Source organism: Ranitomeya imitator, chromosome 9 (assembly GCF_032444005.1).
Source record: "Ranitomeya imitator isolate aRanImi1 chromosome 9, aRanImi1.pri, whole genome shotgun sequence".
Lineage (NCBI taxonomy): Eukaryota > Metazoa > Chordata > Amphibia > Anura > Dendrobatidae > Ranitomeya > Ranitomeya imitator.
The window spans coordinates 29,505,964-29,794,321 of NC_091290.1; the positions used below are offsets into that span (position 1 = coordinate 29,505,964).

The following is a 288,358-nucleotide window of genomic DNA, read 5'->3' on the forward strand; positions in this document are numbered from 1 at the left end:
CGGTGGCTGAACAAAATTACTGTATCAACACTGTTTATGATAGAAAAAAGACATCACCACTTTACACCTCCACACTTATTCGCTCCTCACCCAACCGCCTCCAGGACTTCTCCCGAATATCCCCCATCCTCTGGAATTCTTTGCCCCAACACATCCGACTATCAACCACATTCGGATCCTTCAGACAGAACCTGAAAACCCATCTCTTCAGGAAAGCCTACAGCCTGCACTGACCTCGCTGCCTCCTCATCACTACCGGAGCTACCGCCTCACCAACACCGGAGCTACCGACACACCAACACCGGAGCTACCGCCTCATCAACACCGGAGCTACCGACACACCAACACCGGAGCTACCGCCTCACCAACACCGGAGCTACCGACACACCAACACCGGAGCTACCCCCTCACCAACACCGGAGCTACCGCCTCACCAACACCGGAGCTACCCCCTCACCAACACCGGAGCTACCGCCTCACCAACACCGGAGCTACCGACACACCAACACCGGAGCTACCCCCTCACCAACACCGGAGCTACCGCCTCACCAACACCGGAGCTACCGCCTCACCAACACCGGAGCTACCGCCTCACCAACACCGGAGCTACCGCCTCACCAACACCGAAGCTACCGACACACCAACACCGGAGCTACCGCCTCACCAACACCGGAGCTACCGCCTCACCAACACCGAAGCTACCGACACACCAACACCGGAGCTACCGCCTCATCAACACCGGAGCTACCGACACACCAACACCGGAGCTACCGCCTCACCAACACCGGAGCTACCGCCTTACCAACACCGGAACTACCGCCTCACCAACACCGAAGCTACCGCTTCACCAACACCGGAGCTACCGCCTCACCAACACCGGAGCTACCGCCTCACCAACACCGGAGCTACCGCCTCACCAACACCGGAGCTACCGCCTCACCAACACCGGAGCTACCGCCTCACCAACACCGGAGCTACCGCCTCACCAACACCGGAGCTACCGCCTCACCAACACCGAAGCTACCGCCTCACCAACACCGGAGCTACCGCCTCACCAACACCGGAGCTCCTGCAACCCCCGACCTACTGTCTCCTTCCCCATAATCCTGTAGAATGTAAGCCCGCAAGGGCGGGGTCCTCGCCCCTCTGTATCAGTCTGTCATTGTTAGTTTGTTTACTGTAAGTGATATCTGTAATTTGTATGTAACCCCTTCTCATGTACAGCACCATGGAATCAATGGTGCTATATAAATAAATAATAATAATAATATACCAGCACGGAGGACGTTATACCAGAATGGGGGATATAATACCAGGATGGGGACATTATACCAGGATGGGGAAAGTTATACCAGCATAGAGGACATAATACCAGGATGGGAGATATTATAACAGAATGGGGAAAGTTATACCAGCATAGAGGACATTATACCAGGATCGTGGCATTATACCAGGATGGGGACATTATATTAGGATGAGGGACATTATACCAGGATGGGGAGTTATACCAGCATAGAGGACATTATACCAGGATGGGTAATATTACACGAGGATGGGGACATTATATTAGGATGAGGGACATAATACCAGGATGGGAGACACAATACCAGGATGGGAGATATTATAACAGGATGGGGAAAGTTATACCAGCATAGAGGACATTATACCAGGATGGGGGCATTATACCAGGATGGGGACATTATATTAGGATGGGAGACATTATAACAGGACGGGGGAAGTTATACCAGCATAGAGCACATTATACCAGGATCGGGGCATTATACCAGGATGGGGACATTATATTAGGACGGGAGACATTATAACAGGATGGGGAAAGTTATACCAGCATAGAGGACATTATACCAGCATAGAGGGCATTATACCAGGATGGGGACATTATATTAGGATGGGAGACATTATAACAGGATGGGGAAAGTTATACCAGCATAGAGGACATTATACCAGGATCGGGGCATTATACCAGGATGGGGACATTATATTAGGATGGGAGACATTATAACAGGATGGGGAAAGTTATACCAGCATAGAGGACATTATACCAGGATGGGGGCATTATACCAGGATGGGGACATTATATTAGGATGAGGGACATTATACCAGGATGGGAGACATTATAACAGGATGGGGAGTTATACCAGCATAGAGGACATTATACCAGGATGGGAGACATTATAACAGGATGGGGAGTTATACCAGCATAGAGGACATTATACCAGGATGGGAGACATTATAACAGGATGGGGAGTTATACCAGCATAGAGGACATTATAACAGGATGGGGAATATTACACGAGGATGGGGACATTATATTAGGATGAGGGACATAATACCAGGATGGGAGACACAATACCAGGATGGGAGATATTATAACAGGATGGGGAAAGTTATACCAGCATAGAGGACATTATACCAGGAGGGGGCACTGGATGGTGGAATTATCATAACCTGGGGCCCAGGATGGGGGGGATTATTACAAGGAGCCCTTTAATGTGGACGGCATCTCTTTGACTTCGGTCACTTCAAGGTCGCGCTCTTCCAGATTCTACACTGATTTCTCATGACTGGTACATCGGATCTCTACAGAAAAAGTCTTGTTTTTCTAGGTGGACGAGAACCTCCACATCCGACCACTGCTGCGGCATGTAATAACCCGCTTCCCTTTTACAATGAAGTCAGTTTGTTTTTCTTTTTCCATCTTCTTGATCCTATTGCTCAGGTGATGAAGCTATGCGGGTTATTTTTTTTTTATTGCGGGTGATCTAGTTCTCATTGATACCATTTTGCGGATAAATCACTTTTTCATCACTTCTTTTACTGCACTTATTTGAGCGGTAGCAAAAACAGGAAAAAAAACCCAGCAATTATGATTTTTTTTTTTTCTTTGCCATCCTTCACAGTGCATGTAAACTGAAATCTGCAGGATACGATAATGGCCCGTACACAGAAGTAAAACAAATGTCGTCTTCTAACTGAAAAAAATAAAATAAATTAAAATAAATAAATAAATAAAATAAACAAAAATAAAAAAATAAAGAAAAAAAGATAAATAAAAAATAAAATAAAGAAAAAATAAATAAGAAAAATAAAGAAAAAAATAAAATAAACAAAAATAAAAAAATAAAAAGTAAAAGAAAAAATAAATAAAAAAGGTAAAATAAAGAAAAAATAAAATAAACAAAAAAATAAATAAAAAATAAATAAAAAAAGTAAAATAAAGAAAAAATAAAATAAAAAAATAAAAACGCTAAATAAAAAAATAAAATAAAGAAAAATAAATAAGAAAAATAAAGAAAAAAATAAAATAAACAAAAATAAAAAAAATAAAAAAATAAAATAAAAAAATAAATGAGAAAAATAAAATAAAGAAAAAAAATAAACAAAAATAAAAAATAAAATAAAGAAAAAATATATAAGAAAAATAAAATAAAGAAAAAAAAAAAAAAAATAAAAAAAGTTTGTATTGTGGTAAGTAAAAAAATGTGGGCGATCTCACGACTGCAGCCCATGATTTCACCCCCCACACTGACGTCAATCACTTGCCCTCAACAAACATGGCGGCCTCCGCATCTTCCCTTACTTGCCTTTTCCGTCGCTTCGGATGACGTAACACTCGGCGACTCTGCAGCTTAGAGGCGACACACGTAAAGCAGGAACATGGCGGAAATCATGGACGGTGAGTCCGTGTGCTGCGTGTGAGCGGGGCCCGGGGGGAGCGCGGTGCTGGGCGCGGCCCCTGGTAGTGAGCTGGAGGCCGCAGCTCCGGAGGGAAGGCCGCTGGTTGTGTGGACTGTACCATTGCGCATCCTCATAGGGGGCATCTATCATATGTATGCAGCAGAGGATAGGAGCTCTTATGCTGCCTCCCTCTGATAAGGACTGGTAGAGTCTGATTGTTGCTATGGAGTTTGCGCCTCTGTCCCTGCACTAGGTGTTTCAGCAGCGAATGATGGCGGCATTGTCCGTCACCCGCAGGTTTGGGTGCTGGGTGTCTTCTGGACTTCCGAATGTATTTTTGGTGGAGTGCGTACAAATAAAATCATGACGAAATGTCCAGCTTCTGACTTGTCATGGATTGTCCCTCCCAGTAATACAGGCTGGATGTCAGGTCTGTGTGTCCTTCCCAGTAATATAGGCTGGGTGTCAGGTCTGTGTGTCTCTCCCAGTAATATAGGCTGGGTGTCAGGTCTGTGTGTCCTTCCCAGTAATATAGGCTGGGTGTCAGGTCTGTGTGTCCCTCCCAGTAATACAGGCTGGATGTCAGGTCTGTGTCTCTCCCACTAATATAGGCTGGATGTCAGGTCTGTGTGTTCCTCCCAGTAATACAGGCTGGATGTCAGGTCTGTGTCTCTCCCACTAATATAGGCTGGATGTCAGGTCTGTGTGTCTCTCCCAGTAATATAGGCTGGGTGTCAGGTCTGTGTGTTCCTCCCAGTAATATAGGCTGGGTGTCAGGTCTGTGTGTCCCTCCCAGTAATACAGGCTGGATGTCAGGTCTGTGTCTCTCCCACTAATATAGGCTGGATGTCAGGTCTGTGTGTCTCTCCCAGTAATACAGGCTGGATGTCAGGTCTGTGTGTCTCTCCCAGTAATATAGGCTGGGTGTCAGGTCTGTGTGTCTCTCCCAGTAATATAGGCTGGGTGTCAGGTCTGTGTGTCTCTCCCAGTAATATAGTCTGGATGTCAGGTCTGTGTGTCCCTCCCAGTAATACAGGCTGGATGTCAGGTCTGTGTGTCTCTCCCAGTAATATAGGCTGGGTGTCAGGTCTGTGTGTCTCTCCCAGTAATACAGGCTGGGTGTCAGGTCTGTGTGTCTCTCCCAGTAATACAGGCTGGGTGTCAGGTCTGTGTGTTGCTCCCAGTAATACAGGCTGGGTGTCAGGTCTGTGTGTTGCTCCCAGTAATACAGGCTGGGTGTCAGGTCTGTGTGTTGCTCCCAGTAATACAGGCTGGGTGTCAGGTCTGTGTGTCTCTCCCAGTAATACAGGCTGGATGTCAGGTCTGTGTGTCTCTCCCAGTAATACAGGCTGGGTGTCAGGTCTGTGTGTTGCTCCCAGTAATACAGGCTGGGTGTCAGGTCTGTGTGTCTCTCCCAGTAATACAGGCTGGATGTCAGGTCTGTGTGTCTCTCCCAGTAATATAGGCTGGGTGTCAGGTCTGTGTGTCTCTCCCAGTAATATAGGCTGGGTGTCAGGTCTGTGCGTCTCTCCCAGTAATATAGGCTGGGTGTCAGGTCTGTGTGTCTCTCCCAGTAATATAGGCTGGGTGTCAGGTCTGTTTGTCTCTCCCAGTAATATAGGCTGGGTGTCAGGTCTGTGTGTCTCTCCCAGTAATACAGGCTGGGTGTCAGGTCTGTGTGTTGCTCCCAGTAATACAGGCTGGGTGTCAGGTCTGTGTGTCTCTCCCAGTAATACAGGCTGGGTGTCAGGTCTGTGTGTTGCTCCCAGTAATACAGGCTGGGTGTCAGGTCTGTGTGTCTCTCCCAGTAATACAGGCTGGGTGTCAGGTCTGTGTGTCTCTCCCAGTAATACAGGCTGGGTGTCAGGTCTGTGTGTCTCTCCCAGTAATACAGGCTGGATGTCAGGTCTGTGTGTCTCTCCCAGTAATATAGGCTGGGTGTCAGGTCTGTGTGTCTCTCCCAGTAATATAGGCTGGGTGTCAGGTCTGTGTGTCTCTCCCAGTAATACAGGCTGGGTGTCAGGTCTGTGTGTCTCTCCCAGTAATACAGGCTGGGTGTCAGGTCTGTGTGTCTCTCCCAGTAATACAGGCTGGGTGTCAGGTCTGTGTGTCTCTCCCAGTAATACAGGCTGGGTGTCAGGTCTGTGTCTCTCCCAGTAATACAGGCTGGGTGTCAGGTCTGTGTGTCTCTCCCAGTAATACAGGCTGGGTGTCAGGTCTGTGTGTCTCTCCCAGTAATACAGGCTGGGTGTCAGGTCTGTGTCTCTCCCAGTAATACAGGCTGGGTGTCAGGTCTGTGTGTCTCTCCCAGTAATACAGGCTGGGTGTCAGGTCTGTGTGTTGCTCCCAGTGTCTACTATGGTGTGCAGGGCGGACAGTGCTGCAGCCAATTCAGGGACCTCAGCGGCTCTACCTGAGTAGTTGTTCTGAGTAGATGGCATGGGCTGCTGAGAGTCGCTGAGCTCACCGGTTATCTGCGACAGCATCCATTAACAGACACAGAGCAGCATCAGGGAGTTGGCTCTGGGACCCAGTGAGGATGAGGAAATCTTTTTTTTTTTTTTTTTTTAATTTTTTTTTTTAATAAACCAGCCAGGGGAAATATATATATTTTCTAAAACTGTGAAACTTTTTTACTATTGGGCAAGGAACGTTTTACAGAGGATTATACAGGCATTTCTTTAGTGGATTTTCAAAATGAGTACACCAGACCTTTATAAAAATGGCCGCAGTTGGTATTGTGAATTCTGGGGTCCGTCGGCTGCATCCACGGGAGAAATCTGTTCTCCGGTTCCTTTTGTGGTTTTTGCGCAGGATCTCCTATGTGTTTGATTCCATAATGAGCAGAATCCGTTGCCAATGTGTAATATGTGCCTGTATGGTGCAGCCTTATCTCACCGCAATGCTCATGTCTGTGATTTCAGGTGGCAGAGATGATGGTGAACTTGCTGCAGGCCAGGTAACCGGAATCTATGTGTATGGAATAATATGGATATTATATACAGGATCACTTTCTCTGCTATTCAGGGACTTTCTTTCTTCTCCTGGACTGATCTTTCATTCTCAAATAAATCACAGGGATCTAAGGGTTACGTATTTCCCTTATGGAGAGTGGTATGTCAGTGTGAGGAGACTTAAATGCCTTGCTTGCTCCACTGGGAAATTTAAATATGCTGATTGTCTCTTGAGAGGAAGGGGGTCTTAAACTCTATAGCGCCACCTGTTGGCAAGCAGCGATCCTACAAGTCACAATCAACTCTTTAACGAGTCTTGCAATATGACTTAGGATAAAAGCCAAATCAGAATCTCAGTTTGCAAACACGGTGTGTCGGGGTGTTGCCCTTCATCAGGGCAAAGTATGAGACCTGATTTTACATATTTTATTTCCCAGAAGAACATGCAAGCCGTTTTAAGTCTCTTCATTCTGGCATGTCACTCTCCATAAGGATAAAACGTACCCTTTAGATCCCAGTCTTAGCCTCTCACCCTGCCAAATCAGATCTCACACTTTGCACCGATGAGGGGTAACACCCCGAAACACTGTCTACAAATTAAGATTCTGATCTGGCTTTTAGCCAAAGTCATATTGCAAGGCTCGTTAAAGGGTTGATGATGACTCTTAGGATTGCGGCTTCCAAGTCCTTTTCCTCTCTGAAGAGGCAATTTTTAAATATTTATAAATATATTTTTAACATTTTAAAATATGATAAGAAGTTATCCTCTACTTTTACGTTGATGGCCTATCCTTAAAATACATCATCATTGTCTGATTGGTCAGGGTCCGGCACCCCCATGGATCAGCCGGTGTAGGTGGTGGCGTCTGCCGGCGTGAAGTACTCGCTTGTGGAACTGCTCCGTCTTCTGATAGTGGCCACCGCGGGGTACTACATATCTGCCGCCTATTAATTTGAATAGCAGGTGGATGTGTAGTACCCTTCTTCGACCACTATCAGAAGACGGAGCAGTTCCACAAGTGAGTATATTCTGCTGCTGACACTCTTGGCTGCTGATCATTGGGGGTGCCGGGTGTCGGACCCCGACCAGTCAGACATTGATGATGTATCCTACGGATAGTTCCTCAGTGTAAAAGTAGCGGACAACCTCTTTAATCTGGGTTTTTGTTTCTCTTGTGTAATTTTAGGCCCATGACGATGATGATGATGACATGGCAGCCACGAACTCCAGACTGGCGCAGGTGAGGGTTCTAGTGCCAAGTATCGTCTTCTCATAGATTTCTGCTCCTTGTGTCAGGAAGTTATTAGTCTCCTGCATTCTGCCTCTGGGTTATTCCCTAAATCGTCCATTCTCCCCTGAGTCCCGGAACCCGTCTCTGATGAGGTGCGCACGCTCCAGCTCCGCTCCGTCCAGTCTCGGTGGGTCTGCCGTAATAGTGTAGCGCTGCCCTCGGCCTTCTCCGGCAGTGCCATAGACGATGACTAGAGCGGAGGTCGAGTGTGCGCACCTATGGCCCACTGCCCCATTGGCGGGGTCGGACCGCAATCACATGGATAGGGGGGATATCATACAGTTTTGTAATAACCACATAAACTTGCAGACACGAGGCCCCCAGACCACGTAATGCCGTGCGCTTCATAAAGCGTGCGGTCCAGGCTTGCGGTCTCACGTCTGAGGATATGCTCGAAATGTCTCATATGAGGAATAACCGTTCCATTTGTGACCTTGTGAAGAATAAAAAAAATTGTGCCGGAACACTAATGAGCAGGTAGTTGCTGCCTGCTGTGCCCGGCGCTGTCCGTCACTGCCTCTGCTGATGTCACGCTTGGCAGAACGGCGCCTTCTTTTCTGCTCTGTTGACAGAGCAGGACGTTGATGTTATTCTGAGTGACAGCTGAATTCCTTCTGTCTGACTGAGACGATTGTCAATCAGAGTGACGTCGACAAAGCAGCGTGGAAAAGAAGCTGCCGCTCTGTGGATGCGACGTCAGCAGAGGCAGCTGAATCGCCGGCAGGAGCGGCACCGGGCACAGCAGGTAGGCAGGTAGCATCTAGGAGTATTCCATGCTGATTGTTGCCACTAATCTCTGTCCTTGGTGCCATCTTGTTCTGATTCATAGATGGCTGGGATGCCGATGCCAACTCCTCCCCCGACCATGGGCATGGGATTTCCACACGGCCTAAACCCTCGACTGGCCCCTGACCAAGAAAACGGCAAACCGCCACAAGCGGGAGTCATTCCTCAGCCAAACGATGGGCTTCCTAAGGTGAAAAGCAATTCATTTTCTCTTAACTCCCATTATTCCACAGAGTTTTTTCATTTAATTTTTTATTTTTTTTATTTTCCGAAATCAAAATCTCACTTGTTGAACTCCCATGTCAATGTTTCAGGCGACTCTTCTGGAACCGGAGGCCACTCGCTCGCTCCTCCTCTCTAGAGGTAATGTCCGGTGTACGCGCGTCCGGGGGGGTAGGACACGCGTCCTGTATACAATGTCCTAAGTCTTTATCCGTTTATCTGCAGGAAACCTTGTTACGAACATCCCACCGCTCATGCCTTCCCTTAATCGCATGCGCGCTCTCAATCAGTCTGGGGACGACTCTAAAGACGTAAGACTTCCATCTTCGTTCCACCGTTAATGATTATACAGTGAATTAAAGGGGTATTCTCCTCTCCAAGATCCTATCCCAATAGGTACTAATAATAATAATAGCAATTACCTTCAGTTAGAAATGTAGTATAGTTCTTCTGATTCGCTAGGTCACTTACCCCATGTCCAAGGCAATGCAGTAGCTTAGGTATCCATGGTTACGACCACTCATATAGTGACAGTTAGTGGTCATAACCATGGATATCTCAGCCCTGCACATGGGGTAAGTGACAGAGCGAATCAGAAGAACTATACTACATTTCTAACTGGAGGTATATGCTAATATTAGTGTTATTACACCTACTACATATTGGGATAGGATCTTTAAGATGGGTATACCCCTTTTAAGGCTCGGTGGACGCAGCGTTTGTGCATTTTAGCCTGGATTATACGGCAGGAGCTGTAAGGCTACGTTCACATTAGCGTTTCCCGACGCAGCGTCGGGAAACGCAGCGGCGACGCATGCGTCATGCGCCCCTATATTTAACATGGGGGATGCATGGACATGCGTTGTGCTGCGTTGTGCGACGCATGCGTGTTTTTTTGCCGCAAGCGTCGGGCAAAGAAAACTCAACAAGTTGCATTTTTTTTTGCGTCGAAATTTTGGCAAAAAACGACGCATGCGTCGCAAAACGCAGCGCTTTTGCGTGCGTTTTGGTGCGTTTTTATGTGCGTTGTGCGTTGCGTCGCCGACGCAGCGGCGCACAACGCTAATGTGAACGTAGCCTTAGTTAGCCGTTACCAGCCTGACGCCCTTTGGCATCAAAGCCTGGGCAAGGTACCATTTATTTAAGCGGATAAATGCAAAAAAAAAAGAAAGTACACCCATGTGGTGTCTAGGCAAGCTTTGGGCTTATACCTGCCGAGCGTACGGGCCGACAGTGGCCTCGAGCAGTCCGGACCTGGCCTCCGTTTCCTCCGCTCGTCCAGTCTTTTCTCTCTGTGGGCTCCATGGCTAATTCCACAGGCAAACACTTTTCCTTCTTCAATTTTAGATGGAGGATTCATTATCGGGTCCAAAGATTCCACAAGTTCTGGAGAAAATTCTTCAGCTCAAAGAAATCCGACAAGAAGAGATGATGATTCCGGTGGCCACAGGTAACGGGACCGTGTAAGAGGTCGGGGTCGTCTCCTTTCCCGATTTTATCAGTCCGTCTAAACCGGCCAGCAGACCCCCCCCCCCCAATGACCGAACAAAATGGTCGTTCGTCAGATGCGATTGCTCTCGGCAGCACGTCGTCCAATTTTAAATGTGTGGTTTTTTTTGTTTTTTTTTATTCCATTTCAGAAGAGGAAGATTACGACGATTCCCACTTTTACTATGACATCGAAGAGGAAACTACAGGACCAACCAAGGAGGTATGACAATCACTGCTATCTTCAGCACGAATTAAAGGGTTATTCCCATCTTCAAGATCCTGTCCGAATAAGCAGGTGTAATAGCAAATACCTCCAATTAAAAGTGTAGTATAGTTCTTCTGATTCGCTACATTGCTTGCCCCATGTTTAGGGCATTGCAGTAGCTTAGTTATGAATGGTTACAACCGCTAGCAACTAACTGTCACTATATGAGTTGTCATAATCGTGGATATCTATGATACTGCACTGCCCTGCACATGGGGTAAGCAACAAAGCGAATCAGAAGAACTATACTACATTTCTAAATGGCGGGATTTGCTAATATTATTACACTTACTCCATATAGGATCTTGTCGATGGGAATACTCGCTTTAGATGTGCACCTCCATCTAAGTCAAAGGATGATTCATCTAGGATGAATTGGTTATTTTCAGCAGAAATTAATCTGGTTGTACTGTGAAGTCATGCTGTCGAGGGGATAGGCGATACCTTGCTCCGACCGATCGGCAATATGGGGAACATTTATCTGTTAAAAAAATGGATCGGACGCACGCGCTATTCATTCTCTGAGGCTGCCAGAAAAAGCTGAGCGCAGCGCTGGGTGGCCCCATAGGGAACGACTGTCGCCGGCCGGGCATGTGCGCCACTGCTGCTCCTGCCAATCATTGATGGTCCCAGAAGTCGGACCACCAGACGATCGGCGATGAGATGTTTTCACCGGACAACCCCCTTAAATAAACATCCCCATGAGGCTCCACATAATCTTTTCTCTTTGCAGAAGAAAGGCCGCAGGCGAAAGAACCGTAAGAAACGGACGCGTAGGAGAGCGACCGCGGCCCCCTCTGCCGTCACCGATGACATAAATGAGGCAGCAGAGGCCTTGGCAGGGAAAGTGGAGATTGAATATGTGACGGAGGAGCCCGACATCTATGACCCCAACTTCATTTTCTTCAAAAGGATCTTTCAGGCTTTTAAGGTGATACACGATGGCTCTAAAATGGACGCAATGTCGTCTCTGGGAACCAAAGTCACTCAATTTGTCCCTTTTATCTAATATCTAGTTGACAGATGACGTTAAGAAAGAAAAGGAAAAAGAGCCAGAAAAAGTAGAAAAAATCGAACCGGCGGCCCCCAGGAAGCGATTTGAGGAGGAGATGATGGACAGTGACAGCGACAGTGATGCTGAGGTTGGCAGATAACATAATTGATACAGTAAGGAGTAAGTTGTTCGTTGCTCCGAGATCCCCCATCGATCCAGAGAATGTGCCTGAGGACCTCCTGTCAATTAGCTAGAGACTGGTGGGGCACCACGGATCACACATCATCACCTATTCACACGGGAGGTGATGAATGTTTTATATATATATATATATATTTTTTTTTTCATGTCATTTGCAGGATAAAAAATTGGACGCACCAAAACTTTCCAAGAAAAAGTTAAGACGGATGAATAGATTCACGGTGGCGGAATTGAAGCAGGTACGAAACGGCAGCGCGAAGCTTAGTTGTGAACAGAAATGCCATAGTGTGCAGGTTGATCTATACCTTGTGGGTTTATTTATTTTTATGTCTCTCTCAGTTGGTCTCGCGTCCCGATGTGGTGGAGATGCACGATGTCACCGCTCAAGATCCCAAGCTGCTGGTGCACCTGAAAGGGACCAGGAATTCTGTTCCCGTTCCTCGTCACTGGTGCTTCAAGCGAAAGTACCTGCAAGGAAAGAGAGGAATTGAGAAACCGCCATTCCAGCTCCCTGAATTTATCAAGAGAACGGGCATCCAGGAAATGAGAGAGGCGCTGCAAGAAAAGGTGAGCTGTCCAGGAGATTAAATGATCACATAATTGTAATCCTTGCCCTGATATTTTGTTTCTCAACTGCAAAATTAGGCAGCTCTGTAAATGGACTCCAGAAAAACAGAATCCTACACTTTGGCTTTTGTAGACCTTGTGTAACTCCTGTACAATGCATATAACATTTAATATTGTTATGGAACTGTCCTTGGAGCGATCCTAATGATACGGAAAGTATCTGATCCTCGTCTTATGACTGTTGTCTTACCGCAGGAAGAGCAAAAGACTATGAAATCCAAGATGAGGGAGAAGGTTCGTCCCAAAATGGGAAAGATTGACATAGACTACCAGAAGCTCCACGATGCGTTCTTCAAATGGCAAAACAAACCCAAGCTGACCATCCATGGGGACCTGTACTATGAGGTGAGGGGCGCACGGGGGTGATGCTTGGACCGTTGGCGTTTTGATCAGGCCATGACTGATACGTACGTCAGCCACAGCCTCTTCTGTTTTGGCCTGGTGCGACATCATGTTCTAGTGTCACCCCTTGAGCACGTATGGGGGAAAATCGAGACATGTTGACCTATTCTTAAATGAAGTCTTGGCCTATATGCCTAAAATCTTCCGAATTGTGGCACATTGTGAGTCTCACGGATTTGGATACGCAAGGGTGTACCGTTCTCAAGCCCTACTACAAAAAAATGCATTCATGCCCAGATACCATGGGTGGCATATGGACCTGCTGCATAGGATGTGGACATGTCTCGCCTTATTTTTGGCTGGGTGCTGGGTACAGGACACGTGGTAGCACCTATTCTCCGAGATCAGGGGGGAAGGCTGGCAATCGGGAGGTGGGAGGGGGGAAGGCTGTCAGTCGGGAGGGGGGGAAAGGCTGTCAGTCGGGAGGGGGGGAAAGGCTGTCAGTCGGGAGGGGGGGAAAGGCTGTCAGTCGGGAGGGGGGGAAAGGCTGTCAGTCGGGAGGGGGGGAAAGGCTGTCAGTCGGGAGGGGGGAAAGGCTGTCAGTCGGGAGGGGGGAAAGGCTGTCAGTCGGGAGGGGGGAAAGGCTGTCAGTCGGGAAGGGGGAAAGGCTGTCAGTCGGGAGGGGGGAAAGGCTGTCAGTCGGGAGGGGGGAAAGGCTGTCAGTCGGGAGGGGGGGGAAAGGCTGTCAGTGGAGGGGAGGCTGGCAATTGGGAAAGGGGGGCTGACAATAGTAATATAACTTACAGATTGGAAGAAATGCAGGAGGATACAGTGTGGAAATTTCAGACACATGAGCCAGTGATGCAGAAGGATCTGACGTTATGAGACTCTTCTTTATCATGATGGGACGTCCTCATTAAAGGAGTATTCCCATCTCTAATATCCTATCCCAATATGTAGTAAATGTTATAATATTAGCAAATTTTCCAATTCAAAATAGAGTACAGTTCTGATTCGCTTTCTTTCCTCATGTGCAGGCATTGCAGTAGCTTGTGTCCATGGTTACGACCACGAACAGCTAATTGTCACTGAGTGGTCGTAACCATGGATACCTAAGCGACTGCAATGCCCTGGACATGGGGTAAGCAACATGGCGAATCAGAAGAATTAAACTAAATTTCTAATTAGAGGTATATACTAATATTAATGTTGGTATTAATAATAATATTCCTACTACTTATTGGGATAGGATCTTGGAGATGGGAATACCCCTTTTAAGTACTTGAATATTGCCTGTAATAAGTGTATGGACGGGAGTTGCTGTCTGGGTCGTATACCATTCACACAACTCATTCAGTGACTCTTCTCCGTGTTTCAGGGAAAGGAATTTGAGACTCGCTTAAAGGAGAAGAAACCGGGTGACCTTTCTGATGAGCTGAAGATAACGTTGGGAATGCCGGTCGGGCCGGTAAGTGAATGGTTCATGGTACAACCAAAAAAAAAAAGACTAAATAACCTTAACCCGATTATTGGTATTAGAATAACAATGTGACTCTTGGAGGAACAACGTCTAGTGCGTGAACACCAACAAATCTTAACACTCGATTATCAGCCACAGACGAGATGCCCCACATACGTCAGGGTCATTACGTGGGCATAGAGGCCGCGGCGGCCAGTGATGGGGGGGCATCTGTCAATATCTGCTTTATCAAGACGTTCTTCATCGGAAGGTTTACAATGTTCTTTTTCCATGACAGAACTCCCATAAGGTGCCGCCACCTTGGCTTATCGCTATGCAGAGATACGGCCCTCCTCCTTCATACCCCAATCTGAAGATCCCGGGGCTAAATTCTCCTATTCCAGAGGTACGGTTGTATGACAGTCTGCTTGTACTCCATTTTCTTTTCCCATGTTTCTTGACTCTATCTGTCTAATAAAAATATACATATAATTTTTTTCCCCAGAGCTGTTCATTTGGCTATCACGCTGGTGGCTGGGGAAAGCCTCCTGTCGATGAAATGGGCAAACCCCTGTACGGAGATGTATTCGGGACGAACTCCTCAGACTTCCAGGTAATAAGTCAGACGTAGATATATTCATTATGTGCCCAGCGGCGGTGACAATCCACAAATAATAATTAATGTCCGACAATCGCTGTCTGATAGAGTAAGAATGAAGAAGAAGACATAGACAGGACCCCATGGGGAGAGTTAGAACTATCTGATGACGAGTCCTCCTCCGAGGAAGAGGAGGAAGAAAGCGACGAGGACAAACCGGATGAGACTGGATTCATCACACCCGCTGATAGGTAAGTGATCGGCTCCCATATGGTTACATGCATGAGGAATAATCTGTAAGATAGCTTGGTGCACTCTCTATATAACTTTCTCCATTCTGTCTGACCATGAAAATTTGAACCACACTTGGATGCCATCCGAGTGCGCTCTTTTTTTTTTTTTTTTTTTTCTTTCACGGACCCATAGACTTGCATTGCCGATTTGGATCGGACACTCAGATGTGTGCACATCCCCATTGAATAACATGTTGACGAGTGCTATCCACGGAAACCACAATTGGCACTTGTCTGAGAAAGTCTGCCATGTGCGCGAGCCCTTAGGATTGAGCGGCACTCCACCACCGCTCCATTGATTTTTCTGAGTCTGGAGCTCTTGGCGTTCTCAGATACTTCCATATTGATTTGAATGGAGTGGCAGTCGAGCATTCACGCTGCTAATGAGGACAGAAGTTGCACTTGGTGGGGGGTCCCAGCAGTCGGACCCTCACCGATCTAAAAGTTGTCACTGTTCCAACTGGAACGCACCTTCCAAATCTTCCATTCCTAGAAAGTCACCGATCCGCCGTGCCCATCCATTTACACGATGCTAGATCTTAAAATCCGATGACTGTAGCCGCTCCTGTGTCACACTGTGGATCCTCCCCTCTGTGCCCAAATACTAAGTGCACCTTCTCATCGTTTCCCAGCCTTGCAGGATCCTTTCCTGTCTTAATGTGGTTTCTTGTAATATTACAGTGGACTCATCACTCCTGGAGGATTTTCTTCAGTCCCAGCCGGTATGGAGACCCCGGAACTTATCGAGTTGCGAAAAAAGAAGAATGAAGAAGCCATGGATGGGTAGGAAGACATTTTTCTTTTTTATTGTATTTTTTATTTTGACTTTTTGCCTGATGCTGTCCACATCTAGATTGTATATTAACTTACAATAATGCCCAGTTTTCTCTGCCTGTTTAGCGATGACACTAATCCTATGATTTTATGTCCCGACAGTACGGAGACCCCGTTACTCTTCACTGTGCTGCCAGAGAAGAGGATGGCTACGGTTGGTGGAGCGATAATGGGATCCACGCACATCTACGATATTTCATCAGTGAGTAGCTCTATGTGGTGATGCTTGTGGCGATCGATTTATTAGCGGGGTCCAACCACTGCGGGCAGCCTTCATCTCGGTATATACCAGGCTGCAGAGTGATGTTGGCGTTGGTAACGTTTCTGTCTCCTGATCAATTGTCCAGGCTGATTTACGATCACGTAAAAGTTGGCCAAAGGTTTTACTAAACCTCGTCCTTGTGTTTTACCTCCTCGGAGCTTCACTGATGATCTGTCTGCTCTTTCCACAGGCCATGTCTCGGAGAGGTGCCCCAACAGAGCCCCAGGGGGTGGAGGTGGCCCTGGCCCCAGAGGAACTGGAATTAGACCCTTCAGCCATGACGCAGAAGTACGAGGAAAGAGTACGGGAAGCGCAAGAACAAGTGCAGAAGGAGGACTTTAGTGACATGGTGGCCGAACACGCGGCCAAGCAGAAGGTATGACTGTCTTTATTAATTCTCTTACTGAGTTGGTCAGGTGCATCCAGGTCTGGAGAACACCGCATTCTAAGCTTGTCATGGTCATAGAGGTCTTCTGTTTTGTGCCATAATAAGCGTCATCCCGTGCTGCTTATTGGCTTCTGTCTGGCTAATATACATCAGTAAACCTTAAGTAAGGGCACGGATTAACATGGTAACAAATAAATAATAAAAATATATATACATATATAATATATACACTGCTCAAAAAAATAAAGAGAACACTTAAACAACAGAATATAACTCCAAGTAAATCAAACTTCTATGAACTCAAACTTTCCACTTAGGAAGCAACCCTGATTGACAATCAATGTCACATGCTGTTGTGCAAATGGAATAGACAACAGATGGAAATTATGGGCAATTATCAAGTCACACTCAATGGAGTGAAACAAAAGCAGAAAAGGATCCTCCGCACAGCTGCTATATAGTTAGATTCTGTACGTAACACAACCCAAATCACTACGAGAGCCGGCATGAAAAAATACCTTTTACAATAGAAACGGGGTGCAGCCTCCAAAGTAATACATTGTAGTCCATGAAGAGGTAGAAAAGAAGTGCACTTACCCGTATATAGTAGTCACAATATTTATTCGGACATATTACAAAGCGTGCAGGGAGGGATGTGAAAAAAAGCGGACAACGGCCGTTTCGTGCCTCAGCACTTCAACGGGTCCAACGGGTGCTTGGACCCGTTGAAGTGCTGAGGCACGAAACGGCCGTTGTCCGCTTTTTTTTCACATCCCTCCCTGCACGCTTTGTAATATGGCCGAATAAATATTGTGACTACTATATACGGGTAAGTGCACTTCTTTTCTACCTCTTCATGGACTACACTCAATGGAGTGGTTCTGCAGGTGGGGACCACCTCTCAGTACCAATGCTTTCTGGCTGATGTTTTGGTCACTTTTGAACGTTGGTTGTGCTTTCACACGCGTGGTAGCATGAGACGGACTCTACAACCCACACAAGTGGCTCAGGTAGTGCAGCTCATCCAGGATGGCACATCAATGTGACCTGTGGCAAGAAGGTTTGCTGTGACCGTCAGCGTAGTGTCCAGAGGCTGGAGGCACTACTAGGAGACAGGCCAGTACACCAGATGTGGAGGGGGCAGTAGGAGGGCAACAACCCAGCAGCAGGACCGCTACCTCAGCCTTTGTACAAGGAGGAACAGGAAGAACACTGCTAGAGCCATGCAAAATGACCTCCAGCGGGCCACAAATGTGCATGTATCTGCACAAATGGTTAGAATCTGAGTGCCGGATGTCTACAGATGGGGATTGTGCTCACAGCCCAACACCGTGCAGGACCCTTGGCATTTGCCACAGATTGGCAAATTCCCCACTGGTGCCCTGTGCTCTTCACAGATGAAAGCCGGTTCACACTGAGAGTCTGGAGACGCCGTGGAGAGCGATCTGCTGCCTACAACATCCTTCAGCATGACCGGTTTGACAGTGGGTCAGTAATGGTGTGGGGTGGCATTTCTTTGGCGGGCCGCACAGCCCTCCATGTGCTCGCCAGAGGTAGCCTGACTGCCATTAGGTACTAAGATGAGATCCTCAGACCCATTGTGAGACCATATGCTGGTGCGGTTGGCCCTGGGTTCCTCCTAATGCAGGACAATGCCAGACCTCATGTGGCTGGAGTGTGTCAGCAGTTCCTGCAAGATGAAGGCATTGAAGCTATGGACTGTAAAAAAACAAGAAAAAAGCTGAATGGCACTAAGAAACATGTGAGTACTCACTGTTTGAGCAGTCTTAGCAGAGTCCAGTAGGATGAGCCGAGTCGACAACCCCACCAAACGGTAATCCACTGAAATAAGGCGTGCGTGCTTGCTTGAAAAAACATGAGTGGAAATCCAAACAGGAAGCAAATAGCAGCACCACACAAGTCTTCCAGTAGAAAAACCTTTGTCCTTTATTATAACAACGTGCTGTGGACATGGTTACAGAGGGCAGGATAATTGCAAGACGAACTGGTTAGGTTAATGGACTACGGCCGTTTCGCGTGGTATACGCTTCAACGGTTCATTCAGTGATATCTAGGAAGTGGGATTTTAGTGTTCCCTTTTATTTTTTTGAGCAGTGTGTGTGTGTGTGTGTGTATGTGTATATGTATATATATAGCGCCAATAGTCGATTCATTTCATGAGCGGTTTATAACCTACCTGATCAATACTTATACATAAATTATATATAAATAAATAAAAGCACAAGCAAACTCGTCATTCTATTTTGCTGCCAGCGTCTCCTGGCTTTCTCATCCTGTGGCTGGTGTCACATGACCACTGCAGCCAATCATTGAATGAGGTGGATGCATCTGTCATGTGAGACCCCCCCCCCCCCCCCCAATGCAGGAAGATGTGTGAACAAAGCCTTAGATGTCTCCTGTGTAGTCACCGACCCCCTTCATTCGCCCCTTGCTCAGACGTCTTTCCTTCTGATTCCATCTACTTCACTATAGTTAGGTTTTTTTTATATCTGGTAATAATTCAATGTTGATTCCCATTTTTTATTTTTTTTATTTTATTTTGTTCGTACAGCAAAAGAAGAGGAAGGGGCAGCCACAAGATTCCCGCTCAGGGAAAAAGTACAAAGAATTCAAGTTCTGATTGCGTTTCATGTCGGTGTTTTTTTTTTTTTTTTTTTTGTTTTGTTTTTTTTCTTTCCGTTTCATCCATTGTCAATCACATTCTTGTATTTGTAATAAAACTCGTTAAATTTAAAGTGTTCGACGTTTTCAGTTATTTCTGTAGTGTAAAAAGTAGCATTGAAAGTGGCTGTCCGCCTTGCATGCAAGCATTTGGGGCTAAACATAATTTTTGCAATTGGGTTTCATAATTTTTTTTCACAGTTTTTGCATGGTAGGGAAGTCATATGCTCACATCCCCTACATAGGGAAAAGTACGGAGTGGACCTCCTTACCGAGTTCTGGATTTTCCCACTGCCCCTTGTGTATAACATCTGGCCCCTTGTCTAACATTTGGAAACTTGTCCCTGGTGTATAACATCACCCCTCCCTTCCAGTTTATCATATCCAGACCCTCACCGCCCCCCAATTTATAATATCAAGCCCCTCACCGCCCCCCAGTGTATAACATCCTGCCCTTCACCGGCCCCCCTGTGTATAACATCCTGCCCCTCACCGGCCCCCCTGTGTATAACATCCTGCCCCTCACCGCCCCCCCTGTGTATAACATCCTGCCCTTCACCGCCCCCCCTGTGTATAACATCCTGCCCCTCACCGCCCCCCCTGTGTATAACATCCTGCCCCTCACCGCCCCCCGTGTATAACATCCTGCCCTTCACCGCCCCCCCTGTGTATAACATCCTGCCCCTCACCGCCCCCCCTGTGTATAACATCCTGCCCCTCACCACCCCCGTGTATTACATCCTGCCCCACACTGCCCCCGTGTATAACATCCTGCCCCTCACCGCCCCCCTGTGTATAACATCCTGCCCCTCACCGCCCCCCGTGTATAACATCCTGCCCCTCACTGCCCCCGTGTATAACATCCTGCCCCTCACCGCCCCCGTGTATAACATCCTGCCCCTCACCGCCCCCCCTGTGTATAACATCCTGCCCCTCACCGCCCCCTGTGTATAACTTCTGGCCCCCAGCCATGCCCATCTGTCTTTACTAACGTGACAGATCGGCCGGTGGTGCAGAGCTCACTGATACCAGAGCGTGGAAGTTTCATGTATTTCTATGTAGCGGTCGCACTCAGATCGGGAGAGCCGCCGGCCAGTCCACACTGCGGTCCGACCTCGGTCCAATTTATATGTCCACTGTGCCCTAATGATTAGTCATTAATACCTGGTGGGGGTCAGACTCCCTCATAATCGGCTTGATACCAGGTCTCGTGACAACCAGAAAACGGTGTAGCGTGCGTTACACTGCTTAGCGGCTGATGGAAGGACAACAGCTCAGATCCCATGGAAGTCAATAGGAGCCGAGCTGCCGTTCCAGGAAACAGCCACAACACAGAAAAGGCGAAGTGTTGTCCCACCGTACACTGTGGGACCTGCCAACACTTTATGGTTAAAACTGCAGTTTATAAGGTTGTTCCCATCTTAAAGGGAGTGTGTCCGCACAGATGACTGTTCGTTGCTGGGCCAATCCTATAAATGCACCTTCCCACCTGCTTGTTTTCCATCTATCAATCAAAGAAGATGAGGAGATAGAGGGCAAACGAGCAGGTGGGAAGGTGGACTTGGCCCCGCCATGATGAACCGAGCGGCAGGACTTGGTTAGAACAGTCGTTCTGTGCTGGCCGAGTCATTTTACAAAGCATCTCTGGTCCTGACACGAGGAGGGAGCAGAAAATCTTCCTTATTGAACATTGATTAAAAACATGAAACGGAGGAATGTGACAAAGTGAGATGTGGAGGTTCCACGTTTCGAGCGTCCTGCCAGCGCTTCATCACGGCAATCAGCTGCACTTTAAAGGGTTAATCCCATCCTTCATAGACATACTGTAAAAACAAGCACATTTGTAATTTACTGCTTATTAAAATGTGCAGCCGTTCTTGAGATACTAACACTTGTTAACAGCTCGTTGCCTAGGGTACCGACCACTGCTGCTAGTCAGCATGCAGGCGCTGCAATGAAGTGGGCCATGATGAGGTGACAGTGATCGAGGCCGGCTTCACAGCGGTGCTCAGTCTCTGCAGGAAACAGCTTGTAAGCGCTCTAAGTGACAGTGCGCTCCAGGCTGGCTTCACAGCGGTGCTCGCAATCTCTGCACGAAACTGCTTGCAAGCGCTCTAAGTGACAGTGCGTTCCAGGCCGGCTTCACAGCGGTGCTCGCAATCTCTGCAGGAAACAGCTTGTAAGCGCTCTAAGTGACAGTGCGCTCCAGGCCGGCTTCACAACGGTGCTCGCAATCTCTGCAGGAAACAGCTTGTAAGCGCTCTAAGTGACAGTGCGCTCCAGGCCGGCTTCACAGCGGTGCTCAACAGGAAACAGCTTGTAAGCGCTCTAAGTGAGAGCGCGCTCCAGGCCAGCCTCACAGCGGTGCTCAACAGGAAACAGCTTGTAAGCGCTCTAAGCGACAGTGCGCTCCAGGCCGGCTTCACAGCGGTGCTCAACAGGAAACAGCTTGTAAGCGCTCTAAGTGACAGTGCGCTCCAGGCCGGCTTCGCAGCGGTGCTCAACAGGAAACAGCTTGTAAGCGCTCTAAGCGACAGCGCGCTTCAGGCCGGCTTTGCAGCGGTGCTCAACAGGAAACCGCTTGTAAGCGCTCTAAGCGACAGTGCGCTCCATGCCGGCTTCACAGCGGTGCTCGCGATCTCTGCAGGAAACAGCTTGTAAGTGCTCTGAGTGACAGTGCGCTCCAGGCCGGCTTCACAGCGGTGCTCAACAGGAAACAGCTTGTAAGCGCTCTGCATGTTCTGATGTCCAGCAGAGGTGGTCGGGCTCCAAGATAAGTTATAAACAAAATTAAAGTGCAAATATCTTGAGCGGCTGACAATCTTAACAAGCAGAAAATCGCATAAGTGCTGGTATTTACAGGAAAATATCATATGTGATAAACCCAGCAATCATTGAGGGTGGGCATCCAGAACCCATGCTACTGGTGGACCCCCGGCAGACACTGGCTCTCGCACACCCCTCAGGCTAACAGCAGTGTAAAGCATGGAGGACGGAAGCACGACCAGGCCACGTCTGGAGACCCAGGACCCCCAGAGCTGCTGCTCGTGTGTCGCCCCCTGGTGGTGCAGTGCACACTATTATTATTACAGCCCCGTATGAGAGGAAGGAGTCTATGGGTGCGGGCCCCGCGGCGCCTGACACTGGAGGGGCCGCCATCACCCCTTCATTCTTCACATAACTAGCACGACGGCCGAAAAGCGTCACGGCTCTAACATTGCACGCTCATTGGCCAGAGGAGCGATGACGTCAAGGAAGGAAGCCTCGCCCGTAAACATTGCCTCTCCTTCGCTGATTGGCGGGCCGTTGACCCAGTGACGTTTTTCGCGCCCCCGCCCTGTCACGTGCTCTTCTCCTCGCCCCGCGATTGGTCGTCGACTTTGTCTTTGCTGTGTGCTCTCTGCGCCATGTCCGAGCGCTCTGTGACAGCGGGGCCCTTGGGGGCCACAGTCATGGCGCCGCCGGGGGGCTCCACTCTCGGTGGTGATTTAACCGTTACCGGCCCCGCCCCGACTGCTGGAGGTCCGGTCCGCATGAACTTGTACGCCACCTGGGAGACAGACCGAGGCAGCGCGGCCTGCGTGCCCAGGTATGACGTCAGCACGTAATCCTGTGATGTCATTCACACCTGCGGTGACGGTGCGGCAGGGTGTGGGGGAGCAGGGGGCTGGGATAATGATGGGAATAGCAGGGCGCCACCTTCCTCCATCTTTGTCGCTGTCGTCAGTGTCAGGTGGAGATCTGGGAAAAAGCGGCGACCTCCTGACCCCAGAACTGTGGGCCGGTCTCCTAGGTGACCGTCGAGGCCTCCTGAAAAGCAGCGTTACCATAAAGCGCCTCCTATGAGGGGGTGTGGTCTATTACTTGGCCATGTGGGTGGTCCCGGTGTTAGAGGATCGTTCACCGCACTTTTTAATTTTACCCTGAGCCCCTCCTCCGATCACCGTTGCTCCACAGGTTCTGGGACAGTTTTTCTTTTTCTTCTGTGCCCCTCTGTTCCTAAGTTATGCCCCCTGGAAATAAAGCAACAATCGTAGAGCGCAGGACCTGTCTGTGGGCGTCGTCTTCTGCTTTGATGCTGGCCAATCGCAACAAGGCCACACCCACAGAGATGTTCTGTGGTCTACGCCCATCTTTATTAAAAAGGGGCATAACTTTGGAACGGAGGGGCACAGAAGAAAAAGAAAAACGGATCCAGAATGAGTGGAGCAGAAGCAATCCGAGAAAGTACGGAGTGTAAAGTACATATTTTTAGTGGAAGACCCCCTTTAAATATCCAAAGTCGTGTTATAAGGTGTGTTAGAGGGTCGGATGATGACTTGCGTGGAACCTATCTCCTATAGGGCAAACGGCCATGAATACCTTTAAAGGCCAAGCAATACTCCCTTAAAGGGGTTGACTGCTACACTGATATTGGTGACCGATACTTAGGACAGGTCATTAATATCAAATTGGTGGAGGTCTGACACTCTGGATCCCCACTGATCTGCTTTAGTGGGGGCTGGCTTTAATGGGTGCACAAAGCAGAACGTCACCGGTCCCAGGCACTGCAGATCCGCGCCACTCCAAGACAAGGAGCTAATCTGCAGTACCTGGCAGTGGCCACTAGACGGCGAGCAGAGCTACCCTACATACTGCTCCATGCACTGTTTACATCTGAGCTTGATACCAGTTCATTAGCGCCGGGTGTAGGACCCCCCACCGATCTGATATTGCTGACCGCTCATAATTATTGGTGCAGTGGAAAACCCCTTTAATGGCACATTCCGTATAACTTGTGCGATGGTCGCATTGCACTGCACAGACTGGCCGGCAGCTCTCCTGACCTGAGCTTGACAGCTGCATAGTCATGTTCAGGTCAGGTGAGCCGCCGGCCAGTCCGTGCAGTGCAATGCGACCATCGCACGAGGTATACGGCCGTCTGTCTGCCTCTATGACTCTTTATGGCATCTGATAAGTCCTCCCAGACCTTATTACTGTCCTATCACTCAGCCAACCAGTACCCTGATCTGCGCTGATGAGGGGCAAAAACCCCCAAACAGTTGTATGCAGATGAAGGTCTCCTATTTTTGGATGAGACCCTAGTTTTTGCCTAAATATCCAATGAAATTAATAGGGATAGTATTAAAAAATTATTTCATGTGGATTTTGGAGCTCATCCTAAAAACCCCCAAACCACTGTGTGAACTTGCCCTTAGGTCGAATTCCGACATTCATGTATCACGCTCCAAGGACGGATCACGCTGCACAGACTCGCCACGGATCTCCAGACCTGAACTTGACAGCCGGGTATAAGTCTATGAGGCAGCCAGGTTCAGATCAGGAGACCAGTGGCCAGCGCGTGCACCATCATACCTGGACGTCTGAACTCCCCCTTAAAGCCGGCCATGCTCCTGTGGGCGAAAGTGATTTTCCCGGCCCCCCATATACAATAATGTCAGTGAGCCACAGAGAGGAGGCCCTAGGTGGCTTCTTATCAGCCTCTTATTGATCAGATGCATATCTTCTGAACTCTGTTTTCGGCACTGTTTATTCCCCTTGGGAGTGAGGGAAAGAGCATCCAGGCCCGTTGCAGCCCATTGGGCATTTTTCTTGTCATTGTCAGCCTGTTCCCATGGTCTGCAGCGTCTCCGGACTTGTCTCCCATCGAGCACATCTGCGATGTCATTCGTCGGTGATTACACAGGAGCTGCCAGCAGCGGATCTTGATGATTTGTCCAATGTCATTCAGAGGCAGAACCTTCCTCAGACGACCATTAATGATCTCCCTGATGGTATCCGAGACTGAAAGTGCCGGGATTTCTGCACGTGGAGAATAAATCTAGATGTTTAGAAATGTTTCATCCATCCTGTGACTTTCATAATTCCATGACTTTTCCTTCTTGGTGTTGCAGCTTCATTGTTTAGAAGAGTAGATGTCCACACCCAATAGAGTCCATCATGTCAGCAGTGACATCATCAGTAAATATAAGGGGCCGGCTCCATTGCCGCTGTGCTCGATAGATGAATTTTATCTTCATGACCGAAATTGTTAGCACTGTTGAAAATTGTTCCAGAAAATGAAGTATTTCTTCCAGAAAAATATTGCAATTACACACGTTTTGTTATGTACATTTTTATTTCCTTTGTGTGTATTGCAGTAACACAAAATAAAAACAGGAAAAAAAAGGCAAATTGGACATAATATCACACAAAACCCCCATGATGGGCCAGACAAAATTGTTGGCACCTTTCCAAAATTGTGTGTAAACAACTTTGTTTCAAGTATGTGATGCTCGTTCGCTCTCACATGTGGCAAGTAACAGGTGTGGGCAATATGAAAATCACACCTGAAACCAGGTAAAGAAGGGAGAAGGTGAGTGAATCTGTGTGTGCCACTCTAAGCACGGAGAAGAGAACTGTCTGAGGACTTGAGAACCAAAATTGTTGATAAATATCAACAATCTCAAGGTTACAAGTCCATCTCCAGAGATCTTGATGTTCCTTTGTCCACGGTGCGCAACATAATCAAGAAGCTTACAACCCATAGCACTGTAGCTAATCTCCCTGGATGTGGACAGCAGAGAAAAATTGATGAAAAGTTGCAATGTAGGATAATCCAGATGGTGGATAAGTAGTCCCAATCAAAGTCCAACGAAACTTGAGCTGTCCTGCAGGCTCAGAGTGCATCAGCGTCAGCGCGAACTATCCGTCGACATTTGAATGAAATGAAACGCTATGGCAGAAGATCCAGGAGGACAACACTGCTGACACCGAGACCGAAAAAAGAGACTGCAGTTTGACAAAATGTACGTGAGTAAAGGTACTGTCACACTAGACGATATCGCTAGCGATCCGTGACGTTGCAGCGTCCTGGCTAGCGATATCGTCCAGTGTGACAGGCAGCAGCGATCAGGCCCCTGCTGGGAGATCGCTGGTCGGGGAAGAAAGTCCAGAACTTTATTTCGTCGCTGGACTCCCCGTAGACATCGCTGAATCGGCGTGTGTGACACCGATTCAGCGATGTCTTTGCTGGTAACCAGGGTAAACATCGGGTAACTAAGCGCAGGGCCGCGCTTAGTAACCCGATGTTTACCCTGGTTACCATCCTAAAAGTAAAAAAACAAACACTACATACTTACCTACAGCCGTCTGTCCTCCAGCGCTGTGCTCTGCTCTCCTCCTGCTCTGGCTGTGAGCGTCGGTCAGCCGGAAAGCAGAGCGGTGACGTCACCGCTCTGCTTTCTGGCTGACCGACGCTCACAGCCAGACCAGAGAAGCAGAGCGCCGAGGACAGACAGCGGAAGGTAAGTATGTAGTGTTTGTTTTTTTACTTTTTAGGATGGTAACCAGGGTAAACATCGGGTTACTAAGCGCGGCCCTGCGCTTAGTAACCCGATATTTACCCTGGTTACCGGGGACCTCGGGATCGTTGGTCGCTGGAGAGCGGTCTGTGTGACAGCTCTCCAGCGACCAAACAGCGACGCTGCAGCGATCCGGATCGTTGTCGGTATCGCTGCAGCGTCGCTATGTGTGACGGTACCTTAAGCCAAAATCCATCTGGGAAAGAATCTTGTGGACCGTTTATTCAGTGATGTCATCTACCTATCACCTTGCAATTTATACTTGGAGAGTGTGGTGGATATTTCTATAAGGATTTATTAGGTTAACACCTATGCCCCTGGCACCTCTCCCACTTTGTTTTGTTTGAGTGCAAACCAATTTTCTCTACTATATTGTGGACAGATAAGACCAAGATAGAGCTTTTTGGTAAAGCACATCATTGTACTGTTTACCGAAAATGAAATGAGGCCTCCAAAGAAAAGAACACAATACCTACAGTCAAATATGGTGGAGGTTCAAAGAAGTTTTCGAGTTGTTTTGCTGCCTCAGACACTGGATGCCATGATGAAATCTGAAGATTACCAGAGGATTTTGGGGCTCAGAGTCAGAAAGCTGGGTTTGCGTCCTAGGTCATGGATCACAAGCAGGACAATGACTCCAAACATATTTCAGGAAGCCCCCAGAAATGGATGGAAACCAAGCCCTGGAGAGTTCTGAAGAGGCAGCAATGAGTCCGGATCTAAATCCCATTGATCACCTGTGGAGAGATCTTAAAATTGATGTTGGGAGAAGGCGCCTTCAAATATGAATGACCTGGAGCAGTTTGCAAAAGAAGAGTTTTCCAAAATTCCAGTTGAGAAGAGTAAGAAGCTTGTTGATGGTTATAGGAAGCGATTGATTGCAGTTATTTATTCTAAAGGTTGTGCAACCAAATATTAAGTTGAGGATGGCAACAATTTTGCTGGCCAATTTTTGGGGTTTTGTGTGAAATTATGTCCAATTTGGCTTTTATCTCTGTTATTTTTGTGTTGTTCCGATACATACAAAGGAAATAAGCACGTCTATAACAAAATGTGTAACTGCAATAATTGTCTGGGAGAAATACTTTGTTTACTTTTGTCCATGACTGTATTTGGATCCTGATTATTTCTTTCTTTGGACTCGTTTATTTCCATCATTCTAGCACTTATGGGTTTCTGACTTTCCTGTCTGAGAGATGCTGTTACAGAGGGTGCGGGCTCTCAAAGGGGTTTTCAGTCTGAGTCAGTTACTCTCTGAGCCCCTATCCCAACTCTCCTTTATTCACAGTACAAGTGAGCGGCGTGACGCATGTAGGGCGTCTCCATACAATCAGTCACGTACCGATTAGATTCTCCTGCTCTTCTCTGAATAGAACATTGAGACAAGATGGATGAGACGTTGTCACGTGACCGCGGCAAATACAGGGGTGACGGTGTGCACGTCTCTCATTGTCAGTGCTCAGCAGCCTGTAGTTACATAGAGGGACCCCTTTAAGGCTATGCTCATTGCGTCCATTATGGAAGCCACAATACTATGTATGCTGCGGTGACCACCATTCCCCGCAGCATGAAACATAATGGCATCTGTGATGAATTGTCTGGACCTGCTCTTTTATGGAGTTCTGTTGCAATCTGTGTTGAGGTCTTCCCTTTTTTTTTAGGCTTTTGTTGCCCTCCACATTTCCTCCTCTGGTGCCCATCTCCGCCCCGCTGCTGTGCAGGGTTTTTCTTCATCAGCAATAGACTACTCCTATCATCCTCCACAGTTACGGTGCTCTTTGCCTAGAGGCATTTTGAAGCTCCTTAGCCCTGTTCTTTTATTTTCTTATTCTACCAAACCATTGATGCGCCCGCTCATTTCTCTCATTGGTTTGTTTTGCTCTTTACACTTCATATTACCTGCAAATATTAAAGTATCATACTTAAAGGGAATATCCAGGACCATTTAATTTTTTTTTTACTATGTGCCTAAGAACTAAATGGCCAGTTGTGTCTGACGCCGATCTTTGCGATCACAGACCATTCCTGCCGGAGAATCGGCAGCTTCCTCTGATGTAACGGGTCATGCTGTGATGGTCTTTGGTAAGGAAGGGGGGCCTCAAACTGTCCTGGAACTGGGACTCTAAGTATCCCTATTGCAGAGGTACTCTTGATGGTAGAGAGGCCCGAGTCTCCGACCTTACTATGCTTCTGGTACACCCACCCCATGAGGCATGGCACAGAAATGTAAGGTAAACAAGACACAAAGACATTACAGGGATAACATAAAGGAACAAACATACAAACACTCACCTAAGGTAGAGAGGTATATAGGTAAGGATAGGAATGCTCCAGCCAAATAGGAATAGGACCATGAGGAAAGCGTACACCCCAAAACAGCAACAATGTCCAGTAGCAACAACGATTTCCAATTCAGCACAGCGTCTCCAAGGAGTTAGGAAGCACAGCTTTCACTGGCAAGACAGAGAAGGTCTGGCCAGATTTTTTAGGGAGAGGTAATGACCAGATCAGAAGCAGCTGAAATGGAGCGGCAAGTTTCTCACCAGCATAGAAAGGGTCGTTAACCTCTTCAGCACCAAAGGAAACAAAATCCATTTAATATGGGACACAAACACACAGGCTAAATGGAAGATCTGCGATTCACAATACGTAGAGTTCTTCTAACCCCACATCTTCTTTGAGCACGTGACACACTCGTGGCATCACATTGATGGAACAGCAGCTTGTCTTCCTCTCTGTTCTGTGGATGGGGTGTGACTGCTGACGTCATGCTGATTGACAGCCGACTGCCTAACTGCGGAGAGGCAGCTGTCAATCAGCATGACGTCAGAAGTCGCACCCCATGGACAGAATAGATCAGAAGAAGAGCCGCTCTCATCATGGAGCAGCTGGATCGCCGGCAGGAGCGGTCGGTGAGTGCTCTGAGCTGGTGCCAGATAAACAGGAAGGTAGTTGCCTGTGTTAGTGACTACCTGTCTGTTACTTTTTAGGTCCATAGTAAAAATAAAATAGTCCTGTACAATCCCTTACACCCCCCTCCACCCCATACAGTAAAGTCAGCCGAACCTCACCGATCTAACGTAGGAAGCCTCTTCTCACTCCTTACAGATGATCTTGGAGGAGATAAGGATTGAACAGTTTGAAGTTAATCTTCAAAACTTTTTCTTCTGGGACGGAAGCCCCTCACCCCCGGAGGGATTCCGCCGTGGTTTCCTTCACTCTCACCATTAAAAACACATGAATAAAGCTAATAATATCTTGGTTTTAGGCCCTTGGGATCCTGTCTTGGACTCTACCAGCTTACGATGTACATGACATTCCTTACCATGTTGTGCTCTTGGGGAGGTCCCATCCCTCCCGGCAATGTTCCTCTACATTGCTCATCCAATGTTTCGTTTTTTGTTTGCTGACGATCACTGACTCAGGATGTGTCTTCTTCTCAGGCTCTTCTCTCTGACGCTGCGGAAGCTGGTCATGCTGAAGGATCTGGATAAAGATTTACCGTCCGTAGTTATAGCTGTGAAGTTGCAGGTAAAACAAGCTCCTCACCTATGATGTGCGCACGTTAAGCCCACAGTTGTCATCAAGTGATCGTGATGCCCTTGGCTATGTCCCCCGACCTCCCCATACACAGGAACACTTAGCTGGCCGAGCTCCTGTGTTCTCTCTGACTTACGAAAGTATCGGCCTTTGGAAATGGGACATACCAGAATCTTCTCATCTGTCAAGAGTCCCCAATACACTTTAGACTCTAGAGTGATCCCTTCAATTTTGAAGGCTTCTGCCAACATTGGTCTGGAGTGTGGGGGGCTGTAGACCGTAAAACAAGGGTAATTTAAGGGGTTTCTTGGCTTTGGGCAGTCCCCCTTTGGTAGTTAGACATCTGCGTGGTCTTTTTGAGGTAGGTGTGGAGAAAAAGTTGCAGAGTGAGGATGCCTTACAACGACATCAATTCTATAGCCTTCGAAATGGGACGATGCGCAGCCGTGCCATCAACTCAGAACTGGCAGAGGGACCCATGTCCACCCATCTACTGTTTGGAGAAGTCCGGCCAGAAGTGGTCTTCAAAGAAGAATTGCAGCCAAAAAGCTCAAACCTTCCACATGGCAACAAGGCCAAATTACTCAACTATTCGCAAATGTATATGAAATGGGTGCAGAAAAATGTCAGCAAGTGCCGAGTCGGAATGTGAAATATTCAGCTGTAACACAAGACAGTTTGTTCTCCTCCGGTCTGGAGAGCGGCACAATAATGAGAGTCAAAGAAGGTACAGGGACTGCATTTTAAAAATGGAGTTGGGGATTTGGTCAGGATTAATTATGTTCTCAATGCTGAGAAATACAGGCAGATACTTATCCATTATGTAACACCATCAGGGAGGCAACCGATTGGTGCAAAATTTATTCTGCAGCAGAACAAAGACCCCAAACATCCAGGAAATGTCATTAAGAGCGAGGAGTCCTGGGAGTGATGATCCGGCCCCCGCAGAGCCCTGATCTCACATCATCCAGTCTGTCTGGGATTATATGAAGAAACTGAAGGATTTGCATAAGTGACATCTACAGAAGATCTGTGGTCAGTTCTCCAAGATGTTTGGAGCAATCTTCTTCCTTCAAACACTGTGTGCAAATAAAAGTGACCTATGAGAACTGAAGAAGGAAAAGGGCGGCCACCAAATTGTGATCTTATCTACATTGATATAAATTAACTATTGATACTATTTTCACAGCATTATTTTCTTACTTTATAGCATCTTTTCCACACCTGCCTAAAGCTTTTGCACAGTATAGATGAATCTAGATATTCTGTCCCTACTTGTAAGTTGTTAACAGCAAGGCACAGGGTTGGACAAGGCACAGGGTTGGACAAGGCACAGGGTTGGACAAGGCACAGGGATGGACAAGGCACAGGGATGGACAAGGCACAGGGATGGACAAGGCACAGGGACGGACAAGGCACAGGGACGGACAAGGCACAGGGACGGACAAGGCACAGGGACGGACAAGGCACAGGGATGGACAAGGCACAGGGATGGACAAGGCACGGGGATGGACAAGGGACGGACAAGGCACGGGGACGGACGGGGCACAGGGACGGACAAGGCACAGGGACGGACAAGGCACAGGGGATGGACAAGGCACAGGGGATGGACAAGGCACAGGGGATGGACAAGGCACAGGGGATGGACAAGGCACGGGATGGAGAAGGCACAGGGATGGACAAGGCACAGGGTTGGACAAGGCACAGGGTTGGACAAGGCACAGGGGATGGACAAGGCACAGGGATGGACAAGGCACAGGGATGGACAAGGCACAGGGATGGACAAGGCACAGGGATGGACAAGGCACAGGGTTGGACAAGGCACAGGGTTGGACAAGGCACAGGGATGGACAAGGCACAGGGACGGACAAGGCACAGGGACGGACAAGGCACAGGGTTGGACAAGGCACAGGGGTGGACAAGGCACAGGGATGGACAAGGCACAGGGATGGACGGGGCTCAGGATCGTCGCCTTCACTTTCTGCAGTGGGGCTGAGCTGTCACCTCTGGATATTCGAGCGGACACCGCTGTAACTCAGATTTTTGCACATTTAACCCCTTAGATGCAACAATCAAAATTTTATATTAACCCCTACAATGACGCTGTCGGAAAATTAACCAACGTCTCTTTCCTGATGGAAAATAAAAAGTTCTGACTCAAAAGAATAATGTGGGGTTAAAAGAATTAAAACGGGTTAATATTGATATTGTTGTTTTTTTTTTCATCAGAATATGACCATTTTTTTTTCTTTTATGGTTTTAGGGATCAAAACGAATTCTTCGTTCAAATGAAATTTCTCTCCCTACCAGCGGGGTGTCAGAGACAGAACTACAGCTCACGTTCTCGCTGCAGGTGAGATTCAGAGTTTATTGCAGACTTAAAGAGTTTTTCCACTAGATCTGTGCTCGGTGCCGCTCCTCTTGTTCCTCCTGGAACCCTAGGAGCTTCTGAGCGTTACCAGTTGGGGTCCGACACTTTCACAGGATCACACGGTGTAGAGGCACAGCCGTTTAACAATGGAATGATGGGACCCGGTTATCGGCGTATTCATAAACATTCGGGAAGTTGGGGTTGTGTTTATGTGCTGGTGATGCACGTTTAAAGGGGTTGTCCAGTGACCACTTACTGATCGGTGGGGGGCCGACTACTGATAAGTGTCTGGTTGGATGGAGCACTGCTCAATTCATTTTCTATTGGGCTACTGGAAGAGGCTGAGAACGCTCTACATCCCCCTAAATGATTTGGCGGCATGCTCTATTCTAAAGTTCTCCGATCAGTCGCGGCGGTCGGACCCCACCAATCAACAAGTCCTGTGGATAGGGGATGACTTGTTTTCATAGGATAATCCCTTTAAGGTGTATTTAGATGGTCCCAGAATTGGTGAACGAGCTTCTATAAGAATCTTTCTACCCAGGTTGTTGACCCTGGGGATCGTTTGATGAACGAGGAAAAAGCTTCTCAGTCAGGAGATTGGATTATTTATGTCGGTGACATAAAAATCATGGAATCGTCCATATTCTTGCGTGAATAGGGCCGTAGACTAGCACCGATTGGTTGAAGTCATTGAGATGGGCCGAGATTGGCCCCCAGAATGCATTTTTGCCAGGATGTGCACGCTACCTGTATCCATACAGCTAGGCTAGCCTGATGGGGGGCTGCGAGGACTGTCCGGTCAGTATGGTGTGAATTGTAATAGTCTATGTGTTCCCATAAAAGTTATATAGTTGGGAAAACTCAGTGCTGTACCCATCAGACGGGTCTTCCAAGCCCCCCCCATCAGGTCCGTGTCTATCGATAACTACGTCCCCTGTTGGCTTTCTTTTTAGTATCCGCACTTTTTAAAGAGGAATGCAAACCGCTTACAGATCATGCTGCAGCGACGAAAGCGATACAAGAACCGTACCATCCTGGGATATAAAAGCCTGGCTGTGGGGGTCATCAATATGGCGGAGGTAAGAGCCATAGGGGTCTCGTGGTAGCAAAAAAGAGTTTCCTGGTCTGCGAAGGGTAAGATTTGGGATACTGTTGTTGTGTATGCATCTTCCCAACATTTAGGTCCATTAAGTCTTGTAAGTTACCAAAACAGTGGAAATTTTGGGACAAATCTGGTTATTAGCTTAAATAAACTTTTATTTCAATATATAAGTCTAGTATATTTTCAGTAAAATCTGAATTCCGTAACTAAAAACATTTGGAGGTTTCTCCCTTGTGTTCTGCCGGAGCCTCCTGCTGAAGCTTCTCTACTGTATATACATCAGCCATAACATGAAAACGGTCAGCCTAATATGGTGACGGAGCCCCTCGTGCCGCCACAGAGACTCCAGTCCTTCACAGCATGGAATCCACCAATCCTCTGAAGATGTGCTGCGGCTACTGGCACCAAGGCGACAGCAGCAGATCCTTGTCCTGCAGTCTGCAAGGTGCGACCTCAGTATATCAGACTTGTTTTTCCAGCACATCCAGTAGGAAGTCTGTGGAAAGAAGCAACAGAGAATGAAAAGTGCCTTATGACAATTGTTCTTGGGACCTTTGGTAATTACTAACCAATGTATACTGGGAACTCCCCACAAGACCTGCCGCGCACTAGGAACCCCCCCACAAGACCTGCCGCGCACTAGGAACCCCCCCACAAAACCTGCCGCACACTGGGAACTCCCCACAAGACCTGCCGCGCACTGGGAACTCCCCACAAAACCTGCTGCGCACTGGGAACTCCCCACAAGACCTGCATCAAACTGGGAACTCCCCACAAAACTTGCAGCGCACTGGAAACTCCCCACAAGACCTACCACGCACTGGGAACTCCCCACAAGACCTGCCGCGCACTGGGAACTCCCCACAAGACCTGCCGCGCACTGGGAACTCCCCACAAGACCTGCCGTGCACTGGGAACTCCCCACAAGACCTGCCGCGCACTGGGAACTCCCCACAAGACCTGCCGTGCACTGGGAACTCCCCACAAGACCTGCCGCGCACTGGGAACTCCCCACAAGACCTACCGCGCACTGGGAACTCCCCACAAGACCTGCCGCGCACTGGGAACTCCCCACAAGACCTACCGTGCACTGGGAACTCCCCACAAGACCTGCCGCGCACTGGGAACTCCCCACAAGACCTGCATCAAACTGGGAACTCCCCATAAGACCTGCCGCACACTGGAAACGCCCCACAAGACCTGTCGCGTACCTAGAACTCCTCACAAGACCTGCTGCACACTGGGAACTCCCCACAAGACCTGCTGCACACTGGGAACTCCCCACAAGACCTGCTGCATCCCAGGAACTCCCTGGAAGACCTGCCGCGCACTGGGAACTCCCCACAAGACCTGCCGTGCACTGGGAACTCCCCACAAGACCTGCCGCGCACTGGGAACTCCCCACAAGACCTGCCGTGCACTGGGAACTCCCCACAAGACCTGCCGCGCACTGGGAACTCCCCACAAGACCTGCCGCGCACTGGGAACTCCCCACAAGACCTACCACGCACTGGGAACTCCCCACAAGACCTGCCGCGCACTGGGAACTCCCCACAAGACCTGCCGCGCACTGGGAACTCCCCACAAGACCTGCCGCGCACTGGGAACTCCCCACAAGACCTGCCGCGCACTGGGAACTCCCCACAAGACCTGCCGCGCACTGGGAACTCCCCACAAGACCTGCATCAAACTGGGAACTCCCCATAAGACCTGCCGCACACTGGAAACGCCCCACAAGACCTGTCGCGTACCTAGAACTCCCCACAAGACCTGCTGCACACTGGGAACTCCCCACAAGACCTGCTGCATCCTGGGAACTCCCCACAAGACCTGCTGCATCCCAGGAACTCCCTGGAAGACCTGCCGCGCACTGGGAACTCCCCACAAGACCTGCCGTGCACTGGGAACTCCCCACAAGACCTGCCGTGCACTGGGAACTCCCCACAAGACCTGCCGCGCACTGGGAACTCCCCACAAGACCTGCCGCGCACTGGGAACTCCCCACAAGACCTGCCGCGCACTGGGAACTCCCCACAAGACCTGCCGCGCACTGGGAACTCCCCACAAGACCTGCATCAAACTGGGAACTCCCCATAAGACCTGCCGCACACTGGAAACGCCCCACAAGACCTGCCGCGTACTGAGAACTCCCCACAAGACCTGCTGCACACTGGGAACTCCCCACAAGACCTGCTGCATCCCGGGAACTCCCCACAAGACCTGCTGCATCCCGGGAACTCCCCACAAGACCTGCTGCATCCCGGGAACTTCCCACAAGACCTGCCGCGCACTGAGAACTCCCCACAAGACCTGCTGCACACTGGGAACTCCCCACAAGACCTGCTGCATCCCGGGAACTCCCCACAAGACCTGCTGCATCCCGGGAACTCCCTGGAAGACCTGCCGCGCACTAGGAACTTCCCACAAGACCTGCCGCGCACTGGGAACTCCCCACAAGACCTGCCGCGCACTGGGAACTCCCCACAAAACCTACCGCGCACTGGGAACTCCCCACAAGACCTACCGCACACTGGGAACTCCCCACAAGACCTGCCACACACTGGGAACTCCCCACAAGACCTGCCGCATCCCAGGAACTCCCCACAAGACCTGCCGCATCCCAGGAACTCCCCACAAGACCTGCCGCATCCCAGGAACTCCCCACAAGACCTGCCGCATCCCTGGAACTCCCCACAAGACATGCTGCATCCTGGGAACTCCCCAGAAGACCTGCCTCATCCTGGAAACACCTCACATGATTCGCTGTTTACTGGAAACACACCACAAGACTCGCCGTATGCTGGGATCATCTCTGACCCATTTGTGAAGCTATCACCATTTGGCCCGTGTCACAGTCTCTCAGATCCTGTCGCTTGACATTTTTCCTGCTTTCAACACTAAGAACTGACTGAGATAATTCATATTTTTCACTTCACCTGTAAGGGGTTTTAATGTTGTGGCTGACTCCCATACATCTATAGACATACACACACTGTATATACAAGGTAAGACGTTTTCCGTGCTCTCCTCAGTCTCCCCTCTTCTTTTAGGTGTTGCAGTTTCCCAGTGAGAGCGGCCTTGTCTTGTCTCTTCATAGCCATGCCAAGGATGTGTCTCTGCCTGTTGCCGAGATCAATATCCATTCACTCTCCAGTCAGCCGATTGATCACGAGGGACCGAAAGCCAAATTGTCCGGTACGACCAGATATTGAGCGTCGGTGTTTTATTTCTTACATACCTTGTAGTGCTCATGTTGTGGGTCTGTACATTGAGTGCATGCTGAGGGACTGTGGTTCATTCTGTATTTTTCCAACAATAAGACTCGCCTTACTAGAAGTCGCACCCCCGGTTTCAAAAAATAGGAAGAACTTATTTCCTGCTAATTAAGGCTTCTCTGTTGTTGTAAAGATTTGTAGGATCAGTAGGGTACAATATGTTAGTGTTTCTCTGCAGTATGTACACATATAGCTTTACTGCGCACACAATTATATACATCACTACTGCATGTACAGTGGACACACACTTAGCTTTGCTTTATATATCCTCTCGGCTACATGCACACAGCTCAGCTACATGTGCACATACAGTTCTGCCACATCAACACACACAACTGTTTGATCAGGACATACATCTGTGCTACATCAGCACACACCGTTCTGCTGCATCCGCACGCCCCGCTCTTCTGCATCCGCACGCCCCGCTCTTCTGCATCCGCACGCCCCGCTCTTCTGCATCCGCACGCCCCGCTCTTCTGCATCCGCACGCCCCGCTCTTCTGCATCCGCACGCCCCGCTCTTCTGCATCCGCACGCCCCGCTCTTCTGCATCCGCACGCCCCGCTCTTCTGCATCCGCACGCCCCGCTCTTCTGCATCCGCACGCCCCGCTCTTCTGCATCCGCACGCCCCGCTCTTCTGCATCCGCACGCCCCGCTCTTCTGCATCCGCACGCCCCGCTCTTCTGCATCCGCACGCCCCGCTCTTCTGCATCCGCACGCCCCGCTCTTCTGCATCCGCACGCCCCGCTCTTCTGCATCCGCACGCCCCGCTCTTCTGCATCCGCACGCCCCGCTCTTCTGCATCCGCACGCCTCGCTCTTCTGCATCCGCACGCCCCGCTCTTCTGCATCCGCACGCCCCGTTCTGCTACATCAGCACGCACCGTTCTGCTGCATCCGCACCCACCGCTCTGCAGCATCCGCACCCACCGCTCTGCAGCATCCGCACCCACCGCTCTGCAGCATCCGCACCCACCGCTCTGCAGCATCCGCACCCACCGCTCTGCAGCATCCGCACCCACCGCTCTGCAGCATCCGCACCCACCCCTCTGCAGCATCCGCACCCACCGCCCTGCAGCATCCGCACCCACCGCCCTGCAGCATCCGCACCCACCGCCCTGCAGCATCCGCACCCACCGCCCTGCAGCATCCGCACCCACCGCCCTGCAGCATCCGCACCCACCGCTCTGCAGCATCCGCACCCACCGCTCTGCAGCATCCGCACCCACCGCTCTGCAGCATCCGCACCCACCGCTCTGCAGCATCCCCACACACAGCTCTGCTGCCTCAACACAAGAACTGCATCTTATAGTCTAAAAAATATGGTATATTCCTGCTTGCCAGCACACTGTGGAGCAGATGTATCATTGTTTTTACGCCAGTCACTAAGCAATGTACGGGGCTGCGGAGGTCTGCCTGGTACATCTCTTATATCCAGCTGCAGATTACAGTAGATGAGAGGCTGTGGGCCCCTACCTAACCTATGCATGGGCCATCAGTCATTCATTTCTATCAACTTTCTAAATAATTTCCATTACAAATATCCTACCATTTTGTTGCTGTCGAACCTGTGCTACTCCTGTACATAGCTGGATATCCTGCTGCTTCTGGCTGCTTTACTCATAGCATTTTCTTTCTGCTCGATACATCATTGTATTTTTCTTCTTTAGAAATGGCATAACATATTTTACCTAAAAGGCTGGTATTTATATACAGCAGATGTTAATATTGAGGGTTTTTTTAATGTTTCTGCAGACCGGTCCCCAGATATCGAGAATTATTCCGAAGATGAAGATGAAAGTTTCTCTTCAGAACAAGAGGGGAGCGATGACCCGTTACATGGGCCGGTGAGCAATGTGTTTCCTTACTATTACTGTAATATTGATTTTTTTTTTCTTTTGCATCAACATTGCAGGCTGAAGGATTTTTTTTTTTTTGCGTGTTGTAGTTTTCAAGGATTCCATTTACTAATATTTTAGTCTTTCAAGGGGACTTGATCCTGCGATCCTTTTGATCGCTTCTTCTGCATACTGCAATAATTAATGGTCTCCTCATAGTGGAACCAAGATTGTGGTGCCCTGCGACCTCACACACAGCGATCAGAGCTTGCTCTGTTCATTGCCATAGAGGTAGGTGCCAGCTGTATAATACAACCAGCATTCATCCTTTGTGACATTATACACAGGAGCTCTGTATATAGTGTATATTGTACAGTTAATACAGTGATCACCAGTGATATTATACACAGGAGCTCTGGATACAGTGTATATTGTACAGGTAATACAGTGATCACCAGTGACATTATACACAGGAGCTCTGTATATAGTGTCAGTGTACAGGTAATACAGTGATCAGCAGTGACATTATACACAGGAGCTCTGTATATAGTGTATATTGTATAGGTAATATAGTGATCACCTGTGATATTGTACACAGGATCTCTGTATCTAGTGTATAGTGTACAGGTAATACAGTGATCACCGGTAACATTATACACAGGAGCTGTGTATATAGTGTACAGGTAATACAGTGATCAGCAGTGACATTATACACAGGAGCTCTGTATATAGTGTATATTGTATAGGTAATATAGTGATCACCTGTGATATTGTACACTGGAGCTCTGTATATAGTGTCAGTGTACAGGTAATACAGTGATCACCGGTAACATTATACACAGGAGCTGTGTATATAGTGTACAGGTAATACAGTGATCAGCAGTGACATTATACACGGGAGCTCTGTATATAGTGTACAGGTAATACAGGGATCAACAGTGACATACACAGGAGCTCTGTATATGACCAGTGTACAACAAATACGGGGTTCTCTAGTAACAATATACACAGGAGCTCTGTATATAGTGTACAGGTAATACAGTGATCAGCAGTGAATTACACAGGAGCTCTGTATATAGTGTATAATGAACAGGGAATACAGGCATGACCGGTGACATTATACGTAGGAGCTCTATATATAGTGTACAATGTATAGTGTCAGTGTACAGGTAACACACACTGACTCACCGGTGACTTTTCTAGTTGAAGTCCTTCATCTTTGCTTTTCTTCTTCATCCAGTGCAGACTCCCATCACTTCTTCCAGCCAGGACTTGTCTCTGCAGAAAATATCACACAGTTATGCAGAGCACTGCTTATAGAGCACATCCCCCACTTTTTTCCTGACTTCTACACTACGCAGCTGAATACAGACATGCAGCCACCATTATTACATAATTAGTTATTATGCCACCCACCACTCCAAATATAAATTATAGTCCACCACTGTGCCCCCACCAAGTATGAAAAGCAGTTTTCCCCACCCAATAAATATATAAATTTACACCTGTACTCTTTCCCCAATTCATTACCAGTCACACTCCTGCATCCTCAGTGCCCCCCACTATGTACCTCCCGCTCCCTCGATTCATTATATTTACATTCTCCCCTCTGCCCCAATTGATTGTCATGTCCTTTCTGTCCCACTCCCACACTCTAGACAGTATCAACTGCTCTCCCACACCCTCATTTAATCATCATTTTGTCTCCCCCCCCATCCTCAATAAATCACTTACTCTCTCCCACACACAATTTATCATTATTTGCTGCTCCCCACCCCCAATTCATCATCATTTGTTGTCCCCCACCCTCCACCCTAAATTCATCATCATCCCCAGTCTCAATACATCATTTACTCGCCGACCCCCAATTATTGATTATTTGCTCCCCTCCACCCTCAATTCATTATCATTTGTTGTCCCCCACCCTCCACCCTAAATTCATCATCATCCCCAGTCTCAATACATCATATACTCGCTGACCCCCAATTATTGATTATTTGCTCCCCTCCACCCTCAATTCATTATCATTTGCAGTCCCCCACCTTCAATTCATCAGGCTCGATGAGCGGAAGCCTCATACACCAGTAAGGCCAGTAATGCCCCGATGGCGGCCCTGAGCTTAGATATTCATGGTTGCTACCACTAGCAACTTTCTAACTAACCAACTGTCTGTGGTCGTAGCCAGGGATACAATGCCCTGCACATGAGGAAAGAGAAATAGATAATCAGAAGAACTGTACTACATTTCTAATTGGAGGTATTTTCTAATATGTTTATTATTATGACACCTGCTATGTATTGGGACAGTATTATGTTGATGATCACCTGAACAGTGGATACATGTACAGAAGCTTACACAGCGTGGCTTGCATGGATTCTTCAGTTATTGTAATATTATTCAATTTCTTGTAGGATTTTTATTATGAGGATGAAGAAGTCCGAAAGGTGAAGAAGTCACGCAGAAAGATCCAAGCCTCATCCGCCATCACTAGAGTGAGTCTGCTTTACTATTACTGTCCTGTGGGTCTCTGTGACCCTAGTTAGATAAGTGGTCACCGATTAGCAGAGCGACACTTTCCTGAGGACCTTCACAAGGTTTGTAGTAGACCTTCCACCCGACCAGAGGACAAGTACCCGATATATGTGGTCCGATCTCTAGGAGAAGTGGTCACCGATGGGCACGTGGCTGGTGCAGGAGTGGTAGCCCCGGAGTCTAGGACCGAGGATCCATGTTGGGAAAGAGTGAGGAGGAACCAGGATGAAGGGGAAGAGGCCCGATGGCACAGATGACCGTCACAGAGCAGATGTTTCAAACGTCACCATAATTCAGGATTGCAGTCAAGGAGGCAATTTACAGGATAATAGGCACTATTGTAAAAAGGTGGGCCGGCTGATTACTCCATAGGAACCAAAATCTATCCTTGGGGTCCTTGGTGCACGGAGCAAAATGACCGGGGCCAGCTTCCCAGAATTAGGACACCTAGATAAAGCAGTCCAGCACTCAGGATAAAAGGGAATTTATTGTTTTATATCAAAATATGATAAAAAATGAAAAACAAAGTGTAACAAATGCGTTTTGAGTGGGAAAAAAAACAACAACTTTTACACCAAAGGATACATATACTTGTTTTCTCATTTGCTTCATTGGGGGACACCGCATCCATGATTTCCTGTGTCCCCCCAATGAAGACTACAAGAAAGGGATTTACGGGAAGTCCAAAAGTGACTCGAAACGCGTTGGTTTGACTTTATTTTTAATCTTTCTATAGTTTATTTTGAGATGATACAGAAGGAATTTACCTTTTTATCCTGAAATAGTAGGGAGGAGTACTGCAGTATTGTTTTTTTTTTTTTTTCAGATTATTATAACAATAATATATATACAGTGGGGCAAAAAAGTATTTAGTCAGTCAGCAATAGTGCAAGTTCCACCACTTAAAAAGATGAGAGGCGTCTGTAATTTACATCATAGGTAGACCTCAACTATGGGAGACAAACTGAGAAAAAAAAATCCAGAAAATCACATTGTCTGTTTTTTTATCATTTTATTTGCATATTATGGTGGAAAATAAGTATTTGGTCAGAAACAAACAATCAAGATTTCTGGCTCTCACAGACCTGTAACTTCTTCTTTAAGAGTCTCATCTTTCCTCCACTCATTACCTGTAGTAATGGCACCTGTTTAAACTTGTTATCAGTATAAAAAGACACCTGTGCACACCCTCAAACAGTCTGACTCCAAACTCCACTATGGTGAAGACCAAAGAGCTGTCAAAGGACACCAGAAACAAAATTGTAGCCCTGCACCAGGCTGGGAAGACTGAATCTGCAATAGCCAACCAGCTTGGAGTGAAGAAATCAACAGTGGGAGCAATAATTAGAAAATGGAAGACATACAAGACCACTGATAATCTCCCTCGATCTGGGGCTCCACGCAAAATCCCACCCTGTGGGGTCAGAATGATCACAAGAACGGTGAGCAAAAATCCCAGAACCACGCGGGGGGACCTAGTGAATGAACTGCAGAGAGCTGGGACCAATGTAACAAGGCCTACCATAAGTAACACACTACGCCACCATGGACTCAGATCCTGCAGTGCCAGACGTGTCCCACTGCTTAAGCCAGTACATGTCCGGGCCCGTCTGAAGTTTGCTAGAGAGCATTTGGATGATCCAGAGGAGTTTTGGGAGAATGTCCTATGGTCTGATGAAACCAAACTGGAACTGTTTGGTAGAAACACAACTTGTCGTGTTTGGAGGAAAAAGAATACTGAGTTGCATCCATCAAACACCATACCTACTGTAAAGCATGGTGGTTGAAACATCATGCTTTGGGGCTGTTTCTCTGCAAAGGGGCCAGGACGACTGATCCGGGTACATGAAAGAATGAATGGGGCCATGTATCGTGAGATTTTGAGTGCAAACCTCCTTCCATCAGCAAGGGCATTGAAGATGAAACGTGGCTGGGTCTTTCAACATGACAATGATCCAAAGCACACCGCCAGGGCAACGAAGGAGTGGCTTTGTAAGAAGCATTTCAAGGTCCTGGAGTGGCCTAGCCAGTCTCCAGATCTCAACCCTATAGAAAACCTTTGGAGGTAGTTGAAAGTCCGTGTTGCCAAGTGAAAAGCCAAAAACATCGCTGCTCTAGAGGAGATCTGCATGGAGGAATGGGCCAACATACCAACAACAGTGTGTGGCAACCTTGTGAAGACTTACAGAAAACGTGTGACCTCTGTCATTGCCAACAAAGGATATATTACAAAGTATTGAGATGAAATTTGGTTTCTGACCAAATACTTATTTTCCACCATAATATGCAAATAAAATGTTAAAAAAACAGACAATGTGATTTTCTGGATTTTTTTTTCTCAGTTTGTCTCCCATAGTTGAGGTCTACCTATGATGTAAATTACAGACGCCTCTCATCTTTTTAAGTGGTGGAACTTGCACTATTGCTGTTGTGAATTCTGTGGCTGAGTTCACTTCTGTGGTCACAAGTGGTATTGCAGTCTCTGGGCTTCCTCCCTCAGGTGTTTTGGTGAGCTCGTTGGCTGCCTTGCTATTTAGCTCCACCTGAGTCTGTCTTCCTTGCTCCTTGTCAATGTTCCAGTGTTGGATCTGAGCTACTGCATCTTTCCTTGGGCCTGCTGCTCTGCTAGATAAGTGCTTCTAGTTTGTTTTCTGTTTTTTCTGTCCAGTTTGCTATTATCTTTTGCTGGAAGCTCTGAGAAGCAAAGGGGTGCACCGCCGTGCTGTTAGTTCGGCACGGTGGGTCTTTTTGCCCCTTTGCGTGGTTTTCGTTTTAGGGTTTTTTGTGGACTGCATAGTTCTCTTTGCTATCCTCGCTCTGTCTAGAATATCGGGCCTCACTTTGCTGAATCTATTTCATTCCTACGTTTGTCTTTTCATCTTGCTAACAGTCATTATATGTGGGGGGCTGCCTATTCCTTTGGGGTATTTCTCTGAGGTAAGTCAGGCTTGTATTTCTATATTCAGGCTAGTCAGCTCCTCAGGCAGTGCCGAGTTGCATAGGTAGTGTTAGGCGCAATCCACTGCTGCTTATAGTTGTGTGAGGATAGATCAGGTACTGCAGTCTACAGAGATTCCACGTCTCAGAGCTCGTCCTATTGTTTTTGGTTATTGCCAGATCTCTGTATGTGCGCTGATTACTGCACGCTGTGTTGCCTGATTGCCAGCCATAACAGTACAAAGAGCCACACCAATGATTCCCAATAGAGGGAAAAAAGAAATCCTGACATCATTTTTTTTTCTTAGCTCTGTCTTCAGTCTTTTTTTTCCCCTAGACATTAGAGTGCTTCAGGACACAGCTGTGGACATGGATATTCAGGCTCTGTGCTCCTCAATGGATAATCTCGTTGTAAATGTACAAAAGATTCAAGATACTATTGATCAGAAATCGATGCTAGAACCAAGAATTCCGATTCCTGATTTGTTTTTTGGTGACAGAACTAAGTTCCTGAGCTTCAGAAATAATTGTAAGCTATTTTTGGCCTTGAAACCTCATTCTTCTGGTAATCCTATTCAACAGGTTTTGATTATTATTTCTTTTTTGCGCGGCGACCCACAGGACTGGGCGTTTTCTCTTGCACCAGGAGATTCTGCATTGAGTAATGTTGATGCATTTTTCCAGGCGCTGGGATTGCTTTACGATGAGCCTAATTCAGTGGATCAGGCTGAGAAAAATCTGCTGGCTTTATGCCAGGGTCAGGATGATGTAGAAGTATATTGTCAGAAATTTAGGAAGTGGTCAGTACTCACTCTGTGGAATGAATCTGCACTAGCGGCTTTGTTCAGAAAGGGTCTCTCTGAAGCTCTTAAGGATGTAATGGTGGGATTTCCTATGCCTGCTGGTTTGAATGAGTCTATGTCCTTGGCCATTCAGATCGGTCGTCGCTTGCGCGAGCGTAAATCTGTGCACCATCTGGCGGTATTGTCTGAGAGTAAACCTGAGCCTATGCAGTGCGACAGGACTATGACTAAAGTAGAACGGCAAGAACACAGACGTCTGAACAGACTGTGTTTCTATTGTGGTGATTCTACTCATGCTATTTCTAATTGTCCTAAACGCACTAGGCGGTTCGATAGCTCTGCCGTTATTGGTACTGTACAGTCCAAATTCCTTTTGTCCATTACCTTAATGTGCTCTTTGTCATCGTATTCTGTCATGGCGTTTGTGGATTCAGGCGCTGCCCTGAATCTGATGGATTTGGATTATGCTAAACGTTGTGGATTTTTCTTGGAGCCTTTGCGGTGTCCTATTCCGTTGAGAGGAATTGATGCTACACCTTTGGCCAAGAATAAGCCTCAGTACTGGGCCCAGCTGACCATGTGCATGGCTCCTGCACATCAGGAAGTTATTCGCTTTCTGGTACTGCATAATTTGCATGATGTGGTCGTGTTGGGGTTGCCATGGCTACAAACCCATAATCCAGTATTGGATTGGAACTCTATGTCGGAAACCAGCTGGGGTTGTCAGGGAGTACATGGTGATGTTCCATTTTTGTCTATTTCGTCATCCATTCCTTCTGACATCCCAGAGTTCTTGTCGGACTTTCAGGGTGTATTTGAGGAGTCCAGGTCTGATGCCCTACCTCCGCATAGGAATTGTGATTGTGCTATCGATTTGATTCCTGGTAGTAAATTCCCTAAGGGTCGTTTATTTAATTTGTCCGTACCTGAACACACCGCTATGCGCAGTTATGTGAAGGAGTCCCTGGAGAAGGGACATATTCGCCCATCGTCGTCACCATTGGGAGCAGGGTTCTTTTTTGTAGCCAAGAAGGATGGTTCGCTAAGACCGTGTATTGATTACCGCCTTCTTAATAAGATCACTGTTAAGTTTCAGTATCCCTTGCCATTGATTTCTGACTTGTTTGCTCGGATTAAGGGGGCTAGTTGGTTTACTAAGATTGATCTTCGTGGTGCGTATAATCTGGTGAGAATCAGGCAGGGAGATGAATGGAAAACGGCATTTAATACGCCCGAGGGTCATTTTGAGTATCTGGTGATGCCGTTCGGACTTGCCAATGCTCCATCTGTGTTTCAGTCTTTTATGCATGACATCTTCCATGAGTATCTGGATAAATTCCTGATTGTTTACTTGGATGACATTTTGATCTTCTCAGATGATTGGGAGTCTCATGTGAAGCAAGTCAGAATGGTTTTCCAGGTACTGCGTGCTAATTCCTTGTTTGTGAAGGGATCAAAGTGTCTCTTCGGTGTGCAGAAAGTTTCATTTTTGGGGTTCATCTTTTCCCCTTCTACTATCGAGATGGATCCGGTTAAGGTTCAGGCCATCCAGGATTGGACTCAGCCGACATCTCTAAAAAGTCTGCAGAAATTCCTGGGCTTTGCTAATTTTTATCGTCGCTTCATCTGTAATTTTTCTAGCATTGCCAGACCATTGACCGATTTGACCAAGAAGGGTGCTGATTTGGTTAATTGGTCTTCTGCTGCCGTGGAAGCTTTTCAGGAGTTGAAGCGTCGTTTTTCTTCTGCCCCTGTGTTGTGTCAACCTGATGTTTCTCTTCCGTTCCAGGTCGAGGTTGATGCTTCTGAGATTGGTGCAGGGGCGGTTTTGTCACAGAGAGGTTCTGGTTGCTCAGTGTTCAAACCATGTGCTTTCTTTTCCAGGAAATTTTCTGCTGCTGAGCGTAATTATGATGTGGGCAACCGAGAGTTGCTGGCCATGAAGTGGGCATTCGAGGAGTGGCGTCATTGGCTTGAGGGTGCTAAGCATCGCGTGGTGGTTTTGACTGATCATAAGAACCTTACTTATCTTGAGTCTGCCAAGCGCTTGAATCCTAGACAGGCCCGTTGGTCGTTATTTTTTGCTCGTTTTGATTTTGTGATTTCGTACCTTCCGGGCTCTAAAAATGTGAAGGCGGATGCTCTGTCTAGGAGTTTTGTGCCCGACTCTCCGGGGTTATCTGAGCCGGCGAGTATCCTCAAGGAAGGAGTCATTGTGTCTGCCATCTCCCCTGATTTGCGGAGAGTGTTGCAGAAATTTCAGGCTAATAAACCTGATCGTTGTCCGGCCGAGAAACTGTTTGTCCCTGATAGGTGGACTAGTAAAGTTATCTCTGAACTTCATTGTTCTGTGCTGGCCGGTCATCCAGGAATCTTTGGTACCAGGGAGTTGGTTGCTAGATCCTTCTGGTGGCCATCTCTGTCACGGGATGTGCGTGCTTTTGTGCAGTCCTGTGGAATTTGTGCTAGGGCTAAGCCCTGCTGTTCACGTGCCAGTGGGTTGCTTTTGCCCTTGCCGGTCCCGAAGAGGCCTTGGACACATATTTCGATGGATTTCATTTCTGACCTTCCCGTTTCTCAAAAAATGTCGGTCATTTGGGTGGTCTGTGATCGCTTTTCTAAAATGGTCCATCTGGTGCCCTTGGTTAAATTGCCTTCCTCCTCTGATTTGGTGCCTTTGTTCTTCCAGCATGTGGTTCGTTTACATGGCATTCCTGAGAATATTGTTTCTGACAGAGGTTCCCAGTTTGTCTCGAGGTTCTGGCGAGCCTTTTGTGGTAGGATGGGCATTGACCCATCTTTCTCCTCGGCCTTCCATCCTCAGACTAATGGCCAGACCGAACGAACCAATCAGACCTTGGAAACATATCTGAGATGTTTTGTTTCCGCTGACCAGGATGATTGGGTGTCATTTTTGCCGTTGGCTGAGTTCGCCCTTAATAATCGGGCCAGCTCGGCTACCTTGGTCTCTCCATTTTTCTGCAATTCTGGGTTCCATCCTCGTTTCTCTTCAGGACAGGTTGAGTCTTCGGACTGTCCTGGTGTGGATTCTGTGGTGGACAGGTTGCAGCAGATCTGGACTCAGGTAGTGGACAATTTGACCTTGTCCCAGGAGAAGGCTCAGCTTTTCGCTAATCGCAGACGCCGTGTGGGACCCCGACTTCGTGTTGGGGATCTGGTTTGGTTATCTTCTCGTCATATTCCTATGAAGGTTTCCTCTCCTAAATTTAAACCTCGTTTTATTGGTCCGTATAGGATTTCTGAGATTCTCAATCCGGTGTCTTTTCGTCTGACCCTCCCAGACTCCTTTTCCATACATAATGTATTCCATAGGTCGTTGTTGAGGAGATACGTGGCACCTATGGTTCCATCTGTGGAGCCTCCTGCCCCTGTTTTGGTGGAGGGGGAATTGGAGTATATTGTGGAGAAGATTTTGGATTCTCGTGTCTCTAGACGGAAACTCCAGTATCTGGTCAAATGGAAGGGTTATGCTCAGGAAGTTAATTCCTGGGTTTTTGCGTCTGATGTCCATGCTCCAGATCTTGTTCGTGCCTTTCATGTGGCTCATCCTGGTCGGCCTGGGGGTTCTGGTGAGGGTTCGGTGACCCCTCCTCAAGGGGGGGGTACTGTTGTGAATTCTGTGGCTGAGTTCACTTCTGTGGTCACAAGTGGTATTGCAGTCTCTGGGCTTCCTTCCTCAGGTGTTCTGGTGAGCTCGTTGGCTGCCTTGCTATTTAGCTCCACCTGAGTCTGTCTTCCTTGCTCCTTGTCAATGTTCCAGTGTTGGATCTGAGCTACTGCATCTTTCCTTGGGCCTGCTGCTTTGCTAGATAAGTGCTTCTAGTTTGTTTTCTGTTTTTTCTGTCCAGCTTGCTATTATCTTTTGCTGGAAGCTCTGAGAAGCAAAGGGGTGCACCGCCGTGCTGTTAGTTCGGCACGGTGGGTCTTTTTGCCCCTTTGCGTGGTTTTCGTTTTAGGGTTTTTTGTGGACTGCATAGTTCTCTTTGCTATCCTCGCTCTGTCTAGAATATCGGGCCTCACTTTGCTGAATCTATTTCATTCCTACGTTTGTCTTTTCATCTTGCTAACAGTCATTATATGTGGGGGGCTGCCTATTCCTTTGGGGTATTTCTCTGAGGTAAGTCAGGCTTGTATTTCTATCTTCAGGCTAGTCAGCTCCTCAGGCAGTGCCGAGTTGCATAGGTAGTGATAGGCGCAATCCACTGCTGCTTATAGTTGTGTGAGGATAGATCAGGTACTGCAGTCTACGGAGATTCCACGTCTCAGAGCTCGTCCTATTGTTTTTGGTTATTGCCAGATCTCTGTATGTGCGCTGATTACTGCACGCTGTGTTGCCTGATTGCCAGCCATAACAATTGCTGACTGACTAAATACTTTTTTGCCCCACTGTATATATATAATGCTACGAAGTCCATGCGTCTTTAGCAGTCGGGTGGGTGACGTTGTGGCACTCGGCTAATTACACAGAATAATTTAATATATGTTGTGTCTTCCTGCCTAGTTACAATTTAGCATGAATTATATTGGTAATCTGACGTTCCTTCTATTTCCCTTTACTCTCTATTCTAGCAACCAAACATAAAGCAGAAGCTGAAGTCGCTGCTGAACAGATTCAAAGTCTCCGAGGAGGTAAATCCGTGGAGTCATTTATGTACTTATTTGTCTGATTTGTCACACAGGCCATAACTCCTGCTTTATCCATTAAGGATCCTGTAACAGTAGAAGCCATGACACCCAAGAAATACCGTAAGAGTAGTCAGAGAAGCTGCATGCCCTCGTCCGGACGTCTCGCTCCTATCCTGTAGACAAGTGTTTTGCAGTCATTCATATTATTCGAGGCTAAATTTAAAGGGGTTTTTCTGATTTTGGAAAACCGCTATCCCCCTGATACAGAAATAGGCTGTTCTTTACTCACCCTCCCCAGGTCTAGAACTTAATCTCTGCCCCGGCTTGCTGTGTCTATTATTGTATGCAGTGCTGACATCACGTTGACAGCGCTGCAGCAAATCGGTGGCATATGCCATTAAGTTGGGCAGAGCCGCCGAGCACTGCGATTGGCTACAGCGTAGTGATGATCGAACATGCTCGGATAAGGGTGTGCTTGAAAAATATGTTCCGAGTCCTCGCGGCTGCATGTCTCATGGCTGTTTGACAGCAGCAACACATGGAGGGTTTGTTAGAAAATCCCTGCATGTGATGCAGCTGTTGAACAGATTCGAGAAAATATTTATTTATTTATATAGCACCATTGAATCCATGGTGCTGAACATGAGAAGAGGTTACATACAAATTACAGATATCACTTACAGTAAACAAAACTAACAATGACAGACTGATACAGAGGGGCGAGGACCCTGCCCTTGCGGGCTTACATTCTACAGGATTATGGGGAAGGAGACAGTAGGTTGAGGGTTGTAGGAGCTCCGGTGTTGGTGAGGCGGTAGCTTCGGTAGTGATGAGGAGGCAGTGGGGTCAGTGCAGGCTGTAGGCTTTCCTGAAGAGATGGCTTTTCAGGTTCCGTCTGAAGGATCTGAATGTGGTTGATAGTCAGACGTGTTGGGGCAAAGAATTCTAGAGGATGGGGGATATTCGGGAGAAGTCTTGGAGGCGGTTGGGTGAGAATCCCTGGGAGATAACCTACACTGCATGGGCGTCCCCAATTATGCAGGCACGAGCACACTGTACATGTACAGGTACCCAAGTTTTTGCATCTGTCTTAGTCATGTTTCTCTGGTCTTATATAGTAATTTACACTATGTAGTAACTCTAGTTTCACCCAGCCCTTCAAGTGGCCAGCTGTCAAGGTCGGATGAAACTGAGATATCATGACGAGGGGCCATACACCCCTCGAATATAAACGCCAAGAGGATTTAGATAAAACCACCACAGGCAGAGGTTCAGTAAACCTTAATGTTTTACAATGACAAACAACAAACATTTAGAAGCTTAGAACTGTTTGTGAAGTGAATAAACAAACATTTATCAAGATTGTGTCACTATGAGCATTGTCTGTCACATCTGTAAGTGTTTTACAAGAAATGCAGCTATGCAATTGTCTGAATACATTTGGTATATTTCAATCTGCACTCCAAATCGCCATTTGTATATTCGCCATTTGTATATTTGATGCAGCCAAAGTTATGGCTCTCAAGGAGAGAAACTAATATAGTAGACAAAGAAATATTTGTAATGAACTACTGAGCCAAACTAACAGCATTGCTTTATCAAATTTACATGAAGTGTATTGTGTCCAATGTGAGTAACCAGGCAACACAAAAAGGAGCTTTTCAAGTGAGCTCTTTAAAGGGAACCTGTCACCCTCGAAATCGAAGGTGAGCTAAGCCCGCCGGCATCAGGGGCTTATCTACAGCATTCTGTAATGCTGTAGCTAAGCCCCGATGTATCCTGCAAGATGAGAAAAAGAGGTTAGATTATACTCACCCAGGGGAGGTCCCGCTGCGGTCCAGTCCGATGGGTGTCGCGGTCCGGTCCGGGGCCTCCCATCTTCTTATGATGACGTCCTCTTCTTGTCTTCACGCTGCGGCTCCGGCCCTTTTGAGGGCAGAGCAAAGTACTACGGTGCGCAGGGTCTGGGCCTCTCTGACCTTTCCCGGCGCCTGCGCACTGCAGTACTTTGCTCTGCCCTCAACACGTGAAGACAAGAAGAGGACGTCATCGTAAGAAGATGGGAGGCCCCGGACCGGACCGTGACACCCACCAGACCGGGACCGCCCATGGGTGAGTATAATCTAACCTCCTTTTCTCATCTTTCAGGATACATCGGTGGCTTATCTACAGCATTACAGAATGCATTCCAGAATGCTGTAGATAAGCCCCTGATGCCGGTGGGCTTAGCTCACCTTCCATTTTGGGGGTGACAGGTTCCCTTTAAGGTACACAAATGTTATGAAGTCTTTGCCAACAAGGATGTGGTTTCACCAATGGGGGTACCTTTTTTAGAAGTATACGATTGCCATCACAGCCCCCCTTGCCCAAAATTCTGTGGCCTATAACAGTATAGAACACGTTCACCCAGGTCATGTAGTCGGAGATAAAGAAGAGACATTGCAGGAAACCGAGATAAAAAGTAGGCCCGATGTATAGGTGTGGGTCTCTGAGACTTGTAATGGAGTGCATGAGCTGACAAACAATTCCCCAATGGGGGGTACTTTTTTAAATAAATAAAATCGTGCCATCACAGCCCCCTTGCCCAAAATTCACCGGCCTATAACAGTACAGAGCACATTCACCCTGGTCATCTAGTGGCAGGTAAGGAAGAGATATTGTTGGAAACTGAGTTAAGAAGTAGGCCCAATGTAGGGGTGTGGGTCTCTGAGAGTAGTAATGGAGTGCATTGCTGTACAAGCATTTGCCCATGGGGGTACATTTGTAAAAAATATTTCATTGGGATCATTGACACCCTTGCCGAAAAATTGACTCATTAACCCCTTTCTGACATTAGATGTACTATCCCGTCGAGGTGGTATGGGCCTGTATGACCACCGACGGGATAGTACGCCTTACGTGTTCAGCAGGGGGAGCACGGCTAATCGCGGCCGGGTGCCAGCTGACTATCACAGCTGACACCCGGCACTATGTGCCAGGAGCGGTCACCCACCACTCCTGGCACATTAACCCCCGGAACACTGCGATCAAACATAGGGAAGCATCGCGCAGGGAGGGGGCTCCCTGTGTGCTTCCCTGAGACCCTAGGAGCAACGCGATGTGATCGCGTTGCTCCGAGCATCTCCTCCGTCCTCGTCCCTGCAGGCCCCGGATCCAAGATGGCCGCGGGGCTCCTTCCGGGTCCTGCAGGGAGGTGGCTTGCAAGCGCCTGCTCAGAGCAGGCGCCAGCAAGTCTCCTGCAGTGCCTTTCAGATCGGCAATCTGACACTATAACATGATGTCCCACACTGGGACAAAGTAAAAAAAAAAAAAAATTTGAAAAAGTCCTAAATAAGTAAAAAAAAAATATATTGTTCCAATAAATACATTTCTTTATGTAAATAAAAAAAACAATAAAAGTACACATATTTAGTACCGACGCGTCCTTAAAGGGAACCTGTCACCCCGTTTTTTCAGATTGAGCTATAAATACTGTTAAATAGGGCCTGCGCTGTGCGTTACTATAGTGTATGTAGTGTACCCTGATTCCCCATGTATGCTGAGAAATACATTACCAAAGTCGCCGTTTTCGCCTGTCAATCAGGCTGGTCTGGTCAGGTGGGCGTGTTCACAGCGCTCTTTTCTTCCCCAGCTTTCCGTTGGTGGCGTAGTGGTGTGCGCATGTCCAAGGTCCGAATTCCCTGCGCCCACGTGAAGACACAGCGCGCGATCTGCGCTGTAATCCCTTGCATCGGTGGGGGCGGCCATCTTCCTGGGGCCGCGCGTGCGCAGATGGAATGCTCTGCTGCACGGGGCTTCAGGAAAATGGCCGCGGGATGCCGCGCGTGCACATTAGAGATCGCGGCCATTTTCCCAAAGCCGAGATGCAAACTCGGCTTTGGGAAAATGGCCGCCGCGATCTCTTGTGCGCACGCGCGGCATCCCGCGGCCATTTTCCTGAAGCCCCGTGCAGCAGAGCATTCCATCTGCGCACGCGCGGCCCCAGGAAGATGGCCGCCCCCACCGATGAGAGGGGCAATAGCGCAGAACGCGCGCTTTTGCTTCACGTGCGCGCAGGGGATTCGGAACTCTGGACATGCGCACACCACTACGCCACCAACGGAAAGCTGGGGAAGAAAAGAGCGATGTCACCACGCCCACCCGACCTGACCAGCCTGATTGACAGGCGAAAACGGCGACTTTGGTAATGTATTTCTCAGCATAGGTGGGGAATCGGGGTACACTACATACACTATAGTAACGCACAGTGCAGACCCTATTTAACAGTATTTATATCTCAATCTGAAAAAACGGGGTGACAGGTTCCCTTTAACAACCCGAACTATAAAACTGTCCCACTAGTTAACCCCTTCAGTGAACACCGTAAAAAAAATAAATAAATAAAAACTAGGCAAAAAACAATGCTTTATCATCATACCACCAAAGAAAAAGTGGAATAATACGCAATCAAAAAGACAGATATAAATAAACTTTGTACCGCCGAAAACGTCATCTTGTCCTGCAAAAAACGAGCTGCCATACAGCATCATCAGCAAAAAAAATAAAAAAGTTATAGCCCTCATAATAAAGCAATGCAAAAATAATTATTTTTTCTATAAAATAGTTTTTATTGTATAAAAGCGCCAAAACATTAAAAAATGATATAAATGAGGTATCGCTGTAATTGTACTGACCCGAAGAATAAAACTGCTTTATCAATTTTACCAGACGCGGAACGGTATAAACGCCCCCCCCCCCCAAACGAAATTCACGAATTGCTGGTATTTGTTCATTCTGCCTAACAAAAATCTGAATAAAAAGCGATCAATAAATGTCATGTGCCCGAATTATACCAATAAAAACGTCAACTCGTCTCGCAAAAAAACAAGAGGTCACTTGAGTCTGTGGACCAAAATATGGAAAAATTATAGCTCTCAGAAGCTGCCAATCATAAAAACTTGACATAAAAACCCGCTATAAATAGTAAATCAAACCCCCCCCCCATTATCACCGCCTTAGGGGAAAATAATAAAATTAAAAGTATTTATTTCCATTTTCCCATTAGGCTTTACATTATAAACTTCTGTGAAGTACTTGGGGGTTCAAAGTTCTCACCACATATCTAGATAAGTTCCTTAGGGGTCTACTTTCCAAAATGGGGTCACTTTTGGGGGGTTTCAATGTTTAGGCACATTAGGGGCTCTGCAAACGAGACATAACGTCCCATCCCAATTCCAGCCAATTTTGCATTGAAAAGTCAAACGGCGCTCCTTTCCTTCTGAGCTCTGCCATGGGCCCAAACATTGGTTTACCCCCACATATGGGGTATCAGCGTACTCAGGACAAATTGAACAACAACTTTTGGGGTCCAATTTCTCCAGATACCCTTGGGAAAATAAAAAATGAGGGCGAAAAATCATTTTTGTGAAAAAAAAATAAGATTTTTTTATTTTTACGGCTCTACATTATAAACTTCTGTGAAGCACTTGGGGGTTCAAAGTGCTCACCACACATCTAGATAAGTTCCTTAGGGGGTCTACTTTCCAAAATGGTGTCACTTGTGGGGGGTTTCAATGTTTAGGCACATCAGGGGCTCTCCAAACGAGAAATGGTGTCCTATCTCAATTCCAGCTAATTTTGCATTGAAAAGTCAAACGGCGCTCCTTCCCTTCCGAGCTCTGCCATGCGCCCAAACAGTGGTTTACCCCCACATATGGCGTATCGGCGTTCTCAGGACAAATAATACAACAACTTTTGGCGTCCAATTTCTCCTGTTACCCTTGGTAAAATAAAACAAATTGGATCAGAAGTAATTTTTTTTTGAAAAAAAGTTAAATGTTCATTTAATAAACTTCTTGAATATGGTTTTGAGCACCATGAGGGGTGCAGTTTTTACAATGGTGTCACACTTCTGTATTTTCTATCATATAGACCCCTCAAAGTGAGATGTGGTCTCTAAAAAAAAAATAACTCCCTAACAAAAAAAAATTTGGTTCCAAAATTGTGCTGATGTAAAGTAGACATGTGGGAAATGTTACTTATTAAGTATTTTGTGTGACATATCTCTGTGATTTAAGGGCATGAAAATTCAAAGTTGTAAAATTGCGAAATTTTCAAAATTTTCGTTTTATTCACAAATAAACTCAAGTAACTTTACCACTATCATGAAGTACAATATGTCACGAGAAAACAATGTCAGAATCACTGGGGTCCGTTGAAGCGTTCCAGAGTTATAACCTCATAAAGGGACAGTGGTCGGAATTGTAAAAATTGTCCCGGTCATTAACGTGCAAACCACCCTTGGGGGTAAAGGGGTTTAAAAAATAGGCCCAATTTAAAGGAGCAGGTCTCCTGCACTTGTAATGCCCATACACTAAGTGCATGGGCTGACAAACATTTCCCCATGGGGGGTAAATTTAAAAAAAAATATTTATTGGGGATCATAGACACCTTTGCCAAAAATTGACTGTCTGTAGCAGCACCGAACACGTGAACTCTGGTGATCTAGTGGTGGAAGGCCTCATTAAAACCTAGGCCAAATTTAAAGGAGCGGGTCTCCTACACTTGTAATGCCCATGCACTAAGTGTATGGGATAACAAACATTTCCCCAAGGGGGGTACATTTTTAAAAAAACAATATGGGCATCATAGACACCCTTGCCAAAAACTTGGACTGCCTGTAGCGGCACGTTAAGCCTGGTGATCTAGTGGTGGAGAATGAGTAGACAAAGCTAAATCATAATGAATTCAAACAAATAAATTAAAAAATGTGAATCCATCGATGAAAGTAAATAACAAAAGGGAGGGGCGAACACAGGTTCATAGATTTGAAGCCAGAATGTGTCCAACGAGATATGTTTGTCCCTAGCAACAGCTCAGAGACAGGGCTATAAAATAAAAATATAATATAAAAGTCTTTGAATAATTTTCTATTGTAGAGGTATACACCACCTCTAAATTAGAGGGAATAGGGAAAATGGAAAATATAAGACTAAATGGGAATAATAGACGTACATCTCTTTTTTTTATTACATTTCCCCCTGTGGGAGTAACATTTGTTTGGGTTTCCAATTAGTTACGAAAATATTTAGAATTGAGAGTCCTCACTGGTCGACACCCCTCAATGGCCAACTGAAAAGATGGTAACAAACCGCAAGCCCCCGAGACCACTCGGGGCCCTCCACCAGGCACAGACCGACACAACATCCGAAGAACCACACATCCACACAGCACAGAACTGTCACCATGGGAAAGCGACAAACCGCCGCGTCCATAAACATCAGACTAGGAGCAAATGCCCCGCTGTCCTCCGATTGGGGTCCGGCCCCGCCACGATGACCCCACATGGTCAGAAGATCAAACTCCCCAATCGATGCAAAAAAAGACACAAATCCAAAACAAAATATTAAGCTTCCCGTCTTTTGATGGTTTACCCGAGCGCGGACGTTTGCCCCACTCTCCTATTTAAGGATCATTTTTCTTTTCCAGGTCGGATTCAGCCTGGATCACGTTTCACGGGACGAGATTCGGGAAGAAGATCTGGATGATTTATACGACAGTCTAGAAATGTTCAACCCGAGTGACAGCTGCCCGGAGTTAGAGGAAAGCGAGAGCGTCCTGAGCACTCCGAAACCAAAGCTTAGGTAGGGGCCGTGCCGCCGGTACGCGTTGCCATCTGAGCGTATCGGTATTTTGTCCTTTGCACTGACACCACTGCCGGCCTTTGTCTTAGACCGTTCTTCGAGGGAGTTTCTCAGTCCAGTTCACAGACCGAAATCGGAAGTCTGAACAGCAAAGGAAGCCAAGGAAGAGACATGAGCAGCCCGGTGAGTACCTGGCGGGAGAAAGGTTAAAGAGGGATTCCCATCAACAAGATCCTATCATAATATGTGATAATATTAACAAATACTTCCAATTAGAAATGTAGTATAGTTTTTCTGATTAGCTATGTCACTTACGCCATGCAGTAGCTTAGGTATCCATGGTTACATTCACTAACTGTCACTATGAGTGGTCATAACCATGGATACCTAAGCTACTGTAATGCCTGCACATGGGTTAAGTGACATAGCAAATCAGAAGAACTATACTACATTTTTAAATGGAGGTATTTGCTAATATTTTTATTATTACTACACCTACAACATATTGGGATAAGATCTTGGAGATGTGAATACTCCTTTTAAATTAAAAATATGATAAGTGACGGCACCCAACGTGTCCGTTTTTTATTTTTTTTTACCTTTGTTTATTTCGTAGGGAGATCTTTCAGTCGATGTCAAAATCCCCAGACAGGACGATTCAATGGACACGATCAGTCAGGTAGAGTTGGCCGAGCCGTTCTTACACGCAAATTCTGCATCATGGAATTCAACAACGTAATAAATGTTCACGTTTATAACTCAGAAAAATCATTCTATCTGCAATATTTTGCGCTTGGGGATAGAAAAGGGTTGATCACCTTTTGGGCATATTTTTACCTTTTTTTTAAAATGCATGTATTTGGGGCTGAGAATCTTTTTTTGCAATTCGGGTGTCGACAGCGAAGGATCCTCTCTATTCCCCTCTATCTAACCACTTAGATGCCTCGGTCACTATTGACGATTGCATCTAAGGCATAGTTGGCTCGGATCACTGCAGTTACAGGCAGGTGCCGGCTGTATGACACAGCTCGCACCCATCCGGCAACTTACATGTGCGACACACGTCACAAAGGTGTTTCACTTCGCTATAACTGTTATGCCAGACACTTTTGTGACAAATAGGTAATCTGCTTTATTTCTTGCCCCGTTACAGGATGTATCTTTGGATATATCACAAGACGTAGACACGCTTTCCGAATCTATCACTTTTTCCGTTCCTGAGAAATCAAAATCTGTGAAAAGTCCCAGGTATGAGGATACTTGCAATGCTTATCTTGATTACTCAGAAAAAATAAACATTTTAAAGGGAACATGTTGGCTGATTCATGCTGCCCAAATAACATGCAGCATGCATCGGAGTCAGGCTTCACGATTGCAGCCTGGCTCCACACGATTGCAGCCTGTCTGCACTCGATTGCAGCCTGGCTCTACGCGATTGCTGCCTGGCTCCACGCGATTGCAGCCTTGCTCCACGCGATTGCTGCCTGGCTCCACGCGATTGCTGCCTGGCTCCACACGATTGCAGCCTGTCTGCACGCGATTGCAGCCTGGCTCTACGCGATTGCTGCCTGGCCCCACGCGATTGCTGCCTGGCTCTAGACGATTGCTGCCTGGCTCCACGCGATTGCTGGCTGGCTCCACGCGATTGCTGACTGGCTCCACGCGATTGCTGGCTGGCTCCACGCGATTGCTGCCTGGCTCCACGCGATTGCTGCCTGGCTCCACGCGATTGCTGCCTGGCCCCACGCGATTGCTGCCTGGCTCCAGACGATTGCTGCCTGGCTCCACGCGATTGCTGCCTGGCTCCACGCGATTGCAGCCTGGCTCCAGACGATTGCAGCCTGGCTCCACGCGATTGCAGCCTGGCTCCACGCGATTGCTGCCTGAATCCACGCGGTTGCTGCCTGGCTCCACACGATTGCTGCCTGGCTCCACACGATTGCTGCCTGGCTCCACGCGATTGCTGGCTGGCTCCACGCGATTGCTGGCTGGCTCCACGCGATTGCTGCCTGGCTCCACGCGATTGCTGCCTGGCCCCACGCGATTGCTGCCTGGCTCCAGACGATTGCTGCCTGGCTCCACGCGATTGCTGCCTGGCTCCAGACGATGACAGCCTGGCTCCACGCGATTGCAGCCTGGCTCCACGCGATTGCTGCCTGAATCCACGCGGTTGCTGCCTGGCTCCACACGATTGCTGCCTGGCTCCACACGATTGCTGCCTGGCTCCACGCGATTGCTGGCTGGCTCCACGCGATTGCTGGCTGGCTCCACGCGATTGCTGCCTGGCGCCACGCGATTGCTGCCTGGCTCCACGCGATTGCTGCCTGGCCCAACGCGATTGCTGCCTGAATCCACGCGATTGCTGCCTGGCACCACACGATTGCTGCCTGGCTCCACGCGATTGCTGCCTGGCGCCACGCGATTGCTGCCTGGCTCCACGCGATTGCTGCCTGAATCCACGCGGTTGCTGCCTGGCTCCACACGATTGCTGCCTGGCTCCACACGATTGCTGCCTGGCTCCACGCGATTGCTGGCTGGCTCCACGTGATTGCTGGCTGGCTCCACGCGATTGCTGCCTGGCTCCACGCGATTGCTGCCTGGCTCCACGCGATTGCTGCCTGGCCCCACGCGATTGCTGCCTGGCTCCAGACGATTGCTGCCTGGCTCCACACGATTGCAGCCTGTCTGCACGCGATTGCAGCCTGGCTCTACGCGATTGCTGCCTGGCCCCACGCGATTGCTGCCTGGCTCTAGACGATTGCTGCCTGGCTCCACGCGATTGCTGGCTGGCTCCACGCGATTGCTGACTGGCTCCACGTGATTGCTGGCTGGCTCCACGCGATTGCTGCCTGGCTCCACGCGATTGCTGCCTGGCTCCACGCGATTGCTGCCTGGCCCCACGCGATTGCTGCCTGGCTCCAGACGATTGCTGCCTGGCTCCACGCGATTGCTGCCTGGCTCCACGCGATTGCAGCCTGGCTCCAGACGATTGCAGCCTGGCTCCACGCGATTGCAGCCTGGCTCCACGCGATTGCTGCCTGAATCCACGCGGTTGCTGCCTGGCTCCACACGATTGCTGCCTGGCTCCACACGATTGCTGCCTGGCTCCACGCGATTGCTGGCTGGCTCCACGCGATTGCTGGCTGGCTCCACGCGATTGCTGCCTGGCTCCACGCGATTGCTGCCTGGCCCCACGCGATTGCTGCCTGGCTCCAGACGATTGCTGCCTGGCTCCACGCGATTGCTGCCTGGCTCCACGCGATTGCAGCCTGGCTCCAGACGATGACAGCCTGGCTCCACGCGATTGCAGCCTGGCTCCACGCGATTGCTGCCTGAATCCACGCGGTTGCTGCCTGGCTCCACACGATTGCTGCCTGGCTCCACACGATTGCTGCCTGGCTCCACGCGATTGCTGGCTGGCTCCACGCGATTGCTGCCTGGCGCCACGCGATTGCTGCCTGGCTCCACGCGATTGCTGCCTGGCCCAACGCGATTGCTGCCTGAATCCACGCGATTGCTGCCTGGCACCACACGATTGCTGCCTGGCGCCACGCGATTGCTGCCTGGCTCCACGCGATTGCTGCCTGGCTCCACGCGATTGCTGCCTGAATCCACGCGGTTGCTGCCTGGCTCCACACGATTGCTGCCTGGCTCCACACGATTGCTGGCTGGCTCCACGCGATTGCTGGCTGGCTCCACGCGATTGCTGGCTGGCTCCACGCGATTGCTGCCTGGCGCCACGCGATTGCTGCCTGGCTCCACGCGATTGCTGCCTGGCCCAACGCGATTGCTGCCTGAATCCACGCGATTGCTGCCTGGCACCACACGATTGCTGCCTGGCTCCACGCGATTGCTGCCTGGCGCCACGCGATTGCTGCCTGGCTCCACGCGATTGCTGCCTGGCTCCACGCGATTGCTGCCTGGCCCCACGCGATTGCTGCCTGGCTCCAGACGATTGCTGCCTGGCTCCACGCGATTGCTGCCTGGCTCCACGCGATTGCAGCCTGGCTCCAGACGATGACAGCCTGGCTCCACGCGATTGCAGCCTGGCTCCACGCGATTGCTGCCTGAATCCACGCGGTTGCTGCCTCGCTCCACACGATTGCTGCCTGGCTCCACACGATTGCTGCCTGGCTCCACGCGATTGCTGGCTGGCTCCACGCGATTGCTGGCTGGCTCCACGCGATTGCTGCCTGGCGCCACGCGATTGCTGCCTGACTCCACGCGATTGCTGCCTGGCCCAACGCGATTGCTGCCTGAATCCACGCGATTGCTGCCTGGCACCACACGATTGCTGCCTGGCTCCACGCGATTGCTGCCTGGCGCCACGCGATTGCTGCCTGGCTCCACGCGATTGCTGCCTGGCCCAACGCGATTGCTGCCTGGCTCCACGCGATTGCTGCCTGGCCCAACGCGATTGCTGCCTGGCTCCACGCGATTGCTGCCTGGCCCAACGCGATTGCTGCCTGGCTCCACGCGATTGCTGCCTGGCTCCACGCGGTTGCTGCCTGGCTCCATGCGGTTGCTGCCTGGCTCCATGCGATTGCTGCCTGGCTCCACACGATTGCTGCCTGGCTCCACACGATTGCTGCCTGGCTCCACGCGGTTGCTGCCTGGCTCCACGCGGTTGCTGCCTGGCTCCACGCGGTTGCTGCCTGGCTCCACGCGGTTGCTGCCTGGTACATTTTTCTCTGAAACACTTTGGCATTTCAGAGAAAATCTAGTTTGGTGAGCTGATCTGTGACTATACGGAGAAACAAGACTAGTCCAGCACTGCCCGAGATCGGCTACTCCCAGTGCCGATTCAAGTGATTGACAAGTCTCTTCCGATATACACACAGGAGAAACCTGTCAATCACCTGGAGCAGAGTGGGGCGAGTCGGGTCAGGAGCGGTGCTGGACTAGTCTAGTATTCTCCCTATAGTCTCCAGCCGGATACTCTTGACTATATAGTCTCTGAGTGCTTCCGAGACAAATATTTCTGGCCAGGCTCCGATCCATCCCGACCGCGGTTTTGGCAGCATGACTCAAGCAACAGGTGCCTTTTAATGTGAATAAGTTAAGATGACATTTTTCCTTTTAAGTGTGACACCTCAAAGTAAGAGGAGCGTCTCGGTCAAAGAAAGACCCACTAACAAAGGAATGTCCGAGAGAACCCAGAGCACAGAGAGTGAGCGGGCCGCAGACGCCGGACAGACACAGGTACTAGTTGGTCGCCTCCTGCTCTCGGCTAAATATGATTACGATTAATTATGGCTTTGGCAATCTAATAAAAAGTCTGATTTCTGTCATTTATCGCAGATTCCACGGAAGATCTTACTAGACCAGTTAAATCAGAACCTCTCCGATCAGTCTCTTCCAGAAACGATATTCATCGTGCACACCTCCGATTGGCAAGGACAGGTGATATAAGCCACACGTACATGAGCAGCAACAGACTGACTCCGACGCTATCTTTTGTAATGAAGCTTCTAATGAGCGTGTGTCATTATAAAGGGAAGGGTGAGCAGGCAAAGCTGTGACATTGCCTATTGTGATTGGTGGATCTGTGTATATGTACTGGTCATTGTAAACCAGAATATATACAGTTACACTTGTCTGTGATGATAATGAGAATTCTGAAAAGCCCTCTGTAAAGAGCAGGAAGTATTGATCTAAAATCACCCCAGTGGCCAGTGTGAAGATTCCAATATTCCTATTTATTTTTCGTACAGATAGTGATGTGATAGAATGTAAAAAAAAAAATTTAATTTATAAAAACAAGATATAAACAAGAGTCTATTTTCTGAAACGATCCGCTCATCTCTCATTTCTTTTCTTACGTAGCTTTGTTCTCCATCCTTTTCTTTTTGTCTTTCAGTTTATCTCCAGTCTTTTTCAGCAGCAGCATAAGCCGTGTGTATGTATATCCTGTTCTTCCGATGTACAGTGCGCTCTGACCGCAGTGCTGACCCGAATACAGAGACAGTAAGTATATGACGGCAAAACAGTTTAAATGTTCATTAACATAAGTCTTTTTTTTTTCTCTCTTTTTTTTTAAATTTTTTTAATTGAACTGACCTTGAGCCATTATATATAAACGCTATGCAAAGTTGACAAAAATCAATCTTTTATTTCTTTTTGGTATTAAAATTGAACTAAGCTTCATTTTTGATTCCTTCATTCATGTAAATGTAAGTTTTCAGACCCCTTCCTGATTTGCAGCTTGTAGCCTGATCCAAGTTTCCGATTGTTCTCTTGTACACACAGATCTCACATCCAGCCTATATTGCTGGGAGAGCCACTCCTCTCTCAGTAATATAGGCTGGATGTAAGTTCTGTGTGTATCCAGGGTGCTGCCGTTTTCTTTAGATTATATATCAGCACAACTTCTCTACAGCACATATTTACTCTTCATTTGCTTTCTTCCTTGCCGATAGTCTGCTTTCTCTGCCCTCCCTGAGACTGTAGATACTTTCTCCATTCATAAGACTTGCGTTCAAGCCTTTTTCTATCCCTGCTGCTATCTTTAACTGAGAGGCGAGGGGAACAAAGAGACGTCAGGAATTGATGGGATTGTAACTAATTTTGCAGAACAGTCACCTAGATAAAACTTTGACTCTGTAGCAGCCAGTTCGTGGAATTTTTTTTAATAAAGACCTATTTGGAGAAATAGCTTCACTTTGCATTTGGGAAATAAATGAATGAAGAATATTCTGCATGAAAGTATACATAATCTGATGGAGTATCACTCTTCAAAATGTAAAAAAAATCTGTTAAATTTCATATTGCTCTCAGTACAGAATATTTAGTTAGCAAAAAAAAGAGAATTGAAATCCTTTCCTTATAGGAGTATCAGGCAGGTCATTCAGTGAGACGAACTCACTTGCCATCAGCTAAGCACAGGCTCCCCAGCCGAAAATAATAAGAATAAATCTTTATTATAGCGCCAACATATTCAATGTAACAGTTCATATAAAACTATTAACAGTATCAAAAAGGCAACCATAGAATAATGTAGACTAGTAGTGACAAAAGGATTTAAAGGGGTCTTCCACCCCTGTTTCAACACTGGACAGAGGAAAGGAATCCTAAAAAAAGAAAGAAATGAGTGTTATTGAATTTCTTTTCATTATAGCATTTATGAGATTGCTGCTTTCCAGAATCTATTGTGTATTTTACAAATTTTTTTTTTCTTTTCCAGCTGTCATATGGCCCCGGGACCACCACGACCTCTAAAAATTGTGTGTGTGGGAGGGCACACCTTTCTCAGCTTTTTGCTTGGAGCATATGTTACAAATTTAGCTGGACGGACCCCGGACTGGTTGGGGTACCTGCGCTTCCTTTTAGTTCCCCTAGGTGAGTTACCAATCGGAGCATCACGTGTGATTGTATTGTCAGCGAGTAGAACTGCCTGTGTTCCGTCTGTAGAACAGCCGCGAGACATGCAGCCGTGGGGACTCGAACATAGTATTCGAGCATGCTCAGATAACACCTTATCCCAGCATACAAATATCAAAAGACTGACGGTCATTTCCAAACAGAAATCAGGTATGAACAGGTGTTTACTAAGAGTAGCCATCTCCATATATACAACTAAACAAATAAAGTAGCGCTATAGCATGCAAATATGAAATTTGAACTGCATTACTGCACTAGAAAATATGAACAATTGAAAATACTTAGCGCATAAATTGGCAAATTCATGTGTACCCGGCAGCCACGATAAGGCGATTCTCGTTGCCAGGACCTGCCTAATGTAAATCCTCTCTTGGACTAAAGTCTACATTTCTTTGGGAAGGTAGGATCCTGCTGTAATTAAACACCCGAGGCTGACAGGCGGAGTGCTCAGTCAGAGAGCTATTGTATACAAATATCAAAAGACTGGCCATCACTTCCAAACAGAAATCAGGTATGAACAGGTGCTTACTAAGAGTAGCATCTCCATATATACAACTAAACAAATAGAGTAGCGCTATAGCATGCAAATATGAAATTTGAACTGCATTACTGCACTAGAAAATACAAAAAATTGAGAACACTTAGTGCATAAATTGGCAAATTCATATGTACCCGGCAGCCACGATAAGGCGATTCTCGTTGCCAGGACCTGCCTAATGTGAATCCTCTCTTGGACTAAAGGGAAGGTAGGATCCTGCTGTAATTAAAAACACCCGAGGCTGACAGGCGGAGTGCTCAGTCAGAGAACTATTGTATACAAATATCAAAAGACTGACCATCACTTCCAAACAGAAATCAGGTATGAACAGGTGCTTATTACTTGTAGCCATTTCCATATAGAACTGAACAAAGTAGCACTTTGTAGCGCTATAGCATGCAAACGTGAAATATGAAAATGTAAATGCATTACTTCACTAGAAAATTTGAAAAATTGAGATCACTTAGCGCATAAATTGGCCAATTCATGTGTACCAGGCAGCCACGATAAGGCGATTCTCGTTGCTGGGAACCTGCCTAATGTGAATCCTCTCTCAGAGTAAAGTCTACATTTCTATGGGAAGGTAGGATCCTGCTGTAATTAAAAACGCCTGAGGCTGACGGGCGGAGTGCTCAGTCAGAGAACTAATGTATACAAATATCAAAAGACTGACCGTCACTTCCAAACAGTCACTTCCCGGCATGTTCGCTCACCACCATTGTCTTACATTTATACTTACGTGGTCCGCTCTTTTCTCACAGGGTCTCATCCTGTATGTAAATATATATCTTCTTTGGATTCCCGATACGCATCTTTGTTCTTTGACCCTTCATGGAGAGAGATGTTCAATAAATCTGAGGTTCCATCTGTAGGTAAGTGATTTGGATTTATTGTATTTTTTTTATTATTATACACCTTTGGGGGCGTTTGTTTTACTTAAATGCCTGTACTTTTGTTTAAAAATAAGTTTTGCAATTGGGTTTTATTAACCCCTTTCTGACCTCGGATGGGATAGTACGTCCGAGGTCAGATCCCCTGCTTTGATGTGAGCTCCGGCGGTGAGCCCGCATCAAAGCCGGGACATGTCAGCTGTTTTGAACAGCTGACATGTGCGCGCAATAGCGGGGAGTGGAATCGCGATCCACCCGCCGCTATTAACTAGTTAAATGCCGCTGACAGCGGCATTTAACTACCGCTTCCGGCCGGAAATGCGCGCATCACCGACCCCCGTCACATGATCGGGGGTCAGTGATGCGCTAGGATAGTAACCATAGAGGTCCTTGAGACCTCTATGGTTACTGAGGCCGGTTTGCTGTTAGTGCCACCCTGTGGTCGGCGCTCATAGCAAGCCTGTAATTCAGCTACATAGGAGCGATCTGATGATCACTGCTATGTAGCAGAGCCGATCCAGTTGGGGCAGCTTCTAGCCTCCCATGGAGGCTATTGAAGCATAACAAAAGTAAAAAAAAAATGTTTAAAAAAAATATGAAATAAATAAAAAGAATATAAGTTTAAATCACCCCCCTTTCTCCCCATTCAAAATAAAACAATAAAAATAAAATCAAATATACACATATTTGGTATCGCGACGTTCAGAATCACTTGATCTATCAATAAAAAAAGAGGATTAACCTGATCGCTAAACGGCGTAGTGAGAAAAAAAAATTGAAACGCCAAAATTACATTTATTTGGTCGCTTCGACATTGCATTAAAATGCAATAACGGGCGATCAAAAGAACGTATCTGCACCGACATAGTGTCGCTAAAAACGTCAGATCGGCACACAAAAATTAAGTCCTCACCCGACCCCAGATCACGAAAAATGGAGACGCTACGGGTATCGGAAAATGGCGCAATTGTTTAAATTTCTTTTTAGCAAAGTTTGGAATTTTTTTTCACCACTTAGATAAAAAATAACCTAGACATGTTTAGTGTCTATGAACTCATAATGGCCTGGAGAATCATAATGACAGGTCAGTTTTAGCATTTAGTGAACCTAGTAAAAAAGCCAAACAAAAAACACGCATGGGATTGCACTTTTTTTTTGCAATTTCACCGCACTTGGAATTTTTTTCCCATTTTCTAGTACACGTCATGGTAAAAAAAATGATGTCGTTCAAAAGTGCAACTCGTCCCGCAAAAAACAAGCCCTCACATGGCCAAATTGACGGAAAAATAAAAAATGTTATGGCTCTGGGAAGGAGGGGAGCGAAAAACGAACGCGGAGAAACGGAAAATCCCAAGGTCATGAAGGGGTTAAAAAAAATTAACACTGGCTTTACTTGCACATTGCCAACTGCAGAATAAGTTGGTGAATTTTTTTCTGGAGTTTGTAATAACTAAAATATAAAAAAATATTTTTATTTTTTTTTGTAAAGGACAGATCAAAGTTGAGTTGATCTTTGATGTGGTCATAAAAGCAAAGAGTTCTAAACTGTGATCTGTGGTGATAAATCATAATAGAGAAGCTCAGAACAAGACAGATAAAGGAGTTAGAATGAGCTCACTGATCGAGTCTCATTAAACTCATTCTGCAGCCTGTAATAGACTGTGCAATATAGAGGCTATAGCAGGCAAGCACAGATTTTTTTTTTTTTTTAATAAAACCCAAATGCAAAAAATTATTCTTTGCCCCCAAAGAAGCCATGCTTCGAGGCATACTTGCCCTCGAAATCCAACCGCTCCACCGTATCGGAAGTGATGACCTCACGACCAATAGTGACCCGACGTCTGAGGGCATGTGACTGGCGGTCGGGGCGCCATCTCTTCCTGATGAGTAAAAGCGCTGGAGAGGGGGGTGAATTTCTCAGATAACCATGAATTTTGTGATCAGGTATACTTAAAAAAGATAAAGTTAAAAAAAATAATTAAAAAAATCTAAAAATTCTAAATGCTCTCCCTTTAAAAATAAATAAATATATATTTTTTATAGAGGCGTCCGGTCTATCAATATGTAAAATTAATCAACCCATATAGTAAATATCATTAAGACAGAAAAAACAAAAAAACAGAATTATGGTTTTTGTTTTCACCACATCAAGTTGATGGAAAAATAGAACTTTTATTACAGGTTTAGAAAAAAGGCGACACAAACAAAAACTTTTTTTTATATTTATTTATTTTTTACACCACTTGAAGGGTTTGAGGCTATAACTTGTTCCATAAACTGAAAAAAAAAGTTATGGCTCTCGGAAGAAGGGGAAGGAAAGGCGAAAGTCATAAAAAAAAATGAAAATTGGTCATGGCAGGAAGGGGTTAACCACTGCTAACTGTATCCGAAATTCCAGGATTCTACAATGAATGCATTTGTCTGTTTTTCACTTGTTGTTCTCCATGAAGACCCCTCCTGTGACATCCTCGGGCGAATCATGCAGTATGTGAACGGGGCCAACAACTCTCAGCAGCTGCCAATTGCGGAAGCCATGTTAACCTGCAAACATAAACTGTGAGTATTCCGAGCGCCGCAGGTAATGTCGGCCTATTTTAGGGTGTTTGGAGGTCTTAAATGTCCATTTTTTTGTGTTTTCTACGGTTAATTACAAAAGACTAAAACAAACCATCCTCATAAAAGAATAAGAAGAAACATACTTACCCCTGGCATCCATTCTCCTCCGGTCCAGCACTGCTGCGCCTGGCATCCATTCTCCTCCGGTCCAGCGCTGCTGCGCCTGGCATCTATTCGGCTCCGCTCCAGCGCTGCTGCGCCTGGCATCCATTCGACTCCGGTCCAGCACTGCTGCGCCTGGCATCCATTCTTCTCCGGTCCAGCGCTGCTGCGTCTGGCATCCATTCTCCTCCGGTCCAGCACTGCTGCGCCTGGCATCCATTCTCCTCCGGTCCAGCGCTGCTGCGCCTGGCATCCATTCTTCTCCGGTCCAGCGCTGCTGCGCCTGGCATCTATTCGGCTCCGCTCCAGCGCTGCTGCGCCTGGCATCCATTCGACTCCGGTCCAGCACTGCTGCGCCTGGCATCCATTCTATTCCGGTCCAGCGCTGCTGCGTCTGGCATCCATTCTCCTCCGGTCCAGCACTGCTGCGCCTGGCATCCATTCTCCTCCGGTCCAGCGCTGCAGCGCCTGGCATCCATTCAACTCCGGTCCAGCGCTCCTGCGCCTGGCATCCACTCTCCTCCGGTCCAAGCTGCTGCTCCTGGCATCCATTCTCCTCTGGTCCAGCACTGCTGCGTCTGGCATCCATTCTCCTCCGGTCCAGCACTGCTGCGCCTGGCATCCATTTTTCTCCGGTCCAGCGCTGCTGCGCCTGGCATCCATTCTCCTCCGGTTCAGCAATGCTGCACCTGGCATCCATTCTCCTCCGGTCCAGCACTGCTGCGCCTGGCATCCATTCTCCTCCGGTCCAGCACTGCTGCGCCTGGCATCCATTCTCCTCCCGTCCAGCACTGCTGCGCCTGGCATCCATTCTCCTCCGGTTCAGCAATGCTGCGCCTGGCATCCATTCTCCTCCGGTTCAGCAATGCTGCGCCTGGCATCCATTCTCCTCCGGTCCAGCACTGCTGCGCCTGGCATCCATTCTCCTCCCGTCCAGCACTGCTGCGCCTGGCATCCATTCTTCTCCGGTCCAGTGCTGCTGCGTCTGGCATCCATTCTTCGGTCCAGCACTGCTGCGCCTGGCATCCATTCTCCTCCGGTTCAGCAATGCTGCGCCTGGCATCCATTCTCCTCCGGTTCAGCAATGCTGCGCCTGGCATCCATTCTTCTCCGGTCCAGCGCTGCTGCGCCTGGCATCCATTCTCCTCCCGTTCAGCAATGCTGCGCCTGGCATCCATTCTCCTCCGGTCCAGCACTGCTGCGCCTGGCATCCATTCTTCTCCGGTCCAGCGCTGCTGCGTCTGGCATCCATTCGGCTCCGCTCCAGCACTGCTGCGCCTGGCATCCATTCTCCTCCGGTCCAGCGCTGCTGCGCCTGGCATCCATTCAACTCCGGTCCAGCGCTCCTGCGCCTGGCATCCATTCTCCTCCGGTCCAAGCTGCTGCTCCTGGCATCCATTCTCCTCTGGTCCAGCACTGCTGCGTCTGGCATCCATTCTCCTCCGGTCCAGCACTGCTGCGCCTGGCATCCATTCTCCTCCGGTTCAGCAATGCTGCGCCTGGCATCCATTCTCCTCCGGTCCAGCACTGCTGCGCCTGGCATCCATTCTTCTCCGGTCCAGCGCTGCTGCGTCTGGCATCCATTCGGCTCCACTCCAGCGCTGCTGCGCCTGGCATCCATTCTCCGGTCCAGCACTGCTGCGCCTGGCATCCATTCTCCTCCGGTCCAGCGCTGCTGCGTCTGGCATCCATTCTCCTCCGGTCCAAGCTGTTGCTCCTGGCATCCATTCTCCTCCGGTCCAGCGCTGCTGCGCCTGGCATCCATTCAACTCCGGTCCAGCGCTCCTGCGCCTGGCATCCATTCTCCTCCGGTCCAAGCTGCTGCTCCTGGCATCCATTCTCCTCTGGTCCAGCACTGCTGCGTCTGGCATCCATTCTCCTCCGGTCCAAGCTGCTGCTCCTGGCATCCATTCTCCTCCGGTCCAGCACTGCTGCGTCTGGCATCCATTCTCCTCCGGTCCAGCACTGCTGCGCCTGGCATCCATTCTCCTCCGGTTCAGCAATGCTGCGCCTGGCATCCATTCTCCTCCGGTCCAGCACTGCTGCGCCTGGCATCCATTCTTCTCCGGTCCAGCGCTGCTGCGTCTGGCACCCATTCGGCTCCGCTCCAGCACTGCTGCGCCTGGCATCCATTCTCCTCCGGTCCAGCGCTGCTGCGCCTGGCATCCATTCAACTCCGGTCCAGCGCTCCTGCGCCTGGCATCCATTCTCCTCCGGTCCAAGCTGCTGCTCCTGGCATCCATTCTCCTCTGGTCCAGCACTGCTGCGTCTGGCATCCATTCTCCTCCGGTCCAGCACTGCTGCGCCTGGCATCCATTCTCCTCTGGTCCAGCACTGCTGCACCTGGCATCCATTCTCCTCCGGTCCAGCACTGCTGCACCTGGCATCCATTCTCCTCTGGTCCAGCACTGCTGCACCTGGCATCCATTCTCCTCCGGTCCAGCACTGCTGCACCTGGCATCCATTCTCCTCTGGTCCAGCACTGCTGCGCCTGGCATCCATTCTCCTCTGGTCCAGCGCTGCTGCGTCTGGCATCCATTCTCCTCCGGTCCAAGCTGCTGCTCCTGGCATCCATTCTCCTCTGGTCCAGCACTGCTGCACCTGGCATCCATTCTCCTCCGGTCCAGCACTGCTGCACCTGGCATCCATTCTCCTCCGGTCCAGCACTGCTGCACCTGGCATCCATTCTCCTCTGGTCCAGCACTGCTGCACCTGGCATCCATTCTCCTCTGGTCCAGCACTGCTGCGCATGGCATCCATTCTCCTCCGGTCCAGCACTGCTGCTCCTGGCATCCATTCTCCTCTGGTCCAGCGCCGCTGCTCCTGGCATCCATTCTCCTCCGGTCCAGCACTGCTGCGCCTGGCATCCATTCTCCTCCGGTCCAGCACTGCTGCACCTGGCATCCATTCTCTGGTCCAGCGCTGCTGCGCCTGGCATCTATTCTCTGGTCCAGCGCTGCTGTGCCAGTGTTGTCCGATAGTTTTGATTTATTTTTTTTTTTTTTTTAATCAAATGTTTTTATTAAACAGTGAGAAAAATATATGCAGAGTACATTACTGCAAACAGTACACATCTATGTTTTGCATTTTCAATAAACTTTCAGCCCCAAACCAACCTCCCTCCCCCCCCCTCACCCCCACCCCTGGAGACCTAACAAGAACCACTCCGATCTACCCGAATGTCCATTATTAACCAGGAACAAGAAGGCGTCGTATCAATACTGCTCCCACGGGGATATATGTTCCAAAAGCACGAGCAAGGTCTCCAGATCACGTCGACTCGATCCAGGGATTCCATAACCTGTTGAAAAGGTCCATCTTGTTTCTTTTAGAATAGATGCTCCTCTCCAATGCAACAATATGGTCTACTTGCATCATGAAATCTCTTCTCGTTGGTGGCTCAACCCTAATCCAGAACTTAGCGATCAACTTTCGTGCAATAAACAGCAATCTAGCAATAACTGTTTTATACAAGTTATCAGTTACAATTTCCTCCACGTAACCTAATATGCATACCAGAGGGTCCCGTGGTACCGAACAATTGTATGTTAGTCCCACTTTGTTTATCACTACAATCCAAAACGAGGCCAGCCTAGGGCACTGCCACATCATATGGAAGATACCCGCCTCGGATTGCGAGCACCTAGGGCACTCAGAATTAGGTCTTAAACCTGCCCTGAACAGCATATCCGGAGTTCTATAGGCCCTATGAATAACAAACAATTGTGACAACCTCCCAGGCTCACTCATCGAGATCTTGGGCACGTATTCCAATATTGAGTCCCACCGATCGCCGTCAATCGCCCCCAAATCGGCCTCCCACTTCGCCCTGGCTCTGATAGGGTGCCCCTCTAAAAAGGAAAATAGCAGGAACTCATATATTCCCGAGATCACCCCCCTTGTGCTTTCCCCCATAAGGATAAAGTCTAGCATCAGGTCCACCTGAATCTCTATAGGCCCCCTCCTACATTGTGCCCGATATGCATGAGAGATGCGATTATACTGATACAGTTCAGAGCTTGGCAGCAGAAATTCCTCCTGTAATGTCTTGAAATCCTTAATTCTACCTTGGTGCAAAACCTGGCTCATCCGAGAGATTCCCGCTCCCTTCCAAACCTGAAATCCCTCCATCTGTCTAAACTCCTGTAGGAGACAATTATTCCACAAGGGCGAGAACCTAGTAAGTGCCCTCACTCCCCTAATTCCCTTAACTTTGTCCCAAACCTTTTGGATAAGCCTAATAGTGCAGAATTTAGTACCCTTCTCTCGAAAATGCCCACCCTCCAGGCCCTCACTCAGTACCCTTGACCCAATCAAATTCCTCAGACTGCAGGGTGTCCGCTCCCAACCCGATTCCTCACCCCATCCCCTAAAATGTTGACATTGTGCAGCCAAAAAGTATAACCATGGGTTGGGCAATGCCACTCCTCCTTCCGTCTTTGGTCTTTGTAGAATTTCTTGTTTAAATCTAGAACTTTTCCCATCCCAAATCAGCTCGCCGAATAGAGATTTAATCCTCCTAAATCTATTCTGCGATATCCACATAGGGGAGTTGTGTAGCACGTAGAGAAGTTGCGGCATCACAATCATCTTTATTAGATTTATTCTACCAATAACCGATAAATGTAGCTTTTTCCACGCCTGAACCTTAGTGCGTATCTTCCGCAAAAGTGGCGCCAAATTTAGTTCCTCAAAGCTAGTCAGAGGCAACGCGATCTGGATCCCCAGGTATTTAAATTTATCTACTAACCTCAGCTTTGTAGGAGAGTCCCGTATTTCACTATTCTCATAGTCCCCATCTACTAACATCATATTGGACTTTTCCCAGTTGATTCTCAAACCAGAGTAACTCCCAAATTCCTCAATAATGGCCTCCGCCCCTGCCAGGGTCTCCCCCGAATCCTCCAAGAATAGCAAAATATCATCTGCGTATAACGCAATCTTTTCTTCCGAAACCCCATACATAAATCCTTTCACCTCCCGGGAGCCTCTAATTTTCGCAGCAAGGGGTTCCACCGCCAGGGCAAATAGCAGTGGGGACAAAGGACATCCCTGTCTAGTTCCCCTAGACAGAGAGAAAGTCTCAGAAAGGACATTATTCACTCTAATTTTGGCCACTGGGGAAGAGTACAACAGCCGCACCCATGAGATGAATTTAGGTCCAAATCCCAAACGTTCCAACACTGACCACAAATAGCCCCACTCCACACAGTCAAAGGCCTTGTGGGCGTCCAATGATACCACAACCCTTTTGCCAACATTGTCCGAAGGGATTTGTAAATTTAAAAACAGCCTTCTCAGATTGAGTGCCGTTGATTTGTTTGGCATGAAGCCTGACTGATCAGGGTGTACCAATTTGTCTATCACCCTACTTAACCTATTTGCCAAGGTTTTTGCCAAAATCTTAATATCGGCAGTCAGGAGTGAAATTGGTCTATAGGATTCTGGCATCAGTGGATCTTTGTCGGCCTTAGGGATAACCACCACAATAGCCTCTCTCATCGACAAAGGCAACTCCCCTCTTTCCAACGAGCTATTGTACACCCCTACCAATTTGGCCAACAGAGTTTCTTTCAGGGTCTTATAAATCTCAGCTGGAATGCCGTCCGCTCCCGGAGCCTTACCCCCCGCAACGCCCGCCAATGCAGCCCCCAATTCTTCCTCCCCAATCGGTTCTTCCAACAATTCACACTCCTCTCTACTCAACCGGGGCAAATCAATTTCTTTCAAATATTTTGCCATATCTTCGGGTCCCCTCTCCACACTGGACGCGTATAATTTGTCATAGAATTTCCTGAACACTTCCAAGATCTGCCCCCCCTGAGTGACCACCGTTCCCTCCTCCGTCTTAATAGAGTAGACATGTGAAGATTCTCTTTGCGCGGACGCCACTACCGAGAGCAAGTGCCCCACTTTTTCCCCCTCTGAGTAAAAGGTTTCTTTCTGGAAGGCCCTCAACCTCTCCGCCTTTTTCAAAAATAGCTGGTCAACCTCCCTCTGAGCTGCCCTCATACGATTCCGAGATTCCACAGTACGATGTTCCCCCAATGCCGCCTCTGCTGCCTTCAATTCCTCTAGGACACCCTGATCCCGCTCTCTGGTCCTTGTCTTATGTCTTGAGATGTCCCTAAACAAAATTCCCCTTAGATACGCTTTCATGGTGTCCCACACTACATGGCATTCTGCGCTCCCTTCATTGATCTTAAAAAACTCCTCTATCTCTGCCCCCACCTTTTCCATGTCCAAAATTTGTAACCAAACTGGGTGAATTTTCCATCCCGCCTTCCCCAACCCATCCTGACTTGACAACTTTAAAGAGACCTGAACAGGGCTGTGATCTGATAAAATCCTAGGATTCTATTCCACCCCGTTTAACAGTTCGTTCATCCTATCGTTTCCCAAGGCGACATCAATTCTTGACATCGAGCCATATGTAGTCGAGTAACAGGAATAGGAATATGTGTTGACATTGCGGACCCTCCACAGATCAGTCCAGCCTATTTCTCTGAGATAGTTACCAAAGGGAGTGTCATTACCGTCCCTACGCTTAGGTGCATGGTTACTCTTGTCCCAGTGGTCATTTGCTATATTATTTACATCCCCCACCACCAAAAGAGGGATCCCATCCCAACCTCTTATAGACTCCAATATGTCCTGGATCTTCCTTCCAGAGTATGGCGGAGGTATATACAATGATACTATGCATATTAAACGATTAAAGAGTTTACACACCAACAAAACATATTGACCATCCGTGTCAATTTTGACCTCAACTTCCTCAAATGGGGTATTAGTATGAATCAATACTGACACACCTCTCGCATAACTAGAGAACGTCGAATGATACGCCTTGCGCACCCATCTTTTCTGTAACATATCAACTTTTTCCTTCACTAGATGGGTCTCTTGCAGGCAAATCACCGAGGGCCTCTGTTTCAGTAAATACTGAAATATTGCTGCGCGTTTAGTGGCGTCCGCTAATCCCCTAACATTCCAGCTTATAATGTTAACATCCCCTCCCATTTCCTAGAAACAAAATGATTAGTTAGAGCAGTCTCCTTCAGGTCTCCCCCGATACCCACCTCCCCCCTCCCCGCCCCTTTCCTCGACTCCCCCATCTAAAACTCAATGGAGTTCAACTAGAACAAACTTTCTTTCTCTGTATGAGAACTGAGAGCTCTTGATACAACCTAGAACTAAGCCCTTTGCAGTCCATCTCTCCCCCTCCCACCGCTAACAGCATGAAGTATTCTTTGCGCCGCCGAGCACACTGTTTTATCCTTTTGAGAACATTCTGTCTAAAGACACAAGACAATTTCAAAAATCACAGTCATGGGGTATAACCAGATGAGTGGCGAAGTCACAGCGTTAGTCTCATCGGTTCCGATCCACGCCAGTTTTCTTGGTATTGGTATCCAGCCACTGCATAGCCTCCTCCAGATTCTGGAAAAAATGAACCCGGTCCAGCGCTACCACCCTAAGCTTAGCCGGGTATAGCATTGAATATTTTAGATCCAGGTCTCGGAGCCGCCGCTTGACTTCCCCGAACTTCATTCTCAGTTTTTGCACCGATGCCGAATAGTCCGGATAAATGGAGATCCGATTTCCGTCTATACTCAGTCCATCACTGATCCTGGCCTTCCTTAGTAGGGTTTCCCGATCCCGATAGTCCAAAATTTTTGCCATCAAGGCTCGAGGGGGGGATCCAGGCGGCAGGGGTCGGGTGGGGACTCTATGGGCCCTTTCCACGGAGAAGTGGTTAGTAAGATCTGCTCCTCCCACCGAGTTTTTAAGCCATGCCTCAATGTATTCAGCAGGATTATTCCCCTCCACCTTCTCCGGCACCCCAATTATTCTTAGATTGTTCCTTCGGGAACGGTTTTCCAGGTCATCTGTTTTAAATTCCAGTTCCGCAATGCGCTGAATGTATCTCTTTTCTCTTTTTAACAGTTCATTTGTCTGATCCTCCACACTGCCCACGCGCTCCTCCACCACCTCCACTCTTTTGTCCACTTTACGCATAGCAGAGTTAAGGGACTTCATTTCAACTGTTAAATCGTCCACTCTTAGATTCAGTGCGGCCAGGGCAGATTTACAGTGTATAACGACTGAGAAAATGTCCTGCAGTGTAGGCTCCCCCACATTTGATTGCTGCGCACCCTCAGAGTCCTTAGCCTGTACTGGGCTGGCGGCAGGTGTCATGTTATTTGCACCATGCATCTCCTGCATCCTCCCTGGAGAAAGCTGCTCCTCCACCACACTGAGGGTATCTTCCCCCCCTCTCTTCTGCCTCTGCAGGGGTTCCCTCTCTTCCGGCCCTTCTGGGCCCAGCAGCAGGGCACCCCCCTCCTCCGTTCGAGCAAACCTTTCCAGCCGGGCGATTAACTCCAGCCTCCGGCGGTATTCAGTACTGGCTCTGGCCGCCTCCTCCTCTGCCACGGCGCCATCTTGGATTTTCGCGCCAGTCGCGGGCGCCGACTGTTTTCGGCGCGGCATCGCCGCTTTACTCCTCTCCCTGCCTCCGGCCCTCTCCCCCGTGCCCAGGGGTCTTGCGGAGCGTCTCCGTCCGGTTTTCGACGCTCGGCGACGCCTTCAAAGGTAAAAACTTAGGAGCGGTGCGGCGAGAGAGACCCCTCGCACGTCCGCTCACATCGCTCGCTAGGCCACGCCCCCCGATAGTTTTGATTTTATTCTTATTGACACTTCTGAATAATCCACCTTCTTGTTTTTTCCAGTTTCAGACGACCCTTCTTCCCCGGCTGCAGTTTGTTTTATAAAAACAAAATGTGCTTTACTCACCATCCCCAGGGCCAACGATGAGTCTTCGCCACTGCTCCTGCTTTCTGTTATTATCTGCAGTGCTGACTTCACTTTGACAGCGCTGCAGCTAATCACCGAGGTCAGCAGCTCTGAATGGCGCATACTATCAATTCGGGCAAAACTGATGAGCTCAGTGATTGACTGCAGTGCTCTCGACGTGACATCCGCATCGTAGACAATAATAGACAGCGGCAGAGACTCCGTGCTAGACCCGGGGAGGGTGAGTCAAACGAAAATATTTCTTAAAAAACACAAAAAACTGCAGCTAGGAAACAGGCGTTTTCCGAAACTGGCAAACCCCTTTAATTTGGGAATGCCTCAATTTTTCGATAATAAAATGTCACTTGCCCTTGCCTCGTAAAATGATCATCCACCCTTAAAATCTTCTGAAATTAGTCTGTAGAGAGGAAAGTGGCTTAGCGCATGGAATCGGGTAACATTGCCTATAGAAGTCTACGGAGCGGGGAGGGTGGAGGAGCTGTTGAAGGGAGAAAGAGGCAAAAACGCACAGAGATGATGTTGAAACTATCTAGTAAGTGTTGGATCTTTCCCAAGTGCTGGATTTACAGCTGCACTGCTCAGTAGCTCTGTGAAATGTCCTCCATGCTGCTTCTCTTCTTTCTGGTTGCATTGTATGGGACACATCACAGCAGCTCATCGCTACCTAAGTCGTGCAGATCTTTCCATTAATATAACACTGATTATTGACTCAACTCTAGCATTTTGGGATCTGGTGATCTTGTCAGTGACGTTACTCTTTCTCCTCTCTCAGTCAGGAGGATGATTCCTATCAGAAGTTTATACCATTCATTGGGGTAAGTGGCCGATGTTCATGCCGCCGTAGGGTTTAGATATAGTGGTTTCTTTTTTGTTTTTATTTTTTAAAAATACACAAAAAAAGGATCCAAATGTTTTCAAGGGTTCAGATTATGGATCTATAAAGATTTGTGTCCAGCTGCCCAAGAACGTCTGCCGTTGAGAAGAAACACGGCCATTTACAGGGTTTTCTTGCATTGTTGATGTTAGCAGCAGGTCATGCTGTCACGCCCTGAAAAGACAGTCCCATGTAAAACTTGTGCCGGAGAATCCTTCCGGTGTTTGTAGGGAAGAAAAAAAACGTATGCTTCACAGAAAGTTGCCTTTTTAAGTAAGGCCGCCATGCACATTAAATGAAAGTAAACCAAATTTCGACAGTAGTGGCTGAGTCTGATGTCTAAGGGGGTCTCCCAACTCTCCCCTCGGCGGATCATGTCGGGAGAAAACAAGGATTGGGCAGTCGGATTTCCGGTGTCCTATCCCTTTGTTATCGGAGGTGTCAGGCAGCGACTACTCTTCTACAACATGGCTATCGACCGACCGTTATCTAAAAAATAAAAAAAAATGGTTAACAAGCTTCTGCCATTCATAATATCATTATGTTTCTCCGATGTCTCTTTTAAATGAAGAGCAGAAGTCAAAAAATAAAATTAAAGGCAACTACTGACAACCGGTGCGGCTGCGTCTCTCTCCAGTAATGTAAAGATGACAGCGGGAGACGCGTCTCGCAGAGCGGCCGGTCCTGTTACAGCACAGCAAAAGGGAAAAATGATCGGAAATGACTTAATATTGGGCTTATTATTAATGACATATAATCCCTTTAATAAAGGTCATATTTTTTCATCTCCATTTGCCCCATTTCTCCCACTCCCTTTATTAGGAAATACCTTCTCATATTTAGACTTTTTCCTTTTCTCCTTGCGCCTTCCTGTTCGTCTATCCTCGGGGGTTTCCTTCCTCTCATTCGCCCTCATGTCCTCCTGCAGGTGGTGAAAGTCGGACTGGTGGAGACGTCCCCCCCAAATACTGGTATGTGAGGAAGAAGAGCTCCCCAATCTGCACCAACCCTTCCACCCTAGCAGATGTCCCCCCTTCTCTCTGTCCTGTGTATACGCGATGGCTCCCAGCTTCCCTAACTGGTGGAGTTCTGTGTTCCCACAGATGCGGAGGATTCTCTAACTCTTGGTGTCGGCCTTCCTTCTACTTCTCCCCCATCATCAGCGGGGGTCCTCCGTGATTGTTCAGCAACACCTCCATCTTCGCCATCTTTAAGTTCCAATCTGCAGGGAAACGCAGGGTCAGAGGAAATGTTCTTTCCCTTTTTTACTTTTGTACCTGTGTATACTGAATATTAAGCCTTAAAGGGGTTGTCCACTACTAGGACAACCCCATTTCGATCTGAATGATTGGCGTCCATAAAATAAAAATACTTGTAATCCCCTCCTGTGCTGACTCCTTTCCAGCGGTGTCGGCTCTACCTGGGACTCTTACGCTGTTATGACGCGTGAACCCGGCACCAAATCAGCTCCGGCGTCCGTCACCGATCATCAAGAAGGAGTCAGAAAGCAGCCGCAGCCCTGAGTTCCTGCTGATGTTCAATATGACTGAAGGCGAGAACAGTGGTGATTGGGCGCAGGGCTCACGTGTCATAATAATCACACAAAGAGCCCCAGGACAACGAGTGCTGACACCTCTGGAAAGGCGCTGGCACGGGAGGTGAATATAAGTGTTTGTATTTTATCAGCGCCAAACGTTCAGATCGATATGGGGTTGTCCTTGTAGTGCACATCCACTTTAACTTAAATGACATTTGTCAACAGATAATACAACACGATTTGTAAGCATTAAGAAATAGACAACTTAGACCTGATAATGCTGTTGTAGTTATTTTTAAAAATCCATGTTGGAATGGCTGTATATTAATTTCTGAAAGTTTAAACTTGGTCTTTGCCCACCCAGCTTGAGTCACATCTCTTCATTGTCCCTCCTCCCTGCTGAATCTCAATACACCAAACGTGATTGACAGCTCTTCATTGTCCCTCTTCCTTCCTGAATCTCAACCCACCGAGTGTGATTGACTGCTCCTCACTGTCCCTCTTCCCTGCTGAATCCTCTCCTACCTAGACTAATTGACACCACCTCAGTGTCCCTCCTCCCTGTTGAATCTCCACCCACTGAGTGTGATTGACAGCTCTTCATTGTCCCTCTTCCCTCCTGAATCTCCACCCACCAAGTGTGATTGACTGCTCCTCACTGTCCCTCTTCCCTGCTGAATCCTCTCCTACATAGACTAATTGACACCACCTGTGTCCCTCCTCCCTGTTGAATCTCCACCCACTGAGTGTGATTGACAGCTCTTCATTGTCCCTCTTCCCTCCTGAATCTCCACCTACCGAGTGTGATTGACTGCTCCTCACTGTCCCTCTTCCCTGCTGAATCCTCTCCTACCTAGACTAATTGACACCACCTCAGTGTCCCTCCTCCCTGTTGAAGCTCCACCCACTGAGTGTGATTGACAGCTCTTCATTGTCCCTCTTCCCTCCTGAATCTCCACCCACCAAGTGTGATTGACTGCTCCTCACTGTCCCTCTTCCCTGCTGAATCCTCTCCTACATAGACTAATTGACACCACCTGTGTCCCTCCTCCCTGTTGAATCTCCACCCACTGAGTGTAATTGACAGCTCTTCATTGTCCCTCTTCCCTCCTGAATCTCCACCCACCGAGTGTGATTGACTGCTCCTCACTGTCCCTTTTCCCCGCTGTAGCCTCTCCTACCACCACCTCAGTGCCCCTCCTCCCTGCTGAATCTCCATTCGCCTAGCCTAATTTACACCTCTTCCGTTTTACTCCTCCCTGCTGAATCTGGATGCACCTAGCCAAATTAACAGCTCCCCAGTGTCATGACTCCCTGCTGAATCATTACCTGAATATCCTGATTGAAATCTTTTCCATATTAGGCTGCCGTCACACTATCTGTATTTGGTCAGTATTTTACATCAGTATTTGTAAGCCAAAACCAGGAGTGGGTGATAAATACAGAAGTGGTGCATATGTTTCATTGTCCCTCTTCCCTCCTGAATCTCCACCTACCGAGTGTGATTGACTGCTCCTCACTGTCCCTCTTCCCTGCTGAATCCTCTCCTACCTAGACTAATTGACACCACCTCAGTGTCCCTCCTCCCTGTTGAAGCTCCACCCACTGAGTGTGATTGACAGCTCTTCATTGTCCCTCTTCCCTCCTGAATCTCCACCCACCAAGTGTGATTGACTGCTCCTCACTGTCCCTCTTCCCTGCTGAATCCTCTCCTACATAGACTAATTGACACCACCTGTGTCCCTCCTCCCTGTTGAATCTCCACCCACTGAGTGTAATTGACAGCTCTTCATTGTCCCTCTTCCCTCCTGAATCTCCACCCACCGAGTGTGATTGACTGCTCCTCACTGTCCCTTTTCCCCGCTGTAGCCTCTCCTACCACCACCTCAGTGCCCCTCCTCCCTGCTGAATCTCCATTCGCCTAGCCTGATTTACACCTCTTCCGTTTTACTCCTCCCTGCTGAATCTGGATGCACCTAGCCAAATTAACAGCTCCCCAGTGTCATGACTCCCTGCTGAATCATTACCTGAATATCCTGATTGAAATCTTTTCCATATTAGGCTGCCGTCACACTATCAGTATTTGGTCAGTATTTTACATCAGTATTTGTAAGCCAAAACCAGGAGTGGGTGATAAATACAGAAGTGGTGCATATGTTTCTATTATACTTTTCCTCTATTTGTTCCACTCCTGGTTTTGGCTTACAAATACTGATGTAAAATACTGACCAAGTACTGCTAGTGTGACGGCAGCCTTACTCCTCCCTGCCGAATATCCACCCATTTAGCCTGGTTGACAACGCCTGAGTAACCCTCCTCCCTGCTGCTGAGATCTTACACTGCTCAGTACAAGCTGCAGCTGTCAGTCAGGCTGGGTGGGCAGAGACTGAATACATTAGACCTCGTGACCTCTCTCTACAGCCGACTTCCTAAAATGCTGATTTTATTAACAGGATTATACAGGCATTCTGACACATATTTTCAAAGTAAGTACACCAGCCTCATCAAGTCTAAGAGATCTAATTAATAATGCATACAGTTTGTATTGTGAAAACTGGTGACAGATCCCCTTTTAATAATTTTTTTTTTTAGGTGTATTAGTTATTTTTGTTATCGTTAGGTTATTTTATTGGATTTTATGTCTCTGACTGTCGCCATACAGCATTTTGTGATGAAATTTAAGGCATATTCTAATATAAAGTCTGATCTGACGGCTGCTGCTCCTTTATGTAGGACGACTTCAGATGCTTTAGGATTGCAGGTGGATTATTGGCTGACTTGTGACCGGAGAAAAGAGCGAGAAGGAGGAGGGAAGAACACTCTGCGGAGCATCTTCCGCTCGATGGTCGTATCACGTTTGCCCGGACCCGATACACCCCCTGGTAGTATGAGCCTGAGCGTCGTAACTACTGAGTCACGGAACAAGAAAGGTAAGTGACCTCTATTCTGTCCAACAGTCATTAAAGGGGGTTACTGGTTTGGGAGAAAAAAACGTGGAGTAATGTGTGATCTACATTATTTTTTTTTTTTTTTTTTTTTTTTATTTATTTATTTTTTTTTAGTGCCGACAATTTTCCTTAGTAAGAAACCAAAGGAAAAAGAAACTGATGCCAAAAGTCAAATCATAGAAGGAATCACAAGACTTATTTGTTCTGCTCGACAGCAGCAGACTATGCTAAGAGGTAAGGCCGTGCCCTGTGAGCAGAAACGTAAAGGCAAAGAAAAATATAATTCTCCCAAAATTGTATAAAATATTCTGTATCGGCATCACATAAACCTTCAGGGTATGAAACCTTCTGGGCATTTTTATTTATTTTTTTTACTTAAAATCATATATTTTGGGCTAAAAATTACGGTATTAAAAAAAAAAAAATGCACCTTTTGTCGTCTGTAGTCTCTGTATTGCGTTGACTATTGCCGGCTGCAGGAAAGTTGTTGTGATGGGGGAGTTCGTAATGCTGTTATCTGCCTTTTGCTGGTTTATGACCACGTCAAAGTTAATCTAAACTTGGGGGGCGTGGCTATGTAACGGAGGAGGGAAGACGTGCCTCGTGAGAGCTCCGGCCATCCTGATAATATCCTGCCATTAAGACCCCTTATTTGCCAGCGGTATCGGCTGGCACTGGCGCCTGGGACCCCCGGGAGTCAGGTGACCTCCCCAAAAGGCTGCAGTAAGGACCCGGGACTTGGAATCCGTGAGTGGTCTGGGCGGACGGAGGGTACCTGTGCGGCGGCGGCCATCTTGGAGCACGCGCTCCGGCGGGACAAGACGCGGCACTGGCCTCTTCTGACACCCGGCTTCTCTTCTGGTGGACTCGGTGGGGCTGCGCTCTTCGGCGGTGAACGCTGTGTGGCATAGGAGTGCAGGGGCTGAGAGCTCCGGGACGGGCGGCAGTGGCTGCAGGGGACGGCGGCCATTACCAGTGCGCACTCCCTGACAGTGAGGGGAGAGGCGCTCTTCATTACTTTAACGGTGCTGCTCAAGAGGTGAACAGATAACCCGGGATATACAGGGGCGACGTGGTGTGTGTGCCCTGAAAGATTGGGCCCCACGCCCCCCCTGCCAGATAGACATCTCTTTTATTGGCGCCATAACTTTGGAGGGATTAACCCCCTCCCTGCTGGTCCTCCTGTGGTGGCTGTGGGCCTGTCCTGATATATAACACCTCAGGCTACATTTAATACTTTTTACAACTCTCCTTACGCCAGCTGCTTGTTTTGTGGCCCTTTTTTCTCCAAAAAAAAAAACAGCCCTATATCCTGTGCCCGCTGACTTGTGTGGCTCCTTCTGCTGCCCACCATGTATCACTCCAAAGGGGCAGGGGCTGCTGAGAAATTGAGGAAATACTCCAGGGAGGATCCCCCTGATAATGTACGTACTCTCAGGAATAATTCTACGCCGGCCCAGCGTAAAAATCGCCTCTCCGATGATACTGAGGAGGGAGAGCAAGAAGAGGAACTGACCCTTAAGCAAGCATCTGAGCAATTAATGCAGGCTATATCCCTCACTAGATCGTCCCTTACTGAAAAGATAGAGGACGTGCACACTGAAGTGGGTCGTCTGCGGCATGATATGCAGGCCATGAGAGGACGTATTTCAGAGGTTGAAACACGAGTGTCCCATGTGGAGGATACTATCACCCCTATGGAGACTACTCTGAAAAAGGTCGCCGGTTCCATAAACGCCTGGAAACAAAAGGCAGATGACCTGGAGAATAGGCTGCGCCGCAATAACATTCGAATTATTGGCCTGCCAGAGCGCTCGGAGGGTCAGCAACCTGAACAATTTTTGGAAGACTGGCTTAAAACCTCTCTGGGAAATGGATTCTCCTCAACATTCTCGGTGGAGAGGGCCCATAGGGTCCCAGCGAGACCTCTCCCCCCTGGAACTCCGCCTAGACCTTTTTTGGCGCGCCTTCTCAACTGCAGGGATAGGGATGCTATTCTCCGTTTGGCGCGACAGAAGGGTCCTATTAAATTCAACAATGCTACCATATCAATTTTCCCGGATTTCTCAATGGAGCTTCAGAAGCAGCGGGCGCGATTTATGGAAATTAAGAAACAACTACGGGATAAAAATATTATCTACGCCATGCTTTATCCTGCTCGACTACGTATTGTCCATGATGGCTCCTCCTTATTCTTTACGGACCCGGCGGAGGTCACTGAATGGTTGCGGTCCTACAAGGTGTCCACTGTAAATTACTCCTAATCGGCTTCTTCTGTCCAATGGCAATATGGGGGAAAAAGGAGCTCTCCGTGTGGGTGCTGAGCTTATTAATAATACCGGACGCTGGAGTCAGTGAGGGTATCCCCTTTTCTATTTGATCACAGGAGTGCAGGATTGTACTTCTCTACTGTTAAAGTTACATTATGTTGGGTTGTTGTTTTTTGTATTAGTTTTGATTGTTCAATGTGTATGGTTGCCGCTAACACTATTTTTAAGCCTTGTTTGGTGCCTCTGAACCGGACCCGAGTACTACTTCACATCTTCCTTTCTTTTAAGTATCAATATGGGATCTGAGATCATATTTATGACCTGGAATATACGAGGTATCAAAACCCCCCGGAAGAAAATTAAAGTATTCTCGCAGATTAGACGGTATCGCCCACACATTGTGGCACTGGTGGAGACACATCTGACTAGAGACACAGCTCGATATACAAAAAAACCGTGGGTGCAGTGGTCTCTTCACGCATTCCACACCAGCTACTCGAGAGGGGTGTCTCTGTTAATACATAGAGATGTTAGATGGGAGGCCAGGGAGGCACGGCGGGATCCGGAGGGTCGCTTTGTCTTTGTGCATGCATTTATCAACTCGCGAGAATATGTGATATTATGTATCTATAATCCCCCTGCCCCCGCTGGTACTTCGATCCTTCGTATGGCATTGGGTTTCTCCTTAAATTATCCTGATGCTAGTGTTATTTGTATGGGAGATTTTAACCTAGTCATGGATGGGTCCCTGGACAGATTGAGATTAGATGACGCGACAATTGGGGATCCCCGGTCTTGGCCCCCCTCCCAACTGGCGTTGTTTATGGATGGTAGTGGATGGCTGGATTTGTGGAGAGTGCATCACCCAGAGACTAAAGGATATACCTGCCACTCATCCACTAGGCAATCTTTATCTCGCATAGATTACATATTCGGTTCTAGTAATTTGGCACTGTGGGTGGATGGTGTTGAGCATGGCAGTAGAGGGATTTCGGACCACAGTCCGGTTATCCTCAAACTTAAATATGGCCAATCATATAATAATATGCCCTGGAAGTTGAACCCCTTTTGGTTAAAATTAATGGACTCTAATGATAGAACGGTTGACCAGCTGAATTGTTTTAATTCAACTCACCCGGAACCCCAAAATCTTGGCTTGTTCTGGGATACTCTAAAAGCCTATTTGAGGGGGTGTTTGTCCTCCACAATTTCCTACATTAAAAGGGTGACGGCGAGGGAAGATGATGAGATAGAGCAGCGGCTGAAAGACTCGGAGGCTGCCTATATATCTAGTCAAACTAGTGGTAACAGGGCTGAGTGGCTTGCTTCTCAGAGGTTATATGTTCAACATGCGGACACCAAGTCAAAACGCAAATTATTCTTTACCCGTCAATCCTACTTCGAGCTAGGGAACCAGGCTAGCACACTCCTTGCCTTCTTAGTACGCCAACATAATACCTCCAATACTATACTACAAATCCGCACACTCGATGGCACATTGGTGTCCTCCACGGATAAGATACTTCAGTGTTTTCATGATTACTATGAGACGCTGTATAAATCTGGTAGTGGTCTTGATGTCTTTGAGTGTCTGGATTATCTATCAGATATAGTGTTTCCTTTGTTGAGTCCAACCCAGCGGGCCTATATGGACGCTGAATTTACCATGGAGGAAGTAGAACATGCTATGGCGGATATGGCCACTGGGAAGGCCCCTGGGCCGGATGGGTTTCCTATTGAGTTTTACAAGAAATACTGTGATCAACTGGCACCACTCTTATTGAAGGTACTTCGGGAAATATGGGAGGGAGGACCTGTGCCCGAAACATTTTATGATGCAAATATTGTTATGCTCAGGAAAGAGGGGAAGGATCCTCTGGAATGTGGGTCATATCGTCCAATATCGTTGGTAAATGTGGATTATAAAATCTTTACTAAAATTCTGGCTACTAGACTGAACGCAATCATATTAGACCTTATACACCCTGACCAGACTGGCTTCATGCCGGGAAAAAGCACCTCCATCAATATTAGACGGGTTCAATCAGTGATTCAGTATAGCTCCCTAGAAACAGATAATAACTGGGCACTAGCATCGTTAGATACAGCCAAGGCTTTCGACTCTCTCGAATGGCCCTTTCTATCTGCATGTCTGAGGAAATACGGTTTTGGGGACAAATTTCTAAGAGGGATAGATATACTATATAGGAAGCCCAGGGCACGTATAGTTGTGAATAATACCATTTCTGAGCCCTTTTCCCTTTATAGGGGAACTCGCCAGGGATGTCCTTTATCCCCGGCCCTCTTCGCCTTGGCAATAGAGGCCTTGGCAATACGCATAAGAACCTCTGATGGTATTAAGGGAATAAATATTGCGGATCGAGTGGATACCATCGGTCTCTATGCTGACGATATGGTGATATTTATGGACAAAGTAGAGGAAACGTTACCACAGGTGATTGCGACTATAGATAAGTTCAGTAAATTTTCAGGGCTATATATAAACTGGGATAAATCTGCCTTGTTCCCTCTCTCACATACCCAGGCACCCTGCCTCGAAACTCTCTCGCCGCTCCCCATTGTATCCAGTTTCAAATATTTAGGTATTCACATGTCCAAATACAGCCAATTAGATCTACAACTTAATATCTACCCACTATTAGATTTGGTTAGAATTAAATTTTCAACCTGGAACAAACTCCCGCTCTCGGTTGCCGGCCGAATTAATCTAATTAAAATGATACTGCTCCCTAAGCTTAACTATTGCCTTCAACATAGTGCCGTGCCCATACCCAAACACTTCTTCGCAAGGTTAAACTCCCTGGTTACATCCTTTATATGGGGGAAAACTAGGCCCAAACTTAAATTGTCGACATTACAGAGGCCGAAGCAGGGGGGTGGGGCGGCTTTGCCAGATTTCTACTTATATTATCTCGCCGGCCAGGCCAAGGCGATAAATAAATGGATGCCTAATAATTCCCTGCCTAACTCGGAGAGTCATTTGCTCCATGGTGCCCGGGCTGATTGTCCACTGGGGTTTCTAGAACTAGAGAAAGTTAATGCCCCCTGTTTGCTACAGTTGCACCGGCTGGCACGATCAATATGGAGACAAATTAAAAAAGTTACTGGATTTGTAGATGTAGTGGCTGAAATGCCTCTATGGAATAATAGTTACTTTCCGGGACTGTTGAACCATCCATCCACTAATTTTTGGATCTCGCATGGTGTTCTCTCGGTGAGAGATGTATATAACCAGGGGGTCTTTGCATCCTTTGTACAATTACAGAATACCCACAGTGTTCCGAGGTCTCAGTTCTTCCGTTATTTACAGCTAAGATCAGCCTTTCAATCACATATGCGGAGTATGGGTGGGGATCGAGCTATTTCATCCTTACCTTTGATAGGTATTCTCAACTCACAGGGCCCTCAAGGACTTATTTCCTCCTTATATACTTATTTGTTGTCCATGGGAGATGGGTCTACTATAAATTCCGTCAAAGGGAAGTGGGAGGGACTTCTTCCTGATGTATCGGGAGAAGAATGGGAGGATATTTTGGAGTCCCCAACTAAAGTCTCTCCCTCAATTAATAATAAAATGACTCAATTATATATTCTGCATCAGTCTTATTTGACCCCGGTACGGCTTTTTAAAATGGGCCGCTTCCACTCGTCGGATTGCTTGAGGTGCCATTCGGGTGATGCGGATTTCATCCACATGATTTGGAAATGCCCTGTTATTCGTCAGTATTGGAGTGAGGTGACGTCTTTTTTAACATCCTTATTACTGATCCCTGTCCCACTTGAACCACTGATCTGCTTATTTGGGGTGTGGGATGCGGAAGCTTGGGATCATTGCACCGGAATATTTCTACGAGAGTCACTTTTTATGGCACGAAAGGTGTTAGCATTACGATGGATGGGTGGTTCTTGCCCGTCTCTCAGAGCCTGGGTTGATCTGGTGAATTCGATTATCCCGTATGAGCGTACACTATATCAAAATAGAGGATGCCCAGGCAAGTTTGAAAAGATTTGGGGTAGATGGAACTCCTCTTATAATACTTTATAATCCTCATTAGCTTGGCTACTATGTGGAGGTTGGGCTCGTGGTTTGGGGGGCATCACTTACGGGGTGAAATCTGTATTAATTTTCCTTTGGCGGCGCATTATTGCTATTGTTAAGTTAATGTAGTTAAATGTTGTATATTAGGTGATTTGTAAGACGTCAGTGATTTAACATACACAGTTTGTCACTTTTGTAATACTTTTAGATATAATAATGCATGACCCCTATCTGTATTTCATACTGTTACTAATAATGACAAATGCAAACGTGTGTATTGTGCAGTTTATTCTGGAATTAATAAACGAATTTAAAAAAAAAAAGTTAATCTAAACTTTGATGTGGTCATATTTCAGCCGAGAGGAGCTCAGAAAAAGGCAACTTTACAAACTCCCTGTCGGAAGAAGCTTACTGATGGGTTCTCAGCTCATTCTGCTGCCAGCCGGGAAGTAAAAGAATATAGAAGTCAAACAATTTTAATGAAAGCCAGTTGATCTCCTATCAGCTGCCGACTCTATCTGCTCCGTTCAGCTGACGACTCTCGATCTCCTCCGTTCAGCTGACGACTCTCGATCTCCTCCGTTCAGCTGCTGACTCTCGATCTCCTCCGTTCAGCTGCTGACTCTCGATCTGCTCCGTTCAGCTGCTGACTCTCGATCTGCTCCGTTCAGCTGCTGACTCTCGATCTCCTCCGTTCAGCTGCTGACTCTCGATCTGCTCCGTTCAGCTGCTGACTCTCGATCTCCTCCGTTCAGCTGCTGACTCTCGATCTCCTCCGTTCAGCTGCTGACTCTCGATCTCCTCCGTTCAGCTGCTGACTCTCGATCTCCTCCGTTCAGCTGCCGACTCTCGATCTGCTCCGTTCAGCTGACAACTCTCACCTCCGTTCAGCTGCTGACTCTCGATCTGCTCCGTTCAGCTGCTGACTCTCGATCTCCTCCGTTCAGCTGCTGACTCTCGATCTGCTCCGTTCAGCTGCTGACTCTCGATCTCCTCCGTTCAGCTGCTGACTCTCGATCTCCTCCGTTCAGCTGCCGACTCTCGATCTGCTCCGTTCAGCTGACAACTCTCACCTCCGTTCAGCTGCCGACTCTCGATCTCCGTTCAGCTTCTGACTCTCGATCTCCTCCGTTCAGCTGTCGACTCTCGATCTGCTCCGTTCAGCTGACAACTCTCGCCTCCGTTCAGCTGCCGACTCTCGATCTCCTCCGTTCAGCTGCTGACTCTCGATCTCCTCCGTTCAGCTGCTGACTCTCGATCTCCTCCGTTCAGCTGCCGACTCTCGATTTGCTCCGTTCAGCTGGCCACTCTCGATCTCCTCCGTTCAGCTGCAGACTCTCGATCTCTTCCGTTCAGCTGCCGACTCTCGATCTCCTCCGTTCAGCTGCTGACTCTCGATCTCCTCCCTTCAGCTGCTGACTCTCGATCTCCTCCGTTCAGCTGCTCACTCTCGATCTCCTCCGTTCAGCTGCCGACTCTCGATGTCCTCCATTGAGCTGCCAACTCTCGATCTCTGTTCAGCTGCCGACTTTCGATCTCTGTTCAGCTGCCGACTCTCGATCTCTGTTCAGCTGCCGACTCTCGATCTCAATTGAGCTGCCAACTCTCGATCTTCTCCGTTCAGCTGCCGACTCTCGATCTCCTCCGTTCAGCTGCCGGCTCTTGATCTCCTCCGTTCAGGTGCAGACTCTCGATCTCCTCTGTTCAGCTGCTGACTCTCGATCTACTCCATGCAACTACCTAATCAATTAAAGCATCTGATTGATGAGGCCTCCACTGGACATGCTAACGTGGGATCCGGATCCCTGTGAATGGTGTAGCAGATTGATGGAGATAGGCATGCTTATTACTTTAACTGCTCAAATGTGCTTTCTGGTGATTGTCTCTTTGCTACTGTGAAGACTGTGCCGTGGTCTTTGTCCTTGTTCCCAGCACCAGTCCATCACTGCGTTACCCATTGTTACGTGTCATGACTTATGCTCTTTTATACATTCTATCTTTCAGTCACCGTTGACGGACGGCTCTTCAGCGACGTGAAGTTTTTCCAGGTGGCTTCCCAGTGGCCGACTCACGTAAAATACTTTCCTGTTGGGGTGTTCAGTCCGGCCGGAAAACCCTGAACATTCTTCCCTAACGTCGTCAAACAGAGGAGCCTGTCTGCACACTCTCAGCATTCTCTTGTACACATGCAGCTCTCGTGAACTGTGACGCTGTGTCGTATTTCAGTGCATAGTTATACCCTTCTCATCGCATCTCCTGGATGGACGTGTCGGTGATGAAGCGCTGATACCATCTGTTACATATTACCCCGTGTGATCATCATGACATTGTCCAACTCTTGCCACATGTCACATTGCTACATCACTTTACATTTACAACATAACAGGTTTTTCAGGTCTGAAAAGCTAAAATTTCTGAAGTGGAAAAGAAGCCAGTGTAGTGTCTGTGTGCTCTGCTGACATGTGCACACGCACTCTACATGTTATGTGTGGTTTTGCACATAGGTTGCAGCACTTTTAGGTGCCATGGGTCCAGATCTGCCCATTACGTGTGTCCCGGTGTAGTTCGACTCTTGTGTCGTGTCTATTGGTATTCTCGTCTCCATGTTGTGTCTCGTCTTTGCTGCTTTTAAGCTGGACTTGATCAGCTTCTCTAAGGGGGAACTTCCATACTTCATTTTGTAGAATACGTTTCTGTGCTTCTATTTTCAGTGTGTGGGAGAACGTTTCATCCACACATGTGCGTTGCCCATGGTTTGCAGCGAATTCACCACATCTGAACATAGCCGATGGATCCAACCTCCCTCCGCCTTTCTTAAAGAGAATCCGACAGCAGGTTTTTGCTAGGTAGTTTAAGAGCAGCATGATGTACAGGCCTTTCATGATGGCTCCCTCCCTGCTCTCAAATCAGCTTGGTAAACTGCAGGATATCAAATTAAAGAGGTTGTCCACTACTTTTTAATTGATGATCTACCTTAGGATACTTCATCCATGACTGATTATCGAGGGTCTGACTCCCGGCACCCCTGCCGATCACCTGTTATCGGTGTTGACGGCCACCAGCTGGAAATACTCGCTTGCGGAGCTGACCATCTTCTGGTAGTGGCTGCGTCAAGGTATTACTCATCTATTCAGATCAATAAAAGGTGGATGAGCAGTACCCTGACGTGGCCACTACCAGAAGACTGACAGCTCTGCAAGTGGGCATTTATGGCCACTGACACCGATAACAGGTGATTGGCAGGGATACCGGGTACCGGCCGAGGTGATCAGCAGGGATGGTGGGTGTCAGACCCTGGCCGAGGTGATCGGCGGGAATGGCGAGTGGCGGATCCCGGCCGATCAGATATTGATGACCTATCCATATCAATGAAAAAGTAGAGGACAACCTTTATAAAGGGTTATGGTCATGTTGTCTTAAGCAGAACACCATTCCCATATTCCTTTTTGCCTGGTTCTGGCCCTGCTTTCACAAAAGATCAATGTTTCGGACCGGCAGCCATTGGCCCGAACTGTGCGCTTTCTGCCGGTGCATGCAAAAAACCTTTGCCTCTGCACCATCAGAGTAGCGCTGGGGGATTGAAGCTTGCTGGATCCAGTGACCCGACCTGACAAGCTTTATAGTTTTCAAGCGCGTGGCCACCTTCCATAGAGTGCAGAGGTGGCCGGTAACCTAGGCTTTAAGTAGGACACGTTAGAATTAAAAAAATCCTTTTGTTTTTGAGAATGGAATGGATTTTTTTTTTTAAAAGCGGTAAATTGCAAATTTGCTCGTTCTCACAAGAACGTTGTAAGTTTGACGATTTACGATGGTGAGAAAATCCTTTAAAGAACCAATCCCGGGCCATGTTACAGCCGAAATCGGCTACTCCTTTAGAGCCCCCTGAGTCTTTCTTGCTGAGCGCTGTAGTCCTCCTTCACTTCTTCACTTACCTGAGTCCAGTCTGGTCTTTTGGTAGACGGCAGGTAAAAAGGGAATTTGTTGTGTTGCTATTTTTGATGGGCCGGAGTCTGGTAGGTTACAAGTGCCAAATTTAGGCTCCAGAAAATATTCAACTGGCTCCTATTAAAATAAAATACTGTAATCTTTGTCGGACAAGAAGAAGCCGGCAGAACTAAAGATATAAAGTGGCAAAGCGAAATAATGTGGCAATAAGCAACAGGTTGGTTATTGTGGACAAGTCTGTTATATACCTATCCGCTGGCAGCAAAAAAAAAACGGATGCGATGGGTCACAATTTCTTATTGTTAGATGGGTTTGATGAATGGGGTCCAGAGTGTTTTAGTGGAAATGCTGAAGCAAGAGAATATCGCACACTTGCGTCATCTATGCGGCTTGTGTCAGATCTTGGGAAATCTGATATTACAAAGCTCCATTGGCCTTTATTGGCTAAGAATTGAATGTATCGGTTTCATTTCCAGAAATTAGGCTTCTAGTCTTAGTGACGTGACGTGGTAGCATTAGTATTCTCTACGTGACGAGGGGCAGCGCGTTTTCCGATTGCTTCTTTTGGAGCGATGGCTTAAAAGCCAAATGAAGAACTTGGGAAAAATAAGGGGGTGTCTCATCTTGTTCAATGGGCAAAATTGCAAAGTGTTGGTAAAAAAAACGAGCAACTTTCCAATTTTACATCTCGATAGCGTGGGAATTTTTAGTCCTACGGTTTACTGCTCGTTGCCATAGGGGCCGGTTTCTTAAGTAAGGAGCGCAGCGCTTACAAGCTCTTTGCTTTCGAAATTGTAAGCCCTGCACTGAAGCTGTCTGGATTTGGCCCTCTGATGCTGTCTCCGCTAGCAGCAATGAAGAGGGCACAGTTTGGGTCAGCAGCGCCGCCATGCAGCTAGTCCGAACTGTCAGTCTTCAGGAGTGCACCCTTCCCCCCGACATTAAGGAAGCCAGGAGGCAGGGGAGTAGTGCGCTCCTGATCGCACAAGATGAGCATACTCCTTAAAATGGGAAATGGGAAACCGCCCCGCCTGTTGATCCATGCATACACACCACCTGTCGGACACTGTTACACCGTGATGTAAATTGTTACATGTTTTATGTGCGGCACAAGTATAGAAATGGTCTGATTCCAGGCAAATATGTTACGCGCTCTACGATGCCGACATCTATACCGATTGTTACATGTGCATTTCTATATCCAATGTGCCTGTTACTCGATTCCCTGCAAAATGTATATACCCTGTTACACGGACACAATTACCATGAATTGTTGGTGCTTACAACAGAAGGTCAAACCGAGACGAAGGCAATGTACAAGATGTCAGGAGCAAACGAATGGTCATAGATCATACAACTATAAGGTTAGAAGTCATAAACTCCAACTACGGGAGGTTACACACACTCCATGGTCCTGTACTGCCTTCCTGGTCAGTCTTTTATTTTTTATTATTTGCTTGACTCATTTTTCATGTCTTAATATGAAATGATCTATTCTACGACTAGTAAAGCACAATAGAGCTCACCCCGATGGGTTTTGGTCCAAGTCCTGCCCTACAAAATGCCATATTTTTTTTTCCAGATGCCCCATGCCGTTCTTTAGCCTCTCGTCTGGTGTTGCACAAATGTATATAATTTGCTTCACAGCTTATTTTTATGTTTTTTTTTTTTAATGGTTTTTATTATCGTTCTTATTGTTTTCATTAAAGTTTCTGTGGTTTACATATTACCGTGTTCTGTGTGTATCTGCTGTAGAATTGGTCACTACATGAGACAAGGTTAATTTTAATTTTTGCTGCCCTGGTTTGGTGTTCATTCCGGTCCTCCGTGACTAGACCTCTCGCAACGATAGGCCGAAAATGCCGGGGGGAGAAGGGAAAGGCCGCCTTGGGGGACCGGATTGGACGCTAGATCGGGGAAGTGTAAATCTCTAGTCATACTTGCCTGTTCTTCTTGCCTCTGTAATCTACTTGGCTTCGCCCTGATCCATAACTGCTTTGTGTAGAGGGCACTTACGATAAGTTAGAAGGGTTGACTTGATCAAAGCACCTGGAAAAATACTTTTTACAGTTATTGTGATGTGTGTTATTAAAATAATCAGTTCCGATACTGGAAGATTGGCGCAGATATTTTGCAATGCGGTCAGGTATAAAAGCACAAGATTAACATCAATATGTACTGTTGCTTTCCCTCAGAAGAAGCTGACCTTTAGTTCCACAATCCATGTTCTACTTTTAAAGAAAATGATCTTCAAAGAAATATGCAAATTAGGAGACCACAAATTTCAATTGCTTTTTGACATGTGGAAGGTGCCATCTCCCTAGGATGGACAGTTTCCGCCAAGAGAGCCATCTGCTGCTGCTGTTGCAACTGCTGGATCATGAGTTTGTTGATTTCTTGTTGGGTTTTCTGCTTCTGCAACTGCAGATTAGCCTGGACCAGATGGATAACAAGCTCCTCCATGCTTCCAGACTGTATTTGCAATGCTGTAGCTGTCTTTACTGTTATGATCAGGTGACCTTGGAGCAGCTTGAAAACTTTCACTGGAGTAGGTGGTAACTATACTGACTGCAAACCCTAATCTAAACACCGCTACTAGAAGTAGCCGTGGGGTGTGCCTAACAAAACCTAGACACCTCGACACAGCCGGAGGACTATAGATGGAAAAAGGAATTTCTACCTTGCCTCAGAGCAGAACCCCAAAGGATAGGCAGCCCCCCACAAATATTGACTGTGAGTAGTAGAGGAAAAGACACACACAGGCAGGAAACAGGATTTAGCAAATGAGGCACACACTAGCTAAATAGGAAAGGATAGGACGGGATACTAAGTGGTCAGTATTAAAAATCCTTCCAAAAATATCCACAGCAGAAAATACAAAAACTCCACCATCTAACTAAAGATATGGAGCGTATATCTGCAACTCCAGAGAATCCAACAAGACTGAGAAAACACTGACACAGTCTAAGCTGGACAAGAGAAAAACAAAAGAATCGCACAGAATATAAGCTCACTTCATGTGTGCCACAGAAACAAAACCAGACACTTATCTTTGCTGAATTGGCAGCTAAGCAGGAGAAGCCAGAAAGTGATCCAACACTTCACAAGAAACATTGACAACTGGTAAGGACTAATGAATCCTGCACACCTAAATATCCCAGTCAGAACTGCGATCAGCAGATACACCTGGCCAGGACTGCGACTCAGAGACAACTGCATTCCCACCTACAACCACTGGAGGGAACCCAAGAGCAGAATTCACAACACTTTACTCAGGACATTCAAACTTTACACTGCAATCACCTGTGCTCTTTGCTACTTCATGCCCGCATTCTCCACCAATTGTAGGGATTCATACTCAGCAGTAGGTAACGTTCATACAGTCAATGTCGTTTGGTCCAAACATTTGAAGTTTTATTGCTTCCATAAAACTCAAAGGGATTCAAACAAAACAGCCTCTTCTGGGCACAAAGGTATAACCACAAAATCAACAGTTCATGCACTAGCATGTAATGACTACCACAGCGGGCTCGCCCTTTCAGAATTCAGTCCCTGTCTCAGTACAGTACGAACAATCCCATAGTCTCTCCCAGACAGCAATTCAGGTTTCGCACCAAGCTTAGTGTACTTTCACGTTCGCTGGTTACTCACCAGCTTCAACACCTCTTAGGCTCCGGTAGATTATCCACCATTAACGGTCGTTTTTACTCTTTTTTTTTTTATACTTCATGGATTTTGCCCCTGGTTCCTTGAGGGAGGCGCTCTTTCACCTGACCCTTCATTTGGTCCCTCGCCGCAACAGATCATTATGCCTGGCCAATTGCGGAAACCGACTGGCTCCTGAGAATCACCATGTGACACGTATATACATATACAGTAGTATACCACAATAAGTACCCCCTATACCTTGAAATATATACATGTGTAACACAGTATAGCAGTATGTACACCTTTAACCTGGGACTGCAAAATTAGCAGTATATTCCGTCTGTAGCTGGGATCCAGTGCAACGTTTCAAAATGTTAGATCTGGGTTCCCACCACCATGAAGATGTGAGTGCCCCAGTGCTGTTGTAAGAGTTTGTTTGCCTCCCAATACAAATATATAAATATCTTGCTAAATTTAGCAAAAAGACAATTTTCTAATTAATACTTCTAAATAATAGACACACAGTTGCCAAATAACAATTACTATTAGTACTGAAAATATTGCCAATATCGCTATACAATGGCAAAATATGCCGCCACACCATTACCTTATATTACCGTCAGATAGTGTCTGATTATTATTACCACCATCCTGTTAATGGAGAAAATCCATTGTACCAAGATCAATAATGCGACCTACAAGGGTCCACACCACACCATGATCATATATTACCTGCACACACACTGGTGACTGTATGGAACCACCATACTGGTCATTAACAAAAACCACTGTAACTAATACCAATATTACCCCATATAGTGATAGATGCCAGTTATACACGGATGCTCTGCAGACCATGTATGTGTAACCAGTGCACGTAAATCCAGCGACTTGTGATGTGTTTTTTTTTTGTTTTTTTTTAAAGCACAAATTTTTGTTTTTTATTCTTTATCCAGAAAAAAATCAAAAACAGGCAGAGATGCTTACCTGTCTAAATGGGCCTCAGGTGCAATACCAAATGAAACAGCCAGCCTTCAATCAGAGATTGGCCGTGTGTTGTGAGTTCTGTTTTTGGGCTCCCTCTGGTGGTTACTGATGGGTGACTTGTCTTTCCTGGGTCTCTGGGTTCCACCTGTTCCATCAGGATATGGGAGTTTCCTATTTAACCTGGCTTTGCTGGCATTTCCTCGCCGGTTATCAATGTATCCAGTGTGTCTTGTTACCTCTGCTCCCTGCTCCTAGAACCTTCTGGTCAAGCTAAGTTTGGATTTTCCTGTTTTGGTGTTTTGCTTTATTTGGTTTTTTTTAGTCCAGCCTGCAGATATGTGATTCTTTGCTGCTGGTTGCTCTAGTGGGCTGAAATTGCTCCTCATGTACCATGAGTTGGCACATGAGTTCAAGTAATTTCAGGATGGTTTTTTGAAGGGTTTTTCGCTGACCGCGCAGTTCACTTTTGTATCCTCTGCTATCTAGCTTTAGCGGGCCTCATTTTGCTGAAACTGTTTTCATACTGCGTATGTGCTTTCCTCTCATTTCACCGTCATTATATGTGGGGGGCTGCTATTTCTGTGGGGTATTTCTCTGGAGGCAAGAGAGGTCTGTGTTTCTTCTAATAGGGGAAGTTAGATCTTCGGCTGGAGCGAGACGTCTAGGATCATCGTAGGCACGTTCCCCGGCTACTTTTATTTGTGTGTTAGGTTCAGGGTCGCGGTCAGCTCAGGTTCCATCGCCCTAGAGCTTGTTTGTATCTGTGCTTGTCCTTTAGTGATCCCCTGCCATTGGGATCATGACAGCCGTGTGGTACACCAATGCAAAAAAATATACCCTATGGCGGGCTGCCCAGTGCTAACTATGATGCATCCTGTGTGAACAGAGGCCACAGTTTACAGAACCATTTGGGCCCAACTGCACCCTGAAAGAAATATAACATGCAAAAAAACATATCAATATATGTAAGGTATTGGTTGATATTCTGGCCATAATATGTAAGCTGGCAACCCGCGTCAAGGGTCCTTACACTTGCCAGTCCTACTCTAACATGAAAACCACAAAAAGAGGAAAAAATCCTCCAATATTCAAGAAAAAAAAAAAAACAGGATCAGACAGGCTTCATCCGGCACAGACCGCTATGACTTCTTCCAGCCATGACTCAACTCTGCGGGATGTAACACATACATATCTAAGTCTGATCACTTCTATAGCACATTCCCTACTTTTTCACCTACTTTTACACAAATTTGCATGCCATAGTAACAACATCATCAAAAATTAAAAAGGTTACAGTAGTGATGTTCCCCTTTGTCCATCCACACAAACAGTATCTATGTCCCCTATACAATACTAACAGTTATGGCTCCTGTGGCCCCCATACAATTGTAAAATTCCCCCACAGATATGTCAGAGTACAGAGATAAGAAACAGTAATGTCAGTGCAGAAATAATAAACATACATAGTGATGTCACAGCGCAGGGATGATAAACACAGTGTATCCCACAGCACCCCCACACAGTTTATCTTTACAGTTCATTCTACTATACACAGTATGATGCCCCCCAACACACATTACCTTTCCATCATTAATTTATGTGCCCAAAATTCCCCACACAGAATTCTCTCGCTACAGCCCCATATACATAGTATGATGCCCCATAGTACCCCACACTCAGTATGCTGTCACCCATAGCTCCCCACACACACAGTAATGATGCCCCCCAACACACTCATTACCTTTCCACCATTAATTTATGTGCCCAAAGTTCCCCACACAGAATTCTCTCGCTACAGCCCAATATACATAGTATGATGCCCCCATAGTACCCCACACTCAGTACTGTCACCCATAGCTCCCCACACACACAGTATGATGCCCCCCAACACACACATTACCTTTCCACCATTTATGTGCCCAAAATTCCCCACACAGAATTATGTCGCTACAGCCCAATATACATAATATAATGGACACACAGCTCCCCACACACAGTATGATGCCCCCCAACACACTCATTACCTTTCCACCATTAATTTATGTGCCTGAAGTTCCCCACACAGAATTATGTTTCTACAGCCCAATATACATAGTATGATGCACCCACAGTACCCCACACTCAGTATGCTGTCACCCATAGCTCCCCACACTCAGTATGCTGTCACCCATAGCTCCCCACGCTCAGTATGCTGTCACCCATAGCTCTCCATGCTCAGTATGCTGTCACCCATAGCTCCCCACGCTCAGTATGCTGTCACCCATAGCTCCCCACGCTCAGTATGCTGTCACCCATAGCTCCCCACGCTCACTATGCTGTCACCCATAGCTCCTCACGCTCACTATGCTGTCACCCATAGCTCCCCACACTCACTATGCTGTCACCCATAGCTCCTCACACTCAGTATGCTGTCACCCATAGCTCCCCACACTCAGTATGCTGTCACCCATAGCTCCCCATGCTCAGTATGCTGTCACTCATAGCTCCCCACGCTCAGTATTCTGTCACCCATAGCTCCACATGCTCACTATGCTGTCACCCATAGCTCCCCACACTCAGTATGCTGTCACCCATAGCTCCCCACACTCAGTATGCTGTCACCCATAGCTCCCCACACTCAGTATGCTGTCACCCATAGCTCCCACACTCACTATGCTGTCACCCATAGCTCCCCATACTCAGTATGATGCCCCCACAACTCTCACACATTGTTTCCATATTTTTTCCGTCACACACAATATGATCCAAAGGCTACTTTCATATTTACGTCGGTACGGGGCCTTCGCTAAGCGTCGGCCCGACGTACCGAGGGACGTTGTGCAAATTTGGCACAACGTGGGCAGCGGGCGCAGTGTTTCAACGCATCCACTGCCCACTGTAAAGTCCCGGGGAGAAGGGGGCGGAGTTCCGGCGCGCATGTGCGGTCAGAAATGCAGGACCCGACGTTCGAAAAAATGTTCCCTTGAACGTTTTTTCGAACAGATGGCCCGCCAAATACCGACGCATCCAGTGCACGACGTATGGGACGTGTGTCCATACGTCGCGATGCGTCGGTAACACAAGTCTATGTGCAAAAAACGCGTCTTGTGGTCAACTTTGCAGGATGCGTTTTTTAACACATAGCGACGCATTGCAACGTCTTCAAAAAGACGTAAATGTGAAAGAGGCCTAACGCACATTATAACGCCCCCCACACCATATAATGTCTTCCAGCTCCCCCCCCCCACATAGTATGATGCACCCAGAATGCAACACACTCAGTATGATGTCCCCTACTGCTCCCCCCACACTGTATGATGCCACAACAGCCCTCCCTCCTCCCCAAATCGTATAATGAATCGATTGTGCCATTGAAATATACAACACACACAACAACACAATTCTGAGATAAAAGGCCAAGTCGGGGAAAGTAAAACAAAAAAACTGACTTTTGGAAGATGAGGATTGACAATTGAAAACCCAAAGGGTTTAAAAATTAAAATTTGTTGCATGGAGACCTTATTATTTAAAATAATTGTATATCGATTGTCTATTATTGATTTTATTGTGTTTTCTTGATACAAGTATTATGTACATGTAGAAATCCAGTCCTTTCTAACATTGGTTTTTTGTCTTCTTTCTACTTCATGTACTTCAGTATTTCTTCCCTTAGAGTTGCCTTGTGTGCTTATTCAACAATTAAGCTCTATTGCTGCTTTGTGCACAAAATGCTTTCTTGAAAACACCTTTGTAATGATTCACATTTATTATTTACGCTCATTTAACTTTCAGACTTCCTTTTCCAATTCCCTATACACATAAAGTATTGACAACTGCAAAGTTAAATCAGCCCCTAAGGAGCCATAGTGAGGTTTATAAAAACACAAACCAACGTAAATTTCCCCAGAGAAATATACAGTGTGTGGGCCTGCCGGTGTTTCATGATTGCACTATTGTTCAGCTGCAAAACAGAAAGTGTGCTGATAAGTATCTGGAAAAAAAATTAAAATAATGAAATGACATGAACCCATTAAAGGGAGTTGTCCAGCCTAACGTTGCACTTTGCGCCATGAGGATCCTCCGGTGTCCGGTGTCGGAGTGGGCGGCCATTTGACCTCAAGTATGCGATATGCATACTCATGGCGACATATGTCGCTCAATACAAGGGTATCGATTGAGGCAGGAGACACCGTTGGAGGGATGGTGTAAAGACCCTATATGGAAAGGGGCAACAGTATGACGAGGAAACAGCATGAAGGGACAATGTAAAGATAGGGATCAGTGTGAAAAGGGAGCAGCATGGGGAGACAGTGTAGGCACAGTATGGAGAGGGCGCATTGTAAGAAAGTACAGAATAAGGGCAGAATGTGGAAGTTGAGACAATGTGTGGGGCAACATGAGGGAGGTAGTGGGGAGATAGGTTCAGCATGAAGGAAAACCTTATGGAAAGGATAGTGTGCAGTAAAGACAGTGTGGAGGCTATAGTTCATAAGGGAGGACAGTGTGGAGGCTATAGTTCATAAGGGAGGACACTGTGGAGGTTGTAGTTAAGAAGTGGAATAGAGTGCAGTTGTGTATCATAAGGGCGAGACAGTATGGGGGCAATTATTTATTGGAGATCACAGTGTGGTGGGTCCAGTTTATAAGAGCACACAGTGTGGTGGTTATAATTCATAAGGGAGTATGGCGGGGCATTATAGTTCATAAGAGCTGACAGTGTGAGGGTTACATTACATAAAGGTGGTTAATATGTATGCTATATTTCATAAGACGGAAGGAGTGACAATTATAGTTCAGGGCAGACAGTATGACAGTCATAGTTCATAAGGGGGACAGTGTAGAAATTGTAGTTCATTAGGGGGTATGGTGTGGAGGCAATATTTTATAGGAGAGGATAGTGTGGCCGTTACAGATCATAAGACCGGACAGTGTGGCAGTTATTGTTCATAAGAGAGAGCGGTGTGGTGGTTATAGTTCATAAGCGCAGACAGTAGCGGTTATAGCTCATAAGGTGATACAGTGTGGCGGTAATAGTTCATAAGGCTGGACATTGAGGCAGTTGTAATTCATAAGGGGGATGGTGTGGTGGCAATATTTTGTAGGAGACTGAATATAAACAACATGGTCCAAGTATGGAACACAATGCATGGATGAGACTGTCGCGTTCGGGTCAGCAGATCGTGCAGTGAAGTCAATACTCGGACTGTAGACGGACATCTGAATTCAGCCCCTAGGGTAAATAATCTGCTTTTTGTGCACAGTATGGGGCCTAAAAACATTTGGCAAAAAGACAATTTTCCCAAAGAGAAAAATAGAAGAGTAGTAAATGTCCCTGCTAAAATTATTTAAAAAGTTGTTGGGGACCGGCACTCAGCACTCCCGCCGATCTGCTCTTATAGGTGCCGGGATCCGCCGGCTTTAATTACTTGTAGTGGCCGCCGCGGGGTACTACAAATCCGCTTCCAATTAAATAGGTGGTGGTGCGGTAACAAGCTCCGTCCTCTACAAGTAGAAGGCCAAGCTCCACAAGTACTTCCGGCCAGCGGTCACGCCGCCACTGATAACAGTTGATCAGCGGGAGTGATGGACCCCGGTTGATCTGACATTGATGCCGTATCCTGGGGATAGGGCAACAATGTAAAAGTAGTGGACAACTTCTTTAAGAAAAGTCAACAACAGAATGGTGGGGCAGGAGCTTGTGGGGCTCAAGTCACGGCTTACAGGCTTCCGTCTGAATCCCGTTTAGGCAGAAATCTTTAAACCAAAGCTTCAAATCAATGCTCAATAAAACATCAACTTAGCCTTACTTATAAAGGGCCACAATAAATGTACAATGGAGCTTATTGGGGCTAAGTTAGAATGTAATACCAAATGTAAAATATTATACATTTTGCTGAACAAGTGATAACTTTGAAGAAATGGTATTTTTTGCCCTATTTATTTAAAAAATCTCATCCAATGTTTTCCTGTGTCTCTCGTCATTATTATTTCTTCTATTCCTGTGAGACACTACATAGAAACTTTATGTAGTGGAGAAATAATTACTCTCCTAGGTTCATTATACACATAATTATGGTTGTAGACAGATGCCCCGAGATACTGAATATTATAATTGTCTGTTATTTAATTACTACATCTAGTATTACATGGTGGCCATTTCAGTAAATGACTGTCCATGTCACACAGATACAGTAAAGTAACTTTATGTTTCAATGATCAATAGATAAATTGGCTTTAATTTGCCAAAAAGCGCCACCATGCCATTCATCTTCCAATACTGGCCCCATGACAGTCTGCAAGTGGGGTGTTCTGCTCCAGTTGTCAGGACCAGAAATTACTTTGATTCCAGCCATCTAATTCCATCGTAGACTTTATCAATAGTGAGTACAGGATCTAATGGTCAGATAGAGGGAGAGGGTTCTCCCTGTACCCCCACATCGATGATCGAGGGGTGTCAATGAGTTGTCACTGCCCTAACACACGGACCGATATGTTATCTTTTTTATATATACATGAGTATTGAAGTGTAGTAAATGAAAAATCAAGCTTATAACATGGTCAGGTCCCCTATGGGGACTAAAAAAAAAATCTATAAATAAATGTATTTAGGAAATGGAAATTCAAGAAAAAAAATATAACCGGAATCAATATATCTATTGATAACCAAACCTATAAAATCATCACCGTGAATTCCATATTACAAAAATATTTATAATTGTGTCAGAATTGCTATTGTTTTGGCTCAGAACTGCTGGAGAAATTGCAATAGCTGCAGCTTTGGTGGAGGGACCATGTTGAGCAGACAGAAGGCAGTGCTGTGCAAACTGTGGCAGTTTGTTTAGTCTGTTCCGCATGACCTTCCAGTTTTGTTGTATGAATGAAGAATAATGATGAAGACTGACAGATGTGCCAAGCAAAACAGTTCTTCCACAACTGTTAGGTGGATTCATAACTGGCTTAGTGATCGGACCCAAAGAGTGGTCGTAAATGGCTGCACATCCAGTTTGTAGAATGTCTCAAGTGGGGTACCACAGGGTTCTGTCTTGGGCCCTGTATTGTTCAACATCTTTATCAATGATTTAGATGAAGGAATTGAGGGTAAACTGATCAAATGCTGATGACACAAAGCTAGGAGGGATAGCTAATACTAGAGAAGAGAGAGAGGGGATTCAAAAAGATATAAATAAACTGGAGCAGTGGGCAGCAACTAACAGAATGTTTTTTAACAAGGAAAAATGCAAAGTACTACATCTGGGCAATAAAAATGAAAAACGCATTTACAGAATGGGAGGAATAGGACTAAGCAACAGCACATGTGAAAAAGACTTGGTTATACTAATAGATCACAGACTGAACATGAGTCAACAGTGTGATGCAGCAGCAAAAAGGGCAAATACAATTCTGGGATGTATTAACAGAAGCATACAGTCTAGATCAAGCAAAGTCATTATTGCCCTCTACTCCTCTTTGGTCAGACCTCACCTGGAATACTGTTTCCAGTTTTGGGCACCACATTTTAGAAAATACATCAACAAACTGGAGCAAAGTTCAGAGAAGAGCGACCAGAATGGTGACCGGTCTGCAAACCATGTCCTATGAGGAACGGTTACAGGATTTGAGAATGTTTAGCTTACAAAAAAAAAGACTGAGAGGAGACTTAATAGCTGTCTACAAATATCTCAAGGGCTGTCACATTCTAGAAGGATCATCTCATCTGCTGCAATAGACTCTAATGGTACAACTTCCCACCTCTGCTTGCTGTCTCCTCTGCTGCAATAGACTCTAATGGTACAACTTCCCACCTCTGCTTGCTGTCTCCTCTGCTGCAATAGACTCTAATGGTACAACTTCCCACCTCTGCTTGCTGTCTCATCTGCTACAATAGACTCTAATGGTACAACTTCCCACCTCTGCTTGCTGTCTCATCTGCTACAATAGACTCTAATGGTACAACTTCCCACCTCTGCTTGCTGTCTCATCTGCTGCACTAGACTCTAATGGTACATCTTCCCACCTCTGCTTGCTGTATCCTCTGCTGCAATAGACTCTAATGGTACAACTTCCCACCTCTGCTTGCTGTCTCCTCTGCTGCAATAGACTCTAATGGTACAACTTCCCGCCTCTGCTTGCTGTCTCATCTGCTACAATAGACTCTAATGGTACAACTTCCCACCTCTGCTTGCTGTCTTGTCTGCTGCAATAGACTCTAATGGTACAACTTCCCACCTCTGTTTGATGTCTCATCTGCTGCACTAGACTCTAATGGTACAACTTCCCGCCTCTGCTTGCTGTCTCATCTGCTACAATAGACTTTAATGGTACAACTTCCCACCTCTGCTGTCTCATCTGCTGCACTAGACTCTAATGGTACAACTTCCCACCTCTGTTTGCTGTCTCATCTGCTGCAGTAGACTCTAATGGTACAACTTCCCACCTCTGTTTGCTGTCTCATCTGCTGCAATAGACTCTAATGGTACAACTTCCCTCCGCTTGCTGTCTGCTGTCTGTCATCTGCTGCTTTACCATCTAGAAACATATTTTAATGTGCCTGCTACTTCATTGGTATAATTCATTTGGTGCATTGTACTTAATACTGACTGTTGCATATCCATGACTGGGATCAGTGTAGATCTTATCTGGTGTAAGGTGTTAAAATAGATGTTGCCAGGCTGAATGTCTTTGATCATCTAAAAAAACCTGGTGTAATGGCCCCAGCTGCCAAATTATCCCCAACCAGATCCCACAATCCATCTCTTCTGGCCCAGCAGTCTGGACTATACATTTAGAAACATCCTTAGGGGAGCACGCATGTGGGGGTGCACGCAAGCATCCCAGAAGCAAAGCGTCACGAAGCTAAACGTCGTGATACAGCAGTTATTCCATGGCAGTTACTCAGGGCAGGAGTCAGGTAACCCACACTCTGCTCTCCTTTCTATCCATGTGCTTTATTCCTATCCTCCTGTGTTCCCTTGCAATCCACATTCACCACCCAATACCCCCTCCATCACGACTCATATACATCAGCCCCTCTCTCCTTCCCTCTCCCATCTACAGCTCCCATGCACTTCTCACCTTCCTGTAAAACCTCAGCCCATCTTGCCCAAACACACTGCATAAAAAAACTTCATACAATTCCAATACCTACTTGCTTTTTATCTTCCTACTCCTACTGATTTCAGGGGACATCTCCCCCAACCCTGGTCCACCAACCTCAACCCCTACCCTACCTCACATCGAAACCTTAATAATCTTACTAATATTAATTGCACTCCTTCATCTTCTTCTTTTAATTGTGCCTTTTGGAATCCACGGTCTCTATGTAACAACCTTCCTTTCCCACACAATTACTTTCTGAAAAACTCTCTTAATCTGTTGGCCCTCAAGGAAACCTGGATTCAGGATTCTGACACTGTCTCTCCTGCTGCCATTTCCCATGGTGGCTTACTATTCTCACATTCCCCGAGACCCACAAACAGACATGGTGGTGGAGTAGGCATACTCCTGTTCCCACAGTGCATGTTCCAGGTCATCCCCCCCCCAGTTCCATCACTCTCATTGCCTTCTTTTGAGGTCCACACCATCAGGCTCTTTCGTCCTCTCTCCCTCAGAGTAGCGGTCATATACCGGCCCCCAGGCTCACCCACTCACTTCCTGGACCATTTCGCTGCCTGGCTGCTGCACTTCATGTCCTCAGAACTACCAACCCTTATCCTGGGAGACTTCAACATCCCCATTAACAGCCCCACATCTGCATCCCAGCTTCTATCACTAACCACTTCCCTAGGCCTCTCACAGTTCTCAACCTCTGAAACACACAAAGACGGTAACACTTTTGACCTGGTCTTCGCCCGGCTCTGCTCAATCTCCTACCTAGATAACTCATCGCTTCCCCTCTCATTCTATCCTTCACACTCACAATTCCTCGTCCAGCCCAGCACACTCCTACCTACCACACATTCAGAAATCTACATGCTATTAATCCTCACGCATTTTCAGACTCCCTACAGTCATCATTGTCCCCAATCTCTTTTTCCTGTCCTGATCTGGCTGTACATCACTTCAATGACACTCTTAGAAGCACCCTTGACCAAGTAGCTCCCTTCACCCTCAGAACCTCCAAACACAGAGTGAAACAGCCCTGGCTCACTCTCCACATTCGATCGCATCACAGAAGAAGTCTCCAAGCTCTTCTCTTCTCGTCCGACTACATGCACCACCGACCCCATTCCCTCACATCTCCTCCAGTCTCTCCAGTCGTCACAACTCACCTAACTACAATCTTTAATCTCTCCCTCACCTCTTGCATTTTCCCCTCCTCCTTCAAACACTCTATCATTACTCCATTATTAAAGAAACTCACCCTCGACCCATCCTGCCCAAATAACTACAGACCGGTCTCCAATCTCCCCTTCATCTCTAAACTCTTGGAGTGCCTGATATACTCCCGCCTTACCCGTTACCCCTCCACTCACTCCCTCCTAGACCCTTCGCAGTCCGGTTTCCGCCCCCTACATTCGACAGAGACTGCACTCATCAAGGTGACCAATGACCTTCTGACAGAAAAATGTAATGGTGACCACTCTCTGCTCATTCTTCTCGACCTTTCTGCAGTTTCGACACTGTTGACCACCCTCTCCTACTCTCTAGGCTCCAGTCTCTAGGCATTAAGGACACTGCTCTCTCCTGGTTCTCCTCCTACCTTTCTGACCGCTCCTTCAGTGTTCTGTTCTCTGGCTCCACTTCATCTCCTCTTCCTCTCACTGTCGGGGTACCTCAGGGCTCAGTCCTTGGCCCCCTTCTCTTCTCCCTCTACACAACCACAATTGGACAGACCATCAGCAGATTTGGCTTTCAGTACCATCTTTATGCTGATGACACACAACTATATACGTCATCCCCTGACCTTACCCCCGCTGTACTACAGAACGCCACTGACTGTATGCAGTCTCCAACATCAAGTCCACTCTATCTGAAACTCAATCTCTCCAAAACTGAACTTCTTCTGCTCCCACCATCTACTAACCTCCCTAAATCTGACATTTCCCTCACCGTGGGTGGCACCATAATAATACCCCGGCAGCAGGCGCACTGTCTGGGTGTTATGTTTGACTCCGATCTCTCCTTCACCTCCCATATACAATCTCTTGCCCGCTCCTGCCGCTTACACCTAAAGAACATCTCTAGAATCCGCCCTTTTCTCACCATAGAAACAACAAAAACCCTCACTGTCGCCCTGATCCACTCCCGCCTGGACTACTGCAATGCTCTATTAATTGGCCTCCCCCTCACTCGACTTTCCCCTCTCCAGTCTATCCTTAATGCAGCAGCCAGGGTCGTCTATCTAGCTAATCGTTACTCGGACGCGTCCGCTCTTCACCAGTCGTTACACTGGCTACCCATTCATTACAGGATACAATTCAAAGTACTTGCTCTCACCCACAAAGCTCTCCACAGTGCGGCACCCCCATACATGTCCCTCATTTCGGTCTATCGGCCTAACCGACCGCTGCGCTCTGCAAATGACTTTCGACTAACCTCTGCACTAATCCGTACCTCCCACTCCCGACTCCAAGACTTCTCCCATGCTGCGCCAATCCTCTGGAATGCTCTACCCCAAGATATTAGGACCATTCAGAAATTTGTATAGTTTTAGGCGCTCGCTCAAAACACATTTGTTCAGAGCGGCCTACCACGTTCACTAATCAAAGTAATTTTATGTTTGTGTGTGTAGCCCATTCACTATCCCCATCTACCCCCCACCCCCTGAAGATGGCTGGACCATGATTGTAAATACATCATTGTAAATACACACCTGTACTTTGCATCTCCCCCACCTCATTGTAGATTGTAAGCTCTCACGAGCAGGGTCGTCTTATTTTGCTTTAATTATTGCATTGTTAACATTGTTACTTATGACTGTTGTGTTTGAAACTGTTAAACTGTAAAGCGCTGCGGAATATGTTGGCGTTATATAAATAAAGATTATTATTATTATTATCTTTATTCTCATTTGCACAAGGAAAGACTAGAAGCAATGGGATGAAACTGAATCTGAGGAGACACAGATTAGATATTAGAAAAAACTTTTTGACAGTTAGGGTGATCAATGAGTGGAACAGGCTGCCGCGAAAGGTGGTGGTGAGTTCTCCTTCAATGGAAGTCTTCAAAGAGAGGCTGGACAGACATCTGTCTGGGATGATTTATTGAATCCTGCTTTGAGCAGGGGGTTGGACCAGATGACCCAGCAGGTCCCTTCCAACTCTAATATTCTATGATTCTAATGCTCAGTGCTGATGATACTTCGGAAAGGTTATGGGCTCAGACACAGCTTGGTGAGCAGACTGATACAAGGAATCTTCCAGAGGTTCTCAGATCCCAGATACAAGTAAGGCACTCAGTAAATGTGTATAAAGAACATAAGGAAAATTGCCAGCAGATAATTCCATAAATTTACAGTGGGAAAAATGGAATAATAACAAATCAGCAATGGAAACTGTTGCTAACTACCTGCCTGTTTAATCCAGCACCGATCTCTGCCAGCTTAGAGCGGTCACAGACTGCTCCTACTGGTGATTATGTTGCCTCATTTGCCCTCATGTCAACAGAGCAGCTTCTTCTCTTCCTCTCTGCTCTGTTGACTAGATGTCATAGTCAATGTCATACTGATTGACGACTGGCTCCCCGCAGTTAGGCAGTGGAGGGCCGGCTATCAATCAGCCTGACATCGGCAGAGACGTCCCGTCAACAGAGCAGAGTGGAAGAGAAGAAGCTGCTCTGTTGACGTGAAGTCAAATGAGGCAACAGAATCACCAGCAGGAGCGATCCCCGATTGCTGTGAACCAGTAGAGATTTGCTCCAGGCAGAACAAGCAGGTAGTTAGCAACTACCTGCCTGAAAGCTCTTAGACCCATAGTAAAAAAAAATAAGATAAGGACTTTAACACATTTGGCACATTTTACTCCTCTGCACATTGGGTTTAGACTGTGAAAATTAAGAAAAAAATAAAACTCTGTTCAGTTTAATTTAATAGAAAAAAAAATGCCCTGATCTTATAATTACGTAGGTGTAGATTTCAATAACTACTCGCCTACCATTCAGTGACTTCATTAAAGCCCTGCGGGTGCCCACTGGCACTGATCAGCCTTGTTATTGCACTGTCACTAGCAGCTGTCACAGGGAAGACCCCGGAGGCCAATTAAACTGTCTCCAGGCACGTGATCACTGTGAAAACTGGTCACAGTTATTATTGAGAAAAGTTTTCGTAAATAAAAAAGTTGATAAAAAGTCAGCACAGTCTCCCTCCAGGGAGCTTTTTACTGCTATGTCAGTGTGAAGTTGTGCAGGCTGCTTTGTGACAGTTGCAGCTGCAATCAGAATTATTCAACCCTCATTAATGAGTCATTAGCAAAACTTGACAAAATTTCTGCTGTTTGCAATAAAGCAATCGAATAAGAAAAAAATTAAATAGCTCAACACAACTAATATAACAACAAAGAAACATGCATACAAAGTGTGGAAGGCTCCAACACCAAGACATATATTTCTCCTGAACTGAAAGTACTAGAGATATGCTCAAAACCATATAAATAAGTAATAAAAGCTTTGGGATTCTGTTCTGTGGAGTGATGAAACAGAACTGAAACATTTCATACCCATGGATCAACTGTGTATGTAGTGGAGGAAGAATGAAACATATGCTGAAAAGAACACCCTGCCTAGAGAGAATCATGGTGGTGGCTTAGTGATGCTTACAGTAAATCATGGTGGTGGCTCAGTGATGCCTACAATAAAGAATAAAATGGACTCTGTAAAGAAAAAGAGAAACAAAGCAGCTCCTGGCACAAAAACTTCAAGATGGGTTTGAAATCCTAGGCTAGTACCAACATACCGCAGAACCACCCACCGTAGAAAATTGTGCAGCCAGCTGGCACAATACTGGGGGTCAATGCATGGTATAGTCCAAATCCACAAGTACCCAGCTGTAGAAAAACTTGTGATGTCTGGGCATGCTCGTAAATAATAAGGCATCTGTAGAAAACTACTGAGCTTTTGTCATTTTTTGTTAGGGAAGTCCAGGTGGATACAAAGAAGTTCCAGTGCAATGTAGACTAATGAGCATTTTATTGTTAAAAAGTTACTCAAAAGTTTAAAAAAACAAACAGGGATAAAGTTAGAGATATTAAATCATTGTAGTGCGTTTCAACATTGGACCAGTGTCTTCATTAGACTTTTTATATTAGTATTGTTTTCTATATTTTGTAAATGAAGTAAGGCATCACTGCAGTTTAACTTCCTGTCATCCTACTGTCCTCTATATATTTTTACCAATGAATAGGTCCCATTATGCCTGATGAAGATGCCGGTCAGGAGAATGATGATTATACCTCTAACTTAATTTATTTTTATTTTTTTCTTTAAGTTTGCTTCAGTTTTTTTGTTCTACGTCCATTTGCCGGTCCCCTTGGGTTGTGCACCTCATCTACTTAAAGGGAACCTGTCACCTGAATTTGGCGGGACCGGTTTTCAGTCATATGGGCGGAGTTTTCGGGTGTTTGATTCACCCTTTCCTTACCCGCTGGCTGCATGCTGGCCGCAATATTGGATTGAAGTTCATTCTCTGTCCTCCGTAGTACACGCCTGCGCAAGGCAATCTTGCCTTGCGCACGCGCAATATGCTTTGCCCAACTGCGGGCAAAGCCGAAAAGCATTAGTGTGCATGCGCGCAATATGTCCCGGAACTATTTCTCTGTGTTCCGGGACATAGTGCACCGGTGCATGCGCACTAATGCTTTTCGGCTTTGCCCACAGTTGGGCAAAGCATATTGCGCGTGCGCAAGGCAAGATTGCCTTGCGCAGGCGTGTACTACGGAGGATAGAGAATGAACTTCAATCCAATATTGCGGCCAGCATGCAGCCAGCGGGTAAGGAAAGGGTGAATCAAACACCCGAAAACTCTGCCCATATGACCGAAAACCGGTCCCGCCAAATTCAGGTGACAGGTTCCCTTTAAGCTTTCCACAGGAAGTTGTCAAACACAATCAGGTGCTGGTCCTGCTCTGCCCCAACTATGTTGTGGACTGTTAGCACATAGCGAGTTGAGTTACTAGAGATAGGGACCATCCTAATTGGGTACACCTTGTCGTGGTGGGTTGGTTTTGACGATTTTTTTATAAAATTATTTTTATATGTGTTACTATTTACTTACAGCAGTGTTTTTGTTCTGGGTTATATTTTTTATACTTTTTGTGTAATCTTTTAACCTCAGACAAGCACTTTCTTCTTTCACCACATGTCCATTCATTCTCAAAGTGTCCATAGCCACAGTTTTACATCTGGCCCAAGCTCTTGGATCCTGATCTATGCTCTGCTGGAAAGGTCTTAAATGCTGAAGGAGCTTAGAGAGGCCTACATTACAGTATATGGCAAGATGACAACTGTCTTTTATCTAAATTTGTGACTGGTGACACTATGTTCATGTTATGTTTTGCCCTTAATTCAGGCGAAGAGTAGACAATGGATGTGTGAGAAGAAGGAGGAACTAAGATCTGCCGCATCAGTTGGGGCAAGTCCTTCTCTAGTGCAGATGGGATTTGAAAGGAGCTAGAGAATGCCGAGGTTGCTTGAAAAGACATTTGAGGAGAAAGTGAATCATGTCATCTTTTCTGTATTAAGGTCGAGAATCAGGGGGTGAGAAATGTAACATGAAGCAGACTGTTATATACGGGGAGGCCACAAGTATGTGAATGAAGTTTAGGACATCTCGACCATGCTGTGCATCTTTTGTGTGTTTGTTGGACTCGGAGCGTAGAGCTACTATGCACATAGGTCCATGTTCTGCCTTTTCCAGCTACCTCGTTGGCGAGGTTTAGCTGGGACAGTTGGGTCAGCTTCTTCTCTTACAAGTGATTTAATCCCTGGCTCTATGTGAATGTTGTCCGAACAACAACTTGAGGGCCATGATTTCCCTCCCCAATTTACCGCATCCCGTTCCCAACTCCTTATCAGTGTCGGAAAAGCTGTAGAAAATATTTAGAAGTTATCTCACTCTGTAAAATAGTTAATGGTGAGTGTTCCAATGGATGTCCCCACTCCATCTCTGATGGATGCCCATGACATCCCCCTATGTCATTCACACAGCCTGCAAAATCTTGTTTGTATCCGCTGCCCTGAAGACGCAAAAGATATTGAGCAGTGGCCCAGGTTTGTGGATTTGGAGGCTTTGTAGATGACAATAGGAGGTATCATCTGCATCAATTAGAGTTGAAAAGGCGGTATTAGCAGGAGAAGAGGGGGTGCCGATATAATAATAATAATAATCTTTATTTATATAGTGCCAACATATTCCGCAGCGCTTTACAGTTTAACAGTTTCAAACACAAAAGTCATAAGTAACAACGTTAACAATACAATAATTAAAGCAAAATAAGACGACCCTGCTCGTGAGAGCTTACAATCTACAATGAGGTGGGGGAGATACAAAGTACAGGTGTGTATTTACAGTGATGTATTTACAATGATGGTCCAGCCATCTTCAGGGGGTGGGGGATAGGTGGAGATAGTGAATGGGCTACACACACACACAAACATAAAATGACTTTGATTAGTGAACGTGATAGGCCGCTCTGAACAAATGTGTTTTGAGTGAGCGCCTAAAACTATGCAAATTATGGATGGTCCTAATATCTTGGGGTAGAGCATTCCAGAGGATTGGCGCAGCACGGGAGATGTCTTGGAGTCGGGAGTGGGAGGTACGGAATAGTGCAGAGGTTAATCGAAAGTCATTTGCGGAGCGCAGCGGTCGGCTAGGCTGATAGACAGAAATGAGGGAGGAGATGTAAGGGGGTGCCGCACTGTGGAGAGCTTTGTGGGTGAGAACAAGTACTTTGAATTGTATCCTGTAATGAATGGGTAGCCAGTGTAACGACTGGCAAAGAGCGGACGCGTCCGAGTAATGATTAGCTAGATGGACGACCCTGGCTGCCGCATTAAGGATGGACTGGAGAGGGGAAAGTCGAGTGGGAGGGAGGCCAATTAATAGAGCGTTACAGTAGTCCAGGCGTGAGTGGATCAGGGCGACAGTGAGGGTTTTAGCTGTCTCCATGGTGAGAAAAGGGCGGATTCTAGAGATGTTCTTTAGGTGTAAGCCGATCATGGTATGTAGACACCCACTGCGCTTCTGAATGCTTATTATCATGGGGCAACTTCAAAGTGTTAATTACAAGGTAAGCAAGTGCTGGGTTGCAATAGAGGGATTGTCAGAAAGTTATTTCAAAGTATAATAGTACAGCAGTAGAGGGCTTAAGAGGAGAAAGGAAGAAGGAAGACAATGGCTTTCATAGGGTTAATACGTCACATTCGTGGTATAAACAGGATCCTATTAACACGTTGTGCTATAATAGCACAACATTATTGTAAACTTGGACTGATGACAATGCAGCCCGATCCTCAATGGATGCTGAAGAGGGCCAAAGAGGAATTAGAGAAGGGGCCTAGTGCCGATCTTATATCTACACCCGGTGATGGTATATCCAAAGGGTGAGAGCACATAAGTGTCAGATGGTCAAGTCTTTGGTTAATGTAGAAAAATTGATCCTTTATTATGAATAGTCTCACCCGCACAATGCGTTTCGAGGCTCCTCAAGTCTTCAGGGTACTTTGCACTTTGTGTCTCTAGTCTTGAAGCAGGGTCCCTTGAGACTTGAAAGCCATAGTGATGATGTGACTATAGGGATCAACTTTTTTTTGTTAACTAAAGATTTGACCATCTGATGCTTATGTACTCTGCTCCCTTTCGATGTCTCACCATGTGGTATTGATAAAAGATAACCACTAGGGCCTTTCTCCAAGGTATAAGGAGGTGGCACCACAAGGTAGTTCCCTTTCAAAATGCAGGCATGTTAGGGTCTTAGGCTTCTTTTACACATACCGTTGTATTACGACCCCAATAGATTCCTATGGGGCCGCAAAAACGGGCCGCAATAATTTCACGGTGCGCCGTATGGCCGCGAGGGCTGTATTTATGGCCGTGAAAAAAGATCAAGCTTGCTCGATCCTTTTCACGGCTTACAGACACAGCCCCCATTAAAAATCAAAAACCATGGAAGCTTGTTTCTGAGGTGCACCGTGACTTCCGGTTTTGTGGAACGCCTTTGTTTTTTCCAATACTATTTCCATAGCATTGGAAACCCAAAAAACGGCGATCCGCAAGTTTTTTGTTGTCCATTATTGGGTCAGACAGTGAAAATTGCGGCGATACGGCCCGCAATAAAGGCCCGCAATAACGGGCCGCAAAAAACCCGGTATGTGTGAAAGAAGCCTAAGGGGTAAAATTTCTTCTTGTGTAGAATGCTAAGCCAGAGTAAGGAGACTTATAGACCATGCAATGCGTCTCTGGGAATTTTAATATGCAAATAGTCTCTTATGCCAGCTTGGCACTATCCACAAGTAGAAACATTCTCTTTTCCACCCCCCATCAGAAGCTTCTCACCTAACCTAATCAGCCTTCCTGCTTTGCTCTGATGAGGGGCAAACACCAAGAAACACGTGAAATGTAGTGTCTGGCTTGGGCTCTTATCCCAAGTCATGTGGCAAGGCTTGTTAAAGAGTCAAAATGGACTTTTAGGATTGGTACATCCAGTAGGTGGCACTACATTTCTAGTCTCCTTGCTCTCTGAAGAGGCAATTGATGTATCAGCGTGACAGGAAATATAGTGAGCACTTTTGGAAAATTTTGTGCGGTATCTTGTGCCTTAATAATATGTCTGAATGGCATTATTTATTGTGTCATCCTTCAAAAAGCTGTCTACAGGTAGGTGCATTCTTGTTGACTAATACAATGGGTATCTTTAATAGGTGGCACAAGTAAGAGAAGGTTGGAGATATTATTTCTATAATTATATATTACGAAATTAATTATTGAACAATTTTGGACCAAAAACAGTATTAAAAAATGGTAAAATATTTTATTTTGTCCATATCTGTCTGTGAGCGAATGTCTTGAAGCCCCTCACCAACTCCTTGTTCCTTACGCTGTATAATAGTGGATTGCTGAATGGAGTCAGCACCGTATTTATCAGAGATTTAAACTTGTTCTCATTGTGAGAATTATCCCCAGAAGGGGCTAAATATAAAGCGATCAGAGCCCCGAAGTAAATGCCCACGAGGAGCAGATGAGTGCTGCAGGTGGAAAAAGCTTTTTTCCTTCCCGTGATCGATGGTATGTTGAGGATGGTGATCATGATGCATGTATAGGATATTAGTACAAACAGAAATGGCAGCAATATTACAATGACCGATAAAAATAAATCTTGCCATATTATGATTAATGTATCTGATGATGCCAGTTCAAGTATAGGCGATAAGTCGCAAAAGAAATGATCGATGATGTTGGAGTCGCAAAACTTCAAGTGAAAAATAAAAATGACTTCGACAGAATCAAGTACGAAAGCAAGCGACCATGATAGATGGATCAGCCGGTGGCAATGTTTGATGCTCAGAAGAGAAGAATATCGTAAAGGGTCACAAATGGCCAGATATCGGTCATAGGCCATGACGGTTAAGAGGAAAGTCTGTACTATCCCCAGGAAACTGGACATGTAAAACTGAAAAATACAACCCACCATAACTAACTGTCCCGTCTCCCACCATGTAACGTACAACAATTGTGGAACAACGACAGACGAAAACAGAAAATCACAGAATGCAAGATTTTGGAGAAAAATGTACATGGGATGTCTGAGATTTTTAGCAATGAGCACGGTAAGGATGACCAGAAGGTTTCCTACTACTATAATAATATAAACTAAAAGTAAGATCAAAAACAGCGGGATCTTGAAGCTTTGAAGGTCCTGAAACCCCAGAAGTAAGACATAAGTGACCGTGGTGTGGTTGTCCTCACACATGACTGGTGGACTTCAAGATTTCTGTACCTGATGAAGGATAAAAATAATGGTATAGAAACAAGTAGCGTGCAAGCGTGACGTTTCGACCCTTTGATAGGTCTTTTTCAAACGACGCTGAAAAAAATAAGTGAACATATATCAATAATATGGTATACATGGTGTGACATATATTAAAAACCAGTATTACATGTTCAGAAGAATTAAGATTAAAAATGAATACAGACTTTGATAAAATGATTTAAGTTGGCAGTATTCAGTCAGCACACCACAGGTTACTGAGAAAGGTTGGTTGGGGAGGATGGGGTGAAGGGGGGGGGGGGGGGGGAAGGAAGAAAGGAGCTTGCAGAAAGGAGAAGGAAAAGAGCTGTCATATAGTACTGACCTAGCTGTAGATTCAGTGAGGCCCATGCAGTAATTGTATGCAGGTTGGGTATTATGGGTAAGCTGAAATAGATTAGGGCAACAAGGATAAATGGCTGAGGTAAAATACAGATAAGTAGTCAAGTCCCCTGCTCTGTTGGTAAATCAGGGCAAAAGGAAAATGATTTCATTTTCCTTTTTTCCCAAAAAATTTTTCCATCTCCTGGGCCCATTCAGGATATTTCTATCTATAATTTGGGTACTGTGCTTCACTGCGCCCCTTCCTGTACATTTATCATGTCTCATGCAAGCGCCGGCTCTCCAAGCCTACTGCATACACCACAGTGCAAAAGCGCTGTATTAATCATTTCAGCAGCACCGGGCCCTACTGCGCATGCGCCACCACTCCACGCTCTCATACCGAGCCTCTGTTCCAGCAGCGCTGGGTTCCATTGCACACGCGCAGCCATTCCACTCCTCGCTCTCAGACCAAGCCTCGATTCCAGCAGCGCTAGGTCTCACTGTGCATGCGCCACAACTCCAAGCCTAGTGCTCATTCTGCAGCAGCCACTTCTGACTTCATATACCGCTAAGTCCCTATTTAAACACCACTTATCTGTCAGCACACCGCCAGCAGCGCTGAACACACGTTCAGAGAGTATGCTGGCTGCAAGGCATGACAAGATCTCCAAGGCGTGAGTGGCGAGCTCAGGCCATTTTTCAAGATTGGAAGCCCAAAATAAGCAAGGGTCCAGTTCAAAAGTCATGGCATCGATGTTAACTTGGAGAGACTCCTGTACCATCCTCTCTAGGCGTTGGCTATGCGTCAGACTTCTTGTCTCCTGTGGCCTTGCAAAGGATGGTCTAAAAAATTCTTGGAACGATTGGAAAAAATTGCTGTTACCACCAGATATGATGTTACTGTTACGGTTTGAGTGATGACTCGACAGTCCCACAGTTGGCAAGTTAGAACTCAGAGATTCACTACGTGCACCACTGGTGTTTTGTAAAAAAGCAGATGTAAGATTCTGTATCAGTCTCTGCTTATACTCCTGCATGCGTGAATCCCTTTCTATGGCAGGAATTATTTCGCCAAATTTACTTTTGTACCGGGGATCTAAGAGTGTGGCAACCCAGTAGTCGGCATTACTTCAGATTCTGACAATCCGAGTGTCATGTTGCAGGTAGTGCAGCAAGAAGGCACTCATGTGTCTTGCGCATCCAGGAGGACCAAGTCCTTGTTGTCTTGGTGGTGGCAAGGTGAGAATCATGCTTCCTTCCTCTGCCCTCTCCCCCCCAACCTCGCACAACAGAAATTTAATCAAGGTCTCCCTCATCTGATGAGTCTTCCATGCCCAGTGCCAGTTTGGTACTCTGGTACTGGGGCACTGCGACAGACATAAGGACTCGAAAATCCTCTGTGTCCACCAGGCAGAAAGGCAGCATTTCTGTAGCCAACAGCTTGCAGATGGTGAAATTCAACCTCTTAGTTTTGTGATGGCTAGGAGGAAGTGGTCTTTTACTTGTCCACATCTGAGGGACCGAGGGCTGGCTGCCGTGCTTAGACGGGGTTGAGTAGGGTGTCCCCGGCAAACTGCTGGTCTGTGAGGGAGGTGCAGGCAGAGATATTATGGTGCCATGTTCAAAATGTTGTGGTCTCGATGTTGGAGAGCGCTCAACACCAGCAGGTGTTTCCACTTGCAAATTTCCTGACAACATGCCAATCACACTGGCTGTTGCGGGTAAAGAGGTGGAAGGTCTGCGTCCAAAACCATGTGCGACTGCTGTTCCCACAGTCACAGACGATGAAGAGGCCGCGGATGCACTTGATGGGGCAGACGGTGGTTGGTCCGGCCCACTAGGCCGCATTGTAGCACAGTGAGCTTCCCACTGCAACTTATGCCTCATATCCATGTGACAGTTTATGCATGAAGTACAGTACTCAAAATATTCATTTTTTGGCCTCTACTGAGATTTTGGTGACAGATCTTACAGACAACATGAGTTGGGTCATCCTTTGCTATCTCAAAAAATGCCCAGGCTATGCAAGGCTTAGAGCCCATGCGACCTGAAGAGCCACCATGACTTGTGCTCTGAGACACAGTTGTGGTTGAGGATGCAGTTGTTGACGTGCTTCCAGTACTCTGTCTCTGTCCAGGAAGGCACAACCTAACCTCGTCATCACTAGAATCCTCCTCACCTCCTCTGCTGACCTCATGGACTGGCGGACTGTGGGTTGACAGTAAGTGGGGTCTCCAACCTCATCATTACCCTGTGTGCTCTCAGAACCGTCGTCCTCAGAGCCAATCTCTTCCTGCCCTGACCGAAAAGTCAAGTTTTCATTCCAGTCAGGTATCTCATCATCATCTTCCTCATTGTCTCCACCAACAGGAGTTACAGTTTGGGAACGAGGGTCTACATTATGCTCAGAACCTTCTTCATCTGGGCCTGGATCCGACTCACAAAGATTCTGGGCATCAGTGCAGATCATTTCCTCGTCTGAATTCACAGAAGCTCTGGAGCAGACCTCTGATTCCCAGGCTATAGTATGAGTAAACAGCTCTGCAGACTCAACCATCTGTGTTACCCCATACTCAGACGGGCGGCTGGAGACTTGGGAGCTGTGAGGAAGCAAATGCGATTGGGGTGACACCTCCGAGGACTGGTGTATTTGTGATGTTGAGGTGGAGGAGAGCCCACTTGAATGAGCACTTGATATCTGTTCAAGCACCTGCTGTTTTTGTGCCTCATCTGGCATTTGATGCTCATAAGAAAGGGATCATATCTGATTGTCCATGAAAAGAAGTAGACATCTTACTTTGGCTGGAAGATGGTCTTTCTTCTGCAGATGTTACTGTTGCTTTACCACCTACCCCACGGACGCAACCTTTTTTCCCCTTTCCAACACGCCTATTCCCCTTTCCACCAGCAGCAGGCCTTTTGTCACTCATTTTGGTGCTTAACTAATTGGCAACTCTGTAGTTTTGGCACAAAAAAAGATGGATGGAACCCGAGCAGAGCTGAGTGGCCAAACTGTGGCACTAGACCAAAACGATTTACTGAGTTAGATGCAGTAAAAATTTAGATACACAGGCGGTGTAGTTAGCTTCACAGGCGGGTTACTCAGATGACTACCAGACAATGCTACTAGCCCAAAAGGATTGGCTGTGCTAGATTACACCAAATGCTGTGACAAACACTTGCACAGCACTGGCACAGACCTGCCTGGCAAACAGTGCTATGAACTGCTGTAACCTACCCTGAAAAGGGCTGATATTACAACTAGTCCCGACTCCCTAAACCTATGTCTCTGACAATTCGCTCCAAAAAACACTCTTAGTCTGTATAGCGCCCACAGCAGCAGCGGTGCCGTCTAACACTAAGCTGCAGCAGTGAGGAAATGGTGGCGACGGGGAAAATGGCTGTTTCTTATAGGGCAAGGAGGACATGTGACATACACAGCCAATGAGACATGCCCTTGCTTGTGTGTATCACATGCACATTGCTGTGTGTGCTCACTGCTGATAGGCTGAGAGACTGCACCGCCCCACTGTAAATGCGGGAAAGAAAAAAAATGGAGATCAGCGTTATTTCAGCACAGATCTATCCACCGCCCCCCGCCCACTATACACTGAAACAGTCTATTAACAATGATAAACAGTTTTAATGTGAAAATCAAGTTAGGCGTTTGGTGAACGAACAGTTATCGAACAGAAACTCGAACAGCCGAATTTTAAGCAAAGTGTTCGAGTTTGGCGAACGATTAGAACACGGCCCAAAACAGCTCGAATTTGAAATTGGCGAACAGTTCGACTCAAACACCGCTCATCTCTATTCTGTATACAACTATCGCCATTGGAGACGCTCTCATAGTTTTGTCATAATGAATAATACAAATTTCACAGTAGATTAATAACATTTTGTGTATTTTGCGTATTCAAATTCAATAAAGAAAAATCACTATCTGTAAGGGTGTTTAGGTCCAAGTTCAGACTTGGCATCAAGGTGGCGTTCCAAACCTCCCATGAACACAGGATGAAAAATGGCAGAAAATGAAATAACAAATGCAGGAAATGGTCTTAGAACTGCTCCGATAGAAAACAATAGATTTGCATTAGGAAAAAAAATGCAGAAGAAGAGCACAAAGGCAAATGTCAATTTTTCTGATTTTCTGCCCCCTTCAGCTAAACATAAAGCCCCATTACAATTTTTTATAACTAATGTTTGGCCCTGAGGACACCTAATTTCTTTAATTTCTGACTACATAAATATATAGGCACTTATACATGAAGTATCCCTTTTTCTCACATATGTCAAATATATGACAAAGGCCAATGTTTCTGTATTTTTTGTGTAATTCATCATTTATTAGCACAGGCAAAGGATGATATTGGTAAAGCTAAAAAATGCAAGGATAATACTTGAAGCCACGGAGGAGACAGAGGCAGCCGTATGTCATTCCTTGGCATGCATTTTCTGCCATACTTTTTAAAATAGGAATGGAAATTTGCATTTTAAGCAGCTGTGAACACTTTGCTAAAGAAAACGTGTGCACATGTAGACTATAGATTTGCAAAATTTGCTGAAAAAAGCAGGGTATAACTCATTTTCTTATCAACCTTTTTTATGTCTTTATTATTTTCTTTGCTTTTTTCTCCTTCTTTTCACAGTTTCACTTCTTACTCTTTTTCTGTTTTCTTATTGTATGTATTATCACTGTATGATGATATCTTTGTTTAGCTTCTCTGCACTGTGACATTACTGTATTATCTCTGTACTGTGACATTACTGTGTGTATTATCCCTGTACTGTGACATTACTGTGTGTATTATCCCTGTACTGTGACATTACTGTGTGCATTATCACTGTACTGTGACATTCCTGTGTTATCACTGCACTGTGACATTACTGTATTATCCCTGTACTGTGACATTACTGTGTGTATTATCCCTGTACTGTGACATTACTGTGTGTATTATCCCTGTACTGTGACATTACTGTGTGTATTATCCCTGTACTGTGACATTACTGTATTATCCCTGCACTGTGACATTACTGTGTGTATTATCCCTGTACTGTGACATTACTGTGTGTATTATCCCTGTACTGTGACATTACTGTGTGTATTATCCCTGCACTGTGACATTACTGTGTGTATTATCCCTGTACTGTGACATTACTGTGTGTATTATCCCTGTACTGTGACATTACTGTGTGTATTATCCCTGTACTGTGACATTACTGTGTGTATTATCCCTGTACTGTGACATTACTGTGTGTATTATCCCTGTACTGTGACATTACTGTATTATCCCTGCACTGTGACATTACTGTGTGTATTATCCCTGTACTGTGACATTACTGTGTGCATTATCACTGTACTGTGACATTCCTGTGTTATCACTGCACTGTGACATTCTGTATTATCCCTGTACTGTGACATTACTGTGTGTATTATCCCTGTACTGTGACATTACTGTATTATCCATGTACTGTGACATTACAGTATTATCCTTGTACTGTGACATTACTGTGTGCATTATCCCTGTACTGTGACATTACTGTATTATCCCTGCACTGTACTTTAAATTAAAGGGGGCGTTACCAGAGAGCAGAGGGGAGGAGAACACACTGTTGTGTCAACGTGACATCGACGGAAACAGAGGAATTACTGACAGGAGTGATCAGAGAATGCTATGAGCTGATACAGACTGACGCCAGGCAGTTCTTAGCCCCTTTCACCAAAATAATAAAAGTCTACAAGTCCTAGAAATGCCCAGTCCCTCCCATGCCCTACCCCTTTTTTATTTTAGAGGGGACTTGTACAGACAATAGACATTACAGCATAACAATAAACACATAAACAACAGATACCAAGTGGAATGAGAGCCTTGCTCTCTCTTATAATTATTACTATTAATGTATATAAACATATAGACACTGCTCAAAAAAATAAATTTAACACTAAAATCCCACATCCTATTATCCCTGTACTGTGACATTACTGTATTATCCCTGTACTGTGACACTACTGTATTATCCCTGCACTGTGACATTACTGTGTGTATTATCCCTGTACTGTGACATTACTGTATTATCCCTGTACTGTGACATTACTGTATTATCCCTGTACTGTGACATTACTGTATTATCCCTGTACTGTGACATTTCTGTGTGTATTATCTCTGTACTGTGACATTACTGTGTGCATTATCCCTGTACTGTGACACTACTGTATTATCCCTGCACTGTGACATTACTGTGTGTATTATCCCTGTACTGTGACATTACTGTATTATCCCTGCACTGTGACATTACTGTATTATCCCTGTACTGTGACATTACTGTATTATCCCTGTACTGTGACATTTCTGTGTGTATTATCTCTGTACTGTGACATTACTGTGTGCATTATCCCTGTACTGTGACACTACTGTATTATCCCTGCACTGTGACATTACTGTGTGTATTATCCCTGTACTGTGACATTACTGTATTATCCCTGTACTGTGACATTACTGTATTATCCCTGTACTGTGACATTACTGTATTATCCCTGTACTGTGACATTACTGTATTATCCCTGTACTGTGACATTTCTGTGTGTATTATCTCTGTACTGTGACATTACTGTGTGTATTATCCCTGTACTGTGACACTACTGTATTATCCCTGCACTGTGACATTACTGTGTGTATTATCCCTGTACTGTGACATTACTGTATTATCCCTGTACTGTGACATTACTGTATTATCCCTGTACTGTGACATTACTGTATTATCCCTGTACTGTGACATTTCTGTGTGTATTATCTCTGTACTGTGACATTACTGTGTGCATTATCCCTGTACTGTGACATTACAGTATTATCCTTGTACTGTGACTTTACTGTGTGTATTATCCCTGTACTGTGACATTACTGTATTATCCCTGTACTGTGACATTACTGTATTATCCCTGTACTGTGACACTACTGTATTATCCCTGCACTGTGACATTACTGTGTGTATTATCCCTGTACTGTGACATTACTGTATTATCCCTGTACTGTGACATTACTGTATTATCCCTGTACTGTGACATTACTGTATTATCCCTGTACTGTGACATTACTGTGTTATCCCTGTACTGTGACATTACTGTATTATCTCTGCACCGTGACATTACTGTATTATCCCTGTACTGTGACATTACTGTATTATCCCTGTACTGTGACATTACTGTATTATCTCTGCACCGTGACATTACTGTATTATCTCTGCACTGTGACATTACTGTATTATCCCTGCACTGTGACATTACTGTGTGTATTATCCCTGTACTGTGACATTACTGTATTATCTCTGCACTGTGACATTACTGTATTATCACTGTACTGTGACATTACTGTATTATCTCTGCACTGTGACATTACTGTATTATCCCTGCACTGTGACATTACTGTATTATCACTGTACTGTGACATTACTGTGTGTATTATCGCTGTACTGTGACATTACTGTGTGCATTATCCCTGTACTGTGACATTACTGTGTTATCCCTGTACTGTAACATTACTTTATTATCCCTGTACTGTGACATTACTGTGTGTGTATTATCTCTGTACTGTGACATTACTGTGTGCATTATCCCTGTACTGTGACATTACTGTGTGCATTATCCCTGTACTGTGACATCACTGTGTGCATTAAGGTACCGTCACACTAAGCGACGCTGCAGCGATACCGACAACGATCCGGATCGCTGCAGCGTCGCTGTTTGGTCGCTGGAGAGCTATCACACAGACAGCTCTCCAGCGACCAACGATGCCGGTAACCAGGGTAAACATTGGGTTACTAAGCGCAGGGCCGCGCTTAGTAACCCGATGTTTACCCTGGTTACCATCGTTAAAGTAAAAAAAACAACCACTACATACTTACCTACCGCTGTCTGTCCCCGGCGCTCAGCTTCTCTGGTCTGGCTGTGAGCACAGCGGCCGGAAAGCAGAGCGGTTACGTCACCGCTCTGCTTTCCGGCTGCCCGGCGCTCACAGCCAGAGCAGAGAAGCCCAGCGTCGGGGACAGACAGCGGTAGGTAAGTATGTAGTGGTTGTTTTTTTACTTTAACGATGGTAACCAGGGTAAACATCGGGTTACTAAGCGCGGCCCTGCGCTTAGTAACCCGATGTTTACCCTGGTTACCAGCGAAGACATCGCTGAATCAGCGTCACACACGCCGATTCAGCGATGTCAGCGGGACGTCCAGCGACGAAACAAAGTGCTGGCCTTTCTTCCCCGACCAGCGATCTCCCAGCAGGGGCCTGATCGCTGCTGCCTGTCACACTGGACGATATCGCTAGCCAGGACGCTGCAACGTCACGGATCGCTAGCGATATCGTCCAGTGTGACGGTACCTTTATCCCTGTACTCTGATAAGGGAACTGAAGGTAAACTGATAAAATTTGCAGATGATGCTATGCTTTGAGGGATAGTTATCACTAGAGAAGACAGAGAAAGGATTCAAAAGGATCTAGATAAAGTTGAACTAGGGGCAGCGACTAATAGAATGATATTTACCAGGGAGAAATGCAAGGTTCTACATCTGGGCAAGAAAAAAAATCTACAAAATGGGATGCATAGAACTAAGCAACAGCACGTGTAAAAAAGACTTGGGTATACTAATAGATCACAGACTGCACATGAGTCAACAGTGTGATGCAGCAGCAAAAAAACACAAACACAGTTCTGAGATACATTAAGAGAAGAATAGAGTCTAGATCACGTGAAGTAATTATCCCCCTCTACTCCTCCTTGGTCAGGCCTCATCTGGAATACTGTGTCCAGTTCTGGGCACAACATTTTATAAAAGACATTGAAAAACTGGAGCAAGTTCAGAGAAGAGCAACCAGGATGGTGAGTGGACTGCAAAGTATGTCCTACAAGGAACGGTTAAAGGATATGAGAGTGGTTAGCTTGCAACAAGGAAGGCTAAGAGGAGACTTATTAGCCGTCTACAAATATCTGAAGGGATGTCACAGTGTAGAGGGAACATCCTTATTCTCATTTGCACATGGAAACTCGAGAAGTGATGAAAAGAAACTAAAAGGAAGAAGATACAAATTAGATATTAGAACAAGCTTTTTGACAGTGAGGGTGATCAATGAGTGGAACAGGCAGCCATGAGAGGTGGTGAGTTCTCCTTCAATGGAAGTCTTCAAACAGAGGCTTTAGTGAATCCTACATTGAGCAGGGGGTTGGACACGATGCCCCTGGAAGTCCCTTCTAGCTCTAACATTCTATGATTCTATTATCCCTGTACTGTGACATTACTGTGTGTATTATCCCTGTACTGTGACATCACTGTGTACATTATCCCTCTACTGTGGCATCACTGTGTGCATTATCCCTCTACTGTGGCATCACTGTGTGCATTATCCCTCTACTGTGGCATCACTGTGTACATTATCCCTCTACTGTGGCATCACTGTGTGCATTATCCCTGTACTGTGACATCACTGTGTACATTATCCCTCTACTCTGGCATCACTGTGTGCATTATCCCTGTACTGTGACATCACTGTGTACGTTATCCCTGTACGGTGACATCACTGTGTACATTATCCCTGTACTGTGACATCACTGTGTACATTATCCCTGTATGGTGACATCACTATGTGCATTTTCTCTGTACTGTGACATCACTGTGTGCATTATCCCTGTACTGTGGCATCACTGTGTGCATTATCCCTGTACTGTGACATCACTGTGTACGTTATCCCTGTACGGTGACATCACTGTGTACATTATCCCTGTACTGTGACATTACTGTGTGCATTATCCCTGTACTGTGACATCACTGTGTACGTTATCCTTGTACGGTGACATCACTGTGTACTTTATCCCTGTACTGTGACATTACTGTGTACGTTATCCTTGTACGGTGACATCACTGTGTGCATTATCTCTGTACTGTGACATTACTGTGTGCATTATCCCTGTACTGTCACATCACTGTGTGCATTATCTCTGTACGGTGACATCCCTGTGTGCATTATCCCTTTACTGTGACATCACAGGGCACTATAATTCTTTCCTATAATTTCACTGTGCGCATTATTTCCATCTTTTGCATTATGAAGAGTAAAATTGTCATAATTGTTTCTTGTTCTGAAAATTCTTCTGAATGTGGTCCTGGTGAAATACGGCACAATTCCAAGTTTTGCTATGGGGCTCCTTGGTTACTTATGCCACTAAATGTGTGTAACTATAACCTTACATTATAAGCCCTGGGCTGATGTTTATAAAGAAATTGTAATCTTCATAGTTTATAAAGTGAATTTCATCATAATTACTGATAGGAAGTAATAATACTCAATATCTGAGATGCTTGCTCTTATAGATACCTGGACTGTGAAATAAAATATTACAATAGATCACTTACCAATATGTGTAATAATAGGAGTTTATCTCATAAATATCACTTTTCTTTTTTCTTCAGTTTCCAAATCGTAAGTCAAGATGATGATCTACGGTGCACACAGGCTCGGTACTCTGCTTATTATTATCTTTTACTACATTGTGCTTTTATATACTTTCTACACTCTGGAGATGATTGTTTGTTTGTGTCTATTAATGTATGGAAAGCATGTATGACATCCCCAGGGGATTATTGGTGAGAAAACAATAAGGATTCACTTTTAGACATTATTTTAATTACCAACTTACATAAAGGCAGAGTCCTGGATCAACAAAGCGACTAATTAATTATTTATATTCACAGAGAAACTGACTAATAAATCATATTTGGGAAATGGACAAAATGCTGCAGAAATTTTTTTTTTGTTATATTGGTTCAATATATGTACAACCAAATTGAAGGGAAGCAGCCCTATGGCGATTGGTCATTTCACTTGTGTTGGACATTTTTAATTCCTAAATGATGAAACTTTCAAGGGCATTCTAAGCACATATAGTAATAGAAAACAGAGCGACGGGATATAGTATATTGCAAAAGGTATTGTGTAAAGTATATGTGACGCTGAGTCACTTCTCACGGACAAGCCGTGAGTCGGGATAGTCTAGGAGTCAGAGGTCAAAAGCCAGGAGGGTACATCATAAACAGAGGGAAGAGACAATGTCGTAGTCAGATAACGGTCCGAGGTCAAAATACTGGGAGGATAGTGGATCAGAGCAAAGGGTTTAAACAGATGGATGGTTAGAACAAGGTCCAAGGTGAGGCAGTGATACATCAACCAGCAAAATACAAGGGTAAACCAACCACACTTAGTTGAAACTATGGCTGGCAGCTATCTGGGACTTCCAGCTCAGTTAACTAGTTGAGCAATCAAGGGAATCTGGAGCACCTGATGAGAGCTCAGCACCTCACAGTCTCAGAATGGACGGCCGAGCTGTCAATAAAAACACAGACAGTTCATCACACCCCTGCACTAGACTGGACAACTGAGCTGATGTTAAGATCTATGGGCCAGATGTAGATCTCCCTGAGAATCCAGAGCTACTTTAAATTAAAGGGGGCGTTACCAGAGAGCAGAGGGGAGGAGAACACACTGTTGTGTCAACGTGACATCGACGGAAACAGAGGAATTACTGACAGGAGTGATCAGAGAATGCTATGAGCTGATACAGACTGACGCCAGGCAGTTCTTAGCCCCTTTCACCAAAATAATAAAAGTCTACAAGTCCTAGAAATGCCCAGTCCCTCCCATGCCCTACCCCTTTTTTATTTTAGAGGGGACTTGTACAGACAATAGACATTACAGCATAACAATAAACACATAAACAACAGATACCAAGTAGAATGAGAGCCTTGCTCTCTCTTATAATTATTACTATTAATGTATATAAACATATAGACACTGCTCAAAAAAATAAATTTAACACTAAAATCCCACATCCTAGATATCACTGAATGAAATATCCCAGTTGCAAATCTTTACTCATTACATAGTGGAATGTGTTGAGAACAATAAAACATAAAAATGATCAATGTAAATCAAAATTAATATCCCATGCTGGTCTGGATTTGGAATAATGCTCAAAATCAAAGTGAAAAATAAAATTACAGGCTGATCCAACTTCAGTGGAAATGCTAGAAGATCGTTGGGTACAGCCGGGACCAGCTGCTTCGAAAGCATCACCAAACCAGGGATTCAAGCTTCAGGAGGCTAATTTGCATATTCCAGGTGCCTTCTGGGAGAAGCGAAGTCTCCCTAAGCTAGAAGATCGTTGGGTACAGCTGGGACCAGCTGCTTCGAAAGCATCACCAAACCGCGCGCCTTACGGCGCGCGAATTTTTGCCTGTAGGACATTATTGCAAGAGAGCTTGGCTGAGTAGATTACACAAGAAGGAAAACACACAGCAAGTCAGCAGGATCTAGGAGCAACATGGCAGATGTGACAACCTACATGGTGAGCTGCAGCATGTGCTACATGTTCACAGATCGACCAGAAGAAGAATCCAATTTCACCTGTCAGAAGTGTAGACTAGTGGCCCTTTTAGAAGAAAAGGTGCGGGGTCTGGAAGAAAGAATAGCAACTTTGAAACTCATCAAAGAGAATGAAGACTTTCTAGACAGAACAGAAGCATCTCTACTGGTCACAGAAGGTGCAAAAAGTGTCAGAGAACCTCCAAAAGCAGATGAGTGGAAGCATGTGACCAAAAGAAGCAAGAAGACCATGGAGAAATCACCAACCACACAACTGAAGAACCGATATCAAATCTTTGTAGAGGATGAAGATGGCACACCTAAGAATGAAGCAATACCAGCAAGCAAAAAAGAAAAGGGCACACAGCAACAAGTGACAGCAAAAAGTACAGCCAAGAAGCAACGAAGAGTGGTGGTGGTGGGAGACTCACTACTGAGAGGCACCGAAGCAGCCATCTGCAGACCGGACATAACTGCAAGAGAAGTATGCTGCCTTCCAGGTGCGATGATCAAGGATGTGACCGATAGGATACCAAAGCTCTTCAGCTCCAAGGACATAGTAACATAGTAACATAGTTAGTAAGGCCGAAAAAAGACATTTGTCCATCCAGTTCAGCCTATATTCCATCATAATAAATACCCAGATCTACGTCCTTCTACAGAACCTAATAATTGTATGATACAATATTGTTCTGCTCCAGGAAGACATCCAGGCCTCTCTTGAACCCCTCGACTGAGTTCGCCATCACCACCTCCTCAGGCAAGCAATTCCAGATTCTCACTGCCCTAACAGTAAAGAATCCTCTTCTATGTTGGTGGAAAAACCTTCTCTCCTCCAGACGCAAAGAATGCCCCCTTGTGCCCGTCACCTTCCTTGGTATAAACAGATCCTCAGCGAGATATTTGTATTGTCCCCTTATATACTTATACATGGTTATTAGATCGCCCCTCAGTCGTCTTTTTTCTAGACTAAATAATCCTAATTTCGCTAATCTATCTGGGTATTGTAGTTCTCCCATCCCCTTTATTAATTTTGTTGCCCTCCTTTGTACTCTCTCTAGTTCCATTATATCCTTCCTGAGCACCGGTGCCCAAAACTGGACACAGTACTCCATGTGCGGTCTAACTAGGGATTTGTACAGAGGCAGTATAATGCTCTCATCATGTGTATCCAGACCTCTTTTAATGCACCCCATGATCCTGTTTGCCTTGGCAGCTGCTGCCTGGCACTGGCTGCTCCAGGTAAGTTTATCATTAACTAGGATCCCCAAGTCCTTCTCCCTGTCAGATTTACCCAGTGGTTTCCCGTTCAGTGTGTAATGGTGATATTGATTCCCTCTTCCCATGTGTATAACCTTACATTTATCATTGTTAAACCTCATCTGCCACCTTTCAGCCCAAGTTTCCAACTTATCCAGATCCATCTGTAGCAGAATACTATCTTCTCTTGTATTAACTGCTTTACATAGTTTTGTATCATCTGCAAATATCGATATTTTACTGTGTAAACCTTCTACCAGATCATTAATGAATATGTTGAAGAGAACAGGTCCCAATACTGACCCCTGCGGTACCCCACTGGTCACAGCGACCCAGTTAGAGACTATACCCTCTGCTTTCTATCACTAAGCCAGTTACTAACCCATTTACACACATTTTCCCCCAGACCAAGCATTCTCATTTTGTGTACCAACCTCTTGTGCGGCACGGTATCAAACGCTTTGGAAAAATCGAGATATACCACGTCCAATGACTCACCGTGGTCCAGTCTATAGCTTACCTCTTCATAAAAACTGATTAGATTGGTTTGACAGGAGCGATTTCTCATAAACCCATGCTGATATGGAGTTAAACAGTTATTCTCATTGAGATAATCCAGAATAACATCCCTCAGAAACCCTTCAAATATTTTACCAACAATAGAGGTTAGACTTACTGGCCTATAATTTCCAGGTTCACTTTTAGAGCCCTTTTTGAATATTGGCACCACATTTGCTATGCGCCAGTCCTGCGGAACAGACCCTGTCGCTATAGAGTCACTAAAAATAAGAAATAATGGTTTATCTATTACATTACTTAGTTCTCTTAGTACTCGTGGGTGTATGCCATCCGGACCCGGAGATTTATCTATTTTAATCTTATTTAGCCGGTTTCGCACCTCTTCTTGGGTTAGATTGGTGACCCTTAATATAGGGTTTTCATTGTTTCTTGGGATTTCACCTAGCATTTCATTTTCCACCGTGAATACCGTGGAGAAGAAGGTGTTTAATATGTTAGCTTTTTCCTCGTCATCTACAACCATTCTTTCCTCACTATTTTTTAAGGGGCCTACATTTTCAGTTTTTATTCTTTTACTATTGATATAGTTGAAGAACAGTTTGGGATTAGTTTTACTCTCCTTAGCAATGTGCTTCTCTGTTTCCTTTTTGGCAGCTTTAATTAGTTTTTTAGATAAAGTATTTTTCTCCCTATAGTTTTTTAGAGCTTCAATGGTGCCATCCTGCTTTAGTAGTGCAAATGCTTTCTTTTTACTGTTAATTGCCTGTCTTACTTCTTTGTTTAGCCACATTGGGTTTTTCCTATTTCTAGTCCTTTTATTCCCACAAGGTATAAACCGCTTACACTGCCTATTTAGGATGTTCTTAAACATTTCCCATTTATTATCTGTATTCTCATTTCTGAGGATATTGTCCCAGTCTACCAGATTAAGGGCATCTCTAAGCTGTTCAAACTTTGCCTTCCTAAAGTTCAATGTTATTGTGACTCCCTGACAAGTCCCCCTAGTGAAAGACAGGTGAAACTGCACAATATTGTGGTCGCTATTTCCTAAATGCCCAACCACCTGCAGATTTGTTATTCTGTCAGGTCTATTAGATAGTATTAGGTCTAAAAGTGCTGCTCCTCTGGTTGGATTCTGCACCAATTGTGAAAGATAATTTTTCTTGGTTATTAGCAGAAACCTGTTGCCTTTATGCGTTTCACAGGTTTCTGTTTCCAAGTTAATATCCGGGTAGTTAAAGTCCCCCCATTTCTTCTGATACATGTTGGCACCAATGACACGGCAAGGAAGGACCTACCGACAATCTGCAAGGACTTTGAAGAGTTGGGGAAGAAAGTAAAGGAACTGGATGCACAGGTAGTTTTTTCTTCTATCCTTCCAGTAGACGGGCATGGCACCAGGAGATGGAACAGGATCCTTGATGCAAACAACTGGCTAAGACGATGGTGCAGACAACAAGGATTTGGATTCCTGGACCACGGTGTGAATTACTGGTATGATGGACTCCTCGCCAGAGACGGACTACACCTCAACAAACCTGGGAAACACACATTCGCCAGAAGACTCGCTACACTCATCAGGAGGGCGTTAAACTAGAAGAAGAGGGGACGGGAAGAAAAACATTAGACTCGAACAAAGACGACCCAGGAAAACATACTCAGAAGGGAGGTAAGAACATTTCTAAAACAATCCACAGTGAGGAGATTGGAACAAAACAAAATCCTCTAAACTGCATGCTCGCAAACGCCAGAAGCCTGACAAACAAGATGGAAGAACTAGAAGCAGAAATATCTACAGGTAACTTTGACATAGTGGGAATAACCGAGACATGGTTAGATGAAAGCTATGACTGGGCAGTTAACTTACAGGGTTACAGTCTGTTTAGAAAGGATCGTAAAAATCGGAGAGGAGGAGGGGTTTGTCTCTATGTAAAGTCTTGTCTAAAGTCCACTTTAAGGGAGGATATTAGCGAAGGGAATGAGGATGTCGAGTCCATATGGGTTGAAATTCATGGAGGGAAAAATGGTAACAAAATTCTCATTGGGGTCTGTTACAAACCCCCAAATATAACAGAAAGCATGGAAAGTCTACTTCTAAAGCAGATAGATGAAGCTGCAACCCATAATGAGGTCCTGGTTATGCGGGACTTTAACTACCCGGATATTAACTGGGAAACAGAAACCTGTGAAACCCATAAAGGCAACAGGTTTCTGCTAATAACCAAGAAAAATTATCTTTCACAATTGGTGCAGAATCCAACCAGAGGAGCAGCACTTTTAGACCTAATACTATCTAATAGACCTGACAGAATAACAAATCTGCAGGTGGTTGGGCATTTAGGAAATAGCGACCACAATATTGTGCAGTTTCACCTGTCTTTCACTAGGGGGACTTGTCAGGGAGTCACAAAAACATTGAACTTTAGGAAGGCAAAGTTTGAACAGCTTAGAGATGCCCTTAATCTGGTAGACTGGGACAATATCCTCAGAAATGAGAATACAGATAATAAATGGGAAATGTTTAAGAACATCCTAAATAGGCAGTGTAAGCGGTTTATACCTTGTGGGAATAAAAGGACTAGAAATAGGAAAAACCCAATGTGGCTAAACAAAGAAGTAAGACAGGCAATTAACAGTAAAAAGAAAGCATTTGCACTACTAAAGCAGGATGGCACCATTGAAGCTCTAAAAAACTATAGGGAGAAAAATACTTTATCTAAAAAACTAATTAAAGCTGCCAAAAAGGAAACAGAGAAGCACATTGCTAAGGAGAGTAAAACTAATCCCAAACTGTTCTTCAACTATATCAATAGTAAAAGAATAAAAACTGAAAATGTAGGCCCCTTAAAAAATAGTGAGGAAAGAATGGTTGTAGATGACGAGGAAAAAGCTAACATATTAAACACCTTCTTCTCCACGGTATTCACGGTGGAAAATGAAATGCTAGGTGAAATCCCAAGAAACAATGAAAACCCTATATTAAGGGTCATCAATCTAACCCAAGAAGAGGTGCGAAACCGGCTAAATAAGATTAAAATAGATAAATCTCCGGGTCCGGATGGCATACACCCACGAGTACTAAGAGAACTAAGTAATGTAATAGATAAACCATTATTTCTTATTTTTAGTGACTCTATAGCGACAGGGTCTGTTCCGCAGGACTGGCGCATAGCAAATGTGGTGCCAATATTCAAAAAGGGCTCTAAAAGTGAACCTGGAAATTATAGGCCAGTAAGTCTAACCTCTATTGTTGGTAAAATATTTGAAGGGTTTCTGAGGGATGTTATTCTGGATTATCTCAATGAGAATAACTGTTTAACTCCATATCAGCATGGGTTTATGAGAAATTCGCTCCTGTCAAACCAATCTAATCAGTTTTTATGACGAAGTAAGCTATAGGCTGGACCACGGTGAGTCATTGGACGTGGTGTATCTCGATTTTTCCAAAGCGTTTGATACCGTGCCGCACAAGAGGTTGGTACACAAAATGAGAATGCTTGGTCTGGGGGAAAATGTGTGTAAATGGGTTAGTAACTGGCTTAGTGATAGAAAGCAGAGGGTGGTTATAAATGGTATAGTCTCTAACTGGGTCGCTGTGACCAGTGGTGTACCGCAGGGGTCAGTATTGGGACCTGTTCTCTTCAACATATTCATTAATGATCTGGTAGAAGGTTTACACAGTAAAATATCGATATTTGCAGATGATACAAAACTATGTAAAGCAGTTAATACAAGAGAAGATAGTATTCTGCTACAGATGGATCTGGATAAGTTGGAAACTTGGGCTGAAAGGTGGCAGATGAGGTTTAACAATGATAAATGTAAGGTTATACACATGGGAAGAAGGAATCAATATCACCATTACACACTGAACGGGAAACCACTGGGTAAATCTGACAGGGAGAAGGACTTGGGGATCCTAGTTAATGATAAACTTACCTGGAGCAGCCAGTGCCAGGCAGCAGCTGCCAAGGCAAACAGGATCATGGGGTGCATTAAAAGAGGTCTGGATACACATGATGAGAGCATTATACTGCCTCTGTACAAATCCCTAGTTAGACCGCACATGGAGTACTGTGTCCAGTTTTGGGCACCGGTGCTCAGGAAGGATATAATGGAACTAGAGAGAGTACAAAGGAGGGCAACAAAATTAATAAAGGGGATGGGAGAACTACAATACCCAGATAGATTAGCGAAATTAGGATTACTTAGTCTAGAAAAAAGACGACTGAGGGGCGATCTAATAACCATGTATAAGTATATAAGGGGACAATACAAATATCTCGCTGAGGATCTGTTTATACCAAGGAAGGTGACGGGCACAAGGGGGCATTCTTTGCGTCTGGAGGAGAGAAGGTTTTTCCACCAACATAGAAGAGGATTCTTTACTGTTAGGGCAGTGAGAATCTGGAATTGCTTGCCTGAGGAGGTGGTGATGGCGAACTCAGTCGAGGGGTTCAAGAGAGGCCTGGATGTCTTCCTGGAGCAGAACAATATTGTATCATACAATTATTAGGTTCTGTAGAAGGACGTAGATCTGGGTATTTATTATGATGGAATATAGGCTGAACTGGATGGACAAATGTCTTTTTTCGGCCTTACTAACTATGTTACTATGTTACTATGTAAAGCAGATAGATGAAGCTGCAACCCATAATGAGGTCCTGGTTATGGGGGACTTTAACTACCCGGATATTAACTGGGAAACAGAAACCTGTGAAACCCATAAAGGCAACAGGGTTCTGCTAATAACCAAGAAAAATTATCTTTCACAATTGTTGCAGAATCCAACCAGAGGAGCAGCACTTTTAGACCTAATACTATCTAATAGACCTGACAGAATAACAAATCTGCAGGTGGTTGGGCATCTAGGAAATAGCGACCACAATATTGTACAGTTTCACCTGTCTTTCACTAGGGGGACTTGTCAGGGAGTCACAAAAACATTGAACTTTAGGAAGGCAAAGTTTGACCAGCTTAGAGATGCCCTTAATCTGGTAGACTGGGACAATATCCTCAGAAATAAGAATACAGATAATAAATGGGAAATGTTTAAGAACATCCTAAATAGGCAGTGTAAGCGGTTTATACCTTGTGGGAATAAAAGGACTAGAAATAGGAAAAACCCAATGTGGCTAAACAAAGAAGTAAGACAGGCAATTAACAGTAAAAAGAAAGCATTTGCACTACTAAAGCAGGATGGCACCATTGAAGCTCTAAAAAACTATAGGGAGAAAAATACTTTATCTAAAAAACTAATTAAAGCTGCCAAAAATGAAACAGAGAAGCACATTGCTAAGGAGAGTAAAACTAATCCCAAACTGTTCTTCAACTATATCAATAGTAAAAGAATAAAAACTGAAAATGTAGGCCCCTTAAAAAATAGTGAGGAAAGAATTGTTGTAGATGATGAGGAAAAAGCTAACATATTAAACACCTTCTTCTCCATGGTATTCATGGTGGAAAATGAAATGCTAGGTGAAATCCCAAGAAACAATGAAAACCCTATATTAAGGGTCACCAATCTAACCCAAGAAGAGGTGCGAAACCGGCTAAATAAGATTAAAATAGATAAATCTCCGGGTCCGGATGGCATACACCCACGAGTACTAAGAGAACTAAGTAATGTAATAGATAAACCATTATTTCTTATTTTTAGGGACTCTATAGCGACGCGGTCTGTTCCGCAGGACTGGCGCATAGCAAATCTGGTGCCAATATTCAAAAAGGGCTCTAAAAGTGAACCTGGAAATTATAGGCCAGTAAGTCTAACCTCTATTGTTGGTAAAATATTTGAAGGGTTTCTGAGGGATGTTATTCTGGATTATTTCAATGAGAATAACTGTTTAACTCCATATCAGCATGGGTTTATGAGAAATCGCTCCTGTCAAACCAATCTAATCAGTTTTTATGAAGAGGTAAGCTATAGGCTGGACCACGGTGAGTCATTGGACGTGGTATATCTCGATTTTTCCAAAGCGTTTGATACCGTGCCGCACAAGAGGTTGGTACACAAAATGAGAATGCTTGGTCTGGGGGAAAATGTGTGTAAATGGGTTAGTAACTGGCTTAGTGATAGAAAGCAGAGGGTGGTTATAAATGGTATAGTCTCTAACTGGGTCGCTGTGACCAGTGGGGTACCGCAGGGTCGGTATTGGGACCTGTTCTCTTCAACATATTCATTAATGATCTGATAGAAGGTTTACACAGTAAAATATCGATATTTGCAGATGATACAAAACTATGTAAAGCAGTTAATACAAGAGAAGATAGTATTCTGCTACAGATGGATCTGGATAAGTTGGAAACTTGGGCTGAAAGGTGGCAGATGAGGTTTAACAATGATAAATGTAAGGTTATACACATGGGAAGAAGGAATCAATATCACCATTGCACACTGAACGGGAAACCACTGGGTAAATCTGACAGGGAGAAGGACTTGGGGATCCTAGTTAATGATAAACTTACCTGGAGCAGCCAGTGCCAGGCAGCAGCTGCCAAGGCAAACAGGATCATGGGGTGCATTAAAAGAGGTCTGGATACACATGATGAGAGCATTATACTGCCTCTGTACAAATCCCTAGTTAGACCGCACATGGAGTACTGTGTCCAGTTTTGGGCACCGGTGCTCAGGAAGGATATAATGGAACTAGAGAGAGTACAAAGGAGGGCAACAAAATTAATAAAGGGGATGGGAGAACTACAATACCCAGATAGATTAGCGAAATTAGGATTATTTAGTCTAGAAAAAAGACGACTGAGGGGCGATCTAATAACCATGTATAAGTATATAAGGGGACAATACAAATATCTCGCTGAGGATCTGTTTATACCAAGGAAGGTGATGTGGGCACAAGGGGGCATTCTTTGCGTCTGGAGGAGAGAAGGTTTTTCCACCAACATAGAAGAGGATTCTTTACTGTTAGGGCGGTGAGAATCTGGAATTGCTTGCCTGAGGAGGTGGTGATGGCGAACTCAGTCGAGGGGTTCAAGAGAGGCCTGGATGTCTTCCTGGAGCAGAACAATATTATATCATACAATTAGGTTCTGTAGAAGGACGTAGATCTGGGGATTTATTATGATGGAATATAGGCTGAACTGGATGGACAAATGTCTTTTTTCGGCCTTGCTAACTATGTTACTATGTTATGTATGGCGCCCAAGGTTTACTCAGCGCAGGAAGCTCGGGTATTGATTGGAGGAGACCAGAAGAGATCCGAGTCAGAGGGAGATAGTGGAGGATCAGGTGCAGAGTGGAAGGGTATTAGGTTCACCTGGTGAGATGGATCCTCTAAGTTCAAGATCTGGGTGGGTACATGGTCGTTGCTGTAACAGGCAGGTGAGGCACATGGGAAACAGGTAGCAGAGGTACTGAAAGCCACAGACAGATTACAGAGGTACTGGAAGCTGCAGGCAGACAGGTAGCTGAGGCGCTGGAAGCCAGACAGCTAGCAGAAGCACTGGAAGCTTCGGGCAGACAGGTAAATGAGGTACTGGAAGCCACAGGCAAGCCGGAGATGTCTTGGAGGACCGCAGACAGGGAACTGTGCACAGACAAACTAAAAGTCTTAATACCTTATTTAGGCCCAGGCAGATGATCACATGGGAGCACGCTGGGCCATCTGCAAGGCCCTATGTGGAGCACAGAAGCGTTTAGAGGACTCTAGGGTGAGGGATGCAAAGCCCAAATCTGTGACAAGTGCATAACACAGGACAGATGAGTGATGGGGTGAGTATATTTTTGTATTCTTAATTGCAACATTCATTTTGCATAATAATACAGATTCGCTTATCTTTAGTCTTCATTAACAATTTTATACCATGTTGCTGGATTGAGATCTGTAAATCTTTTATCTAGTTGAGTGCTTTATAAAAATGTTACAAATCAATCAGAATTCATTCTGTTTTGACATTTCTCTCTGCTCTTTATTTAATGTTTAATATAGCAGTAGAGAGGGGGTTATACATAGATCTCCACAACGTGGACAGAGAGAAAGCATTTACAGTCTTAAGGAGAACAGAGAAAACATAGTATAAAAAATTAACGATGGAATGAAGATTGCAGACTGAAACCTACTGCAATTTTATTAACTAAAGAAAACCACTAACATATATAAAAATATATTTTTTTCATGTCAATGTTACTCATAGCCTTGGAGCCTGAAACAGCTCCAGATCCAGACTTCCCTTTAGTCTTCTTCGCTCTTCGGCAACTCTGGTGCTCATAAGACCTCATGCGACATTATGATTGCCCCCCCATAGCCTTATGATGTCACTTAGTCAGCACCGGAGGCACCGAAGAGTGAAGATGGAAGAGAAGACTAGAGCTGGGTGGGAAAAATTGATGTCAGGAGAGGAGAGGCACTGGACAGGTGATGCAAAGGCCAGTTGTCGGGGCAATATTTGATTTGTTAGGGCTGGTGCAATGTGACACTCAGATGACGTTGGCTAATGAAAAGCCATGTCGGGGATACTGGAAGATGAGAGGTTTGAAGGTCTCCTTCCTGTCCGCCAAGTGCCACTGATCTGGATGTTGGACCAGAGTCGTCCTAATCTATCTGGTCATCTCTAGTGAAGAAATATTTTATTTTGTCCATATCTGTCTGTGAACAACTGTCTTGAAGCCCTTCACCAACTCCTTGTTCCTTACACTGTATATTAGAGGATTGCAGAATGGAGTCAGCACCGTATTTATCAGGGATTTAAACTTGTCTTCATTGTGAGAATTATCCCCAGAAGGGGCTATGTATAGAGCGATCATAGCCCCGAAGTAAATGCCCACGAGGAGCAGATGAGTGCTGCAGGTGGAAAAAGCTTTTTTCCTTCCCGTGATCGATGGTATGTTGAGGATGGTGATCATGATACGTATATAGGATATTAGTACAAACAGAAATGGCAGCAATATGTTAACAGATGATAAAATTAAATCTTGCCATATTATGACCAAAGTATCACTTGATGACAATTTGAGAATAGGTGATAACTCGCAAAAGAAATGATCGATGATTTTGGAGTCACAAAACTTCAACTGAAAGACAAAAAGGACTTCAAGAGAAATAAGCATGAAGGCAATCGACCATGATAGATAGACCAGCCGGTGACAATGTTGAATGCTCAGAAGAGAAGAATATCGTAAAGGGTCACAAATGGCCAGATATCGGTCATAGGCCATGACGGTTAAGAGGTAACACTGAACTATCCCCAAAAAACTGTATATATAAAACTGAAAAATACAACCCACCATAACTAGCTGTCCCGTCTCCCACCAAGTAACGTACAACAATTGTGGAACGACGATAGTCGAATACAGAAGGTCACTCAAGGCAAGATTTTGAAGAAAAATGTACATAGGGTTTCTGAGATTTTTAGCAATCAGCACTGTAAGGATGACCAGAAAGTTTCCTACTACTATAATAATATAGAGTAATAGTAAGATGAAAAACAGCGGGATCTTGAAGCTATGAAGGTTTTGAAACCCCAGAAGTAAGACATAAGTGACCGTGGTGTGGTTGTCCTCACACATGACTGGTGGACTTCAAGATTTCTGATCCTGATGAAGGATAAAATAATGAGATTATAGGATGAAAACTGACAGTAGAAATGCAATTTTCCATACACATTCACATACAGACTGATTTATGTTCCATCTCACCGATAACAATCTATATTGGCGAGTCGTGCCGGCTAATAGATAAAATTGGAATCTGACTTAGTTACAAAATAACTACTTAACATCTTTTTGCAAAGCCCAATGTTTGAAAACCAACCCCATTATAGGATATCACGTTTTTTAAGGACAGTTGCAACAAATGAGTAAGATGATAACTAATTCTATCATACCACAATTTCCGTAAAAGCTATTTGAGTAAGATCGGTCTGATTGGGATTCATAAGCTTATTAACGTTTGGGGTCCTCAGATATTTTTTGACTTGTGGAGAACCCTTGATTCAATCCTATCACAAGAAAGCTGTCATATTTCAAAGAGCCATAAGGAGAATGCCTGGAGGAAAAGTCCATAACGCATACAAAGATTGTCCCAAAAAGTTGATGATGACGTGGTCTTTTTGCTTTTCTGATAGAGATGTAAAAAAAGGTGGAATGTGGACACATAAGGGATTCAACTATATCTCAAAGTACAATTAGAGCCTTTAATATAATTCACACATTTCACTAAACATCTCAAAAACACTGTTTCTATGGAGTTTGAAGCCTAAGTTCCAACTTTGCATTGTGGTTCGTCAAGCCGCCCACGACCACAAAGTGAAAAATCCTAAAAAAATGCAATTCAATAAGATATTAAAAAAGCGTTTTATTCTACTTCTATAGAAAACGATATTTTCCCACAAAAATTGTGCAAAGTCTATAAGACGAGATCAGAATGAAATTGCAACATAAATGGCATACTGCGGATCTAGGAATCTCAACAAGCACAACATTGAAATTTTGTTTTACTCTACATCATTCACATTTTTGGCATTAGGCCATAAAGATTTTTGCATTATAACTAAAATGCAGAACACTGCAATGAAATACGAAGAGTTAGGCCACATTCACATATCCATGAGTGGTCTTCAAAGAGAAATGGACCTTTTTTTTTCCTTCTGGACCTTTTTTTTCCCCTCTGGACCTTTTTTTTTTCCCTCTGGACCTTTTTTTCCCCTCTGGACATTTTTTTTTCCTCTGGACCTTTTTTTCCCTCTGGACCTTTTTTCCCCCTCTGGACCTTTTTTTTCCCTCTGGACCTTTTTTTTCCTCTCTGTACCCTTTTTTACCCCTTAGGCATCATTGTAGCTTCATCCATTTTTTCTGATTCGTTTTTTTTTTTTTTACAGAAGCAGATACAGTTTCTGAACTTTTTTTTATCCATCGACTCTTAGCAATTGATCAGTTAAAGATGGATCAAACTCGGATGGAACGTTAAAGTCTGTCCACTTGTTTTATATGGATCTCCATAAGCGGCTTCTGATTCACAAAACAAAAGAGAATAGGACATTTTCCGAGTCTCACATATGTGTGAATGCAGCCTTAAAGGTTCAAGCTCCCAGGCTATATGTCACTGCAGCTCAAAAGGCAATCCCTTTAAATGTTTTTACAAATATTTTTTGCTGATTTACCGCCGGACTCTAACCATCTGGTACAAACCCCAAACTTTTAAACTTTGGTTTCCATTTTGCAAACTTTTTTGTTCCATTTGTAACGTATTCGGTGTCACTTTTAGCGTTCTGGGCCTACGCAAGTACTAAAAAAAATGGATCAATTAAAGGATGATATAACAGATGACCCTCCATTGTGATTAGTTTCCCAAATACATCATATTTGATCCATGTTTGGGGGACCAGACAAAAAATTATGCAGACTACATTTTTCCGTCCAACTAAAAAAAAAAAGAAAGATTGCAGCTTATTGACCACCTAAAAGGATGACATTTAGGACATTTCTGTTCCCATTCAAAGAAATAAGTGTATTGTGACTCTCCATTGTTTCTAAAGTAAAATTCATCATAAAGGCATAAATACTGATAGCAAGTAAAAATATTAACTTGACACCTGAGATGTTTGGTTTTGTAAAAGAATGGATTGTTAAAGAAAATATCATTTTTCCACTTACCAAATTTGTGTAATAATCAAGGTTTTTAGTTTATAATATAAATATTTCCAAATCATAAATCAAGATAATACTTCACGGCGCATCCACATGTTCGGATATTTGGCTTGTTATTAGCTTTTACTATTACTGCGCTTTTATATACTTTTTGCACACAGCAGATGATGTTTGTTTGTTTCTAACTATGGCTGAAAAACATATTTTACAGCCACAAGGGATTATTAGTAATAAGGATACACTTTTAGAAACAATTATAATTACCAATTTACATAAAGGCAAGAACATTGATCTACCAAGAAATAAAATACATCATTAGTTTTGCAAGAGAAACTGACATGTAAATCTGGGCAAAATGCTCTACAAGTAAATTAATTTTCCAGAATTTTTTTTTATAAATATTTACACAAAATATGTGAAATATTTGTACAATTGAAATATAGGGAACATATTCTGCAGTGATCAATAATTTTACTTATGTCGAACATTTTTTGATTCTTAACTTATGAAATATAAACTCATAAAGGGTATGCTCTTGTTATTAAAATTAATTATTAATCATGAATATAAGCAAGTTTGCAATTGACTTGCTTTTTTTTAATCTGCTTTGGTTCTCCTGATATGAGAGCTTTCATCTTGTTCCTCAAAACCTTAGGCACCAGAATCTGACCGAGTGTGGACAGTAGTTAAATTCCATGAAAGGAGTTAACTTCTGCAATCCCAGTCAATTCTCTGCAGCCAATTTACTTCTATACAGCAGTTAGCTTCTCGACTCTCTTGCACTGCTTCTACGCTCCTGACTGAGCTGCTCTTATCAGTCCTTCATAATCACTAACTCCTAACATCGGTAGCTTCCAGGGCAATTCTCCTAATCAGGGCTCTAATTTTCCTCATTTTTGTGCATGTTAAAAAATACATTTTCAACTCAATATGCAAATATAGTGATAATAGTGTACACTTCAGATCAATGACAGTAGCAGAAGCTAACTGGCCAGAATTATTACTTAAGGAGGAGCTCCTGCCCCCAGCAACTAGAAAGTAAGGAAACTGTCATCAGAGTTGTGAGCTGCTCAAGAGAATACCCCTTTAAAGGGCGTTCTGAGCTTGTAAAACAGTAAGAAACAGGAGGCAATAAGTGACATTAGCCTGGAACACTTCTAACGATATCAACGTCTTCGGAATGTGAAAATTGTTTGAATATTTAATCAATATGCATATTTTGTCTATCACTGTTTGAAGGTCAACAAAAATCATGGCCTGGTACAATGGTTGATCAACATATTAGCAAACATCGATTAATCAATGACCTTGCGTGCTTCCCTGTCCTACAAAGATGGCAACACAATCCCCTGTAGGAGCTGATATAAGAGGTAAACAGCAGTCATTCAACAATTCACAAACAATTTCAAGAGTCAATGTTCACACTCATATGACAACAGTCTATGTTTCTTGACCCACCAAAGAAAAACACAAATTCAATAGTCAGCATTCAGACATTAGCCTATGTCTCCTGGCCTATATACATTTGGTATAATCAAGATTAAATACTGTGTCATCGCATTACTCCCCCATCTTAGTTATCTAGACGTGCTAGGATTCAGATCATCCTTCTCCTGGTCCTCGGCTTGACTCCTAAAGTAATCAACAAGAGCTGTCTTGTATCCAGTGTGTCACCACATGGCGTTCTCCACATCTTGTGGTTCCTGGATCAAATTTGACCAAGTGTCAGTGGCCTGGTATTCAATCTTTCGAAACTGACACAGCTCCCGTAGTTGCTATTGCTTGTTGGGGCTATACATCCACTCTGGTCCTCTTCCCAAGGCAGAGCTGGTGGGCTTGGACATGGTGACATCGAAAGCTGCTGTGTATGTCTCACCTATGGTCTGCTGGGTCTGTCTATAGTCCACCCTGGTTGTGGAGAACTTCGACCTTGTCTACGAACACCAGTCCCCTGCAGCTCCGCCGACTCTGCCAGGCTGAGTAGTATTCCACTCTTCCTCCAAGTGTGTAGACACCGGGGTCAGGGGGTGCTCTCGTCCGCTGGCCTGAGACCACATGGCCCTGGGCTTATCCCACTGACCCCCATGGTACATTCATACATCTGTACATTTATATGTACTGTATACACATATATGGTCTGTAGAGCACTAGTATAGAACTGATATTGCCATTATATGGTCACTGTCTGGTGATGATATAAGCCTTAGTACAGTAGTTTTAGTTAATGATTAGAATAATGTTATATCTACCGTACATTTTGGTAATATGTTGTTATGGTCTTTTGGTGTTATTTGTATCTTTTATTACAGTATTGATATCAGTCTTCTTATTGTAAAGGGCTGGCAATACGTAAAAAAAATTATGCTTCAACCGCTTACCTGTTCCGGCACTCCCGCTACTCGTTCCACAAGGTCTGTTTCCACATTTGCGTGCCAGTGTCTTGAATCTAGAACAAGATGTCCGACCGAGCCCATTTCTTGTAACATCTTTGTGCAAGTTGTGATGTCCCAACACACCATGTCTTCCAAGGCCTGGTTATGACTGCAAATCCTAGTCTAGACCAACGACAACCGTACATAACTCAGGAAAGTTCCTCAAGGCTTGATGGCAGGCAGCAGGGCTGCTGGGTGGTAGGTGAGTGATGAGGTGGGTATTATATTTTTTGTATTTTAACCTTTTTTGGTTCTCTACAGCTCAGCAATATTGCGACCACAGCTGCACACCATTTTGTTGAATTTGCAGAGAGTAAATTACAAAAAAAAATCTGTGTTCTGGAGAATACTGAGTGATTTTGCAAAATTCAAAAAACAATTCAATTCTACTAAAACAAAAATGTGCCCATCGCTTGCTGAATCCAATGAATCTCAAGCTCTTTAATGCAAATACATCCTTAGTAATGTTAATGTGACAAACATATGTGGATATGGGTAAATGGATGGTAACTGTTCTTTACTACGGCCCTTTCACATAACTTCTGTAATGTTTATTCAGTATACTATAGATTTCTGCCACCAAAAATTGTGAAAAATGTACAAGATCTGTACAAAAAGTCCTAAACTAATAAAAATAACCAAATGGATGTATGAGAACTTGTTGCAAATACCATGGTGGTATAGAAAACTACATTTTCAGGAAAGCTGGACTTACTAAAAAAGAAGAAGGAATCAAAATTGCTGAATGAATCATCAATAATCTTAAGTACACAGACAATGCCACATTGATAGCAACAAGTGTAGCTGGAATGAAGGATTTCTTATGGAATGTCAAGATGAAAAGTTTAAACATGGGACTGCTTCTCAACAAAAAATATTGACTACGGCCAGCTACGACTGGGACATATTTGAGATGGACGGAGACAAATTGAAAGTTGTAAAGGTCTTCTGATATTAACTCAAGTTCCAGTGACGACACTGGAAGTAAATAGGAGAATAGCTATGGGCAAATCAACAATGAAGGTCAAGGTCTTCAAATTGAGGTACATTTTACTGGCGACGAAGACACGGCTCGTACATAATTTGTTCTTTTCTGCGTTTCTGTGGTAACAAACAGATGCACAACCTGGACGATAAAGAAACAAGACAGAAGAAGGATCAACGTCATCGAACTGTGGTGCTGGATGTTATCAATACTTTTGACACTGATTTCTCCTACAAACCACATAAACAAGCCCTTTCCAACTCCTGCCAACTGCAACTCAAAAATGTTTCCCGGGGCCGTACATTCCTTAACCAAGAATCTGCAAAAAAAAAAAAAATAGTGCATGCCCTCATTTCCCTTCTTGACTACTGCAACCTCATGCTCTGTGGTCTCCCCTCTAACACTCTCGCGCCCCTCCAAACTATCCTAAACTCTGCTGCCCAACTAATCCACCTGTCCCCCTGCTATTCCCCGGCCTTTCCTCCCTGCCAATCCCTTCATTGGCTCCCCATGGCCCAGAAACTCATGACATACAAAGCCATCCGCAATCTGTCTCCTCCATACATCTGTGACCTATTTCCCGATGCTTAACTGCTTGTAGCCTCCCATCCTCACACGATCTCCTTCTCTATTCCCCTCTTATTTCCACTTCCCACAATCTCATACAAGATTTCTTCCATGCACTCCCTACTCTAGAACTCTCTACCCAACACACCAGGAACCTGAAGACCTACGTCTTCTGACATCTGTACCGTCACCTACTGTATCCTCAACCATTACTTGTAGACTGTGAGCCCTTGCGGCTAGGGTCCTCACTCTTTCTGTACTAGTCATGACTTGTATTGTTCATGATTATTGTACTTGTGTTTTATTATGTGTACCCTTTTTACTTGTAAAGCGTCATGGAATAAATGGCGCTATAATAATAAATATTAAATGAAAATAATAAATAAACAAATATCATGGATGGCAAGAAGAGCAAAAAAATCAATTTTGGAACAAATCAAGCCAGACATGTCACTGGGTGCAAGGATCACCAAGCTACAACTTGCCTACTTTGGATACATGATATGAAGAACGCAATCACTGGAGAAGGACATCATGGTTGGAAGAATAGCAGGAACCAGATGAAGAGGAAGACCAGCAACCGGATGGCTTGATACAATCAAGATAATGGCGTAAAAGACCTCGGTGGACCTATATAGGCTTGGCTACGTAGGCATCTTCCTACAGAGCGTTCATTCATCAAATCACCATAAAAAAAGAAGAAAAATAGTACAAAGAGAAAAGATTCTATCATTTTCCACAAGCCATGCAGTATTCGCTTTCAATCGTTATGTATAGAGCCCCTATAATGTGGTACATTTTCATGTATACCAGTGATGCAACTTTATATAAATTAAATGTTATAACTTCTTCACAAATGTCTTCTATCATGAATTTATGGATTTAGAGTAAGCTTCCACAATTATTATTTTTTCCTGTATTCTTTGTTCCTTGAGTTTTAGTAGCTTCCTTGAGGTCTGTGTTCTGTATTCCGTGAGTCTCATGAGCTTCCCTGAATCCTGTGTTCCTTGAGTCTCAGGAGCTTCCTTGAGTCCTGTGTTCTGTGTTCTTTGATTCCTGTGTTCTGTGTTCCTTTAGTCTCAGGAGCTTCCTTGAGTCCTGTGTTCTGTTTTCCTTGAGTCTCGTGTTCTGTGTTCCTTGAGTCTCAGGAGCTTCCTTGAGTCCTGTGCTCTGTGTTCCTTGGGTCTCAGGAGCTTCAAAGTGCAACTATAGTTTTCACAAAGAAGGAGTGGAAATGCTAAATTGAATACTGTGAGCCTCCATTCTGATCTACTTGGTTCTTTTCTTGAACAGTTGAGAAGGTAATCAACATAATGGGATTCACTCTTTCAGGTAGGTATTAGGTAGCGTTAACACAGACAATGCGGTTTGGGGCAAGCATTTGCAGTTTTATTGCTTTCGTAAAACTCCAAGGTATTTAAAACCAAAAACAGCCTCTTCTGGGCACATATGTATCACAACAAATAAACAGTTCATTCAACAGGCACAGATATGTCAGTGCGGGCTCACTCGAACTGATTACTGTCCTTAGTTTCTCCTAAAGCATACTTCATACACAGACGAGGTATTGTCCTACCAGTTTCAGTATCACCTTCAGCCCAACCTACAGAAGTTTCCAGGGTTCAAACAGAAGTGTTCAACTCCGTGCACAGTTCACACTGAACAGCTTCCACATGGTTCTCTGCAACTCTAACACACAGACTGCTCAGCTTTACAATCTTCATTCAGACGGAGACCCTGGCTTGTCTCTCTATCAGCTGCAGCTCACATTTTGGCTGGTCACTCACCAGCAGCACACGCAACTCTGCTCAATATCCAGCTGACTGACCCACCTAGTGAAAACAGGTATTGGTTCTTAGTTAAAGCTAGTCAGGTACATCTAATCAAGATCTGCAGTGCTAGGATATAACCCAGTCCTAACTGGCTTTGCCACACTACTTATAGACTTTCTATGAACAGGTACACTGCTTGCTACACTCCCCAGTTAGAACTGAGAAGCATTAATCAAAACCAATAGACACAACACTCCGCTGATCTCTTCTGTGCCTTAATTTTGTTCTTTACATTGTACTATCAAAACTTCATACAAGTTACCATCACATGTCAAAACTTTTAGGAAATGATAGGTCCTTTGTGAGTTACACCTTTGCATACATAGTAAGTGTGAGTATTAATAGACTCATATGGACAAACCTTTATATAATGTTGATGTATAAAACATGTATGAGCCAGCTCTCCCTTAACCCCTTTCCGACATCAGGCATACTAGTAATAATAATAATAATAATAATGATAATTTTATTTATATAGTGCCAACATATTCTGCAGCACTTTACATTATAGAGGGGACTTGTACAGTAATAGTAATAGTGCGCCGATGTCGGACACCCTCTCTTTGATGTAAGCTTCAGCGGTGAGCCTATGTCTTTCCCAGCACAAGTCAGCTGTTTTGAACAGCTGACATGTGCCCGGAACAGCCGTGGGTGGAATCATGATCTACCCGCAGCTATTAACCCATTAAATGCCGCTGTCAAACTCTGACAGCGGCATTTAACATGCGCTTCTGACAATTGTGCTTGAAATCTGCCCATCAGTGACCCCCGTCATGTGATCGCAGGTCACCGATGGGTCGGCATGACAGCCAGAGGTCTACTGCAGACCTCTATGGTTGTCAATGCCGGATTGCTATGAGTGTCGCCCGGTGGACGGCGCTCACAGCAAGTGAGCAATTCTGCTACATACAGGAGATCTGATCATTGCCTGTATGTAGCAGAGCCGATCGGGTTATGGCAGCTTCTAGTCTCCAATGGAGACAATTAAAACATGACAAAAGTTAAAAAAAGTTTTTAAAAATATTAAAAAATAAATAAATAAATAAAAGTTCAAATCAACCCCCTTTTGCCCCCTTCAAATAAAAAAAATCAAACACACATATTTGGTATCGCCGCGTTCATAATCGCCCGATCTATCAATATATAAAAAGAATTAACCTGATCGCTAAACGGCGTAACGAGAATAAAATTCAAAACGCCAGAATTACATTTTTTGGTCGCTGCAACATTTAATTACAATGCAATAATTGACGATAAAAAGATAGTATCTGCAGCAAAATGGTACAATTAAAAAGGAAGCTCAGCACGCAAAAAATAAGCCCTCACTCAACCCGAGATCATGAAAAATGGGGATGCTACGGGTATCGTAAAAAGGCACAATTTTTTTTTTTTTAACAAACAATGGAATTTTTTTCACAGCTTAAATAAAAAAGAACCTAAACATGTTTGGCGTCTATGAACTCGTAATGACCTGGAGAATCATAATCAGGGGCGGATTATCAGAGGGTCAATATGGGTGGTAGCCCAGGGCCCAGTGGTCTGGGGGGGCCCTGGGCTACCGCACAGATTGACCCTCCGCTAATTGTCTGAATGCCCGCCGGCATTTATGTGCCCCGCCGGACCCGGTGGGCAGAGAGAGGGGGCCGCATCGGGCCCCTTCTCATCTGCTCACCGGGCCCTTTCCGGCGCTGCGGCGTTTTCCTATTGACGTGCGGGCGCGCGCGCGTCCGCACGTCAATAGTTAACAACAACAGCCGCCAGCCAATTGGAGGCTGGCAGCTGAAGTCGGCCGCAGCGCACGCGTCGCCGGCGTCTGACGTCATTGTCAGTCGCCGGCGAGTGTGCGCTGCTGAAGGGAGCTCACCGCCTGGAGCGCGGACAGGTGAGGAGACTGTTTTTTTTTTTTATCAGTTAACGGTGGACACACTGGGGGGCAATGCTGGAGGACATACTGGGGGGCAATGCTGGAGGACACACTGGGGCAATGCTGGAGACAGTGGGGCAGATTGCTGGAGGACATACTGGGGGGCAATGCTGGAGGACACACTGGGGCAATGCTGGAGACAGTGGGGCAGATTGTTGGAGGCAGTGGGGCAGATTGCTGGAGGACACACTGGGGGTAATGCTGGAGACACTGGGGCAGATTGCTGGAGACAGTGGGGCAGATTGCTGGAGACAGTGGGGCAGATTGCTGGAGACAGTGGGGCAGATTGCTGGAGGACACACTGGGGGCAATGCTGGAGACAGTGGGGCAATGCTGGAGACAGTGGGGCAATGCTGGAGACAGTGAGGCAGATTGCTGGAGGACACACTGGGGGCAATGCTGGAGACAGTGGGGCAATGCTGGAGACAGTGGGGCAGATTGCTGGAGGACACACTGGGGGCAATGCTGGAGACACTGGGGCAGATTACTGGAGACACTGGGACAGAATGCTGGAGACAGTGAGGCAGATTGCTGGAGACAGTGGGGCAGATTGCTGGAGACAGTGGGGCAATGCTGGAGACAGTGGGGCAATGCTGGAGACAGTGGGGCAGATTACTGGAGACAGTGGGGCAGATTGCTGGAGACAGTGGGGCAGATTGCTGGAGACAGTGGGGCAATGCTGGAGACAGTGGGGCAGATTGCTGGAGGACACACTGGGGGCAATGCTGGAGACACTGGGGCAGATTGCTGGAGACACTGGGGCAGAATGCTGGAGACAGTGGGGCAGATTGCTGGAGACAGTGGGGCAGATTGCTGGAGACAGTGGGGCAATGCTGGAGACAGTGGGGCAATGCTGGAGACAGTGGGGCAGATTACTGGAGACAGTGGGGCAGATTGCTGGAGACAGTGGGGCAGATTGCTGGAGACAGTGGGGCAATGCTGGAGACAGTGGGGCAGATTACTGGAGGACACACTGGGGGCAATGCTGGAGACAGTGGGGCAGATTGCTGGAGACAGTGGGGCAGATTGCTGGAGACAGTGGGGCAGATTGCTGGAGACAGTGGGGCAATGCTGGAGACAGTGGGGCAGATTGCTGGAGACAGTGGGGAAATGCTGGAGACAGTGGGGCAATGCTGGAGACAGTGAACAAAAACAAGAAAGGAGGGCACCATCAACAATATTAACCACACAAAAATAATAATGAAGGGGATCTGCCCAGAAGTATGTCAAAAATAGGATAAGAAACACAACAAGAAAAGAGACATACCAAAGCCTGGGGAACACCCTAGAGTATGAATATATAAAGAACAATTTATTTATTAATTAGAGTCCAAACAACACATACCACATGAAGAATAGTACAATAAAAACATAAACATTAAAAACACCAATAATAGAAACCACCCCAAAGAGAAAGAGGGGAAATAAAGACCCCCTGGACCCCAAACATTGGGTCTGATATGCACAATATAAATATAACATACAGTAATTCAATGACTATACAGCAAATAATTGTAGGACATGATGAAAAATACTGGTCAAACTGGTGTGGGAAGCAAAAGTGCTATACCCACAAAACAAGTGAAGGTCAATACATCAAATAGCTATATGCTACCAGAGATAAGATATTACCACATGTATAAATGTTGGAAGCCCACTAGCAATAAGTGGACCCTATATAACCAGTCAAACTTGTCCAGAAACCAGAAAAAAGAATACACATATAGATGTACCACACTCATGTGACAGGACTGCATATGATGTATAAGACTAAAACCCACTGCTTAGATGGATGTAAATATACCTGACACAATTAAATATATTGTATCAAGACAGCAGAGGGAAAAGGTACATGTACCCACCAAAAAAGCCATGAGAATAAAGTGCTGCCGAACAACAATAATAATAATAATAATAAACCAATATCAAAAAAAAAAAAAAAAAAAAAAAACCCAGCATATATACATGGAAAAAGGGTGGATACACGACCTGTAAGAGCGTGGCAAAGCGGCCTAAGATGGATGATATCGGCTGCCAACCAACATGGTTACGCTAAAAAGTCCCATCACTCTTGCCCCTGATGAAGCCACGGCTGTGGCGACACGCGTCGGGTTTTTAACCCCCCCTGGACCTCTCTTTGGGTTTTGCACACCTCTTTGCTTGGACATGAGTGATGGGACTTGTTAGCGTAACCATGTTGGTTGGCAGCCGATATCATCCATCTTAGGCCGCTTTGCCACGCTCTTACAGGTCGTGTATCCACCCTTTTTCCATGTATATATGCTGGGGTTTTTTTTTTTTTTTTTTTTTTTTTGATATTGGTTTATTATTATTATTATTATTATTGTTCGGCAGCACTTTATTCTCATGGCTTTTTTGGTGGGTACATGTACCTTTTCCCTCTGCTGTCTTGATACAATATATTTAATTGTGTCAGGTATATTTACATCCATCTAAGCAGTGGGTTTTAGTCTTATACATCATATGCAGTCCTGTCACATGAGTGTGGTACATCTATATGTGTATTCTTTTTTCTGGTTTCTGGACAAGTTTGACTGGTTATATAGGGTCCACTTATTGCTAGTGGGCTTCCAACATTTATACATGTGGTAATATCTTATCTCTGGTAGCATATAGCTATTTGATGTATTGACCTTCACTTGTTTTGTGGGTATAGCACTTTTGCTTCCCACACCAGTTTGACCAGTATTTTTCATCATGTCCTACAATTATTTGCTGTATAGTCATTGAATTACTGTATGTTATATTTATATTGTGCATATCAGACCCAATGTTTGGGGTCCAGGGGGTCTTTATTTCCCCTCTTTCTCTTTGGGGTGGTTTCTATTATTGGTGTTTTTAATGTTTATGTTTTTATTGTACTATTCTTCATGTGGTATGTGTTGTTTGGACTCTAATTAATAAATAAATTGTTCTTTATATATTCATACTCTAGGGTGTTCCCCAGGCTTTGGTATGTCTCTTTTCTTGTTGTGTTTCTAATGCTGGAGACAGTGGGGCAATGCTGGAGACAGTGGGGCAGATTGCTGGAGGACACACTGGGGGCAATGCTGGAGACAGTGGGGCAGATTGCTGGAGACAGTGGGGCAGATTGCTGGAGACAGTGGGGCAGATTGCTGGAGACAGTGGGGCAATGCTGGAGACAGTGGGGCAGATTGCTGGAGGACACACTGGGGGGCAATGCTGGAGGACACACTGGGGGGCAATGCTGGAGACACTGGGGCAGATTGCTGGAGGACACACTGGGGGCAATGCTGGAGACACTGGGGCAGATTGCTGGAGACACTGGGGCAGATTGCTGGAGACACTGGGGCAGATTGCTGGAGACACTGGGGCAGATTGCTGGAGACACTGTCTGGGGGCAATATGCTGGACATACTGGGGCAGATTGCTGGACACACTGGGGGTAATATGCTGGACACACTGGGGGTAATATGCTGGACACACTGGGGGTAATATGCTGGACACACTGGGGGCAGGACTGGAGGTATGGGCAGAATGGAGACACGGGGTAGAATGAAAGACATGGGGCAGGATTGGATCATGGGGCAGGATGGATACGATGGAGACAGATGGGGCAGGATGGGGAGATCATATGGTGTAGAATGGATACTCATGAGTGCAGGATGGGAGAACATATGGCTGGAGCCAGGAATGAGACACACGGGGCCAGGATGGGGAATATTATTACCATAGGGGCTAATTAAGGGATATTATTACTGCAGTGATGTATTAATTTTATTTTTTGAGTGTACTGTTTTAAATGGGGGGGCGGTCCTGTTACTGTGCAGAGTGACGCTATATCGCCTTTTTTTCTTCATGTGGTGTAATTTAGAAGTTGTGAAAAATTAAGTAATGTGTTCTGCAAGCGGAGCTTGAGATAACTGTGTTATTTCCTGCAGAAACGAGTCCTGGCTGGAAGAAATGATGGCGGTCTGTGCTGGATGAAAGATGAAGGACTTCACCTAGAGACGTCACTGGTGAGTCAGTGTTACTTATACACTGACACTATACACTGTATACTATATACAGAGGTCCTGTGTACAATGTCACCAGTGATCACTGTATTACCTCTACACAGACACTGCATACTAAGTACAGATCTCCTGTGAATACTGGCACTTATGGTGATAGTATTGTGTTTTGTTTTTTTTTTATTACTGATCAGTATTGTAGTATTCAGTCACTATATGGTGGTAATATGTGGTCTGGAAATGGTGTTGTGGTATTTGTCCCTTGTATGTGCTATTTGGTCACCAAGTGGTAATATGTGGTCTTGACATGGTGCGGTGGTATTTGTTCCTTGTATGTGATATTATTCGATCACTGTGGTTGTAATTTGTGGTCTGGTCATGGTGCGGTGGTATTTGTTCCTTGTATGTGATATTATTGGTCAAGATATACCTAAATTGTATTGCAGATTTTAACAAATATTTAATAGGTTACAGTAGAGTAGGGCCCGGCCCTTTTTCTGGAATAATCTGGTTCGGGTATATCATGACCCCCGTCACATGACCCCCGTCACATGACCCCCGTCACATGACCCCCGTCACATGACCGGGGGGGCCCACAGTGTGTGAACAGCCCGGGGCCCTGGCTACCCTTAATCCACCCCTGATCATAACGGCAGGTCAGTTTTAGAATTTAGTGAACCAGGTGAAAAAAAAACTCAAAAAACAACTGTGGGATTGCACTTTATTTGAAATTTCTCCGCACTTGGAATTTTTTCCCCCATTTTCAAGTACACGACATGGTAAAACCAATGGTGTCCTTCAAAATTACAACTTGTCCCACAAAAAAACAAGCCCTCACATGGCCATCTTGACCAAAAAATAAAAAAGTTAAGGCTCTGGGAAGAAGGGGAGCAAAAAATGAAAACGCAAGACCAAAAATAACTCTGATCGTTAAGGGGTTAATGAGGCTTCCAATATTCCTCACCACTCCTGCCTTATGTGGTAACACACATATTGTTTAGCTTTATTGTAGTGCAGTGTTCCCCAACTCCGGTCCTGAAGAGCCACCAACAGGTCATGTTTTCAGGATTTCCTTAGTATTGCACAGGTGATAATTGCATCACTTGGACAGGCAATAATTCCATCACCTGGGCAATACTAAGGAAATCCTGAAAACACCACCTGTTGGTGGCTCTTGAGGACCGGAGTTGAGGAACACTGTTGTAGGGTAACAAAAATGACAATCCCGGTATATCCTAAAAATATGTTATTTTTCCTATGCATTTCAGACTAGTGTGAAATGCGTTGGAGAATGTTAAAGTACCAGAATTAACAATATACTGGACACACTCATATTAGCATCTTCGTAGCACCTTCCTTCCTAATATTTTTTTATTGAAACTGATCAGATGATTTGTTTGAAATCGTTCCCTTTCATCAGGTCCATCCAGCCCCTTCGAAGACACAGATCTGAAAATGCTTCATGTTACATTTTTCGATCCAGGTCACCAGTTTTGTGGTAGTGAAAAATCTGGATGACAACTGGTGCCGTTTTGTCGTCAGTTGTGTTCAATTGAGGCACAATAAAAACTGGTCTTGATGCCACGTATAAATGGAAACCCAACCTAAAAAATATGACCCAACTTGCTGCATTCATTTTAGCTTATCCATTGTGTAAGGGTATGTTCACAGTGGGCTTTTATTGTGGATTTTGAAGATCCACAGCAAAAAGCTTTAGAAAATGCTCTGAGTTTTCCTTGATGTGGATTTTGAAATGGATCCATTTCAAAATTCACTTAAACCCATAGTAAATATACTATAAGCGAGGTCTGTTTATTGGATGCACATACGGTATATTATTTACTCTCCTATTTATCTTTTTTAATAAAAAAGCAAAACAAAAAAAACAAAAAAGAAAACACAACAAAAGCAAGCATAAACACTAAAGAAATTTCTTCTAGAAAGTACGATATATTACTCTCGGATTAGTTTTTTTTCTATAAAAGACAAAAACAAAATTAAAAAAAAAAGAAAACCCAACAAAAACAACTATAAATACTAAAGAAATTTCTTCTAGAAAGTACGGTATATTACTCTCATATTTGTTTTTTTCTATAAAAGAATAAAACAAAACAAAAATTTTTAAAAAAAGGAAAACACAACAAAAACAACAATAATTACTAAATAAATTTCTTCTAAAAAGTATGGTATATTATTTACACTCCTATTTGCTTGTCTTTTTCTATGAAAATCTGTGCTATTTGATTCCTTGCTGATTTTGTAAAAGTTTGCCCACTGACAAAGACATGAACAGACTAAAATTTTAAGGGCAGCTTAATTTTATCATTGAGCGATAGAATATCGAAAAAAAAATCCAGAAAATCACATTGTATAAATTATTTAAATGTATTTGCATTTTTCTCATTTTATTCATTGCCCTTATCTTGACGCTTACATCTGGGGACATTATCTACTTACCAAAGACAAGTTGAATTTCCAATAAGGATCTGGAATAAATAAGAAAAAAAAATCTTATCCGAAACTGATTTTTTATATATGACACACAACTTGTAAAAAATAAAATATTGTACATATACATATGGGCAAAATAAAAGTCGCAGCGATGTCCCTAGGTAACGTGTCTTTATTATAACTTTCTGACATGGTAACATATTGGTCCAATCCTTGTGGGTATTATTATCTGAAACAAAACAACATCGAAGTCCCCTGTGTGTATAAGAATGAAAACAAGAAATGCAATTATCTTTCTTGATTAAAGTGCGTCAAAAAAGACATTTGAAGTTGGTTATCGACAGTTTTACCCATATATCTGATACATAGCCCAATAAAACACAACATTTATTAAAACAATCAATAAAATCATTAAAGAGATGGTCTGTAATAACATCCGGGGAGATTTGGTAAAAATAAACTAGAGGTGCTGCAAAGGGAACATAATACATGCCAAATACAGAAATAAGTGGGTACCAGTAAGGAAGGAGGAATAAGCTTATTCGTTAAAGGGAATGTGTCATAAGAAAATGACCTGTAGGCTAAATCGTGTTTTTGTGTTAAATCTGATTTTAAAAAAAGCATTTTGTCATTTTTTTCCCATATCATAATCTTTATTAATCCATTCAAGACCGATGACATATATTTACGTAATTGGTTGTGTCTCTGCCTTTGATCCGAGCTCTGATCCCGCATCGTTCCCTGGACTTGATGGCTGATTTAATCAGCCATCAAATGATTCTAACAGCCACGGGTTAAATGACTGACAGCAGCATTTAACACACGTCGGCCAGAGGAGCGTCACAGATCCCGCCGAAAGTTTTTAAAAATATTTAAAAAATTCAAGACACAAAAGTTTATTCACTCCCCTTTTGCCCCATTGAAAATAAAACTATTAATATATATATATATATATATATATATATATACACAGGTTTGGTATTGCTGCTTTCAGAAATGTCAGATCTATAAAAATATAAAAACAATTAAACCAATCAGTAAACGGCGTAACAAGAAAAAAAATCTAAATTCCAGAATTACTTTTTTTTCGATCGCAGCAACATTGCAATAAAAGGCGATCAAAACCTACCTCAAAATTGTGTCAATAAAAACATCAGCTCGGGGCACAAAAAATAAGCCTTCACCCATCCCCAGGTCATGAAAAGTGAGAACGATATGGGTCTTGGAAAATGTCAAAAAGTTCTTTTTCATACAGATTTTGGATTTTTTTTGACAATTTAAATAAAAAAAGAACCTATACATGTTTGGTATCTGCGTACTTGTACTGACCTGGAGAATCATATTGCCAGGTCAGTTTTACCGTATAGTGAACATGGTGATTAAAAAGTTAAAAAAAAACAATTGTGGAATTGCACTTTTTATTGTAATTTCACTGCACTTGGGATTTTTTCCCCATTTTACAATACACTATGTGGCAGAATTAATGGTGGCATTCAAAAGCTAAACTAGTTCTGCAAAAAATAAGCCCTCATATGGCAATATTGATAGAAAAATAAAACAGTTATAGCTTTTCGAAGAAGGGGAGAAAACAAACAAAACAACAGAAAATGGGGAGAAGGGGTTAAAATTAAAATGAGAAATCTTGCTATTTTTTAAACTGCCACTCTAACTTTCTGAAATTCAGATGAACATTATCATCAAGAAACAGATTCGGACACTATCTTTTGTATTGAAGTATCGAATGCGCATGTGCAAAGGTAATTGTGAAGGGAGGAGGAGCAGGTCAGCTGTGACATCATCTATTATGATTAGCGAATACAGAGTTGACATGTGTATAGAGGCTGTTACATGTCATTTTGTAACCAGTCTCCGTTGATAAAGAACTTGTTGTAAACTCTTCTTGAAAAGACAGGAAGTAGGAGACCAAAATAGCCCTAGTGGCCAGTGTGAAAATTGCAAGATTACTCAGTCCAGAGCCTCTCACCTAGCCAAATCAGTTCTCATGCTTCACACTGACGAGGGCCAACAGCCCGAAACACCGTGTCTGCGAATTGAGATACTGATTTGGCTTTTATCCTAAGTCATAGTGTACGACTCGTTAAAGAGTTGATTGTGACTTGTAGGATCGCTACTTCCAACAGGTGGCGCTATAGAGTTCAAGTCCTCTTTTTTTCCTGAAGAGGCAATTTGCATATTAAGATTACAAATAGACACGTTCATTAAAGATGTCCCCTGACCCATTTCTATTTACTGCACATGTGTAATGATCCAAGTCTCTATAGGTTACGTGCCAGTTTGCAACTCCGAACTGATAACGGTCTTGATTTTACAGGTGCTGAAGTGGTGTGAGGTTTGATAATGGACCCAGTGGAGTACGGAGCAGTCCTCAAGTTCCTTTACTTAATAGGCCGCACACCAAAGGACACATTCGATGAGATGAAAGAGGTTTATGGTGATGATTCCCCATCATATGATGTAGTCAAGAACTGGCATCGTCAATACAAATGTGGTCGGACTTCGGTGCAAACAGCTCCAATTCCAGGGCGACCCCACTCTGCTATTGATGAACACACCAACCAGCAAGTGGAAGTCACCATTTTGGAGAATTGCGGCAAAACCATTCGCCACCTAGCCCAAAATGTCAAGATCAGTGTGGGGTTGGGGGAAAATCATCCAAGATCATCTTCACATGCATAAGGTATCTGCTCGCTGGGTCCCCCGGCTGCTCACACCTTTCCAGAAGCAGGAATGAGTCGAATGCTCTCAGGCTCTATTGACGATGTGCCATGGAAGCCAGGATGACTTTTTCAACAGACTGATCACACAGGGTGAAAGATGGGTCCATCACTATGATCCTGAGACTAAAGTCCAGTCGATGCAATGAAAGAATCATGACTCAACGCCTCCAAAGAAGGCATGTGCCCAACCCTCGGCAGGCAAGGTTATGCTCACAGTATTTTGGGACCAACATGGAGTAGTATTGATGGATTTCCTAGCAAAGGGTACCATGATCACTGGGGCATACTATGCTTCACTGCTGCAGAAATTGCAGGAGGCCATCAAAACCAAGAGATGTGGTATGCTCACCAAAGGTGTCCGCCTTCTGCAAGACCATGCACCAGTTCACAACTCACATGTTGCCCAAATGGAAGCATGCTCCTGTTGCTTTGAAATTCTACCACATCCCCCTTATTCACCCAACCCCGCATCATAGGACTTTCATGTCTTCCCAATAATGAAGTTATTTTTGAAGGGCAAGTATTTTCCAGGTGATGAGACTCTGATTTCCGAAGTTACAACGTGGCTTTTGGAGCAACCTGTCGACTTCTACAAGCGAGTTGTTTACAGTTGCTTAAAGAGCTGGGAGAAGTGTGTGTCCCTAGGTTGCACCCATGTAGAGAAGGACTAATAACTGTGCCAAGTTTCAATGCTCACAGGAAGTGAGTCAGGGGAAATGTTTAATGAACGCCCCTCGTATGTCCAAGGTGGGCTCTCCCTGTTTGTTGCAGGCTCCAGAGATGAGCCCGCAACTTTTGTGGGACATGTTAACTGATTTGTACAGCTGACATGCCCCTAACAGCCGTGGATGGAATCACGATCCACCCGCGGCTGTTAACATGTTAAATGCTGTCAATCTCTGATGGTGACATTTAACATGCATGTGCCGGAAGCACATTACTAATCCCTAACATCGACGCCTGTGTCACATGACCGTGGGTCGCAGATGGGTTGGTATGACAACCCGGGGTCTGCCACAAACCCTTGTGGTTGTCATTGCCAAATTGCTGTAAGTGCCGCCCATGGAGACTATTGAAGCAGGGGAGAAGTAAAAAAAAAGAAAAGAAAAGAAATATGAGTTTAAATCACCCCCATTTTTAAAAAAACAATTACCCCCCCACACATTTGGTATCTCTGTGTTCAGAATCGCCCAATGTATTAATATATAAAAAGAAATAATCCGACAGGTAAATGGCGTAACAAGAAAAAAAACAGCAGGTCAGTTTTATCATTTAGTGAACATAGTAAAAAAAAAGAAAACAAAAAACAATTGTGAAATTGCACTTTTTTGCAATTTCACCGCACTTCCAATTTTTCCCCCATTTTCCAATACATTATATATCGTAAAACCTATGGTGTTTTTTAAAAGTACAACTCGTCATGTAAAAAACAAGCCCTCATATGGCCAAAGTGACTGAAAAATAAAAAGTTATGGCTCTGGCATAAAACCTTGTATGGGAAAGATGGGTGATGTGTCCATGTGTTGATGGTCGTGAGTTGTCCCAACAGAGGCCTCAAGCTCGGCCATGGCAGTGTACCAGTTAGGGCAGGCCAGACGTATCACATCTCTTAGGTGTTCTTTATTCCAAAGTTACCATGAGAATTACCAAACTCTAATTGTGAGATTCAGCAGGCCTGAAGACATTAACTCCTTTTTTAACAGTTATAATTTGTTTTATGATGTGATTTTCAAGATTCATTTGGCTAAAATATGAACTACAAACCAAAGTTGGGAAGAAAATCTTTTATTTATTGACTGTAGAGTGTATCTCAGTCACGATCATCAGGACAAATCCTTTTATGGGTCTTTCATCTACTTCTGTTTACCTGCTTCCAGACTAGTAAGTAACTGGGAATGAGGTGTCAAGTAGGAACTCTTCATCAGGACAAAAATCTAGGACTGGGTTTTTGTCCTAATGAAGAGGTCCTGCGTGACCTCAAAACGCGTTGACTCCATAAACCTGTACAATATATATATTTTTTTAGAACTGAATATTTATTGATTTTTCAAGATATAATACATGTAAACATTCAATGCAAATCAGTTAACAAATATAATAGGAACAAATAGGATTGACAAGACAGTGAAACACGAGGGAGGGAAGGAGATGAGGTCCCTGGGAAAGATGGTACATTTTGCTGGGTAAATACCATTGTTAGGCCTTCTGAGCCCAGTATACGTCCCACAGATTCCACATTGCTTCAAAACTTTCAAACGTATTATTTACTAAAGCTGTGAGGTGCTCCATATTTCGTATGTCCTTTATCCGGAAATATAACTCATTGAGTGACTGAGAATAAGCCAGCCTCCAATTCCTTGCTATTAAATATCTTGCAGCTGTGGTCAGATGTAAAAGAATTTGCTGAGTCCTACTTCCAATCTGTAATGGGGGGATATTAAGCAAGTAGAATTTAGGGTCTAATGGAATATGAAGACCCGTTACTTTGAAAATTAAAGTTTTGACCTTACTCCAGAACCTTTGTATAATTGAACATGTCCAAAAAATATGGGTTAGGTCTCCGTCATTAGAACCACACCTCCAACATTGGTTAGATATATTAGGTTTAAATTTACGTAATATCGAATTAGTGTGGTACCAAAACATAAGCAATTTAAACTGTTTTTCTTTAAACAGTACAGACCAAAAGTTTGGACACACCTTCTCATTTAAAGATCTTTCTGTATTTTCATGACTATGAAAATTGTAAATTCACACTGAAGGCATCAAATCTACGAATTAACGCATGTGGAATTATATACTTAATAAAAAGTGTGAAACAACTAAAAATATGTCTTATATTCTAGGTTCTTCAAAGTAGCCACCTTTTGCTTTGATGACTGCTTTGCACACTCTTGGCATTCTCTTGATGAGCTTCAAGAGGTAGTCACCGGGAATGGTTTTCACTTTACAGGTGTGCCCTGTCAGGTTTAATAAGTGGGATTTTTTGCCTTATAAATCAGGTTGGGACCATCAGTTGTGTTGTGCAGAAGTCGGGTGGATACACAGCTGATAGTCCTACTGAATATACTGTTAGAATTTGTATTATGGCAGGGTTACCGCGACAGAGAGGGGTCAGAAGATCATGACATCTGGCTTGACGTGCACCTGCACTGGCTGGATCTGCTTTGCCTTCTAGTTAGCTGCGCGGATTTCCCTTGCTCTGTTGTTGTAAGGATTAAATAGTCCTGTTTGTCTCCTAGAGCTCTGCATCCTGAGTTATCGCAGCTGTTCTGATTTCTCCACTCCCTTCTGGTATATACACTCACCTTTTATCTTGGGTAGTTGCCAGTGATAGCTTGCAATGACCTGGTTTGGAGCTGAAGTGTGCTCGTTACTCGAATTTTCCAAGCATGTTCGGGTGTTCTCCGAGTATCTTGGGCGTGCTCCTAGATTATGTTTGTGCCCCCGCAGCTGCATGATTTGCGGCTGCTAGACAGCCTGAATACTTGTGGGGATTCCCTAACAAACAGAAACTCGAGAAACGAGCACACTCGCTCATCACTAATCTCCAAAAGTTCACTTTCTTTTAAGATTCATGCAATGTGTTTGCAACCTTTTTTACTCTATATGTTTCAACACGTGAAACTGGTATTGTCATACTCCGATACTAGAATTCTGAAAGGCTGGATCTCTTGGAAATATGTGTAGTAAAGCAGCTACAACTTCATTTCTCAGCTCGTACATGCTTATTAATAAGTTTCTTTAAGCTCTCCAGTATCTCTTTGTTCCTTAAACTGTAAATAATAGGATTAATAAATGGAGTTAACACAGTGTAGATTAAAGACTTAAACTTAGACTGAGAAGAATCTCCCGATGGCACCATATATATAGCAATCAGAGTGCCGTAATAAATGGAGACAATCGCCAGGTGAGAGCTACAGGTCGAGAAAGCCTTCTTCCGTCCAATGACCGAAGAAATCTTGAGGATGGTAATAAAGATGCCGATATATGATACAACAACAAATGTGAACGGAAAAAAAATAGTAAGAAGGCAGATGACAAAATCCACCCAGATTATCATAGAATAGTCAGAAGATGATATTTCAAGAATTTGGGCGATGTCACAAAAGAAATTATCAATGTCACCCGAATCACAAAACTGCAAATGGAACAGAAAAATTATTTCACTTGAGATCAGAAAGTAGGAGAAAATCCAAGAAAAACACACAAGGTAAAGACAGTTTCTAACATTCATGATGGCGGCATAGCGTAACGGGTGACAGATGGCAAGGTATCGATCATAGGACATAATTGTTAGCAAGAATGACTGTGTAAACGCAAGAAAGCAGTGCAAATAATATTGAAGAATGCATCCAGTGATAGATAAGTGACCGCTGCCCCACAATACGACGTGTAACAACGCTGATAGGATATTTGATGTGAATAATACATCAGCGATTGATAGATTCTTTAGGAAGAAGTACATAGGATGCTTAAGATGCTGACCCACCGATACTAATACAATGATAAGAAGATTTCCAGCCAATATAATCATGAAAATTAGAAAGAAAAAAAAGAATATTAAAGTTGTAGTCGTAAAGGTTTTTGAATCCATGGAGAACAATATCATTTACGATGGTATGATTGTCTTCACACATAGTCCTGGTACATCATAATTCTTCCAGACCTGTAAAACTAGATAAAGTCAGAAACTGTATAAAGGTACGTGATTTGCAAAATAGATGGAGGAGGAAAAATGCGTTAGGATAGATAGCAAGAGACTTTAAACATTGCCCATGTATGCAGGGTTTAAGCTATCATAAGTGCAAAATGAGGAGTCACAGTCTTGTTCTGGTGCTAGAAAGGCACAAAGACCCCCTTACCACTTTATGAAGACAACAGTATTTTACAGAATACATAGTACAGGTGCTTCTTGCAAAATTAGAATATCATCAAAAAGTTAATTAATTTCAGTTCTTCAATCCAAAATGTGAAACTCCTATATTATGTAGAGTCATTACAAACAGAGTGATGTATTTCAAGTGTTTATTTCTGTTAATGTTGATGATTATGGCTTACAGCTAATGAAAACCCAAAAGTCATTATCTCAGTAAATTACACCAGCTTGAAAAATTATTTTAAAGTCCGAAATGTTGGCCTACTGAAATGTATGTTCAGTAAATGCAGTCAATACTTGGTCGTGGCTCCTTTTGCACCAGTTACTGCATCAATGTGGCATGGCATGGAAGCGATCAGCCTGTGGCACTGCTGAGGGGTTATGGAAGCCCACGTTGCTTTGATAGCAGCCTTCAGCTCGTCTGCATTGTTGGGTCTGGTGTCTCTCATCTTCCTCTTGACAATACCCCAAAGATTCTCTATGGGGTTAGGGTCAGGCGAGTTTGCTGCCAATCAAGCACAGTGATACTGTTGTTTGTAAACCAGGTACTGGTACTTTTGGCAGTGTGGACAGGTGCCAAGTCCAGCTGGAGAAGGAAATTTCCAACTCCGAAAAGTTTGTTGGCAGAGGGAAGCATGAAGGGCTCTAATATTTCCTGGTAGACGGCTCTGCTGACTTTGGTCTTTATAAAACACAGCGGACCTACACCAGCAGATGACATGGCTCCCCAAACCATCACTGATTGTGGAACCTTCACACTAGACCTCAAACATCTTGGATTGTGGCCTCTCCACTCTTCCTCCAGACTCTGAGACCTTGATTTCCAAATGAAATGCAAAGTTTACTTTCCTTGTGGAGTGTGTCAGTGACTGCCTTCTGGATATTTGTCAAGTCAGCAGTCTTCCCCATGATTGTGGAGCTACTGAAACAGATTAAGGGACCTTTTTAAAAGCTTAGGAGCCTTTGCAGGTGTTTCTTGTTAATTTTTCAAATTTACTGAGATAATGACTTTTGGGTTTTCATTGGCTGTAAGCCATAATCATCAGCATTAACAGAAATGAACACTTGAAATAGATCACTCTGTTTCTAATGACTCTATATAATATATGAGTTTCAGTTTTTGTATTGAAGAACTGAAATAAATTAACTTTTTGATGATATTCTAATTTTGTGAGAAGCACCTGTATATTCCGTATATTATCTACTTACCAAATACAAGTTGAATGTCCAATGAGGATCTGGAATAAATAAGAAAAAAAAATCTTATCTGAAACTGATTTTTTTTATATATGATACTTAACTTGCAAAAAATAAAATATTGTACATATACATATGGGTAACGTGTCTTTATAACTTTCTGACACGTACCTGACACTTATTCTCTATTAGTTTTATATCCTAGTTGGTAACATATTGGTCAAATCCTTGTGGGTATTATTATCTGAAAACAACAACATTGAAGTCCCCTGTGTGTATAAGAAAAAACCCAAGAAATGCAATTATCTTTCTTGATTAAAGTGTGTCAAAAGACATTTAAAGTCGGTGAAGCAGTTATCTACAGTTTTACCCATATATAGGTGCTTCTCACTAAATTAGAATATCATCAAAAAGTTAATTTATTTCAGTTCTTCAATACAAAAAGTGAACCTCATATATTATATGGAGTCATTACAAACAGAGTGATCTATTTCACATGTTTATTTCTGTTAATGTTGATGATTATGGCTTTCAGCCAATGAAACCCCCAAAGTGATTATCTCAGTAAATTAGAATAAATAACAAAAATCACCTGCAATGGCTTCCTAAGCATTTATAAAGGTCCCTTAGTCTGTTTCAGTAACTCCACAATCATGGGGAAGACTGCTGACTTGACAGATGTCCAGAAGGCAGTCATTGACACACTCCACAAGGATAGTAAAGCCACAAAAGATCATTGCTAAAGAAGCTGGTTGCTCACAGAGTGCTGAATCCAAGCATATTAATGGAGAGTTGAGTGGAAGGAAAAATGTGGCAGAAAAAGGTGCACAAGCAACCGGGATAGCTGCAGCCTTGAAAGGATTGTTAAGAAAAGGCCTTTCAAAAATTTGGGGGAGATTCACAAGGAATGGACTGCTGCTAGAGTCATTGCTTCAAGAGCCTCCACAGATGTATCCAGGACATGGGCTACAAGTGTCACATCCCTTGTGTCAGGCCACTCATGACCGATAGACAATGCCGGAAGCGTCTTACCTGAGCCAAGGAGAAAAAGAACTGGGCTGTTGCTCAGTGGTCCAAGGTGTTTTCAGATGAAAGTAAATTTTGCATTTAATTTGGAAATGAAGGTCCCAGAGTCTGGAGGAAGAGTGGAGAGGCCACAATCCAAGCTGCTGAGGCCTAGTGTGAAGTTTCCACAATCAGTGATGGTTTGGGGAGCCATGTCATCTACTGGTGTAGGTCCACTGTGTTTTATCAAGACCAAAGTCAGCGCAGCCGTCTATCAGGAAACTTTAGAGCATTTCATGCTTTCCTCTGCCGTCAAGCTTTTTGGAGATGGAAATTTCATCCTCAGCAGGACTTTTCCACACTGCCAAAAGTACCAATACCTGGTTTACAAACAACAGTATCCCTGTGCTTGATTGGTCAGCAAACTCGCCTGACCTTAACTGTTGTGAATTCTGTGGGCAAGCTCCCTCCTGTGGTCGTGAGTGGTACTGCGGCTGGTTCTGTCTATAAGCTTCCTTTGGTGGATGAGAGTGGTACTGCGGCTTCTGAGTTTCCTTCCTCAGGTGATGAGGTTAAGTCGTTAGGTGCTGCTCTATTTAACTCCACCTGGTGCTTTGATCCTGGCCTCCAGTCAATGTTCTAGTATTGGTCTTGCTTCCTCCTGGATCGTTCCTGTGGCCTCTCTATCCTGCATAAGCTAAGTTCTGCTTGTGTTATTTTTTGTTTGCTATATTTTCTGTCCAGCCTGCTATATTGGTTTTTTCTTGCTTGCTGGAAGCACTGAGACGCAGAGGGAGCACCTCCGTACCGTTAGTCGGTGCGGAGGGTCTTTTTGCCCCTCTGCGTGGTTGTTTGTAGGTTTTTGTGTTGACCGCAAAGCTATCTTTCCTATCCTCGGTCTATTCAGTAAGTCGGGCTTCACTTTGCTAAATCTATTTCATCTCTGTGTTTGTATTTCATCTTTACTCACAGTCATTATATGTGGGGGGCTGCCTTTTCCTTTGGGGAATTTCTCTGAGGCAAGGTAGGCTTGTTTTTTCTATCTTCAGGGCTAGTTATTTTCTCAGGCTGTGCCGAGTTGCATAGGGAGCGTTAGGCGCAATCCACGGCTACCTCTAGTGTGGTGTGTTAGGATTAGGGATTGCGGTCAGCAGAGTTTCCACGTCTCAGAGCTTGTCCTATGTTTTTGGTAAATGTCAGGTCATCTTGTGTGCTCTGAACTTCAAGGTCCATTGTGGTTCTGAATTACCTGTTCATAACAGTACTGGAGGCCCAAAGTACTAATGCTTCTCAATAGAGGGAAAAGAGAAGTTCTGAGACCATTTTTTTTTCTTTGCACTGTGATCTGTCTTTCTTTTCCCCTTTACATCAGGGTGGTTCAGAACACAGGTGTGGACATGGATATTCAGGGTCTGTCCTCTTTGATGGATAATCTCATGTGAAGCAGGTCAATTGGTCTTTTGCTGCTGTGGAAGCTTTTCAGGAGTTGAAGCGTCGTTTTTCTTCTGCCCCTGTGTTGTGCCAACCAGATGTTTCGCTTCCGTTCCAGGTCGAGGTTGATGCTTCCGAAATTGGAGCAGGGGCTGTTTTGTCGCAGAGTAGTTCTGATTGCTCGGTGATGAAACCATGCGCCTTCTTTTCCAGGAAATTTTCGCCTGCTGAGCGAAATTATGATGTTGGCAATCGAGAGTTGCTAGCCATGAAGTGGGCATTCGAGGAGTGGCGTCATTGGCTTGAAGGAGCTAAGCATCGCGTGGTGGTCTTGACTGATCACAAAAACTTGACTTATCTCGAGTCTGCCAAACGGTTGAATCCTAGACAGGCTCGTTGGTCGCTGTTTTTCTCCCGTTTTGACTTTGTGGTTTCGTACCTTCCGGGCTCTAAAAATGTGAAGACGGATGCCCTGTCTAGGAGTTTTGTGCCCGATTCTCCGGGTTTGTCTGAGCTGGCGGGTATTCTCAAAGAGGGGGTAATTTTGTCTGCCATCTCCCCTGATTTGCGGCGGGTGCTGCAAAAATTTCAGGCTAATAGACCTGACCGTTGCCCAGCGGAGAAACTGTTTGTCCCTGATAGGTGGACGAATAAAGTTATCTCTGAGGTTCATTGTTCGGTGTTGGCTGGTCATCCTGGAATCTTTGGTACCAGAGATTTGGTGGCTAGATCCTTTTGGTGGCCGTCTCTGTCGCGGGATGTGCGTTCTTTTGTGCAGTCCTGTGGGATTTGTGCTCGGGCTAAGCCCTGCTGTTCTCGTGCCAGTGGGTTGCTTTTGCCCTTGCTGGTCCCGAAGAGGCCTTGGACACATATCTCTATGGATTTTATTTCGGATCTCCCCGTCTCTCAAAGAATGTCGGTCATTTGGGTGGTTTGTGATCGCTTCTCTAAGATGGTCTATTTGGTGCCCTTGTCTAAATTGCCTTCCTCCTCTGATTTGGTGTCATTGTTTTTTCAGCATGTGGTTCGTTTACATGGCATTCCAGAGAACATCGTTTCTGACAGAGGTTCCCAGTTTGTTTCGAGGTTTTGGCGAGCTTTTTGTGCTAGGATGGGCATTGATTTGTCTTTTTCCTCGGCTTTCCATCCTCAGACAAATGGCCAGACTGAACGAACCAATCAGACCTTGGAAACATATCTGAGATGTTTTGTTTCTGCTGATCAGGATGATTGGGTGTCCTTTTTGCCTTTGGCTGAGTTCGCCCTTAATAATCGGCCAGCTCGGCTACTTTGGTTTCGCCGTTTTTCTGCAATTCTGGGTTCCACCCTCGTTTCTCTTCAGGGCAGGTTGAGTCTTCGGACTGTCCTGGTGTGGATACTGTGGTGGATAGGTTGCAGCAGATTTGGACTCATGTAGTGGACAATTTGACTTTGTCCCAGGAGAAGGCTCAACGTTTCGCTAACCGCAGGCGCTGTGTGGGTCCCCGACTTCGTGTTGGGGATTTGGTTTGGTTGTCATCTCATTATATTCCTATGAAGGTTTCCTCTCCTAAATTTAAGCCTCGTTTCATTGGTCCATATAGGATTTCTGAGGTTCTTAATCCTGTGTCTTTTCGTTTGACTCTTCCGGCTTCTTTTTCCATCCATAACGTGTTCCATAGGTCATTGTTGCGGAGACACGTGGCACCTGTGGTTCCATCTATTGATCCTCCTGCTCCGGTTTTGGTTGAAGGGGAATTGGAGTATATTGTGGAGAAGATTTTGGATTCTCGTGTTTCGAGACGGAAACTCCAGTATCTGGTTAAGTGGAAAGGTTATGGTCAGGAAGATAATTCCTGGGTCTTTGCCTCTGATGTCCATGCTGCCGATCTGGTTCGTGCCTTTCATGTGGCTCATCCTGGTCGGCCTGGGGGCTCTGGTGAGGGTTCGGTGACCCCTCCTCAAGGGGGGGGGTACTGTTGTGAATTCTGTGGGCAAGCTCCCTCCTGTGGTCGTGAGTGGTACTGCGGCTGGTTCTGTCTATAAGCTTCCTTTGGTGGATGAGAGTGGTACTGCGGCTTCTGAGTTTCCTTCCTCAGGTGATGAGGTTAAGTCGTTAGGTGCTGCTCTATTTAACTCCACCTGGTGCTTTGATCCTGGCCTCCAGTCAATGTTCTAGTATTGGTCTTGCTTCCTCCTGCATCGTTCCTGTGGCCTCTCTATCCTGCATAAGCTAAGTTCTGCTTGTGTTATTTTTTGTTTGCTATATGTTCTGTCCAGCCTGCTATATTGGTTTTTTCTTGCTTGCTGGAAGCTCTGAGACGCAGAGGGAGCACCTCCGTACCGTTAGTCGGTGCGGAGGGTCTTTTTGCCCCTCTGCGTGGTTGTTTGTAGGTTTTTGTGTTGACCGCAAAGCTATCTTTCCTATCCTCGGTCTATTCAGTAAGTCGGGCTTCACTTTGCTAAATCTATTTCATCTCTGTGTTTGTATTTCATCTTTACTCACAGTCATTATATGTGGGGGGCTGCCTTTTCCTTTGGGGAATTTCTCTGAGGCAAGGTAGGCTTGTTTTTTCTATCTTCAGGGCTAGTTATTTTCTCAGGCTGTGCCGAGTTGCATAGGGAGCGTTAGGCGCAATCCACGGCTACCTCTAGTGTGGTGTGTTAGGATTAGGGATTGCGGTCAGCAGAGTTTCCACGTCTCAGAGCTTGTCCTATATTTTTGGTAAATGTCAGGTCACCTTGTGTGCTCTGAACTTCAAGGTCCATTGTGGTTCTGAATTACCTGTTCATAACACTTAACCCCATAGAGAATCTATGGCGTATGATGTCAATAAAAATGATAGCTCAGGGCGCAAAACATAAGCGCTCACCCAGTCCCATATCCCAAACAAATGAGAACATTACAGGTCTGAAATTGGCAACAAATTCAACTTTTTTCATACCGATTTTGGATTTTGTTTTTTGAGAATCATACTGCCAGGTCACTTTTACTGTATAGTGAACATTGTGAATAAAAGACCCCCAAACAGCAATTGTAGAATTGCACTTTTTTGCAATTTCACTGCACTTGGATTTTTTTTTCCAGTTTTCCAATACACTATGTGGCAGAATGGATGGGGTCATTCAAAAGTACAACTCATCCCACAAAAAAACAAGCCCTCATATGGCTATATTAATGGAAAAATAAAAAGTGATGGCCCTGGAAAGAAACAGAGGGAAAAAAAACAGAAAGCAGAAGATAGGTTGAAGGGGTTAAAATTATAATTAGAAATCTTGCTATATTTAAACTGGACACTCAAACTTCCTGAAATCCCCTTGAACATTAGGCTGGGTTCACATTGCGGTAGTGGGTGTCCGCTGACGGAATCCGTTCTATTACGGCACTAACGCTATGCAACGGATCCGTTAGCGCACCAATTGACCGCAATTATGTAGCGCATCGCTAACGCATGCCATTATTGGCATGCGTTAGTGATGTTCCGTTATTTTGTGACGGACCCTCGAACACTGCTTGCAGCGTTTTTGGGTCCGTTCCCGCTAGCGCAGATAGAGCATCTAACGCAATCCGTTTTCGGAAATTGTGTTAATGCAGTCCATTAGCGTATGCGCTAAACGGGCTGCACTAACGCAATGTGAACCTAGCCTTACCATCAACAAACAGATTCTGACCCTATCTTTTGTATTGAAGCATCTAATGCACGTGTGCAGAGGTCATTGCGAAGGGAGGAGGAGCAGGTCAGCTGTGACATCTTCTATTATAATTAGTGGATACAGTGTTGAAGTGTGTATAGAGGCTGTTACATGTCATTTTGTAATCAGCCTCTGCTGATAAGGAGCTTGCTGAAAACTCTTCTTGAAAAGGCAGGAAGAAGGAGACTAAAATAGTCCTGGTGGCCAGTGTGAAAATTGCAAGATTACTAATTTTTAAAAAATTTTTCCATAGAAATCATGACTTAAATACCTGGGTTGCAAGCTTTCTTATTTTGGCTAAAATATTGGCCAATACCTCATGCATTCGTTACAACTTTTTCAATTTTTTGTTGCACATTTTCTCATCTCTTGCAGGTTGTATCCAGACCTTTTAGTGTCGGCTGGATACATTTGGGTCGCTTACCTTGTGGGGAATTACACACACGGACAAGGATATGTCTGGTACTGGGTTTTCCGGTACCGGAAATATCAGGGGGTGTGAAACCGGCCTAATGAGTACATGAACTACAATATTGCAGCAAACGTTAAAAATGTAAGGTAGATAGCGTTTTTTGATTAGGGAGCGCAAAAGCCATCCAACCACGTCAAGTTGTATTTTTTAATATGGATGGCCTTTAACCACTATATGTCCTACCTCTCCCATGCGCCAATTCAACCTCATGTGATTGGGGAGTAAAAAAGGAAACCAGACGTAGCTCGCGATTAAAACCTTGTATGGGAAACATGGGTGATGTGTCCATGTGTTGGTGCTAGTGAGTTGTCCGAGGAGTCTAACAGAGGCCTCCAGCTTGGCCATGGCAGTGTACCAGTCAGGGCAGGCCAGACGTAACACACTTCTTTATTCCAAAGTTTCCATGAGAATTACCAAACTCTATTTAGAATTGAGAGTCCTCAGTGGTTGATACCTTTTAATGGCTAACTGAAAAGATGGTAACAAATTGCAAGCTTTCGAGACTACACAGGTCTCTTCATCAGGCAAAAGGATCAGGTTTGCCTGATGAAGAGACCTGTGTAGTCTCGAAAGCTTGCAATTTGTTACCATCTTTTCAGTTGGCCATTAAAAGGTATCAACCACTGAGGACTCTCAATTCTAAATATTTTTCTATCTACTGGCTAACACGGTACCAAGATATATATCTTTCCTGTATCAAACTCTATTTGTGAGATTCGGCAGACCTGAACACATTAACCCCTTTTTTACTCTAACAATTATAATTTGTTTTATGACTTGATCTTCAAGATTCATTTTCATAAAATAGGAACTTGAAACCAAAGCTGGGAAGAAAATCTTTAATTTATTTACTTACTTATTTACTGTAGAGTGTGTCTCACTCATGATCATCAGAATTAATCCTTAGATAGATCTCCTCTACTGAGCCTTAATATATTTGAACATTGTAATAAGATCGTCCTTCTTATATACCGGAGACCAAAACGGCACACAGTATCTAAGTCCCCGATCACACTAGTGTATAAATCGGGCAAGTCCAATGTGGGAAAAAAAATCAGATGCCACGCGGACCATCATTACGACATCTGATTTTTACCGATACATTTCAGTTCTGTAACATTGGAAACTGTAAATAGTCCTGTAAAAGATTAATAGCTGCTAGGTAAAAAAAAACGGATTGCACACGAATGACTAGCGAGAAAAAAAAATGTGCGAGTCTATGCATCCCTTAATGCATCCAGTGATTTGATTCTTCAAAGAATTGTCCTATAAATGCAAAATACAACTGATCATAACAATCAGTGTCTGGGACACTAGGAAAAAAAAATCTGGATGAAAAAAGCCCCTTTTTTTCTGTGTGTAAACGAAAGATACAATTAATATTTGTATTGAAATATTACAAAAAAAAAGCAGAACTGGTTCACACCAATTATCGCTTGTTACACTTGTGGCCGACAAAATGCAAATGAAAATGTTGAAATGAAGTTGAGCAAGGCAGTCTTTATCTTTGATAAAGCAGAATGTTCTGGACTAAAGGTACCGTTACACTAAACGATTTACCAACGATCACGACCAGCGATACGACCTGGCCGTGATCGTTGGTAAGTCGTTGTGTGGTCACTGGGGAGCTGTCACACAGACAGCTCTGTCCAGCGACCAACGATCAGGGGAACGACTTCGGCATCGTTGAAACTGTCTTCAACGATGCCGAAGTCCCCGGGTAACCAGGGTAAACATCGGGTTACTAAGTGCAGGGCCGTGCGTAGTAACCTGATATTTACCCTGGTTACCATTGTAAAAGTAAAAAAAAAAACAGTACATACTCACATTCCGATGTCTGTCACGTCCCCCGCCGTCAGCTTCCCGCACTGACTGTGTTTCAGCGCCGGCCGTAAAGCAGAGCACAGCGGTGACGTCACCGCTGTGCTCTGCTTTTGCTTTACGGCCGGCGCTCACAGTCAGTGCAGGGAAGCTGACGGCGGGGGACGTGACAGACATCGGAATGTAAGTATGTACTGTTTTTTTTTTTTTCCACTTTTACAATGGTAACCAGGGTAAACATCGGGTTACTAAGCGCGGCCCTGCGCTTAGCAACCCGATATTTACCCTGGTTACCAGTGAACACATCGCTGGATCGGCGTCACACACGCCGATCCAGCGATGACAGCGGGTGATCAGCGACCAAAAAAAGGTCCTGATCATTCCCCAGCGACCAACGATCTCCCAGCAGGGGCCTGATCGTTGGTCGCTGTCACACATAACGAGATCGTTAGCAGGGTCGACTTGCTACGTCTCAAAAAGCGTGACGTTGCAACGATATCGTTAACGATATCATTATGTGTGAAGGTACCTTTAGGTTAAGACAAAGTGTGCATTCATTTAAAAACTTTTAATCTTTTCCGCACTACACCCCAAAAAGAGCCTACAAGTACAGAAAAGGAAAATGAACAAAGCGGGATGACATATGGCTGCCTGCTCGAATTTGCCGTAAAAGTCAGATATATTTTAGATTTTTTTTTAGAATTTCTTTTTATTGGTATATAATCAAGGGCCAGATCCCTGCACAGGGGTGAGAGGGTCAATAGCAGGGTGCCCTTGGAATCTGATAATTAGGGTGCCTTACCCCAAGGCTAACCATGGTAGCTTTTTTTGAGTTGACAGTCGATACAGGCTGCCATTTATTTACCCATGTACTTAAATAAAAATAAAGAAATCGTTACAATCAAAAATTTTTAGTATTATGTTTTTTTTGTGTGTGGGATTTTAATGATTTTTTATATTAACTCTGATGATCCTACTGCTCTGATTCTGGTTCTGCTGCACAAAGCTCCAGCAAATGCATCACTGTGAAAGCGGCAATATTGCAGATATAAAAAAAAAAAAAGTTTGTTCCTTTGCAAAATTTTTGAAATACAGGGTTAAACTGAACTCCGACTGTCCTACATTTACTGTGGGTTTCCTGTAACAGTGGTCAGCAGTTATCGTATCAGTTTGTAACAGAAGAAAACCGAAGTCCGAGGAAGTGAACCACAATTGTGTCAGCCCTGTTGAGAAATGTTCTCTTGCATCATTGTTGTTCTCTCCTAATAGGTTAACTATCGAGGATTGTTTGTTTTTTTTCTTAAAGGGAACCAGTCAGCAGGATTGTGTGTAACCTACAGACAGTGTCAGGTCGGTGCCGTTATACTGATTAAAATGATACCTTGGTTGATGAAATCCGCCTTGTAGTTGCTTCTTAATCTTTATTTTCAGAGAACGTAGTAGCAGCTCTTGGAGATCGCCAACAGCTGCTATTGCGCATGCGCAGGCGGCGCCATCTTGGTGGAGTTCATTTTTTTATGTTCCAGCTAGTTGTCGCCACAGCTATCGGATCTCTATACAAACAGCTGCTACTGCGCATACACCCCGGGCGCCATTTCCAAAATGACTTTGTTTTTTCCTCGCTCAAGTAAATCTGCAAAAGGGATTATTAAGTGCAGAAGCGTTTTCTTTTTTTTAATTAAGTATGTGATGGTATTTGTTATGCAAACTAGGGGGCGGGCCAGTGAGGGATCAGGGACCTGTCAGCAGTCCGCATTATGAATATATAATCAGAGCAGCACATACATGAACCCCGCCTTTGGGCACGAGAATCTTATTATCTCAAAACTAAAAATAAAAGATTAAGAAACAACCACAATACGGATTTCATCAATCAAGGTATCATTTTATTCAGTATAATGGCGCCAACCTGACACTGTCTGTAGTTTACTGTGCACAATCCTGCTGACAGGTTCCCTTTAAAAGTGTAGGACAGTAGTAAAGTAGTCAATCACTGTAGTATGGCATGAGTTCCAATAATTCTAGAGAAGACTGAGCATATGAGTGCACCTCTGGTGACTGCTGAAGATCTGCACTGATAAGCTGCACTGACAAATGTCTGAATGTCTGGGGTCTATATATAGGAGGTCATGATTAAGAGCTAGTGTAGCTCAAAATGCGTCGACCGTTAAAATATTTTTTACATTTTTTTCTTTTCATGTTTTAATATACTAATAAATGCAATGTTTGCGGTTGCTGGATTTTCCCTTTTTTTTTTTGACTATTCATTTGCTTTAGGGGATCTAGTCCGACCATGATGTTCTTCTCCAGGGATCGCTCTCTTTGTATGATGTGTTTAAAGTAGACAAGTCATTGCGGGAACCACAGCTCCCCTGTGCACAGTGTGAGGGGGCCACAATTCCCCTATACACAGTATGATGGAACCACAGCTCCCCTGTGCACAGTGTGAGGGGCCCACAATTCCCCTATACACAGTATGATGGAACCTCAGCTCCCCTGTGCAGTGTGAGGGCCCACAATTCCCCTATACACAGTATGATGGTGCAGTGCCCCAGAGTCCTGGTCGTTGCAGTAATGTCGCTCTTCCACCAGGGGGAGTGATGTTACGTCTGATGGCACCAAAGGAGTTCACCTTACCAGGTATCACAGCCACACACACACTTCACACTCCAGTCCACCAGGGGGAGCTAAGGTTCTATCTACTAGGCCACTCCTCACATAGGGTAAAACTGGTGGGTTGGTTAGGAAGTTAGTCAGTTCAGTGGAGGAGAGGAGAGTTCCTGGCTGGAGACCGACGAGGAAAGGTCTCCAGGTCGAGCTGGCTGGGGTGATCGCTGGTCAGATCCAGACTGAAGTCTGAGGAGGAAGGAAAGAAGGACACGGAGCTGCGCCTGCAACCCATGCGGCAACATCCTAGGAAAGGACAAGAAAGCAAATGTGCTGTAGTGAGTGAGAAAAGAAGTCATAGCAACATGAGTGAAACGTCGGTGGGAGACCAGCTAGAAGCAGTCTGCCTCCTTCCGAAGCGCAGACCCGGTGGCCGGAACACCGAGGGAGTAATAGACTCTATGCTTTACTTCAGAGACCGGCAGGGCAGTGAATTCCAAGTTGGCTGTCCGACCTAAACACCTAAGCAGACATGGTGGCAATTCTGGAGGAGGGGCGTCACTAGGGTCCCTATAAAATAGCCTCAGGCCACCACTGTCATACGGGTTTGTCCTATCCATCTGGGGGACAGAGAGAGAGAAGGAGCAACAGTGAGGATCTTATGGTAGCTAATGCAAGTAGGGACCTACTACGTTACTGTGCGCAAGGGGAAGGCTACTGATTTCCACCTGGATAAGGGGACTCTGGAATTGCTATCAGACCGGCCGGACTCTGCCTACCCTGTCATCCGGAACTCTGGACTGTGGATGCTGAAGCCTTCAGTAAAGGTAAAAAGACTGCACCCATTGTGTCCTCGTGGCGTCACGAACACTACCGTTATCTACGAACTCTGCCTTTTAGTTGGGCGCCCCTCAGAGGGCCACGGTCCGGGTCGGGCCACCGTGACATCCTCGCTGAGGGAACTGAAGGACCAGGGACCGGGTACCCCATTGCCCTTATGTGGGGGCGATCCAATGGAACCTCAGCTCCCCTATGCACAGTGTGAGGGCCCACAATTCTCCTATACACAGTACGATGGAACCACAGCTCCCCTGTGCACCGTGTGAGCGCCCACAATTCCCCTATACACAGTACAGTAGCCCCTACACTGTATAATGGCTCCCACAGCAGCCTCGATGCTATATATGCGCCTCCACAGTACTATTGACACTGTATGATGGCCGCAAAACTGTATATTGGTCCCCACATTACCTCTCACACTGTATAATGGCCCCACAGTCGTCCCATATTTTCTATTGGCTCACAGACTGTGTGAAGGCCCCCCGCAGTTGCCCCACACTGTATGATGGCTACCAAGCTGTATAATGGCCCTCTCTTTAGCTTCCACACTATATAAAGGCCCCAACAGTACTCTGAAACACTGTATAATGGAGCTCACACTTTATTAAGACCCCACACCATATGAGGGAGCCCTATAACAGACCCTACAATGTATGATTCTCCCCCCATACTTTATGATGCCTACACAGTCACACTAGAAGTTTTGATTAAAATAACAAAACATGATAAACTCATCTAATCCAGGATCCTGACAAGCACTCCCACGCAAACACGGGGAGAACATACAAACTCCTTGCAGATGTGTCCTTGGTGGGATTTGAACTCGGGTCTCCGGCGCTGCAAGGCTGCAGCTTTACAGAGGCAAACATACCTGGCTGGGATATTACAGCCGGTGGCTGATACTTGCCGCACATGGTTTAGTATCACGTGTCAGGCTCCCTTTAATAACCTTATTATAATAAGTTGCTTATTATGAAGTTATTAAATACAGTGCAGCTCACGTCATGGTTACTGTACGGCGGCGTATTATATTAACAGGCCGGACTGAGACTCTGCGACTGCTAGCCAGTGTGCAGAGTCTCCGTCAGACAGGGGAGCAGGCATTCTGCTATCCTCTCCCTTACACCTCAGAAGCGGCCATGGCACTGGACGGTCCCTTTTATGTGACGGGACCTGGGATGACAGCCCCTTCTGCCTCCCCTCCCCCCGGTAGTTAGGCGGCTACTGTTTAGAGCCATTGATTGGACGTGGGACATTTTGGGGCTAGGTTGGTTTGTGCGAGGGGCATAAATATAAATTGCAGCAAAATACAGTGGGGCAAAAAAGTATTTAGTCAGTCAGCAATAGTGCAAGTTCCACCACTTAAAAAGATGAGAGGCGTCTGTAATTTACATCATAGGTAGACCTCAACTATGGGAGACACACTGAGAAAAAAAAAATCCAGAAAATCACATTGTCTGTTTTTTTAACATTTTATTTGCATATTATGGTGGAAAATAAGTATTTGGTCAGAAACAAAATTTCATCTCAATACTTTGTAATATATCCTTTGTTGGCAATGACAGAGGTCAAACGTTTTCTGTAAGTCTTCACAAGGTTGCCACACACTGTTGTTGGTATGTTGGCCCATTCCTCCATGCAGATCTCCTCTAGAGCAATGATGTTTTTGGCTTTTCGCTTGGCAACATGGACTTTCAACTCCCTCCAAAGGTTTTCTATAGGGTTGAGATCTGGAGACTGGCTAGGCCACTCCAGGACCTTGAAATGCTTCTTACGAAGCCACTCCTTCGTTGCCCTGGCGGTGTGCTTTGGATCATTGTCATGTTGAAAGACCCAGCCACGTTTCATCTTCAATGCCCTTGCTGATGGAAGGAGGTTTGCACTTAAAATCTCACGATACATGGCCCCATTCATTCTTTCATGTACCCGGATCAGTCGTCCTGACCCCTTTGCAGAGAAACAGCCCCAAAGCATGATGTTTCCACCACCATGCTTTACAGTAGGTATGGTGTTTGATGGATGCAACTCAGTATTCTTTTTCCTCCAAACACGACAAGTTGTGTTTCTACCAAACAGTTCCAGTTTGGTTTCATCAGACCATAGGACATTCTCCCAAAACTCCTCTGGATCATCCAAATGCTCTCTAGCAAACTTCAGACGGGCCCGGACATGTACTGGCTTAAGCAGTGGGACACGTCTGGCACTGCAGGATCTGAGTCCATGGTGGCGTAGTGTGTTACTTATGGTAGGCCTTGTTACATTGGTCCCAGCTCTCTGCAGTTCATTCACTAGGTCCCCCCGCGTGGTTCTGGGATTTTTGCTCACCGTTCTTGTGATCATTCTGACCCCACGTGGTGGGATTTTGCGTGGAGCCCCAGATCGAGGGAGATTATCAGTGGTCTTGTATGTCTTCCATTTTCTAATTATTGCTCCCACTGTTGATTTCTTCACTCCAAGCTGGTTGGCTATTGCAGATTCAGTCTTCCCAGCCTGGTGCAGGGCTACAATTTTGTTTCTGGTGTCCTTTGACAGCTCTTTGGTCTTCACCATAGTGGAGTTTGGAGTCAGACTGTTTGAGGGTGTGCACAGGTGTCTTTTTATACTGATAACAAGTTTAAACAGGTGCCATTACTACAGGTAATGAGTGGAGGAAAGAGGAGACTCTTAAAGAAGAAGTTACAGGTCTGTGAGAGCCAGAAATCTTGATTGTTTGTTTCTGACCAAATACTTATTTTCCACCATAATATGCAAATAAAATGTTAAAAAAACAGACAATGTGATTTTCTGGATTTTTTTTTTCTCAGTTTGTCTCCCATAGTTGAGGTCTACCTATGATGTAAATTACAGACGCCTCTCATCTTTTTAAGTGGTGGAACTTGCACTATTGCTGACTGACTAAATACTTTTTTGCCCCACTGTATATATACGGTATATTTTTTTCTACCTAATAAAAAATACCGTTTATGTCTTTGTATGAAAACTGACGGGATTTAAATCTCATGAAGAACCTGCAGAAATTCCTCCATTCCTGGAAATGTATTTTTATCGAAATGACATCCTAATGCATAGGAGACGCGACAAAACGTGTCATTTTCAACATTCCAATTTTACCGGTGAGACTTATACATAATGACACATTTATAAAGAAATGACATTTGTGACAATGTGATGATTTTAGACACAAAATGAACTTCGGGAATAAGCTTCTATTTTTGCAGCATTGTCATTTTTAGAAAATGTTAACATTCTTAGCACGAAGCCCTAAAATTAGGTCAGACGTGAAAGGCTTCCAAAAGGCGTAATGGCTTCGTAAAGTCGATAAAACACGTACATTTTATATTACTGTACAAACAGCAGGATGGGAAATTGTCCATTTTAGTGGCCTGTTCAAAAACAAATTACAAAAGTTGACATGTTTATGGAAAAAAAATGGAAATTTTATTTTTTGGGGTGACCAAGAATGTGTAAATACTGTAAAAGTGAGGGAGGTGAAAACATATATTGAACACATAGATAAAGAATTAATAGTACTTTTGGATAGCAGTCCCAATTTTTGGGTAAAAAAATGGGATTAATCGGTTTGGAAAAACTGAGGCTTAGGGGCGATCTGAGTAGATGAAAGAAAGTTTAATCATCATTACGGATGGTGATTCTTTACAGTTCAGGCAAAGAGATTGTGGATTCTTTACTATACAAGCAGTGAGACCATGGATTCTTTACTGTAAGAGCAGTGAGATTATGGATTCTTTACTGTAAGAGCAGTAAGACTATGGATTCTTTACTGTAAGAGCAGTGAGGCTATGGATTCTTTACTGTAAGAGCAGTGAGACTATGGATTCTTTACTGTAAGAGCAGGGAGACTATGGATTATTTACTGTAAGAGCAGTGAGACTATGGATTCTTTACTGTAAGAGCAGTGAGGCTATGGATTCTTTACTGTAAGAGCAATGAGATTATGGATTCTTTACTGTAAGAGCAGTGACATTATGGATTCTTTACTGTAAGAGCAATGAGATTATGGATTCCTTACTGTAAGAGCAGTGAGATTATGGAACTCTCCGCCACAACATGCTGTAATGGTTGACTCGCCAAACAAGCTCAAGGAGGACCTGGATGCCTTTCTTAAAAAATATATTATCTTACAAGTTATGGTTATGACTTTGGAAACAAGACTGGGATAATTCAGCTTGGAAAGACAAAGGCTTAGGGGTAATCTTATTACAATGCACAAATATATTAAAGAATAATAGGAGAGATCTATTTAATTATGTTTCTTACACCTAGGCCAGCAACTATAACGAGGGAGCATCCTCTATGAGTAGAAGGAAGAACATTACAGATGATGATTTTTTTACAGTGTAAGCAAAGAGATTGTGTATTCTTTACTGTATGAGAAGTGAGACTATGGATTCTTTACTATACAAGCAGTGAGACTATGGATTCTTTACTGTACGAGCAGTGAGACTATGGCTTCTTTGCAATACAAGCAGTGAGACTATGGATTCTTTACTGTACAAGCAGTGAGACTGTGGATTCTTTACTATACAAGCAGTGAGACTATGAATTCTTTACTATACAAGTGGTGAGACTATGGATTCTTTACTATACAAGCGGTGAGACTATGGATTCTTTACTTTATAAGCGGTGAGACTATGGATTCTTTACTGTATGAGCAGTGAGACTATGGATTCTTTACTATACAAGCAGTGAGACTATGGATTCTTTACTATACAAGCAGTGAGACTATGGATTCTTTACTGTATAAGCAGTGAGACTATGGATTCTTTACCGTACGAGCAGTGAGACTATGGATTCTTTACTGTACGAGCAGTGAGACTATGGATTCTTTATCGTACGAGCAGTGAGACTATGGATTCTTTACTGTATAAGCAGTGAGACTATGGATTCTTTACTGTACGAGCAGTGAGACTATGGATTCTTTACTGTACGAGCAGTGAGACTATGGATTCTTTACTGTACGAGCAGTGAGACTATGGATTCTTTACCGTACGAGCAATGAGATTATGTAACTCTCCGCCACAACATGGTTGATTCACTGAAAAAGCTCAAGGAGGACTTGAATGCCTTTCTTGAAAAATACTATGTCATAAGTTAGGGTTTTGGAAACAATTCAAGCTTCAGGAGGCTAATTTGCATATTCCAGGTGCCTTCTGGGAGAAGCGAAGTCTCCCTAAGCTAGAAGATCGTTGGGTACAGCCGGGACCAGCTGCTTCGAAAGCATCACCAAACCGCGCGCCTTACGGCGCGCAAATTTTTGCCTGTAGGACATTATTGCAAGAGAGCTTGGCTGAGTAGATTACACAAGAAGGAAAACACACAGCAAGTCAGCAGGATCTAGGAGCAACATGGCAGATGTGACAACCTACATGGTGAGCTGCAGCATGTGCTACATGTTCACAGATCGACCAGAAGAAGAATCCAATTTCACCTGTCAGAAGTGTAGACTAGTGGCCCTTTTAGAAGAAAAGGTGCGGGGTCTGGAAGAAAGAATAGCAACTTTGAAACTCATCAAAGAGAATGAAGACTTTCTAGACAGAACAGAAGCATCTCTACTGGTCACAGAAGGTGAAAAAAGTGTCAGAGAACCTCCAAAAGCAGATGAGTGGAAGCATGTGACCAAAAGAAGCAAGAAGACCATGGAGAAATCACCAACCACACAACTGAAGAACCGATATCAAATCTTTGTAGAGGATGAAGATGGCACACCTAAGGATGAAGCAATACCAGCAAGCAAAAAAGAAAAGGGCACACAGCAACAAGTGACAGCAAAAAGTACAGCCAAGAAGCAACGAAGAGTGGTGGTGGTGGGAGACTCACTACTGAGAGGCACAGAAGCAGCCATCTGCAGACCGGACATAACTGCAAGAGAAGTATGCTGCCTTCCAGGTGCGATGATCAAGGATGTGACCGATAGGATACCAAAGCTCTTCAGCTCCAAGGACGTCCACCCATTTCTTCTGATACATGTTGGCACCAATGACACGGCAAGGAATGACCTACCAACAATCTGCAAGGACTTTGAAGAGTTGGGGAAGAAAGTAAAGGAACTGGATGCACAGGTAGTTTTTTCTTCTATCCTTCCAGTAGACGGGCATGGCACCAGGAGATGGAACAGGATCCTTGATGCAAACAACTGGCTAAGACGATGGTGCAGACAACAAGGATTCGGATTCCTGGACCACGGTGTGAATTACTGGTATGATGGACTCCTCGCCAGAGACGGACTACACCTCAACAAACCTGGGAAACACACATTCGCCAGAAGACTCGCTACACTCATCAGGAGGGCGTTAAACTAGAAGAAGAGGGGAAGAAAAACATTAGACTCGAACAAAGACGACCCAGGAAAACATACTCTGAAGGGAGGTAAGAACATTTCTAAAACAATCCACAGTGAGGAGATTGGAACAAAACAAAATCCTCTAAACTGCATGCTCGCAAACGCCAGAAGCCTGACAAACAAGATGGAAGAACTAGAAGCAGAAATATCTACAGGTAACTTTGACATAGTGGGAATAACCGAGACATGGTTAGATGAAAGCTATGACTGGGCAGTCAACTTACAGGGTTACAGTCTGTTTAGAAAGGATCGTAAAAATCGGAGAGGAGGAGGGGTTTGTCTCTATGTAAAGTCTTGTCTAAAGTCCACTGTAAGGGAGGATATTAGCGAAGGGAATGAGGATGTCGAGTCCATATGGGTTGAAATTCATGGAGGGAAAAATGGTAACAAAATTCTCATTGGGGTCTGTTACAAACCCCCAAATATAACAGAAAGCATGGAAAGTCTACTTCTAAAGCAGATAGATGAAGCTGCAACCCATAATGAGGTCCTGGTTATGGGGGACTTTAACTACCCGGATATTAACTGGGAAACAGAAACCTGTGAAACCCATAAAGGCAACAGGTTTCTGCTAATAACCAAGAAAAATTATCTTTCACAATTGGTGCAGAATCCAACCAGAGGAGCAGCACTTTTAGACCTAATACTATCTAATAGACCTGACAGAATAACAAATCTGCAGGTGGTCGGGCATTTAGGAAATAGCGACCACAATATTGTGCAGTTTCACCTGTCTTTCACTAGGGGGACTTGTCAGGGAGTCACAAAAACATTGAACTTTAGGAAGGCAAAGTTTGAACAGCTTAGAGATGCCCTTAATCTGGTAGACTGGGACAATATCCTCAGAAATAAGAATACAGATAATAAATGGGAAATGTTTAAGAACATCCTAAATAGGCAGTGTAAGCGGTTTATACCTTGTGGGAATAAAAGGACTAGAAATAGGAAAAACCCAATGTGGCTAAACAAAGAAGTAAGACAGGCAATTAACAGTAAAAAGAAAGCATTTGCACTACTAAAGCAGGATGGCACCATTGAAGCTCTAAAAAACTATAGGGAGAAAAATACTTTATCTAAAAAACTAATTAAAGCTGCCAAAAAGGAAACAGAGAAGCACATTGCTAAGGAGAGTAAAACTAATCCCAAACTGTTCTTCAACTATATCAATAGTAAAAGAATAAAAACTGAAAATGTAGGCCCCTTAAAAAATAGTGAGGAAAGAATGGTTGTAGATGACGAGGAAAAAGCTAACATATTAAACACCTTCTTCTCCACGGTATTCACGGTGGAAAATGAAATGCTAGGTGAAATCCCAAGAAACAATGAAAACCCTATATTAAGGGTCACCAATCTAACCCAAGAAGAGGTGCGAAACCGGCTAAATAAGATTAAAATAGATAAATCTCCGGGTCCGGATGGCATACACCCACGAGTACTAAGAGAACTAAGTAATGTAATAGATAAACCATTATTTCTTATTTTTAGTGACTCTATAGCGACAGGGTCTGTTCCGCAGGACTGGCGCATAGCAAATGTGGTGCCAATATTCAAAAAGGGCTCTAAAAGTGAACCTGGAAATTATAGGCCAGTAAGTCTAACCTCTATTGTTGGTAAAATATTTGAAGGGTTTCTGAGGGATGTTATTCTGGATTATCTCAATGAGAATAACTGTTTAACTCCATATCAGCATGGGTTTATGAGAAATCGCTCCTGTCAAACCAATCTAATCAGTTTTTATGAAGAGGTAAGCTATAGGCTGGACCACGGTGAGTCATTGGACGTGGTATATCTCGATTTTTCCAAAGCGTTTGATACCGTGCCGCACAAGAGGTTGGTAGACAAAATGAGAATGCTTGGTCTGGGGGAAAATGTGTGTAAATGGGTTAGTAACTGGCTTAGTGATAGAAAGCAGAGGGTGGTTATAAATGGTATAGTCTCTAACTGGGTCGCTGTGACCAGTGGGGTACCGCAGGGGTCAGTATTGGGACCTGTTCTCTTCAACATATTCATTAATGATCTGGTAAAAGGTTTACACAGTAAAATATCGATATTTGCAGATGATACAAAACTATGTAAAGCAGTTAATACAAGAGAAGATAGTATTCTGCTACAGATGGATCTGGATAAGTTGGAAACTTGGGCTGAAAGGTGGCAGATGAGGTTTAACAATGATAAATGTAAGGTTATACACATGGGAAGAGGGAATCAATATCACCATTACACACTGAACGGGAAACCACTGGGTAAATCTGACAGGGAGAAGGACTTGGGGATCCTAGTTAATGATAAACTTACCTGGAGCAGCCAGTGCCAGGCAGCAGCTGCCAAGGCAAACAGGATCATGGGGTGCATTAAAAGAGGTCTGGATACACATGATGAGAGCATTATACTGCCTCTGTACAAATCCCTAGTTAGACCGCACATGGAGTACTGTGTCCAGTTTTGGGCACCGGTGCTCAGGAAGGATATAATGGAACTAGAGAGAGTACAAAGGAGGGCAACAAAATTAATAAAGGGGATGGGAGAACTACAATACCCAGATAGATTAGCGAAATTAGGATTATTTAGTCTAGAAAAAAGACGACTGAGGGGCGATCTAATAACCATGTATAAGTATATAAGGGGACAATACAAATATCTCGCTGAGGATCTGTTTATACCAAGGAAGGTGACGGGCACAAGGGGGCATTCTTTGCGTCTGGAGGACAGAAGGTTTTTCCACCAACATAGAAGAGGATTCTTTACTGTTAGGGCAGTGAGAATCTGGAATTGCTTGCCTGAGGAGGTGGTGATGGCGAACTCAGTCGAGGGGTTCAAGAGAGGCCTGGATGTCTTCCTGGAGCAGAACAATATTGTATCATACAATTATTAGGTTCTGTAGAAGGACGTAGATCTGGGTATTTATTATGATGGAATATAGGCTGAACTGGATGGACAAATGTCTTTTTTCGGCCTTACTAACTATGTTACTATGTTACTATGTAAAGCTAAGGTTTTTCCTCTTGGGAAATAGCAAAGGCTTAGAGGCGGTCGTATTACACTGTACAAATATATGAAGGAACAGGATAGAGAACTTTCTAATGATATTTTCACAAGGCCTGCAAAGATGATAAAGGGCGTCCTTTATGTCTAAAGGAAAGAAGGTTTAATCACAATAACAGATGGTGATTGTTTACTGTACGATCAGTGAGACTATGGATTCTTTACTGAGCGATCAGTGAGACCATAAGCAGTATAAGCAGCATAACAGTATAACAGTATAAGCAGGGAGACTATGGATTCTTTACAGTACAAGCAGTGAGACCATGAGTTCTTTACAGTAAAAGCAGTGAGACTATGGATTCTTTTCCGTATGAGCAGTGAGTTTATTGTTCTCTCTGCCACATGATATTGTAATGGTTAATTCACTAAAAAAGCTCAAGAAGGGTGTCATCAATGTTTTTCGTGATAAATATAATATTAGAGATTATGGGGGCTAGATTCTGTGATGGGACGGTAATCTAGTGAGCTAGTCTGCTGTTATGATCTGGTGATTAAGGAGCGACATGCGTCTAGCTCTGAGCAGGTGGCAACTATACTGACCACAGTCCCTAAGCTCAACACAACACTAGAAGCAGCCGTGGAATGCTCCTAACTCTACCTAGGCATCTCGTCACAGCCTAAGAGCTAACTACCCCTAAAGATAGAAGCAGGAAAACTATCTTGCCTCAGAGAAAATCCCCAAAGGATAGATTAGCCCCCCACAAATAATGACTGTGAGAGGAGAAGGAAATGACATACGTAGTATGAAACAAGATTTAGCACAGGAGGCCACTTCTAGCTAGATATAAAATAGTACAGGACAGAACGCTGAGCGGTTAGTAATAAAAACTAGAAAAAGTCCACCGCAGAGGAATGCAAAAATCTCCACACCTGACTAAAGGTGTGGAGGGCAAACTCTGCTGCCCAGAGCTTCCAGCTTAACTGAATAGATCCATACTGAAAAGCTGGACAAATGAACAAAAACAAAGAAAGTGCTGAACAACAAGTCCACAACAAGAGAACCGCAAAAGGACAAGCAAGGACTTAGCTTTGATGAACTGGTCAGAGTGTCAGGAAAGTCCTAAGAGCAATGACTCCAGGCAGTAACAATTGGCAACTGGCATTGAATGAGGGATAAGGCCAGACTAATATAGCCGAGCCAGAAAGACGATCAGTGAAAACAGCTGCGGAAGCTAAATTCAAGAAGCAGCCATACCACTCAAAACCACAGGAGGGAGCCAAAGAGCAGAACTCACAAAAATGCTACTTACAACCACCGGAGGGAGCCCAAGAGCGGAATTCACAACAGTCTGCCGAATGTAGACTTGAGAAATAATTTTTCTACTAATAAAGAGCAATCTGCCACATGGGATTTTTGTCTTCCTCTGGATCAACATGTTCGGGGGCACAATACTTGTCATTGATGAGTGTTCTGCCCTACAAAACAGTGTTGGCAATTGGGAATGGAAGATCCGGACAGAAGGAAGATAAAAAATAGAAGTGCCGATTGGAGGATTGCCACCGGTGGAACAGATACATGGAAAGCCAAGGAACAAGTGAACGTAAAATCTTTATTTTTTTATCCCTTCCCATCCTTCTATAATTTAGCAACTTTAAAATTGCTGGATTCAACCGAAGCAAATTGCATAAAATTGTAGTTAATCCAAATTTTTTTATTTTCTTTTAATTTGAGGGGAATAAGATTTGCCTAGAACAGATTCGCTCACCTCTAATATTTTTTATAAACTTGATAATAAATGATATATTATATAAGATATAAATAATAATAATAATAACACAATAATGAACCAAAATGTATTTTTTTACACTACCATTTTCTCTATTTTTTTGGTGTAAATCTCCTAAAATCTAGATCAATGACAAATTGAGAGATTAACTGATTATTTAAGCGTCATTTACAGAAATATAGAATTCCCGCTAATTATGTTGATTAGGTCCTTGGTCACATTTACAGAATAATCTCTTTTTTTATTATTATTATTATTATTTAGTTTACAAAACAGCTTGCTTAGACTCTGGAGGCAATTATGATGTAGATATGTATGTTTAAATCCTCAAGGATTAATCAATCTTCTATGTTTTGCCAGCTAGATATATATATGGGGAGGTGAAACGTCAAGGTCATTTAGGCTTGTGAATAACTATGTACGGTAAATACGCTCGGCTCATCCATGTATAGATTTATAAGTATATAGTGTAATTATTGTAAACCTTCCTTCTCTCTGTAGAAAGTAATTTAATCATTTATGTCACTGATCGAGTAGATGATAGACGGGCGGCATGTGACAACAGTATAACCCAGATCCTTGCATTATTCTCCGCCAGTATTTGCCTAAGGTAAGGAAAACATTTAACGAAGATATGAAAAACCTTAATAGTCACAAATGAACTATTTTTTTCAGCCCATTCAAGGTGTATAGTTTAGACGGGAAATTATATTTGACATGCTTGTAAAATGTATCATAAGCGTCCTATATGTTATGTAGCACACGTCAATCAGACAGTCCCTCCTGCCGTAGATGAAATCTTGAGATATGAATGAGAATTTTTCACTGTTTCCTGGATTAGTAACTAAGCTCTACTCCATCTGTACGGTTACGTGTTTTGCAGAGAATATCCCAAAGTGAAAAGAGGAGGGATGGCTAACATTAGAGAAGGCAGAGAAAAGATTCAGAAGGATCTAGATAAGCTTGAACAATGGGCAGCGACCCATAGATTGGCATTTAACAGGAAGAAATGCAAGATTATTCATCTGGGCAAGAAAAACAAAAATTACATCTATAGAATGGGAGGAATAGAACTAAGCAACAGCAGGTGTGAAAAAGACTTGGGTATACTAATAGATCACAGACTGAACATGAATCAACAGTGTGATGCAGCAGCAAAAAGGGCAAACACAGTTTTAAGAAAGATCTCATGGTTTAGACACTTTTTTAAATTGTGAACATTTTCCAGAAATGAGGAGATGTAAAATGTATCAGGTCTATTAACCCCTTCACCCCTGGGCGATTTTCTGGAGGTTTTTTATTTTTTATTCCATTTTTTCCTCCCATTCTACCAAATGCTATAACTTTTCAATTTTCCTGGCCCCATAGCCATATGACGGCTTGTTTTTTGAAGGACGAGTTGAACTTTTGAATGACACCATTCATTTTATCATGTGATGTATTGGAAAGTGGGGGGAAAAAAATCCAAGTGTGTTGAAATTGCAAACAAAGTGCAATTTCACTTTTTTTTTTTTGAAGGAGAGTTTATTTACTGTGTTTACTATACAGTGAACCTGACCAGGGAATATGATTCTCCAGGTCAGTACAATTGTGCAGATACAAAAGATGTATAAGTTATTATTTTTATTTAACTGGTAGAAAACATTTTTTTTAAAAATTTGTTAAAAAAATATAAAAATCGCTTTGCTTGCATCAACATTTTTCCGATTCCAAGACCCAAAATGTTTCCATTTTGGGGGATCTGGGGCTGGGTGTTGGCTTATTTTTTGTGCCCTGTTCTGATACTTTTACTGACACTATTGTGGGACACATATTATTATTCATTTTTATAGCACCATTTATTCCATGGCGCTTTACATGTGAACGGGGCAAATATAGACAAGTACAATAAACATGAGTAAAACAAGGCACACAGAAGTACAGGAGGAGAGAGGACCCTGCTCGCGAGGGCTCACAGTCTACAGGGGATGGGTGAGGATACACTAGCTGAGGGTAGAGCTGGTCATGTGGCGGTTCAGTGTACTGGGGATCACTGCAGGTTGTAGGCTTGTCGGAAGAGGTGGGTCTTCAGTTTCCTTTTGAAGGTTTCCGTGGTAGGTGAGAGCCTGATGTGTTGGGGTATAGAGTTCCAGAGTATAGGGGAAGCACGGGAGAAGTCTTGGATGCGGTTGTGGGAGGAAGAGATGAGAGAGGAGTAGAGAAGGAGATCATGAGATGATCGAAGGTTGCGTGTAGGTAGGTAACGGGAGACCATGTCACAGATGTATGGAGGAGTCAGATTGTGAATGGCTTTGTATGTCATTGTTAGTGTTTTGAACTGTAGCCACTGGGCAATAGGAAGCCAGTGAAGGGCCTGGCAGAGAGGAGAGGCTGGGGAGTAACGGGGAGACAGGTGGATTCGTTGGGCAGCAGAGTTTAGGATGGATTGGAGCTGTGCCAGAGTGCTAGAGGGGAGGCCAGGGAGTAGGAGGTTGCAGTAGTCGAGGTGGGAGATGATAAGGCCATGTACTAGTGTTTTTGGGGTTTCATGGTCAAGAAATGCACGGATCCGGGAAATGTTGTTGAGTTGGAATCGGCAAGAGGAGGCAAGGGCTTGGATATGTGGCTTGAAAGAGAGGGTAGAGTCAAGGATCACCCCGAGGCACCGAGCGTGCGGGAGCGGGGAAAGTTAGCAGCCAATGACATTGATGGATAGGTCAGGTGGAGGGGTAGAGTGAGGTGGGGGAAAGATGATGAGTTCTGTTTTGTCCATGTTCAGTTTTAGAAAACGAGCAGAAAAGAAGGATGAAATAGCAGACAGACATTGTGGGATTTTGGTCAGTAAGGAAGTGAGGTCGGGTCCAGATAGGTAGATCTGCGTGTCATCAGTGTAGAGATGATATTGTAAACCGTGGGATCCTATGAGCTGTCCCAGGCCAAAGGTGTAGATGGAGAAGAGTAGGGGTCCTAGAACTGAGCCTTGGGGAACACCGACAGACAAGGGGCGAGATGAGGAGGTGGTGTGGGAGAGGGAGACACTGAATGTCTGGTCTGTTAGATATGATGAGGTCCAGGATAGGGCCAAGTCTGTGATGCCAAGAGAAGAGAGAATCTGTAACAGGAGGGAGTGGTCCACAGTGTCGAAGGCAGAAGACAGGTCCAAGAGGAGTAGGACAGAGTAGTGTCGCTTGCTCTTGGCGGTTAGTAGGTCATTGGTCACTTTAGTTAGGGCAGTTTCAGTTGAGTGATGTGTTCGGAAGCCAGATTGTAACCGGTCAAAGAGGGAGCAGGAGGAGAGGTGGGAGGACAGTTCAAGATGGACCTGCTGTTCTAGTAGTTTTGAGGCATATAGCTGAACACAGAGGATGGGTCGAGGAAGGGTTTTTTGAGGATAGGCGTGATTGATGCGTGTTTGAAGGATGAGGGGAAGACACCGTTTGTAAGTGAGAGGTTGAAGAATTGTGTTAGGGTTGGGATGAAGACTTTTGTGAGGTTCTGGGATGAGGTGGGATGGGAGCGGGTCAAGGGTGCAAGTGGTGAGATGTGATCTTGATAGAAGGATGGAGAGCTGATCATCTGTCATGGTGGAGAAGCTGGCTTTGGAACAGGGCTGAGAAGTCAAGAGGAGGGGCATTGGGGGCTGCGGGCCAAAGCTTTGTCTGATGTTATCTATCTGCTGCTTAAAGAAAGAGGCAAATTCTTCAACTGAAATGAGAGGGGAGGGAGGAGATGCTGGGGGACGGAGTAGAGAATTGAAAGTGTTGAAGAGCTGTTTAGAGTTGTGAGTCAGGGAGGATATGAGAGATGAGAAGTAAGTTTGTTTTGTGGCAGTGAGCACGGACTTGAAGCTGGCGAGGGACTGCTTGTATGCAGTGAAGTGCTCAGCAGAACGAGATCTCTTCCATCGCCGTTCAGCGATCCTGGAAGCCCATCTCAGTTCTTTGGCCGGGCTAGTTAGCCAGGGCTGCCTGTTGATTCTACGAGTTTTGCTATGCATGAGTGGGGCGGCTGAATCGAGTGTTGCTGTTATTGTGGTGTTATAAAAAGAGGCAGCAGCACCTGTGTCATGGAAGGAAGCTATGTCTGTAAGAGGGAGAAGGGACTCAGAGAGTGATTGTAATTTGAGGTGTTTGAGATTTCTGCGAGGGTGAGTGAGTTTGTGGAGTGCAGGTTGCGCGCTAGGAGGGGAGAGAGAAGAAAATGTCAGTAGGTTGTGGTCAGACAGGGGGAGGGGTGAGTTAGTGAGATTTTTAAGGGGACAGAGGCGGGTGAAGATGAGGTCCAATGTGTGGCTGCAGATGACCATTGAGTGAGGCCAAAGGAGACAGTGAGCGATAAAAGTTTAGAGGCGGCTGAGGTGGAAGTGTCAACAGGGATATTGAAGTCACCCATGATGATAGTGGGGATGTCGGCTGAGAGGAAATGAAGTAGCCAGGTGGTGAAGTGGTCAAGAAAGGTGGAGATGGCTAGTTCTGGGGGCGGTAGATGACAGCCAGCTGGAGATTGGAGGGGGAGTAGATGCGGACGGAGTGCACCTCGAACGAAGGAAGAGTAGCAGAGGGTGGTAGTGGAATTGGGGTAAAGGAGCAGGTATCGGACAGGAGCAAGCCAACCCCTCCACCACGTTTGTTGCTGGGGTGAGGGGTGTGAGAGAGGTGGAATCCACCATAGCAAAGAGCGGCTGGAGAGGCTGAGCCAGAGGGGGTAAGCCAGGTTTCAGTGATGCCGAGGAAGGAGAGTTTGTTATTGATAAAAAGGTCGTGGATAAATGACAGTTTATTGCAGACAGAGCATGCGTTCCATAGTGCTCCAGGTAGGGAAATTGGGGGATTGGGGGCTGGATGAATAGGTATGAGGTTACTGTGGTTGCGAAGACGTGTAGAGGATCGTGGCATGGGATTAGAAATGAGTGTGGGGATGTGATGAGGAGTGTCACGATCCATGTTTGGATCTGTGGCAGATCTGGTTTCTCTCAGATTTAAACCTTTTTTCCTTTTCTGGTTATTGGGCGTTAATGCAGTTTTCTCCCCCCGGTGGCCGCTGGTGTTATTGAATTGCATTGCTGCTGGGTCAGCTGATATTTGTGACCACTCCCACCATCCTTTATAAGGTCACCTGGTGCATCAGCTGACTGTTGGTTATACAGTTCCTTTCAGGAGCCCAACCTCGCAGTAGCAACTCCCTGGTGTCAGCCAAGTCTGGTGTTTGGAGCTCAGCTGCTCTATTATCTTTGTTGTGGAGTCTGCAGCGGCGTGCACAAGCTAAGTTCTGAGTTTTGTTATTTTGTAGTTTGTGCATTCACCTTTTGGTATTGTGTTCCCCTCACTCTTATATTGTTTATTCCTGTTTATTTGCTTTCTGGTGCTGTTTACACTGTTCACCCCCTGGGGTGGGGGTTGGGGATTTAGTACAGGGTTTAACAGGAGACAGGGACAGGTCGGTGACTAGGGCCTCCCTACCTTCAAGGGTACCCCCAAGTTAAGGAAAGACAGGGCTTCCCCTAGCCTGAGGGGCAGTTCAGGGGCCCAGATTTCTCATCTCCTGTTTTCCTATTTCTGCCCCGTGACAAGGAGGGCCAGGATTTGGGGATATGTCGCCAGCAATGAGGAGCAGTAGACAGAGCGTTAGAAGGTGTGAGCTGGATAGGTCATGATGTGGCCGTGTGTGCCTGGAGAGAAAGGATTGTATGTGGGGGGATAGTTCTGTGGAGGAGGTGAGGTGGCTGGATTACACAAAATAGGAAGAAATAATGTAGTATGGGGGTGAATGTTAAAAGAAACCAAAACATTATAGTAGTTTTCTATTCTTTTACCTTCCAGTCAATTCCAGTCCAATTCTAGTCTAATTCATAGTAATTAAAAATCTGTAATTTAAAAGATGGAATTTCAAAGATGGTCAGACACATCTGGTCAGACTCATGGCTATGAATTTATGGGCACCTAAGGGCTCACAGCTGAGAGGGGGGATGTGGGCGTGTGTGTCCAGAGCACATGTTCACAGTTAAGCCAGGTCATAGAGAGGAGGTGGGGTAGATTGGCCACTCAGGTATGCAAGGAAGAAGCAAGAGGAGTGAAGTACATATGTTTGGAAAATAATGGGTGAGCAAAGCATGCCAGGTGGCAAATACATGCACTTCACATAGACAGACATTGCAGGAAAAGCTGAGTAGATGAGCAGCATACCAGGTGGCAATTACATGCACTTCACATAGACAGACATTGCAGGAAAAGCTGAAAAGATGAGCAACATACCAGGTGGCAATTACATGCACTTCACATAGACAGACATTGCAGGAAAAGCTGAGTAGATGAGCAGCATACCTGTGGGTAGACAAAACAACTCAATTAGAGGATACAGGTGGTGATGAGGATGATGAAAGTACAGCAGTGATGAATGGGTAAATGCTTCATGGAATTGTAGTCTAATTCATAGTAATTAAAAATCTGTAATTTAAAAGAAGGAATTTCAAAGATGGTCAGACACGTCTGGTCAGACTCATGATGATTTCATCGCCTCTTATTGAATTTTATTGCAATGTTACCAAGGCCCCAAAAAAGTAATTTTGATTTTGATTTTTTTTTTGTTGCATCATTTACCGATCGGATTAATTTATTTTATATTTTGATAGATCGGATATTTATGAATGCGGCGATACCATATTTTTAATAGGGCAAAAGATGGGTGACTTGAACTTGTGTTTTTTTAAATTTTTTTCCAAAATTTTAAAAAGTTTTCCACAAAACCCATTGGCGCCCAGCTATAACATCAAAGGTCTGACAATGGGCGCGTGGAATGAAGAGCACCCCTGCCGGCATATCTTATATGCCGTTGTTAGAAATTGACATCAACATTTAAGATGTTAACAACTATGGGCAGAGATCCACTCCACCTTTGGCTGTTAAAGGCACATGATGACTGATTAAACCAGCCATCATCTGCTGGGAAATATGCGGGCTCGGCGTGCGAGCCTGCATCAAAGGCAGGGATACGACATATGATGTAAATGTACTGTATGTCATGAAGGGATAAGGAATTTCCTATATTGGACCTTAAGATTATTTCCCTTTTTTTTCATCTATGCGTTAGAAAAGCTATAACTTCTATATCTTTTTTTTTATTGGACGTGTTATCATTTCTATTGTCACCATTTTTAGATATATATAATTTATTAACAAAAAAGGGTCATGAAAATGGATACAAACATCAGATCGTTCTCATAACAAGATGATGCAGCGTTTACCTGCTACAGGCAGTGATTGGCTGCAGCGGTCACCAGCCTCTTTTCCAGGACATGATTGGAGCAGCAAGAAGAAAAGATCAGTGGTGGACTGGCATCTCCTAGACTTAGAGTGGTAGGGAATTTATTAGGTGAGTATGTCTTTTTTATTTTTATACACCATTCTATACTGTCAATTTTATTTTTCATGCAAGATGACCTCTTCAAATGTAATTCTCAAATTACCAAAGTTATTATTTTTCCTCCTTTTAAAAATATTTTAAGGTATTTTGCAGGTAGTAAAACTAATTCCAAGGTGGCAATCATAAGAACTGTTAGCTGTAACTCAAAGTTCCGGCTTTGTCCCGCCCATGGTACAAAGACATTGACCTAATTATTGCCGATACTTTCTCACCCTACAATGGGGAAAAAATGTTTTTTGCAAAATCGTCAGTGTATCAAATACTGATTGCCCCCACTGTATGTCCATCTTATTTCTGTCTTTTCCATGCCCATCAGCTATCAATTATTTGTAATTGGACTTCATTCAAAAAGTTGCCAAGCTTTAACTCCTTCAGGACATACGCCCTATATGTACAGTACAGAACAAAAGTTTGGACACACCATATCATTTAAAGATTTTTCTGTATTTTCATGACTATGAAAATTGTACATTCACATTGAAGGCATCAAAACTATGAATTAACACATGTGTAATTATATACTTAACAAAAAAGTGTGAAACAACTGAAAATGTGTCTTATATTCTAGGTTCTTCAAAGTAGCCACCTTTTGCTTTGATGACTGCTTTGCACACTCTTGGCATTCTCTTGATGAGCTTCAAGAGGTAGTCACCGGGAATGGTTTTCACTTCACAGGTGTGCCCTGTCAGGATTAATAAGTGGGATTTCTTGCCTTATAAATGGGGTTGGGACCATCAGTTGTGTTGTGCAGAAGTCTGGTGGATACACAGCTGATAGTCCTACTGAACAGACTGTTAGAATTTGTATTATTTCAAGAAAAAAGCAGCCAAGTAAAGAAAAACGAGTGGCCATCATTACTTTAAGAAATGAAGGTCAGTCAGTCTGAAAAATTGGGAAAACTTTGAAAGTGTCCCCAAGTGCAGTGGCAAAAACCATCAAGTGCTACAAAGAAACTGGCTCACATGAGGACCACCCCAGGAAAGGAAGACCAAGAGTCACCTCTGCTTCTGAGGATAAGTTTATCCGAGTCACCAGCCTCAGAAATCACAGGTTAACAGCAGCTCAGATTAGAGACCAGGTCAATGCCATACAGAGTTCGAGCAGCAGACACATCTCTACAACAACTGATAAGAGGAGACTTTGTGCAGCAGGCCTGCATGGTAAAATAGCTGCTAGGAAACCACTGCTAAGGACAGGTAACAAGCAGAAGAGACTTGTTTGGGCTAAAGAATACAAGGAATGGACATTAGACCAGTGGAAATCTGCGCTTTGGTCTGATGAGTCCAAATTTGAGATCTTTTGTTACAACCACCGTGTTTTTGTGCGACGCAGAAAAGGTGAACGGATGAACTCTTCTGGTTCCCACCGTGAAGCATGGAGGAGGAGGTGTGATGGTGTGGGGATGCCTTGCTGGTGACACTGTTGGGGATTTATTCAAAATTGAAGGCATACTGAACCAGCATGGCTACCACAGCATCTTGCAGCGGCATGCTGTTCCATCCGGTTTGCGTTTAGTTGGACCATCATTTATTTTTCAACAGGACAATGACCCCAAACACACCTCCATGCTGTGTAAGGGCTATTTGACCAAGAAGGAGAGTGATGGGGTGCTACGCCAGATGACCTGGCCTCCACAGTCACCAGACCTGAACCCAATCGAGATGGTTTGGGGTGAGCTGGATCGCAGAGTGAAGGCAAAAGGGCCAACAAGTACTAAGCATCTCTGGGAACTCCTTCAAGATTGTTGGACGACCATTCCCGGTGACTGCCTCTTGAAGCTCATCAAGAGAATGCCAAGAGTGTGAAAAGCAGTCATCAAAGCAAAAGGTGTCTACTTTGAAGAACCTAGAATATAAGACATAATTTCAGTTGTTTCACACTTTTTTGTTAAGTATATAATTCCACATGTGTTAATTCATAGTTTTGATGCCTTCAGTGTGAATGTACAATTTACATAGTCATGAAAATACAGAAAAATCTTTAAATGAGTAGGTGTGTCCAAACTTTTGGTCTGTACTGTACGTGTCAAGTTGGAAGCGGTTATGTGGAGCTGCTAACCCCATACAGTGTGTTACTGCCAGGACCTGCCTCTAACAATTGTGGGTGGTGCGCAGCTGACACTGGCATTAACAATACGCTGGCATGGGGGCGCATTATTCTATGCTCCCATCAGCACACCCGTGATGTGATCGCGAGCCTCTGATGGGTTGCTATGTAAGCAGGGGGTCTGTTGAAGACCTCCTTGCTTGTCATCATGGAGCTACTTTTAAACTTTGCCTGTGGCCGAGATTCAAAGGACACCATGATTTTTACTATATGCACCAATGCTGTGTCATCGCTGTATATATCACAAGCGATCAGCTTTAAGTCCCCTAAGGGGGAATAATATGAACAATGAAAAGTAAAAAATTTAAAAAAAAACTAAAAAGTTGAAAAAAAATGTAACAAGAAACATAAAAATTCAAATCCATCCCCCTTTCCCTTATTAAAAATTAAGATAATAAAAAAATTTAAAACATACACATATGTGACATGGCCACATTCAGAAAAGTCTGATCTATCAAAATACAAAAATAGTTTACCCGACCGATAAACACCGTAAATGAAAAAAAAATTCAAGAATAACAAAATTATGTTATTTAGGTCTCTGCAAGACCACAAAAAATTCTATAATAAGCAATCAAAATGGCATATCTATCCCCAAATGGTATCCATAAAAACATTTTCTCACTCAGCCAAAAAATAAGTCATCACACAGCTCCTTTGACAAAAAAATGAAAATTTTACACGTCTGGGAAAATGGCGACACAATCCCCCTAAAAATTTTTTTGCAAATTTTGGATTTTTTTTCACTACACACTTAGTATCTCTCTGATGAGCAGAATTATATTGAGAGGTCATTATTACCACAAAATGTACAAATAATTCTCAAAAAACATTGTCAGAATTGCGTTTTTTTTTCTACAATTTCCCCTCACTTGGATTTTTTTACCGTCTCCCAGTACAATATGTGGTAAAATGAATGATGTCATTCAAAAGTACAACTCGTGTCCCAGAAAAAAAAACAAGCCCTCATAGGTCTATGTGGACAGAAAAATTAAAAAGTTATGGCTCTGGGAAGAAGAGGAGGACAAAACGAGAATGCAAAAAATAAAAAAATTGGCCCAGACATGCCAATTTATAAAAATAACCCCCAAAATAACCATAAACATATAAATATATATGGACCTTAAAGTCAAAAGAGGATAAGCCCCATTACAATCAGGAATATGGGTGCATTAAAAGCTATATAGAGCCTAGAAAATGGATACCAAGTATCTAAGCATGCCACTGACAGGAGGTATATTAAAAAATATAATTTTATTCAAAGGTTTAATACACACAGTGAAAATCATGAATCAAAAAGTAGCATGAAGCATGTAAAAGGAAACAAACAAGAGGAAAATACTCAAGAAAGTAAGAGTGGTGGAATGGAACAGTAAAATGCTATGGGTAAGTGCATAGCTATGTATTAAATAGGTCCTATCCTGAGACACAAGGTGTCAGGCCGAAAATAAAGTGCATAAATAGTGCGGATTGCAATAGCCATTCAGGACAGTCATAAAGTAAGTAGTTTAAAGCTTACCCATAATATAGTGTTAATGCCCATCCACAATACCACGGACACCCCGACGCGCGTTTCGCGGATGTGCTTTCTCACGGGGAGTGTCAAAAGAATAAAATTAATGAACAAACAGGGAGGCACACAAAATTAAAATTAAACAAACAGAGACTACAGAAATGGAGCAAAACTTAATTTCTCATTGAGCCCCACAGGAAACATGGTGCCTAGGTCAACAATCCACCTGGTTTCTGACTGTGCCAGGATTTGTTTCAGATTTCCTCCTATAATGCCACCATATACTCTGTCAATGCCTCTGAAGAAAGCATTGACAGAGAAGAAGAGAAGGACTAAACGAAAACACAAAAAATAAAAACTGGCCCCGTCGTGTCAAATTTTAAAAATGTATGAATTGGGGTCTAGTAAGTTGAAGGGATGGATTCATATCCACAAATTCAGTGGGATTCAAAGATGGTGTTATTGTCTCGCATACCTGAGTGAATGAAAATAATCCTAAACTTTTCAAGTTCCACAATGTACGTATCATAGACGCCAAACTACTTAATTTGATATATCTAACGCCCTTTATCCAACCCTACAGGCCGAAAAAACCCAATGGTGGTGTGAAGCATGTGCCAGAATAATCAGACCAAGGTTACCGAGTTTATTCTTCTTGGATTCTTCAGCTTCTACGATTTCAAGATTTTATCTTTTCTCCTGTTCCTCTTCGTCTACATAGTAATATTGAGTGAGAATCTTCTGATTGTCGTACTCATTTCCGTAAGTCAGTCCCTTAAACATCCTATGTACCTTTTCTTAAAAAATCTGTCTGTTGTGGATATCCTGTTCTCATCAAATGCTGTGATTTCCCTGCTAGAGGTCGTTCTGAAGAAAACCAGGAGAATACGTGTCTGGCATTGTATATTTCAGTATTACATCCATTGTTTCTCGGGATTTGTTCAGTCGTTACTCTTGACCATAATGTCCTTTGACAGATATCTAGCTATCTGCCATCCTCTACGTTACGCCACTGTTATGAATGCTGAAAATTGCCTCCGGCTGGTCTGTTCTTCTTGGCTTGTGGCCTTTCTCCTAATGACGGGTGAAATGATATTATTGTATCAGCTGCAGTTCTGTCAATCCAATGTCATTGACCATTTTTTTTGCGACATAGCTCCACTCCTAGAACTTTCGACTTCAGACACCACTTTGGTTTCATGGTACGACTTTGCGTTATCACTTTCTTTTATATTTCTCGCATTTTTGCTCGTTCTTGCATCTTATATTCGTATCATCATCGCCATTCTGAAAATGTCTTCAGTGATCGGACGCAAAAAGGCGTTTTCAACTTGCAGCTCACATCTGGCCGTTGTGTGCACATATTACGGGACTCTTGTTGCAATTTATCTAGTTCCGTCTTCTCAAAGTCTCCTCGATGAAAACAAATTTCGGACATTAATGTATACTGTGATAATTCCACTGGTAAATCCAGTTATTTACAGCCTCAAAAATCAAGAAATAATTGAGGCCATGAAGAAGCTTTTTCATTAAAAGGTGCCATAAGAATAAAGTAATTGTAAACAGTTATAATAAACATCTACACAATATGAAAAGACTAGATGGTGGCTCGATTCTAACGCATCGGGTATTCTAGAATATGCATGTCCACGTAGTATATTGCCCAGTCACGTAGTATATTGCCCAGTCACGTAGTATATTGCCCAGCCACCTAGTATATTGCCCAGCCACGTAGTATATTGCCCAGTCACGTAGTATATTGCCCAGTCACGTAGTATATTGCCCAGTCACGTAGTATATTGCCCAGCCACGTAGTATATTGCCCAGTCACGTAGTATATTGCCCAGTCACGTAGTATATTGCCCAGCCACGTAGTATATTGCCCAGCCAAGTAGTATATTGCCCAGCCACGTAGTATATTGCCCAGTCACGAAGTATATTGCCCAGGGACGTAGTATATTGCCCAGCCACGTAGTATATTGCCCAGTCACGTAGTATATTGCCCAGCCACGTAGTATATTGCCCAGTCACGTAGTATATTGCCCAGCCACGTAGTATATTGCCCAGCCACGTACTATATTGCACATCCATGTAGTATATTGCCCAGTCACGTAGTATATTGCCCAGTCACGTAGTATATTGCCCAGCCACGTACTATATTGCACAGCCACGTAGTATATTGCCCAGCCACGTAGTATATTGCTCAGCCACGTAGTATATAGCCCAGCCACGTAGTATATTGCCCAGTCAGGTAGTATATAGCCCAGCCACGTAGTATATTGCCCAGCCACGTAATATATTGCCCAGCGACCTAGTATATTGCTCAGCCACATAGTATATTGCCCAGCTACATAGTATATTGCCCAGCCACATAGCATATTGCCCAGCCACGTAGTATTTTGCACAGCCACATAGTATATAGCCCAGCCACGTAGTATATTGCCCAGCCACGTACTATATTGCACATCCATGTAGTATATTGCCCAGTCACGTAGTATATTGCCCAGTCACGTAGTATATTGCCCAGCCACGTACTATATTGCACAGCCACGTAGTATATTGCCCAGCCACATAGTATATTGCTCAGCCACGTAGTATATAGCCCAGCCACGTAGCATATTGCCCAGTCAGGTAGTATATAGCCCAGCCACGTAGTATATTGCCCAGCCACGTAATATATTGCCCAGCGACCTAGTATATTGCTCAGCCACATAGTATATTGCCCAGCCACGTAGTATATTGCCCAGCCACATAGCATATTGCCCAGCCACGTAGTATTTTGCCCAGCCACATAGTATATAGCCCAGCCACGTAGTATATTGCCCAGCCACGTAGTATATTGCACAGCCATGTAGTATACAGCCCAGCCACGTAGTATATTGCCCAGCCACATAGCATATTGCCCAGCCACGTAGTATTTTGCCCAGCCACATAGTATATAGCCCAGCCATGTAGTATATTGCCCAGCCACGTAGTATATTGCACAGCCATGTAGTATATAGCCCAGCCACGTAGTATATTGCCCAGCCACATAGCATATTGCCCAGCCACGTAGTATTTTGCCCAGCCACATAGTATATAGCCCAGCCATGTAGTATATTGCCCAGCCATGTAGTATATTGCCCAGCCATGTAGTATATTTCCCAGCCACGTAGTATATTGCCCAGTGATGTAATATATTGCCCAGCCACGTAGTATATTGCCCAGTTACGTAGTATATTGCCCAGTGATGTAATATATTGCCCAGCCACGTAGTATATTGCCCAGTTACGTAGTATATTGCCCAGTGACATAGTATACAGCACAGAGCCACGTAATATATTGCACAGCGACATAGTATACAGCACAGAGCCACGTAGTATATTGCCCAGCCACGTAGTATATTGGCCAGTCACGTAGAATATTGCCCAGCCACGTATGTCACAGGTTAAAAAATAAACCTATACTCACCCTCCGAGGGCCCCTTTTAGTTTGGTCACATGATCGTGACGTCATGGCAGGTCCTTCTCGCGCAGTCGCGCAGGAAATGTGATGACATCACGGTCATACCCATACCGATACCCATACCGATCACTCCCATACCATCCTTGGCACCGGAACCTGCTGCTTGCATGGAGCGGTCACCGGAGCGTTGCGAAAGGTGAGTATTTAATGATTTTTTATTTTTTTTAATTATTTTTAACATTAGATGTTTTTACTATTGATGATGCATAGGCAGCATCAATAGTAAAAACTTGGTCACACAGGTTTAATAGCCGTGGTAACGGAATGAGTTACCCGCAGCATAACGCTGTCCGTTACCGCTGGCATTAACCCTGTGTGAGCGGTGACTGCGGGGAGTATGGAGCGGGTGCCGGGCAGTGAGTGCAGGGGAGTAGGGAGGGACTAATCGGACTGTGGCCGTCGCTGATTGGTCACGGCAGCCATGATAGGCAGCTGGTGAGACCAATCAGCGACTTGGATTCCATGACAGACAGAGGCCGCGACCAATGAATATCCGTGACAGACAGAAAGACAGACGGACAGAAAGACGGAAGTGACCCTTAGACAATTATATAGTAGATACTGTTGTGTTATTCAAATTAGATTTTACACCAATATAATTTATACATGTGCCATCTCTGATTTTGTATTTTGTGGTCAGTTCCTTTAACCTTCTCAAACCACAATAAGAATATTAACATTCAGATTCTTTGCTGTAAGAGCAGTGAGACTATGGATTCTTTAATGTAAGAGGAGTGAGACTATGGATTCTTTACTGGAAGAGCAGTGAGAATATGGATTCTTTACTGTAAGAGCAGTGAGACTATGGATTCTTTACTGTAAGAGCAGTGAGACTATGGATTCTGTACTGTATGAGCAGTGAGACTATGGATTCTTTACTGTACAAACAGTCAGACTATGGATTCTTTACTGTGCGAGCAGTGAGACTAGATACTTTATTGTGTGAGCAGTGGGACTATGGATTCTTTACTGTATGAGCAGTAAGACCATGGCTTCTGTACTGTACGAGCAGTGAAAATATGGTTTCTTTTCTGTACGAGCAGTGGGATTATGGATTCTTTACTGTACAAGCAGTGAAACTATAGATTATTTATTTGTAAGAGCAGTAGGACTATGGATTCTTTACTGTACGAGTACTGGGACTATGGCTCCTTTACTGTACGAGCAGTGAGACTATGGATTCTTTATTGTTTGAGCAGTGGGATTATAGATTATTTACTGTACGAGCAGTGAGACTATGGATTTTTTACTGAACAAGCAGTGAGACTATGGATTTTTTACTGTAAGAGCAGTGAGACTATAGATTCTTTACTGCACGAGTAGTGGGACTATGGCTCCTTTACTGTCTGAGCAGTGACTATGGATTCATTATTGTATGAGCAGTGGGATTATAGATGATTTACTGTACGAGCAGTGAAACTATGGATTTTTTACTGTACAAGCAGTGAAGTATGTGGAGTTAAAATATTTTTTTCCCCTTAATATGGAGCTAGTAGTGTCTGCCCCATGGGGTCATTGCCTTCCTCTGGATCAACATATTAGGCTATATGCTGAAATTGCTGAACTTAAAGTCTACATCCAACCTTAAAAAACTATGAAACTATAAATATAATATGTCTATTGCTGTATTACAGTAAACTTTTAAAAGTAAACATTTATAGCACAGCTTGTCAAAAGGAAATGATTCAGGAGTTTTCCGGTGATAGGGGTTCAATAGTGCAGCTTCAAATCCTCTAATCATCCCCACCTTCCCAAGGGCGTAATGTGCAATATGGTGAAAAACATTTTGGCAGGGGTAGAAAAATGCTGTCTGAATGCTTTCAAAAATAGAATGCAAAGTGAACAAAAGATAAATGTAAATCAAATAAATATTTGGTGTGTCCACGAATTGCCTTCAAAACATCATCAATTCTCCTAGCTATACTTGCATACAGATTTATAAAGAAATAAGAAAGGAGGTTGCTCCAACCATCTTGGACAATGAACCACAGATCTTCTAATATTTGGATGACTGTCACTATTCTGCCAAAAGCAAGATGTTGCACGAATAGACCGAAGGGAAGAGGAGCTCTACCACCTGGGTAAGATTAAAGGGTGGCACCCCTGACACTGCCCTTTGCAACCCTAAGCTCCCTAGCATCCCCAGATGGGTCCTTTCACCCCGTGTGGTGATCACGTTGATATCCCTGTCTTACTCTGAGAATGACAGTGACTAGTACGTAAGTTAGCAGGAATGCTAGTCCCGCTCTGAAAAAAATCACAAAGGGAAGCAAACAAGGATAAAAGAAACAGTAATTACTCAACACTCTTCCAGACTACAGAAAGGACAAAGGGGAAGGAAAAGGTGAGACAAACCAAATAGGAGATAAGGTAAAGAAAGACACTCAAACATGACCTCTCCTATATGACCTCTCTTTACACAACTCACACTTTCAGCTCCAAACCAGGTTATAGCAAGCTATCACTGGCAACTATGTGAGCAGGTCATGGGATGCAGTAACGGACAGGAGGCAGAGCAAGGGTTAAAGTTAAGTTTACTGGAACAGGGGTATACTCCGGGCTCCGTCTAGCCAGACACCATGATCTCCTGACCCCTCTCTGTTGCGGTATCCAAAGACAATGACTGAGGGCAATTAATGTGCCAGTGCTTTGACCTATCAAGGGTTCTCCTACTACTCTGATCAACCCCGAATATTCATGTCCCCTACTGTACACTGTCATGCTCTCTACTTCCATGATAGGCATCTACAATTTCCAATCAATTAACACCGAACTGATCTTCGCAGTCATAGATCAGCACTAGACAAGAAAAGGATGCTAGAAAAGATCACAATGAGTTAAAGGAAAGTGACGTGAATCCAGGACTCACACTTACCAGTCTGGAAACAGGTCAACAGAAGGAGATGAAAGACCCATCAAAGGATCGTTTTTTTACACCTAAGCTACCAATAGTGACAGGGAAGCGTCCCCCATGTGTAGCAGAAAGAAGGATCACAGACAATGATTCTTTACAGTGCAAGCAGAGATATTGTGGATTCTTTACTGTAAAAGCAACGAGATTATGGAACTCTCCCCTACAAGATGTTGCAATTATTGGTTCACTGAAGATCCTGGATGCCTTTCTTCAAAAACATACTTTTAATAGTTGTGGTTACAAGATTCTGTGATGTGATGTTGATGCATGGAACCAGTCTGATAGATGCATGAGGAGTTGGGAATTATTTTTTCACTTATATTGGTAAAATTAATATCTGCATCATGTGCAAATTGCCTCTTCAGAGTTGAAGAGGACTTGAATTCTATAGCGCCACCTGTTGGAAGTAGCGATCCTACAAGTCATTATCGACTCTTTAACAAGCCTTGCAATATGGCTTAGGATAAAAGCCATACCAGAATCTCAATTTTCAGAAACAGTGTTTTGGGGTATTGCCCCTCGTCAGTGCAAAGTATGAGAACTGATTTGGCTAGGTGAGAGGTTCTGGACTGAGGTCTAAGGGATAACATTTCTCCTTGTGGAGAGTGACAGAGCCGGTATGTCACTCTCCATGAGAAATGTTACCTCTTAGATATCGGCTTCATGTTTTTTTTTTGCCTTTTTCTAAATAAACATATTAGGTTATAGGTTGAAGTTCCTGATCTTCTTTCAACCTTAAAAACTATGATACTTATTGCAGGGAAAATTCGTCGCAGCATCTGTCATTCAGTGTACTGTGTGCACAGATTGTAATGTGTATATATATGTGTGAAATGTATGTATACAGTGGCATGTAAAAGTTTGAGCACCCCTGGTCAAAATTACAATTGTGAACAGTTAAGATGACTTGATCTCTAAAAGTCCAAAAGTCAAAGGTGACACATTCCCTTAATATTTTAGGAGAAATATATATATATATATATATATATATATACTGTATATTCACCTTTTACATTTTAAAAATTACAAGGGTGAGGGTTATGGCTTGTTCACTATCATCGTTAGGAAAGGCCAGGTGTCACGCCATTTACGGCGATAAAGGGGCAGGATGGCGTACTGGGAACCGCACCTGTCCCTGCCACTATAAAGGGGCCCTGGCTTTTCCTTATCTCAGGGGTACCTATAATGGTTAGGAGGCCTGAGCCGCCAGCATATCCCTGTCTCCTGAGCAGGCCCTATCAGTGGCCCCCTCTCCTCCCCCCCAGGGAGGTGGACTGCACCAGTGCATTAGTATGACAAGTAAACAGGGTATGCAGACAAGGTAACCAAAATCTCAAACTCACCAAATGCTCACACAGCCACAGAGGAAACACAGAAAAGGGAAAAGGGGGGGGGAACTAGGAAGGAAAACAGGTTAAACATGCAACCAAACCACTACGAGGTTTGCCGTGAAGGGGCAGTGGGCTTCATACAGTCTGATCAGAATGTTAAACTGAAAACCTCATATTCAGTTATATTAATTTTTGCCTAGCGGCTTTAGATCAACGTATGATTTTGGGATGTGCGGTTCATGCTCTTTTTTTTCTTTTTTGCAAAGCATGTTCCAGTCTTCTTCTTGGACCAGCACTCCTCCCATTTGGCTCAGGTGATTTTAATTAGCAGGAGACTGCAAAGTAAGGGGTCTAGCCCATTTTGGCTCTCACTGAAGAGCTGGAGGAAGGTGAGTTTAAGTGCTCCTTTCATTTTGTTGTTGGTGCTGTGTGGCGGCCATTGTTGCTGTGGCTTTGTGCTGGTGGGGCGGCGCGGTCTGGAGTCTTGGGGACTCAGTCTTGCAGCATGGGTGCTGTGGGGCAACAGGCCGTCCACCCTGCTGGTGCATGGCCGCTGTGGCGGTGGGCGCCGCACGGCTCCGCTCCGTTAGGGCGATAGGACCCACTACGAGGTTTGCCGTGAAGGGGCAGTGGGCTTCATACAGTCTGATCAGAATGTTAAACTGAAAACCTCATATTCAGTTATATTAATTTTTGCCTAGCGGCTTTAGATCAATGTATGATTTTGGGATGTGCGGTTCATGCTCTTTTTTTTCTATTTTGCAAAGCATATATATATATATATACTGTATATTCACCTTTTACATTTTAAAAATTACAAGGGTGAGGGTTATGGCTTGTTCACTATCATCGTTAGGAAAGGCCAGGTGTCACGCCATTTACGGCGATAAAGGGGCAGGATGGCGTACTGGGACCCGCACCTGTCCCTGCCACTATAAAGGGGCCCTGGCTTTTCCTTATCTCAGGGGTACCTATAATGGTTAGGAGGCCTGAGCCGCCAGCGTATCCCTGTCTCCTGAGCAGGCCCTATCAGTGGCCCCCTCTCCTCCCCCCCAGGGAGGTGGACTGCACCAGTGCATTAGTATGACAAGTAAACAGGGTATGCAGACAAGGTAACCAAAATCTCAAACTCACCAAATGCTCACACAGCCACAGAGGAAACACAGAAAAGGGAAAAGGGGGGGGGGGAACTAGGAAGGAAAACAGGTTAAACATGCAACCAAAACAGCAGACATCAATCTCTGTAGATAAACCTCCAAGCTCCAAACACCACGCTCCTTCCCACTTTAAGCCAGGCAGCAGAACTGATCACTGACAACAGTTGTAGTCAAAGCTGAATCTATATAGGAGAGGAGATTACAAAAACCAATTCAGCTGAGAGACCAAGCTCTCAGCAACTTCAGCAACAAGGTTTAGCTCCTGCCCTGCTGGCACAAGACAGCCAGTTCAGAATTCAGGAGAAGAGCTTCTGTTCATCGTGTGTGAATGAGGCCCAGAGCGCTGTGGTTCTCTGGAACCTCTCTGTCGCGGTAGCCCCGTGACACCAGGTGATGCAAATTTCCCAGTTTTATAAAAAATCCAGCCTCCTCTAACCTTGTGCCAAAAAGCATCAACCATTGGTTCTTCTAAGCAGCTGCCTAGTCATCAGAAGTAAACCTCTCCTTCGTCCTCACCATAAAATTCAGCATCAGAAGTTTGCAAAAGAACATCTAGACATGCTGATGCATTTTGTAAACAAGTCCTGTGGACCGGAGAGGTTAAAATAGATCTCTTTTGCCAAAATGATCAAAGGTATGTGTGTAGAAATAAAGGGCACAGAATTTCAGGGAAAGAAAATCTTGCCAACCATTAAAAGGAATCGGTCATTTCATTTTAACATCTAAACTGTCCCAAGTGTGTTTTTAGTGATGAAATGTGCATCACTAACATTTTTTTTAATTAAAAACGGCGCTTTAGATATGTGAAAAAAGCAATTTATGTAGTTAGATGGTACCTGCTCATTCAGTCATAGGGGTGTGCTTCATTTGGTTCAATTCTGGTCATTGCCGCCCACGCAGTTTGAATGATGTTCCCGTGGTTGCGCCGACGTCACTCAAATCCGCTTGCACAGCGTGTATCATAGAGCCGTGCTTGCACAGTGTCGAGCGGGGAACCACGCTTACGCAGTTTCGATTGGGGAGCCACGCACAAGGTGTTTCACTATTGCCATCCACCATGTACAAGGAGGATTCATTACTCATAGGAACCAGTTGACAATCGACTCATGCAGCAAAAAGACACACCACTTTTACATACACACCAGACTTCATTATATTATCATATCTTCATGCTTCATACCTAAATTTTCAGGGATCTTACATGCTGTAAAGATAGGATTGCATTACCAGAGAACTTGCCCTTAAATTTAACGTCTTGTGCACGCCTATGGTCAAGGTCCAAAACTGGTAAAGCTCTGCTCGAAACTATATAGGGTAGGTTATAAACTTTACAGTACAACATAAGAATAACTGGAACTTGAAACCAACATATGAAAACAAGTTTTGTGCATCATTTCTCCAATATGGCGGTTAGAAGTAAATAAATGCAGTACATAAATGAATAAAAACTGTAGATACGTACATTTTCTCCATCAGCATTCCTCATAGAAAAATATTATGTCCTTCGGTACATAAGTTCCTTGACTCTGAAGCCTTTCACATAGAGAAGCCTGACTGGTATCTGGAGGTATACAACAAGTTAAGTGAATATGGATGTTGTGTGTATTTTAGAACTTAACTTTCAAAGATTGTGAGTGACCTGACCACACTTTGCTTGCTGTGGTGGCTTTGTTCCATGGGCTGCTTGAATGATGAGAAGACAGCTTTTCTGAGCTCTTATTTAACGAGAAGGGCCATAGCTGGTGCAATACCAAGGTCTTGTTTTCTCACTCATGAGAAAGTGTGATGTTTAGTGGTTACTGAAAAATTTAGTGTCTATACTCAGATGAAGGTACTATCTTCTGCTACCAGCAAACCAAAATAAATCTTGCCAAATCAGACAAAGTGATTTTCTTGGTTTGTTTTCTCATTTTGACTCTCATAGTTGTGGTCTACCTATGATGTCAATTACAGGTCTCTCTCATCTTTTTAAGTGGGAGAACTTGCACAATTGGTGGCTGACTAAATACTTTTTTTCCCCACTGTAGATAGATAGATAACAGATAGATAGATAGATAGATAGATAGATAGATAGATAGATATGGTGTTAGAATCTGTTTTGTTTTTGACCTTCCGCCATCTTGTTGTGGTTTTCTGGCTGCTGGTCTTTTCCCCCCGGTGCTGGGTTGTCTTAGGTCAGGTGATTGTGTCACCCTTTATTACCCAGCACCTGCCTCCCTGTTGTGAATTCTGTGGCTGAATTCACTCCTGTGGTCACAAGTGGTACTGCAGCTTCTGGGCTTCCTCCCTCAGGTGTTCTGGTGAGCTCGTTGGCTGCCTTGTTATTTAACTCCACCTGATTCTGTCTTCCTTGCTCCTTGTCAATGTTCCAGTGTTGGATCTGAGCTTCTGGATCTTTCCTGTGGCCTGCTGCTCTGCTTAGATAAGTGCTTCTTTGCTTTTGTTGCTGTTTTTTCTGTCCAGCTTGTCTATTCGTTTTTGCTGGAAGCTCTGAGACGCAAAGGGTGTACCGCCATGCCGTTAGTTCGGCACGGTGGGTCTTTTTGCCCCCTTTGCGTGGTTTTTTGCTTTAGGGTTTTTTGTAGACTGCAAAGTTCTCTTTGCTATCCTCGCTCTATCTAGAATATCGGGCCTCACTTTGCTGAATCTATTTCATCCCTACGTTTTGTCTTTTCATCTTGCTAACAGTCATTATATGTGGGGGGCTGCCTTTTCCTTTGGGGTATTTCTCTGAGGCAAGTCAGGCTTGTATTTCTATCTTCAGACTAGTCAGTTCCTCAGGCTGTGCCGAGTTGCATAGGTAGTGTCAGGCGCAATCCACAGCTGCCTTTAGTTGTGTTTAGGATAGGTTCAGGTATTGCGGTCTACAGAGATTCCACGTCTCAGAGCTCGTTCTATTGTTTTTGGGTTATTGTCAGATCACTGTATGTGCTCTGATTACTGCACACTGTGTTACTGGATTGCCTACATAACAGTACAAGGAGCCTAACTAATGATTCTCAATAGAGGGAAAAAAGAAGTTCTGACATCATTTTTTTTTCTCAGCTCTGTGTTCAGTCTTTTTTTTCCCCTAGACATTAGGGTGCTTCAGGACACAGCTGTGGACATGGATATTCAGGCTCTGTGCTCTTCAATGGATAATCTCGTTATAAATGTACAAAAGATTCAAGATACAATTGATCAGAAATCTATGCTAGAACCAAGAATTCCTATTCCTGATTTGTTTTTTGGTGATAGAACTAAGTTTCTGAGCTTCAAAAATAATTGTAAGCTATTTCTGGCCTTGAAACCTCATTCTTCTGGTAATTCAGTTCAACAGGTTTTGATTATTATTTCTTTTTTGCGCGGCGACCCTCAGGACTGGGCATTTTCTCTTGCGCCAGAAGACCCTGCATTGAGTGGTGTCGATGCGTTTTTCCTGGCGCTCGGATTGCTGTACGATGAGCCTAATTCAGTGGATCAGGCTGAGAAAAATTTGCTGGCTTTGTGCCAGGGTCAGGATGATATAGAAGTATATTGTCAGAAATTTAGGAAGTGGTCAGTACTCACTCTGTGGAATGAATCTGCGCTGGCAGCTATGTTCAGAAAGGGTCTCTCTGAGGCTCTTAAGGATGTCATGGTGGGATTTCCTATGACTGCTGGTTTGAATGAGTCTATGTCTTTGGCCATTCAGATCGGTCGTCGCTTGCGCGAGCGTAAATCTGTGCACCATCTGGCGGTATTGTCTGAGATTAAACCTGAGCCTATGCAGTGCGATAGGACTATGACCAGAGTTGAACGGCAAGAACACAGACGTCTGAATGGGCTGTGTTTCTACTGTGGTGATTCCACTCATGCTATTTCTGATTGTCCTAAGCGCACTAAGCGGTTCGATAGGTCTGCCGTCATTGGTACTGTACAGTCCAAATTCCTTCTGTCCATTACCTTGATATGCTCTTTGTCATCGTATTCTGTCATGGCGTTTGTGGATTCAGGCGCTGCCCTGAATCTGATGGATTTGGATTATGCTAAACGTTGTGGGTTTTTCTTGGAGCCTTTGCGGTGTCCTATTCCGTTGAGAGGAATTGATGCTACACCTTTGGCCAAGAATAAACCTCAGTACTGGGCCCAGCTGACCATGTGCATGGCTCCTGCACATCAGGAAGTTATTCGCTTTCTGGTGCTGCATAATCTGCATGATGTGGTCGTGTTGGGGTTGCCATGGCTACAAACCCATAATCCAGTATTGGATTGGAACTCTATGTCGGTATCCAGCTGGGGTTGTCAGGGGGTACATGGTGATGTTCCATTTTTGTCTATTTCGTCATCCACTCCTTCTGAGGTCCCAGAGTTCTTGTCTGATTATCAGGATGTATTTGAAGAGCCCAAGTCCGATGCCCTACCTCTGCATAGGGATTGTGATTGTGCTATCAATTTGATTCCTGGTAGTAAATTCCCTAAAGGTCGTTTATTTAATTTATCCGTGCCTGAACACACCGCTATGCGCAGTTATGTGAAGGAATCCCTGGAGAAGGGACATATTCGCCCATCGTCATCACCACTGGGAGCAGGGTTCTTTTTTGTAGCCAAGAAGGATGGTTCGCTGAGACCGTGTATTGATTACCGCCTTCTTAATAAGATCACTGTTAAGTTTCAGTATCCCTTGCCATTGTTATCTGACTTGTTTGCTCGGATTAAGGGGGCTAGTTGGTTCACTAAGATAGATCTTCGTGGTGCGTATAATCTGGTGAGAATCAGGCAAGGAGATGAATGGAAAACAGCATTTAATACGCCCGAGGGTCATTTTGAGTATCTAGTGATGCCGTTCGGACTTGCCAATGCTCCATCTGTTTTTCAGTCTTTTATGCATGATATCTTCCGTGAGTATCTGGATAAATTCCTGATTGTTTACTTGGATGACATTTTGATCTTCTCAGATGATTGGGAGTCTCATGTGAAGCAGGTCAGAATGGTTTTCCAGGTCCTGCGTGCTAATTCTTTGTTCGTGAAGGGATCAAAGTGTCTCTTCGGTGTGCAGAAAGTTTCATTTTTGGGGTTCATCTTTTCCCCTTCTACTATCGAGATGGATCCGGTTAAGGTCCAAGCCATCCAGGATTGGACTCAGCCGACATCTCTGAAAAGTCTGCAAAAGTTCCTGGGCTTTGCTAATTTTTATCGTCGCTTCATCTGTAATTTTTCTAGCATTGCCAAACCATTGACCGATTTGACCAAGAAGGGTGCTGATTTGGTTAAGTGGTCTTCTGCTGCCGTGGAAGCTTTTCAGGAGTTGAAGCGTCGTTTTTGTTCTGCCCCTGTGTTGTGTCAACCAGATGTTTCTCTTCCGTTCCAGGTTGAGGTTGATGCTTCTGAGATTGGAGCAGGGGCGGTTTTGTCACAGAGAGGTTCTGGTTGCTCAGTGTTGAAACCATGTGCTTTCTTTTCCAGGAAGTTTTCTGCTGCTGAGCGTAATTATGATGTGGGTAACCGAGAGTTGCTGGCCATGAAGTGGGCATTCGAGGAGTGGCGTCATTGGCTTGAAGGAGCTAAGCATCGCGTGGTGGTATTGACTGATCATAAGAACCTTACTTATCTCGAGTCTGCCAAGCGCTTGAATCCTAGACAGGCCCGTTGGTCGTTATTTTTTGCTCGCTTCGATTTTGTGATTTCGTACCTTCCGGGCTCTAAAAATGTGAAGGCGGATGCTCTGTCTAGGAGTTTTGTGCCCGACTCTCCGGGTTTATCTGAGCCGGCGAGTATCCTCAAGGAAGGAGTCATTGTGTCTGCCATCTCCCCTGATTTGCGGCGAGTGTTGCAAAAATTTCAGGCTAATAAACCTGATCGTTGTCCGGCCGAGAAACTGTTCGTCCCTGATAGGTGGACTAGTAAAGTTATCTCTGAACTTCATTGTTCGGTGTTGGCTGGTCATCCAGGAATCTTTGGTACCAGAGAGTTAGTGGCTAGATCCTTCTGGTGGCCATCTCTGTCACGGGATGTACGTACTTTTGTGCAGTCCTGTGGGATTTGTGCTAGGGCTAAGCCCTGCTGTTCACGTGCCAGTGGGTTGCTTTTGCCCTTGCCGGTCCCAAAGAGGCCTTGGACGCATATTTCGATGGATTTCATTTCTGACCTTCCCATTTCTCAAAAGATGTCAGTCATTTGGGTGGTCTGTGATCGCTTTTCTAAAATGGTCCATCTGGTGCCCTTGGTTAAATTGCCTTCCTCCTCTGATTTGGTGCCTTTGTTCTTCCAGCATGTGGTTCGTTTGCATGGCATTCCTGAGAATATTGTTTCTGACAGAGGTTCCCAGTTTGTTTCAAGGTTCTGGCGAGCCTTTTGTGGTAGGATGGGCATTGACCTATCTTTTTCCTCGGCTTTCCATCCTCAGACTAATGGCCAGACCGAACGAACCAATCAGACCTTGGAAACATATCTGAGATGTTTTGTTTCTGCAGACCAGGATGATTGGGTGTCCTTTTTGCCGTTGGCTGAGTTCGCCCTTAATAATCGGGCCAGCTCGGCTACCTTGGTCTCTCCATTTTTCTGCAATTCTGGGTTCCATCCTCGTTTCTCTTCAGGACAGGTTGAGTCTTCGGACTGTCCTGGTGTGGATTCTGTGGTGGACAGGTTGCAGCAGATCTGGACTCAGGTAGTGGACAATTTGACCTTGTCCCAGGAGAAGGCTCAACTTTTCGCTAATCGCAGACGCCGTGTGGATCCCCGACTTCGTGTTGGGGATCTGGTTTGGTTATCTTCTCGTCATATTCCTATGAAGGTTTCCTCTCCTAAATTTAAACCTCATTTTATTGGTCCGTATAGGATTTCTGAGATTCTCAATCCTGTGTCCTTTCGTCTGACCCTCCCGGACTCCTTTTCCATACATAATGTATTCCATAGGTCGTTGTTGCGGAGATACGTGGCACCTATGGTTCCATCTGTTGAGCCTCCTGCCCCTGTTTTGGTGGAGGGGGAATTGGAGTATATTGTGGAGAAAATTTTGGATTCTCGTGTCTCTAGACGGAAACTCCAGTATCTGGTTAAATGGAAGGGTTATGCTCAGGAAGATAATTCCTGGGTTTTTGCCTCTGATGTCCATGCTCCTGATCTTGTTCGTGCCTTTCATGTGGCTCAACCTGGTCGGCCTGGGGGCTCTGGTGAGGGTTCGGTGACCCCTCCTCAAGGGGGGGGGTACTGTTGTGAATTCTGTGGCTGAATTCACTCCTGTGGTCACAAGTGGTACTGCAGCTTCTGGGCTTCCTCCCTCAGGTGTTCTGGTGAGCTCGTTGGCTGCCTTGTTATTTAACTCCACCTGATTCTGTCTTCCTTGCTCCTTGTCAATGTTCCAGTGTTGGATCTGAGCTTCTGGATCTTTCCTGTGGCCTGCTGCTCTGCTTAGATAAGTGCTTCTTTGCTTTTGTTGCTGTTTTTTCTGTCCAGCTTGTCTATTCGTTTTTGCTGGAAGCTCTGAGACGCAAAGGGTGTACCGCCGTGCCGTTAGTTCGGCACGGTGGGTCTTTTTGCCCCCTTTGCGTGGTTTTTTGCTTTAGGGTTTTTTGTAGACTGCAAAGTTCTCTTTGCTATCCTCGCTCTATCTAGAATATCGGGCCTCACTTTGCTGAATCTATTTCATCCCTACGTTTTGTCTTTTCATCTTGCTAACAGTCATTATATGTGGGGGGCTGCCTTTTCCTTTGGGGTATTTCTCTGAGGCAAGTCAGGCTTGTATTTCTATCTTCAGACTAGTCAGTTCCTCAGGCTGTGCCGAGTTGCATAGGTAGTGTCAGGCGCAATCCACAGCTGCCTTTAGTTGTGTTTAGGATAGGTTCAGGTATTGCGGTCTACAGAGATTCCACGTCTCAGAGCTCGTTCTATTGTTTTTGGGTTATTGTCAGATCACTGTATGTTCTCTGATTACTGCACACTGTGTTACTGGATTGCCTACATAACACCTCCCATTCTTTGCTGGACAACAGTGTTAATCCCCTGGAGTTCTGGCTAGGTGCTTTCCTGGCTTTCTGTGTTGGATTTTATGCAGTTCTGGTACCTCTGGTTCTGCTATTCTTAGTTTCTGTTTTCAGTTTGTTTCTGCAGCCTTCTCTGTGTTTTCTATTAGGAGGTGACCTGTTTTTTATACCCAGTCCATATATCTTTCAGGGACCTCCTTCCCCCTATCTATAGGTCTTCGCTTGAGATTAACCTAGGATCGTCGGTGGGTCTATTCAAAAGGAATAGGTCGCCCACTCCATCGTAGGGTTTCAGCCTAGTCTCAGTGCAGGGTCAGTTTTCCCCCTTCTATCCTTGTTCTGTGTTGCAGTTCCGTAACATATGGGATAGATAGATAGATAGATAATAGACAGGCAAATACTTTCCCTTCTGCATTTTCACAATGCCGTTGAACTTTGAGATCGCACATTTACACGGTTTGTAAATTCCTAACTGCACATTTCCAGATACAGAGAGACATCCGCGGCAGAAGACGTGAGCTTTCGTAAGTTAACCCCTGTATCTTTATATTAATATATCTTTTCTGTAGAAGTGACAGAACCTTGTTCTTGCTTGTAAGCTTGTTCTTTGCTATAATACAAAGAATTTGTTATGAGGAAAAACCACGACTTGCCACATAAATGTCCCATTACACGCCCGTACATGTTATTTCCTATGAAATTTAGTGAAACCTTAAATAGATCCCCCATCATTCAATATTCTTATTAGGAAGTCTTAGTTTCTAATGTGTTACCAGCCCTTCTCACCTGACTCTACAGCCAAAACACATAGAAACATGATATCCATTTGTCTATTACTGTCCAGATCATCCTTGTTCTGCCAAAAACAGCTCTGAGGATTAGACCTTACATGACTTTCAAAGGTGTTCTGTGGCATCTGGCACCCAAGACATTAGCAGTGAATTCTTTAGAAAGGACCTCCATGGATAGGACTTGTTTTTACAACACAGCCCTCAGATTATTGACTTTTTATAGCTAAGTCAACACATTGAACTCTGTCGTGTTCCTCAAACCATTCCTGAAGACTTTTTGCAGTTTTACATGACCATTATAAGGCAGAAGTAGGTCATTGTCATTAAAAAATGCACTCAATGTCAAGGGTTGTAGTTATCTATGTGGTGCATGTCAAACTAGTATCTACACAACTGTCAGGATCAAAAGATTCCCAACAATGCACCATCTAAGAGAATCAGCTTGGCCATCCATTTTCTTTGCTATATGGTCCAGTTCTGAAGCCCACATACCCATCATGGCCATTTCTGTATAAAGCAGGGATCAGCATTGGCATTGTAACTGGTTCCGCAACCCCAAGAGTTGTAAGGTATGATGCATTGTGTGTTCAGACACCGTCTTTTATCATAGTCATCATTTATTTCATTAGGTACTTTTATAAGAATTAAGGGCTTATGCCACAAAAACCCTACTAAGTTTATGAGCATATTTTTGTTATGGGTTACAATTCACTCTTTTGTAGTGGGGATAACATCTTGTTGCCTAAGTTGTATTGTTTATATAGAAGGCCATCTTTAGGCATATGTTTTGCTGAGCTTTGTGCTATCTTGTGCTGTGTATTTTCTGCTGTGTTAAGTATAAGTACATGTTTCTTACTGCAGTGCAATTTGTGGTGTTGAAATATAAGTGCAACAGATATGTGACATATTGTGCACTAATAAATAGGGTCACAGCATCATTTATGGGAGTTTGTGACTAGCTATTGTGAAAACTGCCCAAGTCAGATAATTCCCAATAAAATTCCGCCGATAGAAGTGCTGAGGTGAGGTGCAGTTAATAAGAAGTAAGAGCTGCAATGTGTCGGTTAATAGTTAATGCATTGAGTTCCTGGTGACAAAAGAGGCAGAGAACAGCATGGACCTGGAACTAAAATGCTTTTCCTTCCAGTAGAAGTGAGAGCAGTAGTAGTGTTCTATAATACTGAATCTTTCTCACCCCCACTGCAAGCTATCAGTATCACTGTGCCCATCTAAGCACTGTATGTGGCAAGTGCTACTCACCTCCACTGCAAGCTATCAGTAGCGCTGTGCCCATCTAAGCACTATATGTGGCGAGTGCTACTCACCCCCACTGCAAGCTATCAGTAACGTTGTGCCCATCTGAGCATTATATGTGACAAGTGCTACTCACCTCCACTGCAAGCTATCACTAACACTGTGCCTATCTAAAGACTATATGTGGCAAATGCTACTCACCCCCACTGCAAGCTATCAGTAACACTGTGCCTATCTGAGCAGTATATGTGACAAGTGTTACTCTCCCACACTGCTCAGTCACTAGCCATGATGTTTCCTTCTGGTAAAAGTCAGAAAAATGCAGATGGACAGCCTAGAAGAAGGAAGAAGAACTATGGTGCACTGCAGAGAAAGTCAGAGTTTAGATCGGACAGACTTTCTGTTAGGGCTGGCGGAACGCACTAATAAATATGGAGACCCTGTTTTGGGGCGTTCTCACCGGCGGGACCTTTTCTCCTCTCTCCCCCATCCACATTGGTAAGCATACTACTTAGATGTTTTTTCTGTTGCAGGGGTCATCCCAGTCATTAGGGCGCACTGGCTCCACTTCCTGTGCTAGGTACCGGTATAGCTGTTACGTTTTTCATCTCATGCCATTACTCTTTACCACACGGTACGCTATATATAGCTTTAGCCTCACCGTTATCACAGGGGTTGTTTTGGTTGCCAGTGTGCACCTGTTTTTTACTCCTGGCTGCGTCCTGCGCACGGCATTGTCCTATTGGGGTTGGATGCCGCCGCTGTTACAGGGGTCACCCTAGTTGTCAGTGTGCACTTGCCCTTTATCTTCCGCTAGGCCCTGTTGCTGTTGCGACCTCTCTCCCCCTTGTATTTTTTCTTCACTATATGTTGCTTACCGCTTATTGCTGTACCATGATCATTTTATATTTTATATTAGGGTGGTGAGATGTGAGGTGTTTAATGGTTTTTCCCCCCTTTCGATGCTTTATTGTGGTATACATTGTGACCATTACTGATGTCCATAGTTTTAATTTTTTTGTACTAATAAAGATTGTCTTATTTATACCATCACTATATGCTCTCGGTTCTCCTCCTTTTTTTGTATTCATTTTTCGGAGCGATTATATTTATTATCTGGGTCATTACCGTATACACTAGTACTCTTCCCCAGATTTTGTTGATATGTTTTCGGAATTTCGGTTGGCATCAGTGGAGGAAAAGCAGGACTTAGTCCCAGGAGCGTCTGCTTGCTGCTGAACAATGCTGGTTACAATATCTGAGCCTGGAAGATCAGCAGTAACCAAGCGCACAGCATCTGACTGAGCCAGACACTGGGACCGACATCTGCGCCGAGCAGGCTCCACTGCAGCTGAAGAAGAATGGGAGACCGCAGTGGAGGTGGCTCGAGATTCCCCGTGCAGCAGTGTAAAATCGACATCTAACATTATCCCCCTCCTAGGGCCCCCCTCCTTGGGCCTCGCTATGCTCGAAGGCAGCAATGAGTTGCGGAGCCTGAATATGTTCAGCAGGCTCCCAGGACCTGTCCTCTGGGCCATAGTCCTTCCAATCCACCAAATAACATCTTTTGCCACGTACCACCTTACACCCCAAGATACCGTTCACCTCAAAATCATCCGTAGATGAACCCGATGTCCCGGCAGATGACTCAGAAAACCGGGACATGTGAACGGGCTTAAGAAGAGACACATGAAAGGTGTCCGTGATACCTAGGCATGGAGGAAGGGCCAGATGGAAGACCACAGAGTTAACCTGTTCTAGGACCTTGAAGGGACCCAAGTAGCGAGGTGCAAACTTAGTGGACTCAACTCGCAGCCTGATGTTGCAGGCAGAGAGCCACACTAAGTTGCCAGGAGCAAAGGTCGGAGCAGGGCGCCAATGTGCATTAGCGGAGGACCTCATTCTCTCCTTGGAAGCCCAGATGGCATCCTGAGTGCAGTCCCAAATGTCACGTGCCTCAGTCTGCCACCCTGGAATCGGCAGAAGAAACGGGCATAGGCACAGGAAACCGTGGATGCTGGCCATAGTTAAGGAGGAATGGGGTCTGTCAAGTGGAGCCGGCTATGGCGATGTTTAGCGCAAACTCCACCCACGGTAGCAAGGATGCCCAGTCATCCTGCCTGGCAGAAACAAAATGTCGCAGATATGTGACCAAGGTCTGGATGACCCTTACTACCAACCCATTCGTCTCGGGATGGTATGCTGAAGAGAGATTCAGCTCGATGCTGAGGAGACGACAGAGCTCACTCCAGAACCGAGATGCAAACTGGGGACCCCGATTACTGACAATTTTGTCAGGCAGAACGTGTAGGCGGAAAATGTGTTTAATAAACAACGCTGCCAAGGCCCGTGCAGAAGGTAGTCATAGAAGAGGCACCAAGTGCACCATTTTAGAAAAATGGTCGGTGATTACCCAAATGATGGTGCAGCCACAGGACTTGGGGAAGCCCACCAAAAAGTCCATCCTGACCATCTCCCAGGGTCTGTCTGCCACCGTCAGGGGGTAAAGTAACCCAGCTGGCCGTTGTCGAGGAGACTTATTCTTGGCACAGGAGACGCATGCCAGAATATAGTCTCCAACATCATGGGCCATATGCGGCCACCAGTACGTCCTCACCAGAAGCTCAGATGTCCTTTTGGTCCCAAAGTGTCCAATCACCCTAGACGAGTGAGCCCAAGAGAGAACCTAAGATTGCAAATTCGATGGCACAAAAGTCTTGCCCGGGGGCACAGACTCTAGCGAAACCGGAGCCACGGTCCTCAGACTCTCAGCTGATGACACTACGGAGCGCAAGAGAGCATCGGCACAAATGTTCTTTTCCCCGGAGAGAAAATGGAGGGTGAAATGGAACTGGGAGAAGAACAGGGATCATCTGGCCTGGCGAGAATTTAGCCGCTGGGTAGTCAGAATATAGACAGAATTCCTGTGGTCGGTGAAAACTTGGAAGGGAAAGCGAGCCCCCTCCAGGAGGTGTCTCCACTCCGAGAAAGCCAACTTCATGGCTAGCAACTCCCTGTCCCCGATGGAATAATTCCTCTCCGCTGGTGTGAAGGTCTTGGAGAAGAAGAAGCAAGGATGCTTCCGACCTTGAGCATCCTTCTGGAAGAGAACTGCTCCAGCACTGACGGTAGAGGTATCCACCTCCATAATAAAAGGTTGATCAACATCGGGGCAATGTAAAATGGGAGCGCCAGCGTAGTGTGACTTAATTGAGAGAAACAATTAGAAAACACGGCACTCGATCGATGTAGGGGTTGGTGGTGCTCAAGTAGGGTGTCCACCCCGTAGAATAAAGATGAATAAAACTTGGCACTCAATGTGAGAAGAAAAAGCTTCTTAATTTATTGATGCATCCAGACAAACAAAACTGCAGTTTTGTTTGTCTGGATGCATCAATAAATTAAGAAGCTTTTTCTTCTCACATTGAGTGCCAAGTTTTATTCATCTTTAATTGAGAGAAAGGCTCTGGAAACCTCCTCCGACCACAATTTGGGATTTGCTCCCTTTTTGGTGAGGTCAACCAAGGGAGCTACCAAAGTTGAGAAGTGGGGAATGAACTGGCGATAATAATTAATGAACCCCATAAAGCGCTGCACCGCTTTGAGAGAATGGGGTTCCTGCCAGTCCATCACAGCCTGTAGCTTGGCAGGATCCATAGCCAGTCCCTGGGCGGAGATGATATAGCCAAGGAAAGGCAAGGACTCCTGCTCAAACACACACTTCTCCAACTTGACGTAGAAGGAGTTTACCCGTAGGAGGTCGAAGACTTTGCAAACATCTCTCCGGTGGGAGTCTATATCTGGAGAGTAGATGAGGATATCATCCAGATAGACTACGACCGAGGTGGAGAGCATATCCCAGAAGACATAATTCACAAAATCTTGGAAAATGGCAGGGGCATTACAGAGCCCGAAGGGCATCACCAGGTATTCATAGTGCCCATCCCTGGTGTTAAATGCTGTCTTCCATTCGCCCCATCACGGATGTGAATCAGGTTGTAAGCACCCCGCAGATCTAGTTTAGTAAATACCCTCTCTCCCCGCAACCTGTCGAATAGCTCTGATATCAGAGGCAGAGGGTATTTATTCTTAATGGTGATGGCGTTAAGACCCCTATAATCAATGAATGGATGTAATTCCCCGTTCTTCTGCACGAAAAAGAATCCTGCCCCTGCAGGTGACACTGACTTCTCAATGAATCCTCTTGCCAGATTCTCCTGGATGTATTGGGACATCGCCTCCATCTCCGGGAGAGACTGGGGATAGACTTGACCCCGGGGAGGCTCTGCACCAGGCAAGAGGTCAATAGGACAGTCATAGTGGCGGTGGGGTGGAAGGGTCTCCGCAGCCCTCTTGGAGAATACATCCGCATAGGGCCAGTAGTGCTTGGGGAGAGACATAAGATCTGCGGGTACTTCAGTAGTAGCCACCTGAACGCGCTCCCTCAGACATCTGTCCTCACAAGATTCACTCCATCCCAAAATTCTCCCTGAGGACCACTCTATATGAGGGTAGTGATAACATCACCAAGGTATCCATAGCAGGATCTTGTCTATTCCCTCGGGGATGGCAAGGAGGGAAATAATCTCCTGATGGGATGGAGACATAGATAATGTAAATGGGATGGTCTGGTGTGTTATTTGTTAGGGCAGTGTTGACCCATTCACCACTCGTACAGTCATCGGCTTGGCGAGCATCACCAAGGGTATTGAGTGGCGTTGGGCGAAGGCTGAGGACATAAAATTCCCCTGCGCCCCAGAATCCACACAAAGCTCAAATGTAAGAGTGGAAGGGCCAAAGGTGATTGTCCCCTTAAGGACAGTTTGTAGGAAAACGCCGCTGTGTCTAGTAAACCTCCTCCCAACCAATGGGGACATTTCTTGGCATAATGTCCTATCTGCTGGCAGACATTACAGACCACGGATATTCGAGCGGCCCGAGACTTAGGTCTTGCTCGAGATACCTCCATGGCCTCATGGGACTCAGACGCCTGAACAGGAGATTCCAGAGGTGTGGCGAAGGTAGGAGCCAACCGAAACCTCTGCCTACACTGGGTTCGCTCCAAGCTTCGTTCGTTAAAACGAAGGTCGATGCTGGTGGAAATAGTTATAAGCTCCTCCAGTGTGGCAGGAATCTCCCTGGTAGCCAAGGCGTCCTTCACTTGGTCAGCAAGTCCCTTCCAATACACTGGGAAAAGGACTTTATCCAGCCACTCCAGTTCAGATGCCAAAGTCCGGAAGTGGACGGCGAATTGACTGACCATGGACGAGCCCTGTGTCAATGCCAGCAGTTGGAGCACCGTATCATGGGTGACACGAGGTCCCATAAAGACCTGATTCAGAGAGTCCAAGAAGCGAGGAGCACTCTGCACCACACGATCATCGCGCTCCCACAGCGGCGTTGCCCACTCCAACACCCTGCTTGACAGAAGGGATAAAATACATCCCAGTTTAGCCAGTTCCGTTGGAAAACATGCAGCCAGGAGCTCTAGATGTATAGCACACTGACTCATGAATCCCCGACACAGCTTACTGTCACTAACAAACTTGTCTGGTAATGGGAGATGGGATAAAGTTGGAGCAGGGGTGGCAGTGGACAAACTGGCAGCAGCCACGCTAGCAGCCTGAACAGTGATTGCGGTGACATCGACAGCCAAGGTTGTGCGTTCAAGAGCCACAAACCTGCCCTCCAGCTGCTGGATGTACCGTTTTACACGCTGATCTTTCACCATTAATAGCCAGACCCTGGCGCTAGTATACTGTTAGGGCTGGCGGAACGCACTGAGTAAATATGGAGATAGTATAGGTGCGCTCGCAGTCCAGGGTCCACTGTGCAGGAGTGGAACCTGCTGCTAGTAAATGGCGGCACTATATGGCGGTACTACGCCTGAATAGACGCGGGCTCTGTCACCCAGTCTGTATAGGAGCGAACTCTGTTGCTTCACAGAGTTGCCGGGATTAAAGGTAATGCTGTGCTCTGTTAACCTCACAGAGGATCACAGCTGACTAACAGAGTAGGTAGCATACAATGGTCATACAGTCATCAACAGCACACAAACAACTCCTCTCCGGAGGTGGCGGAATTCTAGAGGCTAAATGCCAGCCCTAAATTCACACACACAAACTCCTCTCCGGAGGTGCTGGAATTTTAATGGCTATACAGCTGACCCTAAGCACATGCTGACACAGTCCACAAAGTAGCTAAGCTCATACACAAGAACATAAGTTGATACTAGTGCAACTTTTATAGAGAAAGCTCTCCAGGACCTTCCTAGTGGTCCAATAGAAACTGCTTCAGGACTTGAGCATGTGACCCCCCGACCTCCAATGAGAGGTCATCCCCTGGGCGTGCTCAGTGGAGGAAAAGCAGGACTTAGTCCCAGGAGCGACTGCTCACCGCTGAACAATGCTGGTTACAATGGCTGAGCCTGGAAGATCAGCAGTAACCAAGCACACAGTATCTGACTGAGCCAGATGCTGGGACCGATGTCTCCGCTGAGCAGGCTCCACTGCGGCTGAAGAAGAATGGGAAACTGCAGCAGAGGTGGCTCGAGATTCCCCCTGTGGTGTGCAGCGGTGGAAACTCGGCACCTAACACTTTCTTTACTGGGAACCACAACTCTCCTTACTTCTGCCATGTTGTCCATCTGCATTTGTCTGACCTCTACTAGTAGGAAACCTCACACCTAGTTAGTAGTGTGGGTAAGTGGCACTTGCCACATATACGGAAGTGTTCAGATAGGTACAGCACTATTGATAGCTCCCAGTGGAGTTGAGAAAGTTTCACTATCATAGAGCACTGCTACTGCTCTCACCTCTACATTCATGGTGTATCAAACATTCATTTAATGAATTTTCACATGTTGTCTTTCAATTCTATATGAATGACTATAGTGTTCCATTTGAAGCATAGTTACGTGGTTGTTGGTTATCCACAGTATGCACAACACTTGAAAATATCGACTGTTGCTCCATTTATTCCCAATGGGGCTGCAACGTTCAGTACTTTACTTTTTTCTGGCAGACCTATGTAGAATGAATGGAGAAGCCGTCGGGCATACGGTCTGTTACTCCATTTTACAACAGGGATAAAAGTTCCCCATCAGATTAAAAACAACTTTCTGGTCAGTGGGTGTCCTGATATGCAGAATGTGGAAATTATCACCTATTATAGATAAGTGATGAAGGGGCAGTCCAGTAAAAATAAGTTAAGGGGTTAATGAAAGTATATTATTAAGTTTAGTTCCTCGCAAATCAAAATCGTAGTCTTTTCGGATTAGTTTGGACCTGCAAATATAGGGAAATTTGATTTTAAGAAGATACTCTATGGTTTGATTTCATCATCTCTAGACACTTGGGTATAGGATGTACGTTGCAATGGTTAATAATTAGTGATGAGCCAGCGTGCTCATATAAGGTGCCCGTGTGCTAACCGAGTGTCTTCGGCATGCTCGAAAAATATGTTCGAGCCCCCACGGCTGCATGTCTCATGGCTGTTTGACAGTCATGTGCCGGGCTTTACCTGTTTGTTAGGCAATCCTTACGTGTGCTGCTTCTGTCGAACAGCCACGAGACAGCAGTCGTGAGGACTCAAACATATTTTTCGAGCATGCCGAAGACACTCAGTTAGCACACGAGGATGTTCAGATAACACCTTATCCAAGCATGTTCTCTCATCACTATTAATGATGATTAATTTCTTCTTATTATGTAACTTGAATTTGACTTTGCTTTTCACTGTAATTTATAGAGAAGTTCTGATGTAGAAAGTAAGATCTGAATTAGCAAATCAGTTACATGGAATTTAGTGATGAGTCTGACAAAGTTGGCAAAAGGTTACACCCAAGAGTTCACAGAGATGATAACACGAGTATAAAAGGGTTCAGCTCTGCTGTCATTCACCGTCAGTGATCCCGTCTCCTACACGTAAAGCTGAAAGCTGCCAATTGTATAGGAAGAAGACAATGGAATACACGCAGAAAGGTACAGTAGTGGATTTATAAGTGTGTCCGTGTGTGGTTGACATGTCATAACCGTATGATACAATTTTCTTTATTTGTGTTAATAAGTAACCATAAGACAAATACGGTATTATATGTGCAAAGTGTAATGCTGCTCTATAGTATTCTAATGTATGACTATAATCACAACATACTTAGTCATAGATTTGCATCTACTCTTGAACGGAAATCTGCTAAGCAAGAATTAAAAGATGCTTGGTTACATTCCATACATTTTTCTTTTTTGTTGTTGATTAACAATTAAGCACTAGGCTCTTTTCCACTTTATTGACCATACGTGCAGGTTTAACAGGTATAATAACTTGGCCATGACTAAAGTTGTGGAAAAACAATCTGTTACTTTTCTTGTCCTCTTGATAGTGGATGTAGGTGGCTGCAACTTGTTCTGGGGCTAAGGCTGAATTCAGATGAAAGGTGATCCAAGTATTGAGCAAGGTTTTTTGACCGATCATGGGTCTTTTGAGGCTGTTGAGTTTGGGTCAAGAAACACGCACAATCGGTCCTGAAATCTTGTTTCACACTCATACAGTGATATACGGATGTCTGAATTCAGCCTTAGGATTCCCGTGGTTTCCATCCCTAACCCCCGCAAGGAGTTATGGACATTTCTGCAGATAGGTCTCCAGAATTGTCACCAGTTGTCAAGTTGGATGCAGAAGGAGCTTCAGGACAGAAAGGTGAAGAGTGGAACAGAAACATGGTGACATGACTGCTATAACTGTAGATAAAAAAGACATGGACTCCACATCCCAAACTTATGCATTTACCTATTGCAGCTAATAAAAAATGTTTGTTGCTGTGACCTGGGAAGATGGGGCTTTGCCTCAGCATGGGCCCTGCGGACCGTCTGTATTGCTTCCCCTGCTGGAGCTGTATTATTTCAGAGCTAGTTGCTGCACTTTTAAGGTTAGGGATCTACTAAGAGGTTCGCTGCGAACCTTACTTATGCTGCAATAGATCAATGCATGAGTTTTGGATGTTTCGTTCATATCTTTTTTCCCTATAGTCAAAACATGGTGACATGACCAGATGTCTACATGAAGTGCACAAACCACCAACTTATTCTACCTCTTAAAGAAAACTTGTGGCAAGTACATAATCACGTAGTATAAGTGAAACAAAACGTAAGACCATCAAGTTCAACCAACGGCGTAGACTATACTGATGAGTAGTGTTGAGCGATACCTTCCGATGTTTGAAAGTATCGGTATCTGATGGTATCGGCCGATACCGGCAAAATATCGGATCTCGCCGATACCGATACCCGATACCAATACAAGTCAATGGGACACAAATATCGGAATGTATCCTCGATGGTTCCCATGGTCTGAAGGAGAGGAAACTCTCCTTCAGGCCCTGGGATCCATATTAATGTAAAAAATAAAGAATAAAAATAAAAAATATGGCTATACTCACCCCTCCGAAGAACCCTGGCTGTCACCGCTGCAAGCCTCCATCTCCGTTCCTGAGAATTGCAGAGAGTGAAGGACCTTCGATGATGTCGCGGTCACCTGACCGCTCACCTGACCGCTCACCTGACCGCGACGTCATCGAAGGTCCTTCACTCACTACATTCTCAGTAACGGAGGCGGATGCTTGCAGCGGTGACAGCCAGGGTTCTTCGGAGGGGTGAGTATATCCATATTTATTATTTTTATTCTTTATTTTTTTACATTAATATGGATTCCAGGGCCTGAAGGAGAGTTTCCTCTCCTCCAGACCCTTGGAACCATACGCACTGCACACACCGATTTCCGATATCACAAAAATATCGAAACTCGGTATCGGAATTCCGATACAGCAAGTATCGGCCGATACCCGATACTTGCAGTATCGGAATGCTCAACACTACTGATGAGTAGATCTGAAGAATTGGCAATTCTTTTGAACTTGGTCAGAAAATTCGATTTCATAAAAATCCCAGAGCACGAAGAATCAAGAGCAAAATAAAAAACAAACCCCCAGAAAACAGTATATTTAATTCATTGCTAACCTTTCTTGCCACCGTAGCTTTCTGCCCGTCCTCAGCTGGCTCACACCAGTCTCTTCTGGTCTTTCTATAGTATGGATTGGCACTTCCTGCACCGATTAGGTTTAGGGCGACGTACGTCATGATGTTGTTGTGACATCATGAAATCAAAACGTGCTTCCCCCAAAGAATATTTAATGCAGAAAGTGTCGGAGCAGGATAAAGAAAGATGAGAAGTAACTGGAGCTGGAGGTGGTCAGAGGAAGACTGTTTGGGTGAAACAGAGGGGCAGAGAGGTGAGAGAACACTTTTAAAAATTTGTAACCCTTTTCTCAACTCTCTGCAATCCAAGAAAATGGCAGCCGGCTGGCCTCCACATACCAGTAATTTGATTTGCATGAAAGCAAAACACCCCCCCAAAAAAATTCAAAATTCCCTTATCTACTGGAAACGAGATGTTTGATCATTTCCTCTAACCCCAAATTCAATAATTCTATGAAAATATTTAATATTTAAAATATTTCCAAATATTCTTTCAAATTCCTGTTTACAGATCGCCAACATTTTGACTTGTGTATCGAAGCCAATAATAGAAATCACCAGACAGATGAAATCACCGTAAAACGTCTAATAGTCAGACGCGGACAAGACTTCAAAATCTGTTTGCAGAAGTCAATCAATGGAGTTTCGGGACTGAAGAGAGAAAGTATAACCTTTGTAATTGAACCAGGTAAGTTAGTGAACCCCTGGAAATTATGAAGACCATGAACGTAATGCAACCTTTGGCAAGTTACACCTGGGTAACATTCACGTCAGGTTTTGTTTGATATAACAATTGTGTGTGGTTGGTAGGACTCAGATTTGGATTATTCTTCACCTTAAAGTCACAACACTAGACCAGTGACACCAATGAACTCCAAATAACCAAATAGCCCTGTCCAGGACATTCTCACATGATTACATTTAGTTTAATCTATTCTTCCAAGATAATTGCACTGATATTGCTTATCCGTTTAATATAACAAAACAAAAAAAATGAGCCAGAGTATAAGTTGGTATACATGCAATACGTAAAAGCATGTTCACACTGTTGCCATTTCACAGTCAAAACCCAAGAAAAAAATTGAAAAGGAAATCAAAATGAGCAAATATTATATAGTAAATACATAACTAAATAGTAATAGTACATGTACATAACATACGGGACTTGGTTAACACTATTTTGATCAAAAAATGTAAAAGCTGTCCCAGTGTGACAAGGTCTACCCAGCCGGGTATCCTGTCTCTACTATGTTTTTTGAACAAAATAGTGTTAACCAAGTACCCTATGCTGCTTACATGCACTATTACTATTTAGTTATTTATTTACTATACAATATATGCTCATTTTGATTTCTATTTGTGACGCTGAGTCTCTACTCACAGACAAGCTGTGAAACACGGTAGTCAGGAGGTCCGAGGTTACATACCAGGATGGCTCATAGTAGAGAGGGGCTAGACAAAGGCGTGGTCAAGTAACAGTCCAAAGTCAACTTCCTGGAGGGTACATCAAGATAAGGGTATAAGACAAACGGATTGTCAGAGGCCAAGCCCGAGGTCAGGTACCTCAGGTCAGAGAGCATCAAGAGCAAAAGGGATCATCCGCACGAATAGTCAAGACAAATCCAATAGTCTCAAGACAAATCCAATTGCTCTAGCAATTATTTGTGTGCTCATCTGTGAAACAGCATAGATCCATTACTGGTGATGAAAAGACCAGTTTTAAGGAATAGCTGACTGGACCCAGTACCTGCAGCATTATTAGCCACTACAACACCTGGTGCCTTTGACTGTAACAAATGTTTAAAGGCAGATTTTTTAAATTTATTTCATACATTGTCTCCCATTGACCAATGCCGCCCTAGATGCTTGCCTAGTCTTTATTCCAGTCAATTATCCTATACAAGTTAGGCTAGTTAGTAGACTAGTTAGTTGTCTAGGCAGGCTAGTTAGTCATCTCTAGCTGCTTCAGTGCCTCAAAAGCATGTACATCATATAACACTATAGGGGTAATGGAAAGAGTTGAAGTTAATAATTTGGAAAATGTTAGGACAACAGATGTGGGAAACAGTTACCCTACAAAAACTTAGTTTCCCTAAGTAAGATCCACTTTGGTGATGAGATATTAAATATTTTCTTTGGAAATAAAAATCAATAATCTGTTGGGGGGAAGCAAACATGTACCCAAAGTAGTTTTGGGAAAAAATAATATTTTTTAGATTTTTGTAATATTAATTTTCTTTTCTTTTAGGAACCCCAAAGCTCCAACAATATGGGAAGAATAAAGTCTTCAGCTTATCAAGCAGTAAAATTAAGAATGACTGGAATGCATCAGTTCTTCGTGAAGACAAAGCTTCCTTAGAAATAAAGATCTTCCCTCCAGCTGACGCCATCATTGGACTTCACACCTTAAATTTGCAAATATCTAATGTTCAACAGACCAGAAACTTTAGACTTGGAGAATTCATAATACTTTTTAATGCTTGGTGTCCAGGTATTGTTTATAAGTCCCTAAACTAAGTGTCTAAATAGAAAAAAAAAACACCTTATCAATTAAATGCCGATCCTTTGGTCCTACAAAACTGGTTTATTGCCTCCATCCATTGAAATAAACATGTGTGCATGTTTATGGAGGAGTCAGTAGAAAGATCTCTTAGTCAAAAGAGAGCTTGTCTGATATTTATTTTCTGAACATGAATTGCTCAATGAGGAAGTTATGTAGACGATGTATGAGAGACCTTATCGCGCCATTAGTTGCCACTTCCCAATGTAAGAAGCTGTCCCACCTAAGAAGAAGTAATCAGTAGTGATGACCAAACGTGCTCGGATGCCAGTGACTTTGGTGTGCTCAAAAAATATGTTCAAGTCCCCAAGACTGCATGTCTCATGGCTGTTTGACTTCCTGTCTCATGACTGAGGGGTTTCCTGTTTTTTGGCAATCCCTGCATGTGTTGCGGTTGTCGAACAGCCACGAGAGATGCAGGTGCGGGGACTTGAACAATCTTTTTTAGCACGCCGAAGACACTCTGTTAGCATCCAAGCATGCTCAAATACCACCGTTGCTCTTCACTAGTGATCAGTTTAAAGTCCCATAAAAGCCCTGTAAAGAGAGTCTGTCAGCATAAAATAACTGTTCAAACCAAGAACAAGAACTCAGCACACCCTTAATTTGGCAAAGCCTCATCACTGCACCTTTTCGATCTGTCTCCACCCTCCTTTTTCTTCATGGACCACTCTGACTTCAGAGGAATCAGAGGAGGGTGAAGATTTAGAGAAAACAAGTAAGTGGGAATGCGCTGAACTGTTTGTCCACGCCAAGGGTACGTTGAGCACCTGTGCTTGGTTTGAACAGCCAATTTTGTTCCGATAGACACCCATTAAGTTAATAGATGCATTTAAGGCCCTGGTAAACTTATCTACTACTGACAAACTATAGGAAAGATCAAGCTACAGAATGAAATTCATTTGAAATAATCTCTATACACTGTAATTCTCCTAATTATTTATTGTAGATGATGCGGTTTTCCTGCAAGATCAAGAAGAGAGGGAAGAGTATGTTATGAATGAGAATGGTTGTATCTTTGTTGGCAATGCAGACTATATCTCTAACTATTCCTGGAACTTTGGACAGGTACATACAACCATGATGCTAACTCTACCCATTGCACCATTGATCAGAGGAGGTCTGACCTGTAAAAAAAACAAAAATTGCAGCATGCTCGATTTGACTCAGAGAATGAAATTGCATTCGCCCATTTAACTCTATGGGTCCCTGGAAAAAATTCAGACCGCCCTTGGATGACATCAGAGTGTGGTCCAATTTTTACGAGCTGATAATATAGAGAAAGTGAAGAACTTTTTTTTGTTCTTTTCTTTTCTCCAATTGGAACGCACTCTGATCAAAATCTGATCAGAGTGTGATTAGCATAGTCAGACCGCTTTTCTCGGAAGTGGAGATAGATGTCGTCTGCACCTGATCCAACACTAAAGGGCTCTAAATGATGCAAGTGGTTTCGACACCCCGTCATTACATTGCAGGGGGGGGGGGCTTATGGAGTGATAGAGGGATTCCTTTCCTTCTGGCTAACAAATTAGATGAAAAAGGTATTGTTGGCCCTAGCGTCTATGATGTTCCCAGGTGTCCACCACCGCACCGTCAAAGGCCAAACAGTGAGCGGTTTATTAGAACTCCATAAATGATCACACCTCACAAGTAAAAACCAGACTTTTCTTGGCACAAAGGCGTGACAAAATAAACAAAACAGTTCACTTGGCAGGTATGGGATCACCCGTTTAGAAGTCCACTCCCACTGGTATAGACTATCACAAGAAGGTCTTTTTTCCCTCCTACACATAGAGACAGCTCTGAGTCTGCTCAGTTATCTCAAAGTACCTGGAAAGCCTGGACTGGAGATATGGGAGAAACCATTCCCACCCACGCTCTTCTAGTTGTTCCTAAAGCCCGGACCCAAAAATACACTCTCATTAAAAACTTCTCAGCAACCTACTGGTGCTGGATCCTCATCGCTGGGACTTAAATGACTTAGGCTAGCCACTTTGGTGATACATACCCGTCATCAAGGACTTTACCACCTGGTTTCCTACTACATAACTATAAATTGTTACACGCAAATATATAATTTATTTTTTTGCAATTTTAGTGCTATCTAGTCAACAGCAATGTATTGAAGTGGAACCTTTACAGACCAGTAGTTACTAAAAAAAATATTTTATTCTATCTCCTATCACCAAAAAATGTCAAGTTTGATGAAGACATCATAGACATTTGCTTGGCATTACTAGATGAAAGTTTGGAAAGCCATAAAAATGCACTGAAGGACTATACCATGAGGAATGATCCAGTATATATCAGCAGAGTGCTTAGCGCAATGGTAGGTAATAATTACTATGGAAATAATAACTTACTGTATACCTAGAGAATGATATGAATGCATTCAGTTTACCATTCGTGTAATTTTTATAAAAATCTGTCAGATAGAATATACACAATTGATACGAGAGGCCAAATGTTTTGACCAGCGCCAATAGAATTGGAATATAGGAACAAACCTCCATTTAAAGTGGCAATTTATGTGGAATTTATTAGGCTAGGAAAACATTGTAGTTGTCTTTATGAATTTTTAATTTCATGTACAGTACATGTTATTTGCATTGAATTTAGATAAAATAGACTTTGGGGGAAAATCTTATCATTTAAAAGGAATGAATAATCTAGAAATGACTGTTTACATTGACTTATTTCGTCAAAATTCACCATTTTTCACTGGCTAGTCTATTGTCACAGCTCACCTCCTCCTCCTGTACAATGACTGATAACACCTCTATATACAGTAGATAACACAGGATCCACCATTCACAATAGGTGACGTCACAGCTCACCTCCTCCTCCTGTATAATGACTGATAACACCTCTATATACAGTAGATAACACAGGATCCACCATTCACAATAGGTGACGTCACAGCTCACCTCCTCCTCCTGTACAATGACTGATAACACCTCTATATACAGTAGATAACACAGGATCCACCATTCACAATAGGTGACGTCACAGCTCACCTCCTCCTCCTGTATAATGACTGATAACACCTCTATATACAGTAGATAACACAGGATCCACCATTCACAATAGGTGACGTCACAGCTCACCTCCTCCTCCTGTATAATGACTGATAACACCTCTATATACAGTAGATAACACAGGATCCACCATTCACAATAGGTGATATCACAGCTCACCTCCTCCTTCTCCTGTACAATGACTGATAGCAGCTCTATATACAGTAGATAACACAGGATCCACCATTCACAATAGGTGATGTCACAGCTCACCTCCTCCTCCTGTACAATGACTGATAACACTTCTATATACAGTAGATAACAAAGGATCCACCATTCACAATAGGTGATGTCACAGCTCACCTCCTCCTCCTATTATAGCTCATGATATGAAAAATAAAAAAAAAATTATTAAAAATAAAAAATACACATTTTACGTAAAAAACAGATTTAAATAGTAGATTATTTTCCGAAGGTAAATCAATACAAAATTCTGGTAGTAATATTGTAATCCTGACAATATAAATTGGAATATTCATTAACATATAATTCTATCCTGCAGATCAACTGCAATGATGACAATGGCGTAATGCTTGGCAGATGGGGTGACAACTATGAAGATGGGACAAGTCCTACAAAGTGGAATGGGAGCTGCACCATCTTACGTCGCTGGTACTCATCTGGTTTCCAGCCAGTGAAATACGGCCAGTGTTGGGTATTTGCAGCCGTCTTATGCACAGGTAAAAATACAAGAAACATATGAATGTAACCTTTTATCTTAAATGTTAGATATATTTTTTATATATTTCTTTTTCTCCATTTTCTATATCCCTAAATGGAGTAGATTGACTATTCGTAATAGTTGATGTCACAGCTCACCTCCTCCTTTGCAATGACCTTTGCACCAGATTAGAGCATGCTCAGTTTATACTTCTATACAAACAAGTAGGGTCAGAGTCGGTCAATAGCTGCTAATGTCCATGTGAAGAAGTCCTAATACTAGGACCGGTGTGAAAATTATAAGAATTATTTTTTAAATTTATATATAAAAATTAATATGAAATATATATAAATATATACAATATAAAGATATTATAATATATATATATATATATATATATATATTATATATACTGTATATATGTTATTTTTTTAATACATTTATCAGTCACCTGAATGAAGCAATAGTTCATTTTTAGGACTCATCCCCTTTAATAGTGGCATTCTGAAACAAAAGTAGAAAAAAAAGTGGTAAAAGGGATTTCGCCTATTTTTACCCTCCGGTGGTTTTGACTCAGCAAAATGATGAATAAAAAGCTTTTTAGCAACTTTTGGTAAAGATGAGGAAGGTTACACTAAAGTCATCGCTGGAAAAGAGGAAACAGAGTAGAAGGAAGCGAAAAACAAATTGTCGATGAAAATGCAAAGATCGTTCCCCGTGACGGATAATGAAAAGATTTTATGGGGGAATTTATTAACCCCCTTCTTGCTAAAGACAAATTTCAATTTTTGCACTATTTTTTTTTTTATATCTTTCCATCATCACAGCCATACGAGGATTTTATTTGTTTAGTTATTCACTTTTGCCATATTATTTACTAAAATCTGCAAAAAAAAAAATCCAAATGGGATGAAATGGTGAAAAATAACCCAAACAATTCCAGCATTGTTTATTGTTTGTACTGGTGAAATAACTTAAATTCTCATCTACAAGATCCTATCCCAATATGTAGTAGGTGTAATAATAATATTAGCAATTAACTCCAATTAGAAATGTAGTATAGTTCTTCTGATTAACTATGTTACTTACCTAACGTGCAGGGAATTGCTGTAGCTTAGGTATCCATAGTTCCAACTGTCACTATATGAGTGGTCGTAACCATGGATACCTACGCTACTGCAATGCCCTGCACATGGAATAAGTGAGATAGCGAATCAGAAGAACTATACTACATTTCTAATTGGAGGTATTTGCTAATATTATTACTATTACACTTATTATATATTGGGATAGGATCTTGGAGATGGGAATAGCCCTTTAATATTTTGATAAATTGGACCTTTGCAAAATTATTTATTTTTAAATGTAAAAAGGGAGGAGGGTTGTTGATTCATATTTCTATTTTTTTTTTATTTTTACATTTTTTTTTCCATTTCTATTATGTTTTTCAGTCCCTATAGGGGACTTGAACATCCAGTTATTTGATCACTTGCTCTTTATACTGTAATATGAAAGTATATGGCACTAATCAGTCTCCTATAAAACCCAGTCAGTGGCGGGGCATCACAGGAATACCAGTATTATGGTGACTCAGCAGGCCCCCACTGCCAGGACGGTCCACATGTTTGTCATTGGGTCTGTATAGGGCCCGCCGTATACACCCGTACTTTTTACATGGCATAATAGAGCGTCATGAAGGGGTTAAGATCAGAATTTAATATGCAGTCCTAATAATGCCCAGTGATGCAATAACTTCCTATTTTATTGACCCATTCATGACATAGGATGTATATTTTCGTCATATATCGTGTCCCTGACTTTGATGTGGCTTAAACCAGATCGTTCCCCGCACATGATTGCTGATTTAATCAGCCATCATGTGCCTTTAACAGCCACAGGTGGATCGGAACTCCACCAGCAGCTGTTAACTAGATAAATCCAGCTGTCAATCTCTGACAGCAGGATTTAACATGCAATGGTGGGAAGCGCATGACAAATCCTGCCGATCGGCGCCCCTGTCTCATAAACAAGGGGTGCAGATGGGTTGTTATGACAACTGGCGGTGTTGCTGTCATTATGACACTTCTGTGAACGCCGGCTTGTGGCCGGCGTTCATAGGAAATCGTGATTTCTGCAATACATAGCAGTGCTGAAGTAGCTTCAAGTCTCTCATGGGAACCGTTCAATACAGTAAAAAGTGCAAAAAGAAAAGTTTATAAAAATATGAAAAGAATAATAAAAACGCAAAAGTTCAAAACACCCCCTTTCTAAACGCACATCTTTAGTATCACTACATTCACTGTGTTTTTCATACAACTTTTGGAATTTTATTTCAGCACTTAAATAAAAAATAAAGTATATGTTTGGTATCTGCGTACCTGTACTGACCCGTGGAATCATATTGCCAAGTCAGTTTTATCATATAGTGAGCATGGCAAATGAAAAACTTAAAAAAACAACTGTGGGATTGCACTTTTTTTTGCAATTTCACTACACTTGGAATTTTTTTTCCTATTTTCCAGTGCATTATATGGTAAAATCAATGGCGTCATTCAAAAGAACAACTCGTCCCGCAAGAAATAAGCCCTCACATGGCCATATTGACGGAAATATCAAAAGTTATGGATTTTAAAAGAAGGGGAGGAAAAAACTAAAACGAAAATGGCCATGGTGTGAATGGGTTAAGATACACATCTATGGCATTCAGAGAGGCAAAAAATAAAATTATTTTTGCACTATGATTTACACCATTTTTGGCTAATGACCTCATCCCCTTCTGCTAACCTCTGTATACTGTTAGAAAAAGTGGCACATTTTTGCCCAATATGAAGTGCGCCGTAAATTACCTTTTTTTTTTTTGAAGAAAACTGGTGAATTGGGAATGATAAATCCTACGAATGATTTTTTTTAATTTTCTTATTGTACCTTACATTAAGGGGTAACATATGTTGTAGTGCCAACTTGGTGTAGGGAGACTTATAGGCCATATGATGCTTTCCTGGGAATTTTAGTAGGTGGCACTAGAGTTCCTGTCGTCTTTCACTCTGAAACGGCTACTTGCATTCCTTAAACGGAATCTGTCTGCAACTTTTTGCTATCTACTCTGAGGACATCAGGAGATAGCGGCTGAAATAGAGATTTCAGAGATGTGTCACTTATTAGGTTGTGGGCTGTTGTTTCCATACAATGAATGTTTTATCACCATGAGATTATCACTGCCTGGACTACAGCTCACGTGAGCCCTGGTCTGACCACACCCCATCCTCTGATAAGCAGCTCACAGTCAATAGACAATGCATACAAACAGCTGTGGTGTGGGCGGGATCAGTTTTCTGAGCTCTGCTACATCTAAAAACTCTGGTTATGTCACAACTGCTGCACCCAGAAAACTAAGTGATACTGTGGGGGTGATCTCCTAAAGTGAGATCTCAGTGATTGCCTGTCCCTGACTTAATAAATATGAGCCAGGTGCATGCATTGAGGAATTACATCGGACACACAGAAGTTAGATATATGCTCCTCTCTCAGCAAAATCTGGCACACAACTGATTTTATTAGTACAAACAAAAGATCATATAGCAGGCAAGAAATGGGCGTCGCACATCTCCTGGACAACCATCATGTCAGTCTGTGATTGGTCCATGTTAGGTCTGCTCCATATATGGTCGACTCTTCAGTGTATCTACCTCACATTCCAAGGATTCCTTCCAGGAGGCAGACGCCATCTTGCCACACCACATCTGAGCTAGCTTATTTAAGGTTAATAATTGATTACATTAACCATTCTCTCCTTCACAATACATCGTCGGAATCAGGGTCGGTTTGCCTACATTATGCTGCTGTCAGATGAGGTGGCAAAAACCTGGTGACAGATTCCCTTTAAATAGCATAATGAATCAGAATTAAAAATAATCGTGATGAGAAGGCTGAAGCATGATTTTCACCCACCAGTGATATGAATCAGCTGATGATGAAATTAAAACTTTGGTTGTGATGGGGAAGGTTGCACTAAAGTCATGATGAGAAAACAGGAAACTGAGTAAAAGGAACAGAAGCAAACACTAAGTGTCAGCAGAAGTTCACAGGGGGTCACAAAACACAAACTCAATAGACACATAGTAAATAGTTATGCTGTAAACAATACATGACGATAGTCCAATAAGACCATTATCGGTAGTAGTAACTGGTTAACAAAAGCATCATTGTGATGATTTGTGCTCACCTGACATTAAAATGTTATTTTTAATTAATTAAATTAATTATCATCCTAGGGGTTGTCACCCTACTCACAGTGTGGTGTCTCCAGCGTCAGGTCTCCCTGCTGAGTCTGCTTCTGCACATGGTATTCATTTAGCCTTAAGAGGCGGTCTCTGCAGGAATTTAGCCCTGCTGTGTCCTGCAAAGATTAGCTTCCCCGTCCTATTCTGTGCTAGCAATAACTTTATCTGGCAGCTCCTCCTACCAATCCTCATCCATAAGTTGGTTCCTATCCTGATAGCACCCATTTATGCATTCCATTTTATTCTTGTTTTTGTTAACAACCCGGCTAGTTTACCCATCCTGTGTGACCTCCCTGCTCCTGACCTCAGCTACATTTACTGATTACCTCTACTGCCTGCCCTGACCTCGGACCATCTATCTACGTATCTCGCACCTTTGCCTCTAACTGTCCGGTCAGCTGCTGCTGACCCATGGACTGCCCTGGAATGGTACCTAGTGACTATCCGTGTCAAAGCCTATCCTCACCATCAGAGGCTCTAGCGAATACCTGGTAGTTAAGTCCCTCCAAGTTAAAACTTGTCCATGGCACAGTGGGTCCACACCCACTAGCATTACAAGGGCTCATTCACACATGAGAAAACTGACAGCGTTCCGTCATTGATTTCAGTCCAAGTTTGGGCCAAATTTCTTCAGCGTTTTTCGTAAATGAATGAAAAACAAGTTTCCCCGCCTGGCATCCGAGTGCGGTCCAATTTTTTTCACGGCCCTGTAAACTTGCTTTGCTGATTTTGAACAAAACACTAATCAACATAGGACATGTCTCTGCGATTTCACGAAAAATTAGATGGGTGACCAGCCCTAACACTCTTGTAGGTACAAGTGCTATCCGTGAAAACCAGGGATAGCACGCGTATGCAAATAATTCTGCATTTCTCTTAACCGAGTGACATTAAGGCTATGTGCACACGTTGCGGATTTTGCTGCGGATCCGCAACAAAAAAAGTCTTCTAAAGATATTTTAAAGTGGAACTATCATTTTTTACAAAAACGTTTGACATGTCATAAGTACATGAACATTTTTTTTCCATAGGATTTGGGTTCTGAGACCACCAATGGCTAAAGTGAATGCACAGAAGTGCTCATCCAAGATCCTTGACTTCCTCTTGAGCCTGCCTTCAGCATCAGGAGAAAATCCTAGGTTGAGCGCTTCTACTCCTTTGTTTTAGGGTTCAGCACCTGGACCTTCAACAAAGCTTTTCAGAAGTCTCTACGACATGTCAAAAACCTTTTGGAAATGACGACTAAACTTTCTCCTAAAATCTTGATTTTAACAATAGGAGCTTTTTGAGATGTAAAGTATCTTCCGAGGCTTAGAAACATTCTTACTAATATTATTTCAGTTCGTGGTATAATACATACGATGTTCAGCAGAAAGACAAAAGTGGATTTGATGAATAATCCAAGTTACTAAACTACAAATATTACATTTTCATGTACCCTCAGTGCTTCGATGTTTGGGAATCCCGGCAAGAGTAGTAACTAACTTTGAATCTGCTCATGACTCGGACGGGAACCTTACTATTGATGAATACTACGACATCACTGGAAAAAGGATTTCAACTAACAATCGGGACAGTGTTTGGTAAGTGGCTGCTCGTATAAATAACTATTCAAGTTCCTGCAATCTCGCTTCTGTATTCTCTTGCTAACATCTTTAAAGTTTTGATGGATCCTTTTATTATGTTGTCTAGATTTGGATGAAATGACATGTTGTTCTTGATGCTACACAACACGGTTGAAGTGGTGAAACTTCACCTTGTCTCGTGACGACTGCTTCTCAACTTGAGCAGATAACATTAAAAATGAAGCAACGTTGCGACTGAATCTAGACACCAAAAAGATAGGAACCAACAGAGGGGAGTACTGAGGGCCTAGATCAGGAGATTGAAGACTCTTATTTTTGAAAACTGAGGTTCTGAAGTTTTGGATCTCAACTTTTCCAAGTCATTCCAAGGTGGCAGCAAGTTGTCCTACTGTGCCTGCCTCTCTGCTACACCCTTTTTGATAAAGACCATATAAAAATAGCACTGAATAAAATGGACCATATCTCTGGAACTTTATGGCAGATTAGAAAAAAAGCACAAAAAAAAGTACTCAGGGAGAAGTGGGAAGTAAGAGTAAAAACTGCTCACTTTTGACCAGGTGACAGGTCCTCTTTAAGTTCCTGCTATTTAACTGATTAATGTTCCATTTGTTGATATTACACCAGTTAACCTTCATTGAAAATTGGACTGCATGACCCTTCGCTGCTTTGTTTTATCCATTGTTGCAGCATATCAGGGCAGTCTGCCAAGAAAAACACAAAAGTGAGGTTAATAATAATTTGTAGACTTCGATAAGGCAAATCTGATCCTTATAAAATGGATCATGTGTATCAACAAACCAACGTGACAAGTAATACATTAATGCACGACTACTGTGGATTTTGGATGAGGGGTGCATCAAGGTTGGTGGATGGAGGTCACTTCTCCAATAACTATATTACATGTGGCTAAACTGAGCCAGCCAAATCAGCTCCACGTTTGCAGACTCCTCATGACAATCTCTGTTTAGACTACGACTCTCCAGATGAGATGATGCGCCCTTCTATACTGTAAATCATAAGAACAAAGTACCTGATGAAGCTCAGAGTCAATCGAAACGTTGTACATTCATCTTTGGATTGCAAATACATTTTGTCACGCCGTAAACGGCGATAAAGGGGCAGGATGGCGTACTGGAACCCGCACCTGTCCCTACCACTTAAATGGGGCCCTGGCTTTCCCTTATCTCGGGGGTACCTATGATGGTTATGAGGCCCGAGCCACCAGCATATCCCTGTCTCCTGTGCAGGCCCTATCAGTGGCCCCCTCTCCCCCCAAAGGAGGTGGACTGCACCAGTGTAATAATACAACAAATAACAGGGTATACAGACAAGGTAACTAAGTCTCAAACTCACCAAATGCTCACACAACCACAGAGGAAACACAGAGAAGGGAAGAGAAGGAATAAACTAGGAAGGAAAACAGGTTTAACAAGCACCCAAACCGCAGACACTAATCTCTGTAAATAAACCTCCAACACCAACACTACGCTCCTTCAACCTCCAAGCGAGGCAGTAGAACTGATCACTGACACTAGCTGAAGTCAGGACTGGGTCTATATAGAGGATCAGATTACAAAATCCACTTCAGCTGAGAGAGACCCAGCTCTCAGCAACTTAGCAATAAGGTTAACTCCTGCACTGCTGGCACAAAGCAGCTAGGTCAGAATAGAGGTGAAGAGCTTCTGTTCACTGTGTGTGAACGAGGCCCAGAGCGCTGCGGTTCTCTGAAACCTCTCTGTCGCGGTAGCCCCGTGACACATTTCCTATCTCCTATCTATGATTGCCTAATTCTTTGGCTTTACAATCTGGTATGTATGGGCATGGTGATTGACCCCTGATGTCTGCTATTGGAGGAAACAAGGATCAAAGCTTGTGCTATACTAATGAATGATGATATACAAAACAAGAGTGATTCGAATGTAGAAGGTGAACACATATGGTGCCAATAACAGCCAGGATATGGCTGCGGCAACAACAAAAGCTAATTATGCCCAATCAAGACAATCTAGTAGCCAAGACTGATTCCTAGCTTGTTAACCCTGGCAAAAAATACACGTGACTTCAGCAGTCCTAATAATACATATGACGATTTGACACTTTAATCAACACCCCCTATTAAAAACATAAAAAAGGCAAAAAATAATGGCAAAATTGATGTTTTTTGATGACACATGTAAGAATTTCCGGTTTATTAGGCAATTCCTGCATATGTTGGGACTGTCAAGCAGCTGTGAGACATACGGCCATGGGAACTCAAACCTATTTTTTGAGCACGCCATGCTCGGATAGCGCCTAATCCCAGTACATCCGCTGATCACTACTTACTAAGCAATCTAGTCGAAAATGGGTTAATTATTTTGGACATTTAATAGTACTTAATGCTGGATTTATCGAATATCAGCATGTCCTTTCTTTCGTGAATACCTGTTTTCTAGCTCAAGTACTGAAGCTATAAAAAAAAAAGAGAGAATTCAGACCATTAGTTAATGTCTTTTTGCTGCTGGGAGAATCTCGTGGGAAATAGTAGATAGAATCTCCTAGTTGGTGGAGGCTACGGGTGACGGCTTCTTATGCCCTTCCTATAATCTGGCCTCCTTCCTGTGCTTTACGCTTCTTTGTTACACATGATTAGTAGGAATCTACTTGGAAATAACATTCTTATGTTGGAGTGCCATCTTGTGGAACATAACTCTCAAAATTCTGGCTAAAAAACGCCAAAGCGGTCAGGAAACAATCAATTTTGCTGGTAAAAGTAGAATAAATTCTGAAGGTGCTGTAAAGGAATCCTCATGTGCTCCAGTAAAAATAGACAGAATTTAGCCATTTTAGCAAAGACGTGTTGTATATTCCCAGTTTAGAAGGAAGTTTGCTAGACAAAAAAGTGGTCACACAGCTGGACAGACAAAAAAGATCCATCTGTCAGTCAATTGATCAATCAATCTATATTTCTATGTATCTATTGCATATTTTTCTTTGGGCATAACTTTATACTACGGTTCTTGCTTTGTACAGGAATTTTCATGTGTGGAATGAATGCTGGATGGAACGTAGAGACTTACCGGCAGGATACAACGGCTGGCAAGCGCTAGATGCAACGCCACAAGAAGCAAGCAATGGTAAATATGTTTATGTATTTATAAAGAAAGGTGTTTATTTAATGCAAATAATAAAGTAGCAAGATTTTAGCAAGTCCTCAATGAGACTTGGGGTAAGTGCAGACGTTGAGTATTTGCAGCAAATTTTTTCTGCAGGGTTTTGGCAGGAAAAATGCTGCATGAAACATGAGCGTTTTAACTTTTTCACTTTTTTTTCCCCCATTCATTTAATCACGTGAAAAAACCTGGGAAAAATGCTGAAAGAATTATCATGCCGTAGATTAAAAAAAAAAACTCTTTGATAGTTGAAATCCATGATATAAAAATAAGCAGTGCGTGCATGAGATGTCAGAAATCGCATTCATTTTGCTGATACTGGAAAGTGCAGCAATTTTTTACCGTTGAAAAATGAACGGCAAAATCGTAAGGCGTGAGCAGGCCCTTACAATTTATAATCGTTACTCTAACGGCTTGTGCAGACGACCGTATTTTAGGTGCAAATTCGATATAACATTGTATCGCACTCAGGCCAATGTTACTCCATGAGACTGACCAATTTTTCGCAGCTGCGCTATTGGAAAAATTGGACTACACTCGGATGACACAGACTGACGGAATGGAGAAGATGGAGATTTGTTTTAATCCATCTACTCGTCATCCGAGGATGTCGGATCACACTCTGATCGGACGGTCAATAATCTAATCGACCTGATCTTCTTGGATGAGAGTTGTGACCCCAAGCCTCAGATGTGGCAAAATTTAATCGAAAGGCAATGAACTCTTCAGCCTGTTATTGGGGTTTGGGAGGAACTGAGAATATGAAAAGGAAAGCCAAACATACATAATAAGAACATGCAAACGCCGTGCAGCTGGTGAGCAGGTCAGATCCACTGTCGGACACATAGAAAACGGCCCCTGTGCAAGAACAATATATGGGCCCTTTGCAGTCTAAGAACTCCTAAAAATGCAAAATTGCACCTGTTTTGGAGGGAGAAATGGGCCAATTTGCCTCTTGGGCCCCTGTACGGCCGCACAGGTTGCACCAATGACATGTCCGCCCCTGATAGGATCCACAAGTAGGATCCAGTATAATCTAACATGTTCCCCTGTGTATCGCTACGAATATCTCAGAGACATTGTATTTTAAATGTAATGCTGAGAATGTCTCATCAATGTATAGAAAATGCTGACTGGCCAAGATTGCGCGTCACTGATGGTACCCCCAGAAATCTTGGGAATGGAGCTCAAGATCTTGGGAACCAAGCTTTGCAAAGTCCCGTCCTCAATGGAGCAGCAGTGCGCATACTCAACATGCGATCCATTACGAAACTACCAGAGAAAACGGCCAATAGTACCATAGACAATGAATGGCGCGTAGGGTGAACTGTGCACCATCGAAGATGGGGCTCTGCAGGTCTGGAACCCATCTGATCTTAGGATCGCTGGGGGTCCCTGTAGTCAGACCCCCAGAAATCACCAAGTTGTCCCCTATACTATTGATAGGGGATGACTTAATTTTTCCCCCTTTAATGAAAAATAAATAATATCCCATAACGTCCCTCCTTCCTTTCTCGAAAAGCTGAAATTTTTGGCGGCATCGTTTCTATCCCATCGGATAGGGCAGAGTGGACCTGAAAGACCCACTTTTCGAATCCTGAATTAGTCCATTTTGCTTCCGAACACAATACAGTTTAGTAAAATGATATCTATCAGCTCAAAGTTGTGAAATAATAGTAATACATCATGTAAGGCGCTGAAAGATTTTCATTTTACGAAATAGTATTTCGATCATCACTCCTCTAAATAACACCCTCTAGGAGGAACCTTAGACCACCCATTGGACCACCCAAACATACAGATGAGGCCAATCTCCATTGACGTTGTACTTTCTTGTTTCAGGAGTATTTTGCTGTGGGCCGGCTCCTGTAAAAGCCATTAAAGAAGGAGACGTTCATCTGAAGTACGATTGTCCTTTTATATTTGCGGAGGTCAATGCTGACATTATAAAATGGGTTGTGCCAAATAAAATGTCGGCACCAGAAAGGGTTTACCAAGACAGTCGGAAAATTGGAAAGCTAATCAGCACTAAGCAGGTCGGCACAAGCCGTAGAATGGACATTACCAGCAATTACAAGTATGAAGAAGGTAAAAGACAAATATTTGATATATGATCTGCCTACAGATACCAGTGATACCAATTAGCCCCTTATTTGCCTTTTGGATCATTTTTATTTTTCATTGTCACATATGAGTCATATCATTGTTTTATTTTTCCTTTGGTGTAGCCATATGAGGGTCTAATGGGCTTCCATACTACCATACCAGGAACTCATTGTTAGACCTCTGGTTTCCATACAGACCCAAAAGTGGAAGGAAATGGTTGACAGAGGAAGCCTTCTCCCTCTGTCACACTAATTAGTTGCCATGGTTGCAATTGACTGTTTTCAGAGGAGTTAAACTGCTGGCTCTATCCCATCTATTACTAGTATATTACAGCCACCTCCTGCAAAAATTGGCATCAGCGCAACCTGTGTGTGAGTGAAAGCGGTTCTCTCAATGATGAGCTGTATATTAACCTGGCCACCCCATTGATTGGAAGCTTTCTGCCTATACTGTGCATAGGCAGAAAGCTGTCAATCATTGACGAGGGACAGAGATAGCCATATGAACCAGATGAAGTCTTTTTCAACCTATGTAACTACAGTTGAGGACATAAGTATTTGATACGCCAAGTTTTCCCCACTACAAAGAATGGAGAGGTCTGTAATTTTTATCGTAGGTACACCTCACCTGTGAGAGACAGAATCTTAAAAAATCCAGAAAACCCCATTGTATGATTTTTACATAATTACTTTGCATTTTACTGCGTGACATAAATATTTGATACAATAGAAAAACAGAACTTGCATGTAACAATTTGGATAATAAATATTTCCACATTGCTATATTTAATTTTTAACTTTTTTTTAACTTTTTCATGTTTTTATGTAATTATTTTATCCTCCCAGCTCTAACCCTAAATTTTGTGCTCCAATAAAATTTGGTTCCCAGGGTATCCGCCTCTATAGCTACTGCCCTGCTATGTTGCGGTTCGTCCCTACCTTACGCTATTGTCAGAAGGGATTTAATCAAAGATTGGCGTGATCCTTATGTACTTTGCGCTAGTGACTTAAGCATGAAAATCCCATATGTGTCACTAATTTCTCTACACTGAGAGAAATGGCCAGAAAAGCACAAAAATGTATCTTATAATAATTAATCGCAATTTTATTCAATATACACAAATCATTTGACATACAAAAATAATGAAAAAATAAATGCCGACAATAATTTACATGTGGCTTCCCAATAATTACAAGTAGGTTAGATGCCTATAATTGATTCCTACAGTGTGTACGGTTTCCAAGCTGTGTCCCTCCACCCCGACGCGCGTTTCGTCCTCATTTCTTCAGTAAATTATATGTACAGCCTTATCTGGGTTTTTATATTTCACCATTTTCAATGGCAAAGTGCTTTTTGCCTTTGGTATATCCGCATGCATAAAAATATACACCAGCAGCCATTTCAAACCCATTTAAGCACTAGCCCTTTAGGTATTGTATTTCTTTAGAGGCATTTTACACAGGCCATATCAGGCAAGCTGCATTATCTATACCCAACCAGCAATAGGTCAGGATTGTTGCTTTTATCTACTACAGTAGTCTTCATTTAGTCATCATGTTTATAAAGTTGTGGAATGACGTACGACTCTTTCTTTTGTTCCCTATAAGGATCAGAAAAAGAACGACTTGTATTTAAAAAAGCCTTGGAGATGAGGAATAAGCCAAATGCTGGAAGCAATGGCCTGCACGATAATCCACCTCCAAATCCTTCTAAACTCGGGGTACAGTTGAGGATCAAGTTGAAGGAGTCTCCAGTTTTTGGTCAAGATGTTCAACTCATTGCTTTCCTAAGAAATCTCACCACTTCATTTAAACGAGTTAATATTAACATCAATGTTCAGGCCATCGAGAATAACGGGGCACAAATGAATGTGGTGTGTGAAAAATCCGATTCTTTGGAGCTAAGACCCAAAGCAGGTAGGTTTCTGGATAACACCCACTATAGAGCATTAGACAATAACACTTACACTTGCATACACATTATTAAATAGATTGACATGCCAATATTGAAAATCCATAAAAATATTGTAGTATTTGGTCCAGTGTAAAGTCATTCTCACAATGATTTTCAGAGTAAATACACCAGAGATCTATTTGACATATGCAGTCTGTGATATTAAACCTGGTGACAAATTCTCATTAAAGCATACCTGTTAGAAGATTTGGGGTCACCACCAAACTAATAACATTGCTGGGTGGGATAGTCAGAGACAAATTCAAACACACCGTTCTGGCCGCAAATGGATATTCCTTTAAAACTGTATGTAAGTGAGGTCGTAGATGCATCAAGGGTGGATCCAATCCCAGCAAAAACATTCATTCTCTGCAATATTTAATGCCGAGTGTAATCCCTTGGGCTAGAATGATGACTGTTTAGTCTTGCTATACCCTCAGCTCCTTCCTGTCATAATGCCCCTTTTCCTGAGTCACTTCCTGCAATAATGTCCCTATCTGGTCCCCTTCCCAGTGGAATGTCCTCCATCGTGAGTCACTTTCTGTAATTATGTCCCTATCTTGTCCCCTTCCCAGTATAATGTCCCCCATCCTGTGCCCTTCCTGTCATAATATCCCTATCATGTCCCCTTCTTAGTGTAATCTCCCCCATCCTGGGCCCCTTCCAGTAATAATGTCCCTATCTTGTCCCCTTCCCGGTATAATGTCCTCCATCCTGGGCCCCTTCCTGTAATAATGTCCCTATCCTGTCCCCTTCCCGGTATAATCTCCTCCATCCTGGGCCCCTTCCAGTAATAATGTCCTTATCCTGTCCCCTTCCGAGTGTAATGTCCCCCATCTTGAGTCACTTCCTGTAATAATGACCCTATCCTTCCCCCTTCCCAGTATAATGTCCCCCATCCTGGACCCCTTCCAGTAATAATGTCTCTATATGTCCCCTTCTGGTATAATGTCCCCCATCCTGGGTCACTTCCAGTAATAATGTCCCTATCTTGTCCCCTTCCCGGTATAATGTCCTCCATCCTGGGCCCCTTCCTCTAAAAAGGTCCCTATCCTGTCCCCTTCCCGGTATAATCTCCCCCATCCTTGGCCCCTTCCAGTAATAATGTCCTTATCCTGTCCCCTTCCGAGTGTAATGTCCCCAATCCTGAGTCACTTCCTGTAATAATGTCCCTATCCTTTCCCCTTCCCAGTATAATGTCGCTCATCCTGGACCCCTTCCTGTAATAATGTCCCTATCCTGTCCCCTTCCCGATAAAGTTTCAAAGTTGATCCTCTCTGTGATGGGATGCCCATTTGTGGTCAGGATGGTATAAGCGAACTTGCTATTTACTACCCTACCCAACATTTTACCAATTTGATGACCCCAAATTTAAGTAATGCTCACAGAGGCGTCTGCAGCCCTCATGGTGGCATGGAGAGCTGCCTGTGTCTAAAAAGTTTGGCAATTATATTGTTTCTTAGGTTATATATTAATAGGTAATGCACTCTTGGCTTCTTTCATTTCTTATCTACCAAGCTTCTGTGCACACATAGACCATTCAATGGAGGTTACTAAAGTCAAGGTCTTTATTCGATCGAAATATTAAGCAACATAAAGGAATAGCGGCAAGTTATTATTTTCTGAGAACTATTAAGTCTCGTTTTAGCAATTAATAAATGACCCTTGACATGAGATTGCATTGTGAAGTTAATATATAAAAAAACAATAAGACCAAGCTATGAAATGAAATAATGCAATCCAGCAACTTGTGTCCTTTCTGCTTAAAAATAACTCTAAAAACACCATATGGGTAAATCAATGTGAATACTAGATCTTAAAACGATGATCTGCACATCCCTCATCTTATACTGATTGCTGCTAAAGGACAATGACCCATTTGATGACATTTTTTATTACTTAAATGCATAAAATATAGATTTTTTTATTTAAATAAATAAATATGTAACACCGACTTTCACAGGCTCCTTGTTTCCCTGAGTTAGCTGAGAATTGGCTAGTGAGCTCGTCTGGACTGGAAGTTTGTATCTGTTTTATATGTCTTTTTTTTTAAGGATTTATGACCATAGACCACATAAAAGTTCAACTCAACTTTGATGTGGTCCAAAGAGATGAGCTCAGAAAAAGACAGATAAAAGAATTGCAAACTCTACCAGTGTGGCTCACTAGTACAGGGTTGGCCATTTATATGGATACACCTGGGTGGGTCATTTATAAAGTTGCATTCAAAAATGGCTGAATTCAAAATGGCCGCCATGGTCACCACCCATCTTGAAAAGTTTTCCCCCTCCCATATACTAATGTGCCACAAACAGGAAGTTGATATCACCAACCATTCCCCATTTTATTTAGGTGTATCCATATAAATGGCCCACCCTGTAGATTTTCAGTTGCAACCAGCAAAAGTTTTGACACTTAAAAGGGTTGTCCTCTACTCGGACAACATCTTCTCAATTCCAATGTTTCCCCTTTGTTATAATAATAACACCTATAGTCACCTCCGGTGCCGGTACCCTCCCAGCGATGTCGGCACTGGCTCTCCCTGGGATCGTGTGACATTATGTCACGCAATCACTGTGGCAACTCAGTGTTGGCTTCATCGTCCTCACCTTTGGACGAATCACATACATCCGGAATAAGTCAGAGCTGCTGCACTCTCACTTCCAAGTATGAGATTCATCCATAGGAGATGAGAGTGAAGCCGGTACTGATTAGCCACAGTGATCGCATGACATAACAACGTCACACAATCCCTGGGAGAGCCAGTGCTGACACCGCTTGGACAGCACCGGCGACGAGTATAAGTGCTATTATTTTACAACATAAGGATTCAGAAGGGGTTTCTCCGAGTAGTGTATAATCCTTTTAAGAGGTTTTTGGAAACTACTAGTGGATACTTTTTAACGATAAAAACAGTTTTTTTACTTGTTCATTGGGTTTTGCGTTTGTTTTTTTTTTAAAAAGGAAACATTATATTGGAGGAATCGTATTAATATGGGAACACATTCACTTATTACAACATATTTAGATGTGTCAAATATATGGCAGGAAGGTGCAGGATGTTTTGCCCGAGAGCCAACATTTGTATAATTTGTATGCCGTAAACAAGCGTTATTACAAAAATAAATCTGGCCCGTATTGCATAAATTTCCTCTAAGTGTATTGCATAATTAATTACTCTGCACGCGTTCGCTTGTTTCCCACAGAGCACTCCGCCATTTACCTGGTTCCCTATTCACTGTACAAGACGAGCCTCACTGAGAGTAATCTCCTAAAAGTCTCCGCTGTGGGAGAAGTGACGGACACAAAGGAGAAGCTGTTGGCTGAAAGAAACATCACGTTAGATTCCCCAACTCTAAAGATTGAAGTAAGAATTTTACGAGACTTGTCTCACGGTTGGATAGATGAGATTGGGGGATACTACTGTGCAAAACAGCAAATGTATTATCAACGCAGTAGGATTGGGGGTCTTAGTACTGAATTCTGAGCAATATATACACTCCGAGCGAAAGGTTGAGCTTGATGGACCTAAGTCTTTTTTCAACCTATGTAACTATATATAATATGTGCAAACACCATAAAATAAATTAACATTTGCAAAGTCGGGTAGTCATAGTAAGTAAACTACCATATATTTCAGACTATAAGATGCACTTTTTCCCAATAAAATTTGGGAGGAAAATGGGGGATGCGTCTTATAGTCCGAACGCAAGCTTACCGGGAGGGGGGTTGTGGCAGTGGTGTAGCAGCCTCCATTCCTCAAGGAACCAGCGGTGGTGGTGGGCGGTGCAGAGTGCATCGTTGGTTTCCCTGTGGCCATCTTCCTGAAGCCATGGACCACCGGAGGCAGCTCATGCCCAGTTTGAGTTCTCGGCGGCCCTCGGTTTAAGGAAAATGGCTGCCGCAGGCTGCACATGCGCAAATTGAGATCTCAGCGGCAATTTTCCTGAACCCAAGGGCCACCGAGAACTCAAACTGCGCATGCGCGGCATCAGGAAGATGGCCGCCGAGAAACCGGTGATGCATTTGGACCCTGCACCATGCTCTGCCTCACCACCAACACCGGACCCACAGCATCACATCACTGGGATACCCCAGGACTGCAGCATTGCCCCACTTCTGCCACCACCCACTTCCTGATGAAAGGACCATGCCTTTGATGATCTCGCTCTACCACCGCCGGCCCTCAGGGAAGATACCTTAAATTCGGACCCCCATCTTACAAAAATCTTTTTTCTGCTACTTTCCACCCCAAAATTTGGGGTGCATCTTATGGTCTGGTGCGTCTTATAGTCCGAAAAATACGGTAAGTGGCAAGAACAAAACCCCTGATGAAACATTTGTGAAACATTAAAAAAAAATGTGTATTTCTATGCAACTTTTTTTCCTTCCAAGAAATTCATTTTTGATGTAGAAATGTCTGCAGCTAATACTTAATGTGTGCACACGCCCTTTCTTTTCCATGGAAGCAGCAAGCTTTGGGAACTGGGGTGACTGACTTGGGTCAAATGTGATAATGGTATATTTTAGCAAAAGGTCCCAAAAATAGATCCCGCCTGACCTTTTTAGGATGCAGTGGTTAGTCCCTGCTAAGAAGAGAAGGATAATTAGATATGTCATAGGTGTCTAATAGTCACTTTGTGGGTGAGGGGAGCAAAGGCTAATCTGTCTGGTCTGATCTGCAGAAGAGCTACAATAGTACAAATAGCAAAAAAAAAAAAGGTTTGACACTGATTCTGAAAGTTTTTCTTTTGGATAAGTTTTCTTCTTGAAGCAACTCCTTTAAATCAGATGTGTCAGCAGATTTCTCAGTACTGTGTACATTATTAAATAGGTCTAGTAGACCTGATAAGGCTGGTGTATTTTCTTTGAAAATCGATGTCCGAATGGATTTATAATTCTAAATATTAAGATGAGTCATGATAGAGTTAATTAGCTAGAGCCAATTAAATTAAAGTGCTCATGTTCATTTCAAATCAGGAAATAAAAGTTTCGTTAAAGAGTCTACAGTCTTTCTTAGAAGTATTTTCCAAGTACACCGGCCTCTTCTGATATCACATTGATAATGGTATTGCTACCCTGACAATTCACAAATAAATATATATACTGTATCAAATAAGGACAGGTTCTGAAACTTACGCATGGCGAACACTGTAAGGATTACAATCCCGTTTGCCACTTAGGCAACATACTAAAAACTTTTGAACCATCAACTTAATGTTACTTAGTTTCTCTGACAATAATGAAGTTCATTCACTTTACAGAAGCCAGAAAATGCAATGCTGTTGGTCCCATGCAGGGTCACAATTAAATTTGTCAATCCACTGACTGAGGAACTGAGAAACTGTGAACTGCTTATGGAAGGCAGCGGACTGGTGGTGGGAACCATAGCAAGAGAGTAAGTCAATCTTTAGTAATTTTTTTTTAACAGATTCACAAAGTAAACTACGTAGAGTTTTATCTTTATCAACAAGGCAAATAATTCTCCAAATAGTGACTGATGTTAGTGAGCGAGGGTCTACAACTGGCTATCTTTAAAGGGTAGGCTGCAGGTAAAATATGCCACAAAGAGAGGTGACCATGAGGTGTTCTTACAATCACAGAAAGATTGTGTGGTGGAACTGCCAGGAAAGTGATACAGACACTGTTACAGAAAGAAGGAGCTGCTGCTGAGGAGATTGCCAGCAGACTGTCGCAAGTTTCAGCACAAGTCGCAAATGCAAATCTATGGTGCTCAATATCAATTGTCTTACTCTGCTCAAGTTGACCTGTTGCCTCTTGTGAAATTATTGAAACCATCAAATTGTTTGCCTCTCTGTGAGTCTACTTATTGCATCCATTTGCCATCGGTGAGCAAGAACCTCCTTTATCTTCCAGAATATTTAAAGAGGCACACAACTATTAACCAATACCACCCTTAGATATACCTTTATATATTATGTTTCCTAACATCGACATACCAATTTGTCAACCATAAAAAATGTATATATAATTTGGAGGGGGTCATGTTGCTTTGAGTCCAAAGCTGTTGAGCTATGTCTGCTCCTAGTGACAATCACCTGCTACAAAACACAATCGACTGTTCCTACTGTTATCTGAGACAACCTTGTATTACCATTTTTTATGTAACCACCAAGCTCTGTGCCTCACTACCGCATGTAACTGGCTAGTTGATCCCGCCATGGGAGAATTGAATCACAATAATGATTCCAATTGATAATATCTAAATGTGCTTTTGTCTAATTGTGCAACTCAATACTATAGAAGAGCGTCCTCAGCACCGAAGGAGACACAGACTGTTGATTCTTGATCAAGAATGTCCACAGTCCAGAAGTATTGCAATCACACAGCCGTTATATATTAGACCATTCCTGCTTCAGGGGTATTGAATGCCACACCGTATAAGCCTTTTAGTCACAATAGAAAAAAAGTAATCGCTACACAAGGTCCACCTGGGTGCTGCTTCATGAAGAAAACAATTTGTATAAGAGTATCCAGAACAAGAAAAGTAACAGCGCACTCACCGGTGTTGAGCAAAAAAGCGGTTTATTCACATGCAATCATGCGGTGCAGGGAGGGTGGTGAACACATGCGGATGACAGCCGTTTCGTGCTAACGAGCACTTCAACAGATCCAGATTCACTGGATCTGTTGAAGTGCTCGTTAGCACGAAACGGCTGTCATCCGCATGTGTTCACCACCCTCCCTGCACCGCATGATTGCATGTGAATAAACCGCTTTTTTGCTCAACACCGGTGAGTGCGCTGTTACTTTTCTTGTTCTGGATACTCTTGATCAAGAATGTTTACATTTATTTAGATCCAGAATAGGAAGAACAGATATCGGCCAACGTTTCCACCCTTGTAGTGGTCTTTATCAAGGACATCTGCTTGAGAAGGGCAATTGGCCGATCCTCATCCATCCACATGTCCAGCATTCTTCTAAGGCAGAAATCCTTGAGAAAGACCATGACAAGGGTTCAAAAATTGGACAATAGCTCTTCTTCCTATGCCGGATCAAAATTCTTGAGAAAGAATCAATAGTCTCTGTCTCCTTTGATGAGGAGGTGGTTGCTCTTCTATGATATGATAGGACTACCTTCCAAACCTCATGAATGTATTCTCTACAGCAACGTTGCCAGCTTTATACACATATTTGGCAACTCACTAGTCATGGACACATTTCACTTATTCCCCTTATGTCTGTCATGCATATATAAATCATTTGAGCTAAAATAGTGGTAAAGTAAAAGTGCTCTTCACTTCCGTTTCGGGAGGTGTGCTGCTCTCATGACATTGCATGAGTAGATGCAGGTTAGGATTTTTTATATTAAGGAAGGTAATAGTTTTAGGCCACAGTGTGTACAACATACTTTGTTGAATTTTGGTGCAGTTTTGCTTTGAAAATTTCACCCTATATTCTATTTTACAGATTGGGATCCATGAAGCCTGGAAATGGTCTTACAATCCATGTTGATTTGATTCCATACAAAAGAGGGAAGAAGATTCTACAAGTGCTTTTTACCAGTGACAAGATCAAATACATCAGAGAAAATCTGGATATTGAAGTTTCATCACCTCGAAGAGAATAACTGCCCGACTTTGAATAACTGAACAATGTTACTACTTTTATAACCTGATTTTATATAAATGGAATTGAAGTTGGGAACCCGACACCTTTGTATTATGTTGATTGTTTTTGTTATTTTTTTACTAATGGATCGAAAAGATATTGTATTGATGTTGGTAGAGAAGTGTGTAGGTCCATACGTCTTGGTTATTTGCCACATTTTTTACGGTTTTGATTTGTATCTAGAGGTTCTAGTGGGTTTTGGGTTGACTCTTTATGTGTTTTTTTACTATATCATAAAATATCAAATAAATAAAGTTGGTGGTGATTTTGCTCCTTATATTACTATGTGGTGTAATTTAAAGTTACTTGGATGGGAGAGAGGCAAACAAGTTATGGAGAAAGTACTATGACTCTACTGTAGATACTGTCAAAGCACTGCACACTGGCATCATCATCAAGTTCAGAGAATGTCTGATGAATACAGCCTGGCAGGGCATAACCAAAGAATCCGAGCAGGAACTTAACAGGTAAGAACACCTACTCTGTAGGTGATGTAGTTTAGCTCTATACAACTATAAGTTTTAAGGAGCTTTTGGAACTTAGAAGACTTTGAAGGACTTTGGCAAATTTTGACAAATTTTCTCACATTCTTATACAGATGTATCCAAGTTGGTCTGAGAACTTCAATTTGTATTGAACTTAATTGATGTGAATTGAATTTGCATTATTATGCTCACCTGGCCCTATCCTGTTAAGCCAAACAGCCTTACTCTGGTACGGCAGTAGTCTTCTTCTGTCCAGTCACCAGTGTGGTCTCTAAAAAGACATCTACAGCCCCTCCTGTATTAGGCCCAGTCAGTCTTCGAAAAGACCACACTAGTCACTAGAACTCTTGCGACATCTTGATGTGCATCACTCCATGATATCATGACGTGGGACCTTGTCCATGCCAGAAGTGCTTAGGACTGCACTGGTGACCAAACAGAAGACGATGACCAGACCAGAGCGGGGCTGCGCAATAGGACAAATTAGGGCCAGGTAAGTTTAATAATTTTTTAACCCATTCCAGGGTCTCCTTTATCCAGCAAAATGATAGCTGGCAGGTAGAAATGAGCAAATCTTTTACGTTTCGAATTCACCAGATTCACCAAATTTTCCCAAGATATTCGATTTGTAGCAAATCGATGTACAACAAATCAAAAGTACTCCAAAGCCTTAAATTGTCCTGAAAACATAGATGATGCTATTTTATTTCCCTAATACACCCATCTATGTCACTGCTGTGCTGTCAAACACAATCTTGAGGCTGCATTCACATCTTACAACCACATTGCATTTTTTTAAACACTTTTTTGCTAAATTTTGAGAAACCGCTTGTTACATTAGTTATGTTCAGTTATTCACATTTTTTTTATAGTAAACAACTAAGTTTATAAACTTTCACAAAAATTTTTAATTTGCAATGGGGTTTGAATCATTTAATAATATAAATAACAATTTTATTTATATAGCGCCAACATATTCCGCAGCGCTTTACAAATTATAGAGGGGACTTGTACAGACAATAGACTTTACAGCATAACAGAAATCACAGTCCAAAATAGATACCAGGAGGAGTGAGGGCCCTGCTCGCAAGCTACAAACTATGAGGAAAAGGGGAGACACGAGAGGTGGATGGTAACAATTGCTTTCGTTACTCGGACCAGCCATAGTGTAAGGCTCAGGTGTTCATGTAAAGCTGCATGAACCAGTTATCTGCCTAAGTATGTAGCAGTACAGACACAGAGGGCTATTAACTGTATAAAGTGTATGAGAACATGTTGCGAGGAACCTGATTATGTTTTGTTTTTTTTGAATGGGCCACACAGGGATCGTTAGGTTAATGCGTTGATGTGGTAGGCCAATCTGAACAAAAGAGTTTTTAGGGCACACTTAAAACTGTGGGGATTGGGGATTAATTGTATTAAACTAGGTAGTGCATTCCAAAGAATCGGCGCAGCACTTGTAAAGTCTTGGAGACGGGAATGGGAGGTTCTGATTATTGAGGATGCTAACCTGAGGTCATTAACGGAGCGGAGAGCACGGGTAGGGTGGTAGACTGAGACCAGAGAGGAGATGTAGGGTGGTGCTGAGCCATGGAGTGCTTTGTGGATGAGGGTAGTAGTTTTGTACTGGATTCTTGAGTGCATGGGTAACCAGTGTAATGACTGGCACAGGGTAGAGGCATCGGTGTAATGGTTGGTGAGGAATATGATCCTGGCTGCAGCATTCAGGACAGATTGGAGCGGGGAGAGTTTGGTAAGAGGGAGACCGATTAGTAGAGAGTTACAATAGTCCAGACGAGAATGAATAAGTGAAACAGTAAGAGTTTTTGTAGAGTCGAAAGTAAGAAAAGGGCGAATTCTAGAAATGTTTTTGAGATGCAGATAAGAAGAGCGAGCCAGTGATTGGATGTGGGGGGTGAATGAAAGCTCGGAATCAAGTATGACCCCAAGGCAGCGGGCATGTTGCTTTGGAGTAATGATGGAACCGCACATGGAGATGGCAATGTCAGGCAAAGGTAGGTTAATAGAGAGAGAAAACACAAGGAGTTCAGTTTTTGACAGGTTCAGTTTCAGATAGAGGGAGGACATGATGTTAGAGACAGCGATAAGACAATCACTGGTGTTTACTAAAAAGGTCGGCATGATAACAGGAGCAGAAGTGTATAATTGGGTGTCATCAGCATAGAGATGGTACTGGAAACCAAATCTACTGATTGTTTTTCCAATAGGGGCAGTATACAAAGAGAAAAGGAGGGGGCCTAGGACTGATTCTTGAGGAACCCCAACAGTAAGGGGAAGGTGAGAGGAGGAGGAACCAGCAAAAGATACAGTGAAGGAGTGGTTAGAGAGATAGGAGCAGAACCAGGAGAGAACAGTGTCCTTGAGGCCGATGGAGCGGAGCATAGTGAGGAGGAGCTGATCATCCACAGTGTCGAATGCTGCAGAGAGATCCAAGAGAATTAGCATGGAGTAGTGACCATTAGATTTAGCTGCTAGTAGGTCATTAGAGACTTTAGTGAGGGCAGTTTCAGTAGAATGTAAAGAGCGGAAACCAGATAGAAGAGGGTCGAGAAGAGAGTTATCTGAGAGATAACAGGTAAGACGGGAGTGGACCAGGCGTTCGAGGAGTTTAGAGATGAAGGGAAGATTAGAGACAGGTCTATAATTAGCGGCACAGTTTTGATCGAGGGATTTTTTTAAAGTAATCGATGTATGATGGCATGCTTAAATGAGGATGGCAGTTCTTCATAGAGAATGAAAGAAGGTTGTGGTCACAGAGCGGGAGAGAGGAGTTTGTGAAATCATCCACTGAGCAATGCCGTGAGAAGACTAAGTCAAGGGAGTTTCCATCTTCATGTGTTGGAGAGTTAGTATGCTGCGAGAGGCTGAAAGAGGAGGTTAGAGATAAAAGGTGAGAAGCAGATGGGGAGAGGGGAGAAGCAATGGGGATGTTGAAATCACCCATGATGAGGGTGGGGATGTCACAGGAGAGAAAGTGTGGAAGCCAGGTGGCAAAGTGATCCAGGAACTGGATTTTGACTGCAACTTTAGTGGTTTAAAATATAAAGAGGCTAGTCATTTTCTGATGTCAGAAAACCCCTTTTCAAAGAACAATTTCTTTTTAAAATACAAACAAAATTATTTACTCTCCTTCCCTGGGCCCAACGTTGAATCTCCTCCACTGCTCCCTACATCTGTGATTATCTTCAGTGCTGACATCACAAGGACAATCCTACAGGCAGAAAATCAGCTCAGTGGATCTGCCTGAGTAGAAGGTGCAAGATGTTCCAAGCTGCTGATCTCAGTGATTGGCTGCAGTGTTGACTTCAATGTTGCAGACAATAACAGTTCCGGGAGCCATGGTTGAGACTCAGCACTGGACCAAGGGTAGGTTGAATAGTTGAGTAAAGCACAGATTGTTTATTTTTTTATAGCAAACTGTGCCATAGCACAGTGGTTTTCTGAAACCAGAAAACCCCATTAAGGGGCTTGTCCACTACTCAGACAACCCCTTCTCAATCTGTATACAATAAATTCAGTACGAGTTAAGACAATTTAAACAGTGACAATAGGAGTGAGGTCCCTGCCCGCAAGCTTACAATCTACAAGGAAATGGGGGGACACAATGATAACACTTGTAAAATGATAACACTTATACTCACCTCAGCTGCCGATACTGTTCCAGCGGAGTCAGCACCGGTGCTGTTCCAGCGAAGTCAGCCCCGGCTCTCCCAGGGATTGCGTGACGTTGTTATGTCACGCAATCCCAGGGGGCAATCAGTGCTGCTTTCTCTCCCCACCTTTGGCCAAATAACATCCGGAGGTGGCAGTATTTCACTTCCTCCAGATCTATGTGTTTTCTCTTAGGGCGGGGAGACTGCAACAGCCACTGGTTGGCTGTAGGGATTGCATATCAATAATGCCAAGTGATCCCCGGGAGAGCCAGTGCCGACATCGATGGAACAATATTGGAACCGGAGGTTACTATAAGTGTTACTATTTTACTGGGAGGAAACACAGGGATTGAGAAGGGGTTGTCCAAGTAGTGGGTGTCCATTTTATATATAATTAATCACATAAAAGCACAAGATGAAATGAAATAGTCAACAACAGAATCATTTTAGTCACCGTTTTCTTTACAAATACCAAATTAGATCCTCTTACGGGAATCCGCACTACCATCCAGGACATGTTTCCTGATTTCTTTATCTCATCTGCACAGGGAAGAACACTGCGCTAAACAATAATGACATTCAATCTGCTGCTTTTTGTACTTTTTATAGATGGCAGATTGCTCCTCTTATGAAGAGTTGTCATGGGAAGATGTTTTGATGCCGAGACATTTGAAATATCAACGGTGTAGATGCAGTCTGTTCCGGAATGCATTTTCTTTAATACCGGTAGATGTGAACATCCCCCACTTTGGACACTTTGAGAGATGTGATTTAATTTGTCTCTTCCCCATACGTAGCTCTTAAGTAACGGTAGCATGATTGTGCACAGATGCTTCGTATTTTAGTTTCCTTCTGAAAAATTCCAATTTTGTAATGTCAGATTTTTAGTTTTACAGAAAAACTGGATGTGAAATCTGTTCTTCCATCTAGCAGTTCCTCTTAGGATTTGGTGCTTAATAGATTCCAGATGTATAATCATTTCCCCTGGTAAGTCTGTGATTATTAAGTACATCTTGTGCTCGGCAGAGAATTCCTGACTTGTACGTCAATATCTCATTTCCTTTCCTTTAAAGTAATATCTCATTCATGAGCTCCACTTTATGAATTTTATTTATGCTGCTGATCAAAACCCAAAAGTTACTGAAAATCAGCTCAAAGTTATAATAAGTTTCTTTAGCAGACTTCCCAACATAGATGTCACTCCGTACACTACGTGTGCTACCTGTTCTAATAACTGCTGTTTAGCCCCTTAGATGCTTGGAACCTCAGCGTCTAAGCGGTTATTCTACAAGATCTAACCATTTAAATATTTTTGGCAATTATTTTCTAATTTTCAGCTATAAAATTGGGAGTGGTATTGAAAACTACAACTCATCCTACATAAAACAAGCCCAAGTTGGCGAAAAATTTTTTTTTATTGATCTTGGAAAACAGGGTAAAAAAAGAACCATAGTAAAAGAAAAAAATGGTCAAAATGGTTAACACTCCCAGAATCTGAATTCCACTATGAAGAAAAAAATCTGAATATTTTATATATGCTTGTGATGGTGTGATATGCTATGTGGGTATCATTTCTATTTTACTTATTTTCATCGTGTTCTCTTGTAGGATGAGTTATTTGCTAATTGATGAATGGCTGTTGCTGCCATCTGATATCAGCCCCACATCACTGTGTTTGCTAATATTTTAATGACATGTTGACCAAGCTGGTTGAAACAATGAGCCCCTGAGACCTTCCCCCTCCTGACCTGTGAATGAGGAGGGAGACTTAAAATATAAGGGAGGTGAGACACAGATCCGATCCTGTGTGGAATGATGATGTGTTCACAGCACCTCAGAGAGGAAGAAGAGTATATGGACTATGTTATCCTCTGTCTGCTGGATTGTTGGACTTTTATCTGGTTACTGAACTGCATTCGTGTTCTGGACTATTTTATCCTTTGTGTGTTGGATCATATATATGGACCTTTCGTATTTTTGCCTAAATAAAGGTCTTGGAGTTGCTCACTATTCTCTTGCTCTGTTCATTGTGTGATACCTCAGAAGGACCCCGTGACAATGCTCAACTTGTCATATAAGTGGTATCAAGCAAACAGATTGTGGGGGAGAGGTTTTGGATTTATATTCAGTACACATTTTCATTTTCTTTTTTTTTTGTTGGAATTTTATCCCAGAAACAGTTTATTTGAAAATGGTTTACAAATAGAAAAGCTCATTAAGGCTAAGTTCACACATTGCCTATTTGGTGCGGATGTTCCCCGCAGACTTGCATACAGAAAATCTGCTGCATAATTTAGTTTTTCTAGGTATCATTTTACTATTCATATGTTAGAGCCCCCTGAGGAAGGAGCTGGTTGCTCCGGAACGCGCGTCGGGGTGGGCTATTGGCCCTCCACTCCTGCACCCATTAGGTATGTACCGGGAACCTTCTTTTTGATTGCTGCTAGCATATTAATTAATTAGCTATTCTGCACTTGCTATAATATAGACTGTTTAGCTGTAGATATCTGTTGCAATGCAATATGCTGCTATGGTGATATGGGGGGTGGTTGGCCATTTCAACCCTTTTTGATGTAAGGCCGTTGTGAGTGCACATTTACTTCCCCATCTATGCCATTGTACCTGTATTTTTCAAGGTTTTAATTGTCATTTAATAAGGTTGAGATATATATATTTATGGGACTTTATGACTGCCATTTTGTTCTTTTTTCTTGGTATATACTATTTGCAGTTGGCCCCAAATGGTCCTTACATGCATGTATTTCAATGACACATATTGCCAGTGTTCTGATAAAACTTGATTCGATTCTTTACATGTAACATGCTTGCTACAATTTGGTTATGATATATTAGAGGGTTGGCTACTACATTTTATTGATGGCCTATCCTTAGACTATGCCATGAATATCTAATCTGTGGGGGTACAAAACCCGACACCCCTGCCGCTGGTGGCCAGAAGTTCTTGGTAGCCATTTGAATAGGGGATTGGATCTGCAGTACCTGGCTGGCGGCCACAAAAACTATAGAAATGTTGGAGCTGTTGTGTTCAGGCAGCAACCGATACCAAATGTATCACATTTATTTAACAAAAAGCATACATAAATGTATGAATTATAATTGTTTTTGCAACATTACTTTTTAGTAAGATTCTGGGGGAAAATTTGGGGGACGTTTCCATTTGTTTCTTTCTTTCTTTTTTTTTTTTTTTACAAATAATATATTGATATTTGAAGATGTATCTCTATAATTATTTTAGCATTTACCAGTACATTCTGCCTGTAAAGAAGAAAAGAAAGACTAGTAGTCATGTTTTTAGGCGCAGTATATTTTCTCATATAAAATATTACTTTACCTGTTGCTCACATTTTTGAGTTTCTGCCTTCCTAGGTTTATACAGTAGGTACTAAGCTTGAATCCTGGGAAATACCGTATTTTTTGGATTATAAGTCGCACTTTTTCTCCCCAAAATTTTGTGGGAACATGGGGGTGCATCTTATAATGCGGATATACCTTACCCAGTAGTGTCGCTGCAGACCGCAGGCTGGATGAAGGGGTTTCTGGTGCTGCTACCGTTGCCCGGCGGGGCCACGGGGGTGTCCTGCGCTGTGTGGGTGTTGGGCGTCCAACACCCCCACAGAGCTGGACACCCCCGTGGCACCGCCAGCAGCGCCAGACACACCCATAACACCGGAGACACCGGCAGGCAGGTACCTGGAACTAAGTGCATCTTTCTATTTGGAGGACCCAGTTGGTGTTTTTTTTCTTACTAATTGACATGGGCAGGTTGCCAATTTCAGCGAGAACTGTGGTGACTCTTTGGAGTAATAAACATGTCCTGGATTCCCTCGCAGATTTCAGCTGACAACAGGGGGCAGCCTCTGGGCATATGTATCACTGTAAATAAGTTTTAGGCAGGTGTTGAAAAAAGCTGTAACGTAACAGTGTTTGATACTGGGAAGCAGCAGCAGCGCGCCACACATTGGAACACCCCTCATCCGATCCTGCCTCCCCAAGCAGCAACCTTGGGATCCCGCTTCGCCACAGCCACCACCCCCAGTAAGCAATAAGATGCATGGATTATAAGAATCGCCACCATTTTATTAAAAAAAAAGCCTATTTTTTTCTCAAAATTTGGGGTGCATCTTATAATCCGGAGCGTCTTATAATCTGAAAAATACGGAAATATATATTTTTAAAGGAGATAAGTAGTTCAAAGGAGTCCAGGACTTTAACAGTGATGGCTTATCCTTAGAATAGGTCATCAATGTCTGATCAGAGGGGGTATGACACTTGGCACCACCGACGATGTTCCCAGTGTCAGCGACGGTTGGCATTGCTCAGTTGCGGAGTTGCACAGCCCAGCTTCGTTGACCGAATAGTGGCCTTGGCTTGGTATTGCACATCAGCTCCCTATTGATTTGTATAGGGGTGAAGGCAGTATATGGCTACTGGAGAGTTGACGGAGCTATGTTTTTCAGCTCCATAACTGATCAGTTCCAACTGCCGGAGACACTGGTCGGCAGGGGTGTCAGGTGTCCCACCCCCATGAGACATTGTTGACCTATTCTAGGCATCAAAGTTAAAGTCCAGGACAACCTCTTTAATATCAAAAGATATCCTGAGCATGATCAGATGTCAAAGGAACAGTTGCCCTATTGTCTTGTTTTCATGGATGAGAGAAAACATCTGTGTGTATAAACTACACAGGACACATACTTTGATTACCATGGCCCAGCGTACAGAGAAACCAACATGCGCCTTATGACCATCCCTGGTAAAAAAAAGTCTAAGATCTGACAAATTTAGAAGCAGCTAAATGAACTCTTAATTTATTCAAAGAGACGAGAGCAAATAAAACAGTCTGTGTTGTATAAAATACATTTTAATGCTGTCTGCAAAGATCTTTGTACTTCAGATAACTAAAACCATAGAGAAAAGTCTTCAATAATGAGAAGTCCCCGCTGAGATACTTTGTAAATAAGTATGTCCAGGACTCCCCAAGTCATAAATAACCTTAATTCATTTGTCTATGAATCCATCATTACAATTTAAACTGCTGTTTGATTTTTTGCTTTCCCATTAGAATTGTGTAATCAGAATATCCATTCGGTTTCACAGCCCATTAGATGCATGGAAATGTCTTATTGACAAAACTACAGAAAAAATACTACGGCCATTGCAAACTTCTTATAGACTGCAGAAAACATTAAAAAAAAAGAAAGTCTATATATCGCTTTGGACACAATTAAACGCTGACTCGTACGGAGTTCGTGTAGAATTTATTATAAAAGATTAAAGCAGGTTTATAACTAGATTCAGGACTAATGGTGGAATGATCAGAAGGAATAGATCTATATTATTAGCAGTATCCATCATCGCAAAAACAAAAAATCCAAATCTCTCCACGTGCAACTATGTGTTTTATCTAGTGGTGCAGATGTAATTGCTGTGTGAAATCTATTATTTAGTATAATCCTAGCAGCACTCCATACCAATGCGAAGTGCTAACCTTTTTTTAAAACATCAGTCAGATAAGTCTGGCACACAGTCGCAGTTGGCCAACTGTGTTTCGCCTGAACACATGCTTTCTCAAGGGGCACTTGGAAAGGGGCCTTGCTAAAGCATGTGTTCACGCGAAACAGTGTTAGCCTACTGTGATTGGGTCTGCCCGGCTTTTCTCACTGATGTTTTAATAAAAGTTTAGAAATTCACGTTAATATCGAGTACCGCTAATTTCTAGCTTGAATTACGGAACACGGAACATATCTATTTTTCAGCTGAGCACTGCTGCCTGTGCTTCCGTGTATGTGTCCTGGAGACGATTCGATGACCTGCGTGTACCTTTTCCCTCGTCCTGTGGAGTTGGAACTATCTGAAGCCTATAGCGCCGGTGAGTGATCTACTTTCTACTATTGTTGAATATATTCGGTAATGTTTTAAAATATACATTTGCTCTCTGCAATATGTGCAACGTGTTGAGCGTTTTGTGTAATTAAGAATCTTCTCCTGTTGCTCATCTTCACCTTTTTTCTTCACGCCGTTTCACACTTGGACTGTAGAAGAGAGTCTCTAAGGCCCCTTCCACACATCAGTTTTTTGCCATCAGTTGCAATCCGTCAAATTTTGGAAAAAAACGAAACCGGCGACCGATGCCGCCGGATCCGTTTTTTGTTTTCCTCATAGACTTGTATTAGTGACCGATGGCCTCACATTTTATCCGTCGTTTGCCGGATCCGTCGGAAATTGTCGGTCCAGCGGCCTAAGACGACGGGCAAAATAACATTTTTTTTGTGTTTGTCGAAAAAAACGGCGATGAATCTGACGCCGTCTGGATTTTGCTAGAATGGAAGCCTATGGTGCCGGATCCGTCAAATGACGGAATCCGGCGACAGATTCCGTTTTTTTTAAACTGAGCATGCAACTGAGCAACTGAGCAGGAAAAGCTGCTAATATGGCAGCGAGGTAGAAGCAGGATTATTGCAGGTTGTATTCTTTCTTGAAGAAGTGAGAATTCAGAACATGTTTGTATGTAAAGTATATTTACTTCCCTGCAGTTCCACCTTCTGTTTTCTTTCCTTCAGTTTCCATCTTGATTCCAAGCCCACATCCTGCATTTTATTACACTATACTGTCCTATCAATCCCATGATACATCAGTAGTAACGCATCATATAACCATCAACAGTCAGTACAATGTACATGAGTACCATCTCTGCATGCTGGAATCCTTCCTTCTATATTCTCCTAGATAAGCTATTATAACTATAAAGTCTGAAAATTAAACTACGAAATCCAACATCAATACTGTGTGAAAAGAGCTGTGCAGTAATAATCATAATCTGTGATAGAGGCTTCTGTCCTTACATCTGCAGGGAACTTTATTGGTACAGTCCATTTAATTTCCTTGAAGGAACATCTCGTTTCTGTGGTGGTGACTGCCCTTAGAGAACATAAAAGCATGTAATTTGCACAGGATCAGTGATCAAATGACCCAACTTAAAGGTATACTTAATATTATTGAAAGAGAAGGAACTAAATAAAGACATTCTATCTGAATTTTATATATTAAAAAACAATAAAATAAATCTAGAGTGTTATTTTAACTTCGGATTGGAGGGGGTACACAAAGGCAAGATGGAGGGCCGCAAAAAAAGAATGTTGTAGTAATCAAAATGGAAGATAAAGGAACCATCACAATACTGTTGTTGGATGTCCCCGCACCAGGGGCTCCTTCTCTGTTCCTAACGCTAGGGGCTCCCTAGCTTGCCCTGTTCCCCGGATTACTTCTGATGGTGAAGATGCCAGGGCCATGTACCTTGCCATAGCTCCTGAATCCACCTGCAGTCTGTACCCTTCCCCCATCCAGGGAAGAGGGGAGTAGTAGTGTACAGTAAAACATCAACCAGACTAACAAGGTAATATGAACAGTGATAAAGGAAAATACCAACCATACAAATATACACACAAACAACAGAGGTAAACACCGGGAAGTGGAGGACGGAGTTAAACCAAAGTATGGGAAGAAAGGGAATTATCACACACTCAAAACCTAGCAACAGTCACAGATAAATCCACCAAACGCCTTCTCCAGTAAATACCACCAATAATCTCCAGCCATTCAGCATGAGCTAACTCTGACAATGAGTGCTAGCCAGGACCTAGCTTAAATAGGAGATGGGAGTAGCTAACAGTGAACAGCTGAGAGCCTTAATGCAGGGAAACTTCCAGGAGCTCTCAAAGGAGCAGATTAACCCCTGCACTGCTAAAAGAAACCTGTACTGTTTAATATGAAAGTTAAGTGCTTCTAATCACTGCAGGAGTAGGAGAAATCAGACGCCGTGGTCTTTTGGCTCCTCTCTGTTGCTGTAAACTCGTGACAGGAAACCAGTAAACAGAATCTGGGAAGATCACTTTCCTTTAACGCATACAAAACTGGGTTCCACATATTCTTGTACTTACTTTTTTTATTAAATAAATTCTTATAGATAAACAATAAACACCATTAGACTCAAAATCATTTTTTATTACTAATGCAAATTTTGTTTCTGCTTTCCTTTTTAGACTATATGCAAAAAAAAGGGTTGCACTCTATCGTGCCAAAGCATGGCAATATGAAATACATGAAATATGAACAGCAAAATGGCTTTTGAGCATTAGGAAAAATATTTATGCGACGCTTTGCACAAAATTTGGCCAAATAGTGTGAGCCCATCAACCATCGTCAAGGTGGCCTCATGAATCTGATGGATCCCTGACCTCCCTGTCCAAATGTGAACACTTACCGAAGGCCAATGTCTGTATGCATGGGTGAATGTGGACACCTCTCTCAGTAAAGCCTACATATATGGGTTGGCCGGAACCAAGTGTGATTAGATGTAATTAAAAACCACATGGTGAAGGGTGGAGTGCTCAGTCAGTAAGCTAACATAGAAATAACAGAAAAATGACTGGCACATCCACATTTGGATGTGCCAGTTGTTTTTCTGTTATTCCTTTTTAGACTAACATGGAATATAGCTAACATGTAATCTCAACACGAAAATGTAACTCAAAAGGATGAGATGACCAGTAGACAAAGTAGTGTGTGATGTATTTATTAAGATGTATAACTAATGCACAGGATATATGATAAATATACGATTGCTGAGATTTCTGCTGCAGAGATTCCCACCTATTCTGACCCCAAGGGACTCAAACTTTCCAGTCTAAATGACATTGTAATAAGCATCTGCCACTTCTAAGAACAGTGCACAGATGATAACAGTCATGGCCTAAAGTGTTGGCACCCTTCAAATTGTTTCAGAAGGTAAAGTATTCCTGCCAGAGAATTATTGCAATTACACATTTTGTTTTGCACATGTTTATTCCCTTTGTGTGTATTGGAACAACACAAAAAAAAGAGAATAAAAAGGCAAATTGGACATAATTTCACGCCAAACCCCCAAAATGGATGGGACAAAATTGTTGGGATCTTTCAAAAATTGTGGATAAACAACTTTGTTTCAAAATTCAACTTTTATTGAAAGATTATATCATTTACAAAAATACAAAATAGAAGAATATACAGAATAATATCAGTATCAATACATCAAAGAATATGAGCATAATGTCCAATAAAACATTAAGTTATAGGAAGAAAAAGGAGGGAAGGAAACATTTTCGGCAAAGAGAAGAAACAAACAACTTTGTTTCAAGCATGTGATGCTGTTCAAACTCACCTGTGGCAAAGTGACAGGTGTGGGAAATATGAAAATCAGACCTGAAACCTGGTAAAAAGGGGAGAAGTTGACTGAATCTTTACATTGTATGTCTGTGTGTCACACTAAGCATGGAAAACAAAAAGAGGATAAGAGAACAGTCTGAGAACTGGAGAACCAAATTGCCGAACAATATCAACAATATCAAAGTTACGAGTACATCTCGAGAGATCTTGATTTTCCTATATCCATGGTGCGCAACATAATCAAGAAGTTTACAACCCATAACATTGTAGCTAATCTCCCTGGATGTGGATAGCAGAGAAAAATAGATGAAAGGTTGCAACGCAGGATAGTCCGGATGGTGTATAAGCAGCCCCAATCAAGTTTCAAAGAAATTCAAGCTGTCCTGCAGCCTCAGGGTGCATCAGTGTCAGCGCAAACAATCCGTTGACATTAGAATGAAATGAAATATTATGGCAGGAGATCAAGGATGACCCCGATGACCCCACTGCTGACACAGAAACAAAGAAGCTAGACTTCAGTTTACCAAAATGTACGGGAATAAGCCAAAATCCTTCTGCTGACGGGTCTTGTAGATAGAGGAGACCAAGATGAAACTTTTTGGTAAAATACATCATTCTACTGTTTACCAAAAATGATATGAGGACTACAAAAAAATTACACAGTACCTACAGTCAAATATGGTGGAGGTTGAGAGATGTTTTGGAGTTGTTTTGCCTTTACTGTGTGCAAGGCATCATGAAATCTGAAGATTACCAAAGGGTTTTGGATTGCAATGTAGAGCCTGGTGTCAGAAAGTTGGGTTTGCGTCTTAGGTCATGGGTCTTCCAGCAGGACAATGACCCCAAACAAACTTCAAAGAGCACTCCGAAATGGATTAAAACAAAGAGCTGGAGAGGTCTGAAGTGGCAGCAATGAATCCGGATCTAAAAACCATTGAACTCCTATGGAGAGATGTTAAAATTGCTGTTGGGAGAAGGTGCCTTCAAATATGAGAGATCTGAAGCAGTTTGCAAAAGAAGAGTGGTCCAAAATTCCAGTTGAGAGGTGTAAGAAACTTGTTCATGGTTATAGGAAGCGATCAATTGCATACCCTTTGGAATAAATAACTGCAACCAAATATTAAGTTGAGGATGCCAACAATTTTGTCTGGCTCATTTTGGGGGTTTTGCGTCCAATTTTCCATTTTAATTCTGTTTTTTTTTTGTGTGTGTGGTTCCAATAAAGACAAAATAAAAAATGTGTATAACAAAACATATGTAATTGCAATAATTTTCGGGGAGAAATACTTTATTTTCTGGAACAATTTCAAGAATGCCAACATTTCTGGTAATGACTGTATGTTATCTATGAGTCAATCCCTCTAACAAGATCAATGGCGCATGCTGGTGAACACCGACAAGTAGAAATATTTCATAATCTATTTGTAAGTGAAAATCTGTTTTTGCATTGCTTTATGCATGTTTGATCATGTGGAATTACATTGTGCATTCATCTGGGTCTATCATATACAGTGGGGCAAAAAAGTATTTAGTCAGTCAGCAATAGTACAAGTTCCACCACTTAAAAAGATGAGAGGCGTCTGTAATTTACATCATAGGTAGACCTCAACTATGGGAGACAAACTGAGAAAAAAAATCCAGAAAATCACATTGTCTGTTTTTTTATCATTTTTTTTGCATATTATGGTGGAAAATAAGTATTTGGTCAGAAACAAACAATCAAGATTTCTGGCTCTCACAGACCTGTAACTTCTTCTTTAAGAGTCTCCTCTTTCCTCCACTCATTACCTGTAGTAATGGCACCTGTTTAAACTTGTTATCAGTATAAAAAGACACCTGTGCACACCCTCAAACAGTCTGACTCCAAACTCCACTATGGTGAAGACCAAAGAGCTGTCAAAGCACACCAGAAACAAAATTGTAGCCCTGCACCAGGCTGGGAAGACTGAATCTGCAATAGCCAACCAGCTTGGAGTGAAGAAATCAACAGTGGGAGCAATAATTAGAAAATGGAAGACATACAAGACCACTGATAATCTCCCTCGATCTGGGGCTCCACGCAAAATCCCACCCCGTGGGGTCAGAATGATCACAAGAACGGTGAGCAAAAATCCCAGAACCACGCGGGGGGACCTAGTGAATGAACTGCAGAGAGCTGGGACCAATGTAACAAGGCCTACCATAAGTAACACACTACGCCACCATGGACTCAGATCCTGCAGTGCCAGACGTGTCCCACTGCTTAAGCCAGTACATGTCCGGGCCCGTCTGAAGTTTGCTAGAGAACATTTGGATGATCCAGAGGAGTTTTGGGAGAATGTCCTATGGTCTGATGAAACCAAACTGGAACTGTTTGGTAGAAACACAACTTGTCGTGTTTGGAGGAAAAAGAATACTGAGTTGCATCCATCAAACACCATACCTACTGTAAAGCATGGTGGTGGAAACATCATGCTTTGGGGCTGTTTTTCTGCAAAGGGGCCAGGACGACTGATCCGGGTACATGAAAGAATGAATGGGGCCATGTATCGTGAGATTTTGAGTGCAAACCTCCTTCCATCAGCAAGGGCATTGAAGATGAAACGTGGCTGGGTCTTTCAACATGACAATGATCCAAAGCACACCGCCAGGGCAACGAAGGAGTGGCTTCGTAAGAAGCATTTCAAGGTCCTGGAGTGGCCTAGCCAGTCTCCAGATCTCAACCCTATAGAAAACCTTTGGAGGGAGTTGAAAGTCCGTGTTGCCAAGCGAAAAGCCAAAAACATCACTGCTCTAGAGGAGATCTGCATGGAGGAATGGGCCAACATACCAACAACAGTGTGTGGCAACCTTGTGAAGACTTACAGAAAACGTTTGACCTCTGTCATTGCCAACAAAGGATATATTACAAAGTATTGAGATGAAATTTTGTTTCTGACCAAATACTTATTTTCCACCATAATATGCAAATAAAATGTTAAAAAAACAGACAATGTGATTTTCTGGATTTTTTTTTCTCAGTTTGTCTCCCATAGTTGAGGTCTACCTATAATGTTAATTACAGACGCCTCTCATCTTTTTAAGTGGTGGAACTAGCACTATTGCTGACTGACTAAATACTTTTTTGCCCCACTGTATATCCTTAAAATTATGAAAATGGGGTTTTATTTTTACTTTTTTCATTCCTTATTGGACAGCATAGATGGCTGAGATAGGGATTTACTTTATAGCCACTGATATTTGTACTAGCATTAGAACTCTTGACAGCTAGGATTAAGTATGGAAATTGGGAGACATGATTCCCCTATAAATCAACAACATAACTAAGTATTATCATTCAGTGTAGATGGTTTTCACTAGGTTCAGTTTTTCGATAATATTAAGAAATGAAAAATAAACAAAGATGCACATAAACCATCCTCTTGGTAATAAAAAAAAGAGGAAAGCAAGATAAGCGTATGCTAACCTAAAGACGACATGTGTAAGTAATAGAGCTAATGTTGGAAATTCCACATGGCATGATAGAATTGGGATCAGCACAGGAGATCACGAGTGTAGAGAGTAGTGTTCATTGTTGATTGGAAATTCTAAATAAAGAGAAAAATGTAAAATCACCAAACCAGAAGAGTCGTCGAAAAGCTACACACACAATTTCCTAAAGTAACAGTGAAGACAACTGGTGTTCCATCTTGACTTTGGCTATGATACCAAAGAGTATTCGTGTTTCCTTCAGACCAGCAGTGGGATCTAACCAGGGACAACATCTGCATAGATTGCATAAATATTATTACTTGGTTTCTGTTGGTTTTCCTTTTTGAAGAAAGGAGTTGCGGACCCTTGATATATGTAAATTGATGCTTTATTTTTAGGTCATAATTAACCTATCCATCTTCTTCTACTTGTATTCCTATGTGCATGGTCAAAGCTGTCTGCTTTTCCAGGTGGATGGGTGAGACTAGATGGGTACGATCTGCGGATTTGCATTAGTTTAGTGCCCCTTCTGTCAAAAGATGTAGCAAAATAGGAGTCCTGATGGATCTGCTCTCACTTTTGAATAAATCACCCTTTCATTAATGGAAATAATGTACGGTAATCATCTCACATTACAATGTTCTGTCCGATTGGTAAATTGTCTTTGTTACTCTATGTTTTCATATATAAACTTTTAATTTTTCATGTTCCAAGGATATAATATGGACTGGACTGTCCTAACATCCTATATTTCCCAAATAGTTTAGCCGAATAATAAATGGGCATTTGATTTCAAAGCTCCTTTCCTCCTCTATTATTGGCTTAACCACTCTTCTTGAGATCCAGAGACACATTTGGGCTTTTCACCATGTATATCAGTGGAGGGTTTTCCCAAGGCATTGGGACAATTATGTTGTGTTTCTTTTTAGTTGAAATATTGTGATTTATGCTTCCAGTCTTCTAGTAATGTAATTAATGTTGTTTAGGCAGTAGTAATACTCAGATGACACTTATCTTAGAGGTGGTGAGTTCTCCTTTAATGGAAGTCTTCAAACAGAGATGGTTTAGTGAATATTCCATTGAGAAGGGGGTTGGAAATGGTGACCCTGGAGGTCCCTTCCAACTCTAACATTCTAGGATTCTGTGATCTACACCAGATAAATTAGGTATATCAGAGAAGCCTTTTAACAGAGGAATAATTTTAGCTGTGTCCTGGTAAGAAGAGACCACTACAAGACCCTTCGCTTTCCTTAGCATCTCATAAATTAAAAGGCTGAAGTTCCCACTCACCTTAGTAGAGGGAGCTGTAGTAAACAAGCAGTGTGTTAGGGGTCAAGTTCCCGCCTCTGCACAGGGGGAATCTCAGGCTGTCTCCGCTGTGGTCTCCTATTCTTCTCCTGCCGCAGTGGAGCCTGCTCAGCGGAGGCGTTGCTCCCAGCATCTCGCTCAGTCTGACTCTGTGCAAAGGGTTACTGCTGCTTTTCCAGCTTCTGCTATTGAAGCCAGTGCTGGGCAGCGGCGAGCAGACGCTTTTGGGACTAAGTCCTGCTTCTCCTCTTCTGAGCATGCCCAGGGTAAGATCTCTCATTGGAGATCAAGGGTCACATGCTTAGATACTGCAGCAAAACCTATTGGTTCTCCAGGAAGGTCCTGAAGTTGCTCATGCTCTGTGCTAGCCTCTCATTGGTCCTTCTAGGAAGGTCCTGTACTTGCTGCAGCTATAAAAGGTTCGCATGGCCGCATGGCCAAGCGCTAGTATCAATCCAAGTATGTGTTTTGCGACAGTGTGGTTATGTATGAATGTATTCAGGGACCCGGCTGAAATAAGCCCCTAGAATTCCGGCACCTCCGGTGAGGAGATTGTATGAATGTATTCAGGGACCCGGCTGAAATAAGCCCCTAGAATACCGGCACCTCCGGTGAGGAGATTGCGTGTTTGCATAACCACTGACTGCTATCAGTTCGGCAGTAAGCTTGTGCTCCTGTGAGGCTAACAGGGCGCAGTGCTTTCCTCTCACGGCTACTCTATGAAGTTACAGAGCTAGTCTATACCACCAAACAGTGCCACCATTCACTAACAGCAGGTTCCTCCTGCACGGTGGACCCCGGGCTGCAAACGCACCAATTATTATAAACATCTATATTTACTCGGTGCGTTCTGCTGGCCCTAACACAATGTTTTGAGACATCACCGTTTGAACGTCACCCAAGTTCTACAGTGGGCCAGTAAAGTGGTAATTCTCAGAAAAGTGGTAGCGGTAAAAGCCTGTAATTAGCGACTCATGGAAGAACAGTACGTGGTCTAGTGATGTCCTGGAGCCAGTGTTCTCATCAGCTTCTCCATCTAGTGTACCTGCTCACTGAATTCCTGTCATCTGTCTGCAGCTCCACTTCATTAGCACCCTTTAAAACTGGTGCCTTGTTAGAAGTGTTGGGTTATTGAGTCCCACATGAAAGTAACTCGTGACTTAACCAGATTCCCAAATGTCTGCCCTGCCCTTTACAACTATATCACTGTCATCGATGATCATGAATATATTAATTATGACCACAGCCTCCAAAAAATAGACCAGTTCTTCATTTTTGCCATAACTTGATTATCTGAAGTTTTCTAGATAATAAATGTAACAGAAACAAAACACTGTGGAAAAAAAGTTTATAGATTTGTCTGACAGTGTTGGAAAAAAAAAGAAGAGCTGCAAATGTTTGAACATAACACAAAAAAAACAACAACTCATGTCACGTCTACATTCCCTCATTGATTCTCTGCTGGCAGCCTCTAAACCTAGACAGGTGGGTACCACAGAGCATCTGGATCGACGGGGGAATGAAGTGGTGAATACAGTTATTTCGGAAAATGTGCAGCTCTTTTATATTTGTGCATACTCTTCCATATTGAAAAATAGTATCACGAACATAGCATAGTATTATTTAAATTGTTTTACTTATTTATCTTGATATTTTGACTGAAACTAGAGAGGGCAGAGAGGAACGCTGAAGAGACGGCCTGAGGACAGAGAGGAGCACCGACGAGATGGCCAGAGGACAAAGAGGAGTGCTGAGGACTCGAGGAGATGACCCAAGAGCAAAGAGGAGCGCTGAGAAGACAGCCTCTCTGCCCTCAGAAAAATATTTTAAAAAAGTATCACATTCACAGTATAATATCATTTAAGCTGTTCTATCTTTACATTTTGGCTGAGACATGCAAGGGCAGAGAGGAGCAATGACGAGATGGCCTGAGAGAAGAGAGGAGAGCTGAGGAGATGGCCTGAGGGCAGAGAGGAGGGCTGACGAGATGGCCTGAGGACAGAGAGGAGGGCTGGAAAGATGGCCTGAGGGCAGAGAGGAGGGCTGAGAAGACGGCCTGAGGGCAGAGAGGAGCAATGACGAGATGGCCTGAGAGAAGAGAGGAGAGCTGAGGAGATGGCCTGAGGGCAGAGAGGAGGGCTGACGAGACGGCCTGAGGGCAGAGAGGAGGGCTGAGGAGATGGCCTGAGGACAGAGAGGAGGGCTGAGGAGATGGCCTGAGGACAGAGAGGAGGGCTGAGAAGATGGCCTGAGGGCAGAGAGGAGGGCTGACTAGATAACCTGAGGGCAGAGATGAGGGCTGATGAAAAGGCTAGGAAGCAGAGAGGAGCGCTGAGGAAACAGCCCGAGGGCAGTGAAGAGCGTTTATAATATGGCCAGATGGCTGAGAAGGTAGCTGAGAAGATGGCCAGGGGGCAGAGAAGAATGCTGAGGAGACAGCCAAAGGGCAGAGAGGAGCACTGAGAAGACTTGAGGGCAGATAGGGGTGCTGGGAAGACTGTCTGAGGGCAAAGCAGAATGTTGAGGAGAATGTCTAAGAGCAGAGAGGGCTGATAATGAGACAGCCAGAGGGCAGAGAGGAGCACTGAGGAGTTGGCCTAAAGGCAGAGAAGAACATTAACAAGATGACCTGGGGTCAGGGGAATGCTGAGGAGACAGCCTGAGGGAAGAGACGAACGCTGATGAGACACCGTAAGGGCTGAGGAGATGGCCTGAAGGCAGAAAGGAGCACTGAGGAGATGGTTTAAAGGCAGAGAGGAACATTAATGAGACGACCTGGAGACACGGGAATGCTGAGGAGACAGCCTGAGGGCAGAGAGGTGCTCTGAGAAGATGGTCTGAGGGCAGAGAGGAGTGCTTAGGAGAGTGGATGGGAGGGGAGTGTAATGGTTTATTTTTTCCTATGCATTAACCCCTTCACAACATGCACCATACATGTACTGTGCATGTTGTGTCCCTCCCTTTGATGTGGCCTCTGGCACTGAACCCACATCTTTCCCAGCACATTTTGAACACGTTTTGAACAGGTGACATGTGCCCCTAACAGCCACGGGTGGAGGTCTCCAGCAGAGCTCCATGGTTGTCACTGACGGATTAAATAGCAAGCAAGTGAGCATTTATCCTACACACAGGCGATCAGATCATTGCCTGTGTGTAGCAGAGGTAATTGGACAACTGCAGCACGGAACGCACTGAATAGATTAAAGATGGTAAAGGTGCGTTCACAGCCCGGGGTCCACCGTGCAGAGATGGAACCTGCTGTTAAGTAATGGCGGCACTATATGGCGGTACTACACTGGAGTAAACTCGGTTCAGACACCCGGTAAGAACTAAAGCGAACTCTGTTGCTTCACAGAGTCGCAGTGAAACAAATGAAATGCTGTGCCCTGTTAGCGAACACAGGATGCAGCAGATGAACGCTAGTGGAATCCCTAAGATTCACCCCCACTAAGCTGGTGATTGATCCCGCTCTGACCCTCTTTGGCTTTTGAGCCCACGCCTGAGGACGCCCCGAGTCAGATGCAGAGATCAAGTGGGAGTTCCCACCCTACACTGGCCAGTTGTCAGGATAAGTTAAGATTACAGCACAGAGTGCGTGCAGTGCCGTGCAGGCGGACACTGCTGGTTTGATGCAGTACAGATTGTGCTCTGGTGTAGGATAGCACTGTCAGGTGCTAGGTAGCTCCAACATTTGCGAACATTCAACAACACAAGGAATGGGAATGATTAAGGAGCAATCACCAGAACAAGCACACACAATAATAGACTTACACTAGCGCATGGCCGTGCGGCCATGCAAACCTTTTGTAGCTGTAGCACTCAAGGACCTTCCTAGTGGTCCAATTGGGGCTGCTACAGGACCTGAGCATGTGACCCCCGACCTCCAATGGGAGGTCGTCCTGTGGGCATGCTCAGTATGGGAAAAGCAGGACTTAGTCCCTGAAACGCCTGCTCGCTGTTGATCAGTACTGGCTACAAAGGCAGAGCGTGGAAAGGCAGCAGTACCCAAGTGCACAGTATCAGCCTGAGCCAGATGCTGGGACCGATGTCTCCGCTGAGCAGGCTCTACTGCGGCTGGAGAAGAATGGGAGACTGCAGCAGACATAGCTCGAGATTCCCCCTGTGCAGCAGCGGGATTTCGACTCCAAACACCCAAGTGGATAAAAATACTGGGGCTGAGTCTCAGGCAGTAGTGTAGTTACCACAGAGATTGATTATCCCCAGAAAGGACAGAATGATATCCTCCACAGTATATTGGAGATATCATAAAAACTAGAAATTGACATAAGAGCTGGAGTAAAATAACGTCAAACAGCACAAAACGTCAAACTAGTTGCATGAACAAGCAATAAAAGCCATCAATAACCGCATGTACACAGTGCCATTGATGGCTGTAAGTAATATAAAAAGGAACAATCTCACCGATTCCAAGATGAGGGCCCAGGAGCACCGGATAATTTTCTGGTCAGAAGATTACAGGGGTAGCTGTGGTCTGCCCTTGTAAGGGCAGGAGCTGTGGGGATAGTCTATCGATAGCCCCATAGGGACTGACACAGGGACTGTCGTCTCCGGTATTTTTCCGGACTTTCTTCTGACCAGAAAATTATCCGGTGCTCCTGGGCCCTCATCTTGGAATCGGTGAGATTGTTCCTTTTTATATTACTTACAGCCATCAATGGCACTGTGTACATGCGGTTATTGATGGCTTTTATTGCTTGTTCATGCAACTAGTTTGACGTTTTGTGCTGTTTGACGTTATTTTACTCCAGCTCTTATGTCAATTTCTAGTTTTTATGATATCTCCAATATACTGTGGAGGATATCATTCTGTCCTTTCTGGGGATAATCAATCTCTGTGGTAACTACACTACTGCCTGAGACTCAGCCCCAGTATTTTTATCCACTTGGGTGTTTGGTTTAAGTTTTTTTTTTGTGTGTGACTTTAGTCAAAATAAAAGTTACGTTTTATTTATTTTTTCCACTTTTGCTTTGTTAGATTTATGATTTATAGTGGTATTGTCTATGTGACTTGCAGTCAATATATAGACTTTGCTTTGTCTCGGGATTTCGACTCCTAACAAAGTCTCCCGTAGAAACTATTGAAATATGCAAAAAGTAAACAAAAAATGTTTATACAAATATATAACATTTTTATATATAGCTGGCTTATAGCCATATTGCTATTCATATTTCATATATTTTACATTGACATGCTTTAGCACCACAGAGTGCAACCTTTTTTTGTATATTGTACATGGAGGTAGCTGCTACCGGTAGGCACCTATTCAGACTAGTTTGGATGTACCAGTCAGTTTTTTGTTGTTTCATCTGTCCATAAGTTGCTTTCCCAAAAGGATTTTGGCTTAAGGTACCTTCACACTGATCAACTTTCCAACAATCACGACCAGCGATACGACCTGGCCGTGATCGTTGGAAAGTCCTTGTGTGGTCGCTGGGGAGCTGTCACACAGACAGCTCTCCAGCGACCAACGATGCCGAAGTCCCTGGGTAACCAGGGTAAACATCGGGTTACTAAGCGCAGGGCCGCGCTTAGTAACCCGATGTTTACCCTGGTTACCATTGTAAAAGTAAAAAAAAAACACTACATACTTACATTCCGGTGTCTGTCACGTCCCTCGCCCTCAGCTTCCCGCACTGACTGTGTGAGCGCCGGCCGTAAAGCAGAGCACAGAGGTGACATCACCGCTGTGCTCTGCTTTACGGCCGGCGCTCACAGTCAGTGCGGGAAGCTGAGGGCGGGGGACGTGACAGACACCGGAATGTAAGTATGTAGTGTTTTTTTTTTACTTTTACAATGGTAACCAGGGTAAACATCGGGTTACTAAGCGCGGCCCTGCGCTTAGTAACCCGATGTTTACCCTGGTTACCCAGGGACTCATCGCTGGATCGGCATCACACACGCCGATCCAGAGATGACAGTGGGTGACCTGACGACAAAATAAAGTTCCGGACTTCTAGCTACGACCAGCAATGTCACAGCAGGATCCTGATTGCTGCTGCGTGTCAAACACAACGAGATCGCTATCCAGGACGCTGCAACGTCACGGATCACTATCGTTATCATTCAAAAGTTGCTCAGTGTGACGGTACTTTTATTCACTAGCATTTTGGCAAACTGCAGTCTAGTTTTTTTATGTCTCTGTGTCAGCAGTGGGGTCCTCCTGGGTCTCCGGCCATAGCGCTTCATTTTATTCAAATATCAATGGATAGTTTGTTCTGACACTGATGCACCCTGAGCCTGCAGGACAGCTTGAATTTGTTTGGAATTTGATAAGGACAGCTTATTCACATCTGGACTATCCTTCATTGCAACCTTTCATCAATTTTTTATGTGCCATCCACGTCCAAGGAAATCAGCTGTAGTGCCATGGGTTGTAAACTTCCTGATTATGTTGTGCACCGTGGGAAAAAAAATAAAGATCTCTGGAGATGGACTTGTAACCTTGAGATTGTTGATATTTTTCAACTTTGGTTTTCAAGTCCTCACACAGTTCTCTACTCCTCTGTCTGTTCTCCCTGCTTAGCGTGGCACACACAGACACAGAATACAAAGGCTGAGGCAACTTCTCCCCTTTGTATCTGATTTGAGGTGTGATTTTTATATTGCCCACACCTGTTACTTGTCACAAGTGAGTTTGAATGAGCATCCCATGCTGGAAACAAAGTTGTTTACCCACAATTTTGTCCAGCCCATTTCGGGCTAGTTTTGTATGAAAGTATTGTTTGAATAATGCTTATTATTGTATATATACTGCATCCACTACTATTTACTAGTTCCGGTTTAATTACTGTATTGCTGAACACAGTTCTTACTTTCACATTGCAAGCTGACGGACAAGATGCTAAGATCGTAAGCTATACAAATACCAGTTGTAAGCTGTGTTATTTTTGTTCCTCAATAAATATAAATTCACTATTAAAGAACTGAACAGGACAGAAATTAATCTGTTATCAACAATTATGTCAAATGTACCTTTTTTCTTAGTTTTTTGAATTGTTTCAATCAACACAAAGAATATAAACATGAGGTATAACAAAACATGTGTCGTTGCAATAATTTTCTGTGAGAAAGACATCATTTCTTGAACAATTTCAACACTTTCGGCCATGACATCATATACACTCGAATGGAAGGTATATATACTAGGATGGTTCCACAATGGGGTACATATACAGTATAATAGGAAAGAGCCCAAAATGGGGACATTACTACATAATGGGGGGGAGGGGGTACAACTATCCTTACAAGATTTAGAAAGCTACAGGGCCCATACATCTGATCAACATGTGGGGCATGCCCAGGTCCAATTTTTGCAATGGGACCTTTCAGATTCTCGTTAATTAAGGGTCTATCACTTTGTAACACTTTCATTATGAGGCCAGGGAAGAATAAAACGATAAATGGGTGTAACTATTGGGGTGTGGTCAAGGGCGTGAACTAGATATATGCGGCACACTAGGTACGCCTTATAATCTGTCCTTTGTCTTCTACGAAAGTTGGGAAGTTTCCAGACAACCCTGACAGATATTACTGTGAAAAATCAGAAGCTAATTAAATGTATTATCTAGATTCCTATAAATGAATGCTTAAGTTATCAAATGAGATTAGTGCGGTCTGCCGGAGAAGGGTAAAATGCACGTGAGATTTGCAAAGAGTCCATGAGGTGTCAGTAGAACTGCATAATATAGGAAAAGCGTGGCTTAATGACGTGTATGGAAAGTCGGTTTATTTATGTATTTCATTATTTGCAATACATAATAAAATCACTAGGCCATTTTAACAAATTATTTTGAATTTGCATAAAATCCAGAAATAATCAGAAATTTAATGCCGTGTCTTGAAAGTTTAATCTTTCCTTTATTGTTTTGTTTTGTCTATTTACAAATATTTATGTTAATTCTTTTGCCACTTGACTTATAAATATCAGCAAGGTTTATAGCTAATTATTTCTTTTCTTTTTTTTTTTTGGTAAACCTTGAATTACTCTGTAAATATTAACCTTCCATTACTTTTAGAATATTTACTTTTAATGCACCCAAGCAATGAGATGCTAATGAATGCAGCAAGAATGCAAACAAAACCTTTTAGAACAGGTTCAGGCTTTTAGTATAACTGCGCTCTGTTTAGCCCACCGAATTTGTCATTATCAAGAATAATTATCTATCGTATTAACATATTTCTGTTCAAATATTGGAGGCAAACCGCTGCGTTTACCCCCATACTGGATGCTTGGAAAAATAAAATTCCACTATGTAAATAAATGATGAGGAGAAGGAGGACAAAAGTGGAGATTTCTGGACGCTGCAACTGGAGAGAACGACTCTATACCTTGAGGATAAAAACTTGTTTATTCTTACTTGCAAGGCATTTCGGATTAGAACTTATTATTATCATCAGACATCTTGATAAAGGAATAAATTCTTAATCAGGAAGGACTTACTCTTGAGCAAGTCCTTTCCTGATAAAGGAGATGATGATGCCTGATGAAGATGTCCTACTCCGAAGCTCGTTTCAACCAAGAATAAACAAGGTTTAACCCTCACTGTTGGGAGTCGTACTCTCCAGTTGAGCACCCAGGAATCTCCTCTCTTTTTCTCCTTGTCTATTATGGTATCTGCCCATCGGGTAGTTCATCAGCCTGAGTAGCAGCCCTACTGTCACAGCGGTAACTTTCATACCTCCTTAGCTCCTGTCTGCACACCATGCGGTTTCTCCCCACCTCCGGCCACCCTGCTGAGTCTGCTTCTTGCCGCACTACTGCATATGGCATTCATTTAGACTTAAGGGTGCGTGGCCGGTCTCTGCAGGAATTTAAACCTGCTGTGTCCTGCAAAGATTAGCTTCCCTGGCCATTCCCGTGCTAGCAGGGCCTTTTTTAGGCAGCTCCCCATACCACTTCTCACCCCAGTGTTGGTTCCTATCCAGCTAGCTCTACCGTTTATGCAATTCCTCCATATGCCGTTCTCCATCAATAATTCTATGAAAACTGTTGAAGGAAAGAGCGCAAATAGTGTCATATCTGAGAAGGTTAAAAGGTTAATCCATAAGATTGCACTCACCAGATGTAGCTGAGTTGAAGCATTGAATAGATTCGCTGCAGCAGATCTACGAGTCCAGGAAGAACCAGCCGTTATATTCAGATTGGAAAAATTGTGGTAAATCTCTGCGCTGCCGAATCACCTGCAGCACCTGCCCGGAGGGTCAGAAGCGTGGGTATCCGGGGCAGAGGAGTAAGACACAGGTGTAGTCAAACGGTCCAAGGTCGAAGCAGGCAGCACATGATCAGTAAATGTAGCCGAGGACAGAATCAGAGAAGTCAGACATGACTGGTAAACAAGCCGTGTCATTGATGGAGGGCAGACTGGGAAAATTGTGGTAAATTTCTGCGCTGCCGAATCACTAGAATTCCAGAATTATTAGTACCTGTGGCTTTATTATTCTACGTGTTTCAGAGTTCAAGACTCCTTCATCAGGATATACCACAGGAACATTGTGTGGTGTTCCTGATGAAGGAGTCTTGAACTCTGAAAAGTGTAGAATAGTAAAGCCACAGGTACTAATAATTCTAGAATTCTAGTGATTCGGCAGCGCAGAAATTTACCACAATTTTCCCAGTCTGCCCTCCATCAATGACACGGCTTGTTTACCAGTCATGTCTGACTTCTCTGATTCTGTCCTCGGCTACATTTACTGATCATGTGCTGCCTGCTTCGACCTTGGACCGTTTGACTACACCTGTGTCTTACTCCTCTGCCCCGGATACCCACGCTTCTGACCCTCCGGGCAGGTGCTGCAGACCCAAGGTTTGCCTTAGAATGGTACCTACGGGTGGCAAAGCCCATCCTCACCATCTAAGGCCCTACCGAATAGCCAGTAGCCACTTATTTATGCCCCTCTAAGGTAAGCCTGGCCCGTGGCACAATGGGGTCCACCCCCACCAGCATTACAACTACTTTGAAATCACTTCCACCTTTTCCCAGACCTGGCCACTCACAACCTACTCAGGTGAGGGACCAATTGTTTAGTCTATTCTCACCATGAGCTAGCGATATCACAGTGACCCTAACTTTCTTGACAGCTTGATAAGTATATACATCATTTTACAATTAGCGGAATTTCTCTAAACCTCGGATATATCAGTTGTGTATGAAGGAGAGAACAAATTATCTGTTGTCACTCAGTAGCTGGATAATGGTGCTCACCCAATATTTGATAAAATAGTAAAACACTAAAATCATGTACCCTACAGAACGATGCCGTAATATGCCACTGAGAATGATATATGGGGCACTAATGGATTTCTGTATTCATCCAATTTCATATAGAGGCAATTCTCCAACAAAATCCAACAAAAAAATATTGTGGCACGCTCCACTGGGCGCCGTATTAACAATGCATTCTTTCCTAGAAGCATTGTTTCTAGAGGAAAATATTTCAGTATTATGGTACACCATATGGCAGCACATGAAGCGCCTATGGCTGTCGTCTGAATGAGGTTTTTGCAACATTTAGTTCAAATCCAATTATTGGATTTTGGTTTCGTTATTTTATTTTAAGAAATTATTGGTTTGAAGTAAGTTTATGCGAGCAGAGGATTTATCTGAATCTTGTGTTCCTACGAAAGACGTTTAGTTTATAGAACTTATTTATATTCCTCCATTGTGGACACAGACAAAAAAAGGGCCCGATGCAAGGACAGGATATGGGCCCTTTCCATTCCAATAGTTCTACTATGACAGAAGTAGAAGTTCCTTGCTGCTTTGGAGGTGGAAATGGGCCCCCCACCTCATGGGCCCCTATGCGTCTGCACATATTGCACCAAAGATATGTCCACCCCTGATACTTTCATCAGAGTGCCGACTCCGGTATTCTGTGTTCATGCACCACTTTACAAGACTAGTGTTTCCTCTCGCCATTGGTCCTTGCCAGGGACACTTCCATCAATAGTGAAAAAAGGATTTTCTTATAATAAGATCCCATAAGGTATTGGGGTACTATATTTTGAAAGTGGAAAAGTCCTTTAAAGAACCAGAACCCTTTTTAATCTGGATTAGGAAAGAGACGTGCACCATAATCTCATTGTACAGTTGTGCTGTTTATGTTTGACACCCACTGCCATAGATGTCGGGTATATTAGTGCCCAGTGTGACTCCATGATAAATGCTTAACAGGCTAGGTTGCAATATGGGATAGCCGCCCGCAGTGGACCTGTAGGATGGGCAAATGCCAGTAACAAATATGGGTACAAATTAACCCTTGGTAGCTTTAAGGAGTACTGCATGGGCCACTGGTCCTGGTCAAGGGATGCTTAGCCATTACAATAAAAAAGTTGAAGGAGTGGCCCATACCTGGTGAAATATTTGGCAAGTGCTAAAACTTGCTGAATCTTAAACATGTGTAGTGTGCACACGATTAGGATTTGGCTTCACTTACCGGTTTCCAGTGGTAGCCACGTGACCAGAAGAACAGGATTGCATACTTGGAGTCACATCTCTACTAGAGTCTCAGTCGCTTCTTGCAATGTTCTATTGAGCGAGGCACTTGGGACTCCAGTCATCACATGTCCATTATTAAGCAATCATATACTTCTGGTCACGTCGTTGCTACTGGAATCGGCAAAGTGGACCCAAATCGTAATGTTCCTGTCTGCTGAGCTGCACACTTCGTAGAGGTCTATTGCACTATGGGTGGGGTTCTCAGGACTGGAATCCCAACCAATCAACAGGCAATTCATAAAGCTCGCTACACATGAAAAATCAAGAAGAAAGATTAGTTACACTTTAATCTTGAAAAACAAAAATACGGAACCATAAAGACATCCTACTCTTGGTCGAGTCAACATTGTTTTCATTACTTTTTTCTTCCTCAACGGCATTCTGCATTAATTAGAATAAGTTTTGCTCCTGGAATGCGTAGACATCTTTGGATGCTAAAGAGCATGTGCATCTACTCCTTGTTGCTGCACATGCTCAGTTTCCTACAACCATTGTTACTTGATACTGTGCATGCTCCGCTTTTTACAGTTTTCAATGCATTCTATTTATTCCAACTGTGCCCACAGAAATCTGAACAGGTGCCAATTATGGCAGACTTCCGCTCCGGAAGAAATAGGGCAGCACCTTACTACCACGCAGCTGAACAAGATCCTAGTTGCGTGAACTTTTCCTGAATTTTCTTCAGGGTCTAAATGTATTTTCTTTATCTCACAAATCAACGCAATATATTTAATTAAAGTAAGTTACCAAGTTGTTTTATTTGTTTTTAAAAACATGACTTTATTAAAGCCATTGTAGGTCATCGGAAAACTCCTTTCACCGTACTCCGAGCATATTGAGCGGCTCGTAAATGAGATTGCTTGTGTTACTTATCAATAATCTTGTTGTGCAGTTGTTCTTGTGTGTTAATTACGTTGTTCATAGCTGGAAACAAGCAATCTCTACTTGATGAATGATGTGACTTTTCATACCACTAGGTTCTTCCACTGATGATTTAAGAGCGCCATAGCAACAGAGCTGAAGAATTAGACATTCATTTATTTTGCCTTTGAATTGATTGCAGTCCATATATTTCATTTTTAATAGATTTCCTTAAAGTTTATCTGGGGTACTTTTGCATTTTGTATCTTAAGATGTTTCATATAAACGTTATATCTGCAGTTTTTTTTTTATACCTCCTGAACATTGAGCACTGATTAGAGAAAGGCTAGTAGTAGGTAGAATTATCTGTTAACTATATAATATGTGTAGTAACTGAAGATCACATTAATTTTCAATATATACAATTGAGCAGAAGGGGACAACAAGAACAATAATAACAAAAATAAAAAGGGGACAACAAGAACAATAATAACAAAAATAAAAAGGGGACAACAAGAACAATAATAACAAAAATAAAAAGGGGGACAACAAGAACAATAATAACAAAAATAAAAAGGGGGACAACAAGAACAATAATAACAAAAATAAAAAGGGGGACAACAAGAACAATAATAACAAAAATAAAAAGGGGGACAACAAGAACAATAATAACAAAAATAAAAAGGGGACAACAAGAACAATAATAACAAAAATAAAAAGGGGACAACAAGAACAATAATAACAAAAATAAAAAGGGGGACAACAAGAACAATAATAACAAAAATAAAAAGGGGGACAAAAAGAACAATAATAACAAAAATAAAAAGGGGAGAACAAGAACAATAATAACAAAAATA

The 288,358-nt window shown here is 44.0% G+C and overlaps 3 protein-coding genes and 1 long non-coding RNA gene across 6 annotated transcripts; all 4 read left to right on the plus strand.

Annotated features, from left to right (window-relative positions):
* Positions 1-3,622: 3,622 nt before the first annotated feature.
* SF3B2 (splicing factor 3b subunit 2) lies at positions 3,623-19,460 on the plus strand. The gene is made up of 21 exons (XM_069740019.1): positions 3,623-3,694; positions 6,621-6,655; positions 7,838-7,891; positions 8,772-8,918; positions 9,043-9,091; positions 9,176-9,261; positions 10,298-10,400; positions 10,591-10,661; positions 11,440-11,637; positions 11,723-11,848; positions 12,060-12,140; positions 12,241-12,468; positions 12,724-12,873; positions 14,249-14,338; positions 14,628-14,735; positions 14,835-14,942; positions 15,036-15,178; positions 15,902-16,003; positions 16,157-16,256; positions 16,507-16,692; positions 19,277-19,460. Exons 1-21 carry the CDS (start codon positions 3,676-3,678, stop codon positions 19,343-19,345), a joined length of 2,253 nt encoding a protein of 750 aa, XP_069596120.1. The 5' UTR covers positions 3,623-3,675; the 3' UTR covers positions 19,346-19,460.
* A 3,290-nt stretch (positions 19,461-22,750) lies between these two features.
* Positions 22,751-128,869, plus strand: PACS1 (phosphofurin acidic cluster sorting protein 1). 2 transcript variants are annotated; one of them, XM_069740244.1, is made up of 24 exons: positions 22,751-22,975; positions 30,173-30,260; positions 32,533-32,622; positions 33,597-33,722; positions 36,796-36,940; positions 38,775-38,866; positions 41,270-41,350; positions 49,721-49,780; positions 57,245-57,399; positions 57,489-57,582; positions 58,016-58,078; positions 58,553-58,647; positions 62,484-62,601; positions 62,701-62,802; positions 63,260-63,366; positions 64,583-64,737; positions 66,079-66,189; positions 68,658-68,763; positions 78,518-78,560; positions 79,548-79,590; positions 79,723-79,858; positions 82,890-83,086; positions 83,219-83,338; positions 91,439-95,105. In XM_069740244.1, exons 1-24 carry the CDS (start codon positions 22,794-22,796, stop codon positions 91,552-91,554), a joined length of 2,625 nt encoding a protein of 874 aa, XP_069596345.1. In that variant the 5' UTR covers positions 22,751-22,793; the 3' UTR covers positions 91,555-95,105. The 2 variants fall into 2 exon arrangements, with proteins under 2 accessions (XP_069596345.1, XP_069596346.1); XM_069740245.1 differs by lacking the exon at positions 91,439-95,105 and adding an exon at positions 128,732-128,869 and having other exon boundaries at positions 22,771-22,975.
* A 53,046-nt stretch (positions 128,870-181,915) lies between these two features.
* LOC138649435 (uncharacterized) lies at positions 181,916-201,739 on the plus strand. Its single transcript, XR_011315309.1, has 3 exons — positions 181,916-182,021; positions 190,540-190,648; positions 201,639-201,739. It is a non-coding gene; the product is annotated as an uncharacterized lncRNA (long non-coding RNA).
* A 16,152-nt stretch (positions 201,740-217,891) lies between these two features.
* LOC138648697 (protein-glutamine gamma-glutamyltransferase Z-like) lies at positions 217,892-257,261 on the plus strand. 2 transcript variants are annotated; one of them, XM_069738502.1, is made up of 14 exons: positions 217,892-218,425; positions 227,696-227,928; positions 230,489-230,665; positions 232,226-232,468; positions 233,487-233,605; positions 234,738-234,866; positions 236,117-236,294; positions 242,000-242,138; positions 245,154-245,257; positions 247,136-247,381; positions 249,007-249,315; positions 252,559-252,719; positions 254,617-254,750; positions 256,784-257,261. In XM_069738502.1, the coding sequence occupies exons 2-14, from the start codon at positions 227,910-227,912 to the stop codon at positions 256,941-256,943; spliced, it is 2,118 nt and encodes a 705-aa protein (XP_069594603.1). In that variant the 5' UTR covers positions 217,892-218,425; positions 227,696-227,909; the 3' UTR covers positions 256,944-257,261. The 2 variants fall into 2 exon arrangements, with proteins under 2 accessions (XP_069594603.1, XP_069594602.1); XM_069738501.1 differs by lacking the exons at positions 217,892-218,425; positions 227,696-227,928 and adding an exon at positions 230,069-230,231.
* The last annotated feature ends 31,097 nt before the right edge of the window (positions 257,262-288,358 follow it).

Coding starts and splice junctions, on each gene's coding strand:
- LOC138648697 (XM_069738501.1), top strand. CDS start 230,165: ATGAGAAGTAACTGGAGCTGGAGGTGGTCAGAGGAAGACTGTTTGGGT. Junction 233,606..234,737: donor ATTCCTGGAACTTTGGACAG/GTACATACAACC, acceptor AAAAATGTCAAG/TTTGATGAAGACATCATAGA. Junction 242,139..245,153: donor AACAATCGGGACAGTGTTTG/GTAAGTGGCTGC, acceptor TGCTTTGTACAG/GAATTTTCATGTGTGGAATG.
- SF3B2 (XM_069740019.1), top strand. Junction 6,656..7,837: donor GTGAACTTGCTGCAGGCCAG/GTAACCGGAATC, acceptor GTGTAATTTTAG/GCCCATGACGATGATGATGA. Junction 12,874..14,248: donor ATGGGGACCTGTACTATGAG/GTGAGGGGCGCA, acceptor TCCGTGTTTCAG/GGAAAGGAATTTGAGACTCG.
- PACS1 (XM_069740244.1), top strand. CDS start 22,794: ATGTCCGAGCGCTCTGTGACAGCGGGGCCCTTGGGGGCCACAGTCATG. Junction 58,648..62,483: donor AAATCTGTGAAAAGTCCCAG/GTATGAGGATAC, acceptor TTTCCTTTTAAG/TGTGACACCTCAAAGTAAGA. Junction 66,190..68,657: donor ATCTGAGGTTCCATCTGTAG/GTAAGTGATTTG, acceptor TTCTCCATGAAG/ACCCCTCCTGTGACATCCTC.